Below are 288,358 nucleotides of genomic sequence, written 5' to 3'. Positions count from 1 at the left end.
CTTTTTGTTCCCCTTATCAAGTTCTAGCTCAGAATCAGATAATGCATCAGAATCTGAAGCTTTCAACTCAGCCAACAATGACTACTTGGCACGACACTCATTTTTGTTGTGAGTGGGGCTCTTATGGAACTCACACCACTTTCTTGTGTTCTTCTTCGTCTTCGTTGTGTCAATATTTGTTTGTGGCTTCAATGGGTTGTCCTAGGCCACTCCACCTTGGCTCTATCTTTTGTTCTGTAGTTTGGGGGCACCCTTTCCCTGCTTCTGATTAGTAGATCCAAAGTCACACTTCTTTTGTTTAAATTTTTGCTCAATCTTGGCAGCATATCAGTATGTTGCACCAAGCGACGAGATGTCCAGTAAATCCATTTCTTCCTAAATGTATTTGTGCATACATTCAGAATACTTGAGCACCAAATTTCACTCATAGTCTTTGATACCCAACTTTATACATAAAGTAGGAAAAATATTTGTGAACTCATGCACATCCTGGTCTCTTTACTACCATAGTGTGGTCCATTGTATGTACTTGTCCTCATAGCTCCCCACAGGGTAATACTATTCCTTAACAACATCTTGGAAAGAGTTCCAAGAGGGGGTGGCTAAAAACACAGAGGGTTCGTCAACCCTTTTCTCACAGTAATTCTCCCACCAATCCTTGACATGGGGGTGACCTTAAGGAGTGAAAAAGTAACATTTTCCCTATAGGAGAAACTATGGACCAAAAAATAACCTTCTAGCATATTCAATGATTTATCTACAACATCTGCATCTAATTGACCTTCGAATACAGGGATATCGAATTTCACTTGTAGCTTGAAGGGGGTGGTGCCTCTGAAGTGACTGTTAGATGAAGATGTGTCATTTGTTGGAACCGTCAAAGGATCTCGGAAAAGTTATCTATCATTCAATTCCTTTTCTACTCGAGATCTTCTTCGAGAAATAATTGATAGGATCTCCTGATCTCTCTTTTTTCTTTCATTCTGCCATGGAAGGTCGTTGGTGTTGGCAGGGACGGTCTTGCAAAGGCTTAACTAGTTCAGGTCCCAATTCCTTTTACCCTGACCTCATTGGGGACATGCACAAAAAAAACAGATATAAATAGAAACACATAGATACAACAAAAACAAAACTTAAATTCATTAATAACAAAGTACACAAAATTGTTTACATACATAATGGAAATAAACTAGCTCAAGCGATAGTAGCTTATCTCTGAGAAGAGATGTGGTGGCTACATGCCTTATGAACTATGTTACATTGAAGCTCATAGGCCTATATATTATTAAGAAACAATAGAAAACCCTAAACATCCAAAAACTTAACCCTAGGAGATGAAGTGCCAAAACTCAGTGGGCCCCATTGGGGAAAATTGGTACATCAAATTCTAGGGATCATAACTTTGGCATACAATCTCTCTTTGACACGTACAATACCTTGTTAGAAATATCCATCCTAGGTCTACAACTTTTGACTGTAAACCTATATTGAAATTAATTAGTTGGCAGGTTTTCCAAAAAAAAATTCATTTGGGGCCTCAAAATGACTCTGAAGTTTAAGACCCGAAAAACTTTTAAAAATATTAAATTGTGCTACAATTAAGAAAACTGAAAGAAACAATTATGGAGGTCCAAGTGGAATAGGAGGGTGGCCACCAATATCCACATGGATCAATTAGGCACATGTATAGAAGTGTAGAGGGAGTCCATTGTGTTGAGGAAGCTTTAAATCTTTCATTGTGTGGATGTGTGCACTTCTCACTAAAGACGTGTGTATATTTTATCTCGAGGAGGCTTGGAAGCTTTCATTGTGTGTATCTCTAGACTCTGCGTTGAAGGCATTTACTATTAATATTTTAGTATTAAATAATCCATATTTTTTGTTCGAAATAACACTGAAGCAAGCAGTTGACCCATATGATATTATTGCTAATATTTTAATTATAAAGAATGTGCATCTCCATATTCCCAAATATCAGTAGTCAATTGAGTAAAGGTTGTGCACAATCCGATGAAAATTGGATCATTGAGCAAAAGCCTTGTTTATGGTTATGTTGTTGAAATTAGGAAGATTTGTGGAAGTAGAAAGGAAGTCCATTGTGTAGAGGAAGCTTTCAAACTTTGATTCTGCTGTGAACCTATTGTCGTTGTGAAAAAGACCCTCCAAAATTCTTGCCTAATTTAATTTTGTAGCTTACATGAATTGTCATGTCAAGCTATCTTGTGTCCTCTTGTCATTTTCTTGTGTTTTCTAATTGTTGACTACCTTTGCATTATTCCTAAATTTTATTTTTCCTCCTAAGTCAAAGTTTTCTAAGTGTCGTCACCTTAACTTTAGGAGCGTTGGTGTCATCCTTCTAGAAGATAGGAAAAGGACTAACTTTTCTTGATTTAGTGACTAGATTTCACTCGATATGCATCACACACAAAAGAAAGAAAACACAACTTTTCTTTAAGAAAAGTGCACTTTCCTAACATATCAGTCATGAAGGCCCATTGTTGGTTGGAACTGCACCCTCTCAAGAAAAAACATACTCCCAACTCACAGTGAGCGCACTCTTAACTCTCAATGTTGAGTGCACTCCTTGTTATCTAGAACTGTGCCCTAATGGTCCTAGGTTGAGTGCACTCTTTCAGCTTAGTGACTACGCCCTCTAACCCAGTTCACTCCTTGTTGTCAAGAGCTGCGCTCTCTTTCCTTCTTGCATGCACTTTCCTTTGTTGCATGGTGAGTGCACTCCTAGAAAATACGAGGCCACTCCACTTTAACTAATTGACTCACTCATCAATTTCCAAGTGGCAGGCATGCATGAGCTTTCATTGCATGTAAAATTTCTTTATAACCAGCCCAACTAATCATTCATTCTCACAATCATTCTCACTTTGGGTTGAGCACACTTCTTTGCATCAAGGAGGTTCTTTTCGATCTTGATCAAAAGTAAGTTTTGCATGTTGCTTTTCTTTGTTGCTTTTGTTATTTTTGTTGTCTCTTTTGGTTTCCTTGTTGGCGTTTCGATATGTTTCAGTTTTTTTAGTGGTGTTTACATCCATTATTCATGTTACAAGTGTCATCTTGTTGTCGCAAGTGGTGTTTCTTGTGACTCGTCACATTCCATGACTTTTCACGTTTTGGTCATGATTGTGACAAACCTATAAGTACTTGCAAACCCTTCATCTCAGCATTATTGTGATTCTATCTTGTTTTTGGTCTTTACTTAGAAAATTTTGAGCAAGAGCACACTTTTGGAAGTTAAGATCCAATTGTTTTGAAAAATTTCACCCAAAAGGCCAAGTCCCCTTTCAGAGTGCACTTCGGAGAAACAAGAGCCCTTTCCTCTTGAAAATTGTGCCCAATAAGAAGCCCTCTCTCTCTTGAGTGTATAGCACACCGATAAGCAATATTCAACCTTCCTTGTTCAATGTTTGTGTGCCATGTGCCCTCACTGGCCTCTTTAAGTGCATAGTGCACCAACAAGCATCAAGATTGACCTCATGTTTACTGAGCCTGCGTCATACACCCTCATTGGCCCTTATTGAGAACATAGTGCAGCGAAAAGCATCAATCTAGACCTCCTGTTCACTGAGCCTATATTGTTTGCCATCATTGGCTTCCCTTTAGCACTTAGTGCTCTCACAAGCATTAGTAAGGCTTCCTTATGCTTTAAGACTGCACCTTGTGCCCTCTAGACTGATTCTCTCTTTCTCCTTGAATGCATAGTGCACCATCAAACCTCAAGCAGGCTTTGATTGACCATCGTTTCTCTGAAATGCACCCTTATCTTATCTTGAAGCAATTTTCACTAGTAGTGGCTTGTTAATACCCTGTCTTACTTGCGATAGGCTTAGCTCTGAATCAGAACTAACTTCCCTTCATCACTATCTTTGAATGGTTTTGCATTTTGTAGACAAGGATTTTCTTGAAACTAATTCTTGTTCACCTTGAGTGCATCTCCACATATAGGTGTTTCAGGTACAAGCTATATTACTCTCTCATCATCTGTTGGAACAATGCCTCCCACAACCCATCAAGTTGTCTCAAAGGAAATCTTAGAAGAAAGTAAAAAACATGCAGTCGATATTGTCAAGCCTACAATGCTTATTCTTGTAGATACACAATACTTCATAGAAAAACCATTCAAAGTATCATGGAAATAAATTAAGGGTAACTTCATGGAAGAGAAATTCCCTGAGAATCTAGAGGATAGGGAAATATACATCAACATCAAGTTGTCCAGAATACGTAGAGTTGCATGCATATTCTGTTGGGTGTGGAGCTTGATTATCTTCTGTATTCAAAGGTTTCAACCGGATGTATACCCCAGGAAGATTGTACACCCCTCCACGCGGGGGGGTAAATCCCCCTGGCTGGGGGGTTTGGGGGCCAACGGTCCCCCGGCGGGGTTCAGGGGCAGCGCCGTCGAAGCTAAAAATAGATGTAAAATTGCCTTGTAAAAGTCTAGTAATTTCTATTCAATCTGGGCCCTTCATTAGGCAGATGATTTGACGGTAGAAGTTATGTTTAGTTTAGGGGTTTTTTCCCTAGAAGGCAACCCTCACTATATATGAGGGAATTGTATTGTGTCTATGGATATCTCTATTCTGAGTGAGGAAGAGAGAGGAGATTGAGAGTGAAGAGGGTGTTACAGTGGATCTGTAGTAGGTTGTATCTCTTCAGTTTGCTGGATAATATAATAAAAGGACTGGCTGTTTCTCCGTGGACGTAGCCCAAATTGGGTGAACCACGTCTATCTGTGTCTTTATTGTTTTATGCGTTTTCTGTGTTTACATTTCTGCAATATTTTATGTGTTCCATTGCTCCGTGATATATAATTTTCTAACAACTGGTATTAGAGCCAAAGGTTTATTTGGCTGATAAACTCGCAAGAGAGAAGGGTTCCTGGTTTGAGTGGGAGCAATGGCGAAAGATGGTAGGTTTAGGGTCGAAAAATTCAATGGCCAAAACTACCAGTTGTGGAAGATGCAGATGGAAGATTATCTGTATCAGAGAGATCTATACCTACCATTGAGCGGAAAGACAAAGAAGCCGATGAGTATGACAGACATAGAATGGGATATTCTGGACAGAAAGGCACTTGGAACAATAAGGCTATGCTTAGCGGCATCAGTAGCGTTTAATATTTTGACAACACAGGGTTTAATGTTGGCATTGGCCAAACTATATGAAAAACCCTCAGACTCAATTAAGGTATTTCTTATGAAGCGTTTATTTAATATGAATATGTTAGAGGTTGGATCTATCGCTGATCATTTAAATGATTTTAATATAGTTACACGCCAATTAAGTTCTGTAGAGGTAAATTTTGATGATGAAGTTAGGGCTCTGTTATTTCTGTGCTCATTGCCAGAAAGTTGGAATGGTTTAGTTATGGCCATTAGTAACTCTATCTCTAGATCTAGTACTTTAAAGTTTGATGATGTTGTCGGTGCAATCCTTAGCGAGGAAATGCGATGGAAAATCTCTGCTGAGACATCAGGTAATGCTTTGACTACAGAGACTAGGGGAAGAAAAATGGAAAGAGGAAAGAGCCCAGGATATCGCAGTAAGTCAAGAAAAGGCAGATCCAAGTCCAGATCGGGGATAGTGTGCTAGAAATGCAGGAAGAAAGGACACCTGAAGAAAGACTGCAAGTCTCAGAAGGGAAAATAAGGAGATGCACAGCAAGAAACTAATCATGAAGAGAATGTAACAGGTGATGTGTTGCAAGATGCTTTGATTCTTTCATTAGGAAATATTATTGATGCCTGGGTGGTAGATTCAGGGGCTTCATTCCATGCCACACCTGATAAGAAACATTTTCATGATTATGTTCAAGGAGATTTTGGACAAGTTCAATTGGGTGATGATAAACCCTGTAAAATCGTTGGAATGGGTATAGTTTTCATAAAACAGCATAATGGAAATAAGTGGCTATTGAAGAAGGTAAGGCATGTTCCAGATCTGAAGAAAAATATAAATTCAACAGGGCAGTTGGGAGGTGAAGGTTGCGTAACTACTTTCACAGATAAAACCTGGAAGGTCACTAAAGGATCCCTGGTAATAGCGAAAGGAGAAAAGGTTAGTACATTGTATTTATGCAATGGTATTTCTAATTCTGTTAATGCTTTAACCTCTACAGGAGAAGATATGGGTTTGTGGCATCATAGGCTCGAGCACATGAGTGAGAAGGGGATGTAGATTCTTCACTCAAGAAATTTGTTGCTAGGTTTGAAGCATGTTGATTTAAAATTCTATGAGAATTGTGTTTATGGAAAACAGAAGAGAGTCAGATTCCTTAGAGTTTTGAAAGAAAAGAAGAGTAAAAAATTAGAGCTCGTGCATACAAATGTATGGGGGCCTGCTCAGGTATCATCTCTTGGTGGCTCTCGTTATTATGTTACTTTTATTGATGATGCAACCAGAAAAACCTGGATTTATTGTATTCGAAATAAATCTGAAGTATTTGATACTTTCAAGAAATGGAAAGCTTTGGTTGAAAATGAGACAGGGAAAAGGTTGAAGTGTCTCAAATCAAATAATGGAGGTGAATATTGTAGCAAAGAGTTTGATAGGTACTATTCAGAGAATGGAATTCGCAGAGAGAAGACAGTTCCAGGAACACCACAAGAAAATGGTGTGTCAAAAAGGATGAACAGGACAATCATGGAGCATGCAAGGTGCATGAGATTGCATGTAGGATTGCCTTCAAAATGTTGGGCAGATGCTGTAGATATTGTTGTTTATCTAATAAACAAAGGGCCTTCAAGTTCCTTGGATGGTGGTATTCCAGAGGAGGCATGGACAGGTAAAAAGGTAAACTACTCATTTTTGAAGACTTTTGGTTGTGAAGCCTTTGTCCACATTAACAAAGAAAATAGAACAAAGCTTGAGGCAAAATCAAAGAAATGTACCTTTATTGGATATGGTGTTAATGATTTTGGTTATCGCTTATATGATTATGAAAATCATAAAATCATTAGGAATAGAGATGTAATATTCAATGAAAAGGTCTTGTATAAGAATTAGTTGCAGGAAAAGAAACAGGAAAAATAAAACAGAGAATACACAGTGCTTGTCGATATCACAAGAAAAGTGATGGTGCCTGAAAATCATAATGATAAACAACCAGACCGAAAACCACAACAGCAACAAGCACTTCAAACACCTGAAAGTGGTGTTAGAAGATTTACCAGGATAAGTAGAACCCCTGAACGATACTCTCCTTCATTATATTATGTATTGTTGACTGATTCTGGTGAACCAGAATGTTATGAAGAAGCAGTGAAAATAGAAACCAGGAAGAAGTGGGAGCAAGCCATGAAAGAAGAGATGGACTCCTTAGCACATAACTAGACTTGGGACTTAGTCAGGTTGCCTGCAGGTAAAACATCATTGCAGAATAAATGGGTTTACAGGTTGAAGGAAGAAGATGGAGGAAAACAGAGGTACAAAGCTAGACTTGTGGTGAAAGGGTTTGCACAGAAGAAAGGTATTGATTTTGATGAAATATTTTCTCCTGTTGTTAAAATGACTTCAATTAGAACTATTTTAAGTCTAGTAGCAGCTGAAGATATGCATGTTGAGCAGTTAGATGTAAAGACAACCTTTCTCCATGGGGATTTGGAGGAAGAGATATATATGCAGTAGCCACAAGGATATGAGGTAAAAGGAAGGAGAAACTAATGTGCAGGTTGAAGAAGAGCTTGTATGGCTTAAAACAGGCTCCTGAAGGCAGTGGTATCTAAAATTTGATAGGTTTATGTCTGAACAAGATTATACTAGATGTCACTCTGATCATTATGTTTATCTCAAAAGGCAAAATGATGGCAGCTATATTATATTGTTATTGTATGTAGATGACATGCAGGAAATAAATGCGCTCAAAAGAAAATTGGCAAACTCATTTTCAATGAAGGATTTGGGTGTTGCAAAACAAATCCTTGGTATGAAAATAACTAGAGACAGGAAGAATCGCAAATTAACATTGTCTCAAAGTGAGTACATAGAAAAGGTGTTGAAAAGGTTTAATATGCAGAATGCAAAACTCGTTAGTACTCCTTTGGCTAGCCATTTCAAATTAAGTAAGGAGGCGTGTCCTAATACTCAGGAAGAAATGGCTCATATGTCTAAAGTTCCATATGCATCAACAGTTGGAAGCTTAATGTATGCAATGGTCTGCACAAGGCCTGATATTGCACATGTAGTGGGAGTTGTAAGCAAGTACATGAAAAATCCAGGAAAAGAACATTGGATGGCAGTGAAGTGGATTCTCAGGTATTTGAGAGGTACCACAAATCAAGCATTATGCTTTGGTGGTTCAAACATTGCTCTACGGGGATATGTTGACGTGGATATGGTAGGTGATAGAGATAACAGGAGCAGCACTATAGGATATGTATTTACTGCAGGTGGAACAACTGCCAGTTGGGTTTCAAAAATCCAAAGTGTTGTTGCACTTTCAACAATAGAAGCAGAGTATGTTGCTGCTACAGAGGCTAGTAAAGAAATGATTTGGTTACAAAGGTTTATGGATGAATTGGGTAAGAAGCAGGAGTTGGGTAAGTTATACAGTGACAACTAGAGTGCCATACATCTTGCAAATAACTCAGCATTTCATTCCAAGACTAAACATATACAGCTCAAGTACCATTTCATACGGTTAGCATTGGAAGATGGATAGTTGAATATGGAAAAGATACACACTAGCTAGAATCCTGCAGATATGCTAACAAAAGTTGTAACCAGGGAGAAAATGAGAATCTGCTTAGTTTCAATTGGTCTTCAAGTATGATGAAGAAGATGGGAAATAGCCAGGTCCAAAGTGGAGTCATTGTCTAGCAAATGAAGCAGCGGTGGAGTTGTTATAATCCATCTCCAAGTGGGAGATTGTTGGGTGTGGAGCCTGATTATATTCTTTATTCAAAGGTTTCAACTTGATGTATACCTAGGAAGATTGTACACCCCTCCACGCGAGGGTCCCGGGGGGTAAATCCCCTGGGGGTTCAGGGGCAGCGCCCCTGAAGCTAAAAATAGATGTAAAATTGCCTTGTAAAAGTCTAGTAATTTCTAGTCAATCTAGGCCGTTCATTAGGCGGATGATCTGACGGTAGAAGTTATATTTAATTTAGGGTTTTTCACAATAGAAGTCAACCCCTCACTATATATGAGGGAATTTTATTGTGTCTATGGATATCTGTATTCTGAGTGAGGAAGCGAGAGGATATTGAGAGTGAAGAGAGTGTTACAGCAGATCTGTTGTAGGTTGTATCTCTTCAGTTTGCTGGATAATATAATAAAAGAAGGACTGGCTGTTTCTTCATGGACGTAGCCCAAATTGGGTGAACCACGTATATCTGTGTCTCTCTTGTTTTATGTGTTTTTTGTGTTTACATTTCTACAATATTTTATGTGTTCCATTTCTCCGTAATATATAATTTTCTAGCATATTCTCGGTAATACCTTTTGCAGAAGTCATTGAATGGATACATTCACACATGAATAATACAAATTTGGTCCTATGCAGTGAAAGTGATAGTGATATTTCCACTTATCATTCTCACAACATCCACTCTTATTATAATATGATAATACCAAATGAGTATGCAAATACTTAGTTATATGCAACATGGGAAACTCTCAACACTAAGGAGATCATCAAGTTCTGGTGCCAAGAGCCTGCTAGATTCTATCATAGGCCAAGTGTAGTGTATCTGACAAGAACCTTAAGAAAGGTCTACCGATATATCATAGCTATGTGTTGCAAGTTACATGCTCAGAAAAATGCAGAAATCTTTAGGAGAACTGGATCTTTCTACTCATCTTGGTTGTTACAAGAGGTAAGGTCTTCCACTAGGAAGATATCCTTTCTTATGAACTACAACATAATGTTGGGCAGGCCAAAGCAACGTTACAACCCAAGCAAGCACTGATATTCTACATGTCAGCTTATCTACTAGATGGGATTTGTGCTCGGTATGCATTTATTGGGATGAGATGGAACTGGAACCCGCTAGAAAAGCTACCTATCTATTGGCATTGTAGAGTACTATTAGAGAACAGTTTCTGAGGAGTCTATGATCATTTGGTGGAGCATTTCTTTATTTTCCTTTATCGTATGATCTTTGAGGTTGATCCTCCTTGGAAGATCAATCAGGTGAAGGAGGAATTGTATGACATTGCAGATTGGTTTTCCACATAATTTGTCACATACATCATTTGCTTCGAGTGTCAGAAAACTCCTCATGTTATGCCAAGATATATAACCAACAAGGTGTTCTTGCAAGAGGTAGCCTATGAGCTAAATAATGGATCGTCTACAGAACTCCACAGGAGGAAAATGTCTCCTTGGCCCACTTTTCCTTTGTGGATTGGACTATATGAGTGAAAGGGCCTGAAGACAGTAGAAGCAAAAATTGAAGAACTAAAGCGCCTTCATTTTGGAATTAGGATCTTTCATAGATATGATCCTAGAAATTTGTACAGGCAACATTGTGATAGGATACAGTACACCTGGGCATATGTAACATTGACTATCTCATAGGATGAAAAGATTACGAATTGGTACAATGCATCGAGAAAGGATTGCCAAAAACGTGAGGCAAGTCCCTCCTAGGTTCGAAAAATTCCAAAACTACAAATGGAAGAGGTACAACAGAGATATTTTTCTCAAGTGGGTATTGCAACACCTAGAAATAGGATCAAGCATGATCTCGTGGCAGAAACTAGCAAAAATTTTATTGTCGATCCCATGAGAAAGGGTGTCATTGAAGCAAAGTAGTAGAAAAGGCAAAGGGAGGATGAGAAAATAAGATTACAGGTAATGCAACAACAAGAAGAAGAGCACACGAGAGAGAAGGAGTGCTTACAAAAGAAAGAAGAAGAAAAGAAGAAATAAGATGATCTACTTAGAAAACAACAGGAGGTAGAGGGATAAATAAGGAAGGTAGAAGAGAAAAGGAAAAGAAAGGTAGAAGAATAACAGAAGAAGCTACAGGTGGAAGAAGTTGCACGGAAGTTGGAGGAAGATTAGATGACTCGGGAAATAGAAGAAGAATTGGAGGAAGAGGATGCTATTGAGCCCATTGCAGAAGAACCAGGTACTCCATCAAAGCCTCCTCTTACTAGTGGTCATCTCCCATTTACCGAAATGGGAATTTTCCATCCACCAGATGACAGGGTGATGGATGTATGAAATGTTACCTTCAACCAATTGAAGAAGATAATTTTGCAAGAAAGGAGAATTAACTTCCCAAATTATCCTAAGCATAAAGTCTCCATATCCATGGAGAAGGTCATAGCAGCTGATATGAGGAGAAACCCTTGAGAATTCATGGCAACCAATTTTTCTTTCGCCACAACAACACAATATAACTTAGAATATATTATGGGTGAGAATGCATAGTTAAGAAAAGAGTTAGTTGCAACAAAGCAACCAGAAGATAAGATCACTATAGAGAATCAACAATTATCTTCTAATAGTCTCAGCACAATGGAGTTCTAATAAACTATTCTTGAAGAACTAGGGCTAATAGAGGACACTATGAAACAATTATACTATGAGATGATTCTCTTGCATCAAATGGTGGCACCCCTGATCGGAATACAAAAGAAATATCAAGAGATATTGAAGCTCCTGAAGGTTGCAAATAGAGCAGTAGACTTGATACATGAGTGGGGTGTCAAGTATCCAGATGTTCCAAAGTAGTTTTTCAAGAAGGAAAATTTTTTTGCTGAGATGGACAAAGTATAGTTAAGGCTCCACATTTGTTAATTTCAGGTATGTTATATGCTTAGAGCAATTTATTTCAATTTTCACAGTTAGCTCCATATCTTTTCCAGATTAGCAATCACATTAGAATTAAAGTAAATTGCAGATAGAACATAAAAATAAATTGCAAAAGACAAGCCAAGACAAGAGGACACAAGATGTGGCGTTAGATAGGGACAAACCCCAATGTGGGGAAACAAGAGGACACAAGATGTGGCGTTAGATAGGGACAAACCCCAATGTGGGGAAACCCTTGATAAATTCTTCTTATATGTTATTCAATAGTTCAACAGAGAGAGAGAGAGAGATAGTATGTTTACAACAAAAGTCAACACTTTGAATTATCTAGATAAGAGCATAGATCATCTCTAAGAATATGATACATGAGATCAGTTGAAGACACGCTGCTTTAAGTAATTCTCCAAGGTGACTCCTTCAACTGTCATTGTGTTACATTTCATCATCACGCTGCACCTCACCATGTTGCACCATACTACACCCATCATCACTATGCTGCATCTCAGCACACTTCATTAATCATGACTGTACCCATCACTGTATTGCATTATGTGCCATTGTTGCACCATCTTGCCATCCTGACCTATGTGTTGGTTGCGCCTTGCTTTCTTGTTGTCCCTTGCTTGCTTGTTGTCCCTAGCATGCTTGTTGTCCTTAGCATGCTTGTTGTTGCATGCTAGTTGTCCTTTGCATGCTAGCTGTAACATCGTATGCTTGGTGTATTTGTTGCTAAGTACCACACAACTGTCCCATTGTTAGTTAGTTGTCCCTTGCATGTTGCTCTTCTTCGGAGACAGATGCTCAGGTTGTTTCGGCAGTTCCTAGTAGTTCTAGCAGTTCCAGCTGTTCCCAGCAGTTCCGGCTGTTCCCAGCAGTTCCGGTTGTTCCCCGCAATTCAGGCAGTCCCGACAGTTCTGGCTTTTCCGACAGTTCCAACATTTCCAGATTTTTCAGCTTTTCCAGCTTTTCTCGTAGTTTTGGATTTTCCAGAATTTCTAGCTTTTTTGGCAATTTCGGCTTTTCCGGTAGTTCCGTCTTTCCATCTTTCCGGCAGCTCCGACTTTTACGGTAATTCCTGTGTTTCCAGCATTTCCGGATTTTCCAACTTTTCTAGCAGTTCCGACTTTTCCAGCATTTCTGGCAGTTCTGGATTTTCCGACAGTTCCGGCTTTTCCATATTTTTTGGCGTTTTCGACATTTCCGGCTTTTCCAACTTTTTGCCCTCTAGATCAGGGCAACATTATTCCTTAGAATCTCTCCTCCTACTAAAACCCAAAGACAAGTAGAGAGAGGAAGAGATCCCAAGTGTGTTGAAATGACTTGAAGGCCACCTCTATTTATACTAAAATGTTGAACACATGTGGGGTTTATTTGGTTGCTAGCCGACCTTGACGAATTGTCTTATAATGCAAATAAATTCGTAACTCTATGAATACTTATCAGAATCGGATGATCTTTAGATCAATCCTACACCTCTCGATGAGAGGGATCCAAGAAAAATATCAGTTTCCATAAATAAGATGACCCACATGGAGTTTGGCCCTAGTTGCCAATTTTAACACTCCCTCTCAACTAGGGAGAACTCCATTCGTTGATCCATATGTCCAATTGTACTATCTCTTCTATCAGTTCCATGCACTTCTCTGCTCTACTCTAATCTGTTGAGCTCTGCTCTACTGAACCATGAAGAAGAATAATTAATCAATAATGTCTCATACCATTCTCTACTAAGCCGAAGTCAATTTCATCTAAAGAGAGTGTGTCACGTCACTCTTACTGACTCGAAGTCAGTTTTATTTATCCCAGATCAATATCACAAGAGAGTGTCTCAAACCACTCATACTAATCCCAGATCAGTGTCACAAGAGAGTGTCTCAAACCACTCATACTGATCCTAGATCAATGTCACAAGAGAGTGTCTCAAACCACTCATACTGATCCCAGATCAGTTTCATTGATCCCATATCAATGGAGGTCATCTTAGCAAAGGGAGTACGGTAGATACAACGATGTGTCCGTTGGGTCCCTATAATACTAGTGATTACCCCATTACTATTGTAGTTGTATCCCTTATTAATATTGTTGTGCCCCTATTGTCTCCATATGGTTATTATTGTGCCCCATAGAATCCCTCTATTGTTATTTTTGTGGCTTTATATTATTATTGTTAGGTCCGCTGGGTTATATTGTGACTCCTTAGACTCCTATATATAGAAAGTAGGTTTTTTCATTTGAATCATCCAAGAATTGCTTATTTATGTAATGTAAAGGAGGTTTCCCCCTCGAAGAGGCTGATTTCTAAGGCGTGGATCTCTCTTTTCTATCTTTTTGAGAGATGGTTTCATAACATGTGGTATCAGAGCTTTGGATTCTAGGGTTTCACTACTCCAAACAGGTCATCGTGGAACTTTCGCTATAACGTTTTTTTCTGCGACATTTCAGAAGCTAAAGAAAAAACCATTTGAGAAGAAACCGCACTGAATCGCAGGTCCGAATTTAAGAGATTTTTGCGCTATATTTGCAGAGATATGATCTGAGGAAGTTGGTCTTTTTGTAGACTCCTGAATTACATTCCAAACAGGTGACCTGGGGAAAATTGTCATAACTTTCTCTTTGAGCATCAGATTGAAATTTCGTAAGAAGGTACAGAAAAAGCACGGACTTTAGTTTCTTGTATATCTTTTTTAGATCCAAAGGTCGAAACAGTGACTCGTGGCACGTCGTACAATTTCACTCTACTGAACTAGTCTATAATCAGGTCACCTTGGGAGATTGTGCATAACTCTTCCTGTTGAGAATGCAACAAGATGAAGGAGCTTAGTGGAAAGAAGTTGCTTTCACTAAGTGGGCCTGCAGGCTATTTTTGGCGCAAAGTCTATTTTTAGACTATGTCTATTTTTAGACATATGGATCATGGTCTATGAGTTGCAGTATGTTATTTGTGGATGATTGGTCATGTCGGTAAAAATAGATGGACTTCTATTTTTAGACATATGGGCAGGTTTCTATTTTTAGATTGCCAGGCTAAAAATAGAACAATCGAATATTAATGTCTCATAACAATATTTGGACTATAAACATTATCTTATCCTCTTGGAGCACTTCAGTTTGAGATACATATGTGGCACATGCAGCTGTCAGAAGGAAATACGCTTTCTTTGTGGGTCAGTTGAGCTATTGCATGCAGGACTTCAGTTAGAACTCATGAGGTTGAGTTTCGGTGGAGTTGATGGAGTTGTGTTCAGTTTGACTTGGTTGAACTAGTTGTATTTTAGTCTAACTAAAGAATACACTAGTGATGAGTTGTGTGAATTAAATATTAATTAATTCACTAATTATTAACTCATAAGGCAACTGAAGAATACATCAGTTAACTCAGTGCATGTACAGTTCAGTGGAGACAGGTGTTGGAGGTTGAGATTGCTATTAGTTGTGACTATAGTTGTGCATGAGATTTGCAAATGCATGGATGGAGATTGCCAATGATGGCTTGTGTAGTATAACAAGGGAATTCGTTTTTACAGAGTGAATGATTTCTCTTACAGATTGCACAGTGGAGGCAGGAAAAGCAGTGGAGGAGATTTGAGTTGTGATTGATCAGATCTGAGCTAGTTTTGTGTGTAATAGGTGGAGATAGTACTGAGTACTTGTGAGGAGTATTGTATTATGTATTGTTACATGTTCTCTATAATTATAATATACAGATAGTGTGGGGTTTTCAGCTATATGCTTTCCCTGGGTTACATACTGTGTTTGTGTGCATGCAATTGATGTTTCATTGTTTTTAATGCTACTAAATTAATGATCAACGTAGAGGAGATTATGTATTGTGCATGTATTCCACAATAGTGTATAATCAGGATAATATCTGTGAATAAGTGTTATATTATTAAAAATTTCTACACTTCCTTGGAGAATCCAAATTGGATCAGACTGGTGGCATTGGAAAGAGGACATAGAGGGCCACTATAGATCACAATTTTAGAACTGGATGATCCGAAATTGTAGAGATACATCAGATTCAATATCAAGCTTCTACAAAGTGAAAAAAGGTGTGTAGTTTTTTTTAAATTTTTGCATCAGCTTGGTTTGAAAAATTAGTTTGAATCCGTAATTGATGCCCTGAGGAAAGAAAATGCAAACACCTAGTAAGCAACCTGAAAGCTCTAGCATGAATTATGAAGAAGAGGAAGAAATGCAACATGATATATCAAAATTACGAGACCAAGTGCAACAAGTGTCACTTGCACAAAAATCAACAGAATCTAAGATGGATGGTTTAAGGAAAGATGTAGAAGCTAAGATGGATGGTTTAAAGAAAGGTGTAGAAGCTAAGATGGATTGTTTAAAGAAAGGTGTAGAAGCTAAGATGGATGGCATGGAAGCCAAGATGAATGGCATGGATGCTAAAATTGATGGCATGGACGATAAGATGGAAGAATTGAAGATAAATATGAATAAGTTGTTATAAGAAATGGTCACTAATGGTGAAAGGGTAGTAAAGGAAACTCATGATGAGAACAAAAGAAATGTTAATCATGATTCCATAGAATCTAATGTTGGATCGAAGACCCACCATATTCCAAAAATTGATATGAGGAAGTTTGATGGCAAGGATCCCACAACATGGATCTTACAGATGGAGCAATTTTTCGATCTTAATAATGTGCAAAACACACAAAAGGTACGTATTGCAACTTTATATTTGGAACCAAATCAGTTTGTATGGTATCAATGGCTTTGCTTTTGTAAACAAATTATCACTTGGGCAATTTTTACAGAAGAAATGACAGAACATTATGAGGATACAAAAAGCAACACTTTTTTTAGCCAATTGATAAGTCTCAAACAAAAGGGTTCAATAATGGAGCACATTGAGGAGTTCCAAAAATTGAACATAAGGGTAAAAAATATTCCAGAGGAGCATAGGATTGATGTGTTCATAGGGACTTTAAAGGATAATATCCAACATGATGTTCGCCTTTGGGAACCTGATTCATTAGAGAAGGCATTCAGGTTAGCAAGAAAAATGGAAAGCAAAATTATGGCAACCAGGAAGCATACCACTCACAGCTATAAAGATGGAAGTGTTGTTGCCCCTAGTATTCCACAACCTATAAGGTTGACAGCACAACAATTGGAAGAAAAAAGAGCAAAAGGGCTTTGTTACAGCTGTGATAGCAAATACGCTGAAGGTCATAAGTGTGTTGAGAAGAAATTATTCTACATAGATTGTGAAGAGGAAGAAGAAAAGGAGCAAGAAAGGTCAAAAGAAGAGGATATACTCCAGGAAAAAAGCCTAGATAAAGAAGAAATGAATCCAACCATATCTTGTGATGCATTGGCGGGAATTACCACTCCTCAAACCATCAAGATAGAAGGACAAATCAAGAAGAAAAAGGTAATAGTGTTGATTGATTCAGGAAGTACCCACAATTTTATTCATTGTAAGGTAGAAAAAGAATTGAATTGCTTCTTATATCTAGCACCAAAGTGTCAAGTGATTGTTGCAAATAGAGGAACAATAAATTGCTCTGGAAAGTGCCATAATATCAAGCTATCCATGGGAGAATATGTATTGAATAGCCCAATGCTTTCCATTCCAATGGGAGGTGCTGATGTTGTACTAGGAGTCCAATGGCTACAATCCTTGGGTACAATAGCTTTTAATTTTCAAGAACTTTTCATGAAATTTTCTGTGGAAGGAAAAGAAGTTGAATTAAGGGGTATTGCAGGGAAACCAAGAAAGATAATCAGCTCTAACAGTATGACAAAACTTCTAAAAAAGGAACAAAGAGGTGTAATTGCACAATTATGTTCGCTATATGTTTCCACATTGGAATCATCTATTTCTCCAAATCTCCAAAAAGTCTTGGACAATCATTCCAAGGTATTTGAGACTCCCAAAGGTCTCCCAGCTATTTGTGATCATGATCATGCTATTCATTTGATTCCAGGAAGTGTTCCTCCAAACATCAGGCCGTACAGATATCCCTATGCCCAAAAGAGTGAAATTGAATGTATGGTTACAGAAATGCTAGAGGCTAGTATAATTCAACCGAGTCAAAGTTCTTTCTCTGCTCCAATAGTATTGGTGCACAAGAAGGATGGATCATGACGCATGTGTCTGGATTATAGGGAGCTCAACAAGCTCACTATTAAAGATAAGTTTCCCATTCTTGTCATTGATGAATTACTCGATGAATTGCATGGATCAATTTACTTCACCAAGTTGGATCTTCATTCAGGATACCATCAAATTAGAATGAACACTGAAGACATTCCGAAAATAGAATTTAGAACTCATGAGGGTCATTATGAATTTTTAGTCATGCCTTTTGGCCTTACCAGTGCACCTTCAACATTTCAAGGTTTGATGAATTCCATTTTCAAACCATTCCTTAGAAAATTTGTGTTAGTATTTTTTGATGATATACTAATCTACAGAAAGTCCTGGAAGGATCATGTTGACAAGGTGCTACAACTATTGGAGGAGAAACAATTATATGCAAAAAGATCCAAATGTTTCTTTGGAGTACAAGAGGTGGAATATCTGGGTCATATTGTATCTCATGAAGGAGTTAAGGTAGACCGTAGAAAAATTAAAGTCATTAAGGAATGGAAAATCCCCACATCCATAAAGCATATGTGAGGATTTCTCGGGTTGACAGGGTATTATCGCAAGTTTGTTAAGAATTATGAGAGAATAGCAGCACCTCTAACAACATTATTGAAGAGAGATGCATTTTCATGGACTCCATAAGCAACAAAGGCCTTCGAGCATCTTAAAGGGGCAATGTTCCAAGCACGGGTCTTAGCTACACCAGACTTCACAAAAATCTTTATTGTGGAATGTGATGCTTCAGGAAATGGAATTGGTGCTGTTTTAATGCAAGATGAAAGACCCATTTCTTTTGAAAGTCGTCCAATCAAGGGAAATTTTTTACACAAAACTATCTATGAGAAGGAAATGTTGGCAATACTCCATGCACTTAAGAAATGGTGACCCTACCTAATGGGAAGACACTTCAAGGTAAAAACGGGTCATGATAGCCTTAAATACTTTTTAGAAAAAAGATTATCTTCTGAAGAGCAACAAAAGTGGGTCACAAAGATGTTGGGTTATGACTTTGAAATCATCTACAAAAAAGGGAAGAAAAATGTGGTGGCAAATGCACTCTCAAGAAAGGATGAGGATGTGGAAGCATTGTTGTGCGCCATTTCTATTATCCAACCAGATTGGATAAACGAAGCAAGGGAGGAATGGAAGAATGACGAAGAAGTGTGGGCACTTATTCGAAAGTTACAACAAGACTCCAGTACATCTGATACATTTGGTTGGCAAAATGATTCATTATGGTACAAAGATCGCTTATACCTCTGTAAGAATTCCCAACTAAAACAAAATATTCTTATGGAATTGCACACTTCTCCCTTAGGAGGGCACTTAGGATTTTTAAAAACTTACCACATGGTTAAGAAGGAATTTTTTTGGGAGGGCCTTAAATCAGATATTCGAAAGTTTGTGGCGGAATGTTTGGTTTGCCAAAAAAATAAAGTTGAAATAATTAAGACACCGGGTCTATTACAACCTTTATCCATTCCAAGCCAACGTTGGGAGGAGGTTTCAATGGATTTTATCATGGGTTTACCCAAGTCTGAGGGAAAGAGTGTCATCATGGTGGTAGTTGACAGACCTACCAAGTATGCACACTTTTTTGCATTATCACATCCATTTAAAGCCAATACAGTTTCTACTGCATTTATGGAAACAATTCAAAAGCTACATGGAAACCCAAAGATTATTGTAAGTAACAGAGATCCCATTTTCACCAAAAATTTTTGGACAGAATTATTTTCTTGTCTTGGTACTCAGTTAGCTCATAGCTCATCTTATCATCCTCAATCTGATGGGAAAACTGAGATAGTAAACAAATGTTTGGAAGGATATCTTCGTTGCTTTGTATCTGATAAACAAACACAATGGGTCAAATGGTTGCCTCTGGTTAAATGGTGGTATAACACTTCCTTCCATACAACAACAAAAATGATCCCATTTATGGCACTTTATGGATATCAGCCACCATCCATCACATCATATTTAAGAGAAAATTCTAAGGTTCAAGCAGTGAAACATCACATCGAACATCAACAACATGTCCTCCAACTCTTAAAGGATAACCTTGTGTTGGCACAGAATAGAATGAAACAACAGGCAGATCAACATCGCATCGAAAGAAGTTTTGATGTAGGTGATTGGGTATTCCTACAACTACAACCATATAAGCAAATGTCCCTCAAGCAAGCTAAGAAGGATAATAAATTATGACCAAAGTATTATGGTCCATACAAGGTGTTGCAAAAGATTGGTACTATGGCATACAAATTGGAGCTTCCTTCAGCTTCTCGATTCCACCCAGTTTTCCATGTTTCATGTTTAAAGAAGGTTATAGGCGACAAGCTCCCAGTTCAAATAATATTGCCAGAACTTGACGAGGAAGGAAAAATTATATTGGAACCAGAAGCAGTCACAGAAACAAGAACTCGACAGTTACGAAATCGATCAATTTTAGAGTACCTTATCAAGTGGAAGAATTTATCCATTGAAGATTCCACATGGTAAGATGAGAATTTTATACAGAAGCATCCAGAACTACTGAAGCATTGAGGACAACACTTTTTTGAAGGAGAGGGGCATGTTGGGTCCATTTAATGCTAGTGATTACCCCATTACTATTGTAGTTGTATCCCTTATTAATATTGTTGTGCCCCTATTGTCTCCATATTATTATTACTGTGCCCCATAGAATCCCTCTATTGTTATTTTTGTGGCTTTATATTATTATTGTTTGGTCGGCTAGGTTATATTGTGACTCCTTAGACTCCTATATATAGAAAGGAGGTTTTGTCATTTGAATCATCCAAGAATTTCTCATTTATGTAATGTAAAGGAGGTTTCCCCCTCGAAGAGGCTGAATTCTAAGGCGTGGATCTCTCTTTTCTATCTTTTTGTGAGCTCGTTTCATAACAGTGTCCATAGATAGTACTACTATGCTCCATATCCTCATTTCCCTACTCATTGATCAGATGAGAGGTACTTCCCATGAGTCCCAGACTGCATGGGTAGGATGCCTCGACAGGAGAACTAATCATCCTATCCACAGGAGAATGAATCATCCTGTCAGTGGATGCCACGGAGAACTAATCATCCTGGCCCACAGGAGAACTGATCATCCTGTTCCACAGTCGCCATGGAGAACAAATCATCTTGGCCCACAGGAGAACTAATCATCTTGTTCCATAGTCACCATGGAGAAGAAATCATCCTCACCCACAAGAGAACTAATCATCATTTTCCACAGTTGCCATGGGAGAACTAATCATCTCAGCCCACAAGAGAACTAATCATCCTGTTCCACAGTTGCCACGGGAGAACTAATAATCCCGGCCCATAGAAGAACTAACCATCATGTTCATATCACACCACTAGCAGAGGGTGAGTCACCCTATGGTCGTATGTTGCTCCAGTAAGTACCCCAAGCCCCCCAAAGCTCCCAGAGCTCAATGCATGCAACATGTAGGACCCTTATAAGAAGGTCTCTCAATGACTCCAGGTCATTCAGGAAAGGCACAGAATTGACCTTTCCCCAGGGCTTTGACAAAATGTCTGTGACCTGTACATCGGTCTCAATGCGATGGAGCCTCCTCGCTCATTGACTTACCATATCGCAGATAAGGTAGTATCTGATGTCTATCTACTATAGCAATCATTGAATACAAGATTACTCAATAATCGAATCCCCCCTCTGGTTTTCATAGAGAATCATAGTGGTATTCATCATGTGTACAAACAACTCACTTAAGAGCTTCTGCAATCATGCAGCTTCACATGAGATCATACTCGTAGCTATGTATTTAGTCTCGATGGTGCTTATAGCAACCGACTTCTGCTTCCTGCGCATCCATGATATCGAAGTAGAATCCAAAGAGAACCAACACTAAGAAGTGCTCTAGTGATCCTCCACACTGCCTACCCAGTCAGCATTCTAATAATCATGCAGTTTCATATTTTTGGCAGCGTATCTCAATCCATGAGAGATTATGCCCCGAAGATATCTCAAAATATTCTTGGCACCAATCCAGTGAGGCTCAACCAAATATGAGCTCACCATGCTAAACGCAGAACATATGTCCGGACGGAAGTTCACCAAGAACATCAACGCAAATGAGTTTATGAAACTCAGAGGAATTTCCCAAATCTGGTCTGACATCACTACCATATAACTTTTGAAAGTTAAGATCCTCGAGGTAGTCACAGTCTTGCAGTTTATCATTCCACATCCGGAATCCAACTCCCTCTTACTTCTGCAAATGAGAGGGTTTGTACCTGTCAGAAATAGGCCATCCTCATAAGGTGCTGATATGAGAGGTCTATCATCCAATACCTTCGGGTAATGGTTTCGATTGGTTTCACTCCTAGTGAATCTTAGCTTCATTAGAAAACTCTCAATCCTCTCATACTATGCCCGGGGTGTTTTGCTTCAAGCCATAGAGGGATTTCTTCCACCTGTATACATGAGATTCCCGATCATGAATCTCAAACTCCTCGGGTTGTTCCAAACCTGTGGACCTACTACATGAGGGGAATGGTTCCCTTATAATATTTTCCTTCGGTACATCTCAGACATGTACCTTCATGCTCTACTTGAATTTAGACATCCCTATCACCATTTGACTCACATCAGGTAGGGCCCCATAGGTAGACCTCCGGTGTTATAGATGCAATATGTAAATTGACATGATCCCAAATGGACCATCCTGCAACTTGATACAAATTGCCAACCCTAAACCCATGAGAAAAAGCATCTTTGAAAATTATATTTTTTAACATGTACCTTTCCATCAAAGAATGCCACCCTGAAACCTTTGACTTCCATTTCCGAGATGGACACTAGGTTCTTCTTGAAATCAGGTACATAAAAGAGATTATGTAAATGAATCGAGTTACCCTTATTCAATTGAGAGTTAACATTCCCTATACCCTTTCCAGGATAGGTGGCATCGACTCCAAGAATAATCCCACGATTGTTTCCATCTCTCCCAAATTAGAGAGTGCACCCATCTATCTGATGAAGTGCCTTGAAGCACTTCAATCTATAAGCTAGATTCCCAAAGAATCTGAAGGAGAGGGCCAATACAAGATAATGTTTCTTTATCTCATCAGAAACAACATTTGATTCTTCATACCTGGGGTTCCTTGCTTTCTATGAAGATTCGGCCATTTCCTTGATGACCGGCATTACCTGTCATTCCTTTGATCATTGAATATGTCCCTGGAATGATTGTTATCATCATCAAGTGATGTGTCCTTGCCATTTGGACATTCCTTCACATAATGGCCGAACTAGTTATCTGCCTTTCCTTCCACCCTGAGATCTGATCTTTCAATGAAGTGATATTTAGGTAGGCCATATTCCATTGCGTCTTTATGATAATATTTTCTACTTCGACTTCACCCTTGGTGAATTTGAGGAGAGATGAGGAATCCACTGATCCTTTTGTCCTTTCACAACTGTCTTCAGTGATTGCTCTTTCACTTTTTCTTGGGCATTGTCTTCACCTCAGCTCTGATACCATGTTAATTTTAGGTATGTTCTATGCTTAGAGCAATTTATTTCAATTTTCACAGTTAGCTCCAAATCTTTTCCAGATTAGCAATCACAACAACATTAAAGTAAATTGCAGATAGAACATAAATTGTAGAAGACAATCCAAGATAAGAGGACACAAGATGTGGCACTAGCCAGGGACAAAACCCAATGTGGGGAAACCCTTGATCAATTCTTCTTATATGTTGTTCAATAGTTCAGCATAGAGAGAGAGAGAGATAGTACGTTTACAACAGAAGTCAACACTTTGACTTATCTAGATAAGAGCATAGATCATCTCTAAGAAGATGATGCATGAGATTAGTTGAAGACATGCTGCTTCAACTAATTCTCTAAGGTGACTCCTTCACCTATCATTGTGCTGCATTTCGTCATCATGTTGCACCTCAGCGGGCTGCACCATGCTGCACCCATCATCACTATGCTGCATCTCATCACACATCATTAATCATGACTGTACCCATCACTATATTGCATTATGTGTCATTGCTACACCATGTTGCCATCCTGACCGATGTGTTGGCTGCACCTTGCTTTCTTGTTGTCCATTTCTTGCTTGTTGTCCTTAGAATGCTTGTTGTTTCATTCTAGTTGTCCCTTGCATGCTAGCTATAACATTGTATTCTTAGTGTATTTGTTGCTAAGTACCATACAACTATCCCAATGTTAGTTAGTTATCCCTTGCATGCTGCTCTCCTTCAGAGATAGATGCTCTGGCTATTTCGGCAGTTCCTGGCAGTTCTGGAAGTTTCGGTTGTTCCCGACAGTTCTGGTTGTTCCCGAGAATTCTGGCAGTCCTGGCAGTTCCGACATTTACGACTTTTTCAGATTTTCCAGCTTTTCCAGATTTTCTGGGTTTTCTGACAGTTTCGAATTTTAAAGCATTTCTGGCTTTTCCGGTAGTTCCAGCTTTTCCGACTTTTCCGTCTTTTCAGGCTTTTCCGGCAGTTCCATCTTTCCATCTTTCTGGCAGTTTCGTCTTTCCGGCAGTTCCGTCTTTTCCGGCAGTTCCTGCTTTTTCAACATTTCTGGCTTTTCTGGCCGTTTCAACTTTTCTATCATTTTCGGCTTTTTTGGCATTTCTAGATTTTTTGGCTTTTTTGGCTTTTTTGGCAGTTCCATATTTTCTGGCTTTCTGCCCTCTGGATCAGGGCAATATTATTCCTTAGGATATCTCCTCCTACTAAAACCCAAAGACAAGTAGAGAGAGGAATAGATCCCAAGTGTGTTGAAATGACTTGAAGGCCACCTCTATTTATACTAAAACGTTGAGCACATGTGGGGTTTATTTGGTTGCTAGCCAACCTTGACGAATTGTCTTATAATGCAAATAAATTCATAACTCCATGAATACTTATCAGAATCGGATGATCTTTAGATCAATCCTACACCTCTCGTGAGAGGGATCCATGAAAAATATCAGTTGCCATAAATAAGATGACCCACATGGAGTTTGGCCCTAGTTTCCAATTTTAACAACATTCATAACTACAACAGTCTTGGTGAACAAGCGGCCAACACCATAGCTTCTTACAGTCGACTGAATAGTGGCTTAGAATACCTGATACAGAAACACAAAATGCCCTTTATGGGTGCACTTTGAGAGGTTAGAGGAAAATATATCATCATGAGGGAGATCAAGCAGTTCATTTATCAAAATGAGCAAGCATCATGTTAGGAAGGCTTGGAGATAACCAAGAACATTATTCTATAGTATGAAATTGCACCAGCCAAAGTCCATATGAAGTTTCCTTGGCTGTCGAATAGTGTGCAATCCAGATCCAAATCCATAATGTCAAAGGGATTGGAGGTAAATATGTGATATGTAGTAGATTTTTCAGTCCGAGTCATAGTCATTATAACAGAGTTCAGAGCATCGCACTCATATATCGCCAATTTGCTCTATATCAAAGCTATTGATTTGTCTTATGCGAGAGTATTTTTGACTTATTAGAGTTTTTTCTTATATAGCCATTGTCCTATATGTAATTTGTCTTTTGTAAATATAATTAAGTCCAAGGGACACATGTGGAGTGTAAAGAGCTATATGTAAAATGTGAAAGGTTATATGGAAGCTCATAGGTCATATAAATTGAAGAGTCACGAGGAAACTCAAGAGTCATGACATTCGTTATAAATAGGTCCTCATAACTCAAGGAAAGGGCTTGGATTTTGAGAGTTTTGGCATTGTATTCTCTAGTGGTGCATAGGATAGAAAATCATTCTTTGGAGAAGCAAGTTGTAGCTTCATGTTCCACTATTGGAGCTAATGTTCCACCAATGTAACAATGTACTTGAAGTCTTTCATTAATTATCAGAAGCTCTTCAAACCAACACTCTTTCATGCATGTATCATGAATGTAGTAATACTATTCTTTATATGTTTGCGGTATATGTTGATGTAACACATACTAAAGATAATGAACTATTTTGTTGCTTTAGATATGGATCTTGTTGAATGGGTGTTGTTTATGCTTTCATGATTTTTTTTTATCTTGTGAACTAATTTACAAGTTAATCAAAAAATATCTCTCCTTTGCTCATGTGTCTCTCTTAGGATAGTACTATTACTTCCCTATTAGAGGTTCGTCTCTCTTACGTTCGTGGAATCTCCATTTACACTCTACACTCAGTGTAACACAAAGCTTACATACTTGCTACCCCAAAGTTGTGTTTATGATCCCTTGTGTATGTGTTGCAGCCAAGGCGTACCTCTAAATCATTCGTAATGGTGGCTGGACCATATAACCGGATGAGACTCCTATACCAAATGGTGTGAGGTCTAATTGGGACTCCACATCGGCAAGATCCCAGTATGTTGGTGGCATCCAACACCGTCAACATCCTAGTGCTAAAAGGAGGGCGAGGTGACAAGTTGAGCCTGTAAAGTCTGTTTGAATATCTTATCTAAAATGGCTTCATACCATATCATTATCCCAAGGTGTTTTTAAAAAACATTAGATATTTAAATCCCAGTAGAATTCTTATATAACTTTTCACATTTAAAATTAGATGGCAAGGATCCAATAACTGTTCTTGATTATGTGATTGAAATTGTTCAATTAGGTTTTTTAAGTGGATTTTATTCTAAAGATATTCTTTCGAGGTTGTTCACCCTTATATTGGATGGTCGTGCTAAGCAATGGTGTTATTCTTTGCCTATTGCTTCTATTAGTTCTTTTAAAAAATTAGTTAATGAGCTTCAATGTGTCTTGTACAAGTATGACTACCAAGATGTTCTTAACGAAATTAATCAGCTTATAATGGAATTGAATGAATCTCTTGAAAAGTTTACTAACAGATTTCTTCACGTTTGTTATGAATTTTCCAGTGAAAATGTGGATTGGCATTAGATAAATTTTGAGGTATAAAATGGGCCTCCTAAATAATATTATAAAACAATAGTGGAAATAATAATATAAGATTATATTACATCATCAAAATTTTAGAGGGAAAAAGAGAAAAACTAAAATTTCAACTCGTATTTTCAACTTATCTCCCTATGATTTTACTCAAATTTTGAGTAGGAGCACTTGTTGGAAGTGGAATTTAATTCCCAATCCAAATATTACCCATGTTACATACTTTCAATGGACCTTGCAACACAAAAAACGAGAAATACATGAAAAAATATGATTGCAATCACGTTTTCCATGTATTTATGATTTTTTGTGTAGTAGGGTCCATCAAAACTATGCAACATGGGTACTCCTTGGATGAGGAATTAAATTATGCATCTAAAGAGTGCTCCCACTCAAATTTGAATAAAAATGTAGGGAGATAAGTTGAAAATTCGAATTGAAAAAGTATCTTTCATTTTTTCCTTCTTTAATCTTTTTTCTTTTTTACTCCAAAAATGTTGAATCATACCCCATGGTTGACATCATAATATTGAATCCTATTGGTTCTTATAAAGTTGATTTTGGTTGTACATTTTAGTTTTGAGGCCAATTTTTTACCTCAAAATTTCTCTAATAGAATTTTTGGATGAGAAATTTGGATTCTTTGTCAGGATTGCAAGAAAATCTTTTGAATCAGATTTATCACGTAATCTTGTTCAAGAAGAGTTTCAATGTCCCGAGGAGGAATATAACCACCCTTTTATTCCTTTTCCTCCTCCTTTTTATGTTCCATGTATTGAGCCCATTTAGATTAGAAAATTGGAAAACCCATTCCACGACTCTCATTCGACAATCATTCCTATTGTTGAAGAATCTTCTTATGAGAAATTAATTTTCTTCTCTTCTCTTTCTCCAGATAAGAGTTCACCTTTTTTTATTAATAAATAATCTCATGATATTTATAATCAACTTGTTAATCTTGAACCCATTAATCAGGTTGAACTCTTGGTCGAACATTTCCTTGATTATACTATTTCTCTGAAATTACATGATGGTGTTTGTCCAAGTTTTATGAATGAGTTTTTGTTTTAGCAGGAAGATTTGGATTTGCAAAATTTTCAAATGGAGTATTAATCTGATCATTGAGGAATTTATTTTAGGTATATCTTCCCCCCTCAAGAAGATGATATGTTGATCATTGAATATTTTTTTCGTAGTCTTGTAAATCCATTAGATGAAGATCAAACACTCCATGAAGCTTGTGATTCAAATAACTCTCGTTTGTCTTATAATGAGTGCATCAATGTGTTATTCATACTAGCAGTTGACCATGCTCTCTCAGTGCAATTTTCTGTCTTTCAAAAGTTCAAATTCTTGTTGGGGAGATAGGACACTTCAGCCTATGTTTATGGTTATGTCAGTTTCCCTCTATCTAAATGCCACTTTTGAAATTGATCAGTTTAAACTTTTCTTACAAAGTTATATTGTCAATATTATCTCATGGGATGTGGATTCTTTCTTATGGGATTTTTGTCTTCTTCAAGTTTAATTATCTAACCCTCAAGATAGACATTTTTATATAACATCTAATCTCCCATTGGTGTATCCTTCCTCATGTAAATACTTAATTTGGAATCCAAAAAAAAAGAGTGACCTTGATGATTCTTGAATCTTTAATTTGACATTTCTCCTTCATCATCCATTAAAGAAATTAACCCACACACCAGCATGGATTGTTGTCAACTTGTGTGTTCTTAGGTAGATATTGATGTTACTTATGATGTGGACTTGTTTATGGTTAAGTTTCCTTTGAAAGTTTTTTCAAAAGGTTGTTTTTATGACCCTGTTTCAGATTATCTAGAATAATCCTAATTGTTAGTATTCATGGCTCATAGTTAGTCCCTTAATGCATTCAATTGAATCTTGTATGGATGTGGGCCTAAGAAATGTTGTTGTGGAATCTTTTGTCAAGAAAAGCAGTCAGTTGTTTCTCATTGTTGTAGTTGCACCTTATGTTTCCATGTTTCGGTGCAGATATTTTTCTTGTTTATCTTTTTCACTGCACTTCATGTTGTATCGGCTACCCACGATCACATCTTTCTACTCGATGGATGGAAGCAAATTTTATGGTTGCATTGGAAATTCCATTTCACTTAATCCCGATATTATAAATTGTTAGTTTAGGTTAGGTTAGGTTGCATTTAGCTAGTTGCATTGCATCTTTTTATTTGCCTTGTCTTGTTTCTTATGCTTTTTTTCCCATAGGAAAATTTGGGCAGATCAACCCCGAAGAGGTTCTTTTAAATCTCGTCGGCTAGACCATCAGGGCCTAACCCCATGGGCGTCGAGGAGAATTGACACTGTGACCTCCCGATCAGCGAGGTACTTAACAACGGGGACTCGACTTGTTTCTTATGCTTTGTCACATTGTCATTTTAGTTTTTTTTTTCTTTCAACAAGACATTACATGGAAGTTGGTTTTGAGATTCAAGATGATCTAGCTAATTTTGGGAAAGGAAAATTGTCGTAACATGCTAAAGTGTTTCTCTTTTTATTTGATTTGGTCTCTAACACTTTAAATTCGATGATATTTGGACAAAAAATACAATCCATTCAACTGGGGAAATCATTAGCAAAACCACGATACTGACATCTATTTAGAATTCTTGTTCCTAGATTTGGTTTGTTAATTCAACGGTGTTATTTTTCTAATGCAATCAAGTAGTGAAAGGAAAGGGGAAAACCAATAGCAAGCAAAATAATATCAGATTTATATATAACTTTGACTATATTTAACTCGTCATTACTATATTACCACCTCTTAAATAGAAATAATTGCTACCTAGAAAGCTTTGAAATGTGTTTGACTGAGTCATGGAATAAAGGAGACTATATCTATAATCAGGTGGAATGGAAAATCCAAGACAATCCACTAAGTGAATCAATACTTCCTGAAGAATTGAGACTTCATGCATAAAACAAGACCAAATCAGAGAAGCTGGAGTCCTCCCAGTGTGTCGCCAAGTGTTGTTGTTGTGACAACAACCCTCCAAAATTCTTACCTAATTTAATTTTGGAGCCTACATGAACTATCATTTCAAGCTATATTGTGTTACCTTGTTATTTTCTCATGTTTTCTAAGTGTTGACTACCCTTGCATTATTCCTAAGTGTCATTTTTCCTCCCAAGTCATTTTTTCTAAGTTTCGTCACCTTATCTTTAGGAGCACTGGTGTCGTCCTTCTAGAATATACGGAAAGGCCTAATTTTTCTTGACTTAGTGACTAGCTTTCACTCGACATGCATCACACACAAAAGAAAGAAAACACAACTTTTCTCTACGAAAAGTGCACTTTCCTAACATAGAAGTCACTAAGGCCCACTATTGATTGGAACTGCACCCTCTTAAGAAAAAGCACACTCCCAACTCATAGTGAGCGCACTCTTAACTCTCAGCGTTAAGCACACTCCTTGTTGTTTAGAATTGCGCCCTAGTGGTCCCAGGTTGAGTGCACTCTTTCAGCTTAATGACTACATCCGCTAGCCCAATGCACTCCTGGTTGTCAAGAGATGTGCTCTCTTTCCTTCTTGCATGCACTTTCCCTTGTTGCATGGTTAGCGCAATCCTAGAAAATACGAGACCAATCCACTTTAACTAACTGACTCACTCATCGATTGGCAAGTAGAAGGCATGCATGGACTTAACTTGCATGTAAAATATCTTTATTACTAACCCAACTAATAATTAATTTTCATAATCATTCTCACTTTGGGTTGAGCACACTTCTTTGCATCAAGGAGCTTCTTTTCGATATTAATTACCAGTAAGTTTTGCATGTTTCTTTTCTTGGTTGCTTTTGTTATTTTTGTTGTTGCTTTATTTTCCTTGTTGGAATTTCATTCTGTTTCGGTTTCTTTAGTGGTGTTTACATCCATTCTTCATGTTACAAGTGTCATCTTGTTATAGCAAGTAGTGTTTCTTGTGACTCTTTGCATTCCATGACCTTCCACCTTCTAATAATGATTATGATAGAGCTTATAAGTACTTGCAGACCCTTCCTATCAATATTATTATGATTCTACCTTGTTGTTGGTATTTACTTAGCGAATTTTGAGCAAGAACATACTTCTGGAAGTTAAGATCCCAATGTCTTGAAAAAATGCACCCAAAAGACCAAGTTCCCTTCCAAAGCGCACTCGAGAGAAACAAGATCCCTTTCCTCTTGAAAACTATGCCCAACAATAAGCCCTCTCTCTCTTGAGCATACATTTCACCAAAAATCAATATTCAACCTTCCTTGTTCACTATTTGTGCACCCTATGCCCTCACTAGCCTCTCTTAAGTGTATACTGCACTAACAAGCATCAAGCTTGGCCTCATGTTCACTGAGCTTGCGCCTCGCACCCTCACTAGCCTCTCTTGAGTGCATATCGCACTTACAAGCATAAAGGTTGACCTCATGTTCACTAAGCCTTCACCCTACACCCTCACTATTTTCCCTTGAGCACATAAGATACTCACAAGAATCAGTAATCCTTCCTTGTGTTTCAAGACTGCACCCTACACCCTCTAGCCGGATTCTCTCTTTCTCCTTGAGAGCATAGAGAACCGTCAAGCGTCAAGAAGGCCTTGAATGACCATTTTTTCTCTAACACACACCATCCTCTTGTATTGAAGCATTTTTCACTCCTAGTGGCTTGTTAAGATCTTGTCTCACTTGTGATGGGCTTAGCTCTCAACTAGATCTAACTTTCCACCACTATCTTTGAATGGTTTTGTATGTGTTAGATAAGGAATTTCTTGAAATTAATTATTATTCACCATGAGTGCATCTCCACATGTAGGTGTTCCATGTACAAGTTATATTACTCTATCATCATCTATTGGAACAATTCCTCCCACTACCTGTCAAGTTGTCTCAAAGGAAATCTCAGAAGCAAGTACAAAAGAGGCAGCGGATATTGTCAAGCTTACAATGCAGGAAATACATTAAGGATACCCTCATGGAAGATAAATTACCTGAGAATCTATAGGACATGGAAGAATACATCAACATCACGCAGTCTTAGAATACACATAGTTGCATGCAGAATCCTGATAATGCCTTGTGCAGAGGCCATTAAATGGATCTTGTCACATGGATAACACAAAATTGTTCCTATGCAGTGAAATATGTAGTGATATTGCCACTTATCATGCTCATGACATGCATTCTTATTATAAGATGATAAGACTGGATGAGTATGAAAATATTGAGTTCTATGCAACATGTGAAACCCCCAACACTAAGGATATCATAAAGTGATAGTGCCAAGGTCCCGCTAGATTTCGTCACAGACCAAGTGTGGTATATATGAAAAGAACCTTAAGAAAGGTATACCAATATCTCATAGTTATGTGTTGCAAGTTTCATGATCAGAAAAATGCAGAAGTCTTTTAGGAGAGTTAGATATTTCTACTCAACTTGATTGTTACAAGAGGTAAGGTCTTCAACTATGCAGATATCCTTTCTTATGAAGTACAACATCATGTTGGGTGGACCAAAGCAACCTTATAGGCCAAGCAAGAACTCAAATTCTACAACTCAGTGTATCTATTATATGGGATTTGTGCTCGATATGCATTTACTAGGATGAGATGGAGTTGGAACCCCAAGAAAAGCTACCTGTCAATTGGAATTATAGAGTATTATTAGAGAATAGTTTATGAGGAGTCTATGATCAGTTGGTAGAGAATTTATTTATTTTCCTTTATCAAACAAACCTCTAAGGTTGATCCTCCTTACATGACCGATTAGGTGAAGGAGCCACTATATGACATTGCAAATTGATTTTCTGCATCAAAAGACACATACATTAGATGCTTCGAGTGTTAGAAAATTCCTCATGTTATGCCAAGATATGTAACCAAAAATTTGGTATTGCAAGGAGTAGCCTATCAACTAAACAATGGATTGTCTGCACAACTCCATAGGAGGAAAAAGGCTCCTTGGCCAACTTTCCTTTGTGGATTGGACTCTATGAGTTGAAGAGCCTGAAGGTAGTAGAAGCAAAAAAATTGAAGAACTAAAGAACCTTCATTTTGGAACTAGGAGCTTTCACAAAAATGATCCTAGAAAGTTGTGCATGCATACATTTCACTTGGGCATATGTACCAATAACTATCTCAAAGGATGAAAATATTAAGAATTAGTACAACGCACTAACAAAGGATCGCCTAGAACATGAGGCAGTTCCCTCCGAGGTTCGAAAGATTCTAGAAGTACATATGGAGGAGGTACAACATATAATAACTTCTCAAGTGGCTACTAAAACACCTAGAAAGAGGATAATGCATGATCTAGTGGCAGAAACAGCCAAAAATTTTATGGCCAATCCCATGAGTAAGGGTGCCATTGAAGCACAACAAACAAAAAGGGAAAAGGGAGGATGAGAAAAGAAGATTATAGGTAATGAAGTAGTAAGAAGAAGAGCACGAGAGAGAGGAGTGCTTGCAAAGCAAGAAGAAGAAAATAAAAAGTAAGATGATCTGCTTAGACAAAAATAAGAAGTGGAGGAAGAAATAAGGATCAAGGTAGAAGAAGAAATGAAAAGCATGGAAGAAGAACAACGAAAGAAGTTACAGGAGGAAGAAGTCACATAAACGTTGAAGGAAGAAAAAATGACCCAGGAAATAGAAGAAAAATTGGAGGAAGATGATGCTATTGAGCCCATTGTAAAATAACTAGGTACTCCATCAGAGCCTCCTCTTACTGATGGTCACCTCCCATTCACCGAAATGGGAATTTTCCCTCCACCAGATGACAGGGTCATGGATGTATGCAATGTTACCTTCAACCAATTTAATAAGATAATTGTGTAAGAAAGGAGAAGGTAATTTCCAAATGATCATGAGCATCAAGTCTCCATATCCATGGAGAAAGTCATAACAACTAATACCAAGAGAAACCTCGAGTAGTCATGTTAGTTAATGTTGCTTTCGCCACAACAGTGCAAGATAACTTAGAATATCTTATGATTGAGAATGCACGGTTAAGAAGGGAGTTAGTTGTGGCAAAGAGAAAAGTATATTAGCTCACTGTAGAGAATCAACAATTTGTCTTCTAACAATCTCAGTACAGTGGAGTTCCAGTCAGCTATACTTGAAGAACAGGGGCCAATGGAGGACACTTTGAAACATTTATACAATGAGATGTTTCTATTGCATGAGATGGTGACACCCCTAATCGGAATATAGAAGAACGATCAAGAGATCTTGAAGCTCCTACAAGTTGTAATCATAGTAGTTGGTCAAGAAGGACAAAATTGTTGTCGAGATGGACATAGTACAGTTAAGGCTCCACATTCAGAACTTCACTCATCTTGGTGAACAAGTGGCCAACACCATAGTTGCTTACAATCGACTGCATAGAGGTTTAAAGTCCCTAATACAAAAACATGGAATGCCCTCAGTGGGTGCACTTGGAGAGATCAGAGGCAAAGACGTGATTATGAGAGAGATCAGGCAATTCATTGAATAAATTGAGCAAACATAAAGTCAGGAAGGATTGGAGATCACCAAGAACATTATTCTATGGTATGCAATTGCACCGGTCAAAGTCCTTATGAAGTTGTCTTACCAATGGAATAGTGTGTAATCTAGCTCCAAATCCATACTGTAAGAGGAATTGGAGGTAAAGATGTGATATGAAGTATAGTTTCCAGTCTGAGTCAAATTCATTGCAATAGAGTTCGGAGCATAATACTCATATATCACAAATGTTGAAGCTATGAATTTGCCTCTTTCTCCTATGTGAGAATTTTTTTTCTAATTGGAAATTTATCTTATATAGTTATTGTAGCTACTACAACAACACCAAAAAATTTTGGGCATATTCAAAATTTTAGGTTCCCCTATGCTTGCCTTACGTCATTAGGGTTATAATCTGGTTTTGGAATTGGTCGATTTCTCCATGACCCAATCCTATTAAAACCTATCAGTATACCCCCCTCCCATGATGCATGTCATATTCACTCTTCTTGACTTTCCTCAAAGCTTAATCACACATATGCATTAGGGTTTTGTTGATAAATTTACCTAACCATGGTCATCATCCTCCCAATTGCATTAGGGTTTCTAAAATTCTATCTTTCCCCTTGCATCCTTGTAACCCTAGATTTACGTGATTAAGGATCCAACCTTTCCTTGCATTAATCCTCACCCTCCATATGCTTGATTCAGGAGTACTTTAAGGAACTTGCTCTATAAGTACATCATCACCATGAGAAACACATAATATTAAAGTCACTTACAACTAATGGCTCCATTAAATATGTAAATTTAAAATCCATTTCCAAATTGAAACAAGATTTGCTCAAACCATGCCATTTATAACATATTGATTTATTTTATTTATGGTTCATGCTCATTGAATAAATTATCTTTTTATTATTATTTGTTTGCTTTCATGATATCACATGAAAAATATCACTTTGGTAAATTAACTTGTTTTGTTTCACCTTCTTTTTAGGAAATTAAATAAAGGTGTCTTGGATACACATCAAACGAGGCAACACTTGCATTAAATAAAAATTTGACATGAAACCACTCAAACATTGGAACAATGGAGGGCTTGGAATTATTGTAAACATAACATAAAAATCTACAAGGGAAATGAATGCATACATTATTAAAGGACAAATTGAAAACTTTCAGATATGGTATGTTGCAATCACAAAATGGGAAGAGACTTTTGACAATCCATATCACCTTGTCCCGATGATGAACCACACTGGTTGGTTCAAAACGCGTCGACCAAATTTTTCTGATGTGATTTCTTCCAAAAATATTTCTATTACTCAAAATATGGATCACAAAAGCTTAAATTCGAATCCATATCACTTTTAGCTCATTATAAAGGGGGTTTGGGACCACAAATATTTATTTTAAATAAATAAAGCAGGTTTTCTTTCAATGTAACAAGGTATTGAAGAGGATGTCTTACAAAGTTCCGAAATACAAGACCAACACACACTCTTATATTATCCATAAGGCACAAGTCACACAAAGGAGGTAAGACCATTTGAATAGGGAAACACATACTTGGCAAAGGATCACTTAAGCTATACATGGTATGGAGAAAGACTTTCGAGACATTTTATCACTGGAAAAAATTCTAAACCTAGTTAAATGTGCAAGAAATGTCATTTTCGTTATTCGTCTTTATGTTAGGGTTGAATATAATCAACATAGATTCATTTTAAATATAGATCTAACATGAGTCGAGAGGTATCCAATTTTTTCACGTGCCATTTTTTTTATGAATCCATATTATTTAAATATTTTGTATAGTTATTTTTTTTTTTAATTTATATTTAAGGAGACATAGCAATATTTCAACTTTGATGATGGACAAACAGAGTTACACATCACACTGGATTGTAGAATAAAATTATGATAATAATAACAGTCACACAAAACCTGTTCAGATAGTTGGCACATGTTAATTACACACGCTAGGATTCATGCAATAGGCATACCAAAGCAAAACGATGTTTTCTAAATATCGCAACCCAAAGTATTGAAGTCTATTTACTAATGTGCTTCTACTCCAAAAGAGAAGAAACCATTAAAACGTTGTTGCACCTTTTAAAATAGCCCCAAGCCATGCAAGATGCAATATCGTAAGGAGAAATGATCGTTTATGTATCAAAACATTCAAATAGGGCATTGGTTTTTTCTAGGGAACAATGCATCAAAAGGAAAGTGCCCCAAGGAATGTCCTAACGATGGTATATGCAAACAAATTCATTGCATAGAATAAAAGGGGAAAAGGCATTTGGCAAAAGGGGTATTCGCTTATGTCCATTAAAAATCCAAAGAACCATCCCCATGTAGCGTTTAAAAGCTATGCATCGTGCCAATGCATGGTACCATGGATATGTCACGTATTAAACATGTGAGGGTTATCCAAGGGTACATGCATATTAAGCGTTCTCATTACAATGGAAAGAGTTTTTCATGCCAAAGCGGTTGCAATTCGTATGGAGAATTCTATCATGCCAACTGAAGGAGGATGAGAGTTACAATGAGAAGTTTCTTGATAGAAAGTTTCTTAGGAGATATTTTTTAGCAATCTTGCAGTGAAATGCATATCGTTATGTCACTTACATATTGTCCATTTATGGGAGTTGTCACTTAGCCTCCAAATTTCTCTATTTTGACTGAGTATTTTTACAAGAGGAAGCTCATGTAAGGTAACCCACCGCCAATACTCTCATGTTACATCAAATAACAGTCTGCACTTGGTTGGAGGTTGGAGGTTGCAAGTCACCAAAGGAATTGTCATCCTGAAATGTGAACTTCCTTATTGAACCAAAGTGCGACCATCACTATGGGATTAAGACCACCTATAGGTCACAAAATCATAGTGGAGAACCTGTTGTGCTTTACAACAACCCCCCATTTCATATCATTTTTATTCACAAAACTATCATATGAAATGGGTCCCTTTAGATTTTGATTGGTATCAATATTGTATTATTTAAAAAGGTCCGAAAACCAAATCAAAACATTATAAAAAACCTTTTTGAAAAACCCATTTATGCAAATAAATCAATCTTTTATCATTGCGATAAAGCGATCGCAAGATCGCATATCGCAATGACACAAGGAGCATAACTAGATGGCACATTGGTTTCCGCCAATGCGATATCGCTATCGGCTATCGGCAATATTCCATGCACATTCTTAAAACGCCCCAGGCCATTCGCCCTGATGCGATGCGATATCGCTATCGGCGATCGGAAATATACTATACATGTCTCATATAATGCCAATACTCCCGATGCGATGCGATATCGCTATCAGTGATCGGGGTTTCAAGAAGTGTCAATATAAGAGGTTAAACTTTCCCTGATGGCCAATTGCGATAAAGCACAAATTTCAAAAAAGTCGTTTAAATGGAGGGATATTACGATCAATTCATATTAAAAGCTTGATCTGTCCAACAATGATTCACCTGCGCTCAACCGCCAAAACATCTACAGCACGCTTAAATGAATCATTCGGCCGATTGATGATATAATGGGCATTTAAGGATTGGCAGGTTTTAAACGGCCATTTAATGTAATTGTAAGTCCTAAAATCTTCCCATGGATTGTATCTGCAGCCATTTTAAAAGTTAATCTCTTACCACGCATCGGTCAATATATCTCATCACATTGAAGTTTTCATTGCCAATTCTCTGTGTTACGTCTATTTTCGCTTCTGTGCAGAATTCATCCAAAGAAGAAAACTTAAGCAAAATGGGGAAGAAATCTAAGAAGACCATAGGCGCTTCCGTTGCGCCAGCCACAGGACAAGCTGTCACTGATCCTTCAAACAAAAAAAAAGGATTGATCTCGGATACTACATGTTCTGGTCTCGGCAGAACTACTTGGCAAAGTACCTACAACTTGATTGAAGTCGAAGAACCTAAAGTGACAACGGTACAAGCTACTGCAGATTCAACTCGTAAATCTGATGGTACTCTTAAGGACTTGGCTGACTCCTTCCTTCACCGGGTAGCAGCTAGGGAACAAATTCTCCCATATACTGATGTAGTGCGGTGGGCAATTGAGGAAATCCCAATCTTGGATAGAACCTTCAGCACCAGAGATGGGAGAATTTTCGGGTCGTTCAAGGCTGATGATCTAAGGAAAATGTATCATTTGCCTGAGCCAGAGAAGACATACAATAAGGCATTCCTGGAAAAATTCCGAAACGAGAACGAAGTTGAATCCGAACCCATCCGGGATTGGAGACAAAATCCGGCAAAGCACAAACATGAATCTTCCGGTAAGTACTCGGTTGATTCCTTGGCTTCTCCTTATTGCTACGCTGGAATAATGATGTGTAGATTGTGGGGATTGCACGACTCTTCTAATTTCACTATAGAAATGGTTCCCTTAATGGAAGCGGCATGCAACAGTATAATAATGGATTGGGCCACTATTCTCTCAGATAAACTAGCCAAAGTTGTTCTTGAGTTTAGGAATAAGACTCGCATCTTTGAAAGGATAATTCCCCCATTCTATTACAGTGCCTATATTTTAGATACCTTGTGTTTTAATTCTGAATTTCCCGTGCTCGGCTGGAGGTGGACGCCACAAGACCCCACGCCTATTCACATATACCATCAGAAATTATGGAAATCCTCTTATAAGCACCATTTGTACCAAGTCTGCAATGGCTTTATGTTGCCTATTTATTATTCTATTTTTGATAAACCCATTCCCAAGATTTCCTACCAAGCTGGGATTGATTTAACAGCAGTAGGGAGCTGGTTTGGGGAGGAGAAGTTCACTTATATAAGAGTTTTCGGTAGCCAAGCCGAACCTCATGTCCTCCCTTTATACATACCTGATGAACTGCTGGCAAGGGAAATCTCTTACCATATTATTGCTAAGAGAGTTACACAGACTCTCAAGAAAAATAAGAAGCAGGGTTGGCCCTCTTTTCCTTTGAGATGCGGTGTTTATACCTTGCATGATCTCAAACATGCAGAAAAAGAAGCTACAAAGATTAAATAGTTAACTCTAGCAACTCTTCCAAATAGGCAATTTGATCCAAACAAAGTTGCCTATAATGCACTAGAACAGGCCAAATTGTCAAAATTTGATCATAAAGAAGATATGTTTGACGACCTATTCTCTTCAGCTGAGTCAATAATGCAGGTTAAAACATTTGCCAAAATGAAATATCATGATGAAGGGTTGACTGAATTTAACAGACTTAGAGAATAGAGGTTGCAAACTCTGCCTCTAGATCTATTAGCAACAACCCCAGCGACATCGTCAAGCGAGCCTGAATGGCAACAGTCAAAGGAACCTCCAGTTACAACAAAAGAACAAGAGAAGCCACAGGAGGAAAATCAGAAGAAAGAGCAAGAAAAAGTGCGGGAGAAGACCCAAACTGAAAAGGAAAAACAGACCACCACTGAAGTAAACGTGGATACTCATATTGACCCAAAATTGCTCCAGGAATGGCGGCAATTTGATTCCATTATCAGTGGTCTGGAATGTTCAAAGGACACTGAAACTTCAAAGGCAACAGACACACAGGAAATCACTTCACCACAGGTTCTAAGTGGAACCAGCGGCCCACCCATTTCAAAAGAGGTAGAGATAATACCAAAGGACCCCTCCGACCAAATCATTTTGCAGGTAGAAGAGATTCCTCCCTTGGATGTCTTCTACAGCCCAAGGCATAAAGCTGTAGTTAAACGACAAAGGAAAAGAAGAAGGACTGATCAACCTTCCCTTTTCCCAGAACAGACGGTCACGGGCAATGTGGTTTGGAAGGAGGAATTTGACCCCTCCGATGACCTGACAAAACTGTCACAATATGCTGGAGCTTATTCGGCAGCGACAATAGATAAGGCATCGGAGGTAAGCCTTTTACTGAAAACAAAGGATCAGGAGATTTTCTTGTTACAGGCACAGCTGACTGAAGCAAAGCAGAAAGCGGAGCAGGCAGAGCAGCAATTGTTGACGCAACAGCAATTAAACAGTCAACTGACTCAACAATTGCAGGCAGAAAAACAAAGGATTGACCACAGCGCAATCCAAAAGCAGAAAGAATTGTCAGAGGCCTTGGCGCAATTGAAGGCAGCGAATGAGAAAATGCTGAAATCAAAAGATGAGCAAATCGCTCAACTATCAGCACAGATTGAAAAGACAAAGGGCGTTCCACAAGTAGCTAAATTCAGAGCAGAAGCACTACAGATAAATACTGCATTGATAGCCCAAATTAAGCTTCTATGTCAACAAATCGCCCAGGTAGAGCCACTATGTGAATTAACGGCATCCATAAGTAATAAAGTTGACAAGGCTAGGACTGAATTGGATCAAGCTGAAGAAACGATAGCTGCATTTCTCGACTGGCAAGATTCTGATCAAGGACAATCGGCGAATTTACCAAGAATCTTAGAGTTACATAAAGATATACTCTTTACAAAATGGCAGTCCCAGTTAATGAAAGCAGAGAGGGCAGTTTCAAGATGCAAATCAACTTCGAGCAATTTAGTTGAATTAGTCAATAACACTCTCTACTTATCAAACATGATTTCCCAATGCACACCAGGAAAACTAACAACAATGAAAACATTGGAGCATTCATGTTACCCAGATCTGGAGGAAAAGGGGAGATTAATTGATGGGATTAACAGCTTATCCTGGGAAACCTATTGGTTCTTCTTGGTAAAGCCGCACACACAGAGCCGCCCTCAAGTGCCTTACGGATGCAATCGGGTATATTATCCCCGATATTCAGGATTCCACCTATGCCGCCCAGCTCAGCTCTCGCCTCAACAAACCACCCGAAGTGGAGCCGATGCTTGCGATAAGTCAGCTTAGATTTAAAGGCAAACAACCTACTTGATGATTCATGCCGCCGACTGCCAGATTGCTGAAGAAACTAGGATCAAAATCAATTGATACCAATTAAGTAGGATTTCTGTTTTATAGATAGTTAGATTAATTAGGTATTTATAGACCCTTTCATTGTTTTGGAAAGGGTCGTAAAGTTTTGTACCTGACTTAATGACTGAATTTGCACTATTGTGCTTTAGCCATATTCTTTTATGAAACTGGACCAGTTATTCTAAATTTGACAAGGAAGCTTTTATGCAATTGTGCACTATTGTCTTTGTTTGAAAGTGTTTCTGCGTTGAAGGAAGAATCTCAAGTAGCGATTGATATTGGGAGTGTCTAGTAGCTCATATGGTACTTTTATCTATGTCTGAATTCATTCTTTTCGTATGAATTGTTATTTGATTATCTTTGCTATTATCGAATATATGTATGTGCGTTAACAGCAGCTCTGCATTCCTTCCATATTGGATGTTTATGGTGTGCTTTTCTTTTAATCATATATGTGTCGATGATATAAATGACAAGTGTAGTAATACTGCTTTAATCGCTTTGCTTAACTATTTAAGCAAAGTAATCCTTGAATGAATTAATGTCCATGTCTGTTAGATGGAGTCATCTATATGCCTTTCCATAGACATAGATCATCAAGAGCTACACTTCAAAGTATAATAGTTCCCAGGATAAGTAATAGTTCTTTTATTTTGCTGATAAATTTAGCTATTCACCTATCATTAGATTAGTCAATAAATTATCCATTCATCCCGTTTTTTGATTGCTGGGAAACTGGTCCCATTATCCCCAATCGGAGCCACCATTCCAAATGGAAAAGGAGCTGTACTAAGGTCCGGACCGAGTGGTTATCCCCCAATGTTGTTGCAGCGATTTTCGAGGCATCAACATTTTTTGGCGCTAGAAGGAGGGCCATCAACTGTGAATGGAAAGCAAACCCAAATCTGCAAGCCATTCTAAGAGTAATTCTCCCTCCGTATCCCCTCGGACTTCCCAATTGCATGCTGGTTCTCCAGTATCCAAACAAGAAGAAGAGGAATCAACTACCACTGTTCAAACCCATCATACTCCAGAACAATTAAGTCTTGAATCCCTTGAAGTCCAGTCTCTTATTCACAAACTTCAGAGCTTCTCGATTTCACCACAGAAATCTGAGGTATCACAAAGCAGTGCGACTTCGCAGTTCAATTTACCTCACCCTCTCACCAGACTTCAGAGCGAAAAGCTCGGTATTGAACCCACTTAGTTCCCTTTACCCAAAAGGAAAAAGGCGAAGAAATATACTGAAGGATCTGACAGTGAAGAGCTTTCATCCACATCCTCCATTTCATCTTCCCCTCTGCAAAGTCAACCATCCACTCCCCCATTACATATTGTTGTTCATCAGGGATTAGGAGCTGTAACATCCCAACCTGCTCACTCCTCAACATTATTTCCTTCCCAGACATTTGGAATTCCAACAGTAGTATCATCCACTACTGTTATTATAATGGCAGATCCATGGACCAGGCCTAGTGCAGTCAACATGCCTGCACCATTGCATGCATTACCAGATGCTCCTGAAAAATGGCTACCCAAGTTTAACCCAGATGATGGGACCCAGGCTGAGGAACATATTAATAATTTCATGTTGGCAGTCAACTTGAAAGGAGTAACAGAACAAGATGTTGTTGTTAGACTTTTCCCTTACGCCTTGCAAGGATCAGCAAGATCCTGGTATTTTTCTTCACCCTATGGTTCCATTACCAGTTGGAACACTTTCCAAGAGCAGTTTCTTACCAAATATGGAGATGATAGGTCCTTGGCTACGCTAATAAACGATCTCTCCAATCTTAGGATAGAGCATAGGGAACCAATTAAGGAATTTAATGCTCCATTCAATAAACTCCTGAATAAAATCCCGATGGCCTCCAAACCAAGTGAACAAATTCGAAGCGAATGGTATATAACCGCCCTACCTTCCAATATAGCCATTTTTGTAGATAGGGCTGGGAAACCTACCTTAGCCGAAAACATGAAAGAAGCACTTGCTGTGGAGAAACGTATCAATGCTCTAGAAAAGAAAGCTGCTCTGGAAGACAGAAAAGCCAAAAAAGTCTCTTTCAAAGATGACTCAAGGAAGAAAACCCCAAAAGACCCATATGACATGGAGGGTTTGCAAAAGGTCCTAAAAACTTTGTCAAATGAAATGTTTGAAATAAAAAAAAAGGTGGCCGAAACCTCAACCAAAAGACCCTTTAGGACTTATAAGAAAATTGAATCAAAGCCACCGAATGTCATATCTAATGCAGATTCATAACAAGAAGAAGAGGAAGAGGAAACAATCTCACCAATTGATGCTGAAGAAGAAGTAGTTGAATGTCATGGAATGTGGGATTTTATACTCCCCAATTCTGACACCGATAATGAGGAAGAAGCGTTCCCGGTCACTACTAGGAGCAAAATTACTTCCGAACCTGTTCAGGTAACGTCAAAGAAAAGGAGTGCAGGTGCTGCTACAGCAAAGGAAAAAATACCTGCAAAGAAATCACCTGCAGCAGTTCCCCAAAACCAACCTTCAACTTCTAATACTCCTTCAACATCTAAAAAGTTAGTGGTATCTGATTCAATGGATTACAATATTGTTGACGACATGAAGAAAACTAAGGCAAACATTACCATGTTTGAACTTAGTAAATTAAAACATCAGCAGAAATTGCTTCTCAAAGAATTGAATGCTGTTCCTTCTTCACCTCTTCCCAGTGCTAAAGCTGCTAATGATTCAGGGCAACCTCCTCCTGGTATGGTTGAAGCTACCGATGCGGTTCTGATTAGAGACATATCAAACTCTCATACTCCACCTTTCCTTCTAACCTATGAGATCTACAACAGAAACCTGCACAACTGTTTGATTGACTCAGGGGCATCTTCTAACATAATGCCAGCTTCAGTTTGTTCCAAACTGAACATTGAACCCCAGAAGTCTGCTATTCATATTGTACAGTTGGACAGGACCAAAGTACAGGTTGTGGGAGAGATTAATTCCGTAACTATCAGGTTATCTGCTGACCCCAGGGTGGTACAAAGGATTGATATCCTAATAGCCGATATACCTGAATTTTACGGTTTAATCTTGAGTAGGGACTGGTCTGAAAAACTACATGGGTATATTTCTACTGATTGGTCACATATGTGGCTTCCCTATAAAGGTAAGCCAAATCAAATAAGGATTGATCGAGAAAAACATATGACCCATACAGTTACTGAATTTGAGCAAGAAAACCAACCTGTAGCATTTAATAACAACATTTTGGGGAATTACTCATCTGAGTCATTCTTTGGCAACTTTACTGCCCAGCCATCCCCTTTCTCAGTGAACCATTTTACATCTCAGATTGAGAATTTTTCACAGACAGATAGGTCTAGATGTTTCAATGATACTGAGAAAACTGTAAATAAAATTGTTAATACTTCTTTATTTTGGTCGTTATATTTCGATGGGTCCAAATCTAGTGAGGGCTCAGGAGCAGGATGTATTTTGGTTAATCCACAAGGAGAAAAAACAATGCTGTCTTGTAGGCTAGAATTTGAATGCACTAACAATACAGCCGAGTATGAAGCCTTAGTCCAAGGACTGTATAAAGAAATCGGCCTTAAAGTGCAATATTTAAAAGTATTCGGCGATTCTGAAATTATTATTAAACAGGTGAGAAATACAATTCATTGTCTTTCAAATCATCTTAAACATTATCAGTCGCTAGTACAAGAACTCACCTCACACTTTTCGGCATTCAATATTTCCTCCATCCCTAGGTCTCAAAACTCAGCAGCCGACCTACTAGCCAATGTAGCTTCCAAGCTCCTACCTTCTGAAGACTACAACCCAGATAGATTTTCAGTAGAATTGTTTTTTAGGCCATCAATTCCTGATAATTTCACTAATTGGAGAGTATTCAACCATGATGAGGATATTTTACAATTCTTAACTTCTGAAAAGTCCTATGATAATCAAATTATTGAGGAAAATTAGCATGACTTTCAAATGAGAGAAACACCTCAGGAAAATTCAATTCCTAAACCTGTGGTAAAGCTGGAGGATCTTTATGATATTAAAGACAGGTTTAAACCTGTGACTAATACAAAGCTCCAAAGTTCTACCCTAAGGTTTGAGTTGATAAATCTTGGCACTGATCAAACTCCTCAAAACATTAATTTAGGATTAGGACTTTCCTTGGAAGAGAAAGAGGCATTCATTAAACTGTTAAGGAAAAATAAACAGCTTTTTGCTTGGAAATATGATGATTTGAAGACATATGATACATCTATTATCCAGCATACCATTCCAGTGCTTCCCGATCAGAAACCAATTCAGCAGAAGTTAAGAAAAATACATCTGAGCCTAGAGAGTCAAATAAAAATTGAACTTAACAAACTCTTGAAAGCCAAGATTATTTTTCCAGTCCGACACTCAAACTGGGTCTCTAATATGGTGCCAGTCAGAAAGAAAAATGGCGACATTCGGATTTGTATTGATTTCAGAAATTTGAACAAAGCAAGCTTAAAAGACAACTTCCCATTACCTACCATGGAGCAAATACTCCAATCAGTAGCAGGCTCTGAATTAATGTCCTTTCTAGATGGTTTCTCAGGATATAACCAAATTTTGGTCCATCCTGATGACCAGCTTAAAATCACATTCAGAACAAAATGGGGGACATATGCATATCAGAAAATGCCTTTTGGACTTATTAATGTAGGAGCGACATTCCAAAGAGCGATGGATATAGCTTTTAAAGGGATGATTAATAGAACAGTAGTCGTCTATCTAGATGATATTACTGTATTCTCTAAAGAGAGGTCCAATCATTTGCATGACCTAAATCAAATCTTTCAACGCTGCAAAAGATATGGTATTTCTCTTAACCCTAAAAAATCTTTCTTTGCTCTTGACCAAGGAAAGTTCTTAGGATTTATTGTGTCTAAAGATGGCATTTATATTGATCCTGATCGAATCAAAGAAATCTCTGAAATCCCTTTTCCACATAATAAGAAATCCATGCAGTCATTTTTAGGCCAAATCAATTTTGTTAAAAGATTTGTTCCTGATTTTTCTCAAATTATTTTGCCACTTCAAACTATGATCAAGAAAAATTCAGTCTTTAAGTGGGGATCAGCAGAAAAAGAAGCGTTTGATTTAATCAAGCAATCAATAATCAATGCCCCAACCTTAAATACTCCCAATTTTTCTAATCATTTTACATTATACACTATCGCATCCACCTCTTCTTATGCAGCAGTACTCATGCAGCTCAACGATCACAATTTGGAAGCACCCATTTCATTTTTTAGTTCAAATCTTCAGGGTGCTGAATTGAATTACTCCGAAGTAGAAAAATAAGCCTTTGCTGTATTTAAAGCGGTCAAACATTATAGACCCTTCCTTTTGAAAACCCACACAAAAGTTATAGTTCCTTTCCCTACAGTTAGGCAACTATTAATCCAAAGAGAACTGGGTGAAAAAAGGGAAAACTAGGTCACAACGCTTCAAGAATATGACTTAGAAATTAAGCCAGCAAAGATTGTTAGGGGCCAAGGTTTTTGTAGGTTATTGGCAGGAGCATCCAATATTCCAGAATCAAGTGGTACAGATCAAACTGAAGAAGTTAACCAGATAAGTGTTACTGATTCTGAGTCTCAATATGTAGATTTAATCTTTTATTTGAAAAATGGTTATGCACCTCCTAACCTGTCTTACAAAAACAAAAGGGCCATTAGGTTAAAAGCGAAAAATTTTACGATTATTGATGATGTGCTTTTTAGGCAGAATTATGATTCAATCTTATTAAGATGCCTTGAGAAACCTGAAGCACAAAAGGTTTTGCAGGAATTACATGATGGGCCAGCAGGAGGACATTTTGGAGCTGACACAACAGCTCACAAAATTATTCATGCTGGATACTATTGGCCCACTCTGTTTAGAGATGCCCATGAGTATGTAAGGAAATGTCGCAATTGTCAAAATTCTACTAGAAGACAACGAAGATCAGCTTTCCCACTGCAACCAGTCAACATTGAACAACCATTTGAGCAATGGGGATTGGACATCATTGGGGAAATTACTCCACCTTCTTCCAAACAGCATAAGTATATCCTTACTTCTACCGATTATTTTACTAAGTGGGTTGAGGCAATTCCTTTGAAGACAACAAATTCTGAAGCAATCATTGAATTCATCGATCAATTCATCATTACCAGGTTTGGTGTCCCAAATGCTCTTGTTTTTTATAATGCATCTTACTTCTCAGGCAATGCTATGTTTGATTTCGCTATTAAAAGAGGATTTAAATTGAAATATTCTGCTAATTACTATCCTCAGGGTAATGGTTTAGCAGAGTCTACCAACAAAAATCTGATCAAAATCATTAAGCGAACTATCAAACAGAATCATAAAAACTGGCACAAATCCTTAATGTTTGCATTATGGGCTGATAGGATAACACAGAAAGCTTCTATAGGATCTTCTTCGTTCAACCTTGTGTATGGAAAAGAAGCAGTACTACCCACAAATCTTGTTCTTCCTTCTTTAGCCCTAGTTCAATTCATTGAGGAAAGTCCTTCTTCTTCTATTCAGCTTAGACATGATCAAATTCTAAAATTAGAAGAGGAAAGAGAAAAAGCCAGGGTTATTCATGCCAAACATCAGCAAATCATCAAGGCAGCTTTTGATTCAGTCTCATCCAGTTCAAAACAATTTCAAGTCGGTGATTTAGTTCTAAAATGGGACAAAGCCCATGAGGACAAGGGTAAACACACCAAGTTCCAGAAGATGTGGCTTGGACCATTTCAGATCTGTGAGAAGATAGGCCATTCAACCTTTATATTGCAAGATTTATCAGGTTTGAGAGATTCTCTCCCTGTTAATGGCCTTATCTTGAAAAAATTCTTTAAATGAGGAGGTAACCCCTTCTCCTTTTTAGTTTAATAGAATTTTATAGTTTGTAGGATCTTTAGAAAATAAAATTGTAAGGTATCTTCCATTGACCTTTGCTGTGTTTGAAAACTTGATCCACAGAAGTAGTATGATATTTTCTTTTAAAATAATAGAAGTCTTAACCAAAAGGGATAATTTCTAGAAAACTAGGTATCATTGTATTCTGAAACCACACTTCAAGTTTTGTGAACTCCTCTCAAAATTTAGAAGTATTGTAAATCATTTTCTGTTTTCAAATTGGTCACAAAAGGTTATCAATATCAAGATAGAAGCTAATCCAACTTCAGCATCTTCAACTCTTACCCTGTCATCCATCTACTCTTAGGGAGAAAATTGTCCATCCCATTCACCAAAGTTTATGATTATTCAGAGTGTAATTCTAAAAAATTTTGATATAAAAGATAAGAGGTCTTATTACAAGCCTGCTTACCATGATCATAGGGAAATAGTTTAACCGACATTACCAATACCGCATACCATAACAGGGTAATGGCTTAACAATAATAAGACAAGGGGTCTCATCACGAGCCATCTTGTTCGGTTAGATTATTACCAGTGAATGGCATTGTCAATAGCTGGCTACCAAACCAGGACAATGGCTTTTTATCTTATCAATAACAGAGAAAGAAAAAGAAATAAAAAATATGAAAACATGCTTTGAATTCATTCTGTTAATCACACTCTTAGTTGAATGGGACAATGGACAATAACATGGTTAAAAGGTATCCCTGTCGAAACTATGAACGTTTGCTGGCAGCAGAGGCTCTACCTATGACAGACGAGTTCACTATAAAAGCTGATTTGGAAAGGTTTTTTGTCTTATCATTATAAACCAATAGAGGCCTATTTAAAACTTAGAATGTATCTATTTTCTTAAAAAGAGAGGAACTTAGCAAAAAATAGTTTCATTTTACTCGGAATGCATATATACCTAGTTATATTAGAATTTTCCCCTTTGATTAGAACTCTATTTTGAAAAAGTTTAAGTATTTCTATACTTTTCAGAGATAACTGTTTCTTCCAGCGAAACGCCAATTGTTGTGCTTTACAACAACCCCCCATTTCATATCATTTTTATTCACAAAACTATCATATGAAATGGGTCCCTTTAGATTTTGATTGGTATCAATATTGTATTATTTAAAAAGGTCCGAAAACCAAATCAAAACATTATAAAAAACCTTTTCGAAAAACCCATTTATGCAAATAAATCAATCTTTTATCTTTGCGATAAAGCGATCGCAAGATCGCATATCGCAATGACACAAGGAGCATAACTAGATGGCACATTGGTTTCCGCCGATGCGATATCGCTATCAGCTATCGGCAATATTCCATGCACATTCTTAAAACGCCCCAGGCCATTCGCCCCGATGCGATGCGATATCGCTATCGGCGATCGGCGATATACTATACATGTCTCATATAATATAAGAGGTTTCAAGAAGTGTCAATATAAGAGGTTAAACTTTCCCCGATGGCCAATTGCGATAAAGCACAAATTTCAAAAAAGTCGTTTAAATGGAGGGATATTACGATCAATTCATATTAAAAGCTTGATCTGTCCAACAATGATTCACCTGCGCTCAACCGCCAAAACATCTACAGCACGCTTAAATGAATCATTCGGCCGATTAATGATATAATGGGCATTTAAGGATTGGCAGGTTTTAAACGGCCATTTAATGTAATTGTAAGTCCTAAAATCTTCCCATGGATTGTATCCGTGGCCATTTTAAAAGTTAATCTCTTACCACGCATCGGTCAATATATCTCATCACATTGAAGTTTTCATTGCCAATTCTCTGTGTTACGTTTATTTTCGCTTCTGTGCAGAATTCATCCAAAGAAGAAAACTCAAGCAAAATGGGGAAGAAATCTAAGAAGACCACAGGCGCTTCCGTTGCGCCAGCCACAGGACAAGTTGTCACTGATCCTTCAAACAAAAAGAAAGGATTGATCTCGGATACTACATGTTCTGGTCTCGACAGAACTACTTAGCAAAGTACCTACAACTTGATTGAAGTCGAAGAACCTAAAGTGAAAACGGTACAAGCTACTGCAGATTCAACTCGTAAATCTGATGGTACTCTTAAGGACTTAGCTGACTCCTTCCTTCACCGGATAGCAGCTAGGGAACAAATTCTCCCATATACAGATGTAGTGCGGTGGGCAATTGAGGAAATCCCAATCCTGGATAGAACCTTCAGCACCAGAGACGGGAGAATTTTCAGGTCGTTCAAGGCTGATGATCTAAGGAAAATGTATCATTTGCCTGAGCCAGAGAAGACATACAATAAGGCGTTCCTGGAAAAATTCCGAAACGAGAACGAAGTTGAATCCGAACCCATCCGGGATTGGAGACAAAATCCGGCAAAGCACAAACATGAATCTTCCGGTAAGTACTCGGTTGATTCCTTGGCTTCTCCTTATTGCTACGCTGGAATAATGATGTGTAGATTGTGGGGATTGCACGACTCTTCTAATTTCACTATAGAAATGGTTCCCTTAATGGAAGCGGCATGCAACAGTATAATAATGGATTGGGCCACTATTCTCTCAGATAAACTAGCCAAAGCTGTTCTTGAGTTTAGGAATAAGACTCGCATCTCTGAAAGGATAATTCCCCCATTCTATTACAGTGCCTATATTTTAGATACCTTGTGTTTTAATTCTGAATTTCCCGTGCTCGGCTAGAGGTGGACGCCACAAGACCCCACGCCTATTCACATATACCATCAGAAATTATGGAAATCCTCTTATAAGCACCATTTGTACCAAGTCTGCAATGGCTTTATGTTGCCTATTTATTATTCTATTTTTGATAAACCCATTCCCAAGATTTCCTACCAAGCTGGGATTGATTTAACAGCAGTAGGGAGCTGGTTTGGGGAGGAGAAGTTCACTTATATAAGAGTTTTCGGTAGCCAAGCCGAACCTCATGTCCTCCCTTTATACATACCTGATAAACTGCTGGCAAGGGAAATCTCTTACCAGATTATTGCTGAGAGTGTTACACAGACTCTCAAGAAAAATAAGAAGCAGGGCTGGCCCTCTTTTCCTTTGAGATGCAGTGTCTATACCTTGCATGATCTCAAACATGCATAAAAAGAAGCTACAAATATTAAATCATTAACTCTAGCAACTCTTCCAAATAGGAAATTTAATCGAAACAAAGTTGCCTATAATGCACTAGAACAGGCCAATTGTCAAAATTTGATCATAAAGAAGATATGTTTGACGACCTGTTCTCTTCAGCTGAGTCAATAATGCAGGTTAAAACATTTGCCAAAATGAAATATCATGATGAAGGGTTGACTGAATTTAACAGACTTAGAGAACAGAGGTTGCAAACTCTGCCTCTAGATCTATTAGCAACAACCCCAGTGACATCGTCAAGCGAGCCTGAACGACAATAGTCAAAGGAACCTCCAGTTACAACAAATGAACAAGAGAAGCCACAGGAGGAAAATCAGAAGAAAGAGCAAGAAAAAGTGCGGGAGAAGACCCAAACTGAAAAGGAAAAACATACCACCACTGAAGTAAACGTGGATACTCATATTGACCCAAAATTGCTCCAGGAATGGCGGCAATTTGATTCCATTATCAGTGGTCTGGAATGTTCAAACGACACTGAAACTTCAAAGGCAACAGACACATAGGAAATCACTTCACCATAGGTTCTAAGTGGAACCAGCGGCCCACCCATTTCAAAAGAGGTAGAGATAATACCAAAGGACCCCTCCGACCAAATCATTTTGCAGGTAGAAGAGATTCCTCCCTTGGATGTCTTCTACAACCCAAGGCATAAAGTTGTAGCTAAATGACAAAGGAAAAGAAGAAGGACTGATCAACCTTCCCTTTTCCCAGAACAGACGGTCACGGGCAATGTGGTTTGGAAGGAGGAATTTGACCCCTCCGATGACCTGACAAAACTGTCACAATATGCTGGAGCTTATTCGGCAGCGACAATAGATAAGGAATCGGAGGTAAGCCTTTTACTGAAAACAAAGGATCAGGAGATTTTCTTGTTATAGGCACAACTCACTGAAGCAAAGCAGAAAGCGGAGCAGGCAGAGCAGCAATTGTTGACACAACAACAATTAAATAGTCAACTGACTCAACAATTGCAGGCAGAAAAACAAAGGATTGACCACAGCGCAATCCAAAAGCAGAAAGAATTGTCAGAGGCCTTGGCGCAATTAAAGGCAGCGAATGAGAAAATGCTGAAATCAAAAGATGAGCAAATTGCTCAACTATCAGCACAGATTGAAAAGACAAAGGGTGTTTCACAAGTAGCTAAATCTAGAGTAGAAGCACTGCAGATAAATACTGCATTGATAGCCCAAATTAAGCTTCTATGTCAACAAATCACCCAGGCAAAGCCACTATGTGAATTAACAGCATCCATAAGTAATAAAGTTGACAAGGCTAGGACTGAATTGGATCAAGCTGAAGAAACGATAGCTGCATTTCTCGACTGGCAAGATTCTGATCAAGGACAATCGACGAATTTACCAAGAATCTTAGAGTTACATAAAGATATACTCTTTACAGAATGGCAGTCCCAGTTAATGAAAGCAGAGAGGGCAGTTTCAAGATGCAAATCAACTTCGAGCAATTTAGTTGAATTAGTCAATAACACTCTCTACTTATCAAACATGATTTCCCAATGCACACTAGGAAAATTAACAACAATGAAAACATTGGAGCAATCATGTTACCCAGATCTGGAGGAAAAGGGGAGATTAATTGCTGGGATTAACAGCTTAACCTGGGACACCTATTGGTTCTTCTTGGTAAAGCTGCACACACTGAGAGCCGCCCTCAAGTGCCTTACGGATGCAATCGGGTATATTATCCCCGATATTCAGGATGCCACCTATGCCGCCCAGGTCAGCTCTCGCCTCAACAAACCACCCGAAGTGGAGCCGATGCTTGCGATAAGTCAACTTAGATTTAATGGCAAACAGCCTACTTGATGATTCATGCTGCTGACTGCCAGATTGCTGAAGAAAATAGGATCAAAATCAATTGATACCAATTAAGTAGGATTTCTGTTTTATAGATAGTTAGATTAATTAAGTATTTATAGACCCTTTCATTGTTTTGGAAAGGGTCGTAAAGTTTTGTACCTGACTTAATGACTGAATTTGCACTATTGTGCTTCAGCCATATTCTTTTATGAAATTGGACCAGTTATTCTAAATTTGACAAGGAAGCTTTTATGCAATTGTGCACTATTGTCTTTGTTTGAAAGTGTTTCTTGCGTTGAAGGAAGAATCTCAAGTAGCGATTGATATTGGGAGTGTCTAGCAGCTCATATGGTACTTTTATCTATGTCTGAATTCATTCTTTTCGTATGAATTGTTATTTGATTATCTTTGCTATTATCGAATATATGTATGTGCATTAATAGCAGCTCTGTATTCCTTCCACTATTGGATGTTTATGGTGTGCTTTTCTTTTAATCATATATGTGTCGATGATATAAATGACAAGTGTAGTAATATTGCTTTAATCGCTTTGCTTAACTATTTAAGCAAAGTAATCCTTGAATGAATTAATGTCCATGTCTGTTAGATGGAGTCATCTATATGCCTGTCCATAGACATAGATCATCAAGAGCTACACTTCAAAGTATAATAGTTCCCGGGATAAGTAATAGTTCTTTTATTTTGCTGATAAATTTAGCTATTCGCCTATCATTAGATTAGTCAATCAATTATCCATTCATCCTGTTTATTCATTGCTGGGAAACTGGTCCCATTATCCCTAGTCAGAGCCACCATTCCAAATGGAAAAGGAGCTATACTAAGGTCCGAACCGGGTGGTTATCCCCCAATGTTGTTGCAGTGATTTTCGAGGCATCAACAGAACCTCATTGATGCGACCTAAAGGTGTAACATTCCTACCATGTGAATTTGCGACCTCTGCCCTAGTGCCCTCATCAGGCCCAAAGTGTTTCCATTTCACTTTAACCTAGGTGATGACTCGTTTCCGCAGCATTACCTCTCTCCGCTCGATTGTACTTAGTGGCTTGACCATGAATTCTCCTTCCGGTTAGATCTAAAACAATAGAGTTTAAGTCAATTTTTCCTTTTCCATCTTAAATAATAGGCCTACTTAAAATTCTTCTTTGCCTGAACATCTTTCCAACTGACTATGTGTCTGGGGTCATACAAGTATATTTTTAATACTGACACATGTGTTAGCCTCCTGTTGCAACAGGGGTTCATCTTTCATGATTGACAGTTTTACATGCAAAATATGTCATACTTTGCATGCTACAATGCTCCATATTTCCAGAAAGAGGTCAAAAAAGAGACCATGAAAGTGTGCCAGTCTAAATGCCACTGTTGTATTCCAAATTTTGATGAGTTAACCATTTTTGAAGAATTTTTGGTTAAGGGAACTCTAAACAGCCTAATCTTAGTTTCCCTAGGTTTCAATTTCTTGTTTTAGAATATAGAAAATGAATATCTGTCCAAACAGCTTAATCTTGGCAGATTTATAAATAGGTAGAGAATCAAAGGAGCCCAACTGCTTAATCTGGGCCCTTGGAAGAAATAAGTGTAGATTTAGATAGGAGGGCAGTCAAAAGAAAAAAGGATAAGCAGGGTCTGCAAGCCTAAGTGCACCCAAACCAAAAAGGAGAAAAAATGCTAGGTAAGTAGGCTGGGTAGGTAGTTTTTGAGGTTGCAGAATGTTGATTTGTGATCAATTTTGTGTTTCAAAGTGATATTGTACTTCAGATCACAGGTACAAGGAAATTTTCATTTGGAGGAGCTCAAGCGAGGCATGGATAACTCCCCTTTCTTCTCATTCCCCAAATCACTCACTAATTTCCTGAAGAGGTTAAGATCTGCTTGATACCTCATAGTTTCATCATTTTTTTTCATATCATTTGCCTTGGTAAAGATTTGCTTTACTCAAGGAATGTTCATACTCCCTCTATGAATCATTTTCCCCCCCTTATAGCCTAAGAATTTACATACTTAGCGCTTTCTTATCACTTCATATTAACTACTAATTTTACCATGTAGCTCCCTATTTGTCTCCCCTTCCCCTACTAAAACTATGTTAATAACTTCCCTATGTACATATTCCATCCCCTAGCATTTTAGCCCTATAAATATCAGTTTGGGAAATGTCGAGTTCATCAGGGACTCAGCATTAGCCTTCTGCATCCTAACCCTGGGATTAACTTGACATCTGGTTAAGTTAATAACCTCGTTCTCACCCCTTTACCCATAACATTTCATCCCTTTTAACCTCTCGCGCTCACAGGTTCGGGCTTAGTTTAAAAATATTTGATTAAATTATGACCCCGACGCTCAAACCATGAAAAACCCACTAAACCAAAGTCTAACCCCCCCCCCGGCATCATTATACAAATTCAAATATTCACGCGGGCCCCGTCCATTATCCCTCCACCGCCTCATCTGTTCCGCCAGCCGTCCGATCGCTCGCGCCCGAGATCTATGGTGGGTGGGTCCTTTCCCCTCCGAACCTGTCGAGGGTTAGCACCCGGGAGATGGGCGGTTTTACTGTCGTACTCCCACCATGCGTCGACCTCTCGACTGTGGTGGAGCCCCCTATGCCGAAACCACTTCTACTCAAAGGCGGTGCGCCCGAAACCGGATATCGTTTTTCCCCCCTCCTGCGTCAGCACCACATCATGCTGACGTCACCATCCCGCGTCGGCCTCCTGCCACCATGAACCTGCCACGTAGCTGCCACCGTACTACCACGTCACCTCCTCCACCGTACCGCCACGTCACCCGGCCGTACTGCTAACATCACCCTGCTGACGACACCCTGCCACGTCACCGCCATACTGGGACCCGCCTGCTGACGTCATGCTGATGTCACCGTCAAAAAGTGAAAAAGGCGCAAATCGCAGCCTAGGAAGCCCGGAATCAGAATCTGAGGCAGTTTTTCATGTGCGATTAGCACCTAGCGCTAATCGCTCATGGCTATGGGAAATAGGCCAAAATGGAAAGCCCCTCACCGCTCGGCCCCCAGCAGGCCCAAAAGGCACAAAATGACCAGAATTTCTTCACACAGCATTCAGAAAGGGGTAAACACAGTTTTTAATGCAACAAAGGGCCGAACAGCAGCCATTAAAGTCGATGAGATAGTCTAAAGCACTCAGAAGACATTAAAGACTCCAGGTTCAGCACCAAAGTAGATCAAGGAAGCGGCAAAGAGTATCAGTTAAATGTTTTTTAATGGAAATCCTTTTTCCCAATACAGGTGAACATTGAATGAGCTCCAACAAAGTCAAAGAAAGCGGTGGAGCTATATCGAGGCTCTCCCATCACAGTTAATGCACCTCAGAACCACTCAACAGCAATGGATCAAAACCCGAAGCACAGTTATGGCTAAGTGACCATCACAGAGCCATAAAGGCAATACATTAATTCCTTTTTGTTACAGCTGCACCCAGCGCAGCTCGAGGATATTTTCCCGCATTTATTTCAGACATGTGTTAGGTTTAGGGCATTTATTACAGCAGATCTATCTGAGATCTAATTAGTGTAGATATTTTGCTTATATAAACAACCCTAATTCACTGTTTAAAGGGGTTGGTTAGTTGATTGTATAGAAAAGGAGAGACTCGCTCTGTGGACATGAGGTTTTACTTAATCAAAGATTGCTGAAAAGCTTGGAGGAATGACTGTGTGCTGTGTATTAGTGGTCTGAAGAATTGAATGTGGAATTCTTGTGCTGCAACATGATGCAATAAGTGTTTCTTACCTCTGTTTCAATTTCATATATGTTTTATCATACTTGTATCACCGTCTAAATAGCAGAAAGAAAGATTAGCTTAGAACTGGTTTAATTGCCCTCTATGCTCAATTTCTGCTGTTTCTTTATGTTTTCATCTGGATTAGTAATGAATATGAATTCCTTGTGGCTCATATTTTCCCTAATTCACTCATGTTTGACAGTTATCTAGGGATTCTTCACTGCTCCTAGATAGAGCTCATTCGCCTTCCCTCTGCTAAGCTGAAAGAGAGATTCTTAACTGCCTCTCGTTCCTAGCCCTCATTCCATCCTTTTAAGCTTGAATCATTGTTTCATGTGCAGCTAGCTTGCTCCATATTCCTTCTTGTGACCAAGAAAACGCACCAGCAGTCTTACTCCATGACTCCACGCCCAATGGTTCTAAAACCTTCATGCTATCTCTGCCTCTCTACTTGAAAGCATCAATCTTCCCACCAAAATCAAAACAAAACCCCTTGAACTCAATAACTAGCCTAAAATCATCTTCAACAAAGCTAAATCAGAAAGAGAGAGCCCTCTCTGATTGCAGGTGGGCTAGAACCTGCAGTCCAAAGATTGGTTTGTGGTTACCTTGGCCGTATCAAGGACAACCTAAGTGATAACATAATGGCGACTCCACTGGGGATCATCCTCAGTTAATTTCACAAATCAAGTTGGAAAAATCCATGGGAACAAAAATCAGTTGTTCAAGTGTTGTCTATTCATTAAAACTACAGATGAAGTCTGAATGTCAGCCAGGAAGCCTTTGAAACTGTTCTTGCTTTGCATTTACAGGAGTAAATAAATGCTGCTTCAATCAATCTTCATGCTAGTTTTAAGCTATAGATAGCTATCCCAAAAATTTGATCAGTTCCTTGCTAATTCTAAAAAACATTCACAGAAAATACCAAAACAAATTCAGAATCTGGCTCCCAAAAAGAATTCTCATTATACAAGGACAAATCCAGACCCAAATCCCCCAGCTGCTTTTGAAAATCCGAACTTAATCCCAAAGATCCTTAGGAAGCAAGAACAAAGAGAAGATTTTGCTGATAATAGTCCTGAAGCAGTTCACCCAAGCAGTGTTCCAACCCCTGTCAAAGTTTTATTTCATTCAACCCCTGTTTCCCCTTGTTCATCATCCACATCTCAAAGCACTCCTTCCACACCTCCATTCACTGCACATACTACCACTACCACCACTGTTGTTACAGCTGTTCCCGCTGTCCCTGTTGTCCCAGTTGTTCCACTTATCCCTGTAAACATGGCTAACAGATATGCACCCATGCAATTACCTGCAAATCCTGGGGCTATGCCTCAGTATTATCAAACTAAAATCACATATTTTGATGGAACTAGTTCTTGCACAGCCCTTCAACATACAAAGAAAATGCAAGACTATTTTGAGAACTACGAAATAGATGATGATAGTGTGAGAATGAAATTTTTTTTCCAAAGTTTAACAGGTGATGTAAGAACTTGGTTCAGAGCACTTACTGCAAATTCCATAACCAATCTGGATGAGCTTTACCAATCCTTTACCAATAGATGGGAGAAAAAGAAAGGCCCTTTGCACATACTAGCTGAATACGATACAATAAAAAGAGGTCCTCAAGAGTCTTTCCTAGATTACTGTGCAAGATTCAACAATGTCTATAATGCAATACCACAGAACCTAAGACCTCCACCTGACCTTGCCTTCTATAAATTCCCTGATGGATTCGACCTAGAAATGGCCTACTAGTTAAAAGAAAGAGCCCCTCAAACCCTTACAGACATGCAAAATTTTGTTGTTAGCGTAGAGGCCAACCTAAATGCCAAAATAAACAGAGCTAGAATGGAGAGAAGAACCACCTTCAAAGAAGAACCCTCAGCCTTAGATCAGAAACTTGATGCTATTATCAATGGCATGCAAAGGCTGGGAGACAGAGTAGAAAGTGTTCAGAGGAAATCATCATGGGAAGGACAACAGTCCAATACCATAAGGAACCCAAATTTTAGGAAAATGCAGAACACAAATGCTGGTAGGTCTAGCCCAGACCATGATATAAGACCCCCTTTTCATGAAAATTATGTGGAAGCATCTACATCTAGTGAGCCCCCAGAGGACACTCACATGAACTTGGTGGATTCGAGGGCTTAGCAACAAATTTTCCTAACTCAACAAGACTAAGATGAGCATGACTTTAATCAATTTCAGACTAAGTCTGGTGAGTCTTTTGATTTTAAACAAGGCTATGATATTGTTGTGTATGAGGTCCACAAACAATATAAGTTGAGAACTAGGACCATTGACATTCCTGAACCTAGTAAACCAAAGGATGGCAAACAACCCAACAAGATTAAAAGCAAGGTTGTCATAACAGAACTAGCTGATATACCTGTCCCAAACCCGCATCAAGTGATTGTAGAGGACATAACATAAATGCAGCCTTCTATAGATCAGCCTCTGCCACCTTCTTCCTCGAAAGAGAATTTGAACAGCATTCCAAAAGGCCCTCCTAAAACAGAAAAACCGCAAGAAATTACTTCCCTTAATGCTGATAAACAAGTCCAAATTGTTGATACTCCAATGGAAAAAGGGAAACCTGCCTCTCACAATACTAAAACCCAATCTGAAAAATCATTTGACTTAGAGGCAGAAATAGGTAAATTGAAGATATCCATCCCCTTATCTAAACTTGCTAAACATGATGTGTATAGGCAACAAATTCAAAGATCACTTCAAATGCCAGAGGTCAAGGATGATGTCAATGTTCTTGACGATAAGCCTGAGCTGCTGTTCGGTCCAGAAGTTAATGGAAAATCAACATATGGATCTGTCTTACCCTTTTATGTTAGTTTACATATACATGACAAAGTCCTGCACAATGTTATGTTTGACTCAGGTGCTTCACACAACCTTATGCCCAAAGCTGTAATGGAAAAGCTAAACCTTGATGTTACAAGACCCTACAAAGATCTATTCTCCTTTGACTCAAGTCAAGTCAAGTGTTTAGGCCTCATCAAAAACCTGTGTGTCTCCTTAGTCCAATTTCCTAACAAGACAATCCTCATGGATGTGGTGGTTGCCGACATTCCACCAAAGTATGGCATGTTATTGTCAAGATCTTGGGGAGAAAAACTCCAAAGATCCCTCCAATTAGATCTCTCTTACGCCACTATATCTGTCTTTGGGCAACCAAAGAGACTGTATAGAGAAACACTGATGAAATATGTGGTAACTAGTGAGAGCAAGCCTGAAAATTTTCCCATTTACTCAATCCATTCTGATATGGATTCTTTTATTTTATCTAATGATGAAATAAGTCCTCCCATTGATAACAAGCCGTTGCTTTAGAACTGAACACACACATCAATGAAGAACCGGTTGCCCATACTGATGAAACTGTCAAAACAACAGATGCAACCAGCATATAAGAAGAACCTCCCCAAATAAAATTTTCAAATCTGTCCACTACAAAAGTGACTGAAACTCTTGATATTAACCACAAGCAAGAAATCACATGGTATCTAGAGTTTGATGGCTCTGTTAACAAGTTAGGAGCAGGGGCAGGTGTCTGGATTCACAATACACATAACAATCATGCAGAAGGCCATTCCTACAGACTGAACTTTAAATGCACCAACAGCATGGCAGAGTATGTGTTATGAAACCAGCTCAAGAAAAGATAGAAAAGATAGATCAACGCCTTAGAATTCAGCCTCTTCGAGGGGGAAACCTCCTTTACATTACATAAATGAACAATTCTTGGATGATACAAATGACAAAACCTCCTTTCTATATATAGGAGTCTAAGGAGTCACAATATAATCCAGCCGACCTAACAATAATAATATAAAGCCACAAAAATAACAATAGAGGGATTCTATGGGGCACAGAAATAACAATATGGGGGTAATAGGGGCACAAAAATATAAATAAGGGGTATAACTACAATAGTAATGGGGTAATCACTAGTATTATAGGGACCCAACATGCCCCTCTCCTTCAAAAAAGTGTTGTCCTCAACGCTTGAGTAGTTCTGGATACTTCTGCATAAAATTCTCATCCTCCCATGTGGAATCTTCAGCGGATAAGTTCTTCCACTTGATAAGATACTCTGAAATTGATCGATTTCGTAGCTGTCGAGTTCTTGTTTCTGTGACTGCTTCCGGTTCCAATATAATTTTTCCTTCCTCGTCAAGTTCTGGCAATATTGTTTGAATTGGGAGCTTGTCACCTATAACCTTCTTTAAACATGAAACATGGAAAACTGGGTGCAATCGAGAAGCTGCAGGAAGCTCCAATTTGTATGCCATAGTACCAATCTTTTCCAACACCTTGTACGGACCATAATACTTTGGTGATAATTTATTATCCTTCTTAGCTTGCTTTAGGGACATTTTCTTATATGGTTGTAGCCGTAGGAATACCCAATCACCTACATCAAAACTTCTTTCACTGCGATGTTGATCTGCCTGTTGTTTCATTCTATTTTGTGCCAACACGAGGTTATCCTTTAAGAGTTGGAGGACTTGTTGTTGATGTTCGATGTGATGTTCCACTGCCTGAACCTTAGAATTTTCTCTTAAATATGATGTGATGGATGGTGGTTGATACCCATAAAGTGCCATAAATGGGGTCATTTTTGTTGCTGTATGGAAGGAAGTGTTATACCACCATTCAGCCAGAGGCAACCATTTGACCCATTGTGTCTGTTTATCAGATACAAAGCAACGAAGATATCCTTCCAAACATTTGTTTACTATCTCAGTTTTCCCATCAGATTGAGGATGATAAGATGAGCTATGAGCTAACTGAGTACCAAGACAAGAAAATAATTCTGTCCAAAAATTTCCAGTGAAAATGGGATCTCTGTCACTTACAATAATCTTTGGGTTTCCATGTAGCTTTTGAACTGTTTCCATAAATGCAGTAGAAACTGTACTGGCTTTAAATGGATGTGATAATGCACAAAAGTGTGCATACTTGGTAAGTCTGTCAACTACCACCATGATGACACTCTTTCCCTCAGACTTGGGTAAACCTGTGATAAAATCCATTGAAACCTCCTCCCAACGTTGGCTTGGAATGGATAAAGGTTGTAATAGACCTGGTGTCTTAATTGTTTCAACTTTATTTTGCTGGCAAACCAAACATTCCGCCACAAACTTTTGAATATCTGATTTAAGGCCATCCCAAAAAAATTCCTTCTTAACCCTGTGGTAAGTTTTTAAAAATCCTGAGTGCCCTCCTAAGGGAGAAGTGTGCAATTCCATAAGAATCTTTTGTTTTAGCTGGGAATTCTTACAGAGGTATAAGCGATCTTTGTACCATAACGAATCATTTTTCCAGCTAAATGTATCAGAAGTACTGGAATCTTGTTGTAGCTTTCGAATAAGTGCCCACACTTCTTCGTCATTCTTCCATTCCTCCCTTGCTTCGTTTATCCAATCTGGTTGGATAATAGAAATGGCACACAACAATGCTTCCACATCCTCATCCTTTCTTGAGAGTGCATCTGCCACCACATTTTGCTTCCCTTTTTTGTAGATGATTTCAAAGTCATAACCCAACATCTTTGTGACCCACTTTTGTTGCTCTTCAGAGGATAATCTTTGTTCTAAAAAGTATTTAAGGCTATCATGATCCGTTTTTACCTTGAAGTGTCTTCCCATTAGGTAGGGTCGCCATTTCTTAAGTGCATGGAGTATTGCCAACATTTCCTTCTCATAAATAGCTTTTCTTAAAAACTTTCCCTTGATTGGACGACTTTCAAAAGCAATGGGTCTTTCATCTTGCATTAGAACAGCACCAATTCCATTTCCTGAAGCATCACATTCCACAATAAAGGTTTTTGTGAAGTCCGGTGTAGCTAAGACCGGTGCTTGGCACATTGCCTCTTTAAGATGTTCAAAGGCCTTTGTTGCTTCCGGAGTCCATGAAAATGAATCTTTCTTCAATAATGTTGTTAGAGGTGCTGCTATTCTCCCATAATTCTTAACAAACTTGCGATAATACCCTGTCAACCCAAGAAATCCTCGCAGATGCTTTATGGATGTGGGGATTTTCCATTCCTTAATGGCTTTAATTTTGCTAGGGTCTACCTTAACTCCTTCATGAGATACAATATGACCCAAATATTCCACCTCCTGGACTCCAAAGAAACATTTGGATCTTTTTGCATATAATTGTTTCTCCTCCAATAGTTGTAGCACCCTGTCAACATGTTCAACATGATCCTTCCAAGACTTGCTGTAGATTAGTATATCATCAAAAAATACTAACACAAATTTTCTAAGGAATGGTTTGAAAATTGAATTCATCAAACCTTGAAATGTTGAAGGTGCATTGGTAAGGCCAAAAGGCATGACCAAAAATTCATAATGACCCTCATGAGTTCTAAATGCCGTTTTCGGAATGTCTTCAATCTTCATTCTGATTTGATGATATCCTGAACGAAGATCCAACTTGGTGAAGTAAATTGATCCATGCAATTCATCCAGTAATTCATCAATAACAGGAATGGGGAACTTATCTTTAATAGTGAGCTTGTTGAGCTCCCTATAATCCGGACACATGCGCCATGATCCATCCTTCTTGTGCACCAATACTACTGGAGCTGAGAAAGAACTTTGACTCGGTTGAATTATACCAGCCTCTAGCATTTCTGCAACCATACGTTCAATTTCACTTTTTTGGACATAGGGATATCTGTACGGCCTGATGTTTGGAGGAACACTTCCTGGAATCAGATGAATAGCATGATCATGATCACGCATAGGTGGGAGACCTTTGGGAGTCTCAAATACCTTGGAATGATTGTCCAGGACTTTTTGGAGATCTGGAGAAATAGATGATTCCAATGTGGAAACATCTAGCGAACATAATTGTGCAATTACACCTCTTTGCTCCTTTTTTAGAAGCTTTGTCATGCCATTAGAGCTGATTATCTTTCCTGGTTTCCCTGCAATACCCCTTAATTCAACTTCCTTTCCTTTCGTAGAAAATTTGATGAAAAGTTCTTGAAAATTAAAAGCTATTGTACCCAAGGATTGTAGCCATTGGACTCCTAGTACAACATCAGCACCTCCCATTGGAATGGAAAGCATTGGGCTAGTCAATACATATTCTCCCATGGATAGCTTGATATTATGGCACTTTCCAGAGCAATTTATTGTTCCTCCATTTGCAATCATCACTTGACACTCTGGTGCTGGATATAGGAAGCAATTCAATTCTTTTGCTACCCTACAATGAATAAAATTGTGGGTGCTTCCTGAATCAATCAACACTATTACCTTTTTCTTCTTGATTTGTCCTTCTATCTTGATGGTTTGAGGAGTGGTAATTCCCGCCAATGCATTACAAGATATGGTCGGATTTATTTGTTCTTCATCTAGGCTTTGTTCCTGGAGTATATCTTCTTCTTTTGACCTTTCTTGCTCCTTTTCTTCTTCCTCTTCACAATCTATGTAGAATAATTTCTTCTCAGCACACTTATGACCTTTAGTGTATTTGCTATCACAACTGTAACAAAGCCCTTTTGCTCTTTTTTCTTCCAATTGTTGTGGTGTCAACCTTATAGGTTGTGGAAGACTAGGGGCAACAACACTTCCGTCTTTATAGTTGTGAGTGGTATGCTTCCTGGTTGCCATAATTTTGCTTTCCATTTTTCTTGCTAACCTGAATGCCTTCTCTAATGAATCAGGTTCCCAAAGGCGAACATCATGTTGGATATTATCCTTTAAAGACCCTATGAACACATCAATCCTATGCTCCTCTGGAATATCTTTTACCCTTATGTTCAATTTTTGGAACTCCTCAATGTGCTCCATTACTGAACCCTTTTGTTTGAGACTTATCAATTGGCTAAAAAAAGTGTTGCTTTTTGTATCTTCATAATGTGCTATCAATTCTTCCGTAAAAATTGCCCAAGTGATAAATTTTTTACGAGAGCAAAGCCATTGATACCATACAAACTGATTTGGTTCCAAATATACAGTTGCCATACGTACCTTTTGTGTGTTTTGCACATTATTGAGATCGAAGAATTGCTCCATCTGTAATATCCATGTGGCGGGATCCTTGCCATCAAACTTCCTCATATCGATTTTTGGAATATGGTGATTCTTCGATCCAACATTAGTGTCTATGGAATCATGATTAACATTTCTTTTGTTCTCATCATGAGTTTCCTTTACTACCTTTTCACCATTAGTGACCCTTTCTTGTAGCAACTTCTTCAATTCTTCCATGTCTGTCTTCAAATCTATCTTCAAATTTGCCATCAAATCCTCCATCTTATCTTCCATGCCCTTTATCTTAGATTCCACGCCATTTATCTTAGATTCCACGCCACTTATCTTAGCTTCTGTTAGCTTTTGTGAGCGTGACATTTGTTGCACTTGTTCTTGTAATTTTGATATATCATGTAGCATTTCTTCCTCTTCTTCATGAGTCATGCTAGAGCTTTCAGGTTCCTTACTAGGTGTTTGCATTTTCTTTCCTCGGGGCATCAGTTACCGATAATAATGCTTTACTATGCCCTTTGAATTTCGTTAAACCAAGCTTACACAAAATTTAAAAAAAAAACTACACACCTTTTTTCACTTTATAGAAGCCTGATATTGAATCTGATGTATCTCTGTAATTTCGGATCATCCAGTTCTGAAATTGCTACCTGTAGTAGCCTTCTGCATCCTCTTTCCAATGCCACAAGTCTGAGCCAAATTGGATTCTCCAAGGAAGAGTTATGTGAAATCTCCCACAGTGACTTGCTTTTAGACTGGTTCAGTAGAGCGAACTTGTACGACGTGCCACGAGTCACTGTTTCAAACTTTGAATCTAAAACTCACACACAAGAAACTACAGTCCGTCCTCTTTATGTACCTTCTTACAGAATTTCAATCCGATCCCCAGAGAGAAAGTTATGATGATTTTCCCCAGTCACCTGTTTTGAATGTAATTCAGGAGTCTGCAAAAAGACCAACTTCCTCAGATCATATCTCCGCAAATATCGCACGAAAAGCTCTGAAATTTGGACCCAAGGTTCAGCGCGATTTCTTCTCAAATGTGTTTTTTTTGTGACTTCTGAAACGTCACAGAAAAAAAAGTTATAGCGAAAATGCCACGATGACCTGTTTGGAGCAGCGAAACCCTAGAATCCAAAGCTCTGATACCAAATGTTATGAAACCAGCTCAAGAAAAGATAGAAAAGATAGATCAACGCCTTAGAATTCAGCCTCTTCGAGGGGGCAACCTCCTTTACATTACATAAATGAACAATTCTTGGATGATACAAATGACAAAACCTCCTTTCTATATATAGGAGTCTAAGGAGTCACAATATAATCCAGCCGACCTAACAATAATAATATAAAGCCACAAAAATAACAATAGAGGGATTCTATGGGGCACAGAAATAACAATATGGGGGTAATAGGGGCACAACAATATAAATAAGGGGTATAACTACAATAGTAATGGGGTAATCACTAGTATTATAGGGACCCAACGGTATGAGGCTCTCCTTTTAGGCCTTAAACTGCTCAAAGCTCTAGGAGCTGCAAAGGTGTCCATCCTAGGTGACTCTGATTTAATCATACAACAAATGAAAGGTAACTTTGTTACCAATAATAATAGAATGAGGGCCTATAGGACTGCTGCCACTAATATACTAAATGAATTTACTGAATCCAAGCTTGCCAAGATTTCAAGAGAGCATAACATTCATGCACACAGCCTAGCTACTTTTGCTAGTACATGCAAGCTCCCTTTTGAGCCAAATCACCATTTTACTGCTGAGATAAAACATAGGCCTGCTATCCCAAATAATGTTAAAGATTGGCAAGTGTTCGAAAATGATGCCCAGATTAACAACTTCCTCACTCTTGAGCATGAGTTTTCAAATATTAACATTGACATGGATGCCATGACAGATGAGCAACAACAAACAAATGAAAATCAGCAGGTTGTAACACCTGTAACAGCCAAACAAATGTTGAACCCAACTGTTTTTGATAATACAAACATAGAAGAGCTGAAACATATGCATTTGGAGGAAATAGCAGAAACAGAGGCCGAGATCGTCGATCTGAAAGATAACTTTCTCCCTGACGGCCTCACTCCATTAGAAGATATGTTTGATGCAAATGATGTTCCCAAGAAGCCAAAAATGCAACCCTTAAACGTTGTTATAGAAGAACATAAAATCAGGATAGCAGAGAAGCCCAAAATGATCAAATTGTCCAAAAATTTGCCACCCGATCAAAAGCCTAAATATGTTGATTTGTTCAAAGAATTACAAGATGTATTTGCTTGGAGTTATGAGGACTTGAAGTCCTATGACACCTCAGTGATCCAACACACCATTCCTTTAAAACCAAACCAAAAGCCCTTCAAATAGAAACTGAGGAGAATCAATCCTATGCTTCTCCCTTTGATTGAAAAGGAAGTGAAAAGAATGTTTGAAGCAGGTATCATAGCACCCATCAGATTTTCTGAATGGGTATCCAATCTTGTTCCCACAAGAAAAAAGACAGGTGAGATTAGGCTATGTGTAGACCTAAGAAATTTAAACCAAGTCTCCCTAAAAGACCACTACCCATTGCCCAAAATGGATCATATTCTGCAGAGAGTAGTGGGGTCATCTAGAATTTCTTTGCTAGATGGCTTTTCAGGTTTCAATCAAATATTGGTTCACCCGGATGACCAAGACAAGACAGCCTTTACCACACCGTGGGGAACATTTAAGTATGTGAAGATGCCATTCGGACTTAAAAACACTGGTGCTACCTTTCAAAGAGCAATGGATATTGCATTTGCCAAAGAAATACATGATTTCCTAGTTGTCTACCTTGATGACTTAACCTCTTTCTCCAAATCATATCAAGAGCACCTGAAACATTTGAGGCAAATATTCATGACATGTAGGAAATATGGCATTTCCTTGAACCCCAAGAAATCCCTCTTCGGCCTTGAAGAAGGCAAACTCCTTGGCCATATCATATCAAAGGACGGGATTAGAATTGATCCTGAAAGAATCCAAGCCATCCTCCAAGTCCCATATCCAAGAAACATAAAAGAGTTGCAAGCATTCCTTGGAAAAATCAACTTCTTGAGGAGATTCATTCCAAATCTAGCCGAGCTAATAAGATTGTTAAGTAACATGTTAAAAAAGGATGCTAAGGTAAAATGGTCTCTTGAGACCAAGCAAGCCTTTGAGAGTATCAAAACTGCCTTAACCCAAGCCCCTGTCCTCACAAGTCCGCAATTTGATAGGGACTTTATCATATTTTCTTTTGCATCTGATCACACCATAGCTGCTGTCCTTTTGCAAAAGGATGACCAGGGAGCTGAAAAGCCAATTGCATTTTTTAGCCGAGCCTTAAGAGATGCCCCTCTGAAGTACCCAATCATGGAGAAGCAGGCCTATGCCCTGGTCAAAGCAATCAAAGATTTCCGAGTCTACATTTTATATTCACATGTGATTTCTTATGTACCAAACGCTGTTGTAAAAGACATATTAACCCAAGAGGGATTAGAGGGCAAAAGAGGCAAGTGGATTGCTAACATCCTTGAGTATGACATAGAAATAAAACCAACCAAACTGATAAAGGGACAAGGTTTAGCCAAACTGATGTCCGAAACAAACTTTCAAGCCTTAGACATCAACCAATTGGACAATGAACAAGAGCTGGTGACTCCACAGATCAGTGAAACCTTTTTGCAATCCCCATGGTATGTTGATATATGCTTTGTATTGTTAAACCTGTTTGCTCCCCCAGGATTGTCCAGGACCAAGAAAATATTTTTAAAAATGAAGGCTTCAAAGTTTTGTGTCATAGATGGTGCATTATTTTGGAAAAATCATGAAGGTATATTGCTTAATTGTTTAACCATGAATGAAACTAACAATGTCATGAAATAATTCCATGCAGGTGACTGTGGAGGACATCTATATTGGAAGTCCACTGCTGATAAAATTTTAAGGGCTGGTTTCTATTGGCCCGCTCTTTTTGCAGATGTAAGGAATTTTTCCATTTCATGTCACAAATTCCAAATCTTTGAGGGCAAAAGAAAGCTGTTGCCCCTGCCCCTTAAACCCATCTCAACTGAAAAGCCTTCTCAACAATGAGGTCTTGACTTCATTGGAGAAATCCATCCCTTTTCCTCAGGCCAGCACAAGTGGATTCTAACAGCCACCGACTATTTCACCAAGTGGGTTGAAGCCATCCCATGCAGACAGGCCAATGACTCCATCTATCCAGTTCCTTGAATGCAATATCCTTTCTAGATTTGGCTGCCCTGAGAAGATCATTACTGACAATGCCACTGCTTTTAAATCCAAAAAAATGATCAATTTTATCCATAAATTTCACATCACCTTGGGGCATTCCACAGCCTATTACCCCCAAGGTAATGGCTTGGCTGAGTCATCTAATAAGAGCCTGATTAATATCATAAAGAAAGTGCTAGAAGAAAACAAGAAGAACTAGCATAGAAAACTCACAAATGCCCTATGGGCAGACAGACTTTCAACAAAGAAATCCATTGGGATGAGCCCTTATGAGCTAGTATATGGCATGGAGGCCAGATTTCCTTCATCCTTGGGCATCCCTACTATCAAACTATTAGAGGAGATTCAGGCTGAACCAAATGACATTCAACGAAGAATCAATCAGACCATTCATCTTCAGCAAACCAGAGAGCAAGTTTATGACAGAGCTCAGATTTTGTAAGAGAAGCTCAAAAAGATGTTTGATAAAAGAGCTAAGGCAGAAGATTTCTGTGTTGGAAACAAAGTTCTAAGGTGGGATTTATGAAGAGAAGACAAGGGAAAACATGCAAAATTTGATTTTTTATGGAAAGGGACATTCATTATTTCTGTTGTTCAGGGAAATAACACATATTTTCTCAAATCTGTAGAGGGCAGCACTGCTGAAGAAGGACCTGTAAATGGCCGAATGTTAAAACATTTCCATGATTCTTTTTAAGGGATACAATGCAACTCTGTATATATCTCTTTGTACATCGATATTTGTATATATCAGCACTTTGTTTTTATTTTTTGTATAAGAAATCTTAGTGTTAGAGGAGCAGCAGCAAAGTTTGTGAAGACACAACCAATGCAAGTATTCCATTCTTTAAAGCTCTGTCTCGGCATTAATCTCAACAAAACAGCAAGAGTAGCACTGTCATATCCCAGAAATTCATGGTAAAAAGAAACTATTTGCAGCTTGCGGTCTTCAGTCAAATAGTATCAATAAGAGAGGAACATTTTTTTAGTTTCACATCAGCAACTGTTTCCAAATCAGAGGCTAAGGAAATGCATCAGTTTTGATCCATGTTTTGGATCTATTTTAAAGGCAATGCTCAAGCAACACTGTATATAATATCAAGCATGCAGAAGAAAGTAGGCAGTGCTTCACTTTTTATGACAATGCAGTTGAGTAGAGGGTTGTTTATATTTCCAAGTTTCACACTTTTAGCAGCCAGCATAAAGAAGTTTTTTCAATCCACAACAACAATAAAAAATCAAGGCAGTCTGACCTACTGTTCTTGGCTTTTCACAAGGAAAAGCCATCCCCAAGTGGAGCCACTGTTAGCCTCCTATTGCAACAGGTGTTCATCTTTCATGATTGACAGTTTTACATGCCAAATATGTCATACTTTGCATGCTGCAATGCTCCATATTTCCAGAAAGAGGTCAAAAAAGAGACCATGAAAGTGTGCCAGTCTAAATGCCACTGTTGTATTCCAAATTTTGATGATTTAACCATTTTTGAAGAATTTTTGGTTAAGGGAACTCCAAACAGCCTAATCTTGGTTCCCCTGGGTTTCAATTTCTTGTTTTAGAATATAGAGAATGAATATCTGTCCAAACAGCTTAATCTTGGCAGATTTGTAGATAGGTAGAGAATCAAAGGAGCCCAACTGCTTAATCTGGGCCCTTGGAAGAAATAAGTGTAGATTTAGATAGGAGGGCAGTCAAAAGAAAAAAGGATAAGCAGGGTCTGCAAGCCTAAGTGCACCCAAACCAAAAAGGAGAAAAAATGCTAGGTAAGTAGGCTGGGTAGGTAGTTTTTGAGGTTGCAGAATGTTGATTTGTGATCAATTTTGTGTTTCAAAGTGATATTGTACTTCAGATCACAGGTACAAGGCAGTTTTCATTTGGAGGAGCTCAAGCGAGGCATGGCTAACTCCCCTTTCTTCTCATTCCCCAAATCACTCACTAATTTCCTGAAGAGGTCAAGATCTGCTTGATACCTCTTAGTTTCATCATTTTTTTTCATATCATTTGCCTTGGTAAAGATCTGCTTTACTCAAGGAATGTTCATACTTCCTCTATGAATCATTTTCCCCCCCTTATAGCCTAAGAATTTACATACTTAGCGCTTTCTTATCACTTCATATTAACTGCTAATTTTACTATGTAGCTCCCTATCTGTCTCCCCTTCCCCTACTAAAACTATGTTAATAACTTCCCTATGTACATATTCCCATCCCCTGGCATTTTAGCCCTATAAATATCAGTTTGGGAAATGTCGAGTTCATCAGGGACTCAGCATTAGCCTTCTGCATCCTAACCCTGGGATTAAATTGACATCTGGTTAAGTTAATAACCTCGTTCTCACCCGTTTACCCATAACATTTCATCCTTTTTAACCTCTTGCGCTCATAGGTTCGGACTTAGTTTAAAAATATTTGATTAAATTATGACCCCGACGCTCAAACCATGAAAAACCCACAAAAAACCCACTAAACCAAAGCCTAACCCCCCCCGCGCGGCATTATACAAATTCAAATATTCGCACGGGCCCCGTCCATTATCCCTCTGCCGCCTCATCTATTCTGCTAGCCGTCCGATCGCTCGCGCCGAAAATCTACGGTGGGCGGGTCCTTTCTCCTCCGAACCTGTCGAGGGTTAGCGCCCGGGAGATGTGCGGTTTTACTGTCATACTCCTGCCATGTGTCGCCCTCTCAACTGTGGCGGAGCCCCCTCTGCCGAAACCACTTCTGCTCAAAGGCGGTGCGCCCGAAACCGGATACCGTTTTTCCCCCCTCCTGCGTCAGCACCACATCATGCTGATGTCACCATCCCGCGTCGGCCTCCTGCCACTGTGAACCTGCCATGTAGCTGCCACCGTACTACCACGTCACCTCCTCCGCCGTACTGCCACATCACCCGGCCGTACTGCTGACGTCACCCTGCCACGTCACTGCCGTACTGGGACCCGCCTACTGATGTCATGCTCACGTCACCGTCAAAAAGTGCAAAAAGCGCAAATCACAGCCTAGGAAGCCCGGAATCAGAATCTGAGGTAGTTTTTCATGCGCGATTAGCACCTAGCACTAATTGCGCATGGCTACGGGAAATAGGCCAAAATGGAAATCCCCTCACCGCTCAGCCCCCAGCAGGCCCAAAAGGCGCAAAATGACCAAAATTTCTTCGCACAGCATTCAGAAAGGGGCAAACACAGTTTTTAAAGCAACAAAGGGCTGAACAGCAGCCATTAAAGTTGATGAGACAGTCTAAAGCACTCAGAAGACATTAAAGACTCCAGGTTCAGCGCCAAAGCAGATCAAGGAAGCGGCAAAGAGTATCAGTTAAATGTTTTTTAATGGAAATCCTTTTTCCCAATACAGGTGAACATTGAATGAGCTCCAACAAAGTTAAAGAAAGCGGTGGAGCTATATCGAGGCTCTCCCATCACAGTTAATGCACCTCAGAACCACTCAACAGTAATGGATCAAAACCCGAAGCACAGTTATGGATAAGTGACCATCACAGAGCCATAAAGGCAATACATTAATTCCTTTTTGTTACAGCTGCACCCAGCGCAGCTCGAGGATATTTTCCCGCATTTATTTCAGACATGTGTTAGGTTTAGGGCATTTATTACAGCAGATCTATCTGAGATCTGATTAGTGTAGATATTTTTCTTATATAAACAACCCTAATTCACTGTTTAAAGGGGTTGGTTAGTTGATTGTATAGAAAAGGAGAGACTCGCTCTGTGGACATGAGGTTTTACTTAATCAAAGATTGTTGAAAAGCTTGGAGGAATGACTGTGTGTTGTGTATTAGTGGTCTGAAGAATTGAATGTGGAATTCTTGTGTTGCAACATGATGCAATAAGTGTTTCTTACCTCTGTTTCAATTTCATATATGTTTTATCATACTTGTATCACTGTCTAAATAGCAGAAAGAAAGATTAGCTTAGAACTGGTTTAATTGCCCTCTATGCTCAATTTCTGTTGTTTCTTTATGTTTTCATCTGGATTAGTAATGAATATGAATTCCTTGTGGCTCATATTTTCCCTAATTCACTCATGTTTGACAGTTATCTAGGGATTCTTCACTGCTCCTAGATAGAGCTCATTCGCCTTCCCTCTGCTAAGCTAAAAGAGAGATTCTTAACTTCCTCTCATTCCTAGCCCTCATTCGATCCTTTTAAGCTTGAATCATTGTTTCATGTGCAACTAGCTTGTTCCATATTCCTTCTTGTGACCAATAAAACGCACCAGCAGTCTTACTCCATGACTCCACGCCCAATGGTTCTAAAACCTTCATGCTATCTCTGCCTCTCTACTTGAAAGCATCAATCTTCCCACCAAAATCAAAACAAAACCCCTTGAACTCAATAACTAGCCTAAAATCATCTTCAACAAAGCTAAATCAGAAAGAGAGAGCCCTCTCTGATTGCAGGTGGGCTAGAACCTGCAGTCCAAAGATTGGTTTTTGGTTACCTCGACCGTATCCTTTCAGGAGTTTAAGGACAACCTGAGTGATAACAACATGAAAGAAATTGTGAACCCAGATATGGCTTGGTAGAGCGAGCTAGTATGCCACTGACCCAACTCTTGCCAACACTTGAAATGGTCCACAAAAATGAGGTGTGAGCTTGGTGCACCCACTCCACTATAATGAACTCCTTTTTGCCTAAATCCTTACGTACACATGATCTCCTATTTGATATTCCTTAAGACTTCTCTTCCTATCGGCGAAACTTTTCTGCCTATCTTGGGTTTCCTTCAAATTAATTCGCACCTTCTTGACCATTTCATCCATCTCTTTTAACATTTTGGCTCCCAACATTAGTTTATCCTCTGGTCCCCCCCAACTAGAGGGTGTGCAGCATTTCCACCCATACAATACTTCAAACAGACTCATCTGTAATGAGGTATGGTTACCGTTGTTGTACGCAAACTCAACCAAATGCAAGTAGTCCTCCCACCTAGAAGGTTGCTGCATCACATATTCCCTTAGCATATCTTCTACCACTTGGTTTACTTGTTCGGTTTATCCGTTTGTTTGAGGATGATAGGCAGTACTAAAGTTTAACTGAGTTCCTAACCCCTCAAATAGAGTTTTCTAGAAGACTAAGGTAAATTTCACATCACGATCCGAAATTATAGTTTTTGTTAATCCATGCAGTCTGAAAATATTTTGCATAAAAATATGGGCAATATGTACTGCTTTATAAGTGGATTGAACTAGTATAAAGTGAGCTGATTTACTTAGTTTGTCCACCACCATCATGATGGAGTCATTGTTTCTTTTTTATCTGGGTAAACCTGTTATGAAGTCCATAGAAATGGTTTCCCATTTCCACTCTGAAATTGGTAGTGGTTGCAGCAACCCAGCAGGGTGCTGATGTTCAACCTTAATTTGCTGGAACTCTAGGCATCACCTCAAGTATTCTGCTACATCTTTTTTCATTCCCAACCAATAATACTCTTTCTGGAGTGCAGTGACTAGCTTCTGATACCCCGGATGTCCAGCATAAGGAATTCTATGAAATTCATCTAGAATCAAGTGCTCAATGTCATTTTGGTCAGGCACTTACAATTTGTTTTTATATTTCAGCAGGCCAGTAGTTTCCATAGTGTAATCCTACTGATTTTCTTTGTTGGTTGCATTTTGCACCTGATGTCCTATTTGCTAATATTTTAGATCTTGTTTGGCTGCCTTTCTAATCAACTCATCGAAGGTGGTACGCCCCTCACTGCTAGAAATTTCATAGAGACATTGCACTTTCCGGCTCAGAGCATCCACTACTCGGTTTTCCTTCCCTTTCAATTGTTAAAAGTCTTTCATTTGACTCAAAATATTGTGACTAATGCATTTGAATTTGTTAGTCATAGATTACAGGATTACTTACCATGAAGGGTTGATGGGTTGTCCAACCACTATTAAAATGCTTACATGAAAGTGCTCATGATTTTCAAGAATAGATGGTAAGTAATGGTAAGTTGACATAGAGATTTGTTTTTGTATATTATGAATTTGAATAAGGGCCAAGTGATGGAAATTAGAACTTGCATATTTTTGCAGTTATAAATGCTTACGACTATTGATTTTTCTTATGTTATGACATTATAGTTTTTGTTTATTGTCATTTCTTGGAATGAAATCTTTGATTTTAAAGAGGAAGGATCACTTTTTGTGTGGTTTAGATGGTTAATAAAGTTCCAACGGGAGATGAACACCGGGGACGATGTTCTTGTTAAGTGGGGGAGTATGTAACATCCCTAAAAGAACTCAAGGTAAAATCAATCAGTTATGAAATAAGTTACGAATTAGTTACAAAACCTAACTCTTGGTAAGCATGAGATCAAGAAAGGAGAGTGTAGTTGAAGGGAGATGGATAATTTCTGATCAAAACGAATATAGGTTCGGTGAAGATTGCTTCAAGCAGCATAACCGGAAGGAAGTGGTCTCAAAACACAGAACACTAGTAGCCATACAATTGGCGTTCCGTTGATGAGGAATACCACACTAATGCATCCATTTCAACCAGGCTCTCCCCAACAAGCACAACACATAGCGTAAACAAGCACTGATGCATGCTGAAGGCAACATAAAGAAGAGAATCCGAAACTCAGGGTGATGAAGTCTTTGTTTCCAGAACATGGACCACGCCACTGTCAACCTACAAAATGAGGGGAAAAACAGTTGCGGTGCTTCAGTTGTTTGGACAGAGGGTTGCTTTCGGTGGTTAAACTTGTAAGATATTTACCGTTTAACGCACTCATCAAGAGAAGCTGTGGATGAGCGGTAAGTAGTTTTCCCTCTGAAAAATTATTGGGGCAGTGCTGTGAGGTTAAACTTGTGGCGTCAAGAAGTCTAGGATATAATGCCATAGCAAACTAGCATCAGAATAGCTGAAGTCTATACTTTTGGGTCGGATGAACGTAAACATGTCTATACATATAACCTTGTAAGATTCCTGGTATAAGTGATTTGTTTGAGTTATCATTTAGACAATACACATGGTTTTAAATGGAGCAAGTGGTGCACAACCATACATAGCAGAACTAGAACACACAGATATGGATTGAACTCCTGATCAACATAGGTTGGATTTGTATCTAATAAATTGAAATATGGACAACTTCCACCTGCCTGATGTTTTACTGATTCGGGGGGGACACCAATAGATAAGTAACTGCATTCTTTATAGAGAAGAATAAGTTGTTTTTTGTGGATTGCTGGAAAATGTCATGTTGTTGCGTTTTGCATGTAAAGATTGATTTTTATATATGTTTCTTGTGAAGAAAATATATTACTACATGTAGTTAAAGAATGATTATTTTATATGTTTTCTTGGTAAAGAAAATATTTTAATGCATGCAATTAAAGATTGATTATTTTATATGTTTTCTTGGTAAAGAAAATAAGTTAATGCATGCAGTTAAAGGTTGATATTCTATATGTTTTCTTGGTAAAGAAAATATTTTAATGCATGCAGTTAAAGATTGATTATTTTATATGTTTTCTTGGTAAAGAAAATATATTAATGCATGCAGTTAAAGATTGATTATTTTATATGTTTTCTTGGTAAAGAAAATATATTAATGCGTGTAGTTCTTAATAACTACCTTATGTGTGACTAATCTTTCTTGTTTTTATATAACAATGCAAATACCTTTTATCTAAGAAAAGATAGGATGCATACTCTTTTCTTATCCAAGTTATTTTCTTGTAAGTGAATATTTATCCAAGTTATTTTCTTGGAAGTGAATATTTATCCAAGTTATTTTCCTGGAAGTGAATAAAGATTAAAGAGGGTAATTTGTGAAATATTCTCATGGGTAGAGAGTTCTCTTGAAAAAAAAGCTTAGACATGAGAAAATGTAATAACCTATTCATAGATAAAATGCACAGAGATAAGTCATAGGAACCTTCTATGGAAAGAGTATATCTTTTTATGCATGAAAGATAAGTTGATGGTGTTAATCCCTTTGCATGAGTTTGCAAAAATATGTTTTGGTGAGTAAAAAGGTAAAGGATTTGGTTGTTGCATATTGGGTAGTTTGATTTATTTGCATGGTTAAATGCATAAATGGTTACCGTTATTATTATCTTAGTTCTTATGCGCAAAAGAAAGGTTGATTATGATACTTTGTTGAAAACAAATGCATGAGGAATTTGTTATGATACTTTCATGGAAACAAATGCATAATAGCTTTGTACATAAATGATAGAGAAAATATGATGGGTTCTTGAAAATAACTACGTGAAAGGAACACATATGCAAAAGCATAGAAACAATATTTTATTACATGTATGAGGATATAACTATTGTGTTATATATTGTAAAGAGGAACATGGATTGGTATAGATATTGGGTTAGATCATTTGAAGAGAAATATGCATTAGTGTGAATAAGAATTGTGGAAAGTAAAACAAGTATTTACTTGAATAAATGTACTAGTTATTTATTATGACATGCTTGATAATTGTTTGTGCACAACGTTGTTAGAAGAAGCTTGTTGTGATATATATTTACAACTCATGCACATGAGTAGATGCTAAAGGATCACTTTTAGAGGTTGATTATTGATTGATTAATATTGTATCTAATCTTGTTGCCAAAGCTTGTTGACGACAACAATGACAAGAAACGATGGCGGTTTGTGCCAAAGAAAAGTGATGTTTAACATTGTGGTAGGTAAAGAACTAACGGTCCACGCTCATGAGTACGAGTTGCGGGATCGTACATTGATAGAACAATCATGCCACAAGGATGTAGAGAGTGGTGATATGTAGGTAAAGGGTTTCATGGAAAATGTAATAGCTTTTAGCTAGTTATGTGACAATTTAATGATATTTCATTGTAATATTTTATAACAATGGTTAAGGGATGGAATCCCTTATAAGCCATTGAGTGAGGGGTGAAAACCCTCACGAGCGTTTAATAATAAGATTAAACATTTGCTGGTTTTCACCCTATGGGGTTTCCAGGGTATATTGGTGTTCAATGATGTGATTGCTTATTGTGTCAGTTTGATGATGTTGATTCCTTATTTAATGTGATAATCATAATGTCAAGTATGTGATTAATTAATATGGTTAAGGAAATCATGAAATGGATGCAAGGTTCATCAGACAATTTATGTTATTGTACTACAACAGTGGTTGACAATGGTTATTACCACATGCCAGAACTCCAATTATGCATTAAAATAAAAGATTAATACCATGTAATTTTTTTTTGGTATTGTTATTTGTATTATTATTACTATTCTGGCCATAATGATTCGCATATTTCTAACCTTAGTTTGAGACTCCAATGACATAAATACCAAATTTAACAAATGGATAAGTGTTGCGATGATGTGGCTCCGGATGGTCATTTATGTTTTATTGTCAGACCTTACAGTCCTAATTATGATCTTCCACTTCACTATGGTTAACTCAGCTCTTATTTTAAGCTTACCGCCCACTTGACTGTTGTCACTTAAGTTCTCTGCCATACTGACTTAATGGCTACACAGTTGGAGCAGGACTCCTCGGGATTCTCCAGCATATCGATAGTGTTGATGTTGGTTTGGTTGATCGCATGGCTGGAGGCACTGCGGAAGACATTTCTTGCTCTTACGCAGGGTTTGAGGGTCATTTGTTACTCTTGCCTTGGCTCTTTGCCGACCACTTAGCTCTGCCTGAGATTATGTTATGTGATTTGCTTGTGAGTTTCCCTCAACATAATGCAGCAACAGATGAGGGTTTTTTCAATAGGAGTAGTACCAATTCCTACCTGATGTCCATAGGATAAGCTCACATAGTTGCACCTCCCAATGGTGATTTAAACTAAGTCGTACCTTTTGAATGCAACTTACATAATCCCAATGGCACTCGGTCAAAAAATTGCAAAGGGGAATGTTGGACAGAAACAAAAAATGTGATTAGGCTGCAACTATGTTGCCTCTAGAAATCCACACCTCCCAAGGTCGCAAAATCACATAGCAAATCCATAGGTAAGTCACCATGGGGTGCGACTTGCACTACAATGTGACCGTTTGACCCCTTCCATGATGATGAAATGCGACTTGGCTTATGTGGCTTTTCACATCCTTTGATTTACATCTACAGAGCTTCGAGATAAATGGGGAGAAACAAAAATAAATTATTTTTTTATGATTCCGACTTGTTTAGCTAAGTTACTTGTGAAGCAACATGATTTTGACCTTAATAATTTAAATAATTTAAAGAACATCATGAACACCTAATTCTTATTAGTCTTTTCGGCATAGCAGGGACTATAGAGATCGATAGTCCCTGTCTTTGGCATAGCATGGACTATAGCGATCGATAAACATTGACTTACTGTTAAATAACTTTGACCAATTAATGTTTTAAATAAAATATCTTGCTCAACAAACTTTTATCTAATGTTTTTGTTTGGACCTCTTATTGCCAGCTCGACTGTATACTTTTCCTAAAACTTAGGATAAATAATTTGCAGTTGTTTGGACTTCTTATTGCCGGTTCGACTATATACTTTTCCTAAAACTTAGGATAAACAATTCGTGGTTGTTTGGACTTCTTATCGCCAGCTCGACTATATACTTTTCCTAAAACTTAGGATAACCAGTTCGATGTATGGCTAGGTCTCCAGGCTAGTTTGTCCATCTAAGAAGATTGTCCATTTGTGTTCCCCTCTAAGCATGTTTCTAGTGTACCCTTGTCAGAGGACTAATAAGTCCCCTCTGGTCGCTCCTTCTGGCCAGCCTCATCAAAAGAAAACTTTGCTAATACGTTGATGATTCACCACCGGCAGGCCCACTTCCATAGCGAGAGGAAGTAAAATAAGAATTGTTGGTAAATAAATTATATAATGCTAGTTTCAATACATTCTCATATCTCGATTTGTCCATGTTTCTCTATGTTTTCCAGCATGGATTCAACGCCTGGGCAGGGATAGGATACTCGACTAGGCCACTGTTGTTTTCTTTGGATTGGTCATGAATTTGTGGGTTGAGCTTGTCCCAGAACTAGACAGAGGATGAAATAAACACTTGGGTTGTATGCAGCTCGTGTGTGGCACACAGGTTGTGTTTCTTTTTTTTTTAATTAGTTATTTTAAATTAGGTGTGTTATTTGTTTTATTTATTCATTTCATTAAAGGTGGCGAACACTTCCCTACCCACACATATGATAAGAGACACGCAAATATTGCATGTAGTCTAGGTGTCTAGGTGTTTGTGCTCTAATCATTGAGGAGAAATGACATCGTAAGGCTCGTACCCCATACATTTGTACCCGTTATGTAATTATGCAATTCTAGTCATTTTTGCTTTAAATAGGGTTTACAATGTCTCTATTCCCCCTATTGATTTGTTTAAATGCTTCGTCAAAATAACCCATGATCGGAAACCGTTCATATCAATCCAGTTGAATTGTTTGTATGCAACACGGGAAAAAAATGAAATTTAGGATCTCAACGAGGATTCAAAAGTTGAAGACAAGTTCTAGGACACTTAGGGCTTTTCTTAATTGCTAGGATTTCTAGTAGAGATCCTTTGCATACTCGAGTCTAAGGATTTGCACGCAACGTTATTACAGGATTTGTTGAACATTTGGCCGCAAAGACTAATTATTCAACATTTGGCTTCAAGGATCAGAATTTGAGCAGAAATTGGGAAAAAAAAAAGATTGTTCACTTTTTTTAACAATGTTCGCATATTCAAGGATGAGAATCAATGGATCTTACGTGGCTGAAAATTATGGCAGTCGGTGTTGGATGTCTTGGACTAGGTTACATTCTGGGCAGATGTTTCAGAGTTCCAATGTCGTTGTTAATGCCTTACCTCCTTATGTTGCAAAAAGCGAAATTCACGAAATCGAGAAGTTTGCAAAAGTTATGGATGATTTTAAAATGGTAGAATGCCCATTCCTTTATTCCCTACAGTTACAGTGAATGCTTTAGATTTAGTCCAAAACATGGAATTCACGTGGCTTTTGGTCTTCGAATATCATGAAGGAAGACAAATTTTATATAAAAGTAATTGTCCTAATTTGTACAATATTTTGTTTAAAGTACCGGGTTTTAACTTAACTTTGTTTGCTCGTGTTTTTTGGTTGTAATTAAATTGGGCGGATTTAAGTTTGGTGAAATCAAGCTAATTGGTGATAAATAGTGCATTAGATTTATCTCATTCCAAATGAAAATTAAGAAAAGGGAAGAAGGGGGTTTGTCATCACTAATATTTTCGAAGATGATATATGTTTTGTCCAGCATGATGATTGGAAACAATGCTTGAAATTTGGTTTCCTGACTTAAAGCAGTTCCTTCTTTTACTGCCACCTCGGAAATATGGGTTGTGTTGTTCGACAACTACCTATTGGACATTTGGAAACCTAACAAGGTGAATAAGGTCATTATTTTTAAAATTGAGGTTCAACTGATATTCGAGATTTGGTTATGCATGGAAGATTCAACTAGGAACTTCGTGATAGCACATGTTGTCTAACAATTCAATTTATAATTATAATGTAAATATTAATGCCAACTAATTGCCGAAATTCATAGTTTATAAAATTACAAAGAAAAGGAATACCAAGAGTGCTAAAGCACCCCTACGAGACTAGCAAAAGGAAAAAAATAAAATAATGCTTAGGGAGTACTAGAGTCAACTTTAGGAAAAAGTGGCAAGAGGTTACCAAAAGAGAAAACATAATACATAGGGAATGCTAGAAACATCTCTATGAAAAAGTGAAATGTAAAAGAAGGCTTTAAAGCTATATAATCATCATAGATTGATTTTAATCACAGATATAAGAGGTTACTAAAAAAGCAAACAGAATACATAGGGAATGCTAGAAACATCTCTATGAAAAAGTGAAAAGTAAAAGAAGGCTTTAAAGATATATAATCAAGGTAGATTGATTTTAATCACAGATATAAGGAGCATTGAGAAGGATCCAAAGAAAAATAGATATAATTATCTCGAGCATCCTACTAGGGGCAAGATATAGATCATTAATAGTACATTCCTTGGCTCGAGATTAGTGCAAGCTTGGGGGACTATTACCACCTGAGGGACATGGTTGCTCTAAACCTTGCACAAGTAGCGAGGAGAGCTCTCCTAGGGGTGACCTTGTGCAGAAAGAAACAGAGTACATAGTCCAAATTATGTTCTAGTTTCTCTTTCATATAATGCTCTATCCAAAGCTTCTTGCATTTGGCCTTTGAATATTAGGAGAGCAGTTACTAGCGGAGCTTGAATGACTCTTAGTCTTTGTATTTCAGATTTTGGGTCCATCTCACCGAACTTTGTAGTTCCCTTTGAAAGATCTACTTAGATTTTAGATCAGGGTAGTACCTCATGTTCTTCCTCTTACTTTTGTCTCTTGCTTTATTTAGGAGCTAGATTTGTACTCTCATTTTGTATCAATATATGTAAGACAAACATTGCAGCCTATAAGACAGAATAGATAGAGCATAATAGACAGAGCAGAGTCTAAATATATGTAAGACAAACATTGCAGTGTGTAAGATAGAATAGACAGAGCATAGTTTAAAAACTGTGGTAAACTTATTTTTAACAAAGCACAAAAACACTGGTAAACTTATTTATGGTAAACTTATTTTTATTTTTAACAGAGCACAAAAACGTTGGTAAAATTATTTCTGGTAAATTATTTTTAACATATCACAAAAACTAACACAAAAACTTTGGCAAACTTATTTATGGTAAACTTATTTTTAACATATCATAAAAACTAACACAAAAACTCTGGCAAACTTATTTATGGTAAACTTATTTTTAACAGAACACAAAAACTCTAGTAAACTTATCTTTAATGTTTATTAGTGCCAATCCACTATGGTTATCTTCTTGCAATACAATTGTTATCTTCTTGTAGTACAGTTGTAGCAAATTTGTTGACAAAGGTTGTTTGCTTGACTCTGAGTTGCTAGGTTTTTGTCTTTCCATTGCCAATTGTTGTTCAAGAACAAATAGAACTCATGCAAAAAGATGAAATATAGAGTTGACAGTTCACAGATTGACAAAATACATTGGCAGGTGATGTTCCAAAAAGTCTCGTGTCAAAATCGGCAGGAACTGCCACTACTTGCAGTGCTTGTTTGATACATTTTGATGGGATAGTTTGAGATTCTTTTGCAAGCATATCCATGCTTCCCATATTGCAGACACGAACTAAGGTTACTAGCCCATATGTGAAGAATTAACCACCCACAGTTATACTTGTGGGTCAAGTGCTTGTGCATATTTTTGTATAAATGTTATAGAAGTTGTAGAGGAAAAGAATCCTAAAAGGGAGTGGTGTATCTCCACATTAAATAAGTCTAACTTACTTTCTTATTTTTCCTCTGAGAGTGTTGCAACTATGGAACATCTAGGTGTTTTAAGTGATGAAAAATGCAATAGAAGGTGTAAATATGTGGGTAGATATTGGAATGATGTTAGTGGCTCTCTACATCCTGCAAGGAATATCATGGCAAGTTGTTGTGCAATTATTTTTAGCAACGAGTTTTGGAGAACAAAATACATTTAAAGGCAAGGTTAATCATGAAACCCAATACTTCAAGTGGACAATATTTTACGGCAAGGTCTTATTGTAGCCTTGATACATATATTGATGTTTCCACATACATCAATAATATTGTAGGATACTTCTCTTTAGAAGAGGACTACACAGGGGTCCAACATTGATACTCTCTTTTCATGAATTCATCACATTTCTAATTTGATTCTTTAAATGAAATATGACCAATGTTATTTCTTTGTAGGTAAAGAAAGGGAGCATGAATGTTGATCCATGTAGAGGAATTAGTGTTTCTCATAGAAGCTGAGCATCTAGGGTTTCTACAAGCCAAAAATTGGATCCACTCAAGCTCCTAAAACATGTTGGCAATATCGAGAACACAACAATAGAGGATGATTGGATGTCAGTAAGGCACAATAGCAAGTAGTTCAATAGTTCATGCAAGTCTCCATGGTCTCACAACAACATTGGCAACAAGAAACATAGGATTTCTCAGAACCTCCTTCATTCTCCTCACGACCTCCCTTCTATCAATAAGTAAATATTTCTCATCGTAATGCCAAAAACATTTTCAAGATTCATGAGGGTAGGTAACAAGTCATGGTAGGTGAACAACCACCTCACCTCTATAAATATATCCTCCTACCTGATGAAAATGACTTCAACACTTGAGCTTGGACTAGTAGTATATATTTGATATATGCTTGAGAGCTAGAGCCACTCATCTCTTGATATCTAGTAGAGTGAGTTGTAGTGAGGCTAGGGTTTTGCATTGGGAAATGGTATGAGCAACACATGTTCCATTGTTGGGATTTGAAAAATTTCAAGATGTGTACTTGAATTTGCAACAACATTAATAAGAGGTTTTCATGTTTGGAATTGATTCCCCTGCTTACTCCTGGTGGTTGTATTGGTCGTCTGATATTTTCACTATATATATATATATGTGTGTGTGTGTGTGCTTTCATATACGCAACATGTTATGGATTGGTATGTTGTTTTGTAGTTCTTGCATGTATGTTTTCTTTTGAATATGTGCTTACTTATTTTGCATCATGTCAGTGATCTATTGTGAACTAATTTGAAATTAACCTCTGGCATGTTCTTGTTCATGTATGTCTAATTCGGTTTTCACTCACTGATCCTTATCATGACATACCTCTTCTTAGTGTTGTTGTGACTTTCTTGTACCTCTTTCTTCAATTTGTTAATCTTGGGCAGACTTTTTTTTTCTGTTTGGGAATTTCATTCTTGTACTCACTTTGACATCTTTTCATTTGGTAACCAAGAGTGAAACATTCATGGCGGTATCTGAGCCCACATATTGGATGGGACTCCTATCCCAGATGGTGTGAGGTCTAATTGGGACTTCACACCAGGGAGACCCCCTAGCTATTGGCGACATCTAACACCATCAAAAGATTTTGGTGCTAGAAGGAATGTCAGATAACAAATTGATCCCTTGGAGCCTGTAGTTAGTTTCATATCTGTAAATGGATCCATCCTGAATCTCTATACCAGGATGTTTTTCTAAAAGTTTAAATCTTTCAGTGCATACGAAAATTATCTATCGCTTATCACAGTGGAAGTTTGATGGTGAGGGTCAGAGAATTGTCTTTGGACACATGTTTCAAGTTCCGTAGTTTTGTCACTCTAATAGGATACATTGCAAAAATGTTATTGGCAGATTTTTTACCCTCACGCTCGAAGGTTGTGTTAAGCATTGGTGCCACACATTACCTACATCTTCCATCCATTCATTTGGGAAACTCATCAGTAAGATTTGACAAGTTTTTGACAGGTACAATTTTCAAGATGTTTTTAAAAGGATAAATCATCTTAGGATGAAGCCTGAAGAGTCATTAGAGGATTTTTCTGTTAGGTTTGTTCATCTTTGTTCTAAATTTCCTGAAAGGAATATCGATTGGGTGTATTTGAATGAAAATTTTCAGCAGTTGGTTCACATTTCTCTGCAACACCTTCAATATGAAACAAATCCCAATTCTCATGAGCATAATGATAATCTGCAAGTTACAAATTGTCCATATCTTATCCCTAATATTGTCTTGCCTATATTTTTGAGTTGGGGAAAGCCTCAAGCTTCTAAGGAGGAAATCACTGCTTGTGAAATTCCCCATCCTCCTTTTGATTCATTACCTAATGAAGTTTTGGTGATAAATAGTTTAGATGATGAAGAATGATTGTAGGGAAATGAACCAACTTGTATTGCCTCTGAAGCTCTCATACATACTGTTAAGTTTGAGCCTGAAGATTAAGTTGATGTAAAATATCTCCCTCTCGATGAAACCCAACTTGACCCCATTAAATATATGCCTCAGTCTATTCTTGAATTTCATTCACCCATTGGAAATGACTTGGGTCATGTCTCAAATAAATTTGAATGTCCTATCAAATTTGAGGAGCATAACATGCATGCAGGTTCATTTCTTCCTCTGGCTAACACTAATGTGCAGGATGTGAGTCTTGGTGCAATCGATGTCCCTTCATCTAAACCTTTTCATCAATTACACCTTGATTTATTTTCCACTACACTAGCAGTTTCTATAAATCATTCAGATCTTTATCCTACTAGTGTTGATTGTGATCATGTAAATGAGGGTGATTTTTCACAATCACAGTATGAGAATGTTGAATCTCTTGTTCTTGATCTCTTCCATCTATATTCTTTAACAGGTGAAGAAGAAGACCTTACATCTCAGAAAATTTAGGATGGTTCTCTCATTGATTCATCTTCACCTTTAATCCAAGAAGAGACATGTGTCAAATACCCAACCTAATCAAATTGGTGGATTGAATGATTGTCATTCTATCGAAAACATATTCACTCATACCTCTGGTGATTTTCATTCATATCCATCTGTTGATCCTACGAAGCTACCAGAATTTGATGATTCACCTTTCGAAGGCCTGGGGACTCATCAAGAAGTTGAGTCACTTTAGCTTTCGTTGATGGTTATGTCAAGTTCTTATGTTCCCGATGAGACCCTGAAACAAGTGAAATTAGGGTTTCTATGATCCAATCTCCTCTTAGCATCATCTTTCCATATGCAAGCTCATTTTGGAAATCCTTTGATTCAATTGATGTTTCTCTTAGCACATATTTCCATCCTTTGTTAGCTAATATGTATCAACCTCTATACCCTAATTTGTTTATTGAAGAGAGTACACCGACCATTGTCTCAAATAGTTCTTACTCTTTCCTAGTCGGTATAGGTTGTGATTAGGGACAAGCAGGTGATGTCTTACAATCCATTATATGTGGGGGTACCAATCACCTATCCTCTCTCTTTCCTAAGACTCTTCTGGTTGATTCACCTCATTCCTGGGAATCTAAAGAATATGATCTTTTGAATTGTCAATCTATCAATTTTCAAACTTCTGACCAAATGAACAATATATTCACTGGTGGTTGTCTTGTCACAACTAATAATGACCATATGCATTTTCCTGTTGATATTACAAAACCTCTGATATTTGATGACCTACCATTTGAGGGTTCATAGATTTTTTAGGATGGTTAGGCACTTCAACTTCTACTGATGGCTATGTCAGGTCCTCACATCCTTAACGAAATCCATGAACAACTTCAAACTAAGGTTTCTAAAATTAGGGTTTCTGCACTTAGATCCTCTGATATCTCAGTTTCACCTGAAAAAGGCCCATATTTTCAAATTCATTAAGTTGATCATCCTCAACATCATGATAGGATTGTTGATTGGCTTGAAGGATCTTATTTGGAAAATGTCTCTACAATTTGGTGACATCTTGCATCACTTGCGTTGGATTTAGGGTTAAACACAAATCAATGTGTATCATGGAAAGATGATTATGGTTTTCAGGTTTATCATTTTGTTTACCAAGATAGGATTGCAACTTGGCTTGAACAATTATTTCTGGAACGTTTTTTTGTAAGTAGACATGAATCTCTTGCTCTTGTGCATGTTTCATAGGTAATCTTTGTTATTTTTGCACAATTATTCATACTGGTTTTGATCATGGACATCTTTGTTCCTGCAGTTTGGGAACTGTTTCAGTGGCTTCATTCGAAGTTTCATCTCACCTGAACTAATCTACTCTTTAGTTAAATTAGGGTTTTAGGTTCAGATTATTGTAGAATTTTTTAATTAGGGTTTTCTTTTATGGTTAAGAGTTTAGATACACTTGAAAAGAAATGAAGAAAATATGTTAGAGGTAAGAAATGGGTAAGTAGAAAAAGCTTCCAAAGCTTCAAGTCGACGGCTGGGCGATGGGAGAGTAGCGAAGGCGACTAGGGTTTCAGGTTTCTGAAGAGTTTTTTCTCCATGGATGGGCACAGAGGAGGGAGCTCCACTCCCTCCTACAAAGAGGCGGTGGCCAGCAAGGGTAAGAAACCTCCAGAAAGAGGCAGAGGTAATGCAGAGGAAGGAAGAAAAAACAGGGAGGAGGAAACAGAAAGCACCAAATCGAAGGAGAATGAGGGCGCAAAAGACAAGGAGGAAAATGACAAAAAACAGGGAATAAAAGACAAAAATTAGAAGGGGTTGTGCAAACCCAAAGCTGAAATCACTCCTAGAGTAGTTTTAAATGATCCAACGCTGCAGGCGCACAGGGATCACATGCTGACTTATACAATAATATGCAAATTCATGGGGCTATGGCCCACTGAAAAAGCTTTACAAACTTGGATCAGATACCACTGGAAACCTGTGGTGTTCGTGAATATTGAAGACAAAGATAGAGTATTTGAAGGCGGGCCCTACTTCTATGCAGCAGCAGGGCTATATATGTTTCCATGGATGATGAAATTTGTACTGGAGTGGGAAACTTTCACTTCAGTCCTGGTCTAGATTAGACTCTATTCTCTACCTCTAGACTATTGGCAAATAGAATCGCTAGCTGCCATAGGTAATAAACTAGGACGGTTTGTCAAAGCTTCTGAAGCCACAAGGAGGGGAAAATATACCTCCTTTTCTAGGATCTATGTGGAGATGGATCTATCCGGAGCCCTTCCGGATGAAGTCATCTTGGAGGTTTTGGATGCGGAATGGGTGCAGATTGTTGACTATGAACATATTCCTTTTAGATGTCATAAATACCATGAGCATGGACATCTTCTTAGAGACTTCCCCCTCAGTAAAGCAGAGAACAAAAGAAAAACTAACACAATGAAAGATGCAGATAGCTTTCATAAAGTTGTTCGTAAAGGAAAGAGTGGCAGAAAAGGGACAAAGCAACACCAAAATGAAGGACAAAAAGTTAGTCAAAACCAGTTCCAAGTTCTTGAAGAGGAGGAAGAATTATCAATAGAAGATCAAGTAATTAGCAAAGGTTACGAGAAGAAGGAGAAGGAAGAAGAACAAGATCAAACACAGGAAAACGAAAAACAGAAAAGGATCATCCTGAGTGAATCATAGCTGGAAATGGATCAAGAAATGACCCAGAGTGAGATGGAAATGGAGGATATTGAGTTACAGGAGATTCTTGATAGAGAAAACGTGGATTTAGAAGGGTTCTTGATTTAGGGAGTAACTGGTGGGGTAGAATCACTACCACAAGAAGAGTTCAATCGAATACAACAGTGATTCTTAAGGAAAACTCAGGCAAAAGGTATGGAGGGAGGAAACAACATTGAAAGGCAGAGTATTGAAGGGGTGAAACTCGTAAAGATGACTCTGAGGTTAGCATCGAGAAATCTAGGGAAAAAAAGAGGCAGAAAGAAGCAGAATGAGCTACTGATGGAATGAGGAAAGCTTATGGTAGACTCAGGTAAGATGAAAGGTCTAACCAGTTACTCCTTTACCAATCTTTAATTATGAAGTTCACAACTTGGTGTTGGGTTGTGTTATATTATTTCCACGTAGTTAACAGGGGGTTTAAGGGCACCCGTAACCCCACTTTATGGGGTCTGGGGCAGCATCCCGAAAAATTTTGGTTTTGGACCCTATGTTAGGTTGGGCGGACCCACCTATGGTTTTGTGCATGATTTTCGCACATGTTTTTTTGGACGCGATGGTTTTCCATCCATGGTATTGGATGCAATTGTTTTTGGTCCATGGTATTGGACGTGATGGTTTTCAGTCCATGGTATTGGATGCTTCGACATGCATAAATATGTATTGTAACACTGAAAGGAACATAATGAAAAATCAAGCTGGTAGTCCTGGTTTTGGGATCCAGGGGAAAATCTCTATGTATATGTGTTTTATGTGTTATGATCTCGCATTGTTTATTTTTTGTGTCTTAGAATTCATATGCAGGTAATTTATGTATAGGGTTAAAACCTACATTTGGTATCAGACCTGTTTTGGCTTCAAGGGGACACCTTTGTTGCTGAGGGGTTTCGCTCGGGCCTATGGTAGACCCTGTTCAGTGGGAGATCTACGAGATCTATTCTAGTGGTGAAAGAAGATGGTGAGTAGTGGAAAGATAGAGATCGAGAAATTTAATGGTCAGAGTTTTGAGTTGTGGAAACTCAAGATGGAGGATCTGTTGGTGGATAAAGATCAGTGGATCATGGTAGATCTGGGTACTAAACCAACAGGAGTGTTCGATGAAGAATGGAAGAAGTTGGATCGGAAGGAAAAGAGCACAATACGATTGTGTGTCTCAGATTCAATATTGCTGAATGTATCAGGGAAAGCTACAGCAAAGGCTTTGTGGGACAAGTTAGGGACTTTGTACCAATCTAAGTCTTTGGTGAATAAATTGTTCCTGCGGAAAAAGCTGTATAACCTTAGGATGAAAGATGGAGACTCGGTGACAGATAATCTGAATGCATTTAATACTGTGGTAAGTCAGTTAGCATCTATTGATATTAAAATTTCAGATGAAGATAAGTGCATCAGTTTGTTGTGTTCTCTACTAGATTCGTGGGATAGTCTGCTTATTACAATAGGTAGCAATGCAAATGCCTTGCATTTTGATGAAATAGTCTCATCCTTGCTGACGAAGGAGATGAGATGGAAAAATATGGAGAGCCAAAATGGTGATGCCTTGTCTATACGAGGACGAACCCAAAATAGAAACAAAAATAAATCATTGAGTGGGAGATCTAAATCTAAAGGGAGATTTAAATCTCCAGGAAAACTTGTAAAGGTGGTGTGCTGGAAATGTGGAAAGGAAGGGCACTACAAAAGGGACTGTAAATCTAAAGCTCCTGACAAAGGAAAGGGATCTGATGAGGCTCCTTCTGTAGAGGCAAAAACCACCTCAGATGAAGGTGGGGATGTGTACTTGGCTTCTTCAAGTACACATGTAGATCACGAGGCATTGTTAATTGACTTAGGTGCATCCTTTCACTTCACTCCCCATAGAGAGTGGTTCTGTGAGTATGAGAAATATGATGGTGGTGATGTCTTCTTGGGGGATGACAGGAAGGCTAGAATCATTGATCGCAGAAAAGTAAAGTTGAAATTGCAAGGTGGAAGGGTTAGAATGCTTCCAAGTGTTCTACATATTCCTGCATTAGCCAGAAATCCGATTTCTCTTAGCAAGCTGGATGATGCAGGTGTAAAAATAGTGTTCGAGAAGGATACCTACAAGATGGTTCGGGGAGCACTGGTATTGATGCGGGGAGTTTAGATTGGAACTCTGTACAAGCTGCAAGTTAGCACTGTTATTGATGGGTGCAATAGTTCTATGATTCCTGAAAGTGGAGTAGAAAATCTAGTGGTCTCTGGAGAGAAGACCATGCTGTGGCATCAAAGGCTTGGACATATTGGAGAGAAGGGCCTTTGAATACTTCATGGTAAAGGTATGAGTAATAGCTCTCTGGATTTTGATTTTTGTGAAAATTGTGTATACGGGAAGCAAAATCGGGTGAGTTTCCCCTCTGGTAGTAAGAGGGTGAAACAGATATTAGAGCTTGTGCACAGTGATGTGTTTGGACCTGTGAAGGTTCCATCACTGGGTAAGTCTGTGTACTATGTATCATTTATAGATGACTTCTCAAAGAATACATGGATATATTTCCTTAAGAAGAAATCTGAAGTCTTTGACAGGTTTAAAGAATTTAAGGCTCTCATGGAAAATCGGAAAGAAAAGATAAAGGTGCTGAGGACAGATAATGGTGGAGAGTTTTGTAGCAAGGAATTTGAAGAATTCTATAAGAAGTGTGGTATATCACGGCAGAAAACTACTCCATATACACCTCAGCAAAATGGAGTTGCAGAAAGAATGAACAAGACGTTGATGGAAAGGGCAAGAAGCATGCTTAGTGGTGCCGGGTTAGGACAGGAATTCTGGGCAGAGGCGGTGGATACTGCATGTTACCTAGTCAACAGGTCACCTTCATCAGTGTTGGAGGATAAGACTCCACAAGAGGTATGGACTGGTAAGAAACCCTCTCTTTCACATCTGAGGGTATTTGGATGTGATGCATATGTACATGTTCCAAAGGAGAAACGAACCAAGTTGGATAGTAAATCTAAAAAGTGCATCTTTATTGGGTATAAGGATGGTTTAAAGGTTATAAGATTTGGAACCCAGTCACACGGAAGGTTGTGTACAGCCGAGATGTGGTGTTCAGAGAGGTGAAATATGTTATTAGACATGAAGTCCAACCAAAGGAACCTGAGAAGATAGAGTTTGAGCTAAAGGAGGAAGAATCAGACTCTACAGCAGAGGAGGAATCAGAAGATGAAGAGCCACAAACTCCAGTTGTGAAAAGATCAGTTTCAGAAAGAAGGTGGCCTGAAAGGTATAGTCCATCTAATTTCTATTCAAATTTTGATTTATATATTACTGATGATGATCCTATAACTGTGAAGGAAGCAGTAGATTCAGAGGATGGAAAACTCTGGAAAGAGGCCATGGTTGATGAAATGGCATCTTTGCACAAAAATGAGGCTTGGGATCTGGTGGAGTTGCCGGCTAGAAGGAAACCCATTGGCAGCAAATGGGTGTTCAAAAAGAAGACAAATGCAGAAGGAAAAGTGGAGAAATAAAAAGCTCGGTTGGTAGCAAAAGGTTATTCCCAGGTTCCGGGAATTGATTTTGGTGATATTTTTTCTCCTGTTGCCAAGGTAACTTCTATTAGATTACTTTTATCTCTTGCCGTTGCTTTTGATTTTGAGGTAGAACGAATGGATGTAAAGATAGCATTTCTTCATGGGGATCTGGAAGAGGAAATCTACATGAAGAAACCTGAAGGATTTGTAGCGATTGGTAAGAAAGAACTGGTATGCAAGTTAAAGAAGTCTCTGTATGGGTTAAAAAAGTCACCAAGGATGTGGTATCAGAAATTTGATATGTTTATACGGGGACTTGGCTTCACTAGAAGCAAAGCAGATCACTGTGTGTATTTTAAATTAATTGGTGAACGTGTTATTTATCTAGTCTTGTATGTGGATGATATGTTGCTGGTTGGAAATGACAAAGAAATTATCCAGGATTTGAAGACCCAATTGTCCTCCAAATTTGACATGAAAGATATCACTGCTACAAACTATATTTTGGGCATGGAAATTAAAAGAGATCGGACAAAGAAGAAGCTTTGGTTAAACCAGAGGAAGTATGTCGAGACAATACTACAGAGGTTTAATATGCAGGATAGTAAAACCGGTGAAGGTTCCTATTCATGTAGGTGTGAGGTTATCTGCTGAACAGTGTCCCAAGACACAAGAAGAGGAAGAGGACATGTCTTGTGTTCCATATGCAAGTGCAGTCAGTAGCCTGATATATGCAATGTTCTGTACTAGACCATACATTGCACATGCAGTGGGAGTATTGAGCAGGTTTATGTCAAAACCAGGAAAGGAGCATTGGACAACAGTGAAGCAAGTTTTCAGGTATTTGCGTGGCACTAGTGATTATGGTTTATACTACCAAGGGAGACCACGATTGGAAAAAGTGTTGGATATTCATGGCTTTGTTGATGCAGACTGGGCTGGAGATCCAGATCAGAGAAGATCTACAAGTGGTTATGTGTTTAACCTATTTGGAGGTGCAGTGAGTTGGATGAGTAAGAAACAATTTGTAGTGGCACTATCAACTACAGAGGCAGAATACATGGCAGCCACTCATGCAAGCAAGGAAGTAGTTTGGCTGCAGAGATTGTGTTCAAGTATGGGGTTAGTACAGGGAGCTATAAGGATAGACTATGACAGCCAAAGTGCAATTTTCTTGGCAAAGAACCCCGCATATCATTCAAAGACAAAGCACATTGATGTTCAATATCATTTTGTGAGGGATATGATAGAAGACAAAAAGGTGTTGGTGGTAAAGGTGGACACTTTGAAGAATATTGCAGATGCATTGACAAAATCTGTGAGCTCTGAAAAGTTCTCTTGGTGTAGAGAGACAATGGGCATTTTAGGGTTGGAAAAATGACTAAGCTCTCTTGTGGCCCCCTGTGGAAAGAAAACAACAAGTGGGAGAATGTTGGGTTGTGTTATATTCTTTCCACGTAGTTAACAGGGGGTTTGAAGGGCACCCGTAACCCCACTTTCTGGGGTCCGGGGCAGCGCCCCAGAAAAGTTTGGTTTTGGACCCTATGTTAGGTTGGGCGGACTCACCTATGGTTTTGTGCATGATTTTCGCACATGTTTTTTTGACGCAATGGTTTTCGGTCCATGGTATTGGATGCAATGGTTTTCAGTCCATGGTATTGGACGTGATGGTTTTTGGTCCATGGTATTGGATGCTTCGGCATGTATAAATATGTATTGTAACGTTGAAAGGAACATAATGAAAAATCAAGCTGGTAGTCCCTGTTTTGGGATCCAAGGGAAAATCTATGTGTATATGTGTTTTATGTGTTATGATCTCACATTGTTTATTTTCTGTGTTTTAGAATTCGTATGCAGGTAATTTTTGTATAGGGTTAAAACCTACAGTTAGAATATTAGAGGTCTAGGAAGCAAGAGAAAACAGAGAATGTTGAGTAATAGAATGAAACAGGTAGCTTCAGATATAATTTTTGTCCAAGAAACAAAATGCTCCATTCAAAAAATAAGGCACATTCATAGTAAATGGCTCAATAGATTTGAGTTTCTAGAAGTTAAAGTAGAAAATACAGCAGGGGGCATCCTAACTCTCTAGAATCCCCAAAAAATTGGAATAATTGATGCGGAGGCATCAAGAAATTATTTATCAGTGGTTATACAGCCAGTAGGAGATAGGGACACTTATCTAATTACGAATGTGTATGGCCCTCAAAGGTTAGGTGACAAAATCAAGTTCATAGAATCCTTGGTGGATCTCTGAGTCAGACATGCAGGAATAGCTTGGGTTTTAGGAGGGGATTTCAATATGATAAGATCTCTCTCGGAGAAAAAGGGGGGTACAAGAGCTTTAAATAAAGATTCCTTCACCTTTAAAATCTTTTAAGAAGACATGAAGCTTGTTGATGTTGAGACAAACAATTGCCTCTGCACATGGAACAAAAAAATTGGAGGGGATTCACAGGTAGCCTCCAAGCTAGATAGATTTATGATGAGGATCTCATGCTTCTTAAGAAGGATTTAATAGCAGGAATTCTTCCCTTTGGAGGCTCAGATCACTGGCCGGTTCAAATGGAGATAAAGGGCGTTGGTACCCCAAGGAATAGACCATTCAGATTTGAAAATATTTGGCTTTCTCACCCAGAATTCACTAGCAACATTGAAAAATGGTGGGTGGAGGATTTGCAGACTCAGGGATCAACAATGTTCCTGCTACACAAGAGGTTGAAGCACATCAAGCTAAAGTTGAAAGCCTGGAACAAGAATGAATTTGGTAACATTTTTGTAGGAAAGAAAGAGATGGAAAATAAAATTTTGGAGCTTAACAAAGCCTTGATCAAGGAAGGCTTTGATAAGAACAGAAATGATAAAGTAGAAAAACATCAACAAGAATGGGAAAAGTTGTGTAATCAAGAGGAAATTTTTTGGAAACAAAAATCAAGAGTTCAATGGCTAAAAGAAGGAGAGCGTAACACTAAATTTTTTCATAGATCAACCATAGCAAATAGGACTCACAACAGGATCTCTTCGATCAAGGACAAGGATGGGCAGATACATCAATCCCATGAAAGATAGAAGCAATGTTAGTTAGGCACTTCCGAGATACTGCTCAGGAAAACACTTCAATAAGGGAACCTTTCATCAAGGACCTCATTAAACATATCCCTAGGTTGGTATCCAGAGAGGATAAATGTCATCTCAACAGACCTATAACTGAAAAGGAAGTCAGTGAGGTCCTCAAGGAAATGAAAAACGGCAAGGCTCTAGGCCTAGATGGATTCAATGTGGATTTCTTCAAAGCTTGTTGGAATATTTTCAAAGAGGATATTGTTAGGGTAGTGGAAGATTCCAGGCTGAACAGAACTGTTTTGAAAGCTCTCAATACCTCCTTCATCTCCCTAATTCCAAAACAGGATAATGCTCAAACACCAGAGAGGTATAGGCCCATCGCTTTATGCAATGTAGTTTACAAGATAATTTCCAAGGTTGTAGCCAATAGACTCAAACCTTTGCTGCCTACACTTGTTTCGGGGGAACAATCGGGTTATGTGGAAGGTAGACAAATTCTAGATAACATCATTCAAGCTCACGAGGTGGTCCACTCGTTAACCAGTAAAAGGAAAGTGGGTATGATCATGCAACTGGACATAGCCAAAGCTTATGATAAAGTGAATTGGATATACATCAAGAAAGTGCTCACAGCATTTGGTTTTGATTATAATTGGGTCAGATGGGTCATGGCCCTAGTGACTTCCTCCAGCTTTTCTATTTTAGTTAATGGCTCTCCCTCAGAAATTTTTCTTCCTTCTAGAGGACTCAGACAAGGAGATCAACTCTCTCGTTTTCTCTTCATCCTCATGATGGAAGGGCTAGGATGGTCCATTAAGCATGCTAGAGTAGTAGGCAAAATTCAAGGGCTCCAACTTTCGGAGAATGGACAAGTTCTGAATCATCAACAATTTGTGGATGATACCATGTTACAGGGAATTCCCATAGTCAAGGAAGCATTAGCCTACATACAAATTTTGAAGGACTTTACTTTGGCATCAGGTATGGAAGTTAATCTTTCCAAATCAAAAATATTTTTCTTTAACACCCATATAGCCATTCAGAGAAATGTCTCCAGAATTTTGGGCTTTCAAAGAGACTCCCTCCCCTCTAAGTATTTTGGAGTCCCTCTAACGACTAAACCTTTACTCAAGAACATTTGGGAACCGTTAATCATTAAGATGCAAGATAAGGTCAGGAAATGGGCAATCAGGTCTTTAAATCTGGTGGGCAGACTGGTTCTTGCAAAGGCAGTGCTCCAAGCTATCCCAGTCTTCATGCTTTCAGCTCTCCTAGCTCCAAAAGGAGTCTTATAGCAGTTTAGAAATATCCAAAGAGATTTTCTTTGGGGCAAAGAGGAAACAAGGAAAAAATGGGCTTTAGTCTCATGGGAAAAGGTCTGTAAATCCAAGATCCAAGGAGGACTAGGATTGGATGATCCAGAGATCCTAGATAAGGTTCTTGGGGCCAAACTTTGGTGGCGGTGGGTTAAGGACCCTAAGGCTCAATGGGCTAGCATATGGAAGGAAAAATATGCCAGCTCTTGGCCTTCTTCTGATATCATAAGAATGTCTGGAAACATGAAGGGCTCTCCCATATGGAACAAGGCATGGGAGAACAGAGGGGTTGTTTAAAAAAACAGTTTCTGGGAAATTAGAGAGGGAGATTTGGCACTATTCTGGGAGGACAAATGGCAACAAGAACCAACACTATTGAGAGAGGAATTTTTGGGCCTCAAACATGAGACAGACAACCAAGGACTAGTAAAGGTAAAAGACTTTTGGGATCATTCTCACAATATAGGAAATGGAGAACCTGGAGGAAACTAGATGGTAGAGAGTACAGAACCCTCAACAGCAGAGTAGAGACCCTTAAGAAGATGCTGGATCAACTAAGATGGGGTAACAACAAAGAGGGAAACTTTAATATTAAGGAAGCAAAAGGTATTCTCCTTGGGCTGGATTCCCAAGCTCCAGATAGTACTTGGTAGAAGCTATGGAGGCATAAGGGCTGGATTAAGATCAAAATCTTTATGTGGCTGGTTCTTCAAAGAAAAATCTTAACCTGGGATAATATTAGAAAAAGGGGTATGCTGGGACCCTCCAGATGCCAGCTTTGTGAAGCACAAGAGGAGACCATTTAACATCTTCTCAATAGCTGCATTTTCACCTCCAAGTTATGGGATTTTTTTGCCACCATCTTTAAACAGTCTGACAGAGAGAAAGGAAGTATCACGAATACCCTCAATAATTGGAGGAATAATTTTTTGGATTATGAAGTTCTTAACTCAGTCTGGGCTCTTTTGCCAAGCTTCATTATTTGGAATGTGTGGAAAGAAAGAAATAAAAGAATCTTCAAAAAAGAGAAAAATTCCTATCGAAGCCTGTTGGAGTAGATCTTGAAATAGCTTAAGGAAATAGTTAGCACTACAGTAAGGGATCTCCCCAAAAATCATCCCTCAGAAGCAAAGTCAACAATGATCAGGCAATTAGGCATGCAGGGGCTAATTCCACAAGGACTAGATCGGAAAAAAATTATGAGGGAAAAGGTTAAAGATTTCTGGAATCCTCCCTAGGAAGGTTTTTTGAAGTATAACATCAATGGAGCTTCTAAAGGTAACCCGAGAATGGCAGGCTATAGAGGAGTTCTTAGGGATGATACAGGAAACATTATCTCCCTCTTCCATGGTCATCTAGGAAAATCCACCAACAACATGGCAGAATTAATGGCATTGGAGCAAAGCCTCGAATTTCTGAAATAGAAAAATTGCCAAAATGTGATAATAGAAGCTGATTCAGAGTTAGTCATCAATGCAGCCAAGAGAATTAGTAATGGAACAGGGCCTGAAAAAGTCACAAAATGTTGGAGGTTAATTTGGGTTCTCCATAAAATTCAAGAACATCTTCAAGGACTACGCACTTTCAGATTTATCCATGTGCGCAGAAAGGCCAACAAGTTGGTGGATATTCTTGCCAACCAAGGTGTCAGCTATAAGGATAGCAGAATCTCGATGGAATGGCTAGCTATGCCGCATAGCAAACTAAAAAAACTTTGCCATCATCAAGCAGAAGAGGACAAAGAAGTGCATAAGAATAAGAAACAGAGCAACACCAAAAACCTATTTTAAAATTATGAATACAATAATCTCTCTGCATTGTTCTATGCATTGTCGTTAACTACTGGCATATGTGAACTTATAATTTGGTGTTCAATGACTAACAAGACCTAGCTAAGACATAGGGGAAGGGCACATTTGTAAAGGTCAAAGTGATGCAAGAGGTAACTGTAGTGTCGATTCAATACTTACTTGCATTATTATCTAGACTCAATCTATTGTAGGGATGTAATCAGAGATGTTGGATTCTACCCTATGCTTGCCTCAGGCCATTAGGGTTATAATCGGGATTTTGAATTGGTCGATTTCCCCATGACCCATTCCTATTAAAACCTATCGGTATCCCCCCTCCCATGATGCATGTCATCTTCACTCTTCTTGACTTTCCTCATAGCTTGATCACACCTATGCTTTAGGGTTTTGTTGATAACTTCACCTCACAATGGTCCTCATCCTCCCAATTTCATTAGGGTTTGTAAAATGTTATCTTTCCTCCTGCATCTTTGTAACCCTAGATTTACATGATTAATGATCCAATCTTGCCTTGCATTAATCCTCACCCTCCATATGCATGATTCACAAGTACTTCAAGGCACTTTCTCTATAAGTACACCATCACTAAGGGAAACACATAATATTAAAGTCACTTACAATTAGTGGCTCCATTAAATGCTTAAATTTAAAATCCATTTCCAAATTGAAGCATTATTTTCTCAACCCATGCAATTTATAACATATTTGTTTGTATTATTTATGGTTATGTTGTAGCGGCTACAACCACCATCCAAAATTTTGTATGTGCTTCAATTTTGGAGTCTTCCTTCCTATCCACAGGAGCTTATCTTGCACTGTTTTTAGGTATTAATTTTATGACTAAGACTTATCGCTTTCATTTATGTTTTTGTTTGCTTGTTTCCACACCTAGCTGATCCCCTGACTCAGTCTCACAGCAGTTCTGGGTTTGCCTCTGGAAACTGTGCAATCCTTGAGGGAAAGCAACCTTGATGATGGGAATTGTGCAGTTCTGACTGGCAGTCAACCTTGAGCTTAGAAACTATGCATCCGTTGAAGGAATCCTAGCACTGAGCCCAAAAACTACTCAATCTCTCATTGAGCTCAGAAACTATGTAGTGCACTAAGCCAAAAAGTTGCCCAGTTCCCTAGAATTGCATAGATATTCCCAATAGTGTTTATGGTGAGTTTCCCAAAAAAAAGAAAAAGATAAAAATAAAACATCATCCATAAAAAATAGGGATATATTTTTAGTATCCCGAAGGAGACACTTTCATTATTTTTAGAAACTTCTGCCAAGTGTCGCTTTTTCCTTTATTTTAGGCATGCGCATCATAAATGATAATTCACTCAAATATATTTAATAGATGCCTACAAAGATCATTTACACATTCAATCTTGGAGCTTTAGCATTCCTGAGGAGATCAAGGAACCTTCGGTGGGGTCGGCGTCGCTTTTTTTGGGTGAGTTTCACTTTTGTCGTCTTTTGCCGCTTTTTCGTCACTTTTTGTTGTTTCGCTTGTGTGAGTGTTGTTTTACTTATTTATCTTCATATTTGTTGGTATTTCAACTTGTTTTAACTTGTAGAAGTGTTGTTATAATTTTTTGTTTACTTTACGCAAGTGTCGCATCTATTTTCCTGTTTTTGCACTGATGGTCATCGTTGCAGCAACTCTCCTCACATACTTGATTTTCCTTATATTTTATTAGTTGTTGCACTTGATCTAAATGGATTTATTCATACTTATTCATTTTTTCACTCAAGCTCACATCATCACTAACTTCTTCTCATTTTTCACACTTCCACCGGGAAAATATGCACTTGCTTTGGCAAGATCTTTCCTTGCCCAGTTGGGCGCTGCACAATCCTAAGTCTCAAACCAAAAGCTTGGCCTATGGAATTACACAGTGTTCATTACAGGCTATCCCAACTAGGCACTTCGCAGCTCTAGGGCTCAGCATATCACCTTAGCCATTGAGACTGCGCAATGTGCAATCTCTTCCTAGGATGGGGTTGCACATTTCGCAATCCCAAACCTCAAGCTTCATCCTTGGTTGATGGGACTACATAGTGCACAGTCCCCACATTCAACCAATATCCCTTGTTGGTAAAAAAATGCACAATCCTTCTCTCTAGTTCCCCATTTTTCTACTTGATCATGATTTGAAGGTAGATTTGATGAAGCTAATGTTTGCTTTACATGAGTATCTTTTTTATCCCATAGGTACCACACTTGTGAGCTACTTCTCTCCAACAGTCATTGTTACCATGGCACCAAATAGAGTTGCTTCAAAAGAGACCACTGAAAGGACTACTGGGGAAGTAATTGAGAAAACATCAGTTGACTTTCCAGTGTATGCAGACACTCAATCATTTATAGAAAAGAGGTCAAACTTCACAGGGCAACAAGTTAATGAAGCTCTTTCAGCAAAGATCCTTGAGGTAGATCTAGAGTACCGACAGGTTTATCTCAGTATCAGGTATTTAAGACTACACAAGGTTGCATGCAGGTATCTGACCTTCCCATGTGCATATATCATTAGTTAGATTGTCTCACACATTGATGAGAATAACATGACATTGAGTAGTGCTAGCAAATAGAAGCTTGCTACCTTTTGGGCAGAAGATTATCAGTGCATGTATCATTTTTCCAAGCATGTGAAGCTTATGGACTCATTGTTCTATGCCACCAATAGCTATGTGAACACAAGAGACATTGTCAAAGGCTGGGTGAAAGAGCCATCGAAGTTTCGATAGACACCCACCCATTTATACAAGATAAAGTCCCTTAGGAATTCCTACCAGCTCTTGGTTATCTTAGCTTGCAAGATCCATGGTCAGCAGAGCACGGAAACCTTTCCTGAAGGGTGGGCAGTCTTATTGAACTTGGTTGTGAACGAGGGGAATTCGTTCAACTGGTCAGATTTGTTGGCTTGACAGTTGAGAGCCCATGTAGCATAGGCCGAAAGTCCTCTCAAAGGTGAGCAAGCAAGGTTTTATATTCTTGCATATTTATTGGATGCAATTCGTGCACATAATAAATTTCCTAACATGAATTGGATATGGACACCATGAGAATTGAAATCATCGAGGTGAATCTGATCCAGGTGGATCTTGGTGGCCACCTGCCAAGCCCACCTGGACCCCCACCATTTTTCTTCTCAGCATTTTCAGTTTCCTTAATTGTAGCACAACTTACTATTTTCGCAGTTTTTCGGGTCCTGAACTTCTGGAGCCATTTTGAGACCCTAAACGACGTTTTTTGGGGAATCCGGGGGCAACATGGGTCCATGGAATGGACTGATGTTGCCCGTTCCAACAATGGTAGTGCTCGGATAGATCTTTCTAACGAGCTATTGTATGCGTCAAACGAAGATCGTATGCCAAAGTTACGACCCCGGGAAGTTGATGTACCAACTTACCCCAAACGGGGCCGATAGTTTAGCGTTTCATCTTCTAGGGTTAGGTTTTGGAATGTTAAGGGTTTTTCCACTGTTTCTCAACAATAAATAGGCCTTCGAGCCTCATTGTAAGTCAGTTCAGAGGCATGTAGCCACCACATCTCTTCTCAGAGATAAGCTACCATCGCCCTAGCTGGGTTATTTCCATTACTGTTTGTAAGCATATTTCAGTATTCTACATTAATTAAGTAAAGTATTATTCCCGCTGCATATCTATGTTTATGGTTATCTCTGTTTTTATGGTTATCGCATCTCTATATTTATGGTTATCTCTGTAATCTATTACGTTCCTGCTTAAATCCGGATCAGAATCTTATTTTGAATTGCAATCATTGAGGATTAATGGAACAACTAATTGACCACTTCAGCATCCCGCTTTACAAGCTCATCTTTGAAGAATATCCACCTTGCATGTCACGAGGAGAAATGGAGGCGATAGTAGACATCGCAGATTGGTATGCCTCACCAGGTGGAACCTTCCTTAGAGTGTTCAACGGAGAGAAGCCTTTGCATGTTTTGCCAAGGTATGCCATTGACAAGATTTTCATGTAAGAAGTGTCATATCATCTCGCCACAGGGTTGTCAGCAACTTTGCATAGGAAGAAAAAAGCATCATGGCCCACTCTTCCTCTGCAAATTGGATTATATGAGATAAAGAACTTGAAATTCATAGATACCGAGGGAAAGGAGATAGTCAAGTTTGCATTCAGTACTCGAGACTTTAATCTGTATGATCCCCGTGGTATTTGTAGAGATCACTGTGCAAGAATTTTCTTTTAATGAATCAATGGGGAATTTCATTGGCCAGAGGAGGATCCATGGAGGAATTGCTACAATGCCTCTAGACTCCATGATTCTGTAATTTTAGTACGGACTTCTCAGGCTACTCCACAAATGGTAGCAAGTCCAAAAGAAATAGCAGCAGAAGGCAACAATCCCATGCAGGATAAGGGAAAGAGGAAGATTTTCGACAGTTTGTAGGGAGAACAAAGTTGCAAAATGAAAGCAGATCCTATTATCATGAAATCATCTTTAGCAGTAGAAAAAAAGAGGAAGCAGAGGATACAGAGAGAAGAGGGGAGGAAGAGAGAAAAACAGAGGTTGCAAGAAGCAGAACTAAGGTTGAAGGAGGCAGAATAGAAGATGAAGGAAGAACAAGAGTTGAGGAGGAGAGAACAAGAAGAGAAGCAGAAGTAGGAATAAGAACAAAAGCAAGGCGTAATAGTAGAAGAAACAACACCAATATAGGTTGAAGAGCAAGAAAATAATGAACCAACAACTGAGGAGAAAGGTGAACATATGCAAGATTGAGAGCTCGCTCAATAGATTGAGCACTTGATTGAAGTAACATACATGGAGATGGAACATGAGCCACAAAATAAAGATTTTGATCTAATGTCAAGCACACCATAGGTCACCATTCAGTCTCCACCACCTCCAGTAGTAGAGCCAACCTTGAGAGAGGAAGGGGATGTTGTTCCCCTTGATGATGATCCGGTAATGGATGTGTACAATCTATCATTTGATGAGTTCCAAAAGAGGATTGTACAAGCATGAAGTAAGAATTTTTTGGATGATCACTCATCACTTGAATTTTTTAGAGAAAGGGTGATAGTGGGGGACACCAGGAAGCATCCAAATTCCATTATCGAAGCCAAATTGGCATTTGTGGGAGCAACAAGATCAAACATTCAGTATTTGATGGCCAAGAATGAGCAATTGGCATAGAACTTGCAGGTTGTCGGGAAAGAGGCAGAACAACTTTGTGCAACATCATTGAGTGCAGTTTCCACACAAGGTTACTTGCAGGAGATGATAGCAGTAATACTTGTTGAAGTATCAACACTTGGAGAAACCATGCAGAAGCTCTATGAGGGGTTTGTGATTGTACATATAGCAGTCTTCAGTTTGTATGGACTACAACAACAGAGCATAGATTTTGTTAAAAATCTCAAAAATATACAATTTGTCATCACCTATGTGAAAGAATGGACAATGTGATACAAAGGGGGACTGCTTGACTTAGTGAAGAAAATGAAGCCACAGGCAGAGTTGGAGAAAGCGAGAATTCAAATATTGATGCAAAACAACAGACATCTTGCCTCATTTATTGGTAACATTCAGAACTCATATGCATGGTTGTCCAGTAGTTTGGATGTCTTGGTGAAAACACATAACTTCCCATCAGTTTGTTTTCTCACCAAATCCAAACCCAGGAACCAAGTTCGACAGGAGATTGAAGAGTACTTGGAGTAGCTGATACAAATTTCCACTAAGGAAGATTTGGAGTTGAACATATAGAACATGCAGAACTACATAGGTCGTCTTACTCAAATTAGAACAATGTTGGTCATGCTTCAGAATGAACTTGAAACTAGTTCCAAGACATTGTACGTGGATGCCATGGGGGCTAGATTTTGCTTCTAGCCATACACCATCATGCAGTTTGGTTATATCATCACAAAATACCGAGCTTGACACCAATATGTCATCGAGAAGCATCAAGTGGAAGTTGTTGAGCTAGAGTTTTACCAAACTCAAGCATCATAATGTCGTGTCTTCTTATGTTGTCAAGTTGCCTCTACCATATTTTGTCTTATATTGGTACAAGTGTAAAATGTAATATTATTTGTAATTATGTTGTAAGTGAAATTCCAAGTGTCAATGTTGGAATATGAAGAGTCATGATGTAATGTAATGATTCCTTTTGTAAATAATTTGAAGAGTCATGAGGGTAGTCCAAAGGTCACAAAGGAGAGTTGAAGAGTCACCCCCTCTTAGTATAAATAGAACCTACTAACTCATGCAACGGGCTTTTGGGATCCAATATTTTGGCTACACTTAGGCTTAGAAGGAGCTTGGGAGTATCTGTAGCACAAGGCGAGTATACTTCTTTGGAGGAGTAGGTGTTCTTGACTTTAATGCTCCACTATTGGGCGTAGTGGTCATCAATGGTGTATGTATCAATGGAACTTTCATTTATAATAAAAATCAGAGCCAACACGCTTTCATGCATATGTTGTATAGTAGGACTATTCTTGTTTCATTTTCAATTTATGTTATTTTACTTACACGTATTCTTATGAATTATTTCGTTTGCATTTGTATGAATCCTATTGAATGTGTGTTGTTATATTAATTCATCACATTAACTTGTGGACTATTCTGGATCTTAGCTTGTGATGTAATTACACTCGTGTGTTCCTTTCAAACTACGTAATATTATAGGCTTCCAAGGGGAACACTTCCTTTCCCCTTTGTGTGTTGGAACCTTCATGCATGGTACTTGAATTTCCGTGGGGTCACTCACTTGCTCTCACCCAAAGTTATCATGCTTCACTCTGTGTGTTTTTGCAGTCAAGGCATAAAATTACCACCCATTTTTGGGACTCCTATTCCAAATGGTGTGAGGTCTAATTAGGACTTCATATCAGGGCAATCCCCTAAATGTTGGCGGGTCTAGCACAGTCAACAATTTCATGCTTATTGAGTAAATTATATTTTTATTATTATTTGTTTTCTTTCATGATCTCACATGAAAAGTATCACTTTGGTAAACTATTTTGTTTTGTTTCACTTTCTTTTCAGTAAATTAAGTAAAGGTGGCTTGGATACACATCAAACGAGGCAACACTTGCATTAAATAAAACTTTGACATGACACCACTCAAACATTGGAAGAATGGAGGACTTGGAATTATTGTAAACACAACATACAAAGTAGTAAAGGAAACGAATGCATACATTAATTAAAGAAATAATTGAAAATTTTCAGATACGGTATGATGCAATGACAAAAGGGGAAGAGCCTTTTGAAAATTGATATCAATTTTAGCTCATTATAAAAGGCGTTTAGGACCACAAATAATTATTTTGAATAAAGCAGGTGTTCTTTTAATGTAACAAGGTATCGAACACAATGTCTTACAAAGTTCCAAAATACAAAACCAATACACACTCTTAAATTATCCATAAGGAAAAAGTCGCACAAATGAGGTAAGACCATTCGAATAGGGAAATGCATACCTGGAAAAGGAAAAATTAAGCTACACATGGTAAGGAGAAAGACTTTCAAGACATCTTATTATAGGAAAAATTTCTAAACCTAGTTAAATGTGCAAGAAATGTCATGGTCACTATTCAACTTTATGCTAGGGTTGAATTTAACAAGAATTATGATGGTGGTGCCAATCACATGAAGCTCGTTCCAAGAAAATTTCCAAGATAGTTGGCACATTTTAATGAGATATGCTAGGATTCATGCAACTAGCATGCTAAATCAAAACAATGTTTTTTAAATCCTGCAACCCAAAAGAATGAAGTCTATTTACTGATGTGTTGCTACTTCAATAGCGAAGAAACCATTCAAACATTGTTGCACCTTTTAAAATAACCCTGAGACATTCGAGATGCAATATCGTAACGATCAATGATCATTTATGTATTGAACCATTCAAAGAGGGCATTGGTGTTTTCTAGGGAAAAACACATCAAAAGGAAAGTTCCCTAAGGAATTTCCTAACAATGGTATGTGCAAACAAAATCATTACATAGAATAAAAGGGGAACAATGGTGCACTTAGAAAAAGGGTTCTTTGCTCAAGTCCACTAAAAATCCAAAGAGCCATCCCCATGTGGCATTTAAAAGCCACACAACATGCCAACACATGGTACCATGGATATTCCACGTATTAAGCCTGTCAGGGTTATCCAAGAGTACATGCATATTAAGCATTATCGCTACAATGGAAAGAGTTTGTCCTGGAAAACAAGGTGACTGCAGTTCAAATGGAGAAGTTTATCACACCAATTGAAGGGGGATGGGAGTTACAGTGAGAACTTTCTTGATCAATAGTTTCTCAGGAGATATTTTAAATCCCGCAATGAAATGCATATCGTTGTGTCACTGACATATTTTATGTTTATGGGAGTTGTCACATAGCCTCAAAATTTTTCTGTTTTGACTTAGTTTTTTACAAGAGGAAGCTCATGTAGGGTAAACCACTACCAATACTCTCATGTTACATCAAACCACAGTATGTAGTGTAGGCCAAAACCTCAGTTGGTTGGAGTTTGCAAGTAACCAAGGGAACGATCGTACTAAAATGTGACCTTCCTGATTGACTAACATGAAACCATCCCTATGAGATTAAGACGACCTACAAGTTTCATAATCACAATGAATAACCTCAATGATGCAACCTACCGGTACGACCTGTTTACCATGCGACTTTGTGATTTCTCCGATTGTGTCCTTCTTCAGATTGCATTTCCAAAATGTGACATCTGTCCCTGCCACATCTCCCCAGGGTGTACGATCGAAGTTTTGTGTTCCAGCTGTTAGCGCTTGAAATTTCACCTAGGCTGAGATAGACAAATCTCAAGGCTACATCAAACCATTACACCTCGTAGCTAGCCCTACGAGGAAGGAGAAGGCTCTCTCCGGTCAGACTCAAGGTATTTTCTCAATGGGGTGAGCTGACCAATTAGGATCAAAGATATTAGGCTAGTAAACTGATAAGGAGGGTTGATTTAAAGTTTTTTGGGGTTTTTGGTGGCAATTGGAGGGAGTGCAATTCAGGGTGCGGGGATTGGGCTCAGTTTTTGCAGGGGGGTCTTTGGGGCAAGGTAAGAACTTGTGCTGATGCCTTTGGCTTGGATGAGTGATCAGGGAAGAAAGAGAGGGGGGTTAAAGAGGGCAAACAAGGACTTTGAATCTTCTTTAGACAGTGGAAAACATCAATATTAAACAAAATTGAAAGCTGAGCATGTAAACATGAGTTCAAACTTTATCACTTCTTTTGTTTAATCAGCAGCAATAGATTAAGAGATGTAACACATAAACAAACTTACAGTAACAAGTAGGAGACACACCATCAACACAATGATCCACAAGAATCCACAATGAAGTCTGCAAAACCCTGGCCTTCCTTTTCCTCAAATTGCAGAAATACAAGTACAATATACAATAGAGCTTCTCCCTCAAGAGTCCAACCATCAAAATGAGGATGAGAAGGCATCATATAGCTGATCTAACTCCTTTCCCCACCTCTAGGGGTCGAGCTCAGCTTCCTAGGAGCAGTTTGAACTAATTCTAAACTAAGAACTAGATAATAGGCAGTCAAAACAACTTGCCTCTAAAACTTAGGAAACTAATCCATGCATTAAATTTTCACTATTTACATCAAAGAAAGTTCTAGAAGTGTCAAAGGAGAGTAAATGCATCCATGTGCCATGAAAATTACACCAAATTTTCTTATTTACATGCCCAAAAGTCATCCAAGAGTAAAAACAGTGTTTTGCTGGCCGAAATGGTCAAATCTGGCAATTTTCCCTGAGTGGTCGCGCCCCTGATCCTGAGTGGTTGCGCCCCTTTGCAGCTCTGGTTGAAGGCCTTCCCGGTGTCCAAATCACGTGCAAGATAGCTCGTTGGAAAGGTCTGGGAGTCTACTTTCCAACCCAAGTGGAATTTCGGAATTTGGAGTTGATGTGACCCCTCAAAAATCATTTCTTCCAAGGCAGCTTTCTGCAACTCAAAAAAGGGGCAGAAAGTCAAAATTTGCATGTATTTTGAGCTTTTGGAGGCCCAAATCTCCATAAAATTTGAAACCCATCCATATCCAAGTGTATTTTGTCATGAAAAATCCAAATATGTAGAGTTTTCCTCAATCTGAGCTGTCCCCATGAGTGGTCGCGCGGGGGGTGAGACCACTCAAATGACCAAAACCTGTAAAATGCCAAAAAATGCCAAAAATGCCTCAAAATCCTCAAAATTTCTTGGTTTTGCTACTAGAATAAGGCTAGTGAGTATCATGGTGAGTAAGAGAGGCCTCAGCCAAGATACGGAGCGGGTTGGTCTTCTTCTTCCTCTTTTGGGCCTCGGACAACTTCCTTTGGAGTATCTTCATTTTTGCCTTACAAACTTGTAACCTTGCCCAATAATGGTTCTTCATGTTTCGTAGCAGCCCTTTGTCCTTGTTGGCTTTCTCCAACAGTCTCTCCAAGTGTGCATTCACACGAATAAGCATGGACTCCCTCTCCTTGGGCAGCAAGTCACCGGGCCTCCTACGGTTCAAGCCTCTATTACCGCGGATCCTCCATAGCTCATCAAGTTCTTTCTCCACCTCTAATTGTCTGTTGCGCTACTCCAGATAAGTGATGGTCCATTGAGCCATTTGGAGCTTCTGCTGCAACACGAGGTTCTCCGCCTCTCTCTGTCGGATGATCTCATGCAAATCTGAAGTAGGGGAGCGAGCATCAAGATCAATGAGGTCAACCTGTGTGTCACCGGCTCTCTCCTCCTCTGTCATGGGCTGATTGCCCTCCTGCACTACCTCTGTTGATGAAGAATGCGAGGCCCCTTCCACTTGGTGTGGAGATAACACTCGCTGATCTAAAGAAGATGACGAGACCCCTTCCACCTGCTGTGGAGAAAGCACTCATCGAGCTGCTGCAAATAAGGTCCTATGACCTCTCTGATAAGTGACTATAGGTGAAGAAGCCATATGTCTCGGAACAATAATCTCGGGCTGGTGTGATGGACCTCCCTCCTCATAAATGGTCTCTGGCTCTGGCTGTGGCTGTGTAAAGAACTCACGGGAAATGAAGTCTGCCCATGCAATGCCCTGCTGAGTCAACTGATGGGCAACAATAAGCTGGATAAGACCGTGATGGCACAAACTCCGATACTGCTGAGCTGGAGACCGCCTCTGGAACACTGACACCATCCTCTGAATATCATGGAAAAAGAAAACCGGGATGTTCATCATCCTCACCCGGGTGAAGTGCATCAGCAAGCGAATGTGATAAGAGAAGACCCGAGAAAATCTCCCCTCGCATGTGAAGTAGTGCATGATAAGCCGCATAATAGAAGCATACTCCGCCCGGAGGAACCTGAAAGGAAAGATCCCCGACAAATGACTCATGAATGCTGGCCTGACATATGGCTCGAAATATACATAGTCCAGCATCTTGCGCTTTGGCCACACCTCACCCACATTAGGTATCCCGGTAGCCTCTGAAATCATCTCAGGAGAGAACACAAAATTCACCCCTGCAAGAGTGACCTGCCCGTCATGAAGGTGCAAAACAAATAATCGGGCCAACTCCCTGTGGTGCTGAATCTGGGCCAGCCTCTCACAAAACTCAAGACATGACATGTACCGGAAAAAAGTCACTGCCAAAGGGCAAGCCTGTAACTCTGCTAGAGAAGTGGGCTCTTCTCTCTTATGATGACCACCTTTGCCACCCTTCCGAGGCCTCTGTACCTCAGACTCCGAAGAAGAAGGCCGGTCATCACCTTGCTCATTAGTTTCAGTGGTTGACATGATGTTATTGAGCAAGGTGGAGAAAAAGAACACAATTGATTGCTGCCCTGCCTGCAAAATGCTGAGAAGTATGTTGTTTTCAAGGGGAAAAATTCATGAAGGAAATGTTAGGGGGGGGACTTTTAATAAGGAAAGGGAAATATATAAAAACAGGGAATTTAAAGGACTGATTCACAAAATATCAAACATGTTCCTCATCTCTTATCATTTGGAAATCATTTGCAAATAAATACTTTATTAGGGAAAATATGTGTAATGATCACCAAGGGAAAGGACAATATATATTTTTTTTTAACATGGGGTAAAGGACAGAATGATCATAGGGGTATGGGGTAGCATCAATCATTAGCATCAACAGGCTGCTCCTTTAATTTGTCTTTGACTGTACTTTATAAGCATACTCTGTTTTTTTCAAGTTTATGTGCTTTTGATGCTAAGGGGAAACAAAGCATTAGTTTGCATTTGTCATGAGGGAAAAAGGGGCTTTAGTTACATGTTGACAAAAGGGAAGAGGGATTTCAATTGCACTGGGATTTTTAGGGAAGGAATAGAGCAATTGAACTGGGATTTTAATGAAGGGAAAAGTAGGGAAAACAGAGTTTAAAATTGGGGAGATGCAACAATTGTTCCTGTGCAAACCCTATCACAGCAAACTGTCCATTTTGAGCATCATGTACAACTGTATATTGTTGATTTTGGCATGAATGTTTACACAGCATCCTTGCCTCTGATTTTTACACAACAATATGTCTTTTTGCTCTTGTAGTGGCTAGGCTATGGCATGGTAATACTTGACTCTGTTTTTGTGGTGAACATGCACATGCATTTGCCATATATATATACTCTTTTCTTTTTCATAACATTTCTTTTTATCTTTGCTGTGTTTTTATATATCTTTTGTTTTATTAACTGCTGTGTGATAATGCTTTAGGGTTTGAGTAGGGTATATAGGCATTAGGGTTTGGGAAGGATAGATAGGCATTAGGGTTTTGAGGAGGGGTTAGGGTTTTAGGAACTTTGGGATGGGATTTTTAGTATAGTTTGCAAATGAGATAAAAGAGAGAGACACACTGACATTTGTGAACCAAAATGGGAAACCAAGGAGGGAAAAAGGAATTATAAACCTTGAAAAACAAACATAACCCTAGCATAATGCCTACAACACAAACAATCATTCCTATCCTTTCTCCATGCATTTTTTCTGTGATAACATACATATCAAGCCCATGAATTCATATCTCTAGCTTTCAAATGTATAAAGAGACCCTACCTCGACCGATTGAGTGAATGAGAGAGAGTTTGGGTCGATTTTGGAGGTTCCTGGGCAAATCGGCCTGAGTGGTCGCGCCCCCGTGCTGAGTGGTCGCGCCCCTGCTGAGTGGTCGCGCACCCTGCCTGAGTGGTCGCGCACCAGGCAAATACCCAATTTTGCTGCAAATCGCCTTCTTCAACCTCTCAAGTGTGTTTGCTTCCTCTCAAATGCATAATGAGGCTCCTTAGAGGGAAATTTGGCCTTTATATGCCCAAATTTGAAAAAATTAACTTACCAAACCCACTTTGTAATGTTTTTGCTTTGGCATTCATTTTAACACTGTTTTTGAGTTCATTTTGTCCTGATTTTGGCCTTTTGAATGTTTTAACTCCGTTCTTTTTGCAGGTTAGCCATCTGAGGGATGCTAGTGAGGAGACCAGGGTTATTGCTGGCATTTTGGAGAATTTTGAAAATTTTCTTTATTTTTGCAAATTTCACATGACCTTGGGTTTAAAAACAGAGTTTTTAAAACCAAGGTATAAATGAGCTGCAACTGATGAAAAATATTAATGAAACATATGTACATGCTTCCTTCTGGTTTGCTGGGCACATGAACCTTTGACTCATGACCTTGCAGTGATTTTTGACTTAAAACCCTAGACCTAAGACTTGGGATCTCAAGACCAAAATAAACAAGTATAACACAAGCTCATTAAATGACATGACCTGCTCCAGCAAAACCAAGAAAGGAACAAAAGACCAGCTCCTCCACCAGTGTTATGGCATGCCTAATGGGATGCAAGACTGACACTGATGAGACACCTACTTATGCAAAATGCAAAGAGATTTTGATCGCCGATGGAGGGCTCAAGACCGACACTAACATTGGCTCCGTTTGGGGATGGTAGCTCCTTGGAGGTGCCAAGAACCTTAGACCTCTGGGAGAGCAGACCAGTGCTTTATTTATTGGGCAATGGAGTCAACTTGTAAACCTATGACCAACCATGGAAATGACTTTATTTGACTTGGACTAAACTGAAAAATGTGAAAGGACTAAGACACACACACTGACCTACTTTTGCAGAAAATAAACAATCTGAAAACTTCACACCAACTAATCACCATCCTAGGATTATAGCCTTCACCGCGGGCCCCAAACTAAGAATGAGAGATCAGTTCACACTTGCTGTAATGAAAGGAAAACGGTAATTACAATGAGAGTGATTAGAGCAGCATTTGCTCAAGCATGATATCTCTTAAGAAGTCGGCCATTCACCGACCCACCGGGACAGTCATCGCCATTCATCTCCTTGAGAAGGAAAGCATTTGGACCACGGTATGCAGCAATCTTATAAGGACCTTTCCACAAATTATCAAATTTACCGTGCTTACCTTTGTCCTCATTTCGGGCATCCCATCTCAAGACAACATCTTCCAGCTGAAAGTTATCCGACTTTGCTTTCTTGTCATAAATTTTCTTGATGCGCTCTTGTAACTTCAAAGCATTTTGGAGCACTTCTTCCCTTGTCTGCTGTAAGTGAACCATTTGATTGATGCGCCTTTGCATTGGATCCGGATCTTCACCTGCCTCTTGAAGCAATCTTGCAACCGGTACACTAAGTGATGTTGGAAAAACTGCATCAGTGCCATAAACTATTTCAAATGGTGACATGCCAATTGACTTCTTTTGACTTACCCGATCAGCCCATAATGCATTCACCAATTTCTTGTGCCAATTTTTCTTGTTAATTTCCAGCATTTTCTTGATGATGTTCACTAGTGATTTATTCGATGATTCGGCCAGCCCATTACCTTGCGGATGATAAGCAGTTGAGTGCCCCAAGTTGATGTTATACTTATAATAGAAATCAACCATCTTCTTGGACTTAAACGCTGCTGCATTGTCTGTGATCAATTTGAATGGACAGCCAAAACGGGACAAGATATTATTTTCAAGAAAAGAGATGATTACCGAATCTGTAGCCTGGCGAGTGGGAATTGCCTCTATCCACTTTGTGAAGTAATCGGTAGCGGTTAAGATCCAACGGTGCTGCCCGGATGATGCTGGGTGGATTTCACCAATAAAGTCTAAGCCCCACTGCTGAAATGGCGCACTAATCTCCACCGGTTTGAGAGGCAATGGCTGCAACTTTTGCTTTCCTTGAAATATTTGGCATTCATGACAGCTCTTCACCACTTTGTACACATCAGAAAATAGGGAAGGCCAATAAAAACCAGCTCGCAAGATCTTGTTGGCCGTTGTCTTCCAAAACAAATGACCTCCACAATCACCTTTGTGGAAGTCTTCCACTGTTGCCTTCGCTTCCTCTTCGACCAAACAATTCAGCAAGATGCCTCCAGGATCTTTCCAATAAAGTGCAGATTTCAAAATGCAAAACTTAGCAGCCTTTAGCTTTAATGTTCTTGCCTTATTTCTTGACATTTTGGGAGGTGCAGATAAGTTTTGAAGTACATAAACTATATCAGCATACCAAGGTGAAGAAACAAAGATGTCTGATACCTGAACTGCTGAATTTTCTTCGTCACCATCGGATAAGGCAGCGATCAAGTTGATGTCAAGAGCATGAAGGTTTGTTTCAGCCATTAATTTCGCGAGACCTTGACCTTTAATCAGCTTGGTAGGCTTGATTTCAACATCATACTCTAAGAGAGCAGCAATCTATTTGCCTCTCCTACCTTCCAGCTCTGTTTGTACCAAGAGATCCTTTACGGCCGCATTAGGAACATATGCCAACACATGAGAGTTGAGAATAAATACCGGGAAATCTTTCAAGGCTTTGATTAGCGCCAAAGCTTGCTTCTCAATGATGTTATAGTTTAGTGCTCCATCTCTAATAATCCGGCTGAAAAACGCTATTGGCCTCTCAACTCCTTCTCTTTTTTGCATCAATACTGCTGCCAATGTATGCTCGGAAGCGAAAGAGAACAAGATGAAATCTTGAGTATAATCGGGGCTGATCAAGGTAGGGGCTGAAGACAAGATTACCTTGATTAGATTGAAAAATTTGACTGCCTCCTCGGTCCACTTAATCTCGCTGTCCTTCCGGAGCATATTGGTTATTTCTTTAAGGTGCTCTGCAAGGTTGGGAATGAAGCGGCGCAGAAAATTTAATTTGCCATTAAAAGACTGTATTTCCTTCTTGTTTCGGGGCTGCTCTAGCTACTGAATTGCTTCCACCCATGCGGGATCAATTCGGATGCCATCTTGGGAAATGATATGTCCCAGCAATTTGCCTTCACTCATGGCAAAAAGACTCTTTTTCGGGTTCAAGGAAATGCCATATTTTCTGCACTTTTGGAACACTTTAGTTAAGTGAAATAGATGCTCTTCATCTGATTTGGAAAACACGGTTAGATCGTCAAGATACACAACTAAAAATACATCCTTTTCATTAGCGAAAGCCATATCCATAGCTCGCTGAAATGTGGCACCCGCATTTTTCAACCCAAATGGCATTTTGGCGTAGTGAAATGTTCCCCATGGTGTAGTGAAGGCTGTCTTATCACGGTCATCCCCGTGCACTAAAATCTGATTGTATCCGGAGTATCCATCAAGCAATGACATTCTTGAAGCGCCCACTACCCGCTGCAATATGTGGTCCATTTTAGGTAGCGGATAGTTGTCCTTTAGCGACACTTTGTTTAAATTTCTGAAGTCTATGCACAAGCGAATCTCACCGGTCTTCTTTCTCACAGGCACTAGGTTGGAGATCCAATCTGAAAAGCGAATGGGAACTATGATTCCGAACTTGTAGAGCCTATTGATCTCTTTCTCAATCAAAGGCAGCAACTTGGGATTGATCCTCCGCAACTTTTGCCGAAAAGGCTTTTGATTTGGCTTTATAGGAATAGTGTGCTGGATGATGCTTGTATCATATGTCTTTAAGTCTGAATAATCCCAAGCAAAGACATTAGAATAAGATGACAATAATCTGATATATTGACTTTTTACCTTGGGTGGTAATGCTTTAGATAACTTGACCATCCTTGGATTGTCGGCTGTCCCGAGATTCACATCTTCAACACCTTCATCCGTTGGCTTCAAGGTTGGCTTGCGGGCCACATCATCTTGATCAAATAATTCTTCTAAAGGAATCAAACCTTTTGGAATATAATTATCTTTGAGCTGCAAAACATCCATTTGATTAACTCCTTCAGGTTCTATGTCAATTGAGATTTCTTCAAATTTACCTTCTCCATGCAAGAAATCTTTGATCTCCTCGTCATCTTGAAACACTTGCCAACATCTTTGATTATCCGGGACTGTAGGACGGTGCTTTACATAGATTTCGAACTTGTTGCTTGAATTCATTGGTATCTTCAAATTACTTGCTGCCTTTGCCAATGCATCTGCCACACCGTTTTGAATTCGGGGCACACAAGTCAAAGTATGTTCTGAAAACCGCTTCAAAATATCTAGGACAGCATTGCGATAAGCCCGCATACGAGGGTGTTTGGCTTGAAATTCCCCCTTCACTTGTTTGATAACTAATTCGGAGTCGCCATAAACCGCTATCTTCTTTGCTTTCAATTTGCGAAGGATTTTCAAACCAGCAATAAGAGCCTCATATTCCGCTTCATTATTTGAACAATCAAAAGCTAATTTATAAGAACACACCCGTACCTTGCTTGGAACTTGGTTTTGGACTGAAAATGGACTTCGAATCCACACACCTATGCCAGCTCCATCGCTGCCCACTGCACCATCAAAATCCATGGTCCAAAGACCATCCTCATCATCATCTAATTGCTGCACTTGTGATGCTGTTTCAGTCATAATTTGCTGCCCATTTGTCTCAGCGATTGATCTTATGACAGCAGTCCTTTCTTCGCTTTCCGTTCTCAAAACTTCTCTGAAATTTTCTGCAATACCTGGGATATCTTCTACTTGAACCAACTGACTATCTACCTCATTAAAATTATCAGCAAATAAAACAAAGGATTCTAAATCTGTTTGTACATAATTTACAGGATGATTTACTGGCTTTTCCTTGCTAGTAATCATATACTTCATCTTTTGCTCTCGGTACACCTTTCTCATTTGGCCAAACACCGGAATAGTAGCATATGAAAAATCAAGCTGAAGTGTACCCTTTAGCTTAGCTCCCCATGACCTTGAGAGCAGCATGCCAAACCGTGGAGGAATGTCCGCCACCACAACATCCATCAAAAGATTCTTTGCTGGGATTTGATCTAGACTCACAACCAAATCTTTAATCAAACCGATGCATCTCACCCGTCTGGAATCAAATGAGTATAGATCATGGTACTTTCTGGTAATGTCAAGTCCCAACTTCTCCATAATCGCCTTAGGCATTAGATTGTGTGATGCTCCCGAATCAAACATGGTGTTGTGAAGAATAAAATCATGAATTCTCAAACTGATATAGAATGGAGGAACATCACTTTCGGGAGACTCACCATTTAGTGCTGGCCCAAAAATCAACTCCGGCTGATCATCCTCTACGTTCACCGCATCTAGCATTGGATCAATGTTGAACATCTTGGAAATTTGTGCTCTGTATGTGTTGTTCTTCATGACCTCCGTCAATGGAATGGACAACTTCAATTTTGCGACTTCATTCTCAATGCTAAAAGCTTGATTCTTCTCACCTTCTTTTGCCGGATTGTCTCGCTTTTCCACTCTATCTTTGGGTACATTTGATGGCTGATCCATCTTACTTGCTGGAACTGATTGAGTTGATGAAGGATCCATGATTTCTTTACCCTTTGTCTGTGGGGCAGCAGCACCATTCTTTGCTAAGTTTTCTGCTCTCTTTTGAATAGGATTGATGGGAATTGTCCGGTTCCTCAATTGCCTTTGCTTACCTTGCTAAGCTGATAAAGCGTGTAAGTAACCTCTTTGATACTCTTCTGACTCTTCTTGAAGTACAACATCATTAGATAGAATGTAATGCTCATCTTGAGGTGTATAAGCATTACTTACCAGCTCTTCTTCTTCCGTGATGTATGTGGGCAGATCATCGGGAGTGAAAAAGTGATTTTCTTCACCCACACCTTCACCTTCATCTTCTGATTCTTGAGTGACATAATTTTGCTGAAATGGAGGTTGGATTGGCTGCTGCACGGCCGCTTCTTGTGCTCGTGTTTCCCGCTGCTTGATTCTATATTGGGGCTGCTGTTGTTGACCTCTAAAATTTGGGTTTCGAACTTGAGGTTCCGGTTTGCCAAGACTAAGATTTTGGAGTGCCTTTTTCATCTCCTCAACTGTACAAAGAACCTGAGAAGTGGATGCTGCCTCTTCTTTGATTGTGACCTTCTTCTCCGCTTTCATTCTTGCCCTTTTGTCATTCAAATTAGCCTCTATGCTGACTGCAATTTTCTGCATTTCTTCCAAGGTTGGAGGATCTCGATCCCGAAGCGAGTAAGCCATCTCCGGATCAAAACCATACGGGAATTTGAGCAAGGCGGACTTTCTTGATGGTTTCAAGTCATCAGGAATGGCATTATACACTGAATTAAATCTGATTATATAATCTTGAACCGACTCACCCGGATTTCGCTTGAGGTTGTTGTATTCAGCGTTGATTTGCAGCGGATCTTTTCTTATTTCCCATCGGTCCAAGAACTGAGTTTGAAGTGCTTCCAAGGAAACAATGCTACGAGCTGCCAACCCTCTGAACCATTTTCGAACTTCTCCTCCAAATGTCTGAACAAACAGCCGCATCGTAACATCTTCTTCATCCAATTCATAGAGATCAAAGAAAGTGGTCATTTTATCAATGTGTTGCTGTGCCGTGATACTTTGTGGAGTGCCATCGAACATGGGAATTTTACTTTGGTAATCAGCAGGCATATCATGAAGATTAGCAGGCAATACAAGTGGGGCGAACCGGGCTGCCATTTTTCTTGGTAATGTAGGTCTTGGAGTAGCAGGCGGGGTAGGTGTGGCAGTATGAGGAGTAAGAGGAGGAGAAGTAGTATGTGAAACCGAAGGTGAAACAACTGTAGATGGGGGATGAGTAACTATGGGAGTGATGGCAATATAAGGGGGATTTGACTGTTCATGCGCCGTGATAGAGGATCCAATATGACCAGAGATATTTTCAAGGAAATCAGCAAGAGTTGTAGCTTGTACACGTGTCTGGAGATTCCTCAAAATGAAATTTTCAACTAATTTATTATGCCTCTCAAATTCAAAGGCAGCTGCAAAATCAGGATTAGGAACTAGAGTAGCAAGTGCACTTTCAGATTTAGCTTTAAACAACGACAACTCAAAACTTTCATCGAAATCAAGATCTTCAAGATACTCAAAAATAGCTGGGCATGAATTAGATCTAACAATTGGTCTTGGATCAGTAGCCAGCTTGTTTTCGCGAATAGACTAGGAAAGGAAAAACCGCTCAGCCGTATGGAAACTCTTAGCCTATCATCCGAAGCTTAGAGTCCATAATGATACTGGGATAAAGATGTCAATGAAGTGAGGGTTTTAGAAGCTCACGGAGATTGACTGAAGCAGTGTTTATCTACTAACACTGATGTAAAACAAGAGCGTGTTCAAAGGCTACCTGGCGTGACTTCAGGCTCCGTCTAAGACTTGCGAAACACACACATCAACACACAAACAAGTTTGTTCTCCCCAGTATGGTCGCCAGTATGTTAGCGCTTGAAATTTCACCTAGGCTGAGATAGACAAATCTCAAGGCTACATCAAACCATTACACCTCGTAGCTAGCCCTACGAGGAAGGAGAAGGCTCTCTCCGGTCAGACTCAAGGTATTTTCTCAATGGGGTGAGCTGACCAATTAGGATCAAAGATATTAGGCTAGTAAACTGATAAGGAGGGTTGATTTAAAGTTTTTTGGGGTTTTTGGTGGCAATTGGAGGGAGTGCAATTCAGGGTGCGGGGATTGGGCTCAGTTTTTGCAGGGGGGTCTTTGGGGCAAGGTAGGAACTTGTGCTGATGCCTTTGGCTTGGATGAGTGATCAGGGAAGAAAGAGAGGGGGGCTAAAGAGGGCAAACAAGGACTTTGAATCCTCTTTAGACAGTGGAAAACATCAATATTAAACAAAATTGAAAGCTGAGCATGTAAACATGAGTTCAAACTTTATCACTTCTTTTGTTTAATCAGCAGCAATAGATTAAGAGATGTAACACATAAACAAACTTACAGTAACAAGTAGGAGACACACCATCAACACAATGATCCACAAGAATCCACAATGAAGTCTGCAAAACCCTGGCCTTCCTTTTTCTCAAATTGCAGAAATACAAGTACAATATACAATAGAGCTTCTCCCTCAAGAGTCCAACCATCAAAATGAGGATGCGAAGGCATCATATAGCTGATCTAACTCCTTTCCCCACCTCTAGGGGTCGAGCTCAGCTTCCTAGGAGCAGTTTGAATTAATTCTAAACTAAGAACTAGATAATAGGCAGTCAAAACAACTTGCCTCTAAAACTTAGGAAACTAATCCATGCATTAAATTTTCACTATTTACATCAAAGAAAGTTCTAGAAGTGTCAAAGGAGAGTAAATGCATCCATGTGCCATGAAAATTACACCAAATTTTCTTATTTACATGCCCAAAAGTCATCCAAGAGTAAAAACAGTGTTTTGCTGGCCGAAATGGTCAAATCTGGCAATTTTCCCTGAGTGGTCGCGCCCCTGATCCTGAGTGGTCGCGCCCCTTTGCAGCTCTGGTTGAAGGCCTTCCCGGTGTCCAAATCAGGTGCAAGATAGCTCGTTGGAAAGGTCTGGGAGTCTACTTTCCAACCCAAGTGAAATTTATGAATTTGGAGTTGATTTGACCCCTAAAAAATTATTTCTTCCAAGGCAGCTTTCTGCAACTCAAAAAAGGGGCAGAAAGTCAAAATTTGCATGTATTTTGAGCTTTTGGAGGCCCAAATCTCCATAAAATTTGAAACCCATCCATATCCAAGTGTATTTTGTCATGAAAAATCCAAATATGTAGAGTTTTCCTCAATCTGAGCTGTCCCCATGAGTGGTCGCGCGGGGGGTGAGACCACTCAAATGACCAAAACCTGTAAAATGCCAAAAAATGCCAAAAATGCCTCAAAATCCTCAAAATTTCTTGGTTTTGCTGCTAGAAGAAGGCTAGTGAGTATCATGGTGAGTAAGAGAGGCCTCAGCCAAGATACGGAGCGGGTTGGTCTTCTTCTTCCTCTTTTGGGCCTCGGACAACTTCCTTTGGAGTATCTTCATTTTTGCCTTACAAACTTGTAACCTTGCCCAATAATGGTTCTTCATGTTTCGTAGCAGCCCTTTGTCCTTGTTGGCTTTCTCCAACAGTCTCTCCAAGTGTGCATTCACACGAATAAGCATGGACTCCCTCTCCTTGGGCAGCAAGTCACCGGGCCTCCTACGGTTCAAGCCTCTATTACCGCGGATCCTCCATAGCTCATCAAGTTCTTTCTCCGCCTCTAATTGTCTGTTGCGCTGCTCCAGATAAGTGATGGTCCATTGAGCCATTTGGAGCTTCTGCTGCAACACGAGGTTCTCCGCCTCTCTCTGTCGGATGATCTCATGCAAATCTGAAGTAGGGGAGCGAGCATCAAGATCAATGAGGTCAACCTGTGTGTCACCGGCTCTCTCCTCCTCTGTCATGGGCTGATTGCCCTCCTGCACTGCCTCTGCTGATGAAGAATGCGAGGCCCCTTCCACCTGGTGTGGAGATAACACTCGCTGATCTGAAGAAGATGATGAGACCCCTTCCACCTGCTGTGGAGAAAGCACTCGTCGAGCTGCTGCAAATAAGGTCCTATGACCTCTCTGATAGGTGACTCGAGGTGAAGAAGCCATATGTCTCGGAATAATAATCTCGGGCTGGTGTGATGGACCTCCCTCCTCATAAATGGTCTCTGGCTCTGGCTGTGGCTATGTAAAGAACTCACGGGAAATGAAGTCTGCCCATGCAATGCCCTGCTGAGTCAACTGATGGGCAACAATAAGCTGGATAAGACCGTGATGGCACAAACTCCGATACTGCTGAGCTCGAGACCGCCTCTGGAACACTGACACCATCCTCTGAATATCATGGAAAAAGAAAACCGGGATGTTCATCATCCTCACCCGGGTGAAGTGCATCAGCAAGCGAATGTGATAAGAGAAGACCCGAGAAAATCTCCCCTCGCATGTGAAGTAGTGCATGATAAGCTGCATAATAGAAGCATACTCCGCCCGGAGGAACCTGAAAGGAAAGATCCCCGACAAATGACTCATGAATGCTGGCCTGACATATGGCTCGAAATATACATAGTCCAGCATCTTGCGCTTTGGCCACACCTCACCCACATTGGGTATCCCGGTAGCCTCTGAAATCATCTCAGGAGAGAACACAAAATTCACCCCTGCAAGAGTGACCTGCCCGTCATGAAGGTGCAAAACAAATAATCGGGCCAACTCCCTGTGGTGCTAAATTTGGGCCAGCCTCTCACAAAACTCAAGACATGACATGTACCGGAAAAAAGTCACTGCCAAAGGGCAAGCCTGTAACTCTGCTAGAGAAGTGGGCTCTTCTCTCTTATGATGACCACCTTTGCCACCCTTCCGAGGCCTCTGTACCTCAGACTCCGAAGAAGAAGACCGGTCATCACCTTGCTCATTAGTTTCAGTGGTTGACATGATGTTATTGAGCAAGGTGGAGAAAAAGAACACAACTGATTGCTGCCTTGCCTGCAAAATGCTGAGAAGTATGCTGTTTTCAAGGGGAAAAAATCATGAAGGAAATGTTAGGGGGGGGACTTTTAATAAGGAAAGGGAAATATATAAAAACAGGGAATTTAAAGGACTGATTCACAAAATATCAAACATGTTCCTCATCTCTTATCATTTGGAAATCATTTGCAAATAAATACTTTATTAGGGAAAATATGTGTAATGATCACCAAGGGAAAGGACAATATATATTTTTTTTTTAACATGGGGTAAAGGACAGCATGATCATAGGGGTATGGGGTAGCATCAACAGGCTGCTCCTTTAATTTGTCTTTGACTGTACTTTATAAGCATACTCTGTTTTTTCAAGTTTATGTGCTTTTGATGCTAAGGGGAAACAAAGCATTAGTTTGCATTTGTCATGAGGGAAAAAGGGGCTTTAGTTACATGTTGACAAAAGGGAAGAGGGATTTCAATTGCACTGGGATTTTTAGGGAAGGAATAGAGCAATTGAACTGGGATTTTAATGAAGGGAAAAGTAGGGAAAACAGAGTTTAAAATTGGGGAGATGCAACAATTGTTCCTGTGCAAACCCTATCACAACAAACTGTCCATTTTGAGCATCATGTACAGCTGTATATTGTTGATTTTGGCATGAATGTTTACACAGCATCCTTGCCTCTGATTTTTACACAACAATATGTCTTTTTGCTCTTGTAGTGGCTAGGCTATGGCATGGTAATACTTGACTCTGTTTTTGTGGTGAACATGCACATGCATTTGCCATATATATATACTCTTTTCTTTTTCATAACATTTCTTTTTATCTTTGCTGTGTTTTTATATATCTTTTGTTTTATTAACTGCTATGTGATAATGCTTTAGGGTTTGAGTAGGGTATATAGGCATTAGGGTTTGGGAAGGATAGATAGGCATTAGGGTTTTGAGGAGGGGTTAGGGTTTTAGGAACTTTGGGATGGGATTTTTAGTATAGTTTGCAAATGAGATAAAAGAGAGAGACACACTGACATTTGTGAACCAAAATGGGAAACCAAGGAGGGAAAAAGGAATTATAAACCTTGAAAAACAAACATAACCCTAGCATAATGCCTACAACACAAACAATCATTCCTATCCTTTCTCCATGCATTTTTTCTGTGATAACATACATATCAAGCCCATGAATTCATATCTCTAGCTTTCAAATGTATAAAGAGACCCTACCTCGACCGATTGAGTGAATGAGAGAGAGTTTGGGTCGATTTTGGAGGTTCCTGGGCAAATCGACCTGAGTGGTCGCGCCCCCGTGCTGAGTGGTCGCGCCCCTGCTGAGTGGTCGCGCACCCTGCCTGAGTGGTCGCGCACCAGGCAAATACCCAATTTTGCTGCAAATCGCCTTCTTCGACCTCTCAAGTGTGTTTGCTTGCTCTCAAATGCATAATGAGGCTCCTTAGAGGGAAATTTGGCCTTTATATGCCCAAATTTGAAAAAATTAACTTACCAAACCCACTTTGTAATGTTTTTGTTTTGGCATTCATTTTAACACTGTTTTTGAGTTCATTTTGTCCTGATTTTGGCCTTTTGAATGTTTTAACTCCGTTCTTTTTGCAGGTTAGCCATCTGAGGGATGCTAGTGAAGAGACCAGGGTTATTGCTGGCATTTTGGAGAATTTTGAAAATTTTCTTTATTTTTGCAAATTTCACATGACCTTGGGTTTAAAAACAGAGTTTTTAAAACCAAGGTATAAATGAGCTGCAACTGATGAAAAATATTAATGAAACATATGTACATGCTTCCTTCTGGTTTGCTGGGCACATGAACCTTTGACTCATGACCTTGCAGTGATTTTTGACTTAAAACCCTAGACCTAAGACTTGGGATCTCAAGACCAAAATAAACAAGTATAACACAAGCTCATTAAATGACATGACCTGCTCCAGCAAAACCAAGAAAGGAACAAAAGACCAGCTCCTCCACCAGTGTTATGGCATGCCTAATGGGATGCAAGACTGACACTGATGAGACACCTACTTATGCAAAATGCAAAGAGCTTTTGATCACCGATGGAGGGCTCAAGACCGACACTAACACCAGCCATGCAACCAAAGGCATGATAATGTATTTATATATATGTGGGTGTCCACATAATGCATTAGTTCCATGCTTCATCGTTGTGAACAAAATACATGATTGAAACATTAAAACCAAATGACAATACATGGGATATCGAAAAGACAAGATATAGTGTTTGATAGTAGTGCATCCATCATTGTTACAGTATTCATGAAGCTACCAAAAAGCATGGAACCTAGGTATGCGTGTGGTTAACACTAATCATTGTAAAAGAAACAATGATTGAAAGTATTTCCTAACGATCTACACACATTGCATATTGTGGTTTATTCCATCATGTCTAATTGTTGCATGGGTCTTCAGAGAACTTACTCCACTGCTTTTGAAAGACTCCTTCAGCTAATTATTTCCCTGACACTCTTAGAAGAGAATGGTTTTAAGAAGATTTTACTCTTTGTGTCATTCTACACAGTTTCTTGCCTTCTGCTATATTTTCATTTCTCATGATTCTCAACACAATTGACACCATGGTGGATGAATAAAAAATATCATGATTTAGATGAGCAATGTTGTCATTTCTTTGCATCCTAAGTGATCCTGGAGGATAAGCTTGCACAGTTTCACCTCCCAATGGAAAATTAAACTAAGTCACACCTTTTGAATGAGAATTACATAATCTTAATGCCATTAGGTCAAAAAATTTCAAATGGGAACCATGGATAGAAATAGGAAATACGATCAGTCTGCAAGTTGTGACTATGTGGCATCCAAAAAGTCACATCTCCCAAGGTCACAAAGTCTCATACCAAAGCCATAGGTGAGTCACCATGGGGTGCGACTTGCACTAAAACACAACCATGAGAACCCCTCTAGATGATGAAATTCAACCTTGCTTATGTGGCTTTTTACCTCCTGTGATTTACATTTGTAGAGTTTCCAGGAGATATATGGGGAGAAAGATAAATAAAGGATTTGTTTATGATTCCTACTTGTTTAACTAAGTTACTTGTGAAGAAACATGAAATTGGCCTTAACACTTTAAAGAATGCTATGAACACCTAATTCTTATTTGATACCTTTTGATGGGATAGTTGGCGATGCTTTTGTTGGCATGCCCATGTTTCCCATATTAACCACCCACGGTCATATTTGTGGGTTACGTGCTAGTGCATATTTTTGTATGGATGATATAGAAGTTGTAGAGGAGAATAAACTAAAAAGGGAGAGGTGTATATCCACATTAAAGAAGTCTAACTTACTTGCTTATTTTTCTTTTGAGAGTGTTGGGAATATGGAACATCTGAGTGTTGTTAGTGATGAAAAACACAACATAAGGTGTAAATACGTGGGCAACTAATGAAATGATGTTAGTGGCTCTCCACATCCTGCAGGGAATCTCATGGCAATTTGTTGTGCAATTATGTTCAGCAACGATATTTGGAGAGTAAAATACATTTAAAAACAGGGCCAATGATGAAACCCAATACTTTGAGTGGAAATTGTTTTACAACAGAGCATGATTGGATGCAAGTAAGGCACAATAGAATATAGTTCAACAGTTCATGTAAGTCTCCATGGTTTCACAGCATCATTGGCGATAAGAACCCTACTATTTCTCAGAACCTCCTTCATTATCCTCATGACCTCTCTTCTATCAATATGTAAATATTTCTCATCACAATAACAACAACATTGCTAAGATTTGTTTGTGCATGTAACACTCGCCAGACAAGAGAAAGCAGTGAGGAAGCTCAAGAGTCATGAGGGTAGGTCAAAAGTCATGGTAGGTAAACAATCACCTCACCTCTATAAATTTTTCCTCCTACCTCATTGAAAATGACTTCAACACTTGAGATTGGACTAGTAGTAGATAGTTGATCTGTGCTTGAGAGCTAGATGCACACAACTCTTGGTAGCTAGTAAAGTGAGTTGTAGTGAGGCTAGGATTTTGAATTGGGCAATGGTATGAGCAGCCCATGTTCCATTATTGGGCTTTGAAAAATTGCAAGATGTGTACTTGAATTTGTAGTCGCATTAATAAGAGGTTTTCATGTTTGGCACTGATTCCCATGCTTACTCATGGTGGCTATATTGGTTGTCTTGTATTTTCACTATATTTGTATGTGTGATTTCATACACACAATATGTTATGGACTATTCTGTTGGTATGTAGCTGTTTCATGTATGTTTGCATTCAAATCTGTGCCTACTTATTTCGTGCCATGTGAGTGATCTATTATGAACTAATTTGCAATTAACCTATGGCATGTTCTTGTTCATGTATGTCTGATTGGTTTTTGGCTCATTGATCCTTCTCATGACATACCTCTTATTAGTGTTGTTGTGACTTTCATGTACCTCTTTTCAATTTTTTAACCTTGGGATGACTTAGTTTCATTGCCTAGGCACTTCATTCTTGTACTCACTCTGACATATTTTCATTTGGTAGCCAAGAGAAAAGAATTCATGGTGGCAGTTGGGCCCACATATCGGATGGGGCTCCTATCCAAAATGGTGTGACGTTTAATTGGGACTTCACACTGGGGAGACCCCCTAGTTGTTGGCGGCATCTAGCACCATCAACAATAGCCATCATCCTATATGAAATTTTCCTTTTGTAAATATAATGAAGTCCAAGAGACACATGTGGAATGTAAAGAGTTATATCTAGAATGTGAAAAGTTATATGGAAGCTCATAGGTCATAGAAGTTGAAGAGTCATGAGGAAACTCAAGAGTCATTGTCATTTGTTATAAATAGTTCCTCATAACTCAAGGAAAGGGATTGGATTTTTAGAGTTATGGCCTTGCCTTCTCTAGTGGTGCATAGGAGAGAAAATCATTCTTTGGAGAAGCAAGTTGTAGCTTCATGTTCCACTATTAGAGCTAATGTTCCACCAATGTAACAATGTACTTGGAGTCTTTCATTAATTATCAGAAGCTCTCTGAGCCAACATGCTTTCATGCATGTATCGTGAATGTAGTAAGACTATTCTTTGTATGTTTGAAGTATATGTTATTGTAAAACATACTAAAGATAATGAACTATTTCATTGATTTAGATATGGATATTCTTGAATGGGTGTTATTTATGCTTTCATTGTTGTTGTTTATCTTGTGAACTAATTTACAAGTTAATCAACAAGCCTCAATCCTTATGTCTCTCTTAGGATAGTACTATTACTTCTCTATTAGAGGCTCGCCTCTCTTATGTTTGTGGAAGCTCCTGTTACACTCTACACTCGATGTCACACAAAGCTTACATACATTTTACCCAAAAGTTTTATTTATGATCCCTTGTGTATGTGTTGCGGCCAAGGCGTACCTTTAAATTGTTCATAATGGTGGTCAGACCATGTAACCGGATGATGTGAGGTCTAATTGGGAATCCACATCAGGGAGATCCCATGTATGTTAGCAGAATTGATCTGATAATCACCCTATGAGTGACGTCAGTGAACATTTATTAAACAAAAGGTATTACAGACCCATGTGCTGGTGTGTGTGTGTTCTGTGTTATTGAAACAACGGATCGATCAGATTGCCAATACACAGAAAATAAATGGAAAGATAGCAGAGAAATACAGTAAGCAACACAAAGACACAAACAATTTTTAATAAGGAGTTCACCCTATTCTCCAGGGCTACGTCTCCGATCTAGCTTCAGTGGTGGCCTTATTTTATTGTGTCTTTTAGCAGAGAAATTACAATGCAGGGACTCAATATGAGTTCTCTTGAAGCAGATTTTGCTTGGCAGGGTGGTTCTTGGATTCCCCAAGCCACTTGGAGTACATAGACTCTTGTTCTTCCTACCAGCTCTGTGACCCTCGGTCTACAGTGGAAAGAGCCAACTGTGATGCTCAATCCGGATAGATTCCTCTATGGGAAGGCTTGATTCTTCAAGATCTCTGGTGCTCGATGCTGCCTATGGTCAGCTCAGCCCTCTGTCTCCTCTGCTTGGCTTTACTGCTCTCTGTGCTCAGTCCTCCTCTTAGGGTTCACTGTTCACTGTCTCCCTTGGTCGCTTGGACTCTTCGATCTGAATCTCCCTTTTGATCATTGTCCACTATCTTTTTTCATGGCTTTAGCCATTCAACCTCCATGCCTGTTCATTTCCTTTCCCACCTGCGTCAATTCGCCTGTCGCCTACGTGCTTGGAATTCCCTGTACGGCATCAACATGAATGCTCTAGAAGTAGCCACGCATCCCCATTGGAACAGCGCCAGCCTGTTCGTCGATTCGTTTCTTCCTGCATCATGGCGATCAATGGATCTCAAATCCCCTTAAATCGTGGCTTAATCCCCTGTCAATTTCGTTCTATCTATCGGACGCAATCTCATCCGTTGGATCCGGGCTCGTCCAGATCTAACGTCATTCGCACGTCGAGCGCGGTTGACTTGCTGAATCAATAATGTGTGATCGTGGTAGTTTTTCTCTCATCTCCGCTACCACGTGTCGATCGCTGAGGGTGCTCGCTCCATTTTCTCCAAAATTGCTTACCGTTCAAGGGCGCCCCAATCAAACCGCCGGTTTCTAGGTTATGGGTCCCACCTTCATACGATGGCGCTTTATGTTTCTCTGCCCACGGTCCTCTGGCTCCCAACGTGATCGAGTGCTTAAGCTCTACCATTTCAGCCCTGTTTTCCCAGCAAAATCAGCTCCTTTTCCCGATCCGGGGCTCCCAGGGGCTATTTTGACCTCCTGCACAGTCTCCAAGGGCCTCGATCAGTGCGCTTTGACCAAGGTCCTCGTCGTTCCACGCTGGCTACCATGGCCACTGGTTCAGGGTGTTTTCGATTGCTGTTTTAGATTCTTCACATATTTGTTCGTCCCGATACAGTCATGGTTCTATGACAGTCGTTTATGGATCTGATTCAGATCACGGCCTCCCAACTGAAAAGCTTGGACCACCAAAAGTTGGTTTTCTTCAAGCATGACTGAGTGAGGAAACTGTTGTCTCACTCGTCTAATCTCAATCCACTTTGCACTGCTCGGCTTCGAACCTTTAAGCCCAATTCTGAGGTATTCCACCTGTCCACTGCGTGTCGTCCTTACCTTCCTGTCCAACACTGTATCTTCCTGCAACTCATTAAGATATTTAGGTAGTAGGTCATCAACATAAGGCAATTGAATCTGCACTTTAGGGTCCTCAATCATTGAAGGTTCGAACAATCTCAAGCAATATGCATTCATGACTGAGTAGATGTGCATGTAAGCTGGCAGATCAAGGCGAAAAGCATTTTCACCAATATTCTCAAGTATCTTGAAGGGTCCATACCTGATAGGTTTTAGCTTCTTACCTTCACCTTGCATCCTGTCCTTGCTGATATACAGCCAAACTTGGTCTCCAACTTGAAAACTATGCTCCATCCGATGCTTATCATGCCTAGCCTTGTACTTGGCCTGGCTCTTTTCCAGCTATTCCTGTACTACCTGATGGATCTCCTGGATCTGTTCAATGAACCTAGTTGCTTTGTCCACATCACTGTGTCCATCAACCATGGTATCTTTACCAAAGACAAAATCCAAGGGAGACCTTGGTATGAAACCAAAGCAGGTCTCAAAAGGAGATCTTTGGGTAGAAGAGTGTTTGGCTCTATTGTAAGCATGCTGCACATAACACAAGTGTTCATTCCAAAGCTTAAGGTGTTTGCTGTAATATCCTCTCAGTAACTAGATCATTGTCCTGTTAACTACTTCTGTCTGGCCATATGTTTGTGGATGAAAAGCTATGATTTTCTTTAATTTGGTGTCCATTAGTTCCCACAGACTGGACCAAAACTTTCCCACAAATCGGGTGTCTCGATCAGATATAATGGAAGTAGGTAATCCAAAATAAACCCATACATGTTCAAAGAATAGTTTTTCAGTTTGTTCAGCTGTAACCTGTTGACTAAAGGGTATCAAAATACACATTTTGTTGAACCTATCCATAACAACATAGAGATAATCATGACCTTTCCTAGATTTAGGCAGTCCTCCAACAAAATCCATGGAAATGTTCTCCCATGGGTGAGAAGGAACTGGCAATGGAGTGTACAAGCCTATTTTTTCGTTGTTGGGCTTGCTTTTAGCACACATAGCACACCCCTTTACATATCTAGAAACTGTCTCATTCATTCTTGGCCAATAATAGAACCTTTGCAGCTGTGCAACTGTTTTACTTACCCCAAAGTGACCTGATATCAGAGAAGTGTGTGCTTCCCTAATTATCTTTGCTCTCTCAGTTTGTGGAATGCAGAGTTTCCCATAATGATATAAGAGTCGGTCCTTCACATGATAGTCCAATTCTTCTACTCTTTTGCCTTGACTCAAAGTTGCATATACATCTTTAAAGTCCATATCCTGAGCATACTGTTCTATGTAGCTTTCATGTAGCACAAAATTATGCTTAAGTATGGTGGATGCATTTATAATGGGTCTAGATAACATGTCTGCAACCTTGTTATGTATGCCCTTTTTATATCTCATGACTAAATGAAATTGTTGTAGAAAACCCATCAATCTGTAATGTCTTGATTGTTGCAACTTAGTTTGGGAGTGTAGATATTGAAGTGGCTGATGATCAGTATGTATCACTGTTTCTTTGCCCATTAAGTAATGTTTCCACTTTTTCACACTCTGAAATAATGCATACAATTCTTTATCATAGGTAGGATAGTTGACTATTGCAGGATTAAAAGTCTCAAAATGATAACATATGGGTTTACCATGCTGTGTCAACACTGCTCCCATGGCATAGTCACTGGCATCATTTTGGATCTCAAATGGTCTTTGTAGATCTGGTAGTGCTAGTACAGGTGTTGTACTAATTTTTTCTTTCAAGGTGTCGAAGGCTTTCTGTTGTTTGCCTCCCCACTGAAACACCTTGTTCAATCCTGTCAAAGCATGTAAGGGAGCTACAATTGAGGAAAAATTTGAAATGAACTTCCTCCAATACTGTGCTGCTCCTAAGAAGCTTCTCACTTCTGTAGCAGACTTGGGTTTAGGCTAGTTTACAATGACTGCCACTTTAGAGGGATCTATTTTCAATTCACCTCCCCCTACTATATGACCCAAATAATTTAGAGAGGTTTTGCCAAATTCACATTTGGAGAGTTTAACATGAAGTTTTTCTCTTTTCAAAACATCTAATGTCTGCTTAACATGCTTTAAATGTTCTTCCCATGTTTTACTAAAAATCAGAATGTCATCCAGATACACAATAACAAAATCATCAAGAAAAGGTCTAAGTACATCATTCATTAATCTCATGAAAGTAGCAGGGGCATTGGTCAAGCCAAAAGGCATAACCAGCCATTCATACAATCCCTGCTTTGTTTTGAAAGCAGTCTTCCATGCATCTTGCTCTGAAACTCTGACCTGATGGTATCCACTGTGCAAATCCAGCTTGGTGAGATAAACAACTTCCTTCAATTGATCTAAAAGATCATCTATGCGAGGAAGGGGATAACGATTCTTGATCGTTATTTTATTCAGTGCTCAGTAATCAATGCACATTCTCCACGAGACATCTTTCTTTCTCACCAAAACGATTGGTGACCCACATGGTGATGTGCTAGGCCTGATGAACCCTTTCTCGAGCAACTCCTGTACCTGCTTCTTGATTTCAGCATTCTCTAAAGCAGATAACCTGTACATCCCAATGTTAGGCAAAGGAACATCTTGTTGCAAAAAAATATCATGTTCTATTGCCTTTTTGGGTGGCAGACCTTGAGGTTCTTGAAACAAGACATCATACTCTGAAACAATCTTTTCTATATCAGCTTGTTGATCAGAATTACAACCCTCAAATACATTGGTTTTATCAGTTTTCTTTTCCTTTACAACCATTAGTAAGAACTGTTTGCATGAATTTATCATTCTTTTCATTTGTCCTGAGTTTATGAGAGTATAATTATTCTTGAGCTTATGAGCTCTTACAAAGCATTCAATTCCATCTTTAACAAGTAGATACTTGTTCTCAGCTCTATAGAAAATAGCCTTTCTATCATACAAGTAAGGACTTCCTAAAACAATTCCACATATATCCAAAGGAATTATATCTAACTCAACCTCATCTACAAATGCTGACCCAAAAGAAAACTTGAGTTTGCACTGTCTAGTCACTTGTAGTTATGCTTTATCATTCAACCATCCTAGTGGGCATGGCTTCTTATGAGGTCTAGTTGCTAATCCCAATTTCTTTACAATTGCTTCAAAAATAAGATTTACTTGTGAGCCACTATCAAACAAAGTATCAATCTTTTGATATTTGGAAACAACTCGAATATGGAAAAGCTCATGCCTTTTTCTCTCATGTTCTTCATCAATAACAGATTGAGCAGAATTACTAGTAGATGCTTTAGAGTTCTTACCTTGTATACCTGTGGCTGCTATGATTTTTTCATCTCCCGAGTCTGACCCCAAATCCTTCTAAATAGCTGCAGCAGTCTTCTTCTTCTTGCCCTCAGACTTCTTAGGTCTCAGCTCTGGATGCAGAATCCAATAGTGCTCATCATCATGCCCCTCCTTTTTACAGTGGGTGCATGAGGCTTTGCCTTTCTGTGCAGTGTTAGCCTTCCTTGCTTTCCACTTCTGCTTTCTTTTCTCCTTGCTTTTGCTTACAGTGGGTTGGGATGGTCCCCCAACTTCTGGATTTCCATTCTTTCCTCTAGCTTCTAGATGAGTAGCTTGTACAGATACCTCATCTATACTAGTGGGATTAAACATGAGGATAGTGTGCCTCATGTAGCTGTGTAGACCCCCAATGTACTTCAAAAGAGTTTCTGGTGAGTCTAATGAAATACCCAACATCAATGCTCTCTTTTAGAACTCTTGAGTATACCCTTGTACACTTTGCCCTTTCAACTGCCGAAGAGTTTGCCAGCTCATCATGGCTTGTTGCATGTAGGCCATTGGATAGAACTGCTTTTTGATTGCAGTAACAAATTCACTCCAGATAGAGATGGTCTTACCATGCTTCCTCATATCAACTTGGGTTCTGCCTTCCCACCATACCAAGGCAGTGCCCCCTAGGCGAAGGCTTGCTAGCTGAATCTTGCTCTTGTCTAAGTCTATATTTTGTACTCTGCAATACACATCAATTTGTCTTATCCAATTGTCCAACTTTTTAGCATTTAGCTCTCCATCATATATAGGAAAATCAAATTTAGCATCTAACTTAATCAAATATACTTTCTTATTATGCATAGGGCTACTAGGAGGTGTAGGGAAGCTTTCTTCTTTCCCCTTTCCTTTGGAGTGGTCATGAGAATGAGATTCATCTTCTTCTTTATCTTACTTAGAGCCTGATGAGTCTTCACCCTTATGCTTTCTAAAGTCCCTATACATTTCTTCCACCATGGACTTTATAGTTAGGAAAATTTCTAGGAATTGAGAGCCTGGCCCTACAGAACCTTCTTCTGACATTGTCTTTCGAGAATAGACTCTCCCAATTTCAGGATTAGTTTCCACCAACTCTCCTTCTCCTAATTTGAGCTTTGATCTAGTGATTATTCACAGCAAAACCAACACAAGCTTGTCTAACCTTACAACCTAAAGCTCTGATACCACTTGATATGATAATCACCCTATGAGTGACCTTAGTGAAGATTTATTAAACAAAAGGTATTACAGACCCATGTGCTGGTGTGTGTGTGTTCTGTGTTATTGAAACAACGCATCGATCAGATTGTCAATACACAGAAAATAAATGGAAAGACAGCAGAGAAATACAGTAAGCAACAAAAAGACACAAATAGTTTTTAATAAGGAGTTCACCCTATTCTCCAGGGCTATGTCTCCGGTCCAGCTTCAGTGGTGGCCTTGTTTTATTGTGTCTTTTAGCAGAGAAATTACAATGTAGGGACTCAATATGAGTTCTCCTGAAGCAGATTTTGCTTGGTAGGGTGGTTCTTGGATTCCCCAAGCCACTTGGAGTACATAGACTCTTGTTCTTCCTACCAGCTCTGTGACCCTCGGTCTACAATGGAAAGAGCCAACTGTGATGCTCAATTCAAAGAGATTCCTCTATGGGAAGGCTTGATTCTTCAAGCTCTTTGGTGCTCGATGCTGCCTGTGGTCAGCTCGGCCCTCTATCTCCTCTTCTTGGCTTTACTGCTCTCTGTGCTCAGTCCTCCTCTCAAGGTTCACTGTTCACTATCTCTCTTGGTCACTTGGACTCTTCGATCTGAATCTCCCTTCTGATCCTTGTTCACTGTCTCTGTTCATGGCTTTAGCCATTCGACCTACATGCCTGTTCGTTTCCTCTCCCACCTGCGTCGATTCGCCTGTCGCCTGCGTGCTTGGAATTCCCTGTATGGTGTCAGCATGAATGCTCGAGAAGTAACCACGCATTCCCATTGGAACAGTGCTATCCTGTTCGTCGATTCGTTTCTTCCTCCATCGTGGCGGTCAACAGATCTCAAATCCCCTTAAGTCGCGGCTTAATCCCGTGTTAATTTTTCTCTGTCTATTGGACACAATCTCAACCATCCGATCTGGGCTCCTCCAGATCCAACGTCATTTGCACGTCGAGTGCGGTTGACTTGCTCGACTGATAATGCGTGATCGCAGCGGTTTTTCTCTCACCTCCGTTGCCACGCGTCGATCGTTGAGGGTGCTCTCTCCGTTTTCTCCAAAACTGCTTACCGTTCAAGGGCACCCCGATCAAACCGCTGGTTTCCAGGTTGTGGGTCCCACCTTCGTACGATGGTGCTTTACGTTTCTCTGCCCACGGTCCTCTGGCTCCCAACGTGGCCGAGTGCTTAAGCTCTACCATTTTAGCCCTGTTTGCCTAGCAAAATCAGCTCCTTTTCCCGATCTGGGGCTCCCAGGGGCTATTTTGACCTCCTGCGCAGTCTCTATGGGCCTCGATCAGCGTGCTTTGACCGAGGCCCTCGTCGTTCCACGCTAGCTACCATGGCCATTGGTTCAGGGTGTTTTCGATTATTGTTTTAGATTCTTCACAGATTTGTTTGTCCCGATTCAGTCATGGTTCTATGACAGTCGTTTATGGATCCGATTTGGATCAAGAATCCAACACCATCAACATAACCCCTGCATTCCGCACTAAAGGCTTTTGTAGATTTTTTCATGGAACATATATGTGAGTGCAGAGTTTGACTGCAAAAAGTTCAAAGCTAACATATAATATCAATTTTAATTATCAAATTTAATATCACATATTATACTCATTATTTTTGTAGTATAACATTAGTGTTTATAACATATTTTATTATGTAATTATTGTAGATTTTGTCTGGGTAGTTGCAAGGGGCAATGCGAGATCAATGAGGCACAAACGTTGAAATCCTAGGCCCACCTAAAAGGGGTTGTTACGAGTTGAGATATGCAGAGATTTATTTCCATTAGTCATAAACGTTAGTCGTAAACCTTCAATTCCAAACCTATAAACAATTCTCGTACGCTAGGTTGCAAGTGAAGTGATAGTTATGCGAATCAACTTGATTCTATTTTTTATGCTAGATTCAATCTAGCTCGAATGTTATTTTTTGACTAAATAATTTCAGACTTATTTATATTATGTTGTGCCTCTATGAATATACAAAATGAAAGTGGATATTTCTATCCAACCATAATTTTATGGTGATGTTCCGAGAAAAATGGTTTTTGGCAATGTGATGATCCTACAGGTTTTCTAAATGTTGTAAGTTTTGTTAGAATGTTGCATAGTTTACAATCAAAGCTTTTGTTGTGCAAAAAAGCTTATAATAATTTTGGAATGCTATTTTTTAGCTTAACACAAAATGACAGAAACCATACAAAGTTATAAACCGTTACCTTTAGTTATTTTAGTGAACAAAGTTCATTTAATATTTGGATAATGCGACAATGGCAAAAAGGCATTCAAGTGGTGAATTGACATCTAGCATCTGAAATTACTTTTGCAAAGTAAAAGCTAGTTGATAGTAAGCCAAGTCTACATAGTAAATCTGTTGGATATGCGTCCGTTCAGTGAATAATTATGAAAAAGACTTTTATTTATTGGCAAAAGAGATTTGGTTAATGAAAATAGAATGTAGTTTACGATATTAATAAAATAGTATCTCGATATTGATTTCTAAAGCGTGTAAGATAGATTAATGATGAAACATAATCGTGTAAATTGGACTATATCAAATTGGAATTTAAGTAAAATGTATATGATTTAAAGTAACATATTTTACAATAGTCCTTTCTAATTAAAGATCAGACAAATTAGTACTATCTGTTGTAACTTATTTTTACTCTAGTTGTTTTTTTATTTTTGTTGAAAAAAAAATTGAAAATGAGAAAAAGAAATAAAGAAAAATGTCAAAAGAAAAGAATAAAAGGAGAAAATATTGTTTTTATATATTATTATTTTAATCCTTGCATATTTTCCAAAAGGTTATGTTTTAATTTACAAATAAAGTGATTTGATATTTTGTCGTGTTGTAATAAAGTACGATTGGAAATCTACGGAGGAGATCATCCCTGCTCGCATCAATGGTAGGGGACGAGTTCGTGACCCCCCTGCACCATCGAAATTTAACGGGGGGCAGGGTCTGAAAATTTGTATTCAATTTACAGCCCGATGATACATGTCACCCCTCAGCAACTTCGGGACCCCCCTCTCCTAAAACACTAACCCCCCCGAAAACCACTTCCCATTACCACTCCACTCTCGCGCATATTCACACCTCGCCACATGTCCTCTTCCTATTTTCCCCTGCCAATTAACCGTTATATAATTAATTGCTCTCGCCAAACGTTCATATACCTGCAATCATTAATTTTTCGGGCCAACGTCTAATTCTTTAATTCAACGCGCCTAAAAATGGTTATAACCTCTTCAACCATTCGAATTCCCTCTTTTAAAAAGACACATATCCCTCTGCATGTTCCCTTTCACCATTCTAGCTCCCAGAATTACCAGTGCAACTTTAAATTCTACCAATCATGCAACCGTTGATCTTCTTACACCAGTAATCGACAATTATCTGGTAATTCAGCAACCTCATCCTATAATTTCATGTTTATAATGTCTTCATCTAAAGGGAAACCAAAATTAGTGGTAGAGAGCCCTACATTACCTTCTATAGTTAACCTAGATGAGTTTCCCCTGGTAGATACGCAGTATAAAATCTCAGAAACCCAATGTGAGTTCGATCTTTATGAAATCCACAATTGGGAAAACCAGAAGTTTCTTGATGTCAGTGATGAATTGGGAATTTGGGAGTCTTTCCTTCCCCAATTTGTTTTTCCCCAGACCCATATCTTCCCTAAATTTGTTACCTGGTGTCATTTGAGATATCTTCCTAGTCATAGGGTTGTAATTGCCCAAAATAATGATTTTTATTTTCTATTACTCTTGAGTCCATATGTCAAGCACTTCAAATCAATCCTTCAACCCCTATGCACCCTTTTTCCATTGATTCTCTCATGGAGATTTACCAAAAACTCACATTTCCTCAACGAGCCCAAATCTTTGAGTCATTTTTACCTAAAAATTCTGAGTTGCCTAAGACCAATCCACCTTATTCCACTTCAATTTTCCTAGAAATGTCTAGGAAAGTCATCTCCATGGTGAAATGTATGTTGGTTACCCTACCGATTAGTGGGTCGATGAAGTAATATTATGATTTCTATCATTGTTCTCTATGGGTAATAAACTCTCATTGATTTTCAACTACTGTCCGTTTTTGGCAGACATTATTCATGATTAGTTTTTAAAGTTTTCAGTTGAAGGTGATTTTAAAAATTAGCCAGTCCCTGTGTATTTACTTGTATTTCATTAAGTAGACAGGTTTAAGTTTCCATTATCGATAAATATTTTTCTAAGATGCAAAAGCTAAAAAGAACTAAGGAAAAACTAATACATATGTTTAATTGTGAAAAGGGGTAATTTCTAATTAGTAGTTTGTTACTTGAATGAAAACATCATAAAACAAATTACACACAATTTTAATGGCAATTACCTACCTAAATATGAAACATCACAAAACAAAACACACCCATCCCAATTAATATAAATCCATCAAGCCTACTCAAGTTCATATTTTTTTTTGTAAAAATGACCTATAAAGTGTCATTGTTAATGTAAGTTATCTCCTCATGTCGACAAGATAAGATAAGATAGATAAGAATTATATTATGTCCAACTATTGACCACAAAGTAGGTCAAAAGGACTGTTAAGTACAATGATATCCATATAATGTGGGAGAAACAAACGGTCTCATATAAAAGGTACAATGCATGAATATAAATGATACAATGCATGAATTATAAAGGATACAATCCATGAAATTCCCTGGTGGAGAAAATCCAAGAGCTAATGGGTATGAGGATTAGACCCATCTCTCTCAACATCCGAGGTTGAATGAAGAACATTGAAGAAACTCAAGAAAGTATGTTGGCTTGATGAAGAGTCGATGTAAAGTGTCGATTGGACTGCCCAGGGATTCACACATTGTTGAGGTCTTGAGGACCTAGTCATTCTCTCATTAATGGATTTGATGCTGAGATATCATGTGGCATGGTGAGGTCCCACAATTCCTCATTGATCTCGAGTTTGGATATGTACTAGTATCAATCGGTCTCTTGGTGCACCTATTTGAAGGTAGTACCCTAAAAAATGTTGTGATCCTCTGTGTGGAGTCTGCTCTGATGGGAGGCTGAAGAATACACACTCGAAACCTGAGAGCCTCCTGCATATATAAGGCCAAACATCTCTGATCGGGATACCTAAAAAATCTTGCGAGGGTCTTAGAATCTTTGAACAAGCAATGAAACCTTCCTCTGATCTTGTAGTAGATAGGGCATCCAAAAATGAAGTGCACCTCAGTATCTACTTCCTGTAAATGGCATAACTAACAGATTTTGTCTGGTCTATCAATCTTGTGGTCCGACACTGCTTGAAGTCTATGAGAACCTACTCTAAACTGGCCTTGAGGAATGCGAAGGGCATGCATCTAGTGCTCAAATGTATATTGGGGTCGAACAATGATCTCGTCTCTCAACTCCAAGGAGTGATCAACGTAGAAGGCCATCTTTGGGTCCAACCCTCCTCGAGGATTAACCCAGGTGACCTGGATGAACTGCCTGTAGATTCCTCCCTGGTGATCTTGTTCAATTCTTGTCTAATAGGTAAAAGGTGACCAAGAACATCAAAGGAATATCAGAAAGGAGGGAGACGATCCAACTGAATGCCCACTGACTCTATGTTAGGGTCCCACCCTAACCCCCTTATTTATGTCATGGGATCACGTCATAGTCAAGAGTCAATAAAGCCATTATTAATATTTGTAAGTGGTTAACCCGCAATTAATTACGGGACCACAGTTAGTTGCAAATGGGCGGTAGTATTAGTTAGATGGTAAATGGGCGGTAGTATTAGATAGATGGTATTAATAAAACCCACGATATTGGCTCGTGGTATTGCATGTATGAGTCATATATAAAGGATAGAGACTCCCTGCGAGGAGCATTGTGTCTTGTTTTGTAATCGAGCTCTGCTCTATTGGAGGTTGCCCCCTCGAAGAGGCCTGTGAACATTTCTCTCTGAATAATAAAATCATTGCTATTCTGTGTTCTGGGTATATTTTCTTCGCATATTTTGTGTTCTCGGTATCTTTTCTTCTCTTGGGTATTGATTTGCAAGTTAAGAGCATAACAAGTGGTATCAGAGCACTTTCCAGGGCTCGGTGGGATCTCCAAATTTTAGCAAATTTTTTTAGGCTAGAGACGTGTTCCGGCGTCTTTAAACCACGGGATCTGTCGTTAAGCGCATAAACCTGCGGATTTGGGGAGGCATGCACGCAGGAAATACAAGAGGTGGTCACGTCTATTGGACTCCCTTGTAACCCCTGTGGGTACCCCTTCGAGTAGTAGCGCATTAGACAGAACCGCGCACGGACTGTCTTCCACGTACCCTCTGGGTATATAGGAAGCCCCCTAGCTCCCTTGAAACCTCGCCATAGATAAACCTTCGGCCGTCTTGTTGCTACAGTACACCGAGAACAGCACTCGGAGAGATTACTCGCCTGTACGATAGGGTAGTCGGGTTGTACGGCTAAGGGTACGGTCGATCCTCCTTAGTTAGAGCCCTGAAACATTGGGCCGAGTACTACTGTCAGACCCTTATGTATATTGCGATCTGTAGCACCTGACACTCCCCAAGACCATAGTTCCCTTTCTATCGGGGGATCACACATCATCTATTCCAGATCAGCAGCAGCAGTGGTTCCACCATTCAGATCTCTCAGATCCACCAGATCGGATATTTCAGATCAGCAGCAGCAGTTGTTCCACCATTCAGATCTCTCAGATTCACCAGATCGGAGTAGTTGGGAAGGGTTCCTGTACCTGGATATAATTTTCGCAGGACTTTTGGTGATAGTGACATTTTGAGGATTTGGCGACTGCAGTATTGATCAGGAAGGAGTAAAACTCCGTTAGGAGTTTTCCAAAAAAAAAAAAAGTCTGAGATCTTCCGAGACGCTTATTGGTGACCTAGCCCATCAGTATCAGGACGACGAGCTGAGCAAGGTGGTACCATTCAATTTCTTAGTAAAAATTTTTAGGCGGTCCCAAATTTTCATCAGGTTGGTGTATGGTAGAAACTCGCGCCCAAGCGATGGCCAATGAACGGATCGACAAAATTGAAAACCATATGGAGACCCTCGAAACGGCTATGTCCAAGATCGCACGTGAGCTTCAAGAAATGAGTAGCTTCGTACAACTTCAGCTTAAAGGAATGACTAACCAGATACAACAGGCATTCCCAGAAGGCAAGGAGCCAGCCCACGAGGAGGGGTATAATGGCCATAACTACCATGAGGGTGAGTCTAGCCACTCTCCTCACATTTGGCACTCCCGTCCACCACCCAGTCAGCGTCCTCCCAAGTTGGATATGCAGAAATTTGATGGTTCTCACACATCAACATGGCTAGCACAAATGGAGCAGTATTTCCAATTGAATCATATCACAGATGAGGGAACTAAGCTTATGGTGGGCACCATGTACTTGGACAATGAAAGATGGCAATGGAAGGAATGGCATCAACACTGCAATGGACATTTTCAAAATTGGGCCCAATTTGCCAAAACTCTCCGCAGTCGCTTTGAACAGGAAGACTCTTTTTTGGGGCGTCTCACTAAGCTTCGACAGACGGGTACAGTGGAGGAATATATGACTGCTTTTGAAGCTTTAGCCTTCCGCACTAAGGGTCTCACAGATGAGTTCTACATGGAATGCTTTATCAGTGGTCTTAAAGAAGCCATCAAAGCTCAGGTTCTACTCCACCACCCCCCCACATGGACCGAGGCTTGCCAGGTAGCCCGTAAGGTGGAACGTGCATTAACAGCCCAATCCAGCCACCCCAACTTCCCCGCTAAAGGTCGTCCCTCACAAGCTCCCAATATGACCCAAACACTTAAGATTCAAAGGGTGTCACCGGCAGAAATGGCCGAAAGAAGGAAGCAAGGACTATGTTACTACTGTGATGAAAAATATTCCCCGGGTCATAAATGCAAAGAGCACAAGTTTTTTCAAATAGATGCCACTGACTACAGCTCCACCGAGGAAGATCCACCACTTGAGGAACCAGAGGCCACCGCAGAAGATAACCAACAGGAGATGGTATCTGATGAACCAATGATTTCGCTACATGCATTGGCAGGAATTTCTTCCCCTCAAACTCTCAAAATCAGGGGTTTTCTTAAACATCGCCCAGTAGTAGTCTTGATTGATAGTGGAAGTACCCATAATTTCATCCACCAAAAGATCGCTGAAGCAGCACATTGTTTTGTCAGGGCAGTTTCTAACTTCCAAGTCCAGATTGCAGATGGGGGCACAATGAAATGTGAAGGTCGCTGTGAAAATGTCAAAATTCAAATGGGGGATTATCATTTGAAAACCCACATGTTTGCAATACACATGGGGGGTTGCGACATTGTCCTCGGTGGGGAATGGCTCCGCACTCTTGGGCCAATCACAATGGATTTCCAGGAGTTATATATGAGTTTTAAGCAGAACGACTTCACACATACCCTCCGTGGACTACAGGCGGGAGCCCCCTCTATCATAAGCTCGCATAGGATGGAAAAATTGTTAAAAAAGGGCCATCATGGAGTGGTAGCTCAATTTAATGCCATCCAGGTAGTAGACACCATGTCTTCGCCAATTCATCCTGAGATGCAACAGATTTTGAATAAACATCGGATGGTCTTTGACAAACCTCATGAACTTCCACCCTCGCGAGGGGAACATGATCATAGCATCACATTGGTTCCAGAGGCCCAACCCCCAAATGTTCGGCCATACAGACGTCCGTTCACCCAAAAGAATGAAATAGAAAAAATCATCAAGGAATTGTTGGAAGCAGGTGTCATTCGTCCTAGCATTAGTCCTTATTCATCTCCAATCGTCATGGTCCTCAAGAAAGATGGGGAGTGGCGGATGTGTCCAGACTTCAGGGCCCTCAATAAGTTAACAGTCAAAGATAAATTTCCCATCCCAGTGGTGGACGATTTGCTAGACGAACTCAATGGGGCTCAATTCTTCACTAAATTGGATCTTCGCTCAGGCTACCACCAAATTCGCATGAAGGAAGTCGACATTCCCAAGACAGCTTTCAGAACTCATGAAGGCCATTATGAGTTCTTGGTCATGCCATTTGGTCTCTGTAATGCCCCCTCTACTTTTTAGAGCCTTATGAATCACCTCCTCAAACCATATCTCAGAAAATTTGTCCTGGTCTTCTTCGATGACATACTCATCTATAGTGGCACTTGGGCAGCACATCTTCAGCATGTAGATATCCTCTTGCAACTGCTCCGCACGCATAAACTATTTGTCAAAATGTCTAAGTGTGCGTTTGGCATGGAAGAAGTTGAGTATTTAGGCCACATTGTGGGGCGTGAAGGTGTCAAGGTGGATCCCAAAAAGATCCAGGCAATGCAAGAATGGCCTCAACCTAAGACCTTGAAAAGCTTGAGAGGATTTTTGGGTCTCACAGGCTATTATCGTAAATTTGTCCGCAACTATGGCCGCATAGCGAAGCCCCTGACGCAACTTCTAAAGAAAAATTCCTTCTTTTGGAACGAAGAAGCACAACAGGCATTTACCACTCTCAAAACTGCCATGTGTTCCACTCTGGTCTTAGCACTACCAGACTTCACCAAAACATTTGTCATTGAATCTGATGCTTCGGGAACAGGTTTTGGAGCAGTCTTAATGCAGGAAGGGCGACCATTGGCCTTCACCAGCCAACAACTAAGTGGGAAGAACTTGGGCCAATCTACCTATGAGAAGGAAATGATGGCCATCTTACATGCAGTTGAGATCTGGCGACCCTACTTGTTGGGGCGACGTTTCCAAATTCGCACAGATCATCACAGTCTTAAATATTTTTTGGAGCAACGCCTATCGTCCCCCCAACAAAATAAATGGTTAGCCAAAATGCTGGGATATGATTATGAGATCATTTACAAGAAAGGGAAAGACAACAGGGTAGCAGATGCATTGTCGCGCCAATTTGAGGAGGAAAGTACTCTGCTCGCAATATCCCTCCCCATTCCAGACTGGATTGAAGAGGCTCGCAAGGAATGGTTGTCACATCCTGGGCTCTCCCAACTCATTTCTCAATTACAGGCAGATCCTAATTCCAGCAAGGGCTACTCGTGGCAGAATGATATTCTTCGCTACAAGGACAGAGTCGTCATATCACCAACATCCACCCTCAAAAGTCGCATTTTGGAAGAATTGCATTCATCCCCCATTGCAGGACATTCGGGCTTTCAGAAGACATACGCTCGCACCAGAAGATCATTTTTTTGGACCGGCATGAAACAGGACATCCTTACTTTTGTAGCAGAATGTGACGTCTGTCAACGCCACAAAGGGGAAACCGTCAACACACCAGGCACATTACAACCATTGCCCATTCCGGCGTCAATTTGGATGGAGGTCTCCATGGATTTCATTACAGGTCTTCCAAAGTCCGGGAACAAATCAGTCATCATGGTGGTTGTGGACCGACTGTCGAAGTATGCTCATTTCTGCGCCCTACCCCAACCATTCACACCCACTTTGGTTGCTCAAACTTTCATGGATCAAATCTTCAAATTGCATGGCATGCCCACTTCTATTGTGTCCGACCGCGACCCAATCTTCACCAGTAATTTTTGGCAGGAGCTCTTCAGAATACAAGGCACTCAACTCAAACTCAGTACTTCATATCATCCGCAAACAGATGGTCAAACCGAAGCCGTCAACAAATGTCTAGAAACCTACCTTAGGTGTTTCACTTCAGAAAAACAACACCTTTGGGTACAGTGGTTACCTCTGGCGGAATGGTGGTATAACACCAACTATCATGCCACCACCAAAATGACTCCCTATGAAGCAGTCTATGGACAACTTCCGCCGTCCCCCACTTCTTATCTCACGGGGTGCTCCAAAGTACAAGCCGTGGATCAACTCCTACAACACCGTGCAACCATGCTTGCCCACCTGCGCGAGAATCTTCATCAAGCTCAGAACCGTATGAAGCAACAGGCTGACCAACATCGCTCAGAGCGCCAATTTCAAGAAGGGGATCAGGTCTTTTTGAAGCTGCAACCATATAAGCAAACATCACTCAAAGACAAGGGCTGTCAAAAGCTCTCTCCAAAATTCTACGGACCATATCAAGTACTTTAGCGCATTGGAGAAGTGGCTTACAAGTTGGCTTTGCCACCTACAGCAAAAATCCACCCAGTTTTCCATGTATCGTGTCTCAAGAAAGTGATTGGGAACAATTGCAGAGTTCAAACCAGTCTACCTGAGTTGGATGAAGAAGGATCAATCTGGCTTCAACCTGAACAGGTTCTAGACACTCGAGACAAGCACCTGCGCGGCCGCATGATTAAGGAGGTCCTCGTCAAATGGAAAGATACCTCGCCGGAAGATGCAACTTGGGAACCAGCCGCTATTCTTCAGCAGTTTCCGCAGCTTCAGCCTTGAGGACAAGGCTAGTCTTAAGGGGGAGGGCATGTTAGGGTCCCACCCTAACCCCCTTATTTATGTCATGGGATCACGTCATAGTCAAGAGTCAATAAAGCCCATATTAATATTTGTAAGTGGTTAACCCGCAATTAATTACGGGACCACAGTTAGTTGCAAATGGGCAGTAGTATTAGTTAGATGGTAAATGGGCGGTAGTATTAGATAGATGGTATTAATAAAACCCACGATATTGGCTCGTGGTATTGCATGTATGAGTCATATATAAAGGATAGAGACTCCCTGCGAGGAGCATTGTGTCTTGTTTTGTAATCGAGCTCTGCTCTATTGGAGGTTGCCCCCTCGAAGAGGCCTGTGAACATTTCTCTCTGAATAATAAAATCATTGCTATTCTGTGTTCTGGGTATATTTTCTTCGCATATTTTGTGTTCTCGGTATCTTTTCTTCGCTTGGGTATTGATTTGCAGGTTAAGAGCATAACACTCTAAGAGATTCGAAACTCCTATAAACCAACATCTAGCCCGACTCGAGGGAGTAGAATGGACAATAGTCTCAGAAGAGCAATATGCCAGGTAAGGATATCGGTCCCTACTCTTTATCATAGACCTTCTAAATGATTTCCAAGACATTTCGATGTCCACATTTCCAAGGAATTAAACGATCTAGTTGATTCCTTGTCTAAGAAGGGACTTAATTTGTAGTTGGGAACTCTGTATTATGAAGAGTACAAGGATGGAGCTAGTAATCTTAGATTTTTTTCTTTGGTTTAGTTTGTCCTCATTTATATTTTAGAACAGGCCATTGGTGGACTATTATTTTGTGATTTTTGAAATTTTGGGGTATTATGAGATAGTTAATTACCTCCCTATTTTTACTTGGCTTATGTTATATGGGATATGTTGCTAGTAATTTTGTTAGATTTTTGTTTGGCTACTATGTAAGTAGATTGACTCTTTTTGGCGGGAAAATGGTTAGTAAATGTTGCATATACTTGGTTTATTTATTTGGTGAATACAGAAAGATGCAACTACTTTTTTAATACAAAAAAGAAATGGTTTTTTCTTTGATGAGAAAAAAAAAAGATAAAATGTGGGCTTTATTTCACAACAAAAGAAAAGGGAAGAGAAAACAATTAGGACATTGTCACAACAAAATCTCTAGAAATTTGGTAGACAAAATATTACATTTGATGAGGAATGGAAGAGTAAATTGATGAGACAAACCTTGCAAGAAAGGGACCATTAATATTGATCATATGCATCCAATGGCATGGACATCTAGAAGGTTACATTAATGCATACATCTCATATATGATGTGTCTTAGGAATGAGAAAACATATTTTAAAAATAATTAGTATGGAGATGACAAATATACAATATAAAAAAGCAATTTCCAATAAGAGGTAAACTATAAGTGGTTGTCCTAAACCTTCTAACTTAAGAATGAAGCGCCTTTCGTAAAATAACTACTATACATATAATATAACATCATCATATTCACACATAGAGTGAGAAAAACAAATAATATCATTTCTATAAAATTAGAAAAATAAATATTGAATTTACTAATTACGTTGAAAGGCTTTTTCTCTATGAACTTGGTTGGGCAAACACTATTTAACTCAGCCAATCTCCTCACTCCATTTTTGTTTTTCTCTCCCATCAGAATTCAACACGTGTAAAATTTTATCAAGCCTGATTTAGCCTGTTGCACGAAGTACGACCACCTTTTGAGGCGGGGAGTTAACAACTGTTGTTGAGTATTGGGCTAGCATTTTCCTTGCACAGAGTTGGTTGCATTTGACGCATAACCAACGCCTTCCTTTTCCTTCGATTCTTCAAGGACAGGATATTAAGGTGAATAAAATGTGGTGGGAAAAACACAGTGGTGGTTACATTAACTCTTGTTCCAAGGACGTGTTGTTCAAGGCGTTGAAGCATTTGGATTCTAAGTCTCTGGCAATCGCCACCTGTGTGAGCCATTGTTGGAAGCGTGTCACCGAAGAGGAGGCATTGTGGGAAGGCATTTGTGCCAAGAATTGGCCTGAAGAGGTTCTTTACGCTTCCTAGTTGGGGCAACTGAGGAGTGTTGTTTTGGCCTTGGGAGGATTTTGTCGTCTTTATTTCTATTGCTTATGATCACTGCTGGACCCTTTGCATCATCTTCTGGATCAATTGTGGCTAGTACTTTGACACATTATTAGGAATTACTAGAAATAACTTATATGATCATACCTTTGTGTGAAAAGTGGCACTTAATCCCATACTAGCGAACTAAGACATAAATTATGCTATCCTACAAAATGGAGTTCACTTTGTGTTGGAATAAGTATTGAAGAGCTAAAAAAATGGAACTCCCTTTTTACAAGTATAACTCTCATAAACACGGTATAGTTGGATAATTTTGATATATACTCTTTGTGCTTTACCTAAATGATTAGCTGCAAAATGAAGCTCTATGCCATCCTCTGAAAGTTGGAAAGGGCATCCCATTATCCCTACATTATTACTTTGCAAACAACGAAGCCATCTATTAGCACTATCTCAATCCAACAACAACCCCAAAAATGAAATCATTCATCTCAGAGCAAGGGAATGTGTATATCAATAACTACTCCAAGCAGACCTAGAAATTGACAAGCATGTTTGTATAGTTTTTTAGTTTTTTTTTTTTTTTTTTTTGTTAAAAAACATGTGTTTCTATTGGAAGGTGTTTCCTTTGATGTGCACTTCCAAGAATTATGGGTTAAAAATATATATACACCAAGAAATAGATTCACATGAATATTATATATCTCAAGAAAAATTTGTGCAGGTATAAATCTAAGTACTCGTAGACTCTAAAATCGAATTTATTATAAGAGAGTGTAATAGATATACTGATGTTTTGTACTATAATGTGTTACGCAACCAAAGAAGCTATTACATGCAAATATGCTAAAGAAAACTCCATTAGCGAGTATTTATAGTGTTAACAAGCTACCAAGGAAAAAATGAGTTGCAAAGAATCTAAACCAAATCTCAATTAAAATTGGAGGGAGTTCCTCTAATGACATTATAGGGCTTTTGGCTGAATATGTGCCTTTCAATATTTTCAAAAATGAAGTTAACTTGATGGAAAAGGAAATTAGTGTTTTCTTAGGCTGAGAGGTATCCTTTTTTTTATTTCAAATACATAATCTGTATATTTTAATGAACATGGAGCAAGATCAAAGACATAGCAAAGTCAACTGTTAATTTTACTCTACGACATTGGATGTCTGAGATGTCCAAATCACAATCGATATACGCATAGTGCATGCAGAGTAACTGAAGAGGAATGTGAAATTATTTGATTAAGAGATGGCATAGGAAAATGTCAAGACAAACTAATAATCATAGACAAGGAGAAGAAATTTTTTTCATAGCTTTTCACAAGATACTATTTTCTTCCCTCAAACAAGTTTGTTTTGCTTGCTTCTAATCTCAATTTTTTAGAACCTTATTCGGTTTTATAGAAAGAATGGAGTAAAGACCAAGTCCATATTTCTATTTTTTCCATTGATTATTACAAGAGATTGGGGCACCTTTCCAACTGCTCCACATCTTTGGGGTTTCTCTACAAGCCCTCTCATCATCTCACCTCCTCCACAAGAGCCCACCATTACTGTTTTAATGTAGCTTTAATGTCTTTAGAATTTTAAATGATGGCTAAGGAATCCAAAACTTGTATTTTGTCTCGATCATAAAATTTCTCACATGCTTGACTACCCACTAAACTTTGAATCTCAAAATAGCCCAGCCATGAAATTACGGCCATCCTTATCTACCCTACTATGTACTATTAGTTGATTATAGGTTGTTGGATTTGAATTGGTTTTATGGCAATTTTCATGTATCTTATAGGGTGATTAAAGATAGTTCAATTTGAATTAGTTTCAAATCAAACAACTTTATATCAAAATGGATATGGACAACATAAAATTACTACTTTTTAATTATCATAACCACCTATAGAAATATTGTCATTTTGAATACTTCACTTTTGAAATAATCTGATATAACTCTCTTGAGTTCCCTAGGATTCCAAAGCATGAAAATTCTGAAAGTATGCAAAATTATGACTCTTACCAGTACATGTCACATTACTGTGTAAAGCTGAAGCATTAAAAGTTGTGTTATGTATATGAATGTACTTGCAATTATCCTATCTGGTCACATAGACTATATCTAGTCTTGTGGACATTAAAATTTCATTTCATTTCAAGATCAGAAATGACATATCACAATTTGAATCCTATAAACTCACAAACACTCTGTTATTTGGACGTAGGAGTGCCATCAACATGGGAGGTTCGTGATTAGATATGTATATATATATATTTTTTTCCGGAACACTCAAGAGAAGTAATCTCATCAGAGTAGCAGAACTATAGATTATCAAAGTAGCAACACTGATTCAAATTTAGTTGTGCTCAATTTTGATTGTACTGATTCTTTAGAATTAGAAATTGATCATAGTTGTGTATCGATTAATACCATGGATGAGCTTGAATGACAGTCTTTATCAATAGATATGCAAATAGTTATCGGTAATGATCAAAATCATTTCGAAAACCCCTTAGGGGTGCCTGCAATTAGCCATGACGACAAGGCATAAATGGCTAGTTGTTACTCCCGAGCCATGAGGCCAGATCGTGAAGGAGAAATAATAATAAGCAACGAGAGCTTACACAACTCAATGAACTTGTGAGTTGATTCTCCCATGCAACAATTCTATGGTGCAGAATTTGTTGGCTTCTTGACCAGCCGGATAACATGAGTGTTGCAATGGATTCAAATGATTTAGCCATAAATACCAATCAACTGTGGAGTACTGATCTCCAGGTGGGTGAGGGCATGGACTACTAGCTGAGCATATTAAGGCAAGTGGAGCCATTGTCCTTATTTTATATTGCTCCACCTTCTCGGGCTTCATCTCCGACTTTCACAACTATTGAACATTAAATCTAACCCTGTACATTGATCGTTTTCCAGCTTTACAAATGTTCAGGTGTTCAATCGAGGAGACTTTACTTCAATTTTTTTATTTTTAATTTTTCTTTAGGTAGATTGCATGGAAGAAAGGTATGCTTACTAGTGGAATGCTATTATCAAAATTGTGTGGACAGATATGTTTTGCTAGATTTGCGGAACTAGTACAATGTTTTAGTTTGATATTGCATGAGGATACAAAGATTGCTCCAAGGATATAAGGACAAATAAAGGATATGAAAAGTAATTTGAGTTGGGTATCTTTTTATGTGGAGCCAAAAAATGAAAATCTAGCAAAAAAATATATCCGAGGGCCTTATGAATGCTCACACAGATAAGGATTTCACAATAGATAAAGACTGAATATAAGTGGAAAGAGGTCTATATTGAAGTTTTTTTATTCCTCAAGCTACTTAATAGTGGAAGACAAGAAAAAGAAAATTGATAATATATATACACACAAGATCTTTTATCCATGGAGAGATTTGTACTAAATTATTTAATTTCGTTGGGCATTTAATAAATCAAAGGCATATATAGGTTTGTACTTAATTATTTATTTTTATCGGCTTAAACACTTAATTTATCCAGGGTTGCTATGAATCTATGTTAATAATTTCATTAGTTAACATAGGTGATTTTTAAGTATGTTATGGAGATATCTAACGAGTTCATTTCTTTAATTTGTTTAACTTTATGTGTAATCATATATCTGAGCTTTTTTTCGTTGTTTACTTTCCATTTAAGAAAATTATTTTCCATGTATTGTTTATATTTGTTTGATATGATAGTTTCAAAACAAAACAAACTACCTATCTGTAGAGCATTTCTTGTGATCTCTTTGATTTTTCCAACCAAGCCTTCAAAGCAAACAATCAAATATTAATTGATATACTCTGTTTGTATGTTTTGCCGGTCATAGCTCGTGTATTTATCCTGTAAGGAATGAATTTTTATGAGATTAAAGTTGATTGAATGTTTTGGTATTGATACTTTTTGGGTCTTTTTTAATTGAAATTTGTATAGTATGGGAAACCTTTACTACTTTCATAGTTATTGACCTTCGTTTCTCTGGTTTCTAAAATAAGTTCTCCTCCAACTTCCACATTAGAAAAATTTGGGAGAAAATATGGGTTCTTTGGCTCCATATGATGCCAAACCCTTTGCTGATCCGATGATATTTTTAGCTCTGACATTTGCAGCTACCTTGGTGGAAAAAGACGACTTGCAGAGGTGGACAAAGATGACTCATGGTTTTCTACTATTTTTCCTTCTCGTTTTTTCAGATTTCAAGAACGACCATACTTGAGCACTGCAACAACATGAATTTCAAATGTGTCTGCCATGTCTATGTATTGGAGTATTATTGTATCCATGTCCCCGAGTTGGGTTCAAGAATTTTATAGTTTCTGTAACTTTTATGTTCATGTTTGGGTTTCTCAGATAATGGGAAACTAAGTTTCCTGAACTTTGTAATCCAAAAGACCCACATATTATAAGTGATCTTGGAAAATACCACTTGTCTGGGGGTAGGATTGATCATATGAGGAGTGATTTTTAAATAAAATATACATGACCTTTGTTCAAAGATGGGACCTATCTCGAATTTTCAATACCTTGGACAACGATGGTGATGACATGGTTACTGCAGATAATGTACACGGGTTACTGGAAAATCTTGGAATTCAACATATCTTTGATGACAATATGAAATCACTGATAGGCTCTTCTGATCATATGAACTTTATAGTTTGCTTTCGTTTTATGTCATGACTCTTTTAATAACTATTTTAGTTTTTGGTCTATGGTAGTCATTTTAGTTTTTATTAGTTTATTTTATCTAAATTACTTTATTTTAGTTATATCGCTCGTTTTCTTTGGTTATAGTTAAAAATTAATTTTATTTAGCTTAAATTTATTTTAATTTTGGTTTAAGCTTAATTTTTATTTTTATTTTTTTGTTTTTTTGTTTTTTTGCTTTTTTGTTTTTTTTGTTTTTTTTGTTTTTTTTTTTTTTTGTTTTTTTGTTTGTTTGTTTGTTTTTTTTTCCCAGTAAGAAAAAAGCATGATTTTGTATTAATATCAGATGAGTTGCAATATTTACATATAGTTTGGCAGAAACCAGAAACAAAAACATAGACTTAAAAAGTCATCATAAAACATTACCTCCTAAAAACAATACAAGGAGGGAAAAGAAAGAGCTATGTGACGAAGCATAGGATATATGTATGAAATTAGTATATAGACCAAAAGTTAGGCAAGAGTGAGATAAATCCATGTTTATGTAGGAACATCACCTACAAAAGATGAAAAACTTGCTTTGCAAAGGGCAATGTGAGAGATCCAGTGGCCAGAAACAAAAATGAGAAATAAGAAACAGGGAGAGAAAGAAACAGAGTACAGATTATGTTCCAAGGAGGGAAAAATCTTCTATCTCGTAAGTGATATTACCCAGAAGAATGTCCATTTTCCATTTTCCCGATTGTATTAGTAGCCCTTTCTTTGACAAACTGTCTGCTTGAACATTTCGTGATCTGTCCACATGTTGAATAGAATAATCCTTTTTTCCTTTCAAGAAAAAATCGATTATGTTCATCCATCTTGTTAGCATTTGATTTTTTATGGAAAGTTCGCCAGTGACATGATCAATTATGATTTTAGAATCTCCATAAATATGAAGAGCTGGAATGTTTAGGAAGGTACTAAGATATAGGAGACCTGAAAGTGTCGTTGCTTCAACTTTGTTATTTGTGCCTTTTTCACCATTCCAATGAATGGAGAAATTCTGATGTTAATTCTAGAAATTAAAATATTGCAGGCACATATCTCGTTTTGCACTGCCCCATCGAGAAAATCCCTAGGGAATTTCAATTGAGAAATTTATGTTTCCTGATTTTTTTATATATTGTATGATCTGAGGAGAAAGAGAGTTATAGAGCGAGATGATCTTGTAGAAAACTAACTGAAAATATTCATGTTTGTTTTGAAACAGATACTTGTTTCTCCAATTCTAGATTGTCCAAAAAACAATTTGTGGAATGGATCTCCAGGATGTTTTCTGCGCACTCCACCATTCAATTGACTCTTTAAGAGAAGAATATGATATAAAATTGAAGCCAAAATAAGACGATAAGTTCCTCCATACCTGAAGGGTGATTGCAGTTAAGGAACATATGATAATTATTTTTCCCATCAGCTTTACAGATTGAGCATAAACCCGGTCTTGTCTATTGTCTCTTTTGCAGATTTTCCCATGTGAGGTTTTTGTTATGGTAGACAAGCCAGGAGAAAATAATAATTTTGCAGGGGACACCTGTTTTCCATAACGGATAAGGAAATAGACAATATGAGAGAGAAAGTTGGCTTCTGGTTAAGGACAAATAGATTTCCTCCACACTTATGTTATCCTTTCCCCTTTTTCCCCTCTAGGTGAGGAAGTCACATGTTTCGGTGTGGCAAAAACCGATATTCCTCATGATCATCAGAGTCTTGTTCCATTGGAGAGACAAAATTCCTTGTAGGCCCAACTCTTGGGCTTCTTTCCATATGGGAGAGGGTCCCTACCAACCTGCAATGACTTGCCTCCATACAAAAATACTCGAACGATGGAAGGCATTTTTGATTTGAGGTGGTATAATGAGATCTTTCCCCGCTCTAGAAATGGGATCAAAATCAATATACACACTGTTTCCATTCTGTAAGCTCCAAGAGAGATTTTGAAGGAAAAAAGACTTGATTTTACGAAAGCTCTGCCATATAGCAGAACCATGTGAGGATCCTATGGTGCCTTTCATGTACCAAAAAGAGAAATCTTTATTGCCCGTGTACTTTCTTCTTATGGATCTACTCCATAAGCCATACCCAAAAATACTCCTCCATAGAGATTTACATAACAAGGCCATTCCAAATTTGTGAAGATCCATGATCCCCCAGCCTCCTAAATCCTTAGGAAGAGTAATATTTGAAAGTTTTGTCAGATGAAATTTTCTTTTATCTTTGCATCCACCCCAGATGAAATTTGTTGTCATTCTATTGAGCAATTTTATAATACTGGCCGGAATATAAAACAGGTGGGCCCAATACACAGTCAGTTGTGCTAGCACAGATTGTGCTAAACCTCTCTTCTTGCCATAGACAAGCACTTATTTTCCCAGCCTGATATCCTTTTGAAGTAATGGTCAGAGATCCATTGCCAGTCTGCTCTAGTATAGCAGGAGGGTTTAAGGTGATATCTGAGGTATTTCATGCCATCCTTTATGAGCCTTGCTTTTATGTTATACAAATATACCAAGTAATTAATGATTTCCTTATAACATTCCTCGTGATAGAAGATTGATTTACTTTCATTTATTTGAAGGCCAGTAGATTTTTCAAAATTCTTCAGGATGTTATAAATACAAAACCAGGAGAGACGGAAAAGCATTTCGAAAATCAGTATATCATCCACAAATAGACTGTGAGAAATGTAATTTCTTCTACTTATCATCATGGGATGGAAATGCTCCTCAGGGACAGCTCTTTTAATATGAAAACTTAGTGAATCCATTGCCAAGATGAAAAGAAGTGGGGAGAGGGAGCACCCCTGTCTCAAACCTCTAGCAGCAGGGAAGAAAAAGGAAGGATATCCATTGATAAGGATAGCAAAATTAACATTCTCGACACAAGCCATGATCCAATTTGAACAAGAGTGATTAAGGTTGATTTTGGAGAGTAAACATCTTAGAAAACCCCAATCAAGACAGTCATAGGCCTTCTTGAGATCAATTTGTAAAATTGCAGCATCAAGCTTTTTTGTATGTAAAGAGTGCAAACTTTCCTGAGTGTTTGCAACCGCATCATGGATGTTCCTATCTTGAAGGAAACCATGTTGTTCCTGTGAAATGAATTTGGACAGGGTACCTCAGATTCTGCCAGCAATGATCTTTGAGATAATTTTATAAATTGCATTGCACAAAGAAATTGGTCTGAAATCCAAAAAGGAGGTGGCATTTTCCTTTTTTGGAATGAGGGCAATGTAAGTTTTTTTTTTGTAAGGTTTAGCGAGACTTTATATTAATAAAATACAGTAGAATACATGATGCAGAGTGGGAGTCGATGGGACCTCCCTGTGTCTGCCTTTGAACAACTGAGCTGGTCTAGTCTCTGCTCTCATTCTCTCCTCTTTTTTTTTTTTTCCTTCGAGTGGATCGCTTGCAGCTTATATAGTTGTCAGTAAATGGATATTTGGAAGAATCAACAGAGCCTGGCATTTGCTAAGTTTGTTGGTCTACCTTGTTTATGGTGTGGCATTTCTTTCTGAGTTCCCCCTCCTCCAGGTCTTGCCAGAGGATGTGATAGTCTTCACTGTTGGACTGAACGCCCGCATTGGCTATGGTGTCGGCCAACTTATTTGCAGTTCTTCTGACTGCTTGAAAGGTGATGCCTTGAATGTTGCTGAGATGGACTTGCAGATCCTTCAGAATTGTCGAGAGCCTCCAGCTGGGTGTGATCTTGTCCACTTGCGTGTCGTTTTGAAGTTTCCTCATCATCTTGATGACTATCTCCGAGTCTCCTTCCACTATCAGGGGTAGGAATTTGTAGTGGTCAGCTAGGGTGATGCCTTTGATGAGAGCAATCAGTTCTACAACATTATTGGTGTTATTTCCCAGATTGCCATGGTAAATGAGGTGTATGTTCCCCATATGGTCTCTGATTGCTCCGCCGTATCCGACTTTCCCTGGGTTTTGCTTTGACGTGCCATCGAAGTTTAGTTTGAACGCTGGAAATGGCAATGTTCCCCATTTGTCCCACTTCATCACTTGCGTGGTCTGGTTCCTGCCTGTGGGATTGGTCCGGGCTTTGAGTTTGAGGATTTGGACAATCCTTTGATCCTTTGGAGACAGGTTCCCCTCTTGCTGCGTTATGTCCATGGCGTGGATCGTTTCTGTTATTAACTGCCTCGATTTTTCCATTAGCCTATCCACTGTCATCGCAGAATTCTTAAAGATTCGAGCATTGCGCTCTTTCCAGAGGATCCAGACCACGGCTCCCGGAATGAGGTTCCATGCCCTGTTGATCAGATTATTGGTGGACATGGTTGATCGCCAATTGCCCAAGGTAAGACAGATCGAGTCTCTGTTTCTGTCGGTTTGCCTGAAGACAAAAGCCATATCATCCCATATCGTGCAGGCTATGGGGCATGTATTGAGAATGTGGTTGAGCGTTTCATTATCATTCTTGCAAAGGGCACATCTGGAGGGTCCAATGAAGCCCTGTTGCTGTAGATTGTTCCATGTGAGCGCTCTGTTGTGCATGACCAGCCAGGAGAACAGAGTTATTTTGGGCCAATTGCCTCTGGTCCATAGGGCATGCCATCTGGGGTCCGGTTGCCAATCTGGTGAAGCAGCGCTGATTCTGTAGGCTTCCTTTAGGTTGAAAGTTCCTTTAGAATTGTTTCCCCATCGCAGGATGTCTTCTCTGGTTGAGGTGAGGATTCTGCGTTGTTCTAGCTGTTGTAGGAGTTGTTCTATGTTTCCATTGTGGTCTTGTGTTGGCCATTGATCTTTGGATAGCCATTTTTGCCAGGTGGTGGTCACTGTTTGTGGTTGCCAGTAATCTGCTACCTTTATTAGCCCTGCCTCTTGCATGTCATTTTTTAGTGTAGTCCAATCTGGGTGGTCCAGAGGAGGGAGTTGCTGCCAAGCATCCTCCCAAAATAGGGCAGTGTTGCCTTGGTGCACTTCCCAGAAGCAGTGCTGCTGAACAATGTGTCGATTTTCCCATACTTTGTTCCAGAGGGGAGAGCCTTGAGTGCTGCCTGTGAGCCTGATGAGGTCTTTGTCCTGTATTTGATTTGTGTACTTTGCCTTCCACAAGGTGCCCCAAAGGGAATTAGGATTCTCCACCCATCTCCACCATATTTTTGCTGCAATAGCCTTGCTTAGGATTTCAGGATCTCTTAGGCCCAGACCTCCTGCCAGCTTTGGTTTGCATATGTCTGTCCACTTGAGGAGGGCCCATTTGTGCTTCTTTGAATCTCCGTTCCAGAGGAAGGACCGCTGGATGTTCCAAATGGATTTGTAGATTGATTTGGGCATGGCAAGGGCTGAGAGCATATAGGCTGGCATTGTTTGAAGCACTGATTTGACCAGTACCAGTCTGCTGGCCATGTTTAGGGCTCGATGAGTCTAGCTGCTTAATCTGGATTTCATTTTGTTGAGGAGATCTTCCCAATTTGCAGCTTTGGGGGCGTATTCTGAAAGTGGTATGCCGAGGTATTTGGTTGGAAGGGAGTTCCTCTGGATCTTGAGAATTTTGCTGAGATTTCTCTGCACAGGAATAGAAGTGTTGAAGAAAAATAATTTGGATTTAGCTAGATTGATCTCCATACCTGAGGCTTCCGTGAAGGTACTCAGCACCTTGTTGAAGGTTCGGGCTTCCTTCACTGTGGGGGCTCCCATAAGCATTGTATCGTCGACAAATTGCTGATGCGTTACTGTAGGTCCCTGATGCGTGGCTTTGATGCCTTTGAGCTGATTCGTTTGGACCGCTTGGGATAGGGATCTTCCGAGGCCCTCTGCCATGATGACAAAGAGAAAAGGTGACAAAGGATCCCCTTGCCGTATGCCTCTGGATGGGCAGAATGGTTGTAAGGGGCCTCCGTTCAACATGATTGAGAAGAATGCTCCTGAGACCATTTCCATTATCCATTTTATCCAAATCTGACTAAAGCCGAAAGCCTTAAGGATTTCTCTGATATATGTCCAGCTGATTTTGTCAAAGGCCTTGGAGAGGTCAAGTTGAATGAGCATGCCCGGGATTTTTTGAGTTTTTATAGAATGCAGCACCTCCTGGTTGAGAATGATGTTGTCAGTTATCTGTCTTCCTTCAACATATCCAGACTGTTCGTGAGAAATGATTGAGGGAAGGATGGGTTTAAGTCTGTTGGCCATCAATTTTGAGAGGATTTTATAGATGACGTTGCAAAGTGCTATAGGTCTGAATTTGTCGGGGGAATCAGCATGATCAGATTTGGGGATGAGGGTGAGGAAGGTAGCATTGATGGCTGGCAGCACTCTCTTGGTTCTGTGGAAGTTCTTTATCAGATTGAAAAGGTCTACTTTGATGATGTGCCAGCAGGCTTTGAAGAATTCGATTGTGAAGCCGTCTGGTCCAGGGGCTTTGTCAGAGGCCATGGTGAAGATGACATCTTCGATCTCCTGCTCAGTGAATTCTCTTAAGAGAAGGGAGTTTTGCTCCTCCGTTACTAAGGGGGGAATAGCACTAGTGATTTTGTTGATAGCTTGGGTTCTATCTTGATTGGGCTCAGAGAGCAGTGACTGAAAGTATAGATTTAGTTCTGATCCTATTTGCTCTCTGGTTGAGACTTTGGCACCATCATCTTTTTTGAGAGATAGAATACGATTGTTGGCTCTGTGCTGAATGGTTGATTTATGGAAGAAGCTTGTGTTTCGTTCCCCATGCTTTAGCCACTGCACCCGCGATTTTTGTTTCCATAGCAGCTCTTCTTGTCTTAACCTGTCTTCCCATTGCTTTTGGAGGTTTGATTCCTGAGCTAGCCTATCCTCGTTAGGCCCGTCCTTGATCATTGATTGTTGGAGGCCTGCCATTTTTTCCTCGAGCTCTTTTTTGGCTTGAAAAATGTTACCAAATGTGTTCTTGTTCCAGCATTTGAGCTTTGTTTTAATGCTCTTGAGCTTTTGCTGAAATATGTACATAATGTTGTCGCTCTTTACAGAGGTTTGGGTCCACCAACTTTGTATATTTTGCATGAAGGTTGGGTGGTCTATCCAGAATCTTTCGAACCTGAAAGGCTGGTTTTGGGGCTTGATCATATTGGTGAAGTGTAGCTGTACTGGCCAGTGATCTGATCCCCCAATGGGCAGGATGTTGGCTTCCATGTCTAGATTCTGGAGCATGATGGATTCCGATATGAGGAACCTATCAAGCCTTGATGCAACCTGTCTATTTCCCCCTTTCTTATTGTTCCATGTGTGTAGACCATTGACTGTGGGAACATCAATGAGTTTAGATTCTGCTATGAAGGTGTTGAAAGCTTCCGCATCTTTATCTAATCTTCTTAGGCCCCCTTTCTTCTCCGCTAGGTTGGTGATCATGTTGAAATCTCCACCTAGGATCCAGTGGTTGGCACCATGGTGATGTCTGATTTCGTTCAAGTCTTCCAGCATCTTGAACTTCTCCTGAATTCGCTGCGGTCCATACACATTGGTGATGCATATCGTTTGTTGTGAGTCTGGCATGTTGAAGATCACTGATAGCGAATGCTTAGTGGACAGAGCATTCTGCAAAAAGAACTTGTTTTTGTTCCAGAATATTAGGAGCCCTCCTGCTTGCCCAATGGCTTTTGTGCTTGTGCATTGAAAGCCTTTTGCAAATAGTTTCTTGAGCGTTTCTATGCCATTGGCTGAGCATTTGGATTCTTGTAGTAAGACTAGGTCTGGTGATTGCGTGAAAAGACGGTTTTTAAGGATTCATCTTTTGGAGGTGCCATTTAGCCCTCTGATGTTCCATGTAGTTATCTTCATTAAGAAATCTTCGGTGTGGCTAGGACCAGAGCCCTCATCTTTCCTTCATTTATTAGGTGCCTCCCGAGTTCTTGTATTTGTTGCTTTGTCGATTTTCTGCCCCGTTTTCTTCCTGGACCTTTCGGCTTGTATTGGTCCAGGTCTAGGTTTGCTTGGATGCCTGTTTGGCTGCTTTCTCCCCATTGCTTTTTAGCTGCATTCTGATTCAGATATTCTAACTGCAAGTATGCCATTTCGATTTTCTCCAAGTGTTCTTGGGGAATGGCATTCACACCCTGTTTGGACCATTGTTCGTTGACCTCCTGGAGATCCAGGTCCCCCAGAATTTCTTCCAGAGGATTGGTAGGAGCGGTTGAGGGCAACCGATTTGGCTAATGTTCTGTGCAAGGAGGGGTATGCAGAGGAGCGAAGCTTGTATCGCTGTGGTCTGAGTTGGGTTGCGGGACTTGAAGCTGCTCCTTGGTTTGGGGTTGGTCCGAGCCAGGGATGGAGGTGGTTGAAGGGTTGGATAGTTGAGGCTGCCCAGGTGGATCTTGAGCCGGGGGGGCTTGGGATTTTGGAGGGTTTTCGAATGGATCCTGGTTGCTTAGAACTTCAAAGCTATTTTGATGGGTGAGGATTGGGTTGGGGGGGTTTTTTAGAGGATTTTTCCCTTTCTGCTTTTTTCTCTTCCTGGTAACAGGGATGAAATCTGGGGATGGGTTGTCCGCTTTGTCTGTTTGGGGTTGAGATGGGGGTTGATTTAGGGGGCACCCATGACTAAGATGTCCATGCTGTCGGCATTTCCTGCATCTAAAAGGAATATTTTCATAGTCGATGGCCTGCTTCCACTGAATACCTTTGTGGATCAGAGCAATATAACCTGGGAGAGGTCCTGAGACATCCATATAAACACAGATTCTAGCGTAGGCAGTGTATTTACCTTGAGATGTGAGGTCTGAAGTTTTGATGAATATACCCAGCTTGTTCCCGATGGCTTCCAGGATCCGCTCATTCCAATAATCCACCGGCAAGGAGTATAGCCTGAGCCAGACTGGAACTTTTGTGAAGTCTTCTTGCTCTGGAACAAAGTTTGGCTTCCAGTACGTTATGTAGAGTCCTGCCGAGTTGTAGAAGTATGGGCCTCCTTCGAAGGTGCGATCTCTGTCTTCCCTGTGGGTGAAGATGACTATGAAAAAATTCCTTGCTCCTAACTGTAGTTCATAGTTCCCTTTGGGCTTCCATTTCTGGTTTATCCACCAGCAGAGAGATTTTTCATTGAGTCTTACTCCCATGAAGCGACAGATTAGGGCATGTTTGCTCATGTGATCTCTGTATTCTTCAATCCATGGGTCTTCGATGATTAATGAGGGAGTTTCCTTCGATATCGGTTTGTAGGGGGATGATCCAGTTGCTCCGTTTTGGTTTGGGAAGCTTTTCTCAGCCGCAGGTCCATTGGCTGTCGAGGCATAGGTTGTCGCCGGTGCTTTGCCTCTGTCCCTGGATCGGGAGGCGGATGAGGTAAAGGCAGGCTCTAGAGGGAGGCTGCCGAAAACGAAGGGGCCGAAGGCTGGGGGGGTCGATCCCCCCCCCTCGAGGGTGTTCATTGAGCACTGCTTCTAGGGTTTGGTTGCAGAGCGTTCGAACCGTCTGTCCTGTCAACATTAAGGACTCAAAAAGTAATATTCTTAATTCGAGGGCAATGTAATTTGATGATATGTGTACTAGTGAATTTTTCCTGACATTCTTGATTCTTCAACCATACTTAGAATGTCCATCTTATCTAGATCAAAAAAGTGGATGAAAAATTCTATCGTCCATCCATCTGGGCCTAGACATTTATCTTTCTTAAAGGATTTCATTATAGATAGAAGTTCATCCTCTAAGATAGGCTGAAAGAGACAATCATTTTGTTCCTTATCGAACATGCTAGGGAAAGGATCAATACCGCAGAATATGTTTTCAGCCATGCAGTTCTCATTTATTTTTTAGGAATTTTTGAAATAACTTACAACCACCATTGAAATATCTTCCTGCGAATGTAAAATGTTACCTTCCTCATCCTTTATCTCCCATATAGTATTAATTTCACGCCTCTTGTTAGCATATCTATGAAAAAATTTAGTATTTCATTCACCTTTCTTTAACCATATGGCTCTACTTTTTAATCTCCATGAGGCTTCTTCTATGGCAAGTAGGCTATGTTTCTTGAATTCCAGCTCCTTTATATGATAGTGTAACTTTAGAAGAAGGCAATTGTCAGACATTCTACAAGAAATCCTATCCAGTTCCTTTTGAATATCTTCCAAAGCTTTCCTATTAGATTTTAGCTTGCTGATTTTCCAAGATTTGACTATGTTACTAAGGGAAGCTAGATTGTCAAGAAGATTTTGAGACGGAGATGAGCAATCTAGAGGAGAGCGACAGATCCATGAACTCTGAACGAGGTCATTAAACTCAGGGTCATCCAACCAGATTCTATTGAATTTGAAAGGAAGGCCCTTCTGGATACCATGATTTTTCCATTGCAGAGTGATTGGCCTATGATTAGAGATAAAACAATTGACAATATCCGAAGCTGGAGAGCCCAGACGTTCCAATAACTTGTCATGGAGCAAAAAAGGATCAATTCTTTTAGCTAGATAGGAGGGGCTAGATCTTCCATTGTCCCATGTTGGGTCTATTTTATTAGGACAAACGTCAACAAAATTATGATGGAGAATGGCATCTTGAATAATTCCAGCCAATGGGTCGGCCTTCCTACCCCTTCCCCAAACTTCATCACCACTTAGGGTGCAATTTAAATCTCCAGCTATCAGTAGTGAGTCTATCTCCATAATTTTAGATGAAAGAAAACAATTCTAGAAAGAGAAATGGTCCTTATAAGGTGCATAAACATTTAGAATATGGATGGGACCAGGAATGCCATGAAAGTTTGCTAGTAGCAAGATACCAGCAAAACATCTGAATGCTTTAGCCGATACCCATGTAGGATCCCATAAAACAGCAAACCCCCTCCCCCGATTGGCCATTTGACTCTATGGCTACAATGTGCCAGGTTAGGAACATTCTCCTGAAAGAAACAGATTCAGGTCGTCCATGCATTGTCTCCTGGATGAGGAGTATATTGGAGTGAGATGTTAAGAACCTGTCCTTAAGGGCTAAAAATTTTGGGTCTGCCCCCAAACCCTTGATATTCATAGACATTATTCAAGTCATGATAAAAGGTCAATAGGCTGTCTTTCTCTAAGAGGCCCATGGGGAAGAGAGATCAGTTATGGGAATGTCTATGAGGAAACGATCCATACTTGAGTTTAGAGGGCAATTCTTCCTTCCGTGGAAGTGTCTGCGTCCCCTATTTTGCTTCCTTCTGACGGTGATGTTTCCAGTCGAGGTTGGGCTAATATGATGGGAATTAGGCAAGACAAGTTTATGAATGGTGAGGGGCTACAAATCAAGAGACTTTTTCCTGAGGAGAATATCCCGGTCACTTGCCACAGAGTTTGAAGGTGAGGAGATGGGGGAATTTGGGGGGGTAACAGTGAGGCAATTTTATTTTCCTTTTGATAGGTGAGATGCTCTGACTGGGGAGGGTGAGGGGGAGGGAACGTAAGTGATGTGAGATGAAGATGGGGCATTGTAGAGAGGGTGTGGAATAGGTAAAGGGGGAGGGACTTCCTGACAAGGAAAAGGTTCAGAAGGGGGAGGAGAGATGGGATGAGCAGGATCCCTCACCGGTGGTGATCCTGATTTTCTGGGAAAATAGGATGTAGAGGGAGCAATAATCGGAGAAATTCCTCTTGAATTTTGAGTAGGAGACGACTGAGGGGAAGAGTATTTTGAAATACCTGGGAAAGTCGACTTCCGAACAGATGCCTTTCTTAATCTTTCAGCCTCCAACTGTTTTTTGCCGGAAAAATTTGTATTAGATTTTTCCTGAAACTTCCTTCCATGTAGCCGACCACCCAGATGAAAAGGGAAATGCTCTTTAATATGACCAGTTCTGTGACAGGTCGAACAATGGAAAGGGACCCCCCAAAAATCCAACCTCTGCTGCAAATTGATATCACCCCAGTGAAGGTCTATATGTTCAGGAAAACCACCACGGTATTCCTTTTCAATGAGGATCCAGGCCACTCTTTTATCCTTTGCCCCAAGGCATTTCGGGTCCACATAGACAAATTTCCTGATAGCATTTCCAATATCTGTTAATGTCTCCTTTGTCCATAATTCAATTGGGAGGCCAAGTAACTTAACCCATATGAGTTTATTGGAAGGGGTGTTATGCAGAGGATTATATCCAATATACTAGTGATGAAGAGCCAGGAAGCTCTTACCATGAACCCATGGTAGGGTTCAAATTGTCTCAAGGTCCTCCATACTCAGAAAGTGGAAGCTATACCAATTTTTCATAAGTTTGATAATCATAGGAATATATCCTCGTAAATATTTCCACTTGGATCCAAGCCAATTCCTCATCTGATTGGCATCCATATCAGGGAAATACCAGCGTCCAAAAAGAGCATGTTTTTGAAGGCTGGCAATTCTATCAGTAAGGGTGACACTGTCAAGGTTGATGGTAGAGGGGGGCGAGAAGGTCTTTATAGGACGCTACTTGTGTTTACGTCGTGGTAAATCATATTCGCCACCTTGATAATCACATGTCGGAAGGGTTGATGGGGAGATAATTAATTTAGCTAGCATAGACTGCCAGTCACCCGGGATACATGATCCACCGTGGAGCATTTCTGCTTCAATGGTTGCACGTACCAGCGCGGATGAGGCAGACACATCAGACAATATTTCCATCAGGGCCGAGAAAGGAAACCAAGGCGTCAGCAACCCTGACAGATGATGTAAAAGATACAAATGTGTGGGATCAAGTGCAGTCAGATGCTGGTTGCAGGGGTAAAAAGGGAAAAGGACACATCCCAGATTACGAGAGGAATGTTCGAGTGATGCAAAATATTTCCCTTTAGAAAAGGATAAGAAACGACTATTTAAGTACTTTCCAGCTGACAAAACCCTTGGGAAATAAATGTGTGGAGTCAGAAAGAGGAACCGCTGACGTCGATGGGAGATATTAGTGGTGGGAAACAGGTTTTGTAACATTCATCCAGCCAGTTGTTCCTTTACGGTCAACCCGCGTCCATCCACACACCAGAAAATAGAAAGGAAATTACTGGAGATGTTTTCTGTCATCGGAAAAACCAGAGGAGATAGCCATGTTCACTGTGAGTCTGTCCTTAGTATTCAGATAGAAAGATAAGGAGAAGAGCCAGAAAGGGAAAAGGATTCAGAAAAATTAAAACAATAATGAGTTTCAAGAGACTATACAGGTCAATAGGACTTCCCTGTGAGTGCAGACAGCGAAAAAACTCTCCAAAAAAGCTAATTAAAATACTAAGCAGCAACAGTAGCAGCCTTTACATTTACACCACCATTTCCCAATTCTACAACCAAAACCTAAACAAGGCTGAGAAACAATACAAGCATTTGACATCCAAAACCACACATGTTGGCAGAAAGAGAGCTCATAAAATATGGTTTTTAGACGGGGCAAAATCTTGTTATTAAAAAAAAAGACATGCAGCCCCAATTCCAGTGGATAAAAAGATTTACAGAGAAAAAAACTTTTTCGATTCTTTGCTATTTTGTTCAGATATCAACAATGGAGGGACTGCATACCTTGTTGAAATGAGAAGACCACCGAAATGTAGTCCATTGTACGTCTTCCAGACCACCGAAGCCGAGAATATATGTTCCTCGCCATGACCACAGGATCGACAAACCAGTGAAAAACAAAGAATGAGAAAAAGTTGGGCCTAGACGACGGCAGTTATCAAGAGCCAAACAGCTAGGTATATGCCGGAAATTGGGTAAATACAAACTAGGTTTCCTTTGTCTGGAGAGTCTATGGCCAAAAACTTAAAAAAAATAATGAAAAAGCTTTGTGAGAGTTGTGACAGATAGGGTATGGAACAGAGTAAAACTATGAAGGAGTACAGAGCTGGAACCTCTTTTCAAAGACCCAAGAAGAAAGGGGCAAAAACTGGAGCCACCCTCAAGTGAGGATGTTTATACTCACACCCTACCATGGACGTTGATTTCCAGAGCCAAGATGTTTAAACACGTAGCAAATATTCCCGACAGGTATTAGATGCACAAATGGTCTTTGTAAAAGGTTCAGCTGTGGATCTAGCTATGGTCTCAGGCGCGTTCAGGATTGTCCAATGCGCTGCTTCGTTGTGGACACCTTCATTTCATACGTTTTCCAGTTGTCTAAGCAGTGGTCCGAGCACTAGTCTCAGTGGTGGTCTTGGCGGTGGTCTCGGCACTTAAATTTAATTTTTTAATTTAGGCTTTTGTGATCCATATCAAGATTATTAAGATGGTTTTTGGCAATAATCACATCAAAATTTATTTGTCGACGTGTTTCGAACCAACAAGTTTGGTTCATTGTCACAACGAGATAAAGAATGAGATCATGGCCCCAAGTTAAATAGAGAGATCCATCATACAATGACTACATTTGACCAAGGAAAAAACTACAAAGGATAGGGCAACAACTACGTTTGATTAGACCAAGAGACAGGGAAAGAAGTAATTTAATAAATTAAATAGATTTTTTACTTCTTTCCCTGTCTCTTGGTCGAGTCAAATGTAGTTGTTGCCTTATCCATTGTAGCTGTTTTTTTGGTCAAATGTAGTCGTTGTATGATGGATCTCTCTATTTAACTTGGGGCCATGATCTAATTCTCCATCTCTTCCTGACAATGAACCACACTTGTTGTTTCCAAATGCGTTGAAAAATGAATTTCGATGTGATTGTTGCCAAAAACCATCTCAATAATTTTAAATTTAATTTATTTTAAAAATGGTTGAATTACTTTTAGAATTAAACTTTTGCAGTGTGAAAAAATTATTCAGAGTCCCACCCTTGTTCAAATCTATGGAGGCATCACCCATACACCCATAGTGTAGGAAGATACAAGCAATAAAAAAGAAAGTACCATCACCAACTCTAGCCTCTGGAGTTTTTGTGTTTGGTATCGATTTGCAATGAGTTGCACCCATGTTCAAATCTCTGGAGGCATCACCCATACACCTGTAACGTAGGAAGATACAAGCAATAGAAAAACAAGTCCCATCACCAACTTTGGCCTCATGAGTTTTGGTGTTTGGAATCGATTTGCAAAGATTCCCACCCGTGTTCAAATCTCTGGAGGCGTCACTCATATGCCCATAGTGTAGGAAGATACAACCAATAAAAAAGCAAGTCCCATCACCAACTCCGACCTCTGGAGTTTTGGTGTTTGGAATTGATTTGCAAAGAGACCCACCTATGTTCTAATATCTAGAGGTGTCACTCATACACCCGTAGTGTAGGAAGATATAAGCAATAAAAAAACAAGTCCCATCACCAACTCCGACCTCTGGAGTTTTGGTGTTTGGAATTGATTTGCAAAGAGTCCCACCCATGTTCAAATCTTTGGAGGCGTCACCCATATGCCTGTAGTGTAGGAAGATACAAGTAATAAAAAAGCAAGTCCCATCACCAACTTCGACCTCTAGAGTTTTTGTGTTTGGAATCAATTTGCAAAGAGTCCCACCCGTGTTCAAATCTCTGGAGGCATCACCCATATGCCTGTAGTGTAGGAAGATACAAGAAATAAAAAAACAAGTCCTATTACTAACTCTGGCCTCTGGGGTTTTGGTGTTTGGAATCGATTTGCAAAGAGTCCCACCCGTGTTCAAATCTCTGGAGGCATCACCCATACGCCTATAGTGTAGGAAGCTACAAGCAATAAAAATTCAAGTCCCATCACCAACTCCGGACTCTGGAGTTTTGGTGTTTGGAATCGATTTGCAAAGAGTCCCACCTGTATTCAAATATTTGGAGGCATCACCCATACGCTCGTAGTGTAGGAAGATACAAGCAATAAAAAAGCAATCCCATCACCAACTATGACCTCTAGAGTTTTTGTGCTTAGAATCTATTTGCAAAGAGTCTCACCTGTGTTCAAATCTCTGGAGGTGTCACCCATACACCTGTAGTGTAGGAAGATACAAGCAATAAAAAAGCAAGTCCCATCACCAACTCTGGCCTCTGGAGTTTTGGTGTTTGGAATCGATTTGCAAAGAGTCTCACCCATGTTCAAATCTTTGGAGGTGTCACCCATATGCTCGTAGTGTAGGAAGATACAAGCAATAAAAAAGCAAGTCCCATCACCAACTTTGGCCTTTGGAGTTTTGGTGTTTGGAATCGATTTGCAAAGAGTCCCACCCGTGTTCAAATCTTTGGAGGTGTCACCCATACACCTGTAGTGTAGGAAGATACAAGCAATAAAAAAGAAAGTCCCATCACCAAATCTGTCCTCTGGAGTTTTGGTGTTTGGAAGCGATTTACAAAGAGTCCCACCCATTTTCAAATCTCTGGAGGCATCACCCATACGCCTGTATTGTAGGAAGATACAAGCAATAAAAAAGCAATTCCCATCACCAACTCTGGCCTCTGGAGTTTTGGTGTTTGGAATTGATTTGCAAAGAGTCCCACCCGTGTTGTATGCCACTTAGTACAATTAATTATTAAATTATCTTATAATTTCAAAAAATTTACAAAAATATCTGCATGGTCATTATCATATCATCAAATCCATATAACACTTCAAAACAACACCCAATGTGCTTAGTTTTCCTCCTTTGTATTTGAGATTCGCCATGGAAACATCCATCTCCTTTCATTCTGACCCTCATAAAACCCTAAACCCCATCTCAAATGAAACCCTAAATCCTCATAGCAACATGCTCACTTTTGGTCTTCGAAAACGTTTTTCCCTCCTAACCATCTACGCTGATATTCATCCAGACATCCAGTCTGGCAGGCTCTTCCAGGTACTTATTTCTCTGTTTCTTCTTTTAATTACAGCAAGGGTATGCTTTAATCTGCAATTTCACTGTTGCAAAGATAATTTCTATTCATCGAATATTGAAACGTTTGATGATGAAGGAAGTCCCCCTCATGTATCGATCCCAATTTTTTTGTTTCGTCCTCTTGAAATTCATTCAAATCCCCACATAAAAATCACCAAATTCTACATGGAAACAACAACCCCATCCCCAGCTCCACCAGATGGGGGCGTTGTCACATATTTTTTCATTAACAAATGCGGTATGTCAGATAAAGATGTTTCAATGTCCTTAAACTTCACAAGGGCTTGCTGAATAAACCAAGCCAGGATTTGGAAGAAGGTTTGGAGTTGTTAAGTGAATTTGGTTTGACCACCCCTGCTCACATTCAAAGGGTGGTTCCTGGAAACCCTGGGATTTTCTTATATAAATCCAAAATGAACTTAAATTCTAGGCTCAACTATCTAAGGTCTATCATCAACAAAGAGGATATGTGCAAGTTTGTTTATACTGATTCAAGAATTCTTGATCTGAGTGAGGATAAGTTTAAATCTGCGATTTTGCTCTTGCAAAGATTGGGTATTGAGGGTGATGCATTATCAAAGTTATTGGCCAGGAAACCTCGTCTCCACACCCATACAGAGGAAAAAGTTATGGAGTCATTTAAAGTGGCTGAGTGTCTGGGGCTTGACAAGGGATCCAAGATATTTGGTGCCGCTTTCTGTGGGTTAATAGGAATCAGGGAAAAGAAAAGATAGATCGAAAACTGCAGTTTTTGAATAGTTTAGGTTTCTCGGAAAAACAAATTTACAAGCTCTCATGTTTGATGCCGAAGATTTTTGGACTTTCAGAGGAAAAACTGAAACAAAATGTAGATTTTCTTGTCAAATCACAGGGTGTCACACCCCTAATTCTTTTTTCGTTAATTGGCAACCGTGCGGCACCGCCTAAGTAGTTAACATGTTCCATTGTTAAGTTACATCTGCGAACTACGCCTAACATTCATCATATTTCATTAGCAATATTAATGTGTGGAATCCATTAACATTATAAACATAACCATAAACATCAACACAGCAGAGAGGACACCATCATATGCAATAATAATGTTTTATTATGATTTTGTAGAAATACAAGTGACCGGGAGCAAATGCTCCACCGCCGTTTTTACCTGTGTTGTTTACCAATGGGCACCCACCTCTGCATGCCTGCATAGTGGTCGCTCCCACACAATCCACACTTCACACCCAAACTCCGTGCATGAGTCGGGCGGGCGTGCCTTCGTCCGGACCTCCACCCAAACTCCTCACCCTAGTTCATTTCACTGTCCGGCGGGCGCCTTCGTGTAGCCCTCCACCCGAGTTCTTGAACCGACAGGTGGGCGCCTTCATGAAGCCCTCCACTGCACTCTTCAACCGATCGGCGGGTGCCTTCGTGCAGCCCTCCACCCGTGCTCTTCAACCAATGGGTAGACGCTTTCGTGCAGCCGTCCACCCATGCCACCCATTCACCAAAATCTCATGCGAATATCGTGTCCGCCTACCTGACGAGCGGGGTGCATCAACCTACGGTTCCTGCGCTTTCCGCTGCTACTACCTTGCACTTCTCCACGAGATACTTCGATGAGTGAAGTTCGAATTGCTTTTCATCTCCCTAACCGCACCAAGTATGTATATGGTGGGTGGGCGAGTCTTACCACCCAGCCGAATTGTTCATCCTACCTGGCTGACTCGCCTTCGTTTGTGAAAACTCGTTCAATATGTTGGTTGGCCTGCCCATCATACGGGACTGCCCCACCATCGTTCGCCCATTTCACAACTTTGCCTAGTCGGCCCACGGGTGACTCGTCTAGCCTGCCCGTGTATAAACTCGCGACCAATACCTCGCCCACACACTTCGTTCAAGGTGTCTTGCTTGTCTTTGGCCACAACTCATCATTTTCGCTAACTCATCCTTTCGGTGGGCACGCTCGGGTGACTCACCAGCCGCAGGGCATTACATTCTCCCCCACCCGAAAGCATTGCCATCCCCAGCAATCTGGCTCTCCTCCGTAGCTTCCTGTCATACTTCGCAATCTTCCGCTTCCATCTCCAAAGTGAGTCCTCCATTTCCCAACTTTCCTCCTCCAGTGCATTCTTCCATCTGACAAGAAATTCTCGTCTCATGTGGCAACCAATCCTTGTAGATCGAACACTTAGAATCTTTTCCATCTCTAAGTGAGACTTGTCCACAATCATGGTTGGTCCCCTCGGTGGTTCAGCTCTATTTGGATGATCAGCATCAAGTCTGCATCTCTTCAACTGACTCATGTGAAAAATTGGATGCTTCATGTGCATATGGCATAGAAGCTCCAGCTCATAAGCAACTTCCCCCACTCTCTTCTTCACTCGCAATGGTGCCTCATACTTCCTCGTCAATTTGCTCGCAGTCCCCTTAGGTGGCTAAAACTGCTCTCTGGTAATCCCGTGAAACACCATGTCTCACACACTGAAGTGTGCATCCCGTCTTCCCTTATCTTCCCATTTCTTAATTCTCCTTGCAGCTTCATGCAAGTGCATCCGTGACAGCTCCAAGGTCTCATCCCAAGCCTTCATGAACTTCTTCGCATGAGGACTCCCCAACAAACCTCTTGTCATTATGGTATGCGGTGTGACTGGCATCTGTCCATTCACCAACTCAAATGGACTGTACCCCATCACAGAACTCTTTGTATGTTGTAGCTAAACTGAGCCACATCCAAGAGTTCAGGCCAATTCTTCTGATCAGCCGTCACATAATGTCTCAAGTAATCCTCCAGCAATGCGTTGATCCTCTAAATCTGTCCATCTGTCTGTGGATGGTAACTCAAACTCATCAACAACTCTATCCCAACTACCTTGAACAATGTGGTCCAAAATTTGCATGTAAATCGTGGATCTCTGTCTGACATGATGCTTAATGGCATCCCCCAATACTTCACTATGTTCTTGAAGAACAACTCTGCAGTCCACTCAGCGCCACATGGTATCTTTGTTGGAACAAAGATAGCATGCATGGAAAAACGATCAACCACGACCATTATCCCATTATACCCATGAACATGTGGCAACTGAGTGATGAAGTCCATCGAGACACTCATCCATGGTCTCTCAGGAATCGGTAAAGGTTGCAACATACCTCCTTGCCTCTAAGTATTCGATTTGTCTTACTGACAAATGATGCACATATGTACATACTCCTTTACATCCTCTTGCATCTTCTCCCAAAATAATCCTCTCTCCAACAATGCCAAAGAACGACGCTGCCCTGTGTGGCCAGCCCATGGTGAGTCATGGAACTCCTTCAAAAGGTGCCTCCTGAGCCTAGATGACTTTGGAATATAGAGTCGGTTTCCAAAGAACAAGAATCCATATCGTAGAAAGAACTTCCGTGTCTTCCCCTCCTTTGTCTGCTTCATTATATTTTGTGCCTGAGTATCGATCTCAACACTTTCCTTGAGCTTATTCTGCATCTCTTCCAACATTTGAACTCGAATCCTACTCCTTGCTGCCTAGTCTTCCCCTTCTAATGTTGTAAGTTGTACCTTCCTACTAAGGGCATCTTCTACTGCATTGAGTCTCCCCGGTCTATACTCAATAGTCATGTCAAATTCTGCCAAGAAGTCCTGCCAACGAGCTTGCTTTGCAGAAAGATTTGGTTGTGATGCAAAATAACTTGCTGCAACATTTTCCGTCTTGACAACAAATGGCTTCCCAATCAGGTGATGCCTCCATACATGAAGATAGTGAATGATTGCATTCATCTCCTTCTCATGGATTGGATACCTCCATTCTCTATCCAGCAACTTCCGACTCTCGTATGTCATTGGATTCCCATATTGCATAAGAACCCCTCCTATGGAAAAATCTGAAGCATCTGTGTGTACCTCAAACGGTCGCTCGAAGTCCGGTAACTTCAGTATCGGTGTTGTAACCGTCCTCTTCTTTAAATCATCAAATGCCACCTAACATTTGTCCGTCCAACTCCATCTCTTATCTTTCTTCAACAAGTCAATCAGTGATGATGTTACCTTGGAGTACCCCTCTACAAAATTTTGTTGGTAGTTGGTCATGCCCAAAAACACCCTCATATCATGGACATTCTTCAGTTCAACCCAGTCCTCGATTGCCTTCACCCTGCTCAGCTCCATCCATGTGTACTCTTGACCCACTATATGTCCAAGGAACGGAATCTCAGTCTGAGCGAACACACACTTAGACTTCTTCAAGTACAACTGATTTGCCTTCAGTGCCTTGAACACCATCGCCAAGTGCTTCTTATGATCCTCGATGTTTTCACTATACACCACTATATTGTCCAAGTACACTACTATGAACGAATCCAAGTATGGATGTAGAACATAATTCACCAAAGTGCAAAATGTAGCAGGAGAATTACACAACCCGAATGGAATAACAAGGAATTCAAAACTACCATACCTTGTTACTATCGCGGTCTTCTTCTCGTCTCCTTTAGCTATCCACACCTGATAATACCCATGCCTCAAGTCTAGCTTGGAAAACACTCGGGCTTTCGAAAGCTTATCAAAGCAATCAACAGCCAATGGAAAAGGATACCTGTTCCTTACAATCTGCTTGTTCAGTGCACGGTAATCACAGCACATCGGTAGCTCATTCGAATCCTTCTTCCACTGGAACAATATCGGAGCTCCATAGGGGGACCTTGAAGGTCTGATGAAACCTACATCAGTTAACTCCTTTAACTGTCATTTCAATTCTTCCAACTCAGGTCTTGACAACTGATAAGGTGCTTTAACTAGATGTTGCTTCCCTGGCTCAAGATCTATGCTATGGTTCACTGCACGCCTTGGTGGAAGCTTCTTTGGTAGCTCATCAGGCATCAAATCTGCATATTTTGCCAATACCTCAGAAATCTCAGCTGGAACAGGCATCCCCACTCCATCACCTTCAACTCCCTTGAACATCACCGCATATGTCTCCATATCTGACTCCTTCATAGCCTTCTCCAAACTCAGTGCAGAAACATGTTGCACCTTGAATTCCCGCCTTTGCCTATAAGTAGGAAAAGTCCAAGTTTGTGATTTTCCAACCAGCAACACCTCATCACAGAAGGGGACAAAAATTGCCTTGTTGCCCTTCAAGAAATATTGCCCCAATATCATATCAAAGTCATTCATCTCCATCATTGTGAAGTCGGACTGACCCTTCTAGTATTTTATCTACACGGGTACTTCGTGTGCCAAACCCGCCACTTTAGCTCTAGAGTTCACTGCCTTGGCTTCCACATTTGATGGGAAGATCATCAATCCAAACTCTTTTGCCAACCATGTCGTCATGAAGCTATGAGTGGCCCCCGTGTCCACCAGAGCTTGAATGGTCTTGCCATTAGCCATCAAGTCCACAAAACCCAAACTGTTAATCCATGATTTCTCCATAACTTTTCCCTGCATACATGTTTGTTCTCTGCAAGTAGCTTTGATACCATCTGTCATGCCCCCAATTCTTTTTTCGTTAATTGGAAACTGTGCGGCACCGCCTAAGTAGCTAACATGTTCCATTGTTAAGTTACTTTGCGAACTACGCCTAACATTCATCATCTTTCATTAACAATATTAATGTGCAGAATCCACTAACGTTATAAACATAACCATAAACATCAACACAGGAGAGAGGACACCATCATATGCAATAATAATGTTTTATTATGATTTTGTAGAAATACAAGTGACCGGGAGAAAATGCTCCACCGGCATTTTTACCTATGTCGTTTGCCAACGGGCACCCACCTCGTGCATGCCTGCACGGTGGTCGCTCCCACACAATCCACACTTCACACCCAAACTCCGTGCACGAGTTGGGCGGGCACGCCTTCGTGCAACCCTCCACCCAAACTCCTCACCCAAGTTCGTTTCACTGTCGGGCGAGTGCATTCATGCAACCATCCACCTGAGTTCTTCAACAGACGGGCAGGTGCCTTCATGTAGCCCTCCACCTACGCTCTTCAACTGATGGGTGGGTGCCTTCGTGTAGCCCTCCACCCATGCTCTTCAACCAATAGGCAGGTGCTTTCATGCAACCCTCTACCTGTGCCACCCATTCACCAAAATCTCGTGCGAATATCATGTTTGCCTGCTCGACGAGCTGGCGCATCAACCTGCAGTTCCTACGCCTTCCACTGTGGCTACCTCGCACTTCTCCACGAGCTACTTCGATGAGTGACTTATGAATTTCTTTTCATCTCCCCAACCGCACCAAGTATGTATATGGTGGGTGGGTGAGTCATGCCACCCGGCCGACTCGTTCATCCTACCCGGTCGACTCGCCTTCGGTTCTGAAAACTCGTTCAATATGTTGGTCAGCCCACCCATCATATGGGACCGCCCCACCATCATTCACCCGTTTCACAACTTTGTGCGGTTGGCCCGTGGGTGACTCGCCTAGCCTGCCCGCGTATAAACTCATGACCAATACCTCGCCCACACACTTCGTTCAAGGTGTCTCGCCTGTCTTTGGCCGCAGCTTGTCACTTTCACTAACTCATCCATTTAGTGGGCGTGCCTGAGCGACTCACCAGCCAAAGGGTGTTACACAGGGGCTTCCATTGGATGATATTGTTAAATAAACCTGTCTGTTGACATGTAACTTGGAGATGAGGATAATCCCTCACTATAGAGTAATGGAGGCCTTGAAGTCCATGCAACTGTTGAAAACAGAGAGGATTACCCCACATATTGTTAAATAGACAAACAAAAAGTTCTTGGAAAAGTCTGTTAATGGGAATCCCAAATACTCCTCTGTTCTACGGGATATTTACTATGGAGAGAAAGCTATGAAAGCTAATCGTTGACAAGGAGACTTGCAATGAGTGTTTTTCAACGAAAGTTGTGAGCAGCTTCAATCAATATGAAGTTCAATCATTGTGAGTAGCTTCAATCAATATGATATTTCATTCACTGCCTTTATTTGTAGTCTTTTGTGGATTCCTTGGCATAAAAGAAGGGGGCTTGTAGCAGGGGCCAGCTAACAGTTCTAAGAAATAGATGTTAGAACAGGAGCGATTCACAACATTGCTTTTAACTGAAGGTGCAACTCACCCTCCTTCATTACTCCATTGCTTTTTAATTCATAATTAAACTCATTTTATCATAATGAGAAAGGCAAATGGCCAATATTGATTTGTGATCAACACACCACAGACATGATTGTGTTGCCAACTTGTACTTTACAGAGTTCAGGGTGCCTCTGAGCACATACGTGTCTCACAGCAAATACCACATCTTTGTAAACCATAAACAGACTTAGTCTCTTATTTGATTGGATGTTATTAATGGCTTTAAATGAGTAGTTTAACTCTTATGCAATGGCAGACTGCCTTTACCGATATATGCATTTTTTATGCAGAACAATATTTTTGTTTTAACTTCTTAGCAATTTCTGTCATTTTTCTACACATTTTCTCTTAGTATTATATGTTTTTATAGCAAAATATGAAGTCGTTATCGATTGGACTGGAACCCTAGTCAAGTATTCAAATGACAATCATTTTAGGATTATGCCTCCTTGGGCGATCTTTTTCCCTTGCAAGCCTACATGTTCTTTTGAATGAACCATTGTATTTAGACATGGATGACCTCACAGTACTATTTTAATATATAGATATTTTATTTTTTTAATAGAATTTTAAATAATAGTTCTGCAAATTTAACATTGCCTATAGGCTTGTCCTTGTTGTCAAACATGGTTTGGATGGGTTGTGGATTGTAACCTGGAGTATAATGCATTCTCATTTGAGTTTTAGTCACAACATTTTTGCTCTATTGTGAATTCTTTGTCATAATGTTTTTATTAAAAAATTGTTAGAAAATCAGTTTATCTGAAATGAGTTTGGAAAAATATTGATTTGTAGAAATGTCATGATTCTTCAGTGTCTTGTTCTTTAGAATGGAGAGCATTGGGTGAGTAGTTGTTGGATAGTAGGTCCATGGTTTTGAGATATAATTGGATTATCAAGTCTGAATGTCCCTTAGGTATTATGTTTGACTATATATCAACCACCCATGGATGAGTCAAACTTGCAAATGACAAGTAAACTCATAAGTTACTAAGTAATGAGTCCAACTCATGGGCTCATTGGTGCTAGATATAAATGACAAAAGGAAAAGGAAAAAAACCTCATTTTTAGTGAACTTGTTAATTGTATTGAACTTTTAATTCAAACTTTGACTTTATAAAAAAACAAATAAAGATTGCAATGAACCTTGTTAATTGTATTGAACTTTTAATTCGAACTTTGACTTTATAAAAAAACAAATAAAGGTTGCAGTGAACTTTGTTGATTGCATTGAACTTTTAATTCAAACTTTAACTTTATAAAAAACAATTAAAGATTGCCCAAACTTTTGACTTTAAAATAAATAAATAGGGATTATTCAAACTTTAAATGTGTGGGCATTTAAATGTAAATCTTTGCTAGATATTAAACCTTTGAAAATATTTATTGAATAATTGTAGCATCATCCAATATGACATGGATGTTGCATGGATATTGTCACATAACATGGTTAATATTTATTGTATATTAAAAAAATTTTAAAAAATGTAATTAATATTATACATTAAAAAGCTAAATTAATGCCATATTATAGGTCAAAAGTGTGTGTCTATATATGTATATATAAAACTAGATTTTAGATACTCATTCACCTAATAAATTCTTGATTATCTTATTAAGAGAGCATGGAGATAAATTTAATGGCATGCATCTTTGAAAAATGTAACTACCATTATGTAGACAACTAGGGAATAAGGAGAGTTGCATGTTGTAAGAGCTCTAAGTAACCTGAACTAGGGTTTAGCTTGGCATTTAGACTCCAGTCATGAACTCTGGTGGAGGGAAATGCTCTGTTCACAAAGCTCCGAAGGCGTGGGCTTGCCTTAGCCCATCAAATGAGGAGAGCGGGGTCCAATGGGGCCCCTTCATACAAGCAAGCAATGATGGATAAAGGGAAGGCCCCACTGGAAGGGGTGCAGATATTTGGCTCTGAGAATGCAGGAAAGGATGAGCTAAGCAAGAAGAAAAAGGTGGGTGGGCAAACCAAGGAAACCCAAAGTCAAAAACAAACCAATGATATAAGGATTCTAGAAGGAAAAAACAACGGGAATCCCAATCCCGAGCAGGTACCACAAGAAGCAGAAGGAAGAAACAAAAAAACTAGGGATACTGAAGCCCTGCCCTAGTATGATACAAAGCTAGAGGGATCGGCCACCACGACCAGAAAACAGGAGAACCTGGGGCACTGCAAGCCCAAAATGACAGAGAGTCTGCGGGTTGTTATCACTGACCCTAAAATGCAAGCTTACAGAGACCATATGTCAATACATGCGGTGATCTGTAAGTTCATGGGCTTCTGGCCTACGAAAAAAGCCCTCTGCTTATGGATCAAACAATAGTGGAAGCCAAAAGGGGATGTCAGGCTACACCTGGGCGCCAAAGGTTTCTTTACTGTAGTCTTCACGAACCTAGAAGATAGGGATCACATTTTTTATGGTGGACCATACTTTTATGCCTCAGCAGGTCTATATATGAGACCATGGAAACCCAACTTTGCACCAGAACAGGAGACTTTCAAGCATGTACCTATTTGGATTTGCCTATTCTCTCTCCCCATTGATTACTGGAGACCTGCAGCACTGGAACAAATAGGCAACAAACTAGGAACCTTCATCAAAGCCTTGGAGGCTACCTTGCAAAAAAGGTACACATCTTGTGCAAGAATATGTGTTGAAATGGATGTTTTAGGTGCCCTACATGAAGGTCTATGGTTGGAATTTAGAGATGAAGTCTTCTTTCAAGCCATAGATTATGAACAATCTCATTTCGATGTTGGAAGTGCCACGAACATGGTCACTTGTTTAGGGAATGCCCATTGAACAAGCCAAATGAGAAAGCCAAAGAAAACACAGGCAAGCATCAGGAAGGTTTTACCCATCCAAATGGAAGACATCAGGCCAATAGGAAATACCAACCCAAAACCAGCACCTCCATCAAAAGCACAGTCAATGCCTTTGAAGTTCTTGGATCTGAAACTGAGGTAGCCAAAGCCCCCCAGGCACCAGACCTAATGCAGGAAATCCAGGAAGATCTAGCACATGAAGCATATAAGATCCTAATTCAAACCAGACAATCAAAACCCTACAATTTCAAGAGTTGACAAAGGACTTAGAAGGATATGCGAAAATGTTAGTCAGTGAAATAGGAACAGAGGATATGGAACTAAGTGATATTCTAGAAAGGGAGGGCATGGATCTCATCACCACGGTAGAGAAATGGAAACAAAAAGGAATGGAACATATCCTAGAGGAGCAAGTAGCCAAAGTGAATTCTCTATTCCTAGCAAGGCAAGATGCATAACTAATAGTGAAGAAAAGGGGCTTTGGCGCAACAAAGGGTCTGGGAGTTAAATCCCTAGGACTACATTAATCAAATACCAATGTTAAACACAGGAAGAAGAGAGGCCGACGAACAAACCATGAGGCACTTCAAGAGCTAGGTCAGATGCTCCTCAACTCAGGTAAGATGAAAGCCCTTGAGGCTTTCACGCTTCCCTCTTAAAAACCCTGTTAATTATGAAGATTCTTTCATGGAATGCTAGAGGGCTAAACAGCCAAAGGAAACAAAGACTTCTAAGAAAGAAAGTCAAAAATGAAAATCCTGACATGATTTTTTTGCAAGAAACCAAATGCTCTAGCCAGAAAATGAAGGGGATAAGCAGAAATTTAGGAAAAAGAATGGAATACATGGAAGTGGAAGGGAATGGAATGGAGGGAGGCCTGGCCATGCTCTGGAATCCCCACATCCTCCATCTTATAAATGCAGAGGCTTCTAGATTGTTCATCTCCCTAGAAATGAAAATCATAGGGGATTCCAATACATACCTGTGTACTAATATTTACAGCCCCCAAAGACTAGAGGACAAATTGATAATGCTAGATCGCCTCTCCAAATTGCAGCACAGATATCCCACGGCTAAAGCTATCTATGGAGGAGATTTTAACATGATAACCTCGCTGACAAAAAAGAAAGGAGGAATAAGAATGTTAAAACGAGATGCAGAGGCATTCAATAGCTTCATCAGAAAAGAAAATCTTATGGATATCCTCCCCAAAAAAGGATTACACACCTAGAATAACAAAAGAGGAGGAGACAAGAAGATTGCCTCTAGACTTGACCGCTTTCTCATAACAGAAGCCACCCTCCTTGAGGGGGTAACTGTAGAATCAGACATTATACCCTGTGGAGGCTCTGATCATTGGCCCATCACCATGGACGCAACCATCCTCAGCACTCTGAAAAATAGACCATTTAGGTTTGAGAAATTTTGGTTAAGTCACCCGGAATTCACTTCCAAAATCAAAAACTGGTGGCATGACCCACTTGACACCAGAGGCACCAAAATGTACGGGTTCCAAGCCAAATTAAAGCACCTCAAAGCACGACTCAGATCCTAGAACCAAGAGGTCTTCGGAAACATATTCAAAGACAAATAGACCCTGGAGGAACAGTTGGAACAAATCCACACAGAATGGCTCCAAGGGGACATCAACCAGGATGCCATTAACACAAAGAAAATCTTCATGCAGAAGTGGAATGAAAGATTCCAGCAGGAGGAAATACTTTGGAGGCAAAAGTCTCACATTCAATGGCTCAAAGAAGGGGAAAAAACACCAAGTTCTTCCATCGCTCAGCTATAGATTACAGGTGTGCCAAAAAAATCACCCGACTGAAGGATGAACATGGCACCCTCCTCCAATTTCATCAAGATATCTCCTCCCTCCTCACTAATCACTTTAGCCACATAGCAACGGAACCATATACAGATAGGGAAGAGGCTATAAGGGAAGTCATGACCTCCATTCCAAGGTTAATAACCGAAGATCAGAATAAATCTTTAGACCGCCCTGTTACAATGGAGGAGGTGGAAGAAGCAGTGAAAGAGATGCCTAGTGGAAAAGCACCAGGGCCAGATGGTTTCACCATTGATTTTTATAAAGCATGTTGGGAAATTGTGCGTATGGAAGTGTGGGAGGTGGTGGAAGACTCCCGAAAATCTTCATCCATCCTCAAATCCCTTAACTCTACCTTCATTGCCCTTATTCCCAAAGAGGAGGCCGCAAGTACCCCTTCAAAATTTTGGCCAATCGCTCTATGCAATGTTCTTTATAAGATTATCTCCAAAGTGATGGCCAACAGACTAAAGCCAATTCTTCCTTGGATAATATCAGAGGAGCAATCTAGCTATGTGGAGGGTAGACAGATCATGGATAATGTCCTGCTAGCTCAGGAAATGGTTCACACTCTTCAATCCTGGAAAAAGGCAGGTATGATCATCCAGTTGGACCTCTCAAAAGCCTATGATAAGGTCAGTTGGAGGTATCTGGAAGCCATTCTAGAAGCCTTTGAATTTGCTCAATGCTGGATCAAATGGATTCTAGCCCTAATCAAATCCCCCAGATTTTCTATCCTAGTCAATGGAGCTCCCACCTTCCCCTTTGCCCCCTCTAGAGGTATTCGTTAGGGGGATCCCATTTCCCCTTTTCTTTTTGTCATTTTGATGGAAGGCCTAAGTCGCATCATTAAAACTGCAAAGGAGAAAAACCTTATACAGGGCCTCCAACCCCTGCCACCCTGCCCAACCACTACTCATCAACAATTTGTGGATGACACCATGCTCCATGGAACCCCAATGATTTGAGAAGCCCAAGGATTCAAAGCTATTCTTAATCTCTTCAATAAAGCTACATGCATGGACCTTAATCTGGACAAATCCTCCATTTTCTTTTTCAATACTCACTTAGCAATCCAGAAAAATCTCACTGCTATCCTTGGGTTCATAAGGCAAAACCTTCCCTCTAAATATCTAGGAATCCCTCTGACTGATAAACCCTGGCGAAATATCCACTAGGAGAAACGGATTTCTAACCTCAAAGATTGAAGTAAACACTGGACTAATAGGGTCCTTAACTTTGCTGGCCGACTTGTCCTAACTAAGGCTGTCCTCCAAACCATCCCTCAGTATATTCTCTCCATCCTTCCTCCCCCCAAAGGATTTCTCCAGAAGATTAGAAACATTCAAAGAACCTTCCTATGGACTGGTAATTCTGATAAACAGAAATGGGCTCTAGTAGCATGGGAAAAATTCTATAAACCCAAGATCTTGGGTGGTTTGGGACTTCAAGACCTGGACATAGTAAACATAGCCTGTGGGGCAAAACTCTGGTGGAGGTGGGTTAAAGAACCATAGACACCTTGGGCCAGGCTATGGAAAGCCAGGTATGCTGAAAACTGGAGCCCTCGGGATCTCATTCGAATGACCGACCCTCCAGCAGGATCCCCCATTTGGAACATGGCTAAGGCCAATCAAAACATCATACAACAACATTGCTTCTGGGAAATACATAATGGTAACACAACTCTCTTTTAAGAAGATTCTTGGCAACAACTTCCCAAGCTTGAAATTCCTAACTTTCTTCCCTTGCAGCATAGGTACCAGGTACAAGGAAAACTAATGGTGAACCAGTACTGGAGAGACAATATTGCGGACTAGCACTGGAGACATTGGGACACAAACACTACCCCACAGGCAGATGGAATGGATAACCTTCTCTTATCCTTGCACTCTTGTCTGGATAAAAGGAAGATCTGTTACTCTTAGGATGAGGATCAACTGAGATGGGGAAAACTGGCTCTTTCAACCTAAAGGAAGCCAAAATTTATTTAGAAAACAAGGATCAGGAAGAGAAATTGAATTGGCACAACAAAGTATGGGACACCACCATCTGGCCGAAGATAAAAACCTTCTTATGGCTCTTAATGAATCATAAGATCCTCACTTGGGAGAACCTACGCAAAAAAGGCTTTATCGGTCCATCTTGATGCCCCCTCTGTGAAAAAGAAGAGGAATTGATGAATCATCTCCTCAAAAATTGTGATTGGACCAGTAAACTTTGGGTTTGGGTGGAGGAAAAATTTAATCAAACAGACAGAATCAGAGAATCTATACAAGATAGCATAGCCAATTGGATAAACAATTATTCCAACTGTGACTCTGTAAACATCCTATGGAAGTTAAGCCCTGGTTTTATAGTCTGGTCCACGTGAAAAAAAGAAACAAAAGAATTTTTCAAAAGGATTCCAGGTAGCTAGATACAATTAAAACTAATATCATGTAAAATATGTGTGAGAAAACACTTACTAGGTGTAAACTAGAATAGGAGATCAGGCCATCCGCAAATGATAAGCAAATTGTTCAGATTTTCGCGATAATTGTTGCAACTGACCCCATTTCTCCAGCGCAACAACCTCAACCCAGCTCTTCTCTACTCTCCTGGCAACCTCCTCTACCAGGATTTCACAAGTTAAATTTTGATGGGGCCTCTCGGGGTAACTCTGGCCTTGCTGGCCTTGGAGGTGTAATACACAACAACAAAGGCAAAAATCTTCACATCTTTAGTAATTCTCTGGGGGAAGCCACCAACAACGAAGCCGAATTTGCAGCTCTGGAGCAAGGTTTACAAATCCTAATCTGCTTGGGGAAAGGGGAAACAATAGTGGAAGGAGACTCGCTCTTAGCCATCAATGCAGCGAGGAAATTACAAACTAGTTCGCAGGTCGAGAAGGTAACAAAGCATTGGTGACTAGCCATGGTCACCGAGCTCATAGCTAGACATCTCTCCGTTCTAGATGGAGTAGTTCTGCAGGCAATTAGGTGAAGTGCAAATTTTTTGGTAAATAGCCTAGCAAACCTCGTGGTCGACCATCGAAATGATAGCATGGACACCTGTTGGCAGAACATCGCATGTGAAAATCTTCAAGACAAATGCTTACAAATCTCTAGGCAAGACCTCACAAGTGTGTCAGGAGAGAGGGATGACATACATGTTATAGCTCCAAATCTCACTCGTATGGTTTGCGATGCTGCACTCATGGCCTAGGGCAACCCCTCCTTCCAGACCTGGTCCAAAAATTTAAAAAACAGTGTTTTATTCCCTATACGCGACATTTCCCTGAGTTAAACGCGTGTACACGCGGGTCTGTGTATACCCAACCCGCGTGTATGTATTAAAACACTTAAAAAAATAAATAATTCCTCATTTTCGGGCTGAGATCGCGGGTTTTACCTGCTGATCACCTGTTAGTGCCCGTGGCCCAACTGTTCCCAACCAACTCCTAACTAAAAAACTACTTTGGAGATGGTATAAAAAGACATCAAAGGGAAGGCCTAAGAGAGAGAGAAAAGAAGAGAAAGATTATTATGCTGAGATTTTCCCCATAGACCAGGTCTGAAGTCCTTGGTGCCTTCTGCACTTCCCCCATTTTGCATAGGAAACCCTTGTTTCCATGTGTATTGGTGATCATCCATCCTTTATATCACCATTGAGTAAGACTTGGAAGGAGCTCTTGTTGGAGGCTTGAGGCTGGAACGAATCTGGGAGGAAGCTTTGCTTGGAGCCTGCTGAAGGTGTTTCAGGTGAAATCTTTCTGTTATATGTACTTTACTTGCCTTCATATAAAGAAACACGTCTTGGTTCCTGAAACAATCTTTCTTTATGCTTATGAGATTCTTGTCTTGAATTCTTATGCAAGTAGTTACTTAAAGATTTTTATAACTAACTTTATAGCATGAAGATGGTTTTCATATAAGTATTTGTCCATGTACTGTTGTGTTCTTTGATTTGTTTGTTTTACAGGTCAAAGAAGAAGAAGGGAACTCCAAGAAGGGTTTGGACCCTAAAGGCCTTCTCGAACGTAGGACCTTAGGTACGTACCCTAAACATTAGAATTTGCTTAAAGTGAAGATAATGGCTATGTGTGTGTTTCTTTGAATAAGCAATTTTCAGTCTGCTAGAGTCTTAACCCAAAGGACCCTAGGGGTACTTTCCCTTCAACCAGAATTGGTGACTCCGCTGGGGAACAACATTCTTGTTGTTCCTAGTTTGGGTAGCCTTCAAGCCAATCAAGGCTCAGCCTCTCTGTTTGTTGGTTCTGACTGTCTGATCTGTTCTTGAACTCTAAGCTTTTCCAGTTTTTTCAGTCTGTGGTTTTTATTTTTCTTGAAAGTCTTCATATACGCTGCTTTGCTGGATTACAGAAGCATATATACGCAAGTTGTACTAAGTGAACCCGCGTATACGCAGGTTTCCTCAGTTACAGTAGCGTGTACACGCACTCTGCACATCACTGCAGGCGCGTATACTATATAATTTTCAAGATTTATAAATTTTCTTTTTGCTGAATGTTTGTCTGGTGGTTTGGGTCAGTTTCAAGCAGTCATTTTCCAGTAACAGTCCTCTGTTTAACAGGGGGCATCTTGTTCTGAACTCTCTCTAGTTATAAGGAGTATTAGTCTTGTTTTCGTTGATTGCAAGCGTCATTGATTTTTGACACTCAAGATTTCTGGTTAAGAATCTTGACTGCTCTGTTTTGGCAGAGTAGGAAGATTGAATTTCAAGCTTTGTGTTCACTTTTGTTTTGATGACCCTTTTGTTTGCTTAACGAAACCATTTTTGTGACCATTTGCTCCTTCGTTTCGGGAAAGTTGTTTGTTAACATTTTCTTGAAACTTGTATTTTGATCTTTTGGACTTTCATTGCTGCTTTTGATTGTCAAAAAAGCGATTTCAAACACATTTATTTTTGTTGATTTTTCATCATTTAAAAGGTGTCAATTCACAAAAGTGTTTAGTTGCCTATTTATCAATCATTGGTGTCAATATTTTTGAGAGCTTTCCTTTGAAAAAGACTTTTTGGTTTGATTGAAAGAAAATCTTTTGAAAGTTTTGAGTTTCGCTTTCTTAAACTTGCTTTTCATTTGATTTCCTTTTTTGCGAAGTGAAAGTGCTTTGTTTTTTATCTTAGAACTTGTTTTTATTGTTTGGACGAAATGATTGGTAACACATCATCTTCTATCTAGGCATTTTAGTGGCAAGACACAATTTGGTAAAGCAGCAACTTTCCTTCTTTGTTTTTAGAGTAGTCCTTAAATCTTGCATCCACATATAGTTCTTGCATTAGGATAGATTTGCATCTCTTTTTAGGCATATATAGTTTTGTTAGTTTTTGTGAGTGTGGAGTCTGAAAAGAAAAGAAAAATTTGTTTATATTAGAAGTACCTCTGAACCTCATAGAAATTGCTCTTCATCGAAAACAAAAAGTGCATGTGCATGTAGCTAAGTTTTATTAATTTCTTTTGCGTCCATAAAAACACCACAAGTTTCATCTCCATTACCCTGTGACTTAAAGAACAGCCTAATAAAATCAAGCGCTAAATTAAAATCCACTAGAACTTTTTTGTTTTAGTCAGTTACACCAACAAGTTTAGGATTTTAGGGCCTTGGATTAGGCGAGTGGAGAGTTAACTCTCCAAGGCCACATAAAACGTCAAACATAAGAGTCTGATTAACGAGAGAAAATCCAATAGCGTTAGGAAGACCAGGAAAGCTCCGGATCTGGGAGTTAAGCACGAGGGTCTGTGAAGACAGGGAAGAGAGATACCCCCTCTCCTACTTGTCCGAGCTTACCTCACGACTGTTCCGCCTGGCTTCTGCGACGAGTTGGTATCCATAGTTGCCTCTCCTAGGGATCTGCATAGGTGGCTGCGGAGGGGAATCCCGTGGCACCTGAGGTCGACGTTGCATCACTCTCGACAGTACTACTGGAGGGCACCCTTGCGAAGCTTGGGGGCTTGCACCGGTGCAGGCTGTTGTTAGGAGGTCAGCGTAACTTCCTCTGATACCTTCGCTGATAGGACTGGGCCCTCATCATCCCAGACTATCTTCGGAAGGCCCTTTGATTCACTTTCTCGTATTTTGGTGTCTGGTCCTAATCACCCGGAGCGGAAATACGTGGAAGTTGTTTGACTGGCTGTATCTTTAGGGACTTTATAGTGTGTGCTCTGTGCTCCTAGTTGGCCTAGCTTTTAATTTTTTGAGTCTTTAGTTAGATCATCACAAAAAATTCAAAGTGGCTGACCGATCTCCAAGACGGTCTCGAAGACTTCGTGGTCTCTCGCCACCTAGTTTAGAGCCTTCTCCTAGAAGGCGCAGAGGCAATACTACCGGTGGGGTCCGTCCCACGCCGGTTGACGCATCGGGGATTGATCCTCCTCTCAGGGACATTAGCGGCCAAGCAAGACCTGGCACTTCTGAGCAAGAGAGGGATACTCCAGTCCTTTCTCGAGTTCGCTTTCAAGTGGAGAATAACGTAGAGGTAGAAGAACTTTCATAATCATTAGTGGTTCCAAATTCTCCTCTACCATTTAGTCATCCAGAAATATTGCAATACGTTGGGACTCCATCACATAGACCAGCAAGTCCAGGTTACGCTATGCGCTTACCGTTCATGACCACTACTGGAAGCATGGCTTCTACGAGTGCTGTGACTATGCAAACCCCTACATCGGTGCAAGGGGGAGGAACCATTTCCATCCCCTCCACTTCCTTGTTTGGATCTTTTGCGAGCACATCTCTACTTGGGTCTACCTCCATTCCGTCCATGAGTGGAAATGCCCAAACCAATGCTTTTAGTACTGGACTCTTCTCTTTTGGTACCCAATCACAGGGTATTCCATCGGTTCCGTTTAGTGCCGCTACGTCCATGATCGGCGGATCAGCTTCATTCCAGGGTTTTCCTTTCGAAAGTGGTCATATACCACATTCCAACCCGATGGTAGGATCCATGCCTTTTTCTTCTATAGGACAAAGCAGCAATCCTTTCCAAGGTTGGAATAACCCTGGGGTTAGTAGTGCAGGAACTGGGAATCCATTTATCGGCCAACAAGGGAATAGGCCGTACACCACGGTTAGTTCATTTCAAAGTATTCCTCCCCTTGCTTCGGCTTGGAATCCATATCAGAGGTTATCAACTCCTTACCATTCTTTAGGAGGAAACTTTGCGGGCTATGGAGGTTATACGGCAGGAGTTGGTCAAACTCCGAATTTTGCTGGACCACAAGGCTTGCCTTTTGGTTCAACCAGTTCTACTGGTCACTTCGGGCAGCCTGGTGCCTCCCAAATCCTAGGACAATCTTTTCAGAACTTTGGGAGTTCTGCCCAGTCTGGGTGGAATCCCCTAGGTCCTCCTAGGCTTCTGTTTCTGGCAACGTTAAACTTGCCAGATCTCACAAAGTTAACAAACGACCCAATCAGGTATAATCCGGCTTGGCCTCCGGTCCCAACCAAACTCCCTTCGGACATTCCAAAATTCGAAGGGAAGAGTGGTGAGGACCCGGGCGACCACGTAACCACATTCCATCTGTGGTGCTCATCCAACTCCCTCATCGAGGATTCGATTAGGTTGAGACTCTTTCAGCGCACCTTGACTGGTAATGTGGCCAAGTGGTATATAGAGTTGCCAGGGGGCAGCTTTACATCGTTCGCCGACTTAGCCAATATTTTCTTAAATCACTTCCAGTTGCCTGTCCGCTATGACGCCGGAACCAAACTTCTGGCCACCTTTCATCAGGATAAGGCAACCCACATTTCTGATCACATTCAGGAATGGAGACGGAGAAAGAGGCTCATTAAAGCCGAAATCCCTCCGGAGTACCGTCTAGAGTGGTTTTTGAAGTCTTTGCAACCCGAGATCTCCAAGGATGTCTCCATGTCTGGGGTCTATTCTGAGGAGCAAGCCATTTTCAGGGCCCAGCAGTTAGAACTGATTTACTCTCAGTCTGGGATCCTCCAAAAGTACTTGCCAGATGCTCCTGGATCTAAGGTTGATTTAACTAAGCCGAAGCCAGGTCCGCACGCGGACGGTATCGTTGGGTCAGTAGACACATCTACAGTGAACTTGTTGAATCAATTGCAGCAGTTGTCTTTGCAAACTGCTTCTAACAACCAAGTCACATTGTCTAATCCTCCCGCTTCCCAAACTACTTCAATTAATGCCGTCCAATCCGATAACCCCAAAGGAAATCAAAATTCCAATGGGAAAAAGAAAGGACGTGGTAAGAAAAAGAACTCGGATGGGAAGCCCGATGCAAATAAATCCGGCAACAACGCTGGTGGTGGTAAAGGTGAGTCGAGAAAGAAAGTTAAGTTTCCTTGCAAGTTATGCAGTGGGGACCATCTAACTCATCTCTGCCCTAGAATTGAAGACGCTCAGCGCTTGTTAGGACAGCAAGGGACTTCTAGTTCGCAAGCTGTGTTAACTAACCCGTTTCCCCAAGGGCAGCAACTTCTTGCTGGCGCGAATTCGAATCCTGGGACCTCCTCAGGGGGCAACTAGGAAGGGGAAAAAGCATCAAATGTTTTTATGATGGGTTCAAATGTCCATGTGACTACTCGGTCACGTGATTATGGTGAAGTCGAAACATCTAAGGATAAAACTGTTCCCGGAGGTAATGATCTTCATATTGAGCGGCCCCCTATTGAGACTATACCTAGGATACCGAAAGGTTCCGCCAAATGCGCGATGATTAACCCTAATGCTAGGGCCGCCCAGAATTACTCCATTGTGGAGGATCTGGCTCAAAGCCCATGTGCTATGTCCGCTTTAGAGGTTCTCCAGGCATGTCCGTCTCAGAGAAGTGCTTTAATCTCCGCAATTGGAGCAGTCGATCCAGCTAACTCTTTAGTGCTCTCTTTTGACATGTCAAATGTCAAAAAGAGACTCCCTCATCATATGGCTTTTCAGATAAAGTCTACATACCGGAAAATCAATATTTTCCACACCGTTATAGATGGAGCTTCCACATGTGTCATGTCAATGTCATGTTGGAAGGCTATTGGCTCACCTTCGGCTGTTCCTTCACCAACCGTCTTAACTGCATTTGATGGTCATTCTCACAAGCCGCATGGGATTATCCCGACCTTTCCTATATGTGTTGGAGGGAAGGTCATTAATATCGAAGTTGAAGTCATAGATGCTAACCTAGACTATAATCTCCTATTAGGAAGGAACTGGGTATACGAAATGGAAGTCGTCGTATCGACTCTGTTTCGTGTCATTTGCTTTCCTCATGAGGGGAAAATCATTAAGGTCGATCAATTGGACTATTCTCCAATCGATCCTCAAGCAAGCTCCGACTCTACTGTTCCTTTGGTGGATAACCCTCGCCCGCCCACTGAGAATTTAGGAGTAGGGATGTATTCCTTATTGATGGGTACGTTTGACCTTCCCTCTCCTTTTGCAAAAATCAATGCTATTTCATCATCCAAGGAGTCTCCTCGAGAAGAGTTCTTCCGAACTCATTATTTTTCCGACCCTTGGATCTTGTCTTCACCTACAACCACATTAGTTGAAGGACAAGTTAATGGAATGGCATTTCCTATGTCTGCAGCTGAGCTTAGATATCAGTCTCTCGTAGACTCTGCAGATAACCATTCCACTCCTTTCTCTGAAGAAGAGTTGGATGGTCATGTGGCTCCAGCTTGGAGCTTAGATTCTATCTCTACCTTGGATTGCTTGGATTCAATTTTACCTTCTGAAGAAGCAATCCTTGAAGCAATGATGGGTATAGATCAACCGTGGGAAGACTTACACCATCGTTCGTACTTTCTTCCTCCTTTGCAGGAAGTGGAATCTAGGTTTTCCGAGCTCTGTACTAGTGATGTTGATATGGTGTCGAACCCTTTGGCTCCAGCACACATTCGCGCCGAAGGTAATATGTCGGTAATTTCAAAAACGATACCCATCAACATCTCTAGGGACCCTAACATCATAGAGAATATCTTCATCGGAATTGAGTGTTCCCCTGAAGAAATTCAAATTTACACCGACCTATTCAAGGAATATCGCGATGTGTTTGCTTGGTCTTATGAGGAAATGCCCGGCATTGATCCTTCTATAGTCCAACATGAGATCAAGACGTACGAAAACGCAAAACCGATTCGTCAAAGGCTTCGGCCGGTTAACCCTAGGAAAGCAGCGGCTATCAAAGCTGAGGTTGAGAAGCTGCTAAGGGCGGGTTTTATATACCCTGTTCCTCTTACGGATTGGGTTTCTAACCCAGTCCCTGTGGACAAAAAGCAAGGAACAATCCGAGTATGCATCGATTTTAGGGATCTAAACAAGGCTTGTCCGAAAGACAATTACCCCACGCCATTCATTGATCAGATTATCGACGAGTGTGCGGGTAATGAAATTTTTTCCTTCATGGATGGTTTTTCGGGTTATAATCAAATCTCTATCCGTCCTGAAGACCAGCATAAGACAGCCTTCATATGTCCCTGGGGTACCTTTGCATATCGAAAGATGCCTTTTGGTCTTAAAAATGCTGGAGCCACTTTTCAGCGGGCCATGTCATACGCTTTCCACGACATCAAACATGTCATCGAGGCATACTTAGATGATCTCGCTGCTCGCTCTCGAAAGAGAACTGATCATCCTAGTCATCTTCGATTAGTCTTTGAGCGATGTCGTTTCTATAAAATCCGGTTGAATCCCAATAAATGCGTTTTCGCGGTTACATCCGGTCGGCTGTTAGTGTTTATTGTGTCCAATGAAGGGATTCGGGTTGATCCCTTCAAGGTTGAGGCAATAGTTTAGTTGCCTCCCCCGTCCTCAATTCGTCAACTTCAAAGTCTTCAAGGGAAGGCTAATTTCTTAAGACGGTTTATAGCAAACTATGCCGAGATCACTAAAGGGTTCATGCGTTTGCTACGAAAAGGAGTTCCATTTGTGTGGGACGACTTTGTGCAGCGATCGTTTGATGCTTTGAAAAAGGCATTAGTCTCTGCCCCGCTTTTGAGTCCACCGGATTATGGTAGAGATTTCCTTTTATATCTCGCCGCAGCAGAATCTACCATTGGTATGGTTCTAGTTCAGGAGGACGATGCTCTTGTCGAGCACGTGATTTATTATTTAAGCCGAGGCTTAATAGGTCCCGAACTCCGCTATTCTCCGGTTGAGAAATTGGCCTTGGCAGCTGTCCATGCTGTCCAGAGGCTCCGTCATTATATTTTGCTACGCAAAACTTTTGTCTTAGCGGCCGTCAATCCATTTCAATTTGTCCTCAGTAGGCGAGTGATTGGGGGCAAATATAATAGATGGATAGTCATTTTACAAGAATTCAATCTCGAATTCTTGTCCGCCAAGTCTAAGAAATCTATGGTCTTCGCGGAGCTAATTTCTGAGCTTCCTTGTGGAGAGGATGTTGTTTATGAGGAAAGTTTACCCGACGAACATATATTCCTCATCTCTTCACAAGACCCTTGGTATGGAGATATCATTGTTTATCTCCAGACTTCGAAGTTTCCCTCTACTTTCTCCAAGGATGAACATCGCAAATTACGTCACCTGGCTAAAAACTATGTTATCATTGGTGACACATTATATCGTCGAGGGGTTGATTCAATTCTTCGGCGTTGTTTAACCTTAGAGGAAGCAGAGTCTGTTCTTAATGACTGCCACAGTGGAGCTTGTGGTGTTCATCTATCAGGGCTTGCTACAGCCCAGCGCATCTTACGTGCCAGCTACTTTTGGCCTTCACTCTTTAAGGATTGTGTGGAAGCGGTCAAACGATGTCACCCGGTGTCAAATTTTTACTCGCAAGATGCGCGCGCATCCAGCTCCCCTTTTTCCCGTTGTCACCGTCGGTCCCTTCACTAAGTGGGGTATTGATTTTACGACTTGTAATCCACCTTCAGCGGCGAATCACAAGTACATTATCGTGGTTGTAGACTACTTCACGAAGTGGGCTGAGGCCATGCCTACTTATAAGAACAATAGTGACACGGCAGCTTTGTTTCTTTTCAATCAGGTTATCTCAAGATTCGGTATCCCAAGGGAGATTGTCACTGACCATGGCAGTCATTTCCAAAATCAGCTAATGTCCGAATTGGCTCTTAAATTAGGTTTCCGTCAGGAGCATTCGTCCCCTTACTATCCTCAGGCCAATGGACAGGTTGAGGCGGTCAATAAAACTCTTAAGACGATACTCCAACGGACAATCGATAAAAATCGGTCCAATTGGCACATTATGTTGTATTTGGCTCTTTGGGCATACCGAACATCCATCAAAACGGCTACTGGTTTTACTCCTTTTCAGTTGGTTTACGGGATGGAATCTATCTTTCCGATTGAATGTGAAATCCCATCTCTAAAGTTGGTTGTTGAGCTTCTTCCTGAGACTTCAGGTCTCGAGGAGCGCCTAGTTCACTTGGAACATCTCGATGAGCAGCGTCGAGATGCCGCCACGATGAATGAGGCCCATAAGAAAAGGGTCAAAACACAGTATGATAAGTCTGTCCGTCCTCGTGTCTTTTCTGAAGGTGACCTTGTCTTGATCTACGACCAAGATAAGGACGCCTTGGGGGCAGGCAAGTTTAAGCCTATGTGGTATGGTCCTTTCATTATCAAACGAGTTTTAGAAAAAGGATCGTATGAGTTAATTGACTTCGAAGGAAACAAGCTGGCGGAGCCCAGAAATGGGCTCTACCTAAAGAAGTATTTTTCTTAGTTTTACCAGGCAATGGCTTCTTTGTATTTTATGTATATTTGTACATATATTATCGAGCGTTTTCTGAGATCAGCACTTTTGGTCTGCTTTGGCAGGTGTTGATGGATGATTTGGTTTATTTTGGGTTCGCCGATGGTGCTAGTCGGCACACTCGGAATCTTGCTTCCGCAGCTTGGGTACTTTATTACCCAACTGGTCAGTCGATGATATCGAGAGGCGTGTGTATCGGTCCTGCTTCAAATAATATGGCCGAGTATATAGCTGTTATCAATTTATTATCCGAGGCAATCTCTTATGGGATCGACTCGTTGGTAGTATATCTTGATTCTCAATTGATAGTGTCTCAGCTTATAAAATTTATCGGGTTAGAGATCCATTATTATATCGCCAATATTTAAGGGTGAGGTTGTTGCAAAGATCATTTATTTACATTAATTATTTGCACATTCCAAGATCTCAAAATTGGTTAGCTGATTCTATCGCTAATCAAGCATTAGACTGGCATATCAATCATTCATCATCATAAAATCATGCATCAAAAAGTCAAACTGTATATATATATATATATATATATCATAAAACGCCTCGAGTGTACATATGTGTGTCCAAAAATATACAAAATTGGGACTCAAATTCCCATAATCATGTCAGGCATATCTAGCGCCTCGGCTCAGGATGAGCATCTAAGTATGTCACTATAGCGTGGGCCACGCGCCAAAAGATGCGAACCCAGTCACGTGGCATGCCAACCACATGACGCTGCATATCCGGAGGAAGGTCCTCTATCTCGGCCATCGGTACTTGGCAGCTCAGTCTCGCCAAGTGTCGTTGGACGTTGTTCAGGGTCCGCTCCGCATCCGCAGCTGCCTCTTCGGCTCCTCGGCCACGCCGTCCATGCCATGGGAATCCATCTGGTCGTACAGGCCCAATGTCTGGAACATGATCATCATATTAGTCATTTGAATCTCATCAAAAAATATTTTTCAAAATTCATCATTATATTTGAAAAATCCAAAAAAAATCATAAAATCATAAAAAAAAAAAAAATTCTTACCAATCTCGCCCCATGCTGCATTTGGTGGTAACACTAGATCAGGATCTCCTCGGAAATCTAGCCCAGCATAGGGGTAGTCATCCACGGCGATGATCTGTTGCTCCCACCAAGCAAATAAGTCATCGTCAAATGCATTCCTTGGGACTTCCCCACCCCCAAGACGTTTCATCAAGTCAGCGCACCGGCCCATGCGTGGATCACGTGGACTACTGATGGCAACTACTACCCTGGGACGGAGTGCGGGAACCTTCTCGAAGAAAAAAGTGCACAAGATGGTTCCGAACCCAAAGTTCTTGGTCTGTCCCCTCCTGATAGAAGTGAGTTGTTCCTTCATGTTGGCAAGGAGAGGAGTACACTAGTCAAACACAGTAGTGAGACAGTCCACTGCCACGCTCATGTTTACCCGTGATGCCTGATGTAGTGAGGATGATTCGTTCACTCGAGCCATGGTGAACAAGATTATCCTGAGTGACAAACTCTCCACATGTGGGATAGAGATATGGCTCCCGACCTTCCGATGACCCGGGCAGTAAAGCTGTACATAGTCATCTACACTGAGGCTATTCCGTGTCCTGCCCCGGGAATGTACTACCTCTCCCCTTCGGGAAAGGCCCGTGATAAAATATATGTCTTCCACTTCTACCCTGAGTGGCATCTGATCAATCACAAATGCTTCCTCATCGACATCCCAATAATCAATGAGTCTCTCGAGCAGACGCGTGTTTGCTTTCATATTTGGCAATTTGAAGAATTTTAGCAACCCGCATCCCCGTAAGGCATCTAATGCCTCATCATTGTTCATAACTTCATTATCCATGGCTGAGTGCTCTCTTTCACGCCATGTGATAGTCATCCTGGAAGAAAAAATCATTTTCATCCGTTAGTTTTGTTTATAAAATTAGTTCGCTGTGCACACGCGGGTTCATATATACACAATCGCGTGTAGGGCCGTCGTATACGCGAGTTCAATATTGCCAACCCGCGTGTACGCCGCGAAAGAATTTTTTGCAAAAATCCAACGGTAAAACATCAACTAAAATTCCTAAAAACTATCACAATTAATTGCAAGACAAGTTTAGTGCTTACCTGGAAGTTTTCGGCAAGTTTGAACGGTTGGAAAAGTCACAGGGAAGTTTTCTCCTTCTGCTCCACAATTTTTGCTCTCCAAGTCAAACGGTGAAAATGGTAAGTCAAAAATGCCTTTTATAAGTTTTGAAAATGCAAAATTTTTTCAAAATTTTATTTTGTTTGGCTTCATGTCACTTTTAACTTGGGAGCTTGGAATGCCGAGTTTGGTTTGTTTTCAGGACATTTTGGACATTTTTCGACAGTTCGAGACGGTTCCATGACCGCTGACCCGTCATGGCAGGTATCGTGTTTTCACTGGCATATAGGTTAGGGACACCATTTTTTCCGTTGCATTATGCATACTAGCCTCCATCTGACCGATCCATCTGCCGTAGGGTCCACCCCATCGTGTTATGGTTAGTAAGCCATTTTCACTCGCCGATTCTTTAAATCATGACACGATGGTAGAGCCATACCTTTACATGGGCTTCGTAGTTAGCACCTCACTGACATTTGTTTCCCATGCTGCTTCGTTTTGAGTAGGCTCGGGAGTCCTCTGTAGTCCCGCCATGACTTATGCGTTGAAGACTCATTCCTCTTTGCTTCTTCGCTTCGTTCTGGCTTTATACCCTAGAGGCTCCTATGTGTGTTGAGTTGTACTTCTGCATTGCATGTTGACTATTTGCACCTTTTGGCCTAGAGCCGGCTTCACTTGGACTCGTGTTTAAGCCAACTTTTGACCTTGACGTCTGCAAAATCAACCTTGCATACCTTTGACTTCTGTAGCTTGACATACCTTGATCCGTGGAAGGAACATACCTCTGAGTATCACTGACCAGTTTTCACCTCCCTGCATTGAGCATAGGAACGTTCCTTTCCCAGGAACTAGATCATTTGTTTCACCGACACTCGGTCTTTCCACTGTACCATAGCATTCTTTTATTCTTTTTCCGGCTTATCAGAAAAAGACAAAAAAATTAAATATTCCAAAAAAGAGCGGGAACAGGGACATTATTTCCATTTATTATTGGCAACTAGAGTCAGTCGTGTCGCCCTTGAACAAAGCACTCAAAACAAAGTCTCCTCCGCATGGGTGGGATTTAGTTTGACTTAGGTACGCCATAACCTTGTTATCGAGTCAGTTCTCCCCCGATTGGTTATCTCTTCCAATCATATGGAGGGTTCGTTCGTGCCTCCTGCATGACGAACTTATACAGATTCATTATATGCTGCCACATAGTCACATTGAGTCGTGCTTTTTTTCAAGGGAAGTTAGCCTGAGTCGGCCTTTCTGCGGTGTCTCTTGACTCATTTTTAGTCGGCCATCCCTGGTTGTCAATATCATGTCTATCATCACATCAGTTATATTGGTCCTTTACTCGTGCCGGTTTGAGAAGGTCCCCATTGACTTCTTGCTGGCGGGTCTTGTCCTTATCGACGATGACACCTTGCTCTGAGGACAGGCCTAGAGCCGCACCCTAGCCCTATTTTCATTATTGATAGGTCACCTTGTGCTCAGCATCGATCAGTATCATGGGTCTTTGACTGAGTGGTTTCCCTTGTGTTCAACATCAGCATACATTATCACACATTGGGATTCGTGCAGTACCTTGGTTTCCATTTGACCCTATTGGTGGATACCTCACCTCTATGTCAACTTTCATTATTGGTTGGTTCAGAGGGTTTCTGCCGTGCGCTAGCCACATCTTGTGTACGCCGGAAACGTACTTCGGTTGGGTTACTACATCTTTTTCGTCCGATTCCTTCCACATTATTGGCCTACGGGTTACACTCGCGCTAGATTGATGGAGGATGCCTTAATGCCTTCCTTCTAGCGGATCTTTCCCTATCGACTTTGACTCATTGCTCTGGGGAAAAGATCTAGAGTCCATTTGGCATTACCTTGGAGTTTGCAGTCATTAGTGGCAGATCCTTCGCTATCGACAGTGGGAAACCATCATTGTCTCCTGATCAATAGATTCTTACAGGTGTTCGACTTCAGCTCATCTATTCACACTTGTTAGATTGTACTGGGTACCTTGACGCTCATTATCATTATCGGTGAGTAGTCTCGCGTTTGTTAATGGTATACATCAATGACCGGTAATCAAACGATTTCTCACATGGTCGACTTCAGATCATTTATTCCCATGGTGTAGAAATGTACCACGGCGGTCGGTGAAGACCTCAGGTTGTATCAGCATTCATTGGTTCACTTGACAGTTGCTCCTGTTACTGCTAGTTGATACCACTCCACCTTATATGTCGCAGTCAGTCATGGCGACATTCTATATGCTGGCACCTGAGTTTGCAGTGTAGTACCATCCTATTCCATCATGTTCAGTTGGTACCTTTTGGGATCAGTCTTTGATATCAGTGGTCCGTTGCATCTTTCAGCATCATTGACAGTCTTATATGTGATATTCAGACATGTACTTACTCATTATGATCAGATGATCCATTATGTATCTTCCAGTCATTTATACTTGTATACTTAGTGGATCCGCTTGTACTTGATATGCGGACATGCTTTAATTTTCCTGAGCATGGGTATGCCCGCCTCAGACAGTGTTTCTTTCTGATCTCCTTTTGGTGGCTTGGTAGGCTGAATTCTGGTGCAGTCCTCCTCGTTTTTTTGACAGAGTTCCTTTCCATGTTCTTACATAATATATTTCAGCCATCATGTTCCCCTTCTGACCTCATACATTAGGGGGCATATGTTATAGCTCCAAATCTCACTCTTATGGTTTGTGATGCTGCACTCATGGCCTAGGGCAACCCCTCCTTCCAGACCTGGTCCAAAAATTTAAAAAACAGTGTTTTATTCCCTATACGCGACATTGCCCTGAGTTAAATGTGTGTACACACGGGTCTGTGTATACCCAACCCGCGTGTATGTATTAAAACACTTAAAAAAATAAATAATTCCTCATTTTCGAGCGAAGATCGCGGGTTTTACCTGCTGATCACCTGTTAGTGCCCGTGGCCCAACTGTTCCCAACCAACTCCTAACTAAAAAACTACTTTGGAGATGGTATAAAAAGACATCAAAGGGAAGGCCTAAGAGAGAGAGAAAAGAAGAGCAAGATTATTATGCTGAGATTTTCCCCATAGACCAGGTCTGAAGTCCTTGGTGCCTTCTGCACTTCCCCCATTTTGCATAGGAAACCCTTGTTTCCATGTGTATTGGTGATCATCCATCCTTTATATCACCATTGAGTAAGACTTGGAAGGAGCTCTTGTTGGAGGCTTGAGGCTGGAACGAATCCGGGAGGAAGCTTTGCTTGGAGCCTGCTGAAGGTGTTTCAGGTGAAATCTTTCCGTTATATGTACTTTACTTGCCTTTATATAAAGAAACACGTCTTGGTTCCTGAAACAATCTTTCTTTATGCTTATGAGATTCTTGTCTTGAATTCTTATGCAAGTAGTTACTTAAAGATTTTTATAACTAACTTTATAGCATGAAGATGGTTTTCATATAAGTATTTGTCCATGTACTATTGTGTTCTTTGATTTGTTTGTTTTACAGGTCAAAGAAGAAGAAGGGAACTCCAAGAAGGGTTTGGACCTTAAAGGCCTTCTCGAACGTAGGACCTTAGGTACATACCCTAAACATTAGAATTTGCTTAAAGTGAAGATAATGGCTGTGTGTGTGTTTCTTTGAATAAGCAATTTTCAGTCTGGTAGAGTCTTAACCCAAAGGACCCTAGGGGTACTTTCCCTTCAACCAATACATGGGACCACTTATCATTGATTTATGTGGCTACTTATAAATGATCACTCCCTAACCCATCATGCCTGGAAATGGCACCATGTGTGGGAGTCCTATAGTTCACTTCGGGAAAGGTGGAAGATCCACCACAAAGATAGAGGTCAATTCACATACCACGAATTAGAGAACACGTGGCCTCGGTTCCTTAGTAACAGGCACGGTAGTCTAATTGTAATCGACTGTAATAATGAGAAGGCAGTCAGTCACCTGTTGGGGACGTAGACTGTCAGGTATATGGAAAATATGGAGGCTTTGGTAATGATCGCGGACCCTCACATTATGCGCGCAACTATTAATACACAGACTACCATGATTGATTTCACCTGCCTTAGTTATTTCTCAGAGCTCAGCCATGTGCATACTATGTGGTGTTTATGATCCTGATTATCAAATTCCGGTACCTGCAATAGTGTTATGGCAAAGAGCAATAGCCGTAGCGCTAGAGCAACTAGGGAGTTGAAAAGAGCCCAAGAGATTTATGAGGTCTCTACTTCCACGAAAGGAAAATAGTATATTGAAGAACTCCAAGCCAAGGTAAACGAAGCCCAGGAAGGGATGGACATTAACACTATCAGTGAGGAGATTGACTGGCTCTTGGACCCGGGCACCCCAGCAACCAGGGCCACCCAGTTCCTTAGAACACAAAGTGAGGCCTGGCGAATGAAGACAATGCTAGCTAAAGCTCTGAGCATGCAAGGGGTAGCTCTGAAGGTTGCCTACCGAGTGAATTCTTTCGCCTCGGTCAAGAATCCTGTGAGGCTGGATAAGCTGGAAATCACCATGAACTCCCTCACAAAGGAACTGAGAATGCTGGCTCAGAGCCTGGGAGCTTTCATTCGGCTCTTCAAGCTTTCTATTCACTAGGGGCTTAATGTTGCTATTGATATCCCTGAGGACGACTCCAAAACCACCACCATCAAACACCACAAGTCCTGCAGTGCTTCCAAGGAAGATGATGGAGCTGGTCCAAGTGTTGTTTCTCCTCATGAAGTCGCAAAAACTGACCAATAGGTCTTCCAAGAGGCGGTTTTCTACAACGAGTTATAGTCTGCCCTCTTTTGTTTAGCTTTTCTTTTCTGTTGTCTGTTGTTCATACAATGCAGTGGGCCATTCAGAGGCCTTCTCTATTATTTTTGGCTTTAGTTATGTCTGGCAGCCCTGTGTGGTTGGCCGTTATCTGGTTCGATCCATGTTTGACCAAGGTTCTGTTATGGTAGTTCAGTTTAAGCACAGCATGTTTATTGCTCCATAAGGCCTTTGTAAGCAGTCTTTTGTTTTGACTGGCCTGCCTTTCTCTATTATCTCTGGCAATGGTACACCCCTTTTGTAACCATATGTAATTTTTGTGATCTAATATATCAATTGATTTACAAAAAAAAAAAACTAGGGAATAAGGAGGGAGCCAAAAAATGTGAACGCTAATGCACTCAAGATCCTATTGTAGTCTAAACTAGTTTTATTTAGTAATATGTGTGGAACAACCATAAAATAATCATATCAACAACATTCTATAAATTTTAATTAGTTTCACAAACAAGAATACAATATCATCTCATCATCAAAGAACAACATGCATGTCACACGCATATGCACTCACCCTCATATATTAGACACAAGTAGTCTACATAATATCCAAAATAATGCATAAAATTTACTACTTTCCAAGCCACATATAAGATAAGATCAAGTCGATGAAGGACAAAAATCCAAATTATATAGGAAATAAATCCATACAAAATGGGGCATCACATACTCCCTCTCTTTGAGAAACTTAAACTTTATTTGAAATTATTATGCAAATACATGAAGCTTTTACTATGTCAAATGCTATTCTAAATAATTACATTTTGGTGTCATTTATATCATGTAAATTATCATAAAGAATTGACCATTTCACTACTTTAGTTTCTTTCAAAATTCATGCATCTCTATAAAATTATAAGCATCATCTCATATTAACACCCATTATACAAGCCCTAGGTGATAACAAATTAATGCATTATTTCATATAATCCATTTTAAATGATTGTTTCAAGTATTTATTGTTTGTTTCAAATATCATTATTAAACATGTCTTAAATGGTTTCCATGTTGTATGAGGGAAGTCTTGGCTAACGTTTGAATTACTTAAAGCTAGTATTTGGTTTCACAATAATTTTGCCCTCTTGAAGTTGGCAGCTTCACAAACCCTAGTGAGACAAAGAAAAATATAACTCTTGACAAACTTCGAATTTTGTTCCTCTTCTTCATCCTTTAGCTACTCTTCGTTATTGCAAATCAAACTTGTGTGAGATGTGTGTCCAAATGAGGTCGAGCTCCCCTCTATTTATAGCCTTTCTTGAGGGTCAAATTTCCCTCCCTTAGGGCGACTTGTCTTTGCTCTTAGGCCTACTTGATATTGGGTTTATCCATGGATTTTATATGAAAAAATAGATATTTTTCTTCATTACAATGAGTCCAAATGGGACTATGACACATGACCAATATTATTCTTTATCTTAGAAATACCTAGAAGACTTAAAAAGCATGAAGATTATGCCTTTGACTCAAACTAGAGTATGAAACCCATAATCCAAAATAAAATATAATCTCTTTCTTTTATTTTTCTTTCTTTATAAAGAATATACAATGTCATGATTACAATTACATCATAATGAAGACCAACCCTAGTTACAATTTTCAACACTCCCTCTTAATTAGGGAGGTATTCATGGTACAAGGAATCTCAATATTGAAGCATTCCCATAAGAAGAGTTAGATGATAAGCCATCTTTTGTCAAGCATATTTTATATCATAATGAACATTGTCACTAAAGGTATTAACTGGACAAGCTCATCTTTAGCTATGAGCATTACGATGGGAGGCTTTACGTGAGCTGCCACACTACCTCTCAAGGTACACACCCCATCCAGATGTCTACAAGGTATGTCTTTTTAGGACTATTATTATCTTAGACTTCCAAACCTGGATCCTCAAATAATATTAGTCCTCTTCGAATACTCTTATCTTGGTTCTCTACCTCATCCTGAGCATTGGTCAACAACTTCTTTCCATGGATTTTTTAATCCATAAGAAGTTTCAATCTAGATGTTTATCTAATCCTCCTAACTCCATTCTTTCTTAATGACCTTCACTAAGACTTACAGTTGTTATTCCTAGTGTATTCCTGACCCATAACAACAAGAACTATCTGATATCACTCCCTCTCAACCACAGAAGAGATATCCACCAAATCAAGCTTACCTCTCAGGTACTCAAGATTCTTGTTTGGTAATGCTTTAGTCAATATGTCAACTACCTGCTCATTTGTACATAGATAGTGCAGCTCCACGACCCTATCTTGTACCAAGCCTCTGATGTAGTGGTACTTGTTATTTATATCCTTCGTCTTTGCATGAAATGCTTGGTCTTCTTGCAACTTTATGAAACTTTGATTATCACAATGTATCCATGTAGGGATGAGCATTCCTTTAAACAAGTCTGATAACAACTTCCTGAGCCCAACTACTTCACTGCAGACTTCACTTGTAGCAACATATTCAACTTCAGCACTGCTCAAAGCAACTGTATCCTTCTTTCTGCTCATCCATGAAACCATGGAAGATCCAAAGCTGAAGCATCCTCCTATTGTGCTCCTTCCCTTTGTCTCATTGCCACAACAATTTGAATTTCTATATCCCATGAGTTGTATTTCATTCCCAGTATAGTTGAGGTAGTGATGGATGGTCCCACACAAGTATCTTAAGATATGCTTAGCTACAATCCAATGATCATGCTTTGGCTCCATCTAAAACTCACTGAGGACATTTACTGCAAAACAAATGTCTGGCTTGGTATTCACTAGATACATCAAGGACCCAATCAATTTCCTGTAGCAAGTGGGATCTACTGGACTAGACTCTAAACTCCTCAACCTTTTGAAATTTGTAACCATAGGAGCCATCATAGGTTCGCAATCCATCATGTTGAACCCCTGAATCATCTTGATCACATATTTACGTTGACCCAGGACATATCTCTCTTGGTTTTTGCCATATTTCTAGTCCCAAGTAATAATGCATAATTCTAAGATCCTTCATATCAAATTCAATTCCTAACTTCCTCTTGCATTATTGAATTAGTCGATCTACACCTGTAACTAGTAGATCATCCACATATCATAGTATAATAATTGGTTCTTCACGGACCACCTTGATTTATAGATTTCAATCTGCATAACTCTTGGTAAAAACAAGTCTCAATAGGTATGCATCCATTCTTGCATACCATGCTCTCGATGCTTGCTTCAAGCTATATAGAGCCTTCTTCAACCTGCAAACATGAGTTTCCCTTTGATTTATTTCAAATCCTTGAGGATGTTCAATATAGAATTCTTCATCAATGGTCCCATTCAAGAAAATTGTCTTGACATCCATTTGGAATGCTCCATCCCATAGAAGCAACCAACGAATTATTGCCGTATACCTAGTTGTCGGAGAAAATGTTTCTTCATAATTAATCCCTTATTTCTATGACAAACTCCTTTCTACAAACCTTGCTTTATATTTCTCAATGCTCCCATCTGCAACATGCTTTATTTTATAAATAAATTTTGAAGTGACTATCGATTTGTCACTCGGCCTAAGGACAATCTCCCATACATTGTTCTTCATTATTGGCTGGTATTATTCCTGCATTGCATTCTTCCATTCTTGATGCTTAGCAACATACTCATAGGAGGAAGGTTTTGCCTTAATTAGCTTTGTCAAGTATGCAACGTTTCCAGAATACCTCTTTGGTCTCTTACTTTCCCTGGATGTCCCTAATGTTGTATGCACTTCTACCTCTTGAAGAGTAGTTTTCAACCAAATATGTTGCTTCCGATTTTCTAGAACAATTGTTGTATAGGTTCACAAGGGCCTTCAACATCTTCTTGAGTTGGTCTTGGTTCTTGACCATCATTGTCCCTAGAGATATCCTCAAAGATAGGAACTTCTTCATCAAATTCAACTGGTACATCCTTCGATTTCTTGTAAGCTATGTTTTCATCTAAGATGACATCTCTACTTGCCTCAATTCAATTGTCCTCCTTGATGTAGATTCTATAGGCTTTAGATGAAGCACTATACCCCACAAAGATGCCCCTTAAATTGGTATGATCCAGCTTCTTTCTTTTATCCCTGGGTACATGAATATACACATCACACCCAAATATACGAATATGATCCACACTTGGCTTCTTTCTTGTAAATTCTTCTTCTAGTGTCATGTTATTGAGGAACCTATGAGGAACTTTGGTTCTGCAAGTAAGAGGGATATCATGAGCATGTAGTATATATCATACACATTATTCAATAGTACGATTCTTCCTTTCTGCCACTCCATTCTATTCATGATTATAGGGAACAATGAGCTCCCTTGTAATTCCTACCTCCTTGTAGAAAGCTATTAATTCTTTGGAGGTGTATTCTCCACCATTATCTAACCTTAGAATTTTGATCTTCTCCTAGGTTAGGTTTTCCACTTCATTCTTGAACCTTTGAAACTTTTCAAATACCTCATCCTTGTTCTTGAGAAGGTATGACCAAGTCTTCCATGAGTAGTAATCAATGAAGGTTACATAATATTGATGCCCACCAAGAACCTTAATTGCCATAGGTCCACATACATCTGAGTGTATGAGATCCAAAATTTCTGTAGATCTAGTTTCACTATTTGCTTCTTTACATTCTTGCATAGATAACATCCCTTACAGGTTCCTTCATGGTCTTCCTTTATTTCAGGGATTTCATTGGCTATTTGGCTCATAGATGGAAAGATATTATAATGAAGATGTCCATACCTTCTATGCCATAGTTTGGAAGGACTCACTTCCAAGTGAACTAGGGCTTGAGCTAGAGGTGTATAGTCTATATAGTGTTCCCTCACAAACCCAAATCATCCTTGCTTCATTGATACTAGAGCCCTTATCCCAAACCAAAACCTTTCCATCAACAAAATAAACTCTATTACCCTTTCCTCTAGACAAGAAATAGAAAGTATATTTTTCTTCAAACCTGGAACATATAAGATGTTGAGGTGAATGTTTCCACCTAATTTGAGCTCTAATGATGTATACCCAATGCCTTTCACTGGATAACATTTGTTGTGTCTAGGTTCGATAGATTTCCTTTTGACAAGGTCTGAAGTTGATTTTATTCTCCTGTCATGTGTTTGGAGGCACCACTATTGATAACCCATACATTTTCATCTTTGAAGGCACCAGATAAAGCGAAGAACATATTTCCTTCTACTGCTTACTTTACTAGCTTGGGGATGATCTTCAATATATAGTTCTTGATGGAGATAGCAAGATTTCAAAGAAACTTGATACCATTCTTCATGATTCTTGACATTGTGCCAACTAACTTGTGATCTTGAGTCTCCTTCTTGCTCATTAGCTCTAATACCATGTTGGAAAATATGGAGACTTGATAATTATAACTTATTTTCCTTAACTTGATAATTACTTGTGATGTTAAATGTTCTTCTATTACTTCTTTGATTATGTTCATCAAACAATCATAAAAAATAAGAAGATCACAAAGAGACAGAGTACACCATAAATAGGCTCCAAGCCAGGGCAAAACCCCTCCAAGGGGAAAACTTAGAAAATTCTTATCTTCTTCTTTAGAAATGCTTACAAAAGAGACTTCCAAGATCCAAAGACCCAAGTTAGCCCCCAGAAATAATTGCTTCAGAACAACTTCCAGAACTTCGATACTACAACTTCGGCCCCAACAACATAATTTTGGCCTCCAACAACTGCCCTAGAATTTCATCCTCTTGAAGCTTACAACTTCACAAACTCTAGCGAGACAAAGAGAAAGATAACCCTTGAAAAACTTTGATTTTTGCTCCTCTTCTTCATTCTCTAGCTACTCTTTTCACCTTCTCTATTGCAGATCGAACTTATGTGAGATGTGTGTCCAAATGAGGTCGAGCTCCCCTTTATTTATAGCCTTTCTTGAGGGTTGATTTGCCATCCCTTAGGCTAACTTGTCCTTGCTCTTTGACTGACTTGGTATTAGGTTTATCCATGGATTTTACATGATAAAATAAATATTTTTCTTCACCACAATGAGTCCAAATGGGACTATGGCACATGACCAATATTATTCTTTATCCTAGAAAAACCTAGAAAGTCCTGGAAGACCTAAAAAGCATGAAGAACATGCTTTTGACTGAAAATAGAGTATGAAACCCATCCTCCAAAATAAAATATAATTTCTCTTTCTTTCTCTATAAAGAATATACAATGTCATGATTACAATTACATCATAATGAAGATCAACCCTAGTTACAATTTTCAATAACCCCTCCCATGTCCTTTTCAGAGTTGGACTAACTAAGCATATTCTTCATCAAGGTGTATAATCACATTCCCTTGGCCTATAATCTTAGATTGGCCATGCTCTGGTTCCACATGAAGAAAGTGGATTTTGACAAATTGAAAGTCGTCCATACTACACCGTTGTAAGTATTTTCATCTTGCCCCAAATCAGATTAACTATGTCTTATAACTTTCGAAAAGAATAACCCATATGTCAAATGTAATGGTGGCAGTGGAGGGATCAAAGCCATGGAGGTACATAAGAAAGGAGTAGAAAATGGATAGGGGTGATATAGAGATGTTGGTAAAGAATTGGTGGGATGTCTATAACAATATATCCTAAGGCTTAAAATCATCTAATTTAATACTTGATTTGGAGACCCACTATTGGTTGTGTTGAAAAATGCAATAAGAAAATCCTAATTCAATTTTGTCCTTGAATTAAATTATGAATTACATTCTAATTCTAATTATCATAGGAAATTGTAATAGTTAACTCAGTTAATTTGACTTAGTGTCTAAATTAATTTGAGTTGGGAGTCTATCTAGAGTCATGTAGAGTGGTTCCTACATTTTAGGGGCCCAGGTTGAGTTCTTTTGAGTTGTAATTATCTAATTCAATTTAACTGAGTTAAATTAAGTTAAAATAGTTCCAACTAATGGAGGAATTAGTGGAAGATCCAGTAGTGGGGTGTAACCAACACTGCTCAGCCAATACACTGAATATTCACTCATAATTAACTCGTCCATGTCAGATCAGAGAAACACCCAATTGAGATTAGAATTTAGGGTGAGTGTACTATCAATTGTAAAATCATCTAAATTAAACTGATGGCGCATGCAATCAGAGGAACGCCTATTGATGGATTGTGTAGTTATGGATGAGGAATTTCCCAATTAAATATGGGCTAATTCCATAGGAAGTTGCGCAAGGAAATAGGAGCTTAGAAGGCAACATATTTGGCTAAGTATTGGTTGGAGCTTGTTTGTGAAGCAGTGAGACAGATTGAGATTGTGCAGGGGTTGCTTGGGCTTGAGAAAAGAATTGTAACCTTTTCATATTTTCTTATTAATGCAATATACAAATAGCAAGGGTTTTTAGCTGTGGCTTTCCCCAAAAAATAGTTTGTTATGTGATTGAATTCTTTCTCTTTTATGCATCATGATTTCATCGATTGTTTATTGTTTCCACTCATGAGTAGAGTAGATTCAAGTCAATTGTTTTAGCATATTACAATCTGCAATTTGAATCGTTGAAATCACTATAGAAGAGAAGAATACGAGTTTGTCTTTTGCAGGAGAAATAAAATTTGCAGTATCATACTTCAGAGCCAACAAGATGTTGTTCTATGGATTGAGACTTGAATATGCCCTTGAGTGTAGTTCGAACTATATTTCTTGGAAGGATAGGATGGAGGCAGTGTTGGAAGACAACGAGCTTAAAGAATTCATAGATAATGATATTCCTAAGCCAACCGATGCTCAAGATTTGGAAGAGTGCATAAAGTGTGTGGCAAAGGCGAGAAGGATTATCCTATTAGGAGTTTGAGGTCATATTGTCTCGAACCTCCATGGTAAGGAAACTCCATTTTCAATGTGGAAGGCCTTGACAGACCTATTTCAAAACAACAGTGACCACACGAAGGTGGAACTGAAGGACAAGCTCAGAAAGATCAAGATGGAGAAGGGCGACACAATACCGAAGTACTTGACCATGTTCACCCAATGTAGAGATGAGCTTGGAGGTGTTAGTGTTACAGTTGCTAAGGACGATATGGTGAGCCTAGCACTTCTAGGGCTTCCCAAGAGTTGACACAACTACCAGGACTCAGTTAATGGGAGGGAGAAGGTACCAAAGTGGGAGAAATTATGGTCTGACTTGGTACAAGAAGATATTCGACAAAACACCAAGGATGGATCCTCATCCAAGAATGATGATGAGGAGAAATGTGCCTTAGCTGGGAAGGTGAAGAAAGGGAATGGGAATTCATCTCATTCCAAATGAGATTCCAGTCAGGGTGACAATAATAATGACATGTCGAAGATTAAATGTTTTCACTGTCACGAGTTGGGACATTATGCTAAAAAATGTCCACGCAAGAAAGCCAGTAAGAATCCCTCATGAGGAGCAACAGGTGAAGCCCTTGCTTCACAATTCAAACTGGATTTCACCCTCATCACTTGCATGGTGACATCAGTGATGGGTAGTGTGTGGTCCCTGCATAGTGGAAGCTCATTCCATATGATGAAAACCAAAGAGTTCTTCAGTGACTTGGAGGAGAAGGACCTCTAGATGTGATCCAGATTTAAACAGGAATGCAACAAATTATAGAGATAACCATATACACAAAGATGCAGTGGAAATAATACTTCATTTCATTAATGGAAAATACTGAAATATGCTTACAACCAGAAATGGAAATAAACCAGCTAGGGCGATGGTAGCTTATCTCTGAGAAGAGATGTGATGGCTACATGCCTCTGAACTGTCTTACAATGAGGCTCGAAGGCCTATTTATTGTTGAGAAACAGTGGAAAAACCCTTAACATTCCAAAACCTAACCCTAGAAGATGAAACGCCAAACTATGGGCCCCGTTATCTATCCCATGTGCACAATCATCCTATTGACAACCTCTGTCTGGCCATCAGTTTGAGGATGGAAGGCTGTGGACTTCGTGAGTTTGGTGTCCAGCATTGACTAGAGACTGGACCAAAATGTGCTGAGAAACCGACTGTCCCGATCTGAGATGATAGACTGTGGGATCCCAAAGTGCACCCACACTCGTTCAAAGAAGAGTTTAGCAGTGGCTTCTGCTGTGATATTCTTCTTGCAGGCCACCATAATGGCCATCTTCGAGAACCTGTCGACGACCACAAAAACACAGTCATTTCCATGCTTAGTGGAAGGAAGGCCTGACATGTAATCCATGGAGATGGATTCCCAAGGTTGACTTGGGGTAGGCAACGGGGTATAGAGGCCATGCTTCTTAATGGTCAGTTTGGCAATGGCACAGGCAGTACATGATCTGATGTACTTTCCAACATCCTGACGAAGATTCGGCCAATAGAAATAATTTTGCAGAACTGCCACTGTTTTCTCCACCCCGAAATGCCCAGTAGCCCGACTGTAGTGGGCTTCCCAAATCATCTTGGCACGCTCGCTTGAAGGAACACAAAGGTGACCGAGGTGGCATAATAGGGCATCCTAAAGGTGAAAATCTGGAACATGCCAACCCTCCAAGAGTGTCTGGTATGTGTGGCCGAATTCTGGGTCGCTTTTGTAGAGAAGTGGCCAATCAGAAGTCTCGTGCCCACAAGAGTTGAGCACGGTGGTTAACGCCATGATCGGTGGTCGACTGAGGCAATCTGCAACATTATTGGTGCTGCCCTTCTTATACTTGATATTCAAGTGGAACTGTTGCAGGTATGTAGACCACTTCTGATGGCGATCATTCTGCAATTTCCCTTGGGTTTGTATGCACTGCAGGGGTCGGTGGTCTGTGTGGATGACCGTTTCCTTCCCTAAAATGTAATGCTTCCATTGTCGGTAGGCCTGTACGATGGAATACATCTCTTTATCATAAGTGGGGTACTTCTGGACTGTGTCTGAAAGTGTTTCACTGTGATATGCCACTGGATGTCCATGTTGAGTAAGGACTGCCCCAATAGCATAGTCAGAGGCATCTGTCTGGACCTCAAATGGTTGTTGTAAATCTGGTAACGCGAGCACTGGTGCCGTGCAGAGGCGATCCTTCAACTCCATGAATGCCTTCTGTTGAGATTCAGACCAAAAGAATTTTGCTTTTTCCCCTCCTTTGGTGACTTGACTCAAGGGCCAAGAAATATGAGAAAACCCCAACACAAACCTGCGGTAGAAGTTGGCAAGACCTAGAAAGCTGCGGAGCTCTGTTAGAGTGGTTGGAGAGGGCCAATCCCGAATGACTTGGATCTTGGCTGGATCGACATGCACCCCCTGTTCATCAATGATGTATCCCAGATACTGAACCTGGGTCATGCCAAAAGTGCATTTCTCCAAATTGGCACATAGCTTGTGTTGCCGTAGTGTTTGGAGAACCTGTCGGATGTGGTGGAGGTGCTCTTCCCAACTCTGGCTGAAGATCAGAATGTCATCCAAGTATACTACTACAAAGGAGTTGGTGAATGGCCGCAAGATGTCATCCATTAGCCTCATGAAGGTTACAGGAGCATTCGTCAATCCGAAAGGCATAACCAACCATTCAAAGAGGCCCTCCTTGGATTTGAAGGCAGTCTTCCACACATCAGAGGGTTCGATTGGTACCTGGTGATATCCTGACTTCAGATCGATCTTGCTGAAATATTTCGCCCCCTTTAGTTGGTCTAGGAGGTCATCAATCCGCGGGATCGGGTACCTATTACGGACAGTGATCTTGTTCAGCGCCCGATAGTCAATACAGAGTCTCCATGTCCCATCCTTCTTCTGTACCAACACGATCGGGCTCCCACAGGGCGATGAACTCGGACGGATGTGACCTTTCTGCAGGAGCTCCTGAATCTGCCTCTTGATTTCATCGTTCTCCAGAACGGAGCGCCGATAAATTGGTCCATTGGGTAGCGGCGCACCTGGTGTCAGATCGATGGAGTGCTTGACTTGACAGTGCAGAGGAACCCCTGCCGGGGAGGTGAAGATGTCCTCGTACTCCTCCACAACCTTGTCCATCTGTAGTTGTCGTGCAGAGGGACCCCGTCTGGAGGCCGCGGCCACTGTCTTCTTCTTCCCTTGAGGGCGTATCATCAGGAAAACAAATTTCCTGGTTTTGGAAATGATCTTACTGCATTGTTTTGCAGTAATCAAAGAGATGGCGGTAGGTGGTGCTACCTCTGGTATCCTGTACAACTTATTTCCCAATGTAATAATAACAACACGAGGCCTTGATTCATACACAACATGTCACTTCCACAAGCATGGTTGTCCTAGTAATACATCACAAACTTCAAGGGGAGCAATGTCACACAATACCTCATCCGTGAAGGGCTTGATGTTGTATGGAAGGCGACACTGCTGGCTCACGCGAAGATCTCGTCCTTGGTGAAACCACCCAATGGTGTATGGTTGTGGATGTGTTGTGGTCGGTAAGCCCAACCGCTTCACGACCTCTGCCGAAATGAGGTTCTTTTGACTCCCGCTATCAACAATGAACTGTATCGGGGAGCCCTTTACCCACATCTGGGAGTGGAAGAGACGCTCCTCCTCTGGATCTTCGGGTTCATTTTTCTGGATTTTTGCAGTAGCAACAGTGGCGCTGGGATCCGCATCAATGATCTGCTTCCCTTTTTCATTCCCCTTATCGGGTTCTGACTCAGAGTCGGAACATGCATCTGATTCTGAAACCTTTAGCTCAGCCACTAGTGACTGCTTGGCCCGACACTCACTTGTGTTGTGAGTGGAGCTCTTATGGAACTCGCACCATTTTCCAGTGTCCTTTCTCGGCTTCGCGGCGCTGTTCTTTGCTTGCAGCTTCGGCTGGTTGTCTTGGGCTGTCCCGCCTTGGCTTTGTCCTTTGTTCTGTGTTTTAGGGGCACCTTTCCCCTGCTTTGGATTCGCAGATCCAAAGTCTCGCTTCTTTTGTTTAAACTTCTGCTCGACCTTGACGGCATATCGGTATGTTGCGCCGAGCGAGGAGATGTTTAGGAATTGTATTTCTTCCTGGATGTACTTGTGCAGGCAGCCACGGTATTTGAGTATCAAATGTTGCTCCGAATCCTTGATACCCAACTTTGTGCGAAGGGTATGGAAAAGATTGGTGAACTCCGGCACGTCTTGGTCCCTTCCCTGCCACAGCGTGGTCCACTTTATGTATTCATCCTCATAGCTTCCAACAGGGTAGTACTGCTCCTTGATGGCATCCCGGAACGAATCCCAGGTGGGTGCGGCTGAAAATAGTGAACCAGTACTTTCATCCTTCTGCTCGCAGTAGGTTTCCCACCAGTCCTTGACGTGGGGGGCTGCTTTGAGAAGAGAAAAAACAATCTTTTCCCGACTCGAAAATTCATGAACAGAAAAATAACCCTCTAGAAGATTTAACCATTTATCTACGGCATCTGCGTCTATCTGACCCTCGAATATGGGGATTTCAAAATTAACTTGTACCTTAAAGGGTGTGGCGTTTCCAGAGTAGCTGTTGGAAGCCGATGCGTTGCTTCTGGGTAACCGCTGAAGGATCTGGGCAAAGTTGTCCATCATCGCGTTCCGTTGTCGCTCGAGGGCTTCTTCGAGCAAGATTTTGATGGGATCTCCTGCCCCCTCGTCTTTCTTCTCATCCGCCATGGGAGGCCGTCGGGATTTGCGAGGCTGGTCTTGCAAAGGTTCAACCAGTTCAAGTCCTAACTCCTTATATCCCGACCTTGTTGGGGACATGCAAAGAAAAACAGAGAAAAAAGTAGACCGCTCTGATACCACTGATCCGGATTTAAACAGGAATGCAACAAATTACAGAGATAACCATATACACAAAGATGCAATGGAAATAATACTTCATTTCATTAATGGAAAATACTGAAATATGCTTACAACCATAAATGGAAATAAACCAGCTAGGGCGATGGCAGCTTATCTCTCAGAAGAGATGTGATGGCTACATGCCTCTGAACTGTCTTACAATGAGGCTCGAAGGCCTATTTATTGTTGAGAAACAGTGGAAAAACCCTTAACATTCCAAAACCTAACCCTAGAAGATGAAACGCCAAACTATGGGCCCTGTTTGGGGTAAGTTGGTACATTAACTTCCCGGGGTCGTAACTTTGGCATACGATCTCCGTTTGACGCATACAATAGCTCGTTAGAAAGATCTATCTGAGCACTATCATTGTTGGAACGGGAAACATCGGTCCATTCCATGGACCCATGTTGCCCCCGAATTCCCCAAAAAAACGTCGTTTAGGGTCTCAAAACGGCTCCGGAAGTTCAGGACCCGAAAAACTGCTAAAAATAGTAAGTTGTGCTACAATTAAGGAAACTGAAAGTGCTGAGAAGAACAATGGTGGGGGTCCAGGTGGACTTGGCAGGTGGCCACCAATATCCACCTGGATCAAGATGCACATTAAGACGGAAGATGATGGGAGGTATAACGTGACCGACATCAGTATTGTTGCCTTTCAGAGGGAGTTTAGTTATCCCCTCACATTAAGATATTTCATGTATGTTCCAGGCTTGAAGAAGAACTTGGTTTCAGTTGCAATGTTTTAGAATCGTGGCTATGATGTGATATTTAGCAAGGTAAATGCTTTCTTTCATCACATAGCCTCACGAAAGGTGAAGCAGATCAGGGTTCGGGTGAAGAACGTCTACAGATTGGATGTAGAAGATTTTGCTGCTTTGATCACTAAAGCAAAGAAGGTGTAGAGTTGAGACCTCGATGAGTTGTGGCATAAAAGATTGGGTCACTTGCATTACAAAGATTTGAAGATCATGAAACAAATTTCTACAGGACTTCCCAAGGGTACACTAGATCAGAGAGACACATGCAAAGGGTGTACATTGGGGAAGTGCACGAAAGCTTCCTTTCATGATAAAGACAGTCAAGCACAACTGATCCTTGATCGAGTTCACACAAATGTGTGTGGACCGTTGTTGAAAACATCCACAACCAAGCATAGGTATTATGTAATATTGTTGATGATTTTTCTTGTAAGTGTTGGATTTTCTTCATGCAAAAGAAAGATTAGATGTTTGCTAAATTTTGTGAATTTAAAGCACTTGTTGAGAAAGATACTAGTAGGAAAGTTAAATCTCTAAGAAGCGATAACGGTGGAGATTATGTGTCGAATGAATTAAATAACTTGTGTGCATTAGAAGGAATTCAACGAGAATTAATAACACCTCATAACCCACAACACAATGGGGTGGCTAAAAGGAAGAACAAAAGTATTGTCATAGTTGCACAGGAAATGTTACATGATCAGGGCCTCCCATTGCACTTATGGGCTGAAGCATGCAACACAACTATTTATTTGCAGAACATAAACCCTCCTCGAATTCTTGGGATGAGTACACCCGAAGAAGATTTTTCAAGTAAGAAACCAGATGTGGCACACATTAGTATCTTTGGTTCATCAGTCTAGTGTCATGTTACCAAGGATGCATGGAAAAAGCTTTCGCCAACAACTCAGTTGGGCATATTTGTGGGGTACACTGATACACCTAACAACTATCAGATGTACTTGCCATCCAAAAGGATGACAACGGTTCATAGAGATGTGAAGTTTGATGAAGAGAATGCCATGAGATTTTCCCTTGAGAGGGAGCTTCAATTACATGCATATGAGCAACTTTTAGCTCCAAAGGAGGAACCTCAAGATGATGTGGAGCAACCACATGCAGAGGAGAAGAGAGTGGAAGAAACCACTCATGCAGAGACTTCCAGAGATGGAAGGAATCACATGAGAGAGGCTGCCAAATTGATGCACGATGCTAGAGAGAACGTGGGAGCACCACATCAAAGTGTAGGCAGAGGAGGTCACCAGATCGGTACACTAGCTACATGGCTCTAATGAGTGAGAGTGTAGAGGTTGAACCATCCTCATTTGAGGAAGCAATGCAGAAACCAGTATGGGTTGATGCCATGGTTGAGGAGTATGACTCCATTATCAGAAACAGTGTTTGGGAAGTGGTCCTAAGACCAGAAGGAAAATCAGTAGTGAGTTCTAGATGGCTTTACAAGGTAAAGCAAGTAGCATATGGGAGTGTGGAGAAAAGCAAGGCCATATTGGGGGCCAAAGGGTTCTCTCAGGTGGAGGGAATTAATTATGATGAGAACTTTGGTCCAGTAGCAAGGAGATCTTCAATCATATATATTTTAGCACTATTAGCATAGATGGGATGGAAGATACATCAAATGCATGTGAAGACAACATTCCTCAACGACATGATTGAGGAAGAATTTTATATTGAGCAGGCGAAAGGATTTAGACCTTCAACAGAGAATCGCATGTGTGCAGACTCAAGCGAGCGTTATATGGACTAAAACAAGCAACCCGTGCTTGGTACACCGGGATTGACAATTATTTCACTGGGTTGGGCTTCGCCAAAATTGAAACAGATGCGAACCTTTGCCATATTTTTGTTGAAGGTAAATTGTTGGTTATAGTATTATATGTCGATGATTTGATTCTAATAGATGATGTGAAGTTGATAAAATATTGCAAAGAGGATATTGCAAGAGAATTCGAGATGAAGGACTTGGGGCTCATGCATTACTTTCTTGGTATGGAAGTATGGCAAGGAGATGAGGAATTGTTTGTCTCTAAGGGAAAGTATGCCAACGAGATACAGAAGAAGTTCCACATGGAGAGATAGGATAAATCAATCATAAATTATCGATAAATAATTTTCTAAGATGAAAAAGCTGAATAGAACTAAGGAAAAGCTAATACATATGTTTGATTGTGGAAAAGGGACATTTCTAATTAGTAGTTTGTTACTTGAATGAAAACATCATAAAACAAATTAAACACAATTATAATGGTAATTACCTACCTAAATATGAAACATCACAAAACAAAACACACCCATCCCAATTAATATAAATCCATTAAGACTACTCAAGTTCATATTTTTTTGTAAAAATGCCCAATAAAGTGTTGTTGTTAATGTAAGTTATCTCCTCATGACGACAAGATAAGATAAGATAGATAAGATAATTATATTTATGTCCAACTATTGACCACAAAGTAGGTCAAAAGGACTGTTGAGTACAATGATGTCCATATAATGCGGGAGAACCAAATAGTCTCTTATAAAAGATACAATGCATGAATATAAATGATACAATGCATGAAATATAAAGGATACAATGCATGAAATTCCCTAGTGGAGAAGATCCAAGAGCTAATGGGTCTGAGGATTAGACCCATCTCTCTTAACATCTTAGGTTGAATGAAGAACACTGAAGAAACTCAACAAAGTATGTTGGCTTGATGAAGAGCCATGGAAAGTGTGGACTGGACTGGACTGACTAGGGGAGTTTGCAGACTGTTGAGGTTTCGAGGACCTAGTTGTTCTCACAAGAATAAATATTTTGTTGAGATATCATGTGTCGGGGTGAGGTCCCACAAATCCTCACTGATCTTGTGTCTGGATATGTACTAGTATCAATCGGTCTCTTGATGCCCCTGTCTGAAGGCAGTAACCTGAAAAATGTCACGATTTTTTGTGTGGAGTCTGGTTTGATGGGAGGTTAAAGAATATGCACTCGAAACTTGAGAGCCTCCTGCATATATCGGGCCAAACATCTCTAATCAGGATACCTGAAAAATTCGGCTAGGGTCTGAGAATCTTTGAACAAGCAATGAAGCCTTCGCCTAATCTCGTAGTAGATAGGGCATCCAAAAATGAAGTGCACCTTGGTATCTACTTCCTATAAATGACATATGTGATAAATTTTGTCTGGTCTATCAATCTGGTGGTCCGTCTCTACCCGAAGTATATGAGAACCTACTCTAAACTAGCCTAGAGGAATGCGAAGAGCATGCATCTAGTGGTGAAACATATACTAGGGTCAAACAATGCACTTGTATCTCAACTCTAAGAAGTGATCAGCGTAGAAGGCCATGTTTGGGTGCAACCCTGTGACCTGGACGAATTTCGTGTAGATCTCCTCATTGGTGATCTTGTTCAATTCATGTATAATAGGTAAAAGGTGACCAAGAGCATTAAAGGAATATCAAAAAGGAGGGAGACGATCCAACTGAATGCCCACTGACTCTAAGAGATTTGAAACTTTTGTAAGCCAACATCTAGCTCGACCTGAGGGAGTAGAATGAGCAATAGTCTCAGAAGAGAAATATGCCAAGTAAGGATATCGGTCCATACTCTTTATCATAGACCTTCTAAAATATTTCCAAGACATTTCAATGTTCCACATTTTCAGGGAATTAAACGATCTAGTTGATTCCTTGTCTAAGAAGGGACTTAATTCGCAGTTGGGAACTTTGTATTATGAAGAGTACAAGGATGGAGCTAGTAATCTTGGAATTTTTCCTTTGGTTTAGTTTGTCCTCATTTATCTTTTACAACAAACCATTGGTGGACTATTATTTTGTGATTTTTGAAATTTTGGCGTATTACGAGGTAGTTAATTACATCCCCATTTTTAGTTCACTTATGTTATATGGGATATTTTTTTAGTAATTTTGTAGTTTTTTGTTTGGCTACTATGTAAGTAGATTGACTCTTTTTGGGCGGGAAAATGGTTAGAAAATGTTGCATATACTTGGTTTATTTTTTTGGTGAATACAGAAAGACATAACTAATTTTTTAATACAAAAAGGAAATGGTTTTTGTTTGATGAAAAAAATAGATCAAATGTGGGATTTATTTCACAACAGAAGAAAAGGGAAGAGAAAAATTTAGGACATTGTCCCAACAAAATCTCTAGAAATTTGGTAGACAAAATATTACATTTGATGAGGAATGGAAGAGTAAATTGATGAGACAAACCTTGCAAGAAAGGGAGCATTAATATCGATCATATGCATCCAATGGAAGGGGCATCTAGAAAGTTACATCACTACATACATCTCATATATGATGTGTCTTAGGAATGAAAAAACATATTTTAAAAGTAATTGGTATGGAGATGACAAATAGACATTATAAAAAATCAGTTTCCAATAAGAAGTAAACTAGAAGTGGTCTTCTAACTTAAGAATGAAGTTCCTTCCGTAAAATAACTACTATACATAGAAGATAACATCATCATATTCACGCATAGAGTGATAAAAACAGATAATATCATTTTTCTATGACTATAAAATTAGAAAAATAAATATTGAATTTACTAATTACATTGAAAGGCATTTTCTCTATGAAGTTGGCTGGGTAGACACTGTTTTAGCTCAACCAATCCCCTCACTCCATTTTCATTGTTCTCTCCCATCATAATTCAACAGGTGTACGCTTTTATCAAGGCCGATTTCTCTTGCTGCATGAAGTATGACCAACTTTTGAGGCGGGGAGTTAACGCCTGTTGTTAAGTATTCGACTAGCATTTGCCCTGAGCAGAGTCGGTTGCAGATGCATAGTCTGTGCCTTCCTCTTCCTTGGATTCATAAAGGGCAGAATATTAAGGTGAATTAAATTAGGCAAAAAGAACATGACGGTGGTTCCATTAAGTCTTGTTTTGAGGACGTGTTGTTTGAGGTGTTGAAGCATTTGAATTCTAAGTCTCTATCGATCAATTCCTGTGTGAGCCGCCACTAGAAGCGCGCCATTGAAGAGGAGAAGTTGTGGGAAGGAATTTGTGCCAGGCATTGGCCTGAAGAGGTTTTGTATGCTTCCCATTCGGGGCAGCTGAGAAGCGTTGTTTTTGCCTTGGGAGGCTTTCATCGTCTTTATGTTTATCGCTTATCACTGTTGCTAGATCCTCTACATCATATTTTGGATCAATTGTGGCGATTACTTTGACACGTTATTAGGAATTACTGGAAACAACTTATATGATCATAATTTTTTGTGAAAAGGGGCACTTAATCCCATAGTAGAGAACTAAGACATAAATTATGGCATCCTAAAAAATGGAGTTCACATTGAGTTGGAATAAGTAATGAAGAACTAAAAAAATGGAACTCCCTCTTTACAAGTATAACTCTCATAAACATTGTATAGTTGGATACTTTTGATATATACTCTTTTTGCTTTACTTAAATTATTAGTTGCAAAATGAAGCTCTATTCCATCCTCTGAAAGCTGGAAAGGGCATCCCATTATCCCTATATTATTACTTTGCAAACAACTAAGCCATTCCATTAGCACTATCTCAATGCATTGACAACAACCCAAAAAATGCAATCATTCATCTTAGACCAAGGGAATGTGTATATCAACAACTACTCCAAGCACGCCTAGAAATCAACATACATGATTTTGTAGTTTTTTTCTCTTATAAAAAACACATGTTTATAATCGAAGGTGTTTCGTTTGATGTGCACTTCCAATAATTGTGGGTTAAAAATATATACACCAAGAAATAGATTCACATGAATATTTTATATCTCAAGACAAATCAGTGCATGTTTAAATCTAAGTACTCGCAAACTCTAAAATCAAATTTTTGTAAGAGAGTGTAATAGATATACCGATGTTTTGTACTATAATGTGTTATGCAACCAAAGAAGCCATTACATGAAATTACGCTAAAGTAAACTCCATTAACAAGTATTTATAGTTTCAAACCCCAAAGGGGGTCCATCATCAGGACAATTATGAAAGAATAAGAATGAGAGATAATTGTCCTGATGATGGACCCCCTTTGGGGTTTGAAACGTTGGCAGAATGAACTAAGAACTGTGGTCAATCCGGATCATGAATCAAAAAACTCCCACAGAAGTCTAAAATCTAACAAAGTATTTATAGTGTTAACAGGATACCAAGGAAAAAATGAGTTGCAAAGAATCTAAACCAAATCTCAATTAATGGAGGGAGTTCCTCTTATGACATTATAGGGCTTTTGGCCAAATATGTGCCTTCAAAGTGGCTTTCAATATTTTCAAAAATGAATTAAATTTGATGGAAAAGGAAATTAATATTCTCTTAGGCTGAGAGGTATGTTTATTTTTATTTCAATTACAGAATTTGTATATTTTAATGAACATGGAGCAAGATCAAAGACATAGCAAAGTTAGCTGTTAATTTTACTGTACAATGTTGGATGTCCGAGATGTCCAAATCACAATCGATATACGCACAATGCATGCAAAGTAACTGAAGAAGAATGTCAAATTATTCGATTGAGAGATGGCATAGGAAAATGTTAAGACAAACCAATAATCATAGACATGGAGAAGAAAAAATTTTCATAGCTTTTCACAGGATACTATTATCTTCCCTCAAACAAGTTTGTTTTGCTTGCTTCTAATCTCAGATTTTTAGAACCTTATCCGGTTTGATAGAAAGAATGGAGTAAAGACCAATTCCATCTTTCTCTTTCGCTCTTTTCCATCGACTGTTACGAGAGATTGGGGCATTGGTCCAACTGCCCCACATCTTTGAGGTTTCTCTGCAAGCCCCCTCATCATCTCACCTCCTCCACTTCCTCCACAAGAGCCCACCATTACTTTTTTAATGTATATTTAATTTCTTTAGAATTTTAAATGATGGGTAAGGAATCCAAAACTTGTATTTTGTCTAGATCATAAAAGTTCTCATAGGCCCCACTACCCACTGAACTTTGAAGCTCAAAATAGCCCAACCATGAAATTACGACCATCCTTATCTACCCTACTATGTACTATTAGTTGATAATAGGTTGTTGGATTTGAATTGGTTTTATGGCAATTTTCATATATCTTATCGGGTGATTAAAGATAGTTGAATTTGAATTGGTTTCAAATCCAACAACTTTATATCAAAATGGATATGGACAACATAAATTTACTATTTTTTAATTATCATAACCACCTATAGAAATATTGTCATTTTGAATACTTCACTTTTGAAAGAATCTAATATAACTCACTTGAGTTCCCTGGGATTCTAGAGCATGAAAATTACGAAAGTATGCAAAATTATGACTCTTACTAGTACATGGCAAACAGTGTAAAGCTAAATCATTAAAAGGTGTGTTATGTATATTAGTGTACTTGCAATTATCCTATATGGTCCCATAGACTATATCTAGTCTCGTGGACGCTAAAATTACATTTCAAGGTCAGAAATGAGATACCATAGTTTGAGTCTTGTAACCTCGCAAACACTGTAATTCAGACGCAGGAGCGCCATGAGCATGGAAGATCCATGATGCGGTTTATGTTTTGTCAGAATACTCAGGAGAAGTAATCTCATCTTCCTATAATATGTGTACCAGTACCATAGATTATCAAAGTAGCAACAATCATTCAAATTTAGTTGTGCGTGATTTTGACTGTAATGACTCTTTAGAACTGGAAATTTATCATAGTTGTGTATCGATCAATACCATGGACGAGCTTGAATTCCAGTCTTTATCAACATATCTGTAAATAGTTATCGGTAATGATCGAAATAATTTCAAAAACCCCTTAGGGGTGCCTGTAATTTTCCATGACGACAAGGAAAAAATGGTTAGTTGTTATGCCCGGGCCATGAGGTGAAACTGTGAAGGAGAAATAAGAATAAGCAACAAGAGCTTAAACAACCCAATGAACCTGCGAGTTGATTCTCCCATGCAACAATTTTATGGTGCATAAGTTGATTGGCTTCTTGACCACCCAGATAACATGAGTGTTGCCATGGATTCAAATGATTTATCCATAAATACCAATAAACTGTGGAGTATTGATATCCAGGTCGTTGAGGGCATGGAACACTGGTTGAGCATATTAAGACAAGTGGAGTCATTGTCCTTATTTTAGATCGCTCCACCTTCTCAGGCTTCGTCTCCGACTTTCACAACTCTTGAACATTAAATTTTACCTCAATGTATGTTAATTGTTTGCTAGCTTTACAAAGGTTCAAGTGTTCAATCGACGAGATTTTACTTCATTTTTTTTCTTTTTAATTTTTCTTTAAGTAGGCTGCATGGAAAAAAGGCATGCTTACTAGTGGAATGCTATTATCAAAATTGTGTGGAAAGATACGTTGCGCTAGATTTGTGGAACTAGTACAATGTTTGAGTTTGATGTTGCATGGGGATACAAAGATTGTTCCAAGGATCAAAGGAAAAATAAAGGATATGCAAAGTAATTTGAGTAGGGTATCTTTTTATGTGGAGCCATAAAATGAAAATCTAGCAAAAGAATATATCTGAGGGCCTTATGAATTGTCACGCATATAAGGATTTCACAATAGATAAAGACTGAATATAAGTGGAAAGATGTATATATTGAAGTTTTTTATTCCTCAAGCTACTTAATAGTGGAAGATAGGAAAAAGAAAAATGATAATATATATATATACACTAGATCTTTTATGCGTGAAGAGATTTGTACTCAATTATTTAATTTCGTTGGGCATTTAATAAATCAAAGGCATATAGAGGTTTGATTGGCTTGGACATAATTTATCTAGGGTTGCTATGAATCTATGTTAATAATTTCATTAGTTAAACATAGGTCAGTGGAAATTGTGCTCTGGCATTGTCCATGTGGTGAACCTCGTTGCAGTTGGAGCGACTTTGGACATGGCAAAGCCTCTACGCCACTCTAACACTAGTGAGCAACTCATTTCACTACACTATGAAATATCTTAGTGAGTAACTCATTTCACTGCACTAAGAAATCTATTACTGCGTCACCAGCAAGTGCTTCACCTATAGGGGCATGCCATTTGGGTATTCTTCTTCCTCGGATGCCTCTTCTTCTTTTGACTTGGATTTTGCAGCGTAATAAATACTCACATAAAGGCTTTAGGGTTTCAACTCATATAAATAAAGAGTCACATAAATTATTTAGGGTTTCAAGTAGCTGCTCTGTTGAACCTGTGCTCTAGCATTGTCCATGTGGTGGACATGGCAAAGCCTCTAATTTGATATTATCTATATGTAGAAAATCACTGTGATATATTATATGCACGGTGCTTTATAATATGAAAATGACTATGCCAATAATGTCATTTTCTCTGCCCATTAGGGGAACACTGGGGGCCAGGTTCTAGGCACCGACTACAAATAGCAATAGCAGAGGTGCAAACTAGGAAAGGAAGACAAATCAACTGTATAACAATTGAAGTTGCAGTCCCTGTTTATGCAATATTTTTACAGGAATTCTGATGGACCTACACATGGACGTTAACCAATTCCTTGAAATCTTGTCAGAGCCTCCAGCTTCGCCTAAACCCGCAATAATAGTCATTGAACAAGGGGTACAAATTGAAATTGGGGTCCATGAAAAAACCTTGGAGTCGAATTTTTCATTTTGGACAACCCAAGTAAACCAAATTTTGCGGAAAATGGAATTTCTAGAAACTGAAAATAACAAGCTCTTATCTGAAATACACACCCTCTCTACTAGAGTTTCAGAGGTGGAAGGGGATAATTTGTCCCTTAAGAATATATTACATGAAAGCAAAGAGCAAGAAAATTTCCATCCTCCAAATGATATGTTGCATGCAGAAATTCTCGACCTTAAAAGCAAGCAGGAAAATATTTGATCCCAATAGGCCACCTTCAAACAAGAAACTAAGACACACATCAATTCTTGGGCACAGGTCATTCGGGCAAAGGATAAAACTCCTACCCCTCTTATAGTAGTTGAGGAGGTGGTGTAAGCAAAACTTGTGGAAGAACGCACCAGACGAGCGAGAGAATTGAATCTCAAGGTGAGAGGTCACACCTTACCTCACTCCTCTCTGGATCCTATTGAAGTGGGGGCTAGGTTCCTTCAGGATACCCTTAGCCTCCCTGATATAGCTTTGGATAGAGCCTAGTTTGGTACGACTCCAATCTCTTCCTCAAGTTTCAAACTACATCCGATCAAATCTGCGCCCTCAGGGATAAGAAGGAGTTGTTTTCTCTCCCCAATAGGATTTTCTTGGATGAGGACCTCACTCGCGCACATGTTGTGGAACTTAAACAATCCAGAGAACAAGTTATGGCAAAATGAAAGGTATGGAAATGGATAGTTATTAGGAATCTTTAGTCAATCATTTAGGACTCTTTCCCACCTGGGTGGGAACCCCAAACTGGAGGTTCCAAATAATGGGCTCACTTGGGGAGACGATAGGGTACATGTATCTCTATCCGTTATTGGAATTGCAATGGATCTTTTTGGTCATCACCGAGACTTTTGTATGACTCTCTCAAATCAATGGGAATCCTCTTCATGACCAAGACTCATGCAAGCCCTGTTTGACCTCTCCCAGATATCACAGTTTACCATTGGTTCTCAGTTTGTAGGCAGGATATGAGGAGCTCGGGAGGGGTCAAAGGATCAGGTGGATTTGAATGTTTGGCTAGTGAATCACTCTGGAATAGGGTATCTGTGGTAGCTGAAGATGAGTTTTCTAGGGTTATGTGGATTAATATTAGCTCTAGATTCTCTCATTCGAGGGACATCTACATTGAAGTTTGTTACTTCCCCCAACCTCTTCATCATTTTCCATCCATAATGGATCAAATGGGGACCCCTTTATAGACTTGTACACTGGAATCAAACAATACTTTGTTGTTGGGGAAGTCATCCTCCTAGGTGACTTCAATGCTCATACTAGAGATCTCCAGATCCCTCTCCACGATTGATCAGAGGATGTGTTTTGGACCTAGGGGATAGATCCAGATTCATTTGGGCTTCACTGGATGTAAGATGATGCTTTGGGGCCTGCAACAGTTTATGGTAAGCATCTATTGTAGTTGGGGGAATCACTAGAGTTGTTAATTCTAAAAGGTCTTCCTTATTTCCCAGAGTCTCGCTTTTTCACGTGTCGGCCATATGGCGAGGGTGCGGGTGTAGTTGATTATGTCCTCGCTAGTTAGAAATTTCTCCCTTTTATTCACCATCTCTTGGTCTCCCCCATCCCCCTTGTTGATCATAATTTTTTTTCCTTCTCTCTCCGATTTGACCCTCCCCTTCCACCGCATCCTTCCCCTCGAGGCCCACCCCGAACTACCTTTCGATTTGACGAAGGCGACCCTGACATATTCTCCTCTATCCTACGTAAGATGCTCCCATCAAAGACCCAGTTCTCCTTTCTTGATTTTGCTTCCACTAAATACACCTACCTTTCATATTCCATTTGGAAATTAGCACTCAAATCCTTCCCTCACTCCACTCGTTCCACTTCCACCTCCCGAAAAGTTGGATCTTGCCCCATGAACAAATGGTACGATGATGAATGCAAGACTCTACATCAATAACTTTGATATGCTTTCACCCACTCTCAACCCTTGTACCCTGACCTCAAAGCTTCTTACCATCGTCTCCTTCGTTGCAAGAAATGACTCTTTGTCTCTCATAGAAGACAAGAACCTTTTGCTCTCCTTGCCCACTCCCCTAAAAAATTCTGGCATACCATCCTTCCTCAATGCTCCCCTCTTCGATCTAACCTCGAACCTACGTCCATGTTCTCTCACACTTCCAACCTTTATGATATTCCTGGGTAGGGCCAAATTCATGTTACCTCCCCACCCCCTTCTGGTTACCTATTCTCAAACAAAGATATTAGAGAGGTCATTTGGGTGATGAGTGGCAACAAAGCAGTCGATGAGGAAGGCTAGCAAGTAGAGTTCTTGAAACACAGTTTCCATGCTTTGGTTAGTTATTTGGATGATCTCTTCAACCATGTAGTCCATGAAGGTTTTCCACTGGCATGGTCACACCACATTGTCCATCCGATCCACAAATCAGGCCCCAACTCAAATCCCAATAACTACGGAACGATCATGGTGGTCCACACGTTCTCAAAGTTGTATGTTACTTCTCTACATAGGAAGCTCTCTAGTGACCTTAAGCATAGACAAATCAGAGCTAGGGGACACGTAGGTTTTCAACCAATGCATCAGACCATTGACCACATCTTCACCCTCCACCCTATGATTGAGGAGGCATGACATCACTCTTCAAAAGTCTATTGTTGTTTCGTAGATTTTTGGAAAGATTTTGACTATGTTCCAAGGGAAGCCTTACTCGAGAGACTCCGAGATATTGGCATCTCGATGACCCTATTGACAGTTATTACATGCCTATATGAGTCCGTCCTTGTTCATCTTCGCATGGCTCAAGGGATGTTTGATTTCATTCGAAGCACTATTGGGGTTAAACAAGGTTGTTCATTGTCCCCTACCTTGTTTGGGATCTATATTGATGATTTGGAGGCTTTTCTACACGAGCATATCTAGGACACTGATGGTTTCCTTCTTCACCAGGTCATGATATCTCTTTTACTTTTTGATGATGATGTGGTCCTCCTCTCCTCATCTCCAAAAGGATTACAAAGGAAGTTGGATGCCTTAGCTCTATTTTGCGATCTTCGACAGTTGATGGTCAACTTGGGTAAAACGAAGGTTATGATCTTCAATGGGGTGAAGAAAACTTCAGACCTTCACTTCCTATTCAAGGGAGAGCAGGTTGAGATCACTAGCACGTATACATACTTGGGGGTGCAATTCTTAGGTCCCCACTTTAGTTTGTGACAAGTGCTTTAGCCTCAGATTAATAAATGATATGGATTTTTAGCCCTTCTCGAGAGACAATGCTTTCGACATCACTTCTAGGACATCTCATCCAAGATGAGCCTCATGGACACCTTGATCCGCCCCATTGTTCTATATGGCTCAAATATTTGTGTATCATCTTTACTCGAGTCGGATTGGGCTTCAGTTGAGAGAGTCCAAACTCTTCTTCTCCGCCACATCATTAGATGCAAACAGACAATACCTCAACACATCATCCTTGCATAGTTTGGAGCTCAACCCTTTCGGCTTGAGACAATCTTTCGTTTGGTCTCATTCTTGCATCGTGTCCAGAGATTTCCAGACTCGATAAAGAGTAAGGACCATTACCCTTACTTGGCATATTTCTCTTCTGAGACTATTACTCATTATACTCCCTCGAGTTGGGCTAGATGCTGGTTTACATGAGTTTAAGATCTCTTAGAGTCAGTGGGAATTAAGTTGGATCATCTCCCTCCTTTCCAATATTCCTTGGATGCTCCTGGTCACCTTCTACCTACTAGACAAGAGTTGAACAAGATCATTAGGGAGGACATCTACATGTAGTTTTTCCAAGTCACTTGGGTTAATCCTCCAAGAGGGTTGCGCCCAAAGATGGCCTTCTATGCTGAGCACTTCTTGGAGTTGAGAGACAGGCTCACTACTCGACCCCAGTATATGTTTCACCACTGGATGCATTCTCTTCGCATTCCTCTAGGCCAATTCAGAGTAGGTTCTCATAGACTTCGGGTAGAGACGGACCACCAGATTGATAGACCAGACAGAATTTGTCAGGTTTGTCATTTACATAAAGTAGAGCTCGAGGTGGACTTCATTTCTAGATGCCCTATCTACTACGTGATCATAGGAAGGTTCCATTGCCTGTTCAAAGACTCTAAGACCCTCACAGACTTTTTTAGGTATCCCAATCAGAGATGTCTGGCCCTATTTATGCAGGAGGCTCTCAGGTTTCGAGTGCATATTCTTCATCCTCCCATCAGACCAGACCCCAGACAGAGGATAATGACATTTTGCAGGGTACTACCTTCAAACAGGGGCACAAAGAGAACGATTGATACATTTTCATATCTAGACTCTAAACCAGCGAGGATTCGTGGGACCTCACCTCACCACACGAGACCTCAGCAACAAAACCATCTCAGATCTATCCCTAGGAGACAGACTAGGTCCTCCAGACCTGAGTAGTGCACAAACTCACCCAGACAATGAGTTAGTGGATAGTTTTCACCTCCCACTAGCCCTTCATTAGGCTAGCAAACTTTGTGGAATTTTTTTCAGTGTTCTTCATCCAACCTCAAATGTTAGGAGAGATGGGTCTGATTCTCATACCCATTAGCCCTTGGATATTCTCCATCATGGCATTCCATACATTGTATCTTTTGATTTCCTGCATTGTACCTTCTATATTCATGCATTATATTTTTTATAGGAGACCATTTGGTTCTCCCGCATTTTATGGACATCATTGTATTCAATAGTCCCTTTGACCTACTTTGTGGTCATTCGTTGAACATAAATATAATTATCTTATCTTATGGAGTTATCCAACAAGTTCATTTCTTTAATTTGTTTAACTTCATGTGTAATCATATATCTAAGTGTTTTTTTCCACTCTTTACTTTCCATTGAAGCAAATTTATTTCCATTTATTGCTTATATTTGTTTGATATGATAGTTTCAAAACAAAAAGAGCTACCTATCTGCAGAGCATTTCTTGTGATCTCTTCGTTTTTTCCAACCAAGCCTTCCAGGCAAACAATCAAAGATTAATTGATATACTATGTTTGTATGTTTTGTCAGTCATAGCTCGTGTATTTATCCTGTAAGGCATGAAATTTTATGAGATTAAAGTTGATTGAATGTTTTGGTATTGATAATTTTTGGGTCTTTTTGTAATTGACATTTGTTCAGTATGGGAGACCTTTACTACTTTCATAGTTGTTGACCTTCATTACTCTAGTTTCTAAAATAAGTTCTCCTCTAACTTCCACATTAGCAAAATTTGGGAGAAAATATGGGTTCTTTGGCTCCATTTGATGCCAAACCCTTTGTTGATCTGATGATATTTTCAGCTCCAACATTTGCAGCTACCTTGGTGGACAAAGACGACTTGCAAAGGTGGAAAAAGATGACTCGTGCTTTTCTACTATTTTTCCTTCTCGTTTTTCTAGATTTCAAGAATGACCTTACTTGAGCACTGCAACAATAGGAATTTCAAATGTGTCTGCCATGTCTATGTATTAGAGTATTATTTTATCCATGTCCCTGAGTCGGGTTCAAGAATTTTATAGTTTTTACAACTTTTATGTTCATGTTTGGGTTTCTCAGATAATGGTAAACTAAGTTTCCCAAAAATTTTAATCCAAAAGACCCACATATTATAAGTGATCTTGGAAAACACCACTTGTCTGGAGGTAGGATTGATCAAACAAGCAATGATTTTGTAAATAAAATATACACGGCCTTTGTTCAAAGATGGGACCTATCTCTAATTTTCAATACCTTGGACAACGATGGCGATGTCATGGTTACTGCAGACGATATATAAGGGTTACTAGAAAATCTTGGAATTCAACATATCTTTGATGATAATATGAAATTAGTGATATGCTCTTCCATTCATATGAACTTCATAGTTTCCTTTCATTTTATGTCATGACTCTTTTAATAGCTATTTTAGTTTTTGGTCTATGGTAGTCATTTTAGTTTTTATTAGTTTATTTTAGTTATATCACTGGTTTTCTTTAGTTATAGTTAAAAACTAATTTAGTTTAGCTAAAATTTATTTTTATTTTGGTTTAAGCTTGAATATTTAGCTTTGATTTAGTAATGTTGATTTTATTATTTAATAGCATATAAATTTGAATCTTATATATTCACATTACAGTTTGAGTTATTTTAAATTACTTTTTATTTAAAGTTATAGTTAATTAATTTAATTTAAATTTTATATTAGTTTTTATTTTTATTCTTAGTTTTATTCAAAGTTTTATTTATTGTTTAATATTTTGTTTTAAGAAATTGTTGATTGTTTAGATTGTAGATGGATATGGAAAATTTTAAGACACAAGATCATGAGATACTAAAGAAACTCAAAAAGTTATAAATAAGCATAAATACAAAGCTTAAGAGGTTCAATTTTTTTGCAAAAATAAACTTTTGTACCCATGTGAAGGATTTAAACTTTTTGTGATAGTGTGAAAAATTTATTCAACATTCCTTTACCCCTGTAAATGCAATTGCTAGTTATTAAATATCTTATAATTTGGAAATTTTTTATTGAAATATCATCCACGTTGTCATTATCATAACATCAAAAACAACTAACATGCTATAGGGAAACATCCATCTCCTTCTTCCATGCCACCCCATAGGATTCCAACCCTCATAAAACCCTAAACCTCATCTCAAATGAAACCCTAAATCCTCGTAGCACAGTGCTCACTTTTGGTCTTTGAAAATGTTTTGCCCTCTGAAACCATCTATGACGATATTCATCCAAACATCCAATCTAGCGGACTCCTCCAAGTAGTTATTTCTCTGTTTCTGCTTTTAATTTCAGCAAGGGTATATTTTAATCTGCGATTTCACTGTTGCAAAGATAATGTCTATTCATCGAATATTGAAACATTTGATAATGAAGGAAGTCCCCCTAGTATCCACTCATGTATCGATCCCAATTTTGTTGTTTCGTCCTCTTGAAATTCATGCAAATCCCCACATAAAAATTGCCAAATTCTGCATAGAAATAGCAACCCCATCCCTAGCTCCACCAGATGGGGGCGTTGTCACAGATTTTTTCATCAACAAATGTGGTATGTCAAAGAAAGATGTTTCAAATGTCCTTAAACTTCGCAAGGGTTTGCTGAATAAACCAAACCAGGATTTGGAAAAAGGTTTGGAGTTGTTAAGTGAATGTGGTTTGACAACCCCTACTCACATTCAAAGGGTGGTTCTTGGCAACCTTGGGATTTTTCTTATATAAATCCAAAAGGGACTTAAAGTCTAGGCTCAGCTATCTAAGGTCTATCATCAACAAAGAGGATATCTGCAAGCTTCTTTGTACCAATTCAACAATTCTTGATCGGAGTGAGGATAAGCTTGAATCTGCGATTTCAGTCTTGCAAAGATTGGGTATTGAGGGCAATGCATTATCAAAGTTATTGGCAAGGGAACCCCATCTCCTCGCCCATATGGAGGAAAAGGTTATGGAATCATTTAAAGTGGCTGAGCATCTAGGGTTTGAGAGGGGATCCAAGATATTTGGGCACACTTTGCGTGCTTTAATAGGAATGGGGAAAGAAAGGATAGATCAAAAACGATAGTTTTTTTGCACTTTAGGTTTCTCCGAAAAACAAATTTACAAGCTCTCATGTTCGACGCCAGGGATTTTGGGACTTTCCGAGGAAAAACTGAAATGGAAGGTATATTTTCTGGTCAAATCACTGGGGCTTCCAATGGATGATATCGTTAGATATTCCACTCTGTTGACATGTAGCTTGGAGACGAGGATAATCCCTCGATATAGAGTAATGGAAGCCTTGAAGTCCATGCAACTGTTGAAGAGAGAGAGGATTTCTCCACATATTGTTAAATACACAGACAAAAAGTTCTTGGAAAAGTATGTTAATGGGAATCCTAAATATTCCTCCGTTCTGCGAGATATTTACTATGGAGAGAAAGCTCTGAAAGCTAATCGTTGACAAGGAGACTTGTAGTGAGTGTGTTTTAGTCAAAAGGATTCAACGAAAGTTGTGAGAAACTTCAATCAATATGAAGTTCAATCATTGTCAGCGGCTTCAATCAATATGATATTTCATTCACTACCTTTATTTGTAGTCTTTTGTGGATTCCATGGCATAAAAGAAGGGTGCTTGTAGCATCCAAACTTTAAAAATCTATTGTACTGAAATTTACTAATCCCCAAAATTATTTATTATAACTAAGGTTGAATTTACAAATACCAGATTTTACTAATCCCCAAAATTATTTATTTATTTATTATTTATGACATAATTTAATGGCCTATTTACTAGCATTGGATTTCACTCTCTTGTGAAACAACTTTAGAATTTACCAGGGTCCAAATACCACTTTCGCCTTTAGAATTTACCAGGGTCCACTTAGTCCACTTACCACTTTCGCCTTTAGAATTTACCAAGGTCCAATTACCACTTTCACCTTTAGAATTTACCATGGTCCAGTTACCACTTTCGCCTTTCGCATCTAACCATATGTGGTTTGATGAATTATGTGTTTTATGGTCTTACATTTTCCTCTGTGATTGCTCTTTCTTTCTAATTGGGAAAAGCAATAACATCCCTGCAATCTTTTAATTTACCCTACTTCACTGTTGAATTTGTTTTTACCCTATTGTAGTGTTGAGCGTCTAATTTGTTAGCCTGTGAATATGGTTGCAATCTTTTAATTTACCCTACTTCACTGTTGAATCTGTTTTTACCCTATTACAGTGTTGAGCATTGAATTTGTTATCCTGTGAATATGGCATGCTTAAAAACTGCTAGACTGGTGGTATCAGCCTATGAAGTATGTACTCTTTTTTTACTTATGCCATTAGTTTATTGTAAAACCTGAAAAATACTTACAAGTTATGTAAAATTTGATATGGTATACAGCCTTGGGGAAATTTTGAAGTAAATTAAGGCGTGGTTGCTTTTGATTTTGTTTTTATCCTACTGCAGTGTTGAATTTGTTAGCGTTTGAATATGGCATGTTTTCTGGTTCAAAACTGCTAGATTGGTGGTATCAGCCTATGAGGTATGTACTCTTTATTTACTTATGTCATTAGTTTATTGTAAAACCTAAAAAATACTTAAAAGTTATGTAAAATTTGATATGGTATGCAACCCCTCACCAAACTTTGAAGTAAATTAAGACATGGTTGTTTTTGAATTCAATTTTACCCAAAGTAAATTAAGGGGTGGTTGCTTTTGAATTTGTTTTTACTCTATTGCAGTGTTGAATTTGTTAGCCTCTGAATATGGCATGCTTTCTCGTTCAAAACTGCTAGACTAGTGGCATCAGCCTATGAGGTATGTACTCTTTATTTATTGTAAAACCTGATAAATACTTACAATTTATGTCAAAATTTGATATGGTATACAGTCCCTGAGGAAATTTTGAAGTAAATTAAGTCGTGGTTGCTTTATTTACTTATGTAGTTAGTTATTGTAAAACCTGAAAAATACTTACAGGTTATATGTACATTTTGATATGGTTTACAACCCTTCACGAAATTTAGCGTAGGGAGCCCCTAAAGAAATTTTTAAGTAAATTAAGGCGTGATTTCTTCCAACCAGCTTGGGGAGTAACTCAAACTCAGGTTGGTAGCGATAAACACTCAAATTCAAGAAAAAAAAAGTGTGTATTTACTTTTTGTATTCTAATCTATTATGTGTCTTATGGTTTTATGTTATTTGGTATTTGGAATTTTCAAAATTGCATTGGATAAGAGGTTTAATGTTATTTGGTAGTTTTGTGGAATGGGAAGTTGAAGATTTTGAATTTACAGGGGCATGACTTCAAAATTGAAATTTGAAACCATTCATTATCATTCATCATCTTATAATGTGATCTGAAATTTCTATTTGAAAGCTTATCCTTTCTATATTTACAGGGACGTGACTTCAAAATTGAAACCATTCATTATCATTCATCATCTTATAACGTAATCTTAACTTCTTATCTGAAAGCTTATCATTTCTGTGATTTTAAGATTCTGAAAACATTCTGCAAGAATATTAATTTATTTATTAACTCATAAAATTATATTAGTAAAATTTAGAACCGTGATCTTATAAGGGAGCTGAAAAAATTCTATCCTAAAGCTTATCGTTTCTTTGACTTTAAGATTTTGAAAACGTTCGCCATGAATATTAATTTTATTTATTAACTCATAAAATTGTATTAATAAAATTTAGAATTGTGAGAGTGTCATTTCAAATTTTCATGTCCGGTTTTAAATAGTTTGAAATGAATATAAATTTATTTTATAATTAGATGTAAGGTATAACTTTACGTGATTATGGATTTGCATGTGAAGGCCATTGAGGTTGTTGAATTGAGTTATATATAATAATTAAATTTTATTTAACAATTTCTTTTGTTTTAAATGCAATTGTTAATACCTTGTTTTTTAACATTTAATATTTTTTAACAAATATTTTTTTGGGTAATGGGTTTAACAATGTTTATGCTTTTTTAGGTAATAAATAAATATTCATTATTAGAAAATATTAACTTGGCCAATTTGTATGATTTAATGAACTTTAATTTTCATATGTATTTTTATATAGGTGATTACAAATCTACAAATGTCTCAAAAGAAAAAACTACAAGCTACAATTGGGGAAATGTATGGATTGACAAAAGGGAAACCTTCCAAGACTCAAAACAATTTAGAAACATGTGAAGAAACCCATAATGCTGATGTGGAACAACAATTACATGAATTTTTTGGAAGTTCTTTTGATCGTGATCTAGATGAAGAAACAAATGAAGTTGAAGAAGAAGTTGCTAATAATTCAAAAATGAAAGTGCAAAAAAAAAAAGACACTTTCATATGGAATGGTTAGATAAGTTTATTTGGTTGAATTATGTGAGGTTTGATGATAAAATAGCTATGAAGTGTAGTTATTGTAAGAAGTACAAGATGAATGGACCATGGGGTTTAGGTAATGGTTGCACAACATTACAACATGATGCTCTTGTTACTCATGAAAAATCATTGGTGCATAAAGATGCATAGGCAAGATGGATAAATTCTCTAGAGGGAAAGATGAAACCAATTCTAGATCATATTAGACAGCTTGAAGATGTCAATAAGGAAAGAGTGATTTCTACAATGAAAGTAGCATATTTCATCTGTCAAGAAGATTTATCTCTTTCAAAGTATGAGAAACTTTGCAAATTTCTAATGGATGCAAAAACTCCATATATGCCAAAGTCTCAAGAGTACTCTTCATACACAAATCGTAAGTCTACAAATGATTTTATATATTGCATATCAAAACATCTTGAACAGATTCAGATAAAAAATATGATGGAAAGCCCTTTCTTCTCATTAATGGTTGATGAAAGCACTAATCGAACCTTAGAGAAACACCTTGTTGTTTATGCAACATATTTAGACTCAAAGGGTCCCGGTCCACCTATCTCACTATTTATGAAGCTCAATGATGTAGTGGATGGAAAAGGAAAATCAATATATAATAGTGTCAATCAATTAATAAATGTTAGAGGCCTTCAATATAAAGATTTGATAGTTGTTTCTACAAATGGAGCTTCAGTAATGATTGGACATTAAAATGGTCTTGTTTCATTTTTTAAAAAGAACAATCCAAACCTTATTACAGTTCATTATGTGGCTCATCATGAGTCTTTAGCAGCAGCAGATGCTTCTAAGAAAATACCTGAGTTACTATATGTTGAAAAAATTGCAAACAAAGTGTATTCATGGGTTCAAAACTCCCCAAAAAGAAATAATGAACTTAACGATTTGCTTAGAGTCATGCAAATTGATGTTCTTGATGTTCTACAAATACATTCAATGAAATGGTTATCGAGAGGGGAAGTTATTATAAGGCTTGTGAAGCTTATGCCAGCAATTTTAACTTTGTGGAAAAATGAAAAAAAACTTCATCATGATATGATAAGGCACAGATATATTCTATCCAATATTGTTTACATATGCTTGCTGATGTTCTAGGGGAATTGAACAAGTTGAATATGACTTTTCAAGAAGAAAATGTAGACATTACAACTATTGGGTTGGCTCTTGAAGTAACTATAAGTACATTATCTAGATGGTTTTTGAGAAAAGAGACATTTGCAAAAGACACAATTTATCTTTCAAAATTTTTAAGTGATTCTCAAAATGGATACATTGATATTAAAGATGAAGGGACATTGGTAGATAGACATGAATTACGATACATCTCTATCTCAACCATGGATATTTGGTTGAGGGGAAAGTACCCCGAGGGTCCTTTGGGTTAAGACTCTACCAGACTGAAAATTGCTTATTCAAAGAAACACACACACAGCCATTATCTTTACTGTAAGCAAATTCTAATGTTGAGGATACGTACCTAAGGTCCTACGTTCGAGAAGGCCTTTAGGGTCCAAACCCTTCTTGGAGTTCCCTTCTTCTCCTTTCACCTGTAAAACAAACAAATCAAAGAAAACAGCAATACATGGACAAATACTTATATATAAACCATCTTTATGCTATAAAGTTAGTTATAAAAATCTTTAAGTAACTACTTGCATAAGAATTCAAGACAAGAATCTCATAAGCATAAAGAGAGATTGTTTCGGGAACCAAGACGTGTTTCTTTATATAAAGGCAAGTAAAGTACATATAACGGAAAGATTTCACCTGAAACACCTTCAGCAGGCTCCAAGCAAAGCTTCCTCCGGGATTCGTTCCAGCCTCAAGCCTCCAACAAGAGCTCCTTCCAAGTATTACTCAATGGTGATATAAAGGATGAATGATCACCAATACACATGGAAACAAGGGTTTCCTATGCAAAATGGGTGAAGTGCAGAAAGCACCAAGGACTTCAGACCTGGTCTAAGGGGAAAATCTCAGCATAATAATCTTGCTCTCTTTTCTCTCTCTCTTAGGCCTTCCCTTTGATGTCTTTTTATACCATCTCCAAAGTAGTTTTTTAGTTAGGAGTTGGTTGGGAACAGTTGGGCCACGGGCACTAACAGGTGATCAGCAGGTAAAACCCGCGATCTCCGCCCGAAAATAAGGAATTATTTATTTTTTTAAGTGTTTTAATACATACACGCGGGTTGGGTATACACAGACCCGCATGTACACGCGTTTAACTCAGGGCAATGTCGCGTATAGGGGATAAAACATTGTTTTTTAAATTTTAGGACCAGGTCTGGAAGGAGGGGTTGCCCTAGGCCATGAGTGCAGCATCACAAACCGTAAGAGTGAGATTTGGAGCTATAACAGATGCCCCCTAATATATGAGGTCAGAAGGGGAACATGATGGCCGAAATATATTATGTAAGTACATGGAAAGGAAGTCTGTCGAGAAACCGAGGAGGACTGCACCAGGATTCAGCCTGCCAAGCCACCAAAAGGAGATCAGAAAGAAACACTGTCTGAGGCGGGCATACCCATGCTCAGAAAAATTAAAGCTTGTCCGCATATCAAGTACAAGCGGATCCACTAAGAATACAAGTATAAATGACTGGAAGATACATAATGGATCATCTGATCATAATGAGCAAGTACATGTCTGAATATCACATATAAGACTGTCAATGATGCTGAAAGATGCAACGGATCACTGATATCAAAGACTGATCCCAAAAGGTACCAACTGAACATGATGGAATAGGATGGTACTACACTGCAAACTCAGGTGCCAGCATATAGAATGTCGCCATGACTGACTGCAACATATAAGGTGGAGTGGTATCAACTAGCAGCAACAGCAGCAACTGTCAAGTGAACCAATGAATGCTGATACAACCTGAGGTCTTCACCGACCGCCGTGGTACATTTCTACACCATGGGAATAAATGATCTGAAGTCGACCATGTGAGAAATCATTTGATTACCATTCATTGATGTATACCGTTAACAAACGCGAGACTACTCACCGATAATGATAATGAGCGTCAAGGTACCCAGTACAATCTAACAAGTGTGAATAGATGAGCTGAAGTCGAACATCTGTAAGAACCTATCGATCAGGAGACAATGATGGTTTCCCACTGTCGGTAGCGAAGGATCTGCCACTAATGACTGCAAACCCCAAGGTACTGCCAAATGGACTCTAGATCTTTGCCCCAGAGCAATGAGTCGGAGTCGATAGGGAAAGATCTGCTAGAAGGAAGGCATTAAGGCATCCTCCATCAATCTAGCGCGAGTGTAACCCGTAGGCCAATAATGTGGAAGGAATCGGACGAAAAAGATGTAGTAACCCAACCGAAGTACGTTTCCGGCATACACAAGATGTGGCTAGCGCACGGCAGAAACCCTCTGAACCAACCAATAATGAAAGCTGACACAGAGGCGAGGTATCCACCAATAGGGTCAAATGGAAACCAAGGTACTGCACGAATCCCAATGTGTGATAATGTATGCTGAGGTCGAACACAAGGGAAACCACTCAGTCAAAGACCCATGATACTGATCGATGCTGAGCACAAGGTGACCTATCAATAATGAAAATAGGGCCAGGGTGCGGCTCTTGGCTTGTCCTTAGAGCAAGGTGTCGTCGTCGATAAGGACAAGACCCGCCAGCAAGAAGTCAATGGGGACCTTCTCAAACCGGCACGAGTAAAGGACCAATATAACTGATGTGATGATAGACATGATACTGACAACCAGGGATGGCCGACTGAAAAATGAGTCAAGAGACACCGCAGAGAGGCCGACTCAGGCTAACTTCCCTTGAACAAAAGCATGACTCAATGTGACTATGTGGCAGCATATGATGATTCTGTATAAGTTCACCATGCAGGAGGCACGAACGAACCCTCCATATGATTGGAAGAGATAACCAATCGGGGGAGAACTGACTCAATAACAAGGTTATGGCATACCTAAGTCAAACTAAATCCCACCCATGTGGAGGAGACTTTGTTTTGAGTGCTTTGTTCAAGGGTGACACGACTGACTCTAGCTGCCAACAATAAATGGAAATAATGTCCCTGTTCCCGCTCTTTTTGGAATATTTAATTTTTTTTGTCTTTTTCTGTTAAGCCGGAAAAAGAATAAAAGAATGCTATGGTACAGTGGAAAGAATGAGTGTCGGTGAAACAGATGATCTAGTTCCTGGGAAAGGAACGTTCTTATGCTCAATGCAGGGAGGTGAAAACTGGTCAGTGACACTCAGAGGTATGTTCCTTCCACGGATCTGGGTATGTCAAGCTGCAGAAGTCAAAGGTATGCAAGGTTGATTTTGCAGACGTCATGGTAAAAAGTTGGCTTAAACACGAGTCCAAGTGAAGTCGTCTCTAGGCCAAAAGGTGCAAATGGTCAACATGCAATGCAGAAGTACAACTCGACACACATAGGAGCCTCTAGGGTATAAGGCCAGAACGAAGCGAAGAAGCAAAGGGGAATGAGTCTTCAACGCATAGGTCATGGCGGGACTACAGAGGACTCTCGAGCCTACTCAAAACGAAGCAGCATGGGAAACAAATGTCAGTGAGGTGCTAACTACGATGCCCATGTAAAGGGATGGCTCTACCATCGTGTCATGATTTAAAGAATCGGCGAGTGAAAATGGCTTACGAACCATAACACGATGGGGTGGACCCTACGACAGATGTATCGGTCATATGGAGGTCAGTATTCATAATGCAACGGAAAAATGGTGTCCCTAACCTATATGCCAGTGAAAACACGATACCTGCCATGACGGGTCAGCGGTCATGGAACTGTCTCGAACTGTCGAAAAATGTCCAAAATGTCCTGAAAAACAAACCAAACTTGGCATTCCAAGCTCCCAAGTTAAAAGTCACATGAGGCCAAACAAAATAAAATTTTGAAAAAATTTTGCATTTTCAAAACTTATAAAAGGAATTTTTGACTTACCATTTTCACCATTTGACTTGGAGAGCAAAAATTGTGGAGCAAAAGGAGCAAACTTCCCTGTGACCAATTCAACCATTCAAACTTGCCGAAAACTTCCAGGTAAGCCTCAAACTTGTCTTGCAATTAATTGTGAGAGTTTTTAGGAATTTTGGTTGATGTTTTACCGTTGGATTTTTGCAAAAAATTGCTTCGCGACGTACACGCGGGTTGGCCATATTGAACTCGCGTATACGACGGCCCTACACGCGACTGTGTATATAGGAACCCGCGTATGCGCAGCGAACTAATTTTATACTCAAAACTAACGGATGAAAATGATTTTTTCTTCCAGGATGACTCTCACATGGCGTGAAAGAGAGCACTCAGCCGTGGATAATGAAGTTATGGGCAATGATGAGGCATTAGATGCCCTACGGGGATGCGGGTTGCTAAAATTCTTCAAATTGCCAAATATGAAAGCAAACACGCGTCTTCTCGAGAGGCTCATCGATTATTGGGATGTCAATGAGGAAGCATTTGTGATTGATCAGATGCCACTCAGGATAGAAGTGGAAGACATATATTTTATCACGGGCCTTTCCCGAAGGGGAGAGGTAGTACATTCCTGGGGCAGGACACGGAATAGCCTCAGTGTAGATGACTATGTACAGATTTATTGCCCAGGTCATCAGAAGGTTGGGAGCCAGATCTATATCCCACATGTGGCGAGTTTGTCACTCAGGATTATCTTGTTCACCATAGCTCGAGTGAACGGATCATCCTCACTACATCAGGCGTCACGGGTAACCATGAGCGTGGCAGTGGACTGTCTCACTACTATGTTTGACTGGTGTACTCCTCTTCTTGCCAACATGAAGGAACAACTCACTTCTATCAGGAGGGGACAGACCAAGAACTTTGGGTTCGGAACCATCTTGTGCACTTTCTTCTTCGAGAAGGTTCCCGCACTCCACCCCAGGGTAGCAGTTGCCATCAGTAGTCCACGTGATCCACGCATGGGTCGGTGGGCTGACTTGATGAAACGTCTGGGGGGTGGGGAAGTCCCAAGGAATGCATTCGACGATGACTTCTTTGCCTGGTGGGAGCAGCAGATCATCACCGTGGATGACTACCCCTATGCTGGGCTGGATTTCTGAGGAGATCCTGATCTAGTGTTACCACCGGATGCAGCATGGGGCGAGATTGGTAAGAATTTTTTATGATTTTATGATTTTTTTTTTGGATTTTTCAAATATAATGATGAATTTTGAAAAATATTTTTTGATGAGATTCAAATGACTAATATGATAATCATGTTCCAGACATTGGGCCTGTGCGACCAGATGGGTTCCCGCGGCATGGACGGCGTGGCCGAGGAGCCGAAGAGGCGGCTGCCGATACGGAACGGACCCTAAAAACCGTTCAGCGACACTTGGCGAGACTGAGCTGCCGAGTACTGATGGCCGAGATAGAGGAACTTCCTCCGGATATGTAGCGTCATGTGGTTGGCATGCCACGTGACTGGGTTCGCGTCTTTCGGCGCGTGGCCAATGCCATAGTTACATACTTAGACGCTCATCCTGAGCCGAGGCGTTAGATATGCCTGACATGATTATGGGCATTTGAGTCCCAATTTTGTATATTTTTGGACACACATATGTACACTCGAGGCGCTTTATGATATATATATATATATATATATATATATATATATATATATATATATATATATATATATATATATATATATATATATATATATATCTAGATATATATATATATATATATATATATATATATATATATATATATATATATATATATATATACAGTTTTACTTTTTGATGCATGATTTTATGATGATGAATGATTGATATGCCAGTCTAATGCTTGATTAGCGATAGAATCAGCTAACCAATTTTGAGATCTTGGAATGTGCAAATAATTAATGTAAATGAATGATCTTTGCAACAACCTCACCCTTAAATATTGGCGATATAATAATGGATCTCTAACCCGATAAATGTTATTTAATTGAGATACTATCAATTGAGAATCAAGATATACTACCAACGAGTCGATCCCATAAGAGATTGCCTCAGATAATAAATTGATAACAGCTGTATACTCGGCCATATTGTTTGAAGCAGGACCGATACACACGCCTCTCGATATCATCAATTGACCAGTTGGATAATAAAGTACCCAAGCTGCGGAAGCAAGATTCCGAATGTGTCGACTAGCACCATCGGCGAACCCAAAATAGACCAAATCATCCATCAACACCTACCACAACAGACCAAAAAGCACTGGTATCAGAAAACGCTCGACGATATATGTATAAATATATACATAAAGTACAAAGAAGTCATTGCCCAGCCTGAACTAAGCAAAGTACTTCTTTAGGTAGAGCCCATTTCGGGGCTCCGCCAGCTTGTTCCCTGCAAAGTCGATTAACTCATACGACCCTTTTTCTAAAACTCGTTTAAAAATGAAAGGACCGTACCACATAGGCCTAAATTTGCCTACCCCCAAGGTGTCTTTATCTTGGTCGTAGACCAAGACAAGGTCACCTTCAGAAAAAACTCGAGGACGAACAGACTTATCATATTGTGTTTTAACCCTTTTCTTATGAGCCTCATTCATCGTGGCGTCATCTCGACGCTGCTCATCGAGATGTTCCAAGTGAACTAGGCGCTCTTCGAGACTCGAAGTCTCTGGAAGGAGTTCAACAGCCAACTTAAGGGATGGAATTTCACATTTGACCGGGAAGATGGATTCCATCCCATAAACCAACTGAAAAGGTGTAAAACCAGTAGCCGTTTTGATGGAGGTTTGGTATGCCCATAGAGCCGGATATAACATAATGTGCCAATTGGACCGATTTTTATCGATTGCCCATTGGAGTATCGTCTTAAGAGTTTTTTTAACTGCCTCAACCTACCCATTGGCCTGAGGATAATAGGGGGACGAATGCTCTTGACAGAAGCCTAATTTACGAGCCAATTCGGACATCAGTTGATTCTGGAAATGACTGCCATGGTCAGTGACAATCTCCCTTGGGATACCGAATCTTGAGATGATCTGATTGAAAAGAAACAATGCTGCCGTGTCACTATCGTTCTTATAAGTAGGCATGGCCTCAGCCCACTTCGTGAAGTAGTCTACAGCCACGATAATGTACTTGTGATTTGCCGCTGAAGGCGGATTACAAGTGGTAAAGTCAATGCCCCACTTAGTAAAGGGATCGACAGTGACAACGGGAAAAAGAGGAGCTGGATGCGCACACATCTTCCGAGTAAAGATTTGACATGGGTGGCAGCGTTTGACCGCTTCCACACAGTCCTTAAAAAGTGAAGGCCAAAAATATCCGGCATGTAAGATGCGTTGGGCTGTAGCAAGCCCTGATAGATGACCACCACAAGCTCCACTGTGGCAATCATTGAGCACGGACTCTGCTTCCTCTAAGGTTAAACAATGTCGGAGGATTGAGTCAACCCCTCGACGATATAATGTGTCACCAACAATAACATAGTTTTTTGCCAGGTGACGTAATTTGCGACGTTCATCCTTGGAGAAAGTAGAGGGGCACTTCGAAGTCTGGAGATAAACAATGATATCTCCATACCAAGGGTCTTGTGCAGAGATGAGGAATATATGTTCGTCGGGTAAACTTTTCTCATAAACAATATCATCTCCACAAGGTAGCTCCGAGATAAGTTCCGCAAAAACCATGGATTTCTTAGATTTGGCAGACAAGAACTCGAGATCGAATTCTTGCAAAATGACTATCCATCTATTATATTTGCCCCCAATCACTCGCCTACTGAGGACAAATTGAAATGGATTGACTGCAGCTAAGACAAAAGTTTTATGTAGCAAAATATAATGACGGAGCCGTTGGACAGCATGGACAGCTGCCAAGGCCAACTTCTCAACCGGAGAATAGCGAAGTTCAGGGCCTATTAAGCCTCGGCTCAAATAATAAATGACGTGCTCAGCAAGAGCATCCTCCTCCTGAACTAGAACCATACCAATGGTTGATTCTGCTGTAGCGAGATATAAAAGGAAGTCTCTACCATAATCTGGTGGACTCAAAAGCGGGGCAGAGACTAATGCTTTTTTCAAAGCATCAAACGACCGCTGCACAAAGTCATCCCATATAAATGGAACTCCTTTCTGTAGTAGACGCATGAACCCTTTGGTGATCTCGGCGTAATTTTCTATAAACCGTCTCAAGAAGTTAGCCTTCCCTTGAAGACTTTCAAGTTGCCGAAGTGAAGACGGGGGAGGCAACTGAATTATTGCCTCAACCTTGAAGGGATCAACCCGAATCCCTTCGTTGGACACAATAAACCCTAACAGCCGACCGGATGTAACCGCGAAAACACACTTGTTGGGATTCAACCGGATTTTATAAAAACGACATCGCTCAAAGACTAATCGAAGATGACTAGGGTGATCTGTTCTCTTTCGAGAACGAGCAGCGAGATCATCTAAGTATGCCTCGATGACATGTTTGATGTCGTGGAAAGCGTATGACATGGCCCGCTGAAAAGTGGCTCCAGCATTTTTAAGACCAAAAGGCATCTTTCGATATGCAAAGGTACCCCAGGGACATATGAAGGTTGTCTTATGTTGATCTTCAGGACGGATAGAGATTTGATTATAACCTGAAAAACCATCCATGAAGGAAAAAATCTCGTTACCCGCACACTCGTCGATAATTTGATCAATAAATGGCGTGGGGTAATTGTCTTTTGGACAAGCCTTATTTAGATCCCTAAAATCGATGCATACTTGGATTGTTCCTTGCTTTTTATCTACGGGGACTGGATTAGAAACCCAATCGGTAAGAGGAACAGGGTATATAAAACCCGCCTTTAGCAGCTTCTGGACTTCAGCTTTGATAGCTGCTGCCTTCCTAGGGTTAACCGGACGAAGTCTTTGATGAACAGGTTTCGCGTTTTCATATGTCTTGATCTCATGTTGAACTATAGAAGGATCAATGCCAGGCATTTCTTCATAAGACCAAGCAAATACGTCACGATATTCCTTAAAGAGGTCGGTGTAGATTTGAATTTCTTCAGGGGAACACTCGATTCCGATGAAGATATTCTCAATGATGTTAGGGTCCCTAGAGATGTTGATGGGTATCGTTTTTGAAATTACAGACATATTACCTTCGGCGCGAATGTATGCTGGAGCCAAAGGGTTCGACACCATATCAACATCACTAGTACAGAGCTCAGAAAACCTAGATTCTACTTCCTGTAAAGGAGGAAGAAAGTACGAACGATGGTGTAAGTCTTCCCAAGGTTGATCTATACCCATCATTGCTTCAAGGATTGCTTCTTCAGAAGGTAAAATTGAATCCAAGAAATCCAAGGTAGAGATAGAATCTAGGCTCCAGGCTGGGGCCACATGACCATCCAACTCTTCTTCAGAAAAAGGAGTGGAGTGGTTATCTGCAGAGTCTACGATAGACTGATATCTAAGCTCAGCTGCAGATATAGGAAATGCCATTCCATTAACTTGTCCTTCAACTAATGTGGTCGTAGGTGAAGGCAAGGTCCAAGGGTCGGAAAAATAATGAGTTCGGAAGAACTCTTCTCGAGGAGACTCCTTGGATGATGAAATAGCATTGATTTTTGCAAAAGGAGAGGGAAGATCAAACGTACCCATCAATGAGGAATACATCCCTACTCCTAAATTCTCAGTCGGCGGGCAAGGGTTATCCACCAAAGGAATAGTAGAGTCGGAGCTTGCTTGAGGATCGATTGGGGAATAGTCCAATTGATCAACCTTAACGATTTTCCCCTCATGAGGAAAGCAAATGACACGAAACAGAGTCGATACGACGGCTTCCATTTCGTACACCCAGTTCCTTCCTAATAGGAGATTATAGTCTAGGTTAGTGTCTACGACCTCAACTTCGATATTAACGACCTTCCCTCCAACACATATAGGAAAGGCCGGGATAATCCCATGCGGCTTGTGAGAATGACCATCAAACGCAGTCAAGACGGTTGGTGAAGGAACAGCCGAAGGTGAACCAATAGCCTTCCAACATGACATCGACATGACACATGTGGAAGATCCTTCATCTATAACGGTGCGGAAAATATTGATTTTTCGGTATGTAGACTTTATCTGAAAAGCCATATGATGAGGGAGTCGCTTTTTGACATTTAACATGTTAAAAGTGAGCACTAAAGAGTTAGCCGGATGAACTGCTCCAATTGCAGAGAGTAAAGCACTTCTCTGAGCCGGACACGACTGGAGAACCTCTAAAGCGGACATAGCACATGGGCTTTGAGCCAGATCCTCCACAATGGAGTAGTTTTGGGCAGCCCTAGCATTAGGGTTAATCGTCGCGCGTTTGGCGGAACCTTTCGGTATCCGAGGTATAGTCTCAACAGGGGGTCGCTCAATATGAAGGTCAGTTCCTCCAGGAACAGTTTTATCCTTAGATGTTTCGGCTTCACCATAATCATGTGACCGAGTAGTCACATGGACATTTGAACCCATCATAAAAACATTTGATGCTTTTTCCCCTTCCTGGTTGCCCCCTGAGGAGGTCCAAGGATTTTAACTCGCGCCAGCAAGAAGTTGCTGCCCTTGGGGAAACGGGTTAGTTAACACAGCTTGTGAACTAGAAGTCCCTTGTTGTCCTAACAAGCACTGAGCGTCTTCAATCCTAGGGCAGAGATGAGTTAGATGGTCTCCTTTGCATAACTTGCAAGGAAACTTAACTTTCTTTCTGGACTCACCTTTACCACCACCAGCATTGTTACCGGATTTATTTGCATCGGGCTTCCCATCCGAGTTCTTCTTCTTACCACGTCCTTTCTTTTTCCCATTGGAACTTTGATTTCCTTTGGGGTTATCGGATTGGACGGCATTGATTGAAGAAGTTTGGGAAGTGGGAGGATTAGACAATGTGACTTGGTTGTTAGAAGCAGTTTTCAAAGACAACTGCTGCAATTGATTCAACAAGTTCATTGTAGTTGTGTCTATTGACCCAACGATACCGTCCGCGTGCGGACCTGGCTTCGGCTTAGCTAAATCAACCTTAGATCCAGGAGCATCTGGCAAGTACTTTTGTAGGATCCCAGACTGAGAGTAGATCAATTCTAATTGCTGGGCCCTAAAAATGGCTTGCTCCTCAGAATAGACCCCAGACATGGAGACATCCTTGGAGATCTCGGGTTGTAAAGACTTCAAAAACCACTCGAGACGGTACTCCGGAGGAATTTCGGCTTTAATAAGCCTCTTTCTCCGTCTCCATTCCTGAATGTGATCGGAAATGTGGGTTGCCTTATCCTGACGAAAGGTGGCCAGAAGTTCAGTTCCGGCATCATAGCGGACAGGCAACTGAAAGTGATTTAAGAAAATATTGGCTAAGTCGGCGAACGATGTAAAGCTGCCCCCTGGCAACTCTATATACCACTTGGCCGCATTACCAGTCAAGGTGCGTTGAAAGAGTCTCAACCTAATCGAATCATCGATGAGGGAGTTGGATGAGCACCACAGATGGAATGTGGTTACGTGGTCGCCTGGGTCCTCACCACTCCTCCCTTCGAATTTTGGAATGTCCGAAGGGAGTTTGGTTGGGACCGGAGGCCAGGCCGAATTATACCTAATTGGGTCATTTGTTAACTTAGTGAGATCTGGAAAGTTTAACGTTGCCAGAAACGGAAGCCGAGGAGGACCTAGGGGATTCCACCCAGACTGGGCAGAACTCCCTAAGCTCTGAAAAGATTGTCCTAGAATTTGGGAGGCACCAGGCTGCCCGAAGTGACCAGTAGAACCGGCTGAACCAAAAGGCAAGCCTTATGGTCCAGCAAAATTCGGAGTTTGACCAACTCCTGCCGTATAACCTCCATAACCCGCAAAGTTTCCTCCTAAAGAATGGTAAGGAGTTGATAGCCCCTGATATGGGTTCCAAGCCGAAGCAAGGGGAGGAATACTTTGAAACATGCTAACCGTGGAGTATGGCCTATTCCCTTGTTGGCCGCTAAACGAATTCCCAGTTCCTGCGGTACTAACCCCAGGGTTATTCCAACCTTGGAAAGGATTACTGCTTTTCCCTATAGAAGAAAAAGGCATGGATCCTACTGTCAGGTTGGAATGTGGTATATGACCACTTCCGAAAGGAAAACCTTGGAATGAAGCCAATCCGCCCATCATGGACGTAGCGGCACTAAACAGAACCGATGGAATACCCTGTGATTGGGTGCCAAAAGGGAAGAGTCCAGTACCAAAAGCATTGGTTTGGGCATTTCCACTCGTGGACGGAATGGAGGTAGACCCCACTAATGATGTGCTAGCAAAAGATCCGAACAAGGAAGCGGAGGGGATGGAAATGGTTCCTCCCCCTTGCATCGATGTAGGGGTTTGCATAGTTGTAGCACTGGTAGAAGCCATGCTTCCAGTAGTGGTCATGAATGGTAAGCGCGTAGCGTAACCTGGACTTGATGGTCTATGTGACGGAGTCCCAACGTATTGCAATACGTCTGGATGACTAGATGGTCGTGGAGAATTTGGAGCCACTAATGACTCTGAAAGTTCTTCTACCTCTACGTTATTCTCCGCTTGAAAGCGAACTCGAGAAAGGACTGGAGTGTCCCTCTCTTGCTCAGAAGTGCCAGGCCTTGCTTGGCCGCTAATGTCCCCAAGAGGAGGATCAATCCCCGATGCGTCAACCGGCGTGGAACGGACCCCACCGGTAGTATTGCCTCTGCGCCTTCTAGGAGAAGGCTCTAAACTTGGTGGCAAGAGACCACGAAGTCTTCGAGACCGTCTTGGAGATCGGTCAACCACTTTGAATTTTTTGTTATGATCTAACTAAAGACTCAAAAAATTAAAAGCTAGGCCAACTAGGAGCACAGAGCACACACTATAAAGTCCCTAAAGATACAGCCAGTCAAACAACTTCCAAGTATTTGCGCTCTGGGTGATTAGGACCGGACACCAAAATACGAGAAAGTGAAATAAGGGGCCTTCCGAAGATAGTCTGGGATGATGAGGGCCCAGTCCTATCAGCGAAGGTATCAGAGGAAGTTACGCTGACCTCCTAATAATAGCCTACGCCGGTGCAAGCCCCCAAGCTTCGCAAGGGTGCCCTCCAGTAGTACTGTCGAGAGTGATACAACGTCAACCTCAGGTGCCACGGGATTCCCCTCCGCAGCCACCTGTGTAGATCCCTAGGAGAGGCAACTATGGGTACCAACTTGTCGCAGAAGCCAGGCGGAACAGTCGTGAGGTAAGTTCGGACAAGTAGGAGAGGGGGTATCTCTCTTCCCTGTCTTCACAGACCCTCGTGCTTAACTCCTAGATCCAGAGCTTTCCTGGTCTTCCTAACGCTATTGGATTTTCTCTCGTTATTCAGACTCTTATGTTTGACGTTTTATGTGGCCTTGGAGAGTTAACTCTCCACTCGCCTAATCCAAGGCCCTAAAATCCTAAACTTGTTGGTGTAACTGACTAAAACAAAAAAGTTCTAATGGATTTTAATTAGCGCTTGATTTTATTAGGCTGTTCTTTAAGTCACAAGGTAATGGAGATGAAACTTGTGGTGTTTTTATGGACGCAAAAGAAATTAATAAAACTTAGCTACATGCACATGCACTTTTTGTTTTCGATGAAGAGCAATTTCTATGAGGTTCAGAGGTACTTCTAATATAAACAAATTTTCCTTTTCTTTTCAGACTCCACACTCACAAAAACTAACAAAACTATATATGCCTAAAAAAGAGATGCAAATCTATCCTAATGCAAGAACTTTATGTGGATGCAAGATTTAAAGACTACTCTAAAAACAAAGAAGGAAAGTTGCTGCCTTATCAAATTTGTCTTGCCACTAAAATGCTTAGATAGAAGATGATGTGTTACCAATCATTTCGTCCAAACAATAAAAACAAGTTCTAAGATAAACACAAAGCACTTTCACTTCACAAAAAGGAAATCAAATGAAAAGCAAGTTTAAGAAAGCAAAACTCAAAATTTTCAAAATATTTTCTTTCAATCAAGCCAAAAAGTCTTTTTCAAAGAATGCTCTCAAAAATACTGACACCAATGATTGATGAATAGGAAACCAAACACTTTTGTGAATTGACACCTTTCAAATGATGAAAACCCAACAAAAATAAATGTGTTTGAAATCGCTCATGACAATCAAAAGCAGCAATGAAAGTCCAAAAGATCAAAAGACAAGTTTCAAGAAAACGGTAACAAACAACTTTCCCGAAACAAAGGAGAAAATGGTCACAAAAATGGTTTCGTTAAGCAAACAAAAGGGTCACCGAAACAAAATGAACACAAAGATTGAATCCAATCCTCCTACTCTGCCAAAACAGAGCAGTCAAGATTCTTAACCAGAAATCTTGTGTGTCAAAAACAATGACACTTGCCATCAACGAAAACAAGTCTAATACTCCTTATAACTAGAGAGAGTTCAGAACAAGATGCCCCTTGTTAAACAGAGCACTGTTACTGAAAATGACTGCTTCAAACTGACCCAAACCACCAGACAAACATTCAGCAAAAAGAAAATTTACAAATCTTGAAAATTATATAATATACGCGCCTGCAGTGATGTGCAGAATGCGTGTACACGCGACTGTAACTGAGGAAACTCGCGTATACGCGGGTTCACTTAGTACAACTTGCGTATATACGCTTCTGTAATCCAGAAAAACAGCGTGTCTGGAGATTTTCAAGAAAAATAAAAAATACAGACTGAAAAAACTGGAAAAGCTTAGAGTTCAAGAACAGATCAGACAGTCAAAGCCAACAAACAGAGGGGCTGAGCCTTGATTGGCTTGAAGACTACTCAAACTAGGAACAACAAGAGCGTTGATCCCCAGCGGAGTCGCCAATTCTGGTTGAGGGGAAAGTACCTCGAGGGTCCTTTGGGTTAAGACTCTACCAGACTGAAAATTGCTTATTCAAAGAAACACACACATAGCCATTATCTTTACTGTAAGCAAATTATAATGTTGAGGGTACGTACCTAAGGTCCTACGTTCGAGAAGGCCTTTAGGGTCCAAACCCTTCTGTTGATGCCCCGAAAATCGTTGCAACAACATTGGGGAAACCACCCGGTCCGGACCTTAGTACAGCTCCTTTTCCGTTTGGAATAGTGGCTCCGACTGGGGATAATGGGACCAGTTTCCCAAAAGATTATAAGTAAACGGAATGGATGAGTGACTTATGAGGTATGATGGAAATGATTAAACAACTAAAACTATTGGCTAAATATACTAACTATAAGCTAATCCCGGGACTTATCAATCTTTAGAGTGTAGCGTTTGATAATCTGTGCTTTAAGACAGGCATATAGATGACTCTAGTTCTAAAGCATAGATGTTTAAACCATTTAAGATTGCTCTGCATAATTAATTATGCAGAGCGATAATAGCGAATTACTACACTTTTATCAGTCATATCATTGCTACATGCATGATTAAAAGAGAGAGCATATCACAAGACATCCAATAGTGGAAAGAAATGAAGATCTGTTGTTTATAGCGCATACATGTATACAACGATAGCAAAAGGAAATAATAACACAGCAATTCACATAAACGGAAAGAACACAGATGCAGATAATAGTACCATGTAAGCTGCTTAATCAATCCGATATATTTATCGCTATGTCACAGTCCTTCCTTCAAACCAGAAAGCATTCCAAACAAGAGACAATAGTGCACAATTGCATAAAACAGCCTTCCCGATGAATTCAGAACTATCGGTCGAGTTTCACAAAAGAATATAGGCTGAAGCACAGTAGTGCAAACTTCAGCCTTTAAGTCTATTACAAAATTTTACGACCCTTTCTAAAAACATGAAAGGGTCTATAAATACTAAGCTACTCTAAAATATCTAAAAGAAAACTGAAAAGCTATTTAACAGGCATCAATAAATTTTTCTTCGGCGATCTGGCAGTCGGCGGCGATGCTTCCTCAGGCGGGTTCTTTGCCTTTAAATTTCAGCTGGCATATCGCCAACATTGGCTCGACTTCTGGTGGAGTATGGAGGCGCGACGTGAGCTGGGCATCATATGTGGCATCCTGAATGTCGGGGATCAAACATTTGAGGGCATCTGTTAAACACTTAAGAGCCGACCTTTGAGTGTGTGGTTTGATTAGGAAGAGCCAGTATGCATCGGAGGTTAAAGTATTTACTCCAGCGATTAACTTTCTTCTTTCCTCCAGTTCATGGTAATTTGTTTTCTCAATCATGTTTGCCGTGGTTATGCTCCCAGGTGTGCATTGAGAAATCATGTTGGCCAAATAGAGTGTATTGTTGACTAAATCAACAATATTACCAGCAATTAGTTTACACCTTGAAGCTGCCCTTTCTGCCTTCATTATCTGAGTGTTCCATTCCATGAAGAGGATGTCTTTGTATGTTTCATATATTCTAGGCAAGTTTGCTGCTTTCCCCACATCACTATCTTGCCAATCAAGATACTCGGCTACACTTTCCTCGGCTTGATCCAGCTCGTTTCTGGCATTTTCTATCTGTTTACACACTGTCGTTGATGTTTCGCACAATGGCTCAACTTCGGCAAGTTGTCAGCATAGGAGTCTAACCAAAGATATTAATGCACCATTTATTTCAGTTGCTTCAGCTCTGAAAGTCTCCACCTTCTTGGTGCCTTTGATATCTTCTAGCTGTGCCATCAGTTGAGCAATTTGCTCATCTTTTGATTTTACCATAAGCTCATTTGCTTCTTTCAATTGTGCCAATGCCTCCGATAGCTCTTTTTGCTTTTGGATTGCACTCAGGTCAATCCTCTGTTTCTCAGCTTGCAGTTGCTGGGCCAATATATTATTTTCTTGCTGTTGTGCCAGCAACTGCTTTTCTGTCTGCGCCACCTTGATTTTTGCCTCGGCTACTTCTGCTTGTAATGCACCAATTTCTTGGTCTTTGGTTTTCAGGAGAAGAGTTACCTCTGATGCCTTGTCAATGGTTGCTGCGGAATAAGCTCCCGCATACTGTGAGAGCTTTGTCAGATCATCGGAGGGATCCATTTCCTCCTTCCAGACCACATTGCCCGTGACTGTTTGCTCAGGAAAGATGGAAGGTTGATCAAGCCTTCGTCTCTTCCTTGAGCGCTTTACAACTGCCTTGTGCCTGGGACTGTAGAAAACGTCCAGGGGAGGAATATCTTCCACCTGGAGCACAATCTGATCGGAAGGGTCTTTAGTGATTACCTCGACATCCTTTGACATGGGTGGGCCGCTGGTTCCGCTTAGAACCTGAGAAGAAGTGGTATCCGGTGCATCGCGGGTCCTGGAGGTGTCTGTGCCTTTAGAGCTTTCTTTTCCACTGATAATGGAATCGAATTTATTCCATTGTTTAATCAACTCTGGATCTACGGAGGTCTGTTTGTGTTGCTCTCTCTGGGATTTAGTCTTCTCCTTTTCTTGCTCCAACCTCTTCTGCTCTTCCAGCTCTTTACGCTGCTGCTCCTCTGCCTCCTTTCTCTGCCTTTCTTCTTGTTCCCTTTTTTGCTTATCCGCCAATTCCTTTTTCTGCCTATCTGCCAGTTGTTTCTTTTGTTCATCTTCTTCATCTTTCTTCCGCTGTTCCTCTATCTGCTTCTGCTTCCTCTGCTCTTTTTCTTTCTGCTCTTTCTGCTGCTTTTCCATTTGCTCCTTCTTCTGCTTCTCTGCCTGCTGCTTCTTCTGCCTCTCCTCCTGTTCTTTCTTTTGTTCATTAGTTAACACAGGAGGTTGGCTTGTCTGTTGCTGACCAGGCTCGCTTGAGGAAGACGCTGAGGTTAGTGACAATAAATTTGGAGGCAGAGTTTGCAACCTCTGTTCTCTCAGTTTATTGAACTCAGTTAAGTTCTCATCGTTATATCTCATCTTGGCGAGCTCCCTGGCTTGGCTTATTGAATCTGCAGCTGCGAACAGGTCGTCAAACTCATCCTTTTGATGGTCAACCTTTGTTAGTTTGGCCTGTTCTAAGGCATTGAAAGCAGTTTTCCTTGGATCATAGAGTCTGGCTGGCAAAGTGGGAAAGGATAAAGCTTGCATCTTCGTAGCCTCCTTTTCGGCATGCAGAAGATTATGCAGAGTAAAAACACCCATCCTTAATGGAAAAGAGGGCCAACCTTTCTTCTTCTCTTTCTTGAGAGTTTGGGTCACACTCTCGGCCATAATTTGGTAGGAGATTTCCCGGGCTAGTAGTTTGTCAGGGACATACAGAGGAAGAACATGCGGCTTGGCTTGACTTCCATAGACTCTAATGTAGGTAAAATGTTCTTCCCCAAAACAACTTGCGACAGCAGGCAAGTCAAAGGAAGCCAAATAGGAGATTTTTGGAATGGGCCGATCGAAAATGGAATAATGAAGGGGAACCATAAGGCCATTGCAGATTTGATGCAGATGGTCCTTGTAATAGGTCTTCCACAATTTCTGATGGTAGATATGAATGGGCAACGGGTCTTGGGTTGTCCATCTCCAACCGAGAATAGGAAACTCAGAATTAAAACACAATGTGTCCATAATGTAGGCACTGTAATAAAATGGAGGGATTTTCCTTTCGGAGACTACAGACTTAGCCCTAAAATCCTGAACAGCTACAGTCAACTTATCAGACAGAATGGTGGCCCAATCCATGATTATACTATTAACCGCAGCCTCCATCAAGGGAACCATATCAATATCAAAGTTGGCAGAATCATGTAACCCCCACAGCCTACACATCATAATTCCTGCATAGCAATATGGAGAAGCCAAGGAGTCAACAGAGTACTTACCCAAACTTTCGTGTTTGTGTTTGGCCGGGTTTTGCCTCCAATCCCGAATGGGCTCGGATGGTACCTCGTTTTCAGCAGCAAACTTCTCTATGAATTCTTTGTTGTAGATTTTCTCTGGCTCAGGAAAATGATACATCTCCCTTAGGTGTTCTGGCTTAAGAGACCCGAAAATCCTTCCGTCCATTGTGTGGAACGTTCTGTCAATAATTGGAATCTCTTCAATTGCCCACCGCACTACATCAGTGTAGGGAAGGATTTGCTCTCTGGCAGCAATTCTGTGAAGAAAGGAATTGGCCAGCTCCTTAAGAGTAGCGTCGGTCTTTTTCAATGGATCCGCAGTAGCTTCTGATACTGTAACTACTGGTTGCTCGGCTTCCAGCAAATTATATGTGCCTCGCCATGTAGTCTTGTTAAGACCAGTGCACGTAGTGTCTGAAATAAGTCCTTTCTTCTTATCCGGGGCAACTTGTCCTGCTCCAGGTGTAACAGCAGAGCCCGTAGTCCTCTTGGATCTTTTCCCCATCATACTCAGACTTCGTTCACCGAATGAATTCTACACAATTGCGAGAGAAATCGTAATAACACAATAACAATGACATTGCACAGTGGGATAGATATATCATTTGAAGCGTGTTAAAATTAACTCTCTAAAGTGGCTGCGGATCCAATCGCTGGAGGATATTTCAGATGCATTAATGGTGATTTGAGGCCTGCTACCCATTAATTGTGATGATTACACCGTTATCCGGGTGAATGACTCCCTTAAGCGTGCAACAGATATTCTGGCGGTTAAGTGCAGGGATTCGTTAATCGAAGGGGCAAAATCTTTTAAATACACACGCATTACCTTATCCCTTGCATTAACGGCATTTTGGGATTCGCGCTTTGTCTACCGGATATGAATATTAAATTTAGGCTTTGAAATGATGGCTTTAAGGAATGCAGATGATCGATGAACGATATCGCATCGCTCTGGGGGACATGGTCGCATAGTCATTACCAAAGGATCCTGCCGACGGCCGATAAGCGATATCGCTTCGGGCTGGCGTATGGAAACATAACCCGATGCGAATAAAGTAATTTTCGTATTTAAGATTGCGATATCACATGGCATCGGGGGAAAGGACCGGGGGTCTCATGAAAGCGCATAGGATTCCGCCGACGGCCGATGAGCGATATCGCATCGGGCGAGGTTTATAGCTTAAAGAGGGCCCACATGAGAAAGTGCCGATAGCCGATCGCCGATATCGCGTCGCATCGGGTGTGAGTTATGTGGTTGACTTGAGGTGCAATAAAAATATCACCGATCGCCGATAGCGATATCGCATCGGCGGAAACCACAATGTCACTTGAATGCATCCCTTATGGTATTGCGATATGCGATCTTGCGATCGCTTTATCGCAATAACAAAAGATTATTTATTATTGAAGGATGATTATTCAAAAGGGCTTAAATACATGGAAACTCATTTGATTACTCGGCCCGTTTTGAATATACAAGCATTGATGCCAAAATTTTTAAAGGGACCCATTCCATATGTCAGTTTTTTGCAAATAAGAATGATATGAAATGGGGGGTTGTTGTAGGGCACAACAATTGGCGATTCGCTGGAAGAACCAGTTATCTCTGAAACTAATGCAAATATTTAAACTTCTTCAAAATAGAAATTCAATCATAAGGGGAACTTCTAATATAATTGGATAGCGATGTATTCTGAACCAAGTGAACTTATTCTGTTGACTTCCTCTCATTGCTTTCAAGAAAATAAATACATTCTAAGTTTTTAAAGACAGGCTTCGGCTGGTTATAATGATAAAACAGGAAACTTTCCCAAATCAGCTTTTATAATTAACCCTTCTGTCATAGGTAGAGCCACTGTTGCCAGCAAACGTTTATAGTTTCGACAGGGATACCTTTTAACCATAGTATTGTCCATTTTCCCATTCACATAAGAATGTGACTAACAGAATGAATTCAGAATATACCTTCATAATTTATTTTCATCTGTTTTTTCTTCTTTGTTCTTGATAAGATAAAAAGCCATTGTCCTGGTTTGATGGCCAGCTATTGACAACGCCATTCACTGGTAGTAGTCTGACTGAACAAGCTGGCTCGTGATGAGACCCCTTGTCTTGAAATTTCAAGCCATCACCCTGTTTTGATAGGCAGTAGTGGTAATGTCAGTCAAACCATTTTCCTATGAACATGGTAAGCAGGCTTGTGATAAGACCTCTTATCTTTAATCTTTTATATTTTAGAATTACACTCTGAGTAACCATAAACTTTAGTGAATGGGGTGAACAATCTTCTCCTTAAGAGCAAATGGATGACAGTTAAAGAGTTGGAGGTACTGAAAATGGGCTGGTTTCTATCTCACCATTGATAACCTTGGGAGACCAGCTTTGAAAACAGAAAACGATTCACCGAACTTTTACCTTTTGAGAGAGTCTTCAAACATTAGATTGTGATTTCAGAACACAAAGATATCTAATTTCCCAGAAATTAATCCTTTTGATTGAGAATTCTACTATTTAAAAGCAAATATTCATGATATTTTGTGAGACAGCTTCTTCAAACCCAGCAAAAGGTCAATGGAGATTACCCCGCAGTTTTATTTCCGAACAATCCTACAAACTACACAAATCTACAAAGAGGAGAAGGGATTACCTTCTCAATTAAAGAATTTCTTCAAGATCAGGCCATTAACAGGGAGAGCATCTCTCATCCTTGATAAGTTTTGCAATAAAAAGGTGGAATGGCCTATCTTTTCACAGACCTGAAATGGTCCAAGCCACATTTTCTGGAATTTGGTATGCTTACCTTTATCTTCATGGGCTTTGTCCCATTTAAGAACTAAGTCACCGACTTGAAACTGTTTGGAACCAGATGAGGCTGAATCAAAAGATGCTTTGATGATTTGTTGATGTTTGGCATGAGTGATACTAGCTTTTTCCCTTTCTTCTTCTAACTTAAGGATCTGATCATATCTAAGCTGGATAGAAGAGGAAGGAAGCTCTTCAATGTATTGAACTAGGGCTAAAGAAGGTAGAACAAGATTGGTAGGCAATACGGCTTCTTTTCCATATACCAAGTTAAATGGGGAAGAACCTATTGAAGCCTTTTGCGTTATTCTATCAGCCCATAATGCAAACACTAAAGATTTGTGCCAGTTTCTATGATTCTGTTCTATAGTCCTCTTAATGATTTTGATGAGATTCTTGTTAGTAGATTCAGCTAAACCATTTCCCTGGGGATAATAATTAGCAGAATACTTCAGTTTAAATCCTCTCTTAATAGCAAAATCATATATAGCATTACCTGAGAAATAGGAAGCATTGTCAAAAACAAGAGCGTTCGGAACACCAAACCTGGTAATGATGAATTGGTCTATAAACTCAATGATTGCTTCTGAATTTGCTGTCTTCAACGGAATAGCCTCCACCCATTTGGTAAAATAATCGGTAGCCGTGAGGATATACCTATGTTGTTTGGAAGATGGCGGAGTAATTTCCCCTATGATATCTAATCCCCATTGTTCAAATGGCTGTTCAATGTTGACAGGTTGCAGAGGGAAAGCTGATTTCCGTTGTCTTCCACTAGCAGTTTGGCAATTGAAACATTTTCTTACGTGTTCATGAGCATCTCTAAACAGGGTAGGCCAATAATATCCAGCATGAATAACTTTATGAGCAGTTGTGTCTGCTCCAAAATGCCCTCCTGCAGGTCCATCATGTAGCTCCTGCAAAACTTTCTGAGCTTCAGGTTTCTCAAGACATCTTAATAGGATAGAATCATAATTTCGTCTAAAAAGCACATCATCAATAAGGGTGAAATTCTTTGCTTTTAACCTAATGGCCCTCTTATTTTTGTAAGATAAATGCGTGGGAGCATATCCATTCTTTAAGAAAAAGATTAAATCTGCATACTGAGATTGAGGATCAGTAGCACTTAGCTGATTTATTTCTTCAATTGAGCTTGTTTCTTCTGATTCTGGAATGTTGGATGCTCCTGCCAGTATCCTGCAAAAACCTTGACCTCTAACAATCTTTGCTGGTTTAATTTCTAAGTCATATTCTTGAAGGGCTGTGACCCAATTTGCTCTTTTTTCTCCCAACTCCCTTTGAATTAATAATTGCCTGACTGCAGAAAAAGGGACTATGACCTTTGTGTGGGTTTTCAAAAGAAAGGATCTATAATGCTTAACTGCTTTAAAAACCGCAAAGGCTTGCTTTTCTACGTCAGAGTAATTCAATTCGGCACCCTGAAGGTTAGAGCTGAAGAACGAGATAGGAGCTTCCAAGTTATCTTCATTTAATTGGGTTAAAACTGCAGCATAAGATAAATCAGATGCCATGGTATATAATGTAAAATGATTGGAGAAATTTGGAGTGCTTAAGGCTGGGGCATTGATTATCGATTGTTTGATTAGATCAAAAGCTTCCTTCTCCGCTGATCCCCACTTAAAGAGTGAATTCTTCTTAATCATTGCTTGCAATGGCAAAACAACTTGGGAAAAATCTGGTACAAACCTCTTAACGAAATTGATCTGACCCAAAAATGACTGCATTGATTTCTTATTGTGAGGAAATGGGATTTCAGAAATTTCTTTGATTCGATCGGGATCAATATAAATGCCATGTTTGGATACGACAAAGCCCAAGAGCTTACCTTGGTCAAGAGCGAAAAAAGACTTCTTAGGGTTCAGAGAGATACCATACTTTTTGCATCGTTGAAAGATTTGATTTAAATCATGCAAATGGTTAGACCTCTGTTTAGAGAATACAGTTATATCATCTAAATAGACAACCACTGTTCTGTTAATTAACCCTTTAAAAGCTGTATCCATAGCTCTTTGGAATGTCGCTCCTGCATTTATGAGTCCAAAAGGCATTTTCTGATATGCGTATGTTCCCCATTTTGTCCTAAATGTTGTTTTGAGTTGATCATCGGGATGAACCAAGACCTGGTTGTATCCTGAGAAACCATCCAGAAAGGACATTAATTCAGAACCTGCTACAGATTGAAGAATTTGTTCCATAGTAGGCAATGGAAAATTGTCTTTCAGACTTGCTTTGTTGAGGTTTCGGAAATCAATACAAATTCGGATATCTCCATTCTTCTTTCTAACTGGTACCATATTAGATACCCAATTTGAATGCCGAACGGGAAAGATAATCTTGGCCTTAAGAAGCTTGTTAAGTTCTGACTTTATTTGACCTTCCAGGTTTGGGTGAATTTTCCTTAATTTCTGCTGAATGGGTTTCTGATCAGGTAGCATAGGAATGGTGTGCTGGATAATAGATGTGTCATATGTCTTCAAGTCATCATATTTCCAAGCAAAGACCTGTTTGTTCTTCATTAATAAGCTAATGAATGCTTTCTTTTCCTCCTGGGAAAGTCCTATTCCTAAATTGATGTTTTGAGGAGAATCGTTGGTGCCTAGATTTACCAATTCAAACCTAAGGGTAGAACTTTGAAGTTTTGCATTAATTACAGGTTTAAACCTGTCTTTGATATCATAAAGGTCTTCAAGTTTCACCACTGGTTTAGGAATAGAGTTTTCTTGAGGTGCTTCCTTCATCTGTGAATCATGCTCATTTTCTTCAATAATTTGGTTATCATAGGACTTCTCAGAGGTCAAGAATTGTAATATATCTTCATCGTGGTTGAACACCCTCCAATTAGTCACATTATCAGGAACTGAAGGCCTAAAAATCAATTCTACAGAAAATCTATCAAGACTGTACTCATCAGATGGCAAAAGCTTAGAAGCTACATTGGCTAGTAGGTCAGCTGCTGAGTTCTGAGACCTAGGAATTGAGGAAATGTTGAATGATGAGAAATGTGATGTAAGATCTTGCACAAGGGATTGGTAATGCTTAAGGTGAGTGGAGAGACCATGAATAGCATTTCGCACTTGTTTAACAATTATTTCAGAATCCCCAAACACTTTAAGGTGTTTTACTTTTAAATCGATGGCTTTATATAACCCCTGGATTAAGGCTTCATATTCAGCCGTATTGTTAGTGCATTCAAATTCTAATCTACAAGACAACATTGTTTTTTCCCCATGCAGACTAACCAAAATGCAACCTGCTCCTGAGCCTTCGCTAGACTTAGAGCCATCAAAATATAGAGACCAAAATGAAGGACCATTAGGGCTTAAATCTACAGCTTTCTTATCTACATTAAAACATCTAGAGTTATCTGTTTGTGAGAAATTTTCAATTTGTGATGACAAATGATTAACTGAAAAAGGAGATGGTTGGGCAACAAAGTTGCCAAAGAATGATTCTGACGAATAGTTTCCCAAAATGTTATTATTGAATGCTACCGGCGGATTTTCTTGTTCAAATTCAGTTACTGTGTGGGTCATATGTTTCTCCCGATCGATTCTTATTTGATTTGGCTTTCCTTTATAGGGAAGCCACATATGTGACCAATCGGTGGAAATATACCCATGTAGCTTCTCGGACCAATCCCTGCTTAAAATTAAACCATAAAACTCAGGAATATCAGCTATCAAAATATCAATTCTTTGTACTATCCTGGGATCAGCTGACAACCTGATAGTTACAGAATTAATTTCTCCTACAACCTGTACTTTAGTTCTGTCCAATTGTACAATATGGATGGCAGACTTCTGGGGTTCTATGTTCAGTTTAGAACAAACTGAAGCAGGCATTATGTTAGATGATGCCCCGGAGTCAATTAAACAATTGTGCAGGTTTCGATTATAAATCTCATAGGTCAGGAGGAATGGCGGGGTATGAGAATTAGATCTATCTCCAATCAGAACTGAATCAGTAGCTTCAACCATACTCGAAGGCGGTTGGCCTGAGTCATTGGCAGCTTTAGCAGTGGGAAGCGGTGTAGAAGGAACAGCATTGAATTCCTTAAGAAGCAACTTTTGTTGATGTTTCAACTTACTAAGTTCGAACATGGTTATGTTCGCCTTAGTTTTCTTCATATCATCAACAATATTATACTCCATGGAATCGGATACCAGCAATGTTTTTGAAGGAGAATTAGAAGTTGAAGGCTGATTTTGGGGAATAACAGCAGGTGTTTTCTTTGAAGGTACTTTCTCTTTTGCTGTGACAGCACCTGCACTCCTTTTTTTAGAGTTAACCTGTACAGGATCAGGAGTACCTCTACTTCTTGTAGTGACAGGGAAGGCTTCTTCATTGTCGGTATCAGAGTTAGGGAGTATAAAATCCCACATTCCATGGCATTCAGCTACTTCTTCTTCATCATCTGATTGTGAGGATGTTTCTTCTTCTTCCTCTTCTTGTTCCGAGTCTGCATTAGATATGACATTGGGTGGTTTTGATTCAGTCCTTTTATAGGTTCTAAATGGTCTTTTGTTTGAAGTTTCGGCCACTTGCTTCTTTATATCAACCATTTCATTCGACAAAGTTTTCAAGACTTTTTGTAAACCCTCCATGTCATATGGGTCTTTTGGGGTTTTCTTCTTAGAATCTTCTTTAAAAGAGACTTTTTTGGCTTTTCTGTCTTCCAGAGCAGCTTTCTTTTCAAGAGAATTTATACGCTTTTCCACAGCAAGTGCTTCTTTCATGTTCTTAGCTAAGGTTGGTTTCCCAGCCCGATCTACAAAAATGGCTATGTTGGCAGGCAGGGCAGTTATATACCATTCGCTGCGAATTTGTTCACTTGGTTTGGAAGCTGTGGGGATCTTGTTCAGGAGTTTATTGAATCTAGCATTGAATTCTTTTATTGGTTCCCTATGCTCTATTCTTAAATTGGAAAGATCGTTTATTAAAGTAGCTAGTGATCGATCATCTCCATATTTGGTCAGAAACTGCTCTTGGCAAGTATTCCAACTGGTAATTGAACCAGAGGGTAAAGAGAAATACCAGGATCCTGCTGATCCTTGCAAGGTATAAGGGAAAAGTCTGACCACAACATCTTCTTCTGTTACTCCTTTCAAGTTGACCGCTAACATGAAATTGTTTATATGTTCTTCTGCTTGAGTCCCATTATCTGGATTGAACTTGGGTAGCCATTTTTCTGGAATATCTGGTAATGGATGTAATGGTGCAAGCATATTGACTGCACCAGGTCTTGACCATGGATCTGCCATTATAACAGTAGTGGTAGAAGATACTATCGCCGAGATTCCAGATACTTGAGAAGGAGAAGATATTGAGGAATGAACAGAATGGGATATTACAGAACTTGATCCCTGGGGAATATTGATATGTGATGGAGGAGTGGGTGGTCGACTTTGCAGATGAGAAGGTGAGATGGAGGATATGGATGAAAGTTCTTCACTTTCAGACCCTTCAGTAGTTTTCTTTGCCTTCTTCCTTTTGGGTAAAGGCAGCTCAGTAGGTTCAATACCGAGTTTTCCACTCTGTAGTCTGGTAAGAGGGTGAGGTAATTTAAACTGTGAAGTCGCACTGCTGTAGGATACTTCAGATCGTTGTGGCGAAATCGAGAAACTCTGAAGTTTATGGATAAGAGACTGAACTTCAGGTGATTCAAGACTTAATTGTTCCGAAGCATGAGGGGTTTGAGCAGTAGTGGTCGATTCCTCTTCTTCTTGTTCGGATATTGGTGACCCAGCAGGCGAATGGGAAGACTGAGGGGATTTGGAGGAAGAATTACTCTTAGAATGGCTTGTAATCCTAGGTTTGCTTGCCATTCACAGTCGGGCCCTCCTTCTAGCGCCAAAAATGTTGATGCCCCGAAAATCGTTGCAACAACATTGGGGAAACCACCCGGTCCGGACCTTAGTACAGCTCCTTTTCCGTTTGGAATAGTGGCTCCGACTGGGGATAATGGGACCAGTTTCCCAAAAGATTATAAGTAAACGGAATGGATGAGTGACTTATGAGGTATGATGGAAATGATTAAACAACTAAAACTACTGGCTAAATATACTAACTATAAGCTAATCCCGGGACTTATCAATCTTTAGAGCGTAGCGTTTGATAATCTGTGCTTTAAGACAGGCATATAGATGACTCTAGTTCTAAAGCATAGATGTTTAAACCATTTAAGATTGCTCTGCATAATTAATTATGCAGAGCGATAATAGCGAATTACTACACTGTTATCAGTCATATCATTGCTACATGCATGATTAAAGGAGAGAGCATATCACAAGACATCCAATAGTGGAAAGAAATGAAGATCTGCTGTTTATAGCGCATACATGCATACAACGATAGCAAAAGGAAATAATAACACAGCAATTTACATAAACGGAAAGAACACAGATGCAGATAATAGTACCATGTAAGCTGCTTAATCAATCCGATATATTTATCGCTATGTCACAGTCCTTCCTTCAAACCAGAAAGCATTCCAAACAAGAGACAATAGTGCGCAATTGCATAAAACAGCCTTCCCGATGAATTCAGAACTATCGGTCGAGTTTCACAAAAGAATATAGGCTGAAGCACAGTAGTGCAAACTCCAGCCTTTAAGTCTATTACAAAATTTTACGACCCCTTCTAAAAACATGAAAGGGTCTATAAATACTAAGCTACTCTAAAATATCTAAAAGAAAACTGAAAAGCTATTTAACAGGCATCAATAAATTTTTCTTCGGCGATCTGGCAGTCGGCGACGATGCTTCCTCAGGCGGGCTCTTTGCCTTTAAATTTCAGCTGGCATATCGCCAACATTGGCTCGACTTCTGGTGGAGTATGGAGGCGCGACGTGAGCTGGGCATCATATGTGGCATCCTGAATGTCGGGGATCAGACATTTGAGGGCATCTGTTAAACACTTAAGAGCCGACCTTTGAGTGTGTGGTTTGATTAGGAAGAGCCAGTATGCATCGGAGGTTAAAGTATTTACTCCAGCGATTAACTTTCTTCTTTCCTCCAGTTCATGGTAATTTGTTTTCTCAATCATGTTCGCCGTGGTTATGCTCCCAGGTGTGCATTGAGAGATCATGTTGGCCAAATAGAGTGTATTGTTGACTAAATCAACAATATTACCAGCAATCAGTTTACACCTTGAAGCTGCTCTTTCCGCTTTCATTATCTGAGTGTTCCATTCCATGAAGAGGATGTCTTTGTATGTTTCATAGATTCTAGGCAAGTTCGCTGCTTTCCCCACATCACTATCTTGCCAATCAAGATACTCGGCTACATTTTCCTCGGCTTGATCCAGCTCGTTTCTGGCTTTTTCTATCTGTTTACACACTGTCGTTGATGTTTCGCACAATGGCTCAACTTCGGCAAGTTGTCGGCATAGGAGTCTAACCAGAGATATTAATGCGCCATTTATTTCAGTTGCTTCAGCTCTGAAAGTCTCCACCTTCTTGGTGCCTTTGATATCTTCTAGCTGTGCCATCAGTTGAGCAATTTGCTCATCTTTTGATTTTATCATAAGCTCATTTGCTTCTTTCAATTGTGCCAATGCCTCCAATAGCTCTTTTTGCTTTTGGATTGCACTCAGGTCAATCCTCTGTTTCTCAGCTTGCAGTTGCTGGGTCAATATATTATTTTCTTGCTGTTGTGCCAGCAACTGCTTTTCTGTCTGCGCCACCTTGCTTTTTGCCTCCGCTACTTCTGCTTGTAATGCACCAATTTCTTGGTCTTTGGTTTTCAGGAGAAGAGTTACCTCTGATGCCTTGTCAATGGTTGCTGCGGAATAAGCTCCCGCATACTGTGAGAGCTTTGTCAGATCATCGGAGGGATCCATTTCCTCCTTCCAGACCACATTGCCCGTGACTGTTTGCTCAGGAAAGATGGAAGGTTGATCAAGCCTTCGTCTCTTCCTTGAGCGCTTTACAACTGCCTTGTGCCTGGGACTGTAGAAAACGTCCAGGGGAGGAATATCTTCCACCTGGAGCACAATCTGATCGGAAGGGTCTTTAGTGATTACCTCGACATCCTTTGACATGGGTGGGCCGCTGGTTCCGCTTAGAACCTGAGAAGAAGTGGTATCCGGTGCATCGCCGGTCCTGGAGGTGTCTGTGCCTTTAGAGCTTTCTTTTCCACTGATAATGGAATCGAATTTATTCCATTGTTTAATCAACTCTGGATCTACGGAGGTCTGTTTGTGTTGCTCTCTCTGGGATTTAGTCTTCTCCTTTTCTTGCTCCAACCTCTTCTGCTCTTCCAGCTCTTTACGCTGCTGCTCCTCTGCCTCCTTTCTCTGCCTTTCTTCTTGTTCCCTTTTTTGCTTATCCGCCAATTCCTTTTTCTGCCTATCTGCCAGTTGTTTCTTTTGTTCATCTTCTTCATCTTTCTTCCGCTGTTCCTCTATCTGCTTCTGCTTCCTCTGCTCTTTTTCTTTCTGCTCTTTCTGCTGCTTTTCCATTTGCTCCTTCTTCTACTTCTCTGCCTGCTGCTTCTTCTGCCTCTCCTCCTGTTCTTTCTTTTGTTCATTAGTTAACACAGGAGGTTGGCTTGTCTGTTGCCGACCAGGCTCGCTTGAGGAAGACGCTGAGGTTAGTGACAATAAATTTGGAGGCAGAGTTTGCAACCTCTGTTCTCTCAGTTTATTGAACTCAGTTAAGTTCTCATCGTTATATCTCATCTTGGCGAGCTCCCTGGCTTGGCTTATTGAATCTGCAGCTGCGAACAGGTCGTCAAACTCATCCTTTTGATGGTCAACCTTTGTTAGTTTGGCCTGTTCTAAGGCATTGAAAGCAGTTTTCCTTGGATCATAGAGTCTGGCTGGCAAAGTGGGAAAGGATAAAGCTTGCATCTTCGTAGCCTCCTTTTCGGCATGCAGAAGATTATGCAGAGTAAAAACACCCATCCTTAATGGAAAAGAGGGCCAACCTTTCTTCTTCTCTTTCTTGAGAGTTTGGGTCACACTCTCGGCCATAATTTGGTAGGAGATTTCCCGGGCTAGCAGTTTGTCAGGGACATACAGAGGAAGAACATGCGGCTTGGCTTGACTTCCATAGACTCTAATGTAGGTAAAATGTTCTTCCCCAAACCAACTTGCGACAGCAGGCAAGTCAAAGGAAGCCAAATAGGAGATTTTGGGAATGGGCCGATCGAAAATGGAATAATGAAGGGGAACCATAAGGCCATTGCAGATTTGATGCAGATGGTCCTTGTAATAGGTCTTCCACAGTTTCTGATGGTAGATATGAATGGGCGACGGGTCTTGGGTTGTCCATCTCCAACCGAGAATAGGAAACTCAGAATTAAAACACAATGTGTCCATAATGTAGGCACTGTAATAAAATGGAGGGATTTTCCTTTCGGAGACTACAGACTTAGCCCTAAAATCCCGAACAGCTACAGTCAACTTATCAGACAGAATGGTGGCCCAATCCATGATTATACTATTAACCGCAGCCTCCATCAAGGGAACCATATCAATATCAAAGTTGGCAGAATCATGTAACCCCCACAGCCTACACATCATAATTCCTGCATAGCAATATGGAGAAGCCAAGGAGTCAACAGAGTACTTACCCGAACTTTCGTGTTTGTGTTTGGCCGGGTTTTGCCTCCAATCCCGAATGGGCTCGGATGGTACCTCGTTTTCAGCTGCAAACTTCTCTACGAATTCTTTGTTGTAGATTTTCTCTGGCTCAGGCAAATGATACATCTCCCTTAGGTGTTCTGGCTTAAAAGACCCGAAAATCCTTCCGTCCATTGTGTGGAACGTTCTGTCAATAATTGGAATCTCTTCAATTGCCCACCGCACTACATCAGTGTAGGGAAGGATTTGCTCTCTGGCAGCAATTCTGTGAAGAAAGGAATCGGCCAGCTCCTTAAGAGTAGCGTCGGTCTTTTTCAATGGATCCGCAGTAGCTTCTGATACTGTAACTACTGGTTGCTCGGCTTCCAGCAAATTATATGTGCCTCGCCATGTAGTCTTGTTAAGACCAGTGCACGTAGTGTCTGAAATAAGTCCTTTCTTCTTATCCGGGGCAACTTGTCCTGCTCCAGGTGTAACAGCAGAGCCCGTAGTCCTCTTGGATCTTTTCCCCATCATACTCAGACTTCGTTCACCGAATGAATTCTACACAATTGCGAGAGAAATCGTAATAACACAATAACAATGACATTGCACAGTGGGATAGATATATCATTTGAAGCGTGTTAAAATTAACTCTCTAAAGTGGCTGCGGATCCAATCGCTGGAGGATATTTCAGATGCATTAATGGTGATTTGAGGCCTGCTACCCATTAATTGTGATGATTACACCGTTATCCGGGTGAATGACTCCCTTAAGCGTGCAACAGATATTCTGGCGGTTAAGTGCAGGGATTCGTTAATCGAAGGGGCAAAATCTTTTAAATACACACGCATTACCTTATCCCTTGCATTAACGGCATTTTGGGATTCGCGCTTTGTCAACCGGATATGAATATTAAATTTAGGCTTTGAAATGATGGCTTTAAGGAATGCAGATGATCGATGAACGATATCGCATCGCTCTGGGGGACATGGTCGCATAGTCATTACCAAAGGATCCTGCCGACGGCCGATAAGCGATATCGCTTCGGGCTGGCGTATGGAAACATAACCCGATGCGAATAAAGTAATTTTCGTATTTAAGATTGCGATATCACATGGCATCGGGGGAAAGGACCGGGGGTCTCATGAAAGCGCATAGGATTCCGCCGACGGCCGATGAGCGATATCGCATCGGGCGAGGTTTATAGCTTAAAGAGGGCCCACATGAGAAAGTGCCGATAGCCGATCGCCGATATCGCGTCGCATCGGGTGTGAGTTATGTGGTTGACTTGAGGTGCAATAAAAATATCACCGATCGCCGATAGCGATATCGCATCGGCGGAAACCACAATGTCACTTGAATGCATCCCTTATGGTATTGCGATATGCGATCTTGCGATCGCTTTATCGCAATAACAAAAGATTATTTATTATTGAAGGATGATTATTCAAAAGGGCTTAAATACATGGAAACTCATTTGATTACTCGGCCCGTTTTGAATATACAAGCATTGATGCCAAAATTTTAAAAGGGACCCATTCCATATGTCAGTTTTTTGCAAATAAGAATGATATGAAATGGGGGGTTGTTGTAGGGCACAACAATTGGCGATTCGCTGGAAGAACCAGTTATCTCTGAAACTAATGCAAATATTTAAACTTCTTCAAAATAGAAATTCAATCATAAGGGGAACTTCTAATATAATTGGATAGCGATGTATTCTGAACCAAGTGAACTTATTCTGTTGACTTCCTCTCATTGCTTTCAAGAAAATAAATACATTCTAAGTTTTTAAAGACAGGCTTTGGCTGGTTATAATGATAAAACAGGAAACTTTCCCAAATCAGCTTTTATAATTAACCCTTCTGTCATAGGTAGAGCCACTGTTGCCAGCAAACGTTTATAGTTTCGACAGGGATACCTTTTAACCATAGTATTGTCCATTTTCCCATTCACATAAGAATGTGACTAACAGAATGAATTCAGAATATACCTTCATAATTTATTTTCATCTGTTTTTTCTTCTTTGTTCTTGATAAGATAAAAAGCCATTGTCCTGGTTTGATGGCCAGCTATTGACAACGCCATTCACTGGTAGTAGTCTGACTGAACAAGCTGGCTCGTGATGAGACCCCTTGTCTTGAAATTTCAAGCCATCACCCTGTTTTGATAGGCAGTAGTGGTAATGTCAGTCAAACCATTTTCCTATGAACATGGTAAGCAGGCTTGTGATAAGACCTCTTATCTTTAATCTTTTATATTTTAGAATTACACTCTGAGTAACCATAAACTTTAGTGAATGGGGTGAACAATCTTCTCCTTAAGAGCAAATGGATGACAGTTAAAGAGTTGGAGGTACTGAAAATGGGCTGGTTTCTATCTCACCATTGATAACCTTGGGAGACCAGCTTTGAAAACAGAAAACGATTCACCGAACTTTTACCTTTTGAGAGAGTCTTCAAACATTAGATTGTGATTTCAGAACACAAAGATATCTAATTTCCCAGAAATTAATCCTTTTGATTGAGGATTCTACTATTTAAAAGCAAATATTCATGATATTTTGTGAGACAGCTTCTTCAAACCCAGCAAAAGGTCAATGGAGATTACCCCGCAGTTTTATTTCCGAACAATCCTACAAACTACACAAATCTACAAAGAGGAGAAGGGATTACCTTCTCAATTAAAGAATTTCTTCAAGATCAGGCCATTAACAGGGAGAGCATCTCTCATCCTTGATAAGTTTTGCAATAAAAAGGTGGAATGGCCTATCTTTTCACAGACCTGAAATGGTCCAAGCCACATTTTCTGGAATTTGGTATGCTTACCTTTATCTTCATGGGCTTTGTCCCATTTAAGAACTAAGTCACCGACTTGAAACTGTTTGGAACCAGATGAGGCTGAATCAAAAGATGCTTTGATGATTTGTTGATGTTTGGCATGAGTGATACTAGCTTTTTCCCTTTCTTCTTCTAACTTAAGGATCTGATCATATCTAAGCTGGATAGAAGAGGAAGGAAGCTCTTCAATGTATTGAACTAGGGCTAAAGAAGGTAGAACAAGATTGGTAGGCAATACGGCTTCTTTTCCATATACCAAGTTAAATGGGGAAGAACCTATTGAAGCCTTTTGCGTTATTCTATCAGCCCATAATGCAAACACTAAAGATTTGTGCCAGTTTCTATGATTCTGTTCTATAGTCCTCTTAATGATTTTGATGAGATTCTTGTTAGTAGATTCAGCTAAACCATTTCCCTGGGGATAATAATTAGCAGAATACTTCAGTTTAAATCCTCTCTTAATAGCAAAATCATATATAGCATTACCTGAGAAATAGGAAGCATTGTCAAAAACAAGAGCGTTCGGAACACCAAACCTGGTAATGATGAATTGGTCTATAAACTCAATGATTGCTTCTGAATTTGCTGTCTTCAACGGAATAGCCTCCACCCATTTGGTAAAATAATCGGTAGCCGTGAGGATATACCTATGTTGTTTGGAAGATGGCGGAGTAATTTCCCCTATGATATCTAATCCCCATTGTTCAAATGGCTGTTCAATGTTGACAGGTTGCAGAGGGAAAGCTGATTTCCGTTGTCTTCCACTAGCAGTTTGGCAATTGAAACATTTTCTTACGTGTTCATGAGCATCTCTAAACAGGGTAGGCCAATAATATCCAGCATGAATAACTTTATGAGCAGTTGTGTCTGCTCCAAAATGCCCTCCTGCAGGTCCATCATGTAGCTCCTGCAAAACTTTCTGAGCTTCAGGTTTCTCAAGACATCTTAATAGGATAGAATCATAATTTCGTCTAAAAAGCACATCATCAATAAGGGTGAAATTCTTTGCTTTTAACCTAATGGCCCTCTTATTTTTGTAAGATAAATGCGTGGGAGCATATCCATTCTTTAAGAAAAAGATTAAATCTGCATACTGAGATTGAGGATCAGTAGCACTTAGCTGATTTATTTCTTCAATTGAGCTTGTTTCTTCTGATTCTGGAATGTTGGATGCTCCTGCCAGTATCCTGCAAAAACCTTGACCTCTAACAATCTTTGCTGGTTTAATTTCTAAGTCATATTCTTGAAGGGCTGTGACCCAATTTGCTCTTTTTTCTCCCAACTCCCTTTGAATTAATAATTGCCTGACTGCAGAAAAAGGGACTATGACCTTTGTGTGGGTTTTCAAAAGAAAGGATCTATAATGCTTAACTGCTTTAAAAACCGCAAAGGCTTGCTTTTCTACGTCAGAGTAATTCAATTCGGCACCCTGAAGGTTAGAGCTGAAGAACGAGATAGGAGCTTCCAAGTTATCTTCATTTAATTGGGTTAAAACTGCAGCATAAGATAAATCAGATGCCATGGTATATAATGTAAAATGATTGGAGAAATTTGGAGTGCTTAAGGCTGGGGCATTGATTATCGATTGTTTGATTAGATCAAAAGCTTCCTTCTCCGCTGATCCCCACTTAAAGAGTGAATTCTTCTTAATCATTGCTTGCAATGGCAAAACAACTTGGGAAAAATCTGGTACAAACCTCTTAACGAAATTGATCTGACCCAAAAATGACTGCATTGATTTCTTATTGTGAGGAAATGGGATTTCAGAAATTTCTTTGATTCGATCGGGATCAATATAAATGCCATGTTTGGATACGACAAAGCCCAAGAGCTTACCTTGGTCAAGAGCGAAAAAAGACTTCTTAGGGTTCAGAGAGATACCATACTTTTTGCATCGTTGAAAGATTTGATTTAAATCATGCAAATGGTTAGACCTCTGTTTAGAGAATACAGTTATATCATCTAAATAGACAACCACTGTTCTGTTAATTAACCCTTTAAAAGCTGTATCCATAGCTCTTTGGAATGTCGCTCCTGCATTTATGAGTCCAAAAGGCATTTTCTGATATGCGTATGTTCCCCATTTTGTCCTAAATGTTGTTTTGAGTTGATCATCGGGATGAACCAAGACCTGGTTGTATCCTGAGAAACCATCCAGAAAGGACATTAATTCAGAACCTGCTACAGATTGAAGAATTTGTTCCATAGTAGGCAATGGAAAATTGTCTTTCAGACTTGCTTTGTTGAGGTTTCGGAAATCAATACAAATTCGGATATCTCCATTCTTCTTTCTAACTGGTACCATATTAGATACCCAATTTGAATGCCGAACGGGAAAGATAATCTTGGCCTTAAGAAGCTTGTTAAGTTCTGACTTTATTTGACCTTCCAGGTTTGGGTGAATTTTCCTTAATTTCTGCTGAATGGGTTTCTGATCAGGTAGCATAGGAATGGTGTGCTGGATAATAGATGTGTCATATGTCTTCAAGTCATCATATTTCCAAGCAAAGACCTGTTTGTTCTTCATTAATAAGCTAATGAATGCTTTCTTTTCCTCCTGGGAAAGTCCTATTCCTAAATTGATGTTTTGAGGAGAATCGTTGGTGCCTAGATTTACCAATTCAAACCTAAGGGTAGAACTTTGAAGTTTTGCATTAATTACAGGTTTAAACCTGTCTTTGATATCATAAAGGTCTTCAAGTTTCACCACTGGTTTAGGAATAGAGTTTTCTTGAGGCGTTTCCTTCATCTGTGAATCATGCTCATTTTCTTCAATAATTTGGTTATCATAGGACTTCTCAGAGGTCAAGAATTGTAAAATATCTTCATCGTGGTTGAACACCCTCCAATTAGTCACATTATCAGGAACTGAAGGCCTAAAAATCAATTCTACAGAAAATCTATCAAGACTGTAATCATCAGATGGCAAAAGCTTAGAAGCTACATTGGCTAGTAGGTCAGCTGCTGAGTTCTGAGACCTAGGAATTGAGGAAATGTTGAATGATGAGAAATATGATGTAAGATCTTGCACAAGGGATTGGTAATGCTTAAGGTGAGTGGAGAGACAATGAATAGCATTTCGCACTTGTTTAACGATTATTTCAGAATCCCCAAACACTTTAAGGTGTTTTACTTTTAAATCGATGGCTTTATATAACCCCTGGATTAAGGCTTCATATTCAGCCGTATTGTTAGTGCATTCAAATTCTAATCTGCAAGACAACATTGTTTTTTCCCCATGCGGACTAACCAAAATGCAACCTGCTCCTGAGCCTTCGCTAGACTTAGAGCCATCAAAATATAGAGACCAAAATGAAGGACCATTAGGGCTTAAATTTACAGCTTTCTTATTTACATTGAAACATCTAGAGTTATCTGTTTGTGAGAAATTTTCAATTTGTGATGACAAATGATTTACTGAAAAAGGAGATGGTTGGGCAACAAAGTTGCCAAAGAATGATTCTGACGAATAGTTTCCCAAAATGTTATTATTGAATGCTACCGGCGGATTTTCTTGTTCAAATTCAGTTACTGTGTGGGTCATATGTTTCTCCCGATCGATCCTTATTTGATTTGGCTTTCCTTTATAGGGAAGCCACATATGTGACCAATCGGTGGAAATATACCCATGTAGCTTCTCGGACCAATCCCTGCTTAAAATTAAACCATAAAACTCAGGAATATCAGCTATCAAAATATCAATTCTTTGTACTATCCTGGGATCAGCTGACAACCTGATAGTTACAGAATTAATTTCTCCTACAACCTGTACTTTAGTTCTGTCCAATTGTACAATATGGATGGCAGACTTCTGGGGTTCTATGTTCAGTTTAGAACAAACTGAAGCAGGCATTATGTTAGATGATGCCCCGGAGTCAATTAAACAATTGTGCAGGTTTCGATTATAAATCTCATAGGTCAGGAGGAATGGCGGGGTATGAGAATTAGATCTATCTCCAATCAGAACTGAATCAGTAGCTTCAACCATACTCGAAGGCGGTTGGCCTGAGTCATTGGCAGCTTTAGCAGTGGGAAGCGGTGTAGAAGGAACAGCATTGAATTCCTTAAGAAGCAACTTTTGTTGATGTTTCAACTTACTAAGTTCGAACATGGTTATGTTCGCCTTAGTTTTCTTCATATCATCAACAATATTATACTCCATGGAATCGGATACCAGCAATGTTTTTGAAGGAGAATTAGAAGTTGAAGGCTGATTTTGGGGAATAACAGCAGGTGTTTTCTTTGAAGGTACTTTCTCTTTTGCTGTGACAGCACCTGCACTCCTTTTTTTAGAGTTAACCTGTACAGGATCAGGAGTACCTCTACTTCTTGTAGTGACAGGGAAGGCTTCTTCATTGTCGGTATCAGAGTTAGGGAGTATAAAATCCCACATTCCATGGCATTCAGCTACTTCTTCTTCATCATCTGATTGTGAGGATGTTTCTTCTTCTTCCTCTTCTTGTTCCGAGTCTGCATTAGATATGACATTGGGTGGTTTTGATTCAGTCCTTTTATAGGTTCTAAATGGTCTTTTGTTTGAAGTTTCGGCCACTTGCTTCTTTATATCAACCATTTCATTCGACAAAGTTTTCAAGACTTTTTGTAAACCCTCCATGTCATATGGGTCTTTTGGGGTTTTCTTCTTAGAATCTTCTTTAAAAGAGACTTTTTTGGCTTTTCTGTCTTCCAGAGCAGCTTTCTTTTCAAGAGAATTTATACGCTTTTCCACAGCAAGTGCTTCTTTCATGTTCTTAGCTAAGGTTGGTTTCCCAGCCCGATCTACAAAAATGGCTATGTTGGCAGGCAGGGCAGTTATATACCATTCGCTGCGAATTTGTTCACTTGGTTTGGAAGCTGTGGGGATCTTGTTCAGGAGTTTATTGAATCTAGCATTGAATTCTTTTATTGGTTCCCTATGCTCTATTCTTAAATTGGAAAGATCGTTTATTAAAGTAGCTAGTGATCGATCATCTCCATATTTGGTCAGAAACTGCTCTTGGCAAGTATTCCAACTGGTAATTGAACCAGAGGGTAAAGAGAAATACCAGGATCCTGCTGATCCTTGCAAGGTATAAGGGAAAAGTCTGACCACAACATCTTCTTCTGTTACTCCTTTCAAGTTGACCGCTAACATGAAATTGTTTATATGTTCTTCTGCTTGAGTCCCATTATCTGGATTGAACTTGGGTAGCCATTTTTCTGGAATATCTGGTAATGGATGTAATGGTGCAAGCATATTGACTGCACCAGGTCTTGACCATGGATCTGCCATTATAACAGTAGTGGTAGAAGATACTATCGCCGAGATTCCAGATACTTGAGAAGGAGAAGATATTGAGGAATGAACAGAATGGGATATTACAGAACTTGATCCCTGGGGAATATTGATATGTGATGGAGGAGTGGGTGGTCGACTTTGCAGATGAGAAGGTGAGATGGAGGATATGGATGAAAGTTCTTCACTTTCAGACCCTTCAGTAGTTTTCTTTGCCTTCTTCCTTTTGGGTAAAGGCAGCTCAGTAGGTTCAATACCGAGTTTTCCACTCTGTAGTCTGGTAAGAGGGTGAGGTAATTTAAACTGTGAAGTCGCACTGCTGTAGGATACTTCAGATCGTTGTGGCGAAATCGAGAAACTCTGAAGTTTATGGATAAGAGACTGAACTTCAGGTGATTCAAGACTTAATTGTTCCGAAGCATGAGGGGTTTGAGCAGTAGTGGTCGATTCCTCTTCTTCTTGTTCGGATATTGGTGACCCAGCAGGCGAATGGGAAGACTGAGGGGATTTGGAGGAAGAATTACTCTTAGAATGGCTTGTAATCCTAGGTTTGCTTGCCATTCACAGTCGGGCCCTCCTTCTAGCGCCAAAAATGTTGATGCCCCGAAAATCGTTGCAACAACATTGGGGAAACCACCCGGTCCGGACCTTAGTACAGCTCCTTTTCCGTTTGGAATAGTGGCTCCGACTGGGGATAATGGGACCAGTTTCCCAAAAGATTATAAGTAAACGGAATGGATGAGTGACTTATGAGGTATGATGGAAATGATTAAACAACTAAAACTACTGGCTAAATATACTAACTATAAGCTAATCCCGGGACTTATCAATCTTTAGAGCGTAGCGTTTGATAATCTGTGCTTTAAGACAGGCATATAGATGACTCTAGTTCTAAAGCATAGATGTTTAAACCATTTAAGATTGCTCTGCATAATTAATTATGCAGAGCGATAATAGCGAATTACTACACTGTTATCAGTCATATCATTGCTACATGCATGATTAAAGGAGAGAGCATATCACAAGACATCCAATAGTGGAAAGAAATGAAGATCTGCTGTTTATAGCGCATACATGCATACAACGATAGCAAAAGGAAATAATAACACAGCAATTTACATAAACGGAAAGAACACAGATGCAGATAATAGTACCATGTAAGCTGCTTAATCAATCCGATATATTTATCGCTATGTCACAGTCCTTCCTTCAAACCAGAAAGCATTCCAAACAAGAGACAATAGTGCGCAATTGCATAAAACAGCCTTCCCGATGAATTCAGAACTATCGGTCGAGTTTCACAAAAGAATATAGGCTGAAGCACAGTAGTGCAAACTCCAGCCTTTAAGTCTATTACAAAATTTTACGACCCCTTCTAAAAACATGAAAGGGTCTATAAATACTAAGCTACTCTAAAATATCTAAAAGAAAACTGAAAAGCTATTTAACAGGCATCAATAAATTTTTCTTCGGCGATCTGGCAGTCGGCGACGATGCTTCCTCAGGCGGGCTCTTTGCCTTTAAATTTCAGCTGGCATATCGCCAACATTGGCTCGACTTCTGGTGGAGTATGGAGGCGCGACGTGAGCTGGGCATCATATGTGGCATCCTGAATGTCGGGGATCAAACATTTGAGGGCATCTGTTAAACACTTAAGAGCCGACCTTTGAGTGTGTGGTTTGATTAGGAAGAGCCAGTATGCATCGGAGGTTAAAGTATTTACTCCAGCGATTAACTTTCTTCTTTCCTCCAGTTCATGGTAATTTGTTTTCTCAATCATGTTTGCCGTGGTTATGCTCCCAGGTGTGCATTGAGAAATCATGTTGGCCAAATAGAGTGTATTGTTGACTAAATCAACAATATTACCAGCAATTAGTTTACACCTTGAAGCTGCCCTTTCTGCTTTCATTATCTGAGTGTTCCATTCCATGAAGAGGATGTCTTTGTATGTTTCATAGATTCTAGGCAAGTTTGCTGCTTTCCCCACATCACTATCTTGCCAATCAAGATACTCGGCTACACTTTCCTCGGCTTGATCCAGCTCGTTTCTGGCATTTTCTATCTGTTTACACACTGTCGTTGATGTTTCGCACAATGGCTCAACTTCGGCAAGTTGTCGGCATAGGAGTCTAACCAGAGATATTAATGCGCCATTTATTTCAGTTGCTTCAGCTCTGAAAGTCTCCACCTTCTTGGTGCCTTTGATATCTTCTAGCTGTGCCATCAGTTGAGCAATTTGCTCATCTTTTGATTTTACCATAAGCTCATTTGCTTCTTTCAATTGTGCCAATGCCTCCAATAGCTCTTTTTGCTTTTGGATTGCACTCAGGTCAATCCTCTGTTTCTCAGCTTGCAGTTGCTGGGTCAATATATTATTTTCTTGCTGTTGTGCCAGCAACTGCTTTTCTGTCTGCGCCACCTTGCTTTTTGCCTCCGCTACTTCTGCTTGTAATGCACCAATTTCTTGGTCTTTGGTTTTCAGGAGAAGAGTTACCTCTGATGCCTTGTCAATGGTTGCTGCGGAATAAGCTCCCGCATACTGTGAGAGCTTTGTCAGATCATCGGAGGGATCCATTTCCTCCTTCCAGACCACATTGCCCGTGACTGTTTGCTCAGGAAAGATGGAAGGTTGATCAAGCCTTCGTCTCTTCCTTGAGCGCTTTACAACTGCCTTGTGCCTGGGACTGTAGAAAACGTCCAGGGGAGGAATATCTTCCACCTGGAGCACAATCTGATCGGAAGGGTCTTTAGTGATTACCTCGACATCCTTTGACATGGGTGGGCCGCTGGTTCCGCTTAGAACCTGAGAAGAAGTGGTATCCGGTGCATCGCCGGTCCTGGAGGTGTCTGTGCCTTTAGAGCTTTCTTTTCCACTGATAATGGAATCGAATTTATTCCATTGTTTAATCAACTCTGGATCTACGGAGGTCTGTTTGTGTTGCTCTCTCTGGGATTTAGTCTTCTCCTTTTCTTGCTCCAACCTCTTCTGCTCTTCCAGCTCTTTACGCTGCTGCTCCTCTGCCTCCTTTCTCTGCCTTTCTTCTTGTTCCCTTTTTTGCTTATCCGCCAATTCCTTTTTCTGCCTATCTGCCAGTTGTTTCTTTTGTTCATCTTCTTCATCTTTCTTCCGCTGTTCCTCTATCTGCTTCTGCTTCCTCTGCTCTTTTTCTTTCTGCTCTTTCTGCTGCTTTTCCATTTGCTCCTTCTTCTACTTCTCTGCCTGCTGCTTCTTCTGCCTCTCCTCCTGTTCTTTCTTTTGTTCATTAGTTAACACAGGAGGTTGGCTTGTCTGTTGCCGACCAGGCTCGCTTGAGGAAGACGCTGAGGTTAGTGACAATAAATTTGGAGGCAGAGTTTGCAACCTCTGTTCTCTCAGTTTATTGAACTCAGTTAAGTTCTCATCGTTATATCTCATCTTGGCGAGCTCCCTGGCTTGGCTTATTGAATCTGCAGCTGCGAACAGGTCGTCAAACTCATCCTTTTGATGGTCAACCTTTGTTAGTTTGGCCTGTTCTAAGGCATTGAAAGCAGTTTTCCTTGGATCATAGAGTCTGGCTGGCAAAGTGGGAAAGGATAAAGCTTGCATCTTCGTAGCCTCCTTTTCGGCATGCAGAAGATTATGCAGAGTAAAAACACCCATCCTTAATGGAAAAGAGGGCCAACCTTTCTTCTTCTCTTTCTTGAGAGTTTGGGTCACACTCTCGGCCATAATTTGGTAGGAGATTTCCCGGGCTAGCAGTTTGTCAGGGACATACAGAGGAAGAACATGCGGCTTGGCTTGACTTCCATAGACTCTAATGTAGGTAAAATGTTCTTCCCCAAACCAACTTGCGACAGCAGGCAAGTCAAAGGAAGCCAAATAGGAGATTTTGGGAATGGGCCGATCGAAAATGGAATAATGAAGGGGAACCATAAGGCCATTGCAGATTTGATGCAGATGGTCCTTGTAATAGGTCTTCCACAGTTTCTGATGGTAGATATGAATGGGCGACGGGTCTTGGGTTGTCCATCTCCAACCGAGAATAGGAAACTCAGAATTAAAACACAATGTGTCCATAATGTAGGCACTGTAATAAAATGGAGGGATTTTCCTTTCGGAGACTACAGACTTAGCCCTAAAATCCCGAACAGCTACAGTCAACTTATCAGACAGAATGGTGGCCCAATCCATGATTATACTATTAACCGCAGCCTCCATCAAGGGAACCATATCAATATCAAAGTTGGCAGAATCATGTAACCCCCACAGCCTACACATCATAATTCCTGCATAGCAATATGGAGAAGCCAAGGAGTCAACAGAGTACTTACCCGAACTTTCGTGTTTGTGTTTGGCCGGGTTTTGCCTCCAATCCCGAATGGGCTCGGATGGTACCTCGTTTTCAGCTGCAAACTTCTCTACGAATTCTTTGTTGTAGATTTTCTCTGGCTCAGGCAAATGATACATCTCCCTTAGGTGTTCTGGCTTAAAAGACCCGAAAATCCTTCCGTCCATTGTGTGGAACGTTCTGTCAATAATTGGAATCTCTTCAATTGCCCACCGCACTACATCAGTGTAGGGAAGGATTTGCTCTCTGGCAGCAATTCTGTGAAGAAAGGAATCGGCCAGCTCCTTAAGAGTAGCGTCGGTCTTTTTCAATGGATCCGCAGTAGCTTCTGATACTGTAACTACTGGTTGCTCGGCTTCCAGCAAATTATATGTGCCTCGCCATGTAGTCTTGTTAAGACCAGTGCACGTAGTGTCTGAAATAAGTCCTTTCTTCTTATCCGGGGCAACTTGTCCTGCTCCAGGTGTAACAGCAGAGCCCGTAGTCCTCTTGGATCTTTTCCCCATCATACTCAGACTTCGTTCACCGAATGAATTCTACACAATTGCGAGAGAAATCGTAATAACACAATAACAATGACATTGCACAGTGGGATAGATATATCATTTGAAGCGTGTTAAAATTAACTCTCTAAAGTGGCTGCGGATCCAATCGCTGGAGGATATTTCAGATGCATTAATGGTGATTTGAGGCCTGCTACCCATTAATTGTGATGATTACACCGTTATCCGGGTGAATGACTCCCTTAAGCGTGCAACAGATATTCTGGCGGTTAAGTGCAGGGATTCGTTAATCGAAGGGGCAAAATCTTTTAAATACACACGCATTACCTTATCCCTTGCATTAACGGCATTTTGGGATTCGCGCTTTGTCAACCGGATATGAATATTAAATTTAGGCTTTGAAATGATGGCTTTAAGGAATGCAGATGATCGATGAACGATATCGCATCGCTCTGGGGGACATGGTCGCATAGTCATTACCAAAGGATCCTGCCGACGGCCGATAAGCGATATCGCTTCGGGCTGGCGTATGGAAACATAACCCGATGCGAATAAAGTAATTTTCGTATTTAAGATTGCGATATCACATGGCATCGGGGGAAAGGACCGGGGGTCTCATGAAAGCGCATAGGATTCCGCCGACGGCCGATGAGCGATATCGCATCGGGCGAGGTTTATAGCTTAAAGAGGGCCCACATGAGAAAGTGCCGATAGCCGATCGCCGATATCGCGTCGCATCGGGTGTGAGTTATGTGGTTGACTTGAGGTGCAATAAAAATATCACCGATCGCCGATAGCGATATCGCATCGGCGGAAACCACAATGTCACTTGAATGCATCCCTTATGGTATTGCGATATGCGATCTTGCGATCGCTTTATCGCAATAACAAAAGATTATTTATTATTGAAGGATGATTATTCAAAAGGGCTTAAATACATGGAAACTCATTTGATTACTCGGCCCGTTTTGAATATACAAGCATTGATGCCAAAATTTTAAAAGGGACCCATTCCATATGTCAGTTTTTTGCAAATAAGAATGATATGAAATGGGGGGTTGTTGTAGGGCACAACAATTGGCGATTCGCTGGAAGAACCAGTTATCTCTGAAACTAATGCAAATATTTAAACTTCTTCAAAATAGAAATTCAATCATAAGGGGAACTTCTAATATAATTGGATAGCGATGTATTCTGAACCAAGTGAACTTATTCTGTTGACTTCCTCTCATTGCTTTCAAGAAAATAAATACATTCTAAGTTTTTAAAGACAGGCTTCGGCTGGTTATAATGATAAAACAGGAAACTTTCCCAAATCAGCTTTTATAATTAACCCTTCTGTCATAGGTAGAGCCACTGTTGCCAGCAAACGTTTATAGTTTCGACAGGGATACCTTTTAACCATAGTATTGTCCATTTTCCCATTCACATAAGAATGTGACTAACAGAATGAATTCAGAATATACCTTCATAATTTATTTTCATCTGTTTTTTCTTCTTTGTTCTTGATAAGATAAAAAGCCATTGTCCTGGTTTGATGGCCAGCTATTGACAACGCCATTCACTGGTAGTAGTCTGACTGAACAAGCTGGCTCGTGATGAGACCCCTTGTCTTGAAATTTCAAGCCATCACCCTGTTTTGATAGGCAGTAGTGGTAATGTCAGTCAAACCATTTTCCTATGAACATGGTAAGCAGGCTTGTGATAAGACCTCTTATCTTTAATCTTTTATATTTTAGAATTACACTCTGAGTAACCATAAACTTTAGTGAATGGGGTGAACAATCTTCTCCTTAAGAGCAAATGGATGACAGTTAAAGAGTTGGAGGTACTGAAAATGGGCTGGTTTCTATCTCACCATTGATAACCTTGGGAGACCAGCTTTGAAAACAGAAAACGATTCACCGAACTTTTACCTTTTGAGAGAGTCTTCAAACATTAGATTGTGATTTCAGAACACAAAGATATCTAATTTCCCAGAAATTAATCCTTTTGATTGAGGATTCTACTATTTAAAAGCAAATATTCATGATATTTTGTGAGACAGCTTCTTCAAACCCAGCAAAAGGTCAATGGAGATTACCCCGCAGTTTTATTTCCGAACAATCCTACAAACTACACAAATCTACAAAGAGGAGAAGGGATTACCTTCTCAATTAAAGAATTTCTTCAAGATCAGGCCATTAACAGGGAGAGCATCTCTCATCCTTGATAAGTTTTGCAATAAAAAGGTGGAATGGCCTATCTTTTCACAGACCTGAAATGGTCCAAGCCACATTTTCTGGAATTTGGTATGCTTACCTTTATCTTCATGGGCTTTGTCCCATTTAAGAACTAAGTCACCGACTTGAAACTGTTTGGAACCAGATGAGGCTGAATCAAAAGATGCTTTGATGATTTGTTGATGTTTGGCATGAGTGATACTAGCTTTTTCCCTTTCTTCTTCTAACTTAAGGATCTGATCATATCTAAGCTGGATAGAAGAGGAAGGAAGCTCTTCAATGTATTGAACTAGGGCTAAAGAAGGTAGAACAAGATTGGTAGGCAATACGGCTTCTTTTCCATATACCAAGTTAAATGGGGAAGAACCTATTGAAGCCTTTTGCGTTATTCTATCAGCCCATAATGCAAACACTAAAGATTTGTGCCAGTTTCTATGATTCTGTTCTATAGTCCTCTTAATGATTTTGATGAGATTCTTGTTAGTAGATTCAGCTAAACCATTTCCCTGGGGATAATAATTAGCAGAATACTTCAGTTTAAATCCTCTCTTAATAGCAAAATCATATATAGCATTACCTGAGAAATAGGAAGCATTGTCAAAAACAAGAGCGTTCGGAACACCAAACCTGGTAATGATGAATTGGTCTATAAACTCAATGATTGCTTCTGAATTTGCTGTCTTCAACGGAATAGCCTCCACCCATTTGGTAAAATAATCGGTAGCCGTGAGGATATACCTATGTTGTTTGGAAGATGGCGGAGTAATTTCCCCTATGATATCTAATCCCCATTGTTCAAATGGCTGTTCAATGTTGACAGGTTGCAGAGGGAAAGCTGATTTCCGTTGTCTTCCACTAGCAGTTTGGCAATTGAAACATTTTCTTACGTGTTCATGAGCATCTCTAAACAGGGTAGGCCAATAATATCCAGCATGAATAACTTTATGAGCAGTTGTGTCTGCTCCAAAATGCCCTCCTGCAGGTCCATCATGTAGCTCCTGCAAAACTTTCTGAGCTTCAGGTTTCTCAAGACATCTTAATAGGATAGAATCATAATTTCGTCTAAAAAGCACATCATCAATAAGGGTGAAATTCTTTGCTTTTAACCTAATGGCCCTCTTATTTTTGTAAGATAAATGCGTGGGAGCATATCCATTCTTTAAGAAAAAGATTAAATCTGCATACTGAGATTGAGGATCAGTAGCACTTAGCTGATTTATTTCTTCAATTGAGCTTGTTTCTTCTGATTCTGGAATGTTGGATGCTCCTGCCAGTATCCTGCAAAAACCTTGACCTCTAACAATCTTTGCTGGTTTAATTTCTAAGTCATATTCTTGAAGGGCTGTGACCCAATTTGCTCTTTTTTCTCCCAACTCCCTTTGAATTAATAATTGCCTGACTGCAGAAAAAGGGACTATGACCTTTGTGTGGGTTTTCAAAAGAAAGGATCTATAATGCTTAACTGCTTTAAAAACCGCAAAGGCTTGCTTTTCTACGTCAGAGTAATTCAATTCGGCACCCTGAAGGTTAGAGCTGAAGAACGAGATAGGAGCTTCCAAGTTATCTTCATTTAATTGGGTTAAAACTGCAGCATAAGATAAATCAGATGCCATGGTATATAATGTAAAATGATTGGAGAAATTTGGAGTGCTTAAGGCTGGGGCATTGATTATCGATTGTTTGATTAGATCAAAAGCTTCCTTCTCCGCTGATCCCCACTTAAAGAGTGAATTCTTCTTAATCATTGCTTGCAATGGCAAAACAACTTGGGAAAAATCTGGTACAAACCTCTTAACGAAATTGATCTGACCCAAAAATGACTGCATTGATTTCTTATTGTGAGGAAATGGGATTTCAGAAATTTCTTTGATTCGATCGGGATCAATATAAATGCCATGTTTGGATACGACAAAGCCCAAGAGCTTACCTTGGTCAAGAGCGAAAAAAGACTTCTTAGGGTTCAGAGAGATACCATACTTTTTGCATCGTTGAAAGATTTGATTTAAATCATGCAAATGGTTAGACCTCTGTTTAGAGAATACAGTTATATCATCTAAATAGACAACCATTGTTCTGTTAATTAACCCTTTAAAAGCTGTATCCATAGCTCTTTGGAATGTCGCTCCTGCATTTATGAGTCCAAAAGGCATTTTCTGATATGCGTATGTTCCCCATTTTGTCCTAAATGTTGTTTTGAGTTGATCATCGGGATGAACCAAGACCTGGTTGTATCCTGAGAAACCATCCAGAAAGGACATTAATTCAGAACCTGCTACAGATTGAAGAATTTGATCCATAGTAGGCAATGGAAAATTGTCTTTCAGACTTGCTTTGTTGAGGTTTCGGAAATCAATACAAATTCGGATATCTCCATTCTTCTTTCTAACTGGTACCATATTAGATACCCAATTTGAATGCCGAACGGGAAAGATAATCTTGGCCTTAAGAAGCTTGTTAAGTTCTGACTTTATTTGACCTTCCAGGTTTGGGTGAATTTTCCTTAATTTCTGCTGAATGGGTTTCTGATCAGGTAGCATAGGAATGGTGTGCTGGATAATAGATGTGTCATATGTCTTCAAGTCATCATATTTCCAAGCAAAGACCTGTTTGTTCTTCATTAATAAGCTAATGAATGCTTTCTTTTCCTCCTGGGAAAGTCCTATTCCTAAATTGATGTTTTGAGGAGAATCGTTGGTGCCTAGATTTACCAATTCAAACCTAAGGGTAGAACTTTGAAGTTTTGCATTAATTACAGGTTTAAACCTGTCTTTGATATCATAAAGGTCTTCAAGTTTCACCACTGGTTTAGGAATAGAGTTTTCTTGAGGTGCTTCCTTCATCTGTGAATCATGCTCATTTTCTTCAATAATTTGGTTATCATAGGACTTCTCAGAGGTCAAGAATTGTAATATATCTTCATCGTGGTTGAACACCCTCCAATTAGTCACATTATCAGGAACTGAAGGCCTAAAAATCAATTCTACAGAAAATCTATCAAGACTGTACTCATCAGATGGCAAAAGCTTAGAAGCTACATTGGCTAGTAGGTCAGCTGCTGAGTTCTGAGACCTAGGAATTGAGGAAATGTTGAATGATGAGAAATGTGATGTAAGATCTTGCACAAGGGATTGGTAATGCTTAAGGTGAGTGGAGAGACCATGAATAGCATTTCGCACTTGTTTAACAATTATTTCAGAATCCCCAAACACTTTAAGGTGTTTTACTTTTAAATCGATGGCTTTATATAACCCCTGGATTAAGGCTTCATATTCAGCCGTATTGTTAGTGCATTCAAATTCTAATCTACAAGACAACATTGTTTTTTCCCCATGCGGACTAACCAAAATGCAACCTGCTCCTGAGCCTTCGCTAGACTTAGAGCCATCAAAATATAGAGACCAAAATGAAGGACCATTAGGGCTTAAATCTACAGCTTTCTTATCTACATTAAAACATCTAGAGTTATCTGTTTGTGAGAAATTTTCAATTTGTGATGACAAATGATTAACTGAAAAAGGAGATGGTTGGGCAACAAAGTTGCCAAAGAATGATTCTGACGAATAGTTTCCCAAAATGTTATTATTGAATGCTACCGGCGGATTTTCTTGTTCAAATTCAGTTACTGTGTGGGTCATATGTTTCTCCCGATCGATTCTTATTTGATTTGGCTTTCCTTTATAGGGAAGCCACATATGTGACCAATCGGTGGAAATATACCCATGTAGCTTCTCGGACCAATCCCTGCTTAAAATTAAACCATAAAACTCAGGAATATCAGCTATCAAAATATCAATTCTTTGTACTATCCTGGGATCAGCTGACAACCTGATAGTTACAGAATTAATTTCTCCTACAACCTGTACTTTAGTTCTGTCCAATTGTACAATATGGATGGCAGACTTCTGGGGTTCTATGTTCAGTTTAGAACAAACTGAAGCAGGCATTATGTTAGATGATGCCCCGGAGTCAATTAAACAATTGTGCAGGTTTCGATTATAAATCTCATAGGTCAGGAGGAATGGCGGGGTATGAGAATTAGATCTATCTCCAATCAGAACTGAATCAGTAGCTTCAACCATACTCGAAGGCGGTTGGCCTGAGTCATTGGCAGCTTTAGCAGTGGGAAGCGGTGTAGAAGGAACAGCATTGAATTCCTTAAGAAGCAACTTTTGTTGATGTTTCAACTTACTAAGTTCGAACATGGTTATGTTCGCCTTAGTTTTCTTCATATCATCAACAATATTATACTCCATGGAATCGGATACCAGCAATGTTTTTGAAGGAGAATTAGAAGTTGAAGGCTGATTTTGGGGAATAACAGCAGGTGTTTTCTTTGAAGGTACTTTCTCTTTTGCTGTGACAGCACCTGCACTCCTTTTTTTAGAGTTAACCTGTACAGGATCAGGAGTACCTCTACTTCTTGTAGTGACAGGGAAGGCTTCTTCATTGTCGGTATCAGAGTTAGGGAGTATAAAATCCCACATTCCATGGCATTCAGCTACTTCTTCTTCATCATCTGATTGTGAGGATGTTTCTTCTTCTTCCTCTTCTTGTTCCGAGTCTGCATTAGATATGACATTGGGTGGTTTTGATTCAGTCCTTTTATAGGTTCTAAATGGTCTTTTGTTTGAAGTTTCGGCCACTTGCTTCTTTATATCAACCATTTCATTCGACAAAGTTTTCAAGACTTTTTGTAAACCCTCCATGTCATATGGGTCTTTTGGGGTTTTCTTCTTAGAATCTTCTTTAAAAGAGACTTTTTTGGCTTTTCTGTCTTCCAGAGCAGCTTTCTTTTCAAGAGAATTTATACGCTTTTCCACAGCAAGTGCTTCTTTCATGTTCTTAGCTAAGGTTGGTTTCCCAGCCCGATCTACAAAAATGGCTATGTTGGCAGGCAGGGCAGTTATATACCATTCGCTGCGAATTTGTTCACTTGGTTTGGAAGCTGTGGGGATCTTGTTCAGGAGTTTATTGAATCTAGCATTGAATTCTTTTATTGGTTCCCTATGCTCTATTCTTAAATTGGAAAGATCGTTTATTAAAGTAGCTAGTGATCGATCATCTCCATATTTGGTCAGAAACTGCTCTTGGCAAGTATTCCAACTGGTAATTGAACCAGAGGGTAAAGAGAAATACCAGGATCCTGCTGATCCTTGCAAGGTATAAGGGAAAAGTCTGACCACAACATCTTCTTCTGTTACTCCTTTCAAGTTGACCGCTAACATGAAATTGTTTATATGTTCTTCTGCTTGAGTCCCATTATCTGGATTGAACTTGGGTAGCCATTTTTCTGGAATATCTGGTAATGGATGTAATGGTGCAAGCATATTGACTGCACCAGGTCTTGACCATGGATCTGCCATTATAACAGTAGTGGTAGAAGATACTATCGCCGAGATTCCAGATACTTGAGAAGGAGAAGATATTGAGGAATGAACAGAATGGGATATTACAGAACTTGATCCCTGGGGAATATTGATATGTGATGGAGGAGTGGGTGGTCGACTTTGTAGATGAGAAGGTGAGATGGAGGATATGGATGAAAGTTCTTCACTTTCAGACCCTTCAGTAGTTTTCTTTGCCTTCTTCCTTTTGGGTAAAGGCAGCTCAGTAGGTTCAATACCGAGTTTTCCACTCTGTAGTCTGGTAAGAGGGTGAGGTAATTTAAACTGTGAAGTCGCACTGCTGTAGGATACTTCAGATCGTTGTGGCGAAATCGAGAAACTCTGAAGTTTATGGATAAGAGACTGAACTTCAGGTGATTCAAGACTTAATTGTTCCGAAGCATGAGGGATTTGAGCAGTAGTGGTCGATTCCTCTTCTTCTTGTTCGGATATTGGTGACCCAGCAGGCGAATGGGAAGACTGAGGGGATTTGGAGGAAGAATTACTCTTAGAATGGCTTGTAATCCTAGGTTTGCTTGCCATTCACAGTCGGGCCCTCCTTCTAGCGCCAAAAATGTTGATGCCCCGAAAATCGTTGCAACAACATTGGGGAAACCACCCGGTCCGGACCTTAGTACAACTCCTTTTCCGTTTGGAATAGTGGCTCCGACTGGGGATAATGGGACCAGTTTCCCAAAAGATTATAAGTAAACGGAATGGATGAGTGACTTATGAGGTATGATGGAAATGATTAAACAACTAAAACTACTGGCTAAATATACTAACTATAAGCTAATCCCGGGACTTATCAATCTTTAGAGCGTAGCGTTTGATAATCTGTGCTTTAAGACAGGCATATAGATGACTCTAGCTCTAAAGCATAGATGTTTAAACCATTTAAGATTGCTCTGCATAATTAATTATGCAGAGCGATAATAGCGAATTACTACACTGTTATCAGTCATATCATTGCTACATGCATGATTAAAGGAGAGAGCATATCACAAGACATCCAATAGTGGAAAGAAATGAAAATCTGATGTTTATAGCGCATACATGCATACAACGATAGCAAAAGGAAATAATAACACAGCAATTTACATAAACGGAAAGAACACAGATGCAGATAATAGTACCATGTAAGCTGCTTAATCAATCCGATATATTTATCGCTATGTCACAGTCCTTCC

Source organism: Pinus tabuliformis, chromosome 8, assembly GCF_031772625.1.
Source record: "Pinus tabuliformis cultivar Carrire ecotype Pingquan chromosome 8, CPIR1, whole genome shotgun sequence".
In the NCBI taxonomy this organism is placed as follows: domain Eukaryota; kingdom Viridiplantae; phylum Streptophyta; class Pinopsida; order Pinales; family Pinaceae; genus Pinus; species Pinus tabuliformis.
This window is presented reverse-complemented; position numbering follows the sequence as displayed.